The sequence below is a fragment of the Balaenoptera musculus genome, chromosome 13 (genome assembly GCF_009873245.2).
Source record: "Balaenoptera musculus isolate JJ_BM4_2016_0621 chromosome 13, mBalMus1.pri.v3, whole genome shotgun sequence".
In the NCBI taxonomy this organism is placed as follows: domain Eukaryota; kingdom Metazoa; phylum Chordata; class Mammalia; order Artiodactyla; family Balaenopteridae; genus Balaenoptera; species Balaenoptera musculus.
Genome location: NC_045797.1, coordinates 9,154,444 through 9,381,506, shown reverse-complemented (window position 1 = coordinate 9,381,506; position 227,063 = coordinate 9,154,444). Strand labels below are relative to the sequence as shown.

At 52.6% G+C, this 227,063-nt stretch overlaps 8 protein-coding genes and 2 long non-coding RNA genes across 25 annotated transcripts in view; 4 read left to right on the top strand and 6 right to left on the bottom strand.

Moving 5' to 3' along the window:
• Positions 1-9,173: 9,173 nt before the first annotated feature.
• Positions 9,174-47,841, top strand: CNNM4 (cyclin and CBS domain divalent metal cation transport mediator 4). 2 transcript variants are annotated; one of them, XM_036873587.1, is made up of 8 exons: positions 9,174-10,590; positions 34,874-35,017; positions 35,309-35,443; positions 36,455-36,624; positions 36,890-36,986; positions 38,559-38,621; positions 41,721-41,905; positions 42,220-47,841. In XM_036873587.1, exons 1-8 carry the CDS (start codon positions 9,189-9,191, stop codon positions 42,415-42,417), a joined length of 2,394 nt encoding a protein of 797 aa, XP_036729482.1. In that variant the 5' UTR covers positions 9,174-9,188; the 3' UTR covers positions 42,418-47,841. The 2 variants fall into 2 exon arrangements, with proteins under 2 accessions (XP_036729482.1, XP_036729483.1); XM_036873588.1 differs by lacking the exon at positions 38,559-38,621.
• A 53-nt stretch (positions 47,842-47,894) lies between these two features.
• Positions 47,895-74,101, top strand: CNNM3 (cyclin and CBS domain divalent metal cation transport mediator 3). Of its 4 annotated transcripts, XR_005022440.1 has the most exons (9): positions 47,896-49,343; positions 65,749-65,892; positions 66,888-67,037; positions 67,332-67,501; positions 67,706-67,802; positions 68,119-68,252; positions 68,606-68,744; positions 71,234-71,333; positions 71,856-71,919. XR_005022440.1 is itself a non-coding variant. In XM_036873589.1 (8 exons), the coding sequence occupies exons 1-8, from the start codon at positions 47,987-47,989 to the stop codon at positions 71,048-71,050; spliced, it is 2,331 nt and encodes a 776-aa protein (XP_036729484.1). In that variant the 5' UTR covers positions 47,895-47,986; the 3' UTR covers positions 71,051-71,138. The 4 variants fall into 4 exon arrangements, 3 of the variants coding, with proteins under 3 accessions (XP_036729484.1, XP_036729485.1, XP_036729486.1); XM_036873589.1 differs by lacking the exons at positions 71,234-71,333; positions 71,856-71,919 and adding an exon at positions 70,911-71,138 and having other exon boundaries at positions 47,895-49,343; XM_036873590.1 differs by lacking the exons at positions 71,234-71,333; positions 71,856-71,919 and adding an exon at positions 69,844-70,903.
• A 1,595-nt stretch (positions 74,102-75,696) lies between these two features.
• Positions 75,697-80,491, bottom strand: ANKRD23 (ankyrin repeat domain 23). The gene is given in 11 exon segments (XM_036873773.1): positions 75,697-77,436; positions 77,509-77,610; positions 77,753-77,808; positions 77,811-77,844; positions 77,936-78,040; positions 78,133-78,231; positions 78,481-78,606; positions 79,752-79,880; positions 80,068-80,123; positions 80,126-80,192; positions 80,354-80,491. Coding segments are annotated over 11 exon segments (1,575 nt in total). The 3' UTR covers positions 75,697-76,773.
• Positions 80,492-84,380: 3,889 nt separating this feature from the next.
• On the bottom strand, positions 84,381-89,120 carry ANKRD39 (ankyrin repeat domain 39). Of its 2 annotated transcripts, none has more exons than XM_036873593.1 (4): positions 88,922-89,109; positions 87,761-87,864; positions 87,220-87,423; positions 84,381-84,786 (listed from the first exon to the last, which is right to left on the bottom strand). In XM_036873593.1, the coding sequence occupies exons 1-4, from the start codon at positions 89,019-89,021 to the stop codon at positions 84,643-84,645; spliced, it is 552 nt and encodes a 183-aa protein (XP_036729488.1). In that variant the 5' UTR covers positions 89,022-89,109; the 3' UTR covers positions 84,381-84,642. The 2 variants fall into 2 exon arrangements, with proteins under 2 accessions (XP_036729488.1, XP_036729489.1); XM_036873594.1 differs by lacking the exon at positions 84,381-84,786 and adding an exon at positions 85,594-86,229 and having other exon boundaries at positions 88,922-89,120.
• A 1,571-nt stretch (positions 89,121-90,691) lies between these two features.
• On the bottom strand, positions 90,692-102,688 carry SEMA4C (semaphorin 4C). Of its 6 annotated transcripts, none has more exons than XM_036873583.1 (15): positions 99,804-100,452; positions 98,349-98,497; positions 96,718-96,866; positions 96,329-96,391; positions 96,080-96,178; positions 95,908-96,004; positions 95,669-95,785; positions 95,420-95,571; positions 95,152-95,327; positions 94,715-94,859; positions 94,401-94,623; positions 94,173-94,285; positions 92,488-92,642; positions 92,330-92,400; positions 90,692-92,203 (listed from the first exon to the last, which is right to left on the bottom strand). In XM_036873583.1, the coding sequence occupies exons 1-15, from the start codon at positions 100,100-100,102 to the stop codon at positions 91,374-91,376; spliced, it is 2,838 nt and encodes a 945-aa protein (XP_036729478.1). In that variant the 5' UTR covers positions 100,103-100,452; the 3' UTR covers positions 90,692-91,373. The 6 variants fall into 6 exon arrangements, with proteins under 6 accessions (XP_036729478.1, XP_036729481.1, XP_036729479.1 ...); XM_036873586.1 differs by lacking the exon at positions 99,804-100,452 and adding an exon at positions 100,953-102,688 and having other exon boundaries at positions 90,693-92,203; positions 92,488-92,645; positions 98,349-98,494; XM_036873584.1 differs by lacking the exon at positions 99,804-100,452 and adding an exon at positions 100,482-100,845 and having other exon boundaries at positions 90,693-92,203; positions 92,488-92,645.
• Positions 102,689-105,443: 2,755 nt separating this feature from the next.
• Positions 105,444-129,292, bottom strand: FAM178B (family with sequence similarity 178 member B). Of its 5 annotated transcripts, none has more exons than XM_036872400.1 (5): positions 129,206-129,292; positions 121,336-121,461; positions 107,651-107,728; positions 107,179-107,331; positions 105,444-105,825 (listed from the first exon to the last, which is right to left on the bottom strand). In XM_036872400.1, the coding sequence occupies exons 2-5, from the start codon at positions 121,429-121,431 to the stop codon at positions 105,793-105,795; spliced, it is 360 nt and encodes a 119-aa protein (XP_036728295.1). In that variant the 5' UTR covers positions 121,432-121,461; positions 129,206-129,292; the 3' UTR covers positions 105,444-105,792. The 5 variants fall into 5 exon arrangements, with proteins under 5 accessions (XP_036728295.1, XP_036728294.1, XP_036728293.1 ...); XM_036872399.1 differs by lacking the exon at positions 129,206-129,292 and adding an exon at positions 127,541-127,662; XM_036872398.1 differs by lacking the exon at positions 129,206-129,292 and adding an exon at positions 127,414-127,429.
• On the top strand, positions 119,268-123,985 carry LOC118905685. Its single transcript, XR_005022319.1, has 3 exons — positions 119,268-119,560; positions 120,529-120,576; positions 123,212-123,985. It is a non-coding gene; the product is annotated as an uncharacterized LOC118905685 (long non-coding RNA).
• Positions 129,293-145,027: 15,735 nt separating the features above from the next.
• Positions 145,028-150,352, bottom strand: LOC118905686. Its single transcript, XR_005022320.1, has 3 exons — positions 150,326-150,352; positions 145,358-145,451; positions 145,028-145,159 (listed from the first exon to the last, which is right to left on the bottom strand). It is a non-coding gene; the product is annotated as an uncharacterized LOC118905686 (long non-coding RNA).
• A 61,421-nt stretch (positions 150,353-211,773) lies between these two features.
• LOC118905610 (cytochrome c oxidase subunit 5B, mitochondrial) lies at positions 211,774-213,671 on the top strand. Its single transcript, XM_036872282.1, has 4 exons — positions 211,774-211,994; positions 212,561-212,634; positions 212,803-212,902; positions 213,474-213,671. Exons 1-4 carry the CDS (start codon positions 211,892-211,894, stop codon positions 213,584-213,586), a joined length of 390 nt encoding a protein of 129 aa, XP_036728177.1. The 5' UTR covers positions 211,774-211,891; the 3' UTR covers positions 213,587-213,671.
• Positions 213,672-222,067: 8,396 nt separating this feature from the next.
• Positions 222,068-227,063, bottom strand: part of ACTR1B (actin related protein 1B) — an 8,631-nt gene continuing 3,635 nt past the window's right edge. The window contains exons 4-11 of one of the 2 annotated variants that reach the window (XM_036873687.1): positions 226,147-226,272; positions 225,689-225,813; positions 225,230-225,446; positions 225,017-225,109; positions 224,749-224,923; positions 223,603-223,664; positions 223,322-223,362; positions 222,068-223,127 (exon numbers count right to left, since the gene is read on the bottom strand). In XM_036873687.1, the coding sequence (XP_036729582.1) occupies positions 223,025-223,127; positions 223,322-223,362; positions 223,603-223,664; positions 224,749-224,923; positions 225,017-225,109; positions 225,230-225,446; positions 225,689-225,813; positions 226,147-226,272 (942 nt within the window). In that variant the 3' untranslated portion in view covers positions 222,068-223,024. The remainder of the gene's footprint in view (positions 223,128-223,321; positions 223,363-223,602; positions 223,665-224,748; positions 224,924-225,016; positions 225,110-225,229; positions 225,447-225,688; positions 225,814-226,146; positions 226,273-227,063) is intronic. The other variant, XM_036873688.1, reaches the window with a different exon arrangement.

Here is a 227,063-nt window from a genome sequence, read left to right as displayed (position 1 = left end):
TGAAGTAGGAGAACTCTTACGAATTAGGGACTGCCTCTAGGCATCCAGATGCCTGCTTGTCACAGAGTTGGGATATAAGCGTCACCAAGAATTACAGAATGGGGGTGAGGGGGGAGGAGAACTCTGGCATGTTTGAGTTGGGATGAAAACATCTGCCCTTTTGAACCCAGCTCTACTGTATGACCTTGGGCAAATTACATAATATCTCTGAACCTCAAATTCTCTACCTGTAAATTCGGCGTGATGAAACCTACCACACTTGATTGTTGACAGCATTAAACTAAAGAATGTATAAAGGATGCACATGCACCTTGCTGACTCTAAAGAGTTCTATAAGTATACAGATTAGTATTGTTTGTAAAGCTTTGCTATGGCTTGCTCACTTGTGTTCTGGACTGTGTTCTGGGAAAGTGGGTTTGGTCCCTTTGAAAGAAAGTCCCTCTGTTAGAAGTAGGTTTATAAATGAAGTAGAAACCACTGGCTTATTTGAGGATATTGTTCAGGGATCTGGGGTGCAGAGTGGAAGTGTGTAATGTGCAAATCTTATCACTGGGGTTTCTAATTAGAAATACAACAAGCTATAGCTTTGAAGGTCAAACAGCTAAGTAAAGGCTTTGTTGGGTATAATTTTCCTCACTCTCCTTCTTCCTGTGGAAGATGAACAGATGGAGGAGCCCTGAGCTCTCCAGGAGTTAGATGTGTAGGGAAGTGCATGGATACAGCTGAGCTACAGCTATGACAGAAGCCATGGGAGGGGGTGGATGAGAATGGAAATTCTCATTCTGTGCAGAGAATTCAGAGCCCATCTCTGCCAAGAACGGCAGGCTCTTCAGGATGAGTGGATGCCATGGAGTCAAGGGAAGCCTTCCTGTGGCTTCGGAAATTAACCTGGCCCGAAGTCTTAAGCCAGCCTGATGATGGCTATTTCCAAAGTCAGATGGAGGGTTGTTGGCTCTGGGAGAGAGCCAAGAAGTCAAGGTTAGACTACAGACTAAAAGACAAAAACTGAAGATTAATGTGTAAGAAGCCCAATTATAAAGACATGGCTTTATTTCTTTAAATCATATTCCACTTGGAATTTCTTTAAACAACTAGACTCATGCATGGCTGTTTTTTTTTTTTTTTTTTTTTTTTTTTTTAAAGAAAGCTGCGTTTTATAGCTACTTTATTTATTTATTTATTTATTTTTGGCTGTGTTGGGTCTTCGGTTCGTGCGAGGGCTTTCTCCAGTTGCGGCAAGCGGGGGCCACTCTTCATCGCGGTGCGCGGGCCTTTCACTATCGCGGCCCCTCCCGTTGCGGGGCACAGGCTCCAGACGCGCAGGCTCAGTAGTTGTGGCTCACGGGCCCAGCCACTCCGTGGCATATGGGATCTTCCCAGACCAGGGCTCGAACCCGTGTCCCCTGCATTAGCAGGCAGATTCTCAACCACTGCGCCACCAGGGAAGCCCTGCATGGCTGTTTTATAATAAAGATTTCTATTTTCTGTAATGAAAACTCTTATGATGTCCCTTGGTTTCAACATTTGTCAATGAAAATGACAGCTTGGAAAGCATTGGTAGTACACAGGTTTGGGTTTCAATACATGGCTCTGTTGACCTTGCCTAGTTGTATGACCTTGGGCAAGTTATGTAACCTCTTTGGGACCTGGTTTTTCTACCTGTAAAAGGAGAATAATAATAACACCTACCTCACAAAATTGCTATAAATATTTAAATGAGGAAAGGTGTGGAAAGCACAGTGTCTGGCACATAGCACTGAATAAATGGGAGGTAATTTTTATTAATTGTTACCTGTCCCTTCACATCTGAATTACAATGGCAGCTTCTTTGCTGGACTCCCTCCTACCCCATTTCCCCAACACACTGACCAAATTTTAGTATCCATTACATCACTTCCCCAATAAGAATCTTTGTTCCTCCCTGATAAGATTAAGACAAAACTCTTTAGTGTATAGGCCAATGTCAGGAGTTTAGCTCTTACTTTAAAAGAAACTGAGCTTCTGGAAGGTTTGGATCAGAAGAGGTTTATAATTTATGTTTTTAAAAGATCACTCTGGGGAGTTCCCTGGTGGCCTAGTGGTTAGGATTCCAGGCTTTCACTGCTGTGGCAGGGGTTCAATCCCTGGTCAGGGAAACTGAGATCCCACAAGCCACGTGGTGCGGCCAGAAAAAAAAAGAAAAATAAAATCACTCTGGCTGTTGCCTTGAGAACAGAATGTGGGAGGGAAAGGGTAGGAATAAGGAGGCCAGGTAGGAGGCTATATCGGTGCTAAAGGAAGGTGCCTGGAGTCTGGGTGGTGGCAGCTGAAGTAGGAGAGGTACCTAGATTCTAGATGTGTTTTCAAGGTAGAGCAAACAGGATTTGCTGATGGATCAGACAGAGGCATAAGAGAAAAAGATGAGTAGGATGACTCTGGATTTTTGGCCACAGCAACTGGAAAGATGGAATTGCCATATACTGATAGAAGGGAAATTATGGGAGATATATGTCTTGGAGGAGAAATCAATATTTTAATTTTGGTGATGATGGCTTTATGTGTCTATTGGACTCCTAAGCAGAGAACAGACCCTCCAGCCCTAACCATTAACCCAGTAAGACCGTATTCCCAATTTTTAAGAGAAGCTATTGGGGGTCAGGGTTGGGGGATGTTTGTTAGTTGATCAGTATTCAGTAGAGGATTTTCCCTCACCTCCTGTGACAGCCAGCCTCCAAATGGCCCCCAGTAGTCTGTGACACCTGCTATTCATGCCTTGGATAACCCCCTCCCATAGTGTGTCAGTTTTGGTACATATAGCCAATAGAATTGGAAAGAACTGGTGGTATGTTACTTCTGAGGCTAGATCATAAAAGACATCATGGTTTCTACATTGTCTTGCTCTCTCTTGAATTACTTACTCTGGGGAAAGCCAGCTGCCATGTTGTGAGCAGCACTGTGGACAAGGGCACATGAAAAAGAACTGAAGCCTCCTGCCAACAGCCATGTGAGTGAGTTTGGAAGTGGATCTTCCATCCCCAGTCAAGCCTTCAGATGACTGAGGCCCCAGCTAATGTCTTGATTTCAACTCATGAGACTCTGAGCCAGACCCACCCAGCTAAAATGCTTCCTAGGGGTTTCCCTGGTGGCGCAGTGGTTGAGAATCTGCCTGCCAATGCAGGGGACATGGGTTTGAACCCTGGTCTGGGAAGATCCCACATGCCACGGAGCAACTAAGCCTGTGCGTCACAACTACTGAGCCTGTGCTCTTGAGCCCGCAAGCCACAACTACTAAGCCTGTGTGCTGCAGCTACTGTAGCCCATGCGCCTAGATCCTGTGCTCCACAACAATAGAAGCCACAGAAATGAGAAGCCCGCCCATCGCAACGAAGAGTAGCCCCCACTCGCTGCAACTAGAGAAAGCCCACGTGCAGCAACGAAGACCCAATGCAGCCAAAAATAAATAAATAAAATAAATAAATTTATTTAAAAAAATAAAATAAAGTGCTTCCTAATTCCTGACCCCAAAAATCTATGGCATAATAAATGTTTACTATTCTAAGCAACTAACTTCTGGGGATAATTTGCTATGCAGCAATAGGTAACTAACATACTTCTCAAAGTCAGGTGAAGGGGGTGCTCTAAGAAAACTTGGGGGCTCCTGCAAGAAGAGGGACTGGCATCTTATACCACCATAAGCACCAGACTTGCTGTTCTGCCCTGTGACTCCTAGAGCAAAGGGAGGAGAGAACTGAAGACCTGAGGCAGAGAGAGGGGTCATCAGTGGAGTGGTGTCTACAGCATCCATTGGGTGGACTCAAGAGGGGCTGTCTGCCAGGCAAAGGTTACCCCAACAGCAAGAAGCTGAGCTGAACCTCCCCCTATAAGAAACCAATAACTGGACACAAGCCACACTCAGTCAAGCAGCAACAGCCATAAAGGGGAGGGGGGGTGTCTAATCTGTGGGAGGTTAAGTAAAGAGAAATTGCCCTTCCCCTTGCCCCCTTGCCCTACCAGGCCCCAATGCTGGAGAAGTTTGACCCTGAAAAAGAAGAATGAAGTAACCCCCTCCACTTGACACCAGATACACACATACACACTCACCCCAAACTGGCTGCAGTGATTGGAGGATTGAAAGGCTGACCAAGGCCCTTCCCCGCTCCAAGTCCTTGGAGCAGACCCTGAACCCCATGCCTGGAGAAGGATGACAGGGAGGGGGCACAGGTGATGTAAGTCAGAAATGAGATGGCAGTTGTTAATGGACCTGACTGGATTCCTGATACTAAAAGTCACACTAAAGATGGTGGACCCACCAAAGACCTCAAGGAAGGCCGGAAAGGGGAAATTTGACAGAGATTGGTTAACAGCCTTGATTAGAAAAGAAATAAAACCATGTCATGTTAAGTTCCCACTGAATTGAAATTCCTCAGTCAACCAATTACAGTTCTGTTCCTGGAACCCTAGTCCTCAGATGGGTAGCACATGCAGGAGGGCTAAGAAGGTTTGGAGTCCAGACAGGTTGGAACAGTATCAAAATCCATTTTTGTGTGATCCTGAGCAGGTTTCTTTATTTTTTAGGGGGTGCTGTGCTGTGCAGCATGCGGGAATCTTAGTTCCCTGACCAGGGATCAAACCCATGCTCCCCGCAGTGGAAGTGCGGAGTCCTAACCACTGGACTGCCAGGGAAGTCCCTGAGCAGGTTTCTTCAGCTTTCCAAATCTCCCTTTTCTCATCTGTGAAAGGAGGTGACTAATGGTACCCCTTTTTTAGGGCTGTGGTGAAGCTGAACAGAAGTACTGCCCTCAGCAGCGGGGGGCTCTACAGCGCAGGCTCAGTAGTTGTGGTGCTCGGGCTTATTTGCTCCACAGTGTGTGGGATCTTCCCGGACCAGGGCTCGAACCTGTGTCCCCTGCATTGGCAGGTGGATTCTTAACCACTGCGCTACCAGGGAAGCCCCCTTCTGAGACAATTAAATGGCACAGAGGTATCCTGCAAATGCTCAGGGTTACTATAGACTTGTAGACAGTGGTGAAACAGACCACGGTAGGTATTGAGGATGGTCCATGTCTCACTCTGAAAAGGTGTCCCACTGCTGCCAGCCAGGCTCTCACAGCCCAGGCCCACGGCATCCCCCGAGGGCTCTGCCCAGCCTGGGGCCATGGCAGACCTCAGGCTCTGAGCTCCACCAGTAGATGGGCAGCTTCTCTGCCCACAGCTCCCCATTGTGGAGACCCAGAGATTGAAAAGGGCTAAGAATCCAGCCTGGGAGGATCCCAGCCTAGGAAGTGGGAAAGGAGATCCCAGGTTACTAATTCAGGACCTTGTTCATCACTGGATCCTCGGTGTCAGCTCAATGCCAGGTACAGAAGGGGCAATAAATCTTTTAGGCTGTCTCCCTACACAGGACCAGAAAGGAGTGGGCTCAACCACGGGAGGTGTAGACGTGCTGCCATAGGTTCCGGAAAGAATCCATCAGGCCCAAATGTCGTGAATGGAGTGCTTTAGGATGCTTGGGTGTCAGGTATCAGGACCCCTTGGGGAAGGACCTTCTCCAAACTCCTTACTTTCAAATGGAGGCAACTCAGGTGAGTAAAGACTTCTACTCCAGGCAGAGGAACAGGTCTGCCCCCTAAAGGAAGGAGGCTTCTCACATGCACATCACTTTCTGCTGTTCTCACAGCCTTGTTCACAGGAGCCAAACATGGTCCAGGCTTCCTGCTTTGCACATTAATACACCTCCATCTCCACATTGTCCCCACCACGCTGTGGGTCTCAACTCTGCAGATGAGGAAAGGTTTAATGCCCTAACCAGGGACAAATGCCAGGCAGAGAATGAACGTGGACTCCAGTCTGCATCTCAAATACCTCCTCTGACACTTTCTGGGTTGTATCATTTAACTATTACCCAGGGAGTCTTGTCTCCCCTGCAGATTGAAGGCCCTGGGAGGGCAAAGAAGAATTTCATTTTTTCCTTCTTTCTCCCTTTCTTTCTCTCTTTCTTTTTCTTTCTTCCTTCCTTTCATTCTTTCTTTCTTTCTTTTTCTTTCTCTTCCCTCCTCCCTCCCTCCCTCCCTTCCTTAACTGTATAAACTATTTAATAACAGATGACGCCTCCTCCTTCATTGGCAGGGCATCAAGCGTTCTGGACATTGTGAAAGCTTCCCTGTAAGTTATAATGGGCACCCAGAACAAGGCCGTATGGACCTCTGCCTGGGTAGCATGGAAAGGGGAATTTCTTTTCTTTACTTCATTGCATCTGCTCTATTTACCTAATCACGGGTGTGAATATAATCATGGATGGGTGTAATTTTTTTAATTAATTAATTAATTTATTTTTGACTGCATTGGGTCTTCGTTGCTGCACGCAGGCTTTCTCTAGTTGCGGAGAGCAGGGGCTACTCTTTGTTGCGGTAACGAACTTCTCATTGCGGTGGCTTCTCTTGTTATGGACCACGGGCTCTAGGCACGCAGGCTTCACTAGTTGTGGCACGTGGGGTCAGTAGTTGCAGTTTGCGGGTTCTAGAGCGCAGGCTCAGTAGTTGTGGCACACGGGCTTAGTTGCTCCACGGCATGTGGGATCTTCCCAGACCAGGGCTCGAACCTGTGTCCCCTGCATTGGCAGGCGGATTCTTAACCACTGTGCCACCAGGGAAGCCCAGGATGGGTGTAATTAAATGAACTTTAGCAGAGACTGATTTTTCCTACCAAATCTTCACCACCCCTGGCATTTTTAACCCAAGTATCTTGAAAATTTATTTTTTCCTTCCCTTTGCTGGCTTCTGTCATTGGGCTCAGTGCATGCATAGAATGTTTTTGAGTACAGATAGTCTGAAAAGGGCAAAATAAAAATAGCCAGTGGGTCGATAATAGAATGGGAAAGTCTCTAAGTACCATGGGGGAGGGCACTGGTCCTAAAGCTGGCTGGAAAGAGATGAGGGCAGAAGCATCCCTGAGAGCTGGGCTTGCTCCGAGGTGATGTAGGTGGCTCATGCTGGTCAGTGGACATGGGAGGGAACAGCTGGTCAAAAGTTCTGCTTTCTATTTTTCTTTCTTTCTTTTTGCCTGTGTTGGGTCTTCGTTGCTGTGCACGGGCTTTCTCTAGTTGTGGCAAGCAGGGGCTACTCTTCGTTGCAGTGCACGGGCTTCTCATTGTCGTGGCTTCTCTTGTTGTAGAGCACGGGCTCTAGGCGCGCAGGCTTCAGTAGTTGTGGCATGTGGGCTCAGTGGCTGTGGTGCACGGGCTTAGTTGCTCCGCGGCATGTGGGGTCTTCCCGGGCCAGGGCATGAACCTGTGTCCCTTGCATTGGCAGGCAGATTCTTAACCACTGCGCCACCAGGAAAGCCCTCTGCTTTTATTCTGTGTCGGCCAGTGCCCATCTGAGGCTCCTGTTTTCTGGAAAACTGGCAGGCTGGACACTCACTATGGAATATGAAGTGAGGCACCTGCAAGGGGCCGCTTCACGCTGGCCCAGCACACAGCACCCTCTACCCCTGCTAACAGGGCTTAGTTGCATCAGGCCTCTGCCACCACGCCTCCTCCTAAAACACTATATTATTGTTCCTCTCTGTTTAGTCTCCTTCCGGCTGGTATTGATTGTTGCTTTTATTGGCAAACAGTATACCGTAATAAAAATAAACACAAGTGTTTGTGCAGGGAGAGAGTGAAATGGATTCTGTGTCTCCAGGGCTGGGAAAAAACTTGCTCCAAGACCCAGTGGTCAACCTGGTACCTGATCCTCCTGTCAGCACCCCTCTGCAATTATAAGGATGTTTGTCTGTCTCTCTCCTTCTCCCTAACTGGATGGCAGCTGCGGTTGGTCTTTCCCCCCACATCCTGAGTGCTTGGTGCTCAATTCATAGTTGCCGACTGACATCGAGATAGGGCCGCCCAGGAAGCAGTCATTTCAGGGCTGGGCCTGGCGCTGAGCGTCTCAGCTTGTTTCCACATGCAGCTGCCCCAGGGTCAGTCACCACAATTTGGGGTGAGGGGTTTGGTCCCAGCAGGGCAAATAACAGCAACAACAATAACAACAACAGCTGCATAGTCAAAGAACATTCACAGAGTTGTTCTGTCCTGTTCAATGCCTAGGCCAGCTGTTCCCACAAGCTTAGTGAAATGGTGCTGTGTTATCATTCTTATCCCCATTTTACAGATGAAGAAAATGGGGCTGAGAGACATTCCAACTTGCCTTACCCAAAGTCACACAGGCCTGCTCTTAAGATAACAGTCTGGGTGGGCTCTGATTTGTGCCTAGACTCAATTTCTTCATCTGTAATATGGAAATAATAACACTACCTCTTAGGGTTGTTGGGAAGATTAAAAAAATATTATGTACGCGTTTGTTTATTGCCGGTTTTCTATCCTAGACTGCAAACTCCAGGGGGCAGGAACTTTGACTCATTCACTGCTGTACTGTTTGAGCCTGGAACAAGTGACCGTAGTAGGTGCTCAATATTTGTGTCCTAAATGGAAACGACAGGAGATAAGCCCAGGTCAGACCCTGGCCCTTCTATCCTCGGGTACATCCTACAGCTCCAGTTCCCCAGATTTTCCCTCCACTGGCCCCCGAAGGAGACCCCGGGCCTGGGCCTGGGGAACCCACTTCTGGTCTTGGGACAAGGTGGGCAAAACCCCCGGGAGTGCCAGAACAATGCCGGTGAACTTGAAGACCTCCCTCAGGTCTATGCCCTCAGGTTCTCCTTTTCTTTTTTCATAGCAGAAAATCAATTTTCTCGCCCGAGCACAACGCGGTGCAGCTTCCGAGAGGTTCTTGCAGAGAAGGGACACCGCCCCGAGCTGCAGATTTCTGGGGAAGGGGAAGGAGCCCAGCAACCGAGCCCAGGCTGGGCTGCGGAAGAGGAACTACGTGGTCGAGAGAGCAGGTCGGGGAGGAGGAAAGCGGGACCAGCCGAGAGAGCGGAAAGGCGTGCGAGGAGAAGGGCGGGGCGTGCGCTCGCCCGAGGCTCCCGCGCTCCCTCGCCGCGCCACCTTAAATGCCGGACCTCCTTAAGGGAGGGTGCTGGAGCCGCGCGCCAGGGGGCGGGGCCTCCTATGCAAATAGAGGGCGGGGCGTGGGCGGGCGGGTCGCTGACCTGACGTCAGGCCGGCGGCCCGGGCAGTTGGCTCGGCGGCGGCGGAGCGGCAGGAGCGACGGCGTGAGAGGGGCTGCGCGGAGGGGCGCGGGGAGCGGCGGCGGCCGAGCCGGAGCAACATGGCGCCGGTGGGCGGGGGCGGGCGCCCGGGCGGCGGGCCGGCCCGAGGGCGCCTCCTCCTGGTGGCGCCGGTGCTGCTGGTGCTGCTGTGGGCGCGGGGGGCCCGCGGCCAGGGCGACCCCCAGCGGAGCGCGATCCTGGGCATGAGGCTGGCGAGCTGCAACAAATCGTGTGGGATAAACTCGGATGGCATCATCTTCGTGTCCGAGGGCAGCACGGTGAACCTGAGGCTGTACGGCCAGAGGCTGGGCTCCTTCTCCAGCAACCTGATCTCCTTCACCGAGGTGGACAACGCCGAGACCATCCACAACTCCACCAGCTGCCCCGAGCTCACCAAGGACCTGGTCGTCCAGAAGCTGGTCAACGTGAGCCGCGGGGACACGTCCGGGATGCTGGTGGTGCTCACTAAGTTCCTCCGGAGGAGCGAGAACATGAAGCTGTATGCGCTGTGCACCCGGGCCGGCGTGGACAGACCCTGGCAGAAGTGGACGGACAAGGACTCGCTGCTCTTCATGGTGGAGGAGGCTGGGAGGTTCCTGCCCCTCTGGCTGCACATCCTCCTCATTTTGGTGCTGATGGTGCTGTCGGGCATATTTTCTGGCCTCAATCTGGGGCTTATGGCCCTGGACCCCATGGAGCTGCGCATCGTGCAGAACTGTGGCACTCAGAAGGAGAGGCGCTATGCTCGCAAGATCGAGCCCATCCGACGCAAGGGCAACTACTTGCTCTGCTCCCTGCTCCTGGGAAACGTGCTGGTCAACACCTCCCTCACCATCCTTGTAGATAACCTCATCGGCTCTGGGCTGGTGGCCGTGGTCTTCTCCACCATTGGCATTGTCATCTTTGGGGAGATTGTGCCTCAGGCCCTGTGCTCCCGACATGGGCTGGCTGTGGGCGCCAACACCATCATTCTCACCAAATTCTTTATGCTACTCACCTTCCCCCTCAGTTTCCCCATCAGCAAGCTCCTGGACTTTTTCCTGGGTCAGGAGATCCGCACCGTTTACAATCGGGAGAAGCTGATGGAGATGTTGAAGGTGACGGAGCCCTATAATGACCTCGTGAAAGAGGAGCTGAACATGATCCAGGGTGCCCTGGAACTCCGGACCAAAACTGTGGAGGATATCATGACCCAGCTCCACGACTGCTTCATGATCCGGAGCGATGCCATCCTGGACTTCAACACCATGTCGGAGATTATGGAAAGCGGCTACACGCGCATCCCTGTGTATGAAGATGAGCAGTCCAACATCGTAGATATTCTCTACGTCAAAGACTTGGCCTTCGTGGACCCCGATGACTGCACCCCCCTCAAGACCATCACCCGCTTCTACAACCACCCGGTGCACTTCGTCTTCCACGATACCAAGCTGGATGCCATGCTGGAGGAGTTCAAGAAGGGTAAGGCCTGATGCAGCTCCCGCTTCACTCTTTGTGGTGTCGTGCGTATCCTTGCCTGGTTTGTGTCTGCTGATCTTAGCGTTCCATTCGCGTGACTCTGTGTCCCTTTGCTCAGCACCTCCTATGCCTCTGAGGTGAACGGTACTCAGGGCAGCAGAAACAGTTCTTAAGCATCTGCTGTCTGCCAGGAGCTGTGCTTTGTGCTTCAGGTGAATCAAAGCAGAGCAAGACACACTCACCCACATGGGAGCCAGACAGAGGGAAGCTAATGCCTCAGAAGAGGCCAACACCAGGGCATGGAGATTAGGACAAGGAACCGGCGCCAGCACGTCGCACTGGGGTCGGGTGGGGAAGGGGTCGGGTGGGGAAGGGGCCGGGGAACTGGGAAAACCTTCACAGGGGAGGGAACATTTGAGGAGAGCCTTGAAAGGTGGGGAGACTTGGTACTTGAGGCAGAGGGAACACCTCGAGCAGAGAAGCTGAGTTGGGGAGCAAAGGATGTGCTTGTGGCCCAGCAGGTGGTCCTGTTCCTGTGGGTACAGGCTCTGCTGATCACTGGTCAGTGGGGGAGAGACTGAGTCATCTGGGGCCTCAGGAAGAGCCTGAAAGTCAGGGCAGTCAGCCTGCTGGAAGCTTGGAGCTATGGAAGGTTTTGGAGCAGGGGAACAGTGTCGCTGGAGCTCCTGGCCCACAGAAGCCGAATTGGGAGGGCTCTAGTTGGCTCCCCGCTCAGAATAATGCCAAGTAACGCTTTCGACTATTCAGCAGAAGCAAGCCGATTAAGTTTCGGTTATTGTTCTGTCTTTCCCAGGTGCCAAACATAAGCTTCCCTCCTGTGGTGTGCTGGGAATCTTCAGCGGGCCTTGCATTGCCTTGTGTTTTTTTCTCACACGGGTTCTTGGCCAATTTTCAGGTAGTTAGAGAGACACTCGGCGGGTTTACTCACCAGCCTCAGAGCTCAGGGCGCACACCCCTTTCCTTACTTCCAACAAAACTTTTCTCCTACCTCTGCCAGTCCGAAGCCTTCAGAGTGACAGTAAACAAACCAATTATGGAGTAAAACCCTCCTAGGCCAAAGGGAGAGAGGAGGCAGAAAGGGAAGCTCTCTATAAAGGAATGGGGGAAGAGGGAGAGGGACCTTATCCTAAACCTGGGGACTTTGCTTTGTTTCCCGTAGGTGGAACTCCCTCTGGCTGAGGCCTTCTAGCTTCTAGCTGGGAGCAAGAGCCCAGACCCTTTTCAGTCATTTCTGGAACCGAGAGTGGAGGAGAGCTTGAACTGGCTTGGGTCAGTGGGTGATGTAGTGGGTTTGGGAGGAGCTGGCCTGGCAAGGATGCTGGGGTCAGGGTCAGGGCCAGGTACCTTCCCTTTTTCAGTTTGACAGACTGAATCTCAGCATCAGAGCTGAGGAGGACTTGAGTGGGAGACAGCCCAGTAAGGTTCGTCTCACTGCAGAGGGACCGGTGGTGACGGCACAGCCTGGGGGGAGCTTCAGAGTCTGAACGGAAGAGCACTGAGGATTTGTGCCCCACCCCACCCTGCAGCCTCTAGGCCCAGAGGACCTCTCCCATGTTGCTTGGTCAGGAACCGGGTTAGGACTCACCAGGGCAGCTTCCTCCTCACCACCTCGATGGTCTTTTGGACTGTTGGTGGTGACACACCCGACCAGCGCGTCTGCATCATTCAGCCCACATCTGGATCCAACCTGTATGGATTGGCTCGGTCAGGCTTCTTCCCACCCTGATCAGCAGGGTGGGAGCGTACTGGGTCTTGGCAGGGCCACCTTTGGGCTCATCTTAAAAAAAAAAAAAAAAAAAAAAAAAAAGTACCGTTTCCTGAAGCTGAGGAAACAGAGCTAGCATCTCTCAGGCCAGAGCGCTGCTGAGTGGGGCTCTGCAGATGCACATTTTAGTCCACTGGACTCTCCTCCTTAACAGGCTTGCAGCTTGAGACTGAGGCCTGGAGGGGGTGCTGGTAATTCCATGGAAACACGGGCACAGTCTGCCCTGTGCAGTGTGAGGCCCTGGAGATGCGAGTGTGATGGATGGTCACCCCGAGTGAACGTACCCGGGGTGTTACACCATCACTTCCTTGTTCCCAGTCTTACCTCGTTGCCATGCTGGGCTCCCCGCAGTGTGACCTCTGCCAGATCTTTCCATCTGGCATCTACCTTTTCAGTCTAAGGCCCTCCAGGACGCGGCAAACGCTTAGTGTACATCTGCAACTTAAAGGATTTTCTTTACAAATCTGGTGTTTGGAAGGCTTCTTTTTTAGCTAAGAAAAACCAACAAGCCAGGTTAACACAGCCAGCATCGTCAGCAGCACCAAAATGGGGGCCAGGGTGCCTGCCTAGTCTAGCCAAGGGTCTTTTCTGTGCTTCAGGGGACCCTTTGGCACCTCCAAGTTGGGTGAGGGTCCTGAATTCTGCCAGAGTCTTTCCGCTGCGGGTGTAATCCTCTTTTAAGGTCATTTTATCTCCACCTTACCCACCAGCATTATAAGCTCCTTGAGGGTTGGGATCATGCCTTATTAGTGTTTTCTCCACTCAGTTGCTAGGGAAGAAATTAACAGTAAATGTTTGTTAAACAATGAATGAGCTACAAGCGAATGGCTCTCTCTGGCAAGCCCTGCTGGCCTTGCTGGCCTTGAGGACACTCCCACCCTAGAGCCTTTGCCCTGGCTGTTCCCTCAGGCTGGAATGTTCTTCCCAGACTTTGCATGGCTTACTCTCCCCTCCCTCAGGTCTGCTTCAACTTCACGTTCTCAGTGAGGCCTTCCTGTCACTCTAGTTAAAACTGTAACCCCCTTCCCACCCTGACCTTCCTGATCTACCCAGACCTACCCTGTGCTCATTTTTCTTTTTCTCATATCACTTTCTAACAACTGTACAATTTACGAGTTTACTTTGTTTTTTATTGTCTGTCTCCTCCCACTAGAATGTAAGTTCCAAAGGGCAGGGCTCTAAGTTCTGTTCACCAATATATCCCTGGCACGTAACATGGTTCTTGGCACATAGTAAGACCTCAGTAAAAAGTCACTGAATGAACGAATGACCTGTCAGGTTTGAGAGAGAATTATCCACATTCCAGAAGTCTTAGAATTTTGACCAGCTGAAAAGGGATAAAGAAAAATGGGTGTGTTGTGCTGTTATCCAGGGACTTGACATCTCCAGCTGCCCCAAGAAAGCCAGGAGGTGCTCCTGCAGTGACACATGTATCAGAGGTTCAGGTCAGGGACTGAGAAGCAGAGTGTGGAGTCTTGGTTCTCCTTCCCTGTGCCTCAGTTTCTCGGTGAATAAGCGGTCTTTGACCATCAAGAGCTGACATGGCTTCACTCATTAGTGAGAGTCATGAATATGCTCCTACACACTTAGAGACAGGCTCAGAGTCATTGCAGGCCTGGGGGCGCTGAGCTTTGCCTAGGGACCAAAGCAACGAGGTGACAGCTTCCCAGCCGCTTCTGCCTTCCAACTCAAGGCAGCTGTCACCGTTTACTGAACCCCGTGCTATGTGCCAGACAGGATGCCTGGTGCTGCAGGCCCTCAGGAGTAAGACTCGCTAATTGGTGAGAGCTGTGAGGCCACTGAGAGGCTCCTGCAATTTGACCCTTGGTCCTTCCACTTAAACCTCGCCTAGAATGTTCGCAGTACTGGGCGTTTTGGTTGAGTTTGGCTACAGCTCAAAATCTTAAAACGAAGCTTCCCTGGGCTGCTCCTGGCCCTGCTGTGTTTTTCCTTCACCACAGTTGCTCCCCCAGACTCTGGAAGCACAGTAATGAATGAACTCTCCACTTGAGAGTTCGGAAGCTCCGCCCCTCATTGAAACCCACCCTCCAGCTTCCGCTGTGCCCTTCCCTCTCCCTCCCTCCGGGGCATTCCTGCCCCTCCCAGGCATTCAGCTCTTCTTTAGTCTTTGGTCACTGACCCCTGGGGTAACCTTGCACCTATTACTGCTCCTCATAGACAGTTAGTGAGTTATACTTTGGAGGGAAAAAGCTAGAAATAATTTCATCGAAAACTCCTCCCATATTTCCAGCTATGTCACATCACATTTTCCCCACCTGCTTAATATTATTCCTGAAACAACTTTATACAGGCTGGAAAGAACACTGCATAATTTTTGCATTTGCTTTGGGTTCCTACCGTCTGGCGCACCTTAAGTATCTTATTTCCCTCCACCTGCTTGTTCTTTTCATTTGTTCAACAAACATCTAACTTTTGGAAGCCTGTGTGTCAGACGGTGTGCTAGCTACTGGGAGTCAGAGGACTAACACAACCCTGTTCACAGCAGCCGCTGTCTGCCAGGGAGACAGGTAGGCACGGTGGGACCCGGGAAGGCCTAGGCCTCCAGACGCTTCTGCAGTCAGAATGACAGGGCCCAGTGATTACTACGGAGATGTTGGAGTCGGGGTGGGAAGTAGCTGTGAACATCTGAGGTTTTTGCCTGGGATTCAAGTTGATGATGTTGTCATTTGACGGGAGTGGGCAGAGGAGGGAGCAGAGCCAGTTTGGTGAGGGTGGAGGGAGGGGTGGTGCTAAATAATAACGGGTGTGACCCGTTATCAGACTTCTGTGCCCAGCATTGTGTGCACCGGAGCGTCTGGCGCTTCAACGAATGTCCGACCGCCTAGGTCTTCTGTTCAAACGCAGATGAGAACTCAGTGGGTTTGGGGTGCGGCCCAAGGGTCTGCCTTTCTGGCAAGCTCTCAGATGATGCCCGTGCTGCTGGCCCTGGGCCACCCCAAGCAGCACGAGGGTGCAGTCCATCCAGGCAGGTACGCAGGGGAAGTGCCACGTGGGGCTCGGGAGTGAGGCGGGGACCCGGCTGAAAGGTTTGGGAGCCAACTGAGAGCAGGCAGAGCGTGTGAGGCGTGGAGAAGCCCGCCGGCCGAAGCGGCTCCCTGGCGAGATGAGAAAGAGCCACGCAGGCCTGGTTTGGGGAGCCTCCTGGGGAGGTCGCATAGGGCGAGTGCTGAGCCCAGCTGTGGGATGGAACAGTGGTCCCGAGGTTCTGGGAGAGGGCGGCCTCCAGAGTGGAGAGCGAAGGCAGCTCTACACCTGATCTCGGACAGCTCCACCTGGAAACACTCTTGAACTGAGCTGGTGATCTGATCTCAAGAAGCTTCCCCGGGGGCAAGTGTATCTGAGTGAGTGACAGGAGCTGCCTGTCGGGGCAGAGATGCCAGCGGGGCAACTGACAAAGCACTGGCCAGCTTGCTGCTCACTTTCTCTTCAGTGCGGTGCATGTGCAGCCTGTGGGCCGGCTTCCGTAGGGGAGCCAGAGCTGAGAGCACCTCACCCATCTTCTATTTACAGATCTCTTCCTCAAGCTCTTATTTGTGTACTGGAAGGCTCTGCCTTACGGCCAGGCCCTAATAGGAGCTTCTTAGATCTTTACTTGTCAAAAGTCTTGTATTTCTAATTCAAAAGACCAGCTCTAGAGTTTTCCTGGACTCCTCTGGTCTGGGCAGGAGGTATTGGACAGATGTTTAATATTGAAAACAGTGCACAGAAACACAAAACCACACTTCTCCTGTGTCCTGCAGGAGAAGTGGATAAGGGGCAGGGGACTCTCCGGAAGCCGGAGTCTTGCTTGTCTTGTCAGTAGAAAGCTGACATTTCAGCTCTATCTTCGAGGGGGAATAGACACAGCACTTTTCATGTCTGTGTCTCTTGTTCTGGGAGCATTTGGACGAGACCACAGGGTGAGAAATGAGCTTCTCAGTCCTTGGTGCCAACTATGGGGGAAACTGCTTCTGCATATTGTGACCGCCTCTCAGCCCTTTCCAGAGGGGCTGGGAGGTGCCACCGCTGTGTGCCCGTCCCCCGAGGTAGTGCCGTCATGCTGATGAGCCAGGTAACTGAACAGCTGGGACGTCCTTGAGGGAAGGGAGTGGTGCCTCGCATGAGGTTTTCCTGCCAGTCTGTCTCCTCGAGGGCAGGGGCCGCAAGCCTGTTTATCAGACACTCTCTAAGAGGGGAGTGTGCCTAGAGGGGGAGGGTGGACCGGACCCTTCTGTCGCTGACTTGGTGATTGATTTTAGCGGAGCCCCCTGGTTCCTTCAGCCCAGCCTGCTGGGAGGGACAGCTTGCCTTGCCTGTCCTAGGGCTGGCTCTCTCTTTCTGCCTTCCTTTGGCCTTAGGGAGTTTTGAGCTTCTCAGCAGAACTTGCCAGGAGGATGTGAGGGTTATGGAATTTCCTAGAGGTGCCCAAGGTGGCCCTCAGCTAAGAGGACGGGGAGCAGCTTCCTGGTGCTGTTGCTGCTGTCTGATCCAGTGCCCTCCCCTTGTTCTCCGAGCCCCTCCATCTGCCATTGGGCACAGCTGCCCTATGACAGGCTGCTCTCCTGTCCTGAACCTCGGGTTACCCCTCTCATCACACCTGAGCGTCCCAGGACATCCAGCTGTAAAAGGCTTTGTGGCTACAGAAAGGACACCTGGCTCATTTCATAGACTGGATTCTGGACTACTTACTCTATTCCTGTCCCATTCATTATGGAATTTCTTTTCCTTAATGTTAATTAAAAAGACCTACATATCATTATCAGAACCTTTGAAAACAGGCAAAAATCAAAACCAAACAATCCAGAAGCCAGTGACTTAGAAGCACTTTTAATATTTTAATTTACTTTGATAACTTTTTAGAAGTTTAATCTTTTTTTTTTTAAAGTTTAAAAAATCTTGTAACAAGACAACAGGCTCAAAATCATTTTCATTTTTACAGCCATGCTCTCTCTCATTAGCTGCCCTTACGTGTTTTCACGTTGAAGTCACTGTCTATGTATAATTTTGTGCTCTGCTTTTCGGAACACAGTTTAGATCGGTTCTTCAGATTTCTCCTCTGATAAGAAGTGAAATCCCTTTTTACCCCCGGGATTCTTAGGAGGAGCGTCTAGGAGGATTTCCACAGACTGAGGGCTGGGCTGCGTTCTGTGGCTGACAAGGTGAGCCCAGAGGGCTGGGGTGTGCGGCCGCCAGCCTATTTCGTTGGGGGTTAAACCTAGGATTGCTGGAGCATTCCCCAGAGGTTACAGCCAGAGTCTCTTCCCTGCTGCAGGGCCTATTTACCGTGACCTGGGCAGGGTTCTCGAAAGACTGGTTTCGCTGGGCTCTCTGGAACGGCTGGTCTCTGGCCAGCTGGCAGCCAGGAGCCTTGGTTGGAAGGAAGCCTTCCACCCCCACCCCTGCCCCGCCCCAGGCAGGCTCCCACACCTACATCCACACCCACACACACCCACGTCCACACACACACACACACACACACACACACACGACCCCACACCTGCGTCCACACCCACACACACCCACGTCCACACACTCACACACACGACCCCACACCTGCATCCACACCCACACACACCTATGTCCACACACGCACACACATACATGCACACATATGCACCCATCTACCCACTCACACACAGGCAGGCTCACTCCCACACCTGCATCCACACCCACAAACACCCACGTCCACACACTCACACACACAACCCCACACCTACATCCACACCCACACACACCCACGTCCACACATGACCCCACACCTACATCCACACCCACACACCTACATCCACACCCACACACACCCACGTCCACACACGCACACACATACATGCACACATACGTACCCACCTACCCACTCACACACAGGCAGGCTCAATCCCACACACACTCAGGCATCGTTTTACACACTCTTACCCACACCCACCGGCAGACAGACACACACATTTATCCACTCCAGGCAGGCGCTCCCTCTCCCTCCCTCCCTCTCTCTCTTTCTCTCTCTCTCTCTCACACACACACACACACACACACGCACATATGCACCATCACCTAGAGTCCTGCTTTAAATGTACGTCCGTCTCTCATCAAACTTTCTCAAGAGTAAGTTTAAAAAGGGAGCAAACGCTTGTGCAGTGGAGTTTATTTTGTAAAAGGCTTAAAATAGTGACTGACTTTTGGGCTCAGAGAAATTTCTCTTTGGTGGCTGGTGATTTGGTCATCCACATGAATGACAGCACCCAACCCGGAGGTTGTGGGGAGAACAGAATGAGGTAGGGCACGTACAGGGCTCAGCTCAGCGCCTGGCACCGTGTTGTCGTGCAATAAATGTCAGCTGTTTTAAAAATTACTGTTACTACTATCCAAAAGGTACCCCCGTTGGTGTTGACACCCACTTGGGCCACGGTGGTTCTTACATACTGGCTTGGGTGGCAGCTGCCCCACTGTCTGGGCGTGGTGTCTTTCTTGGAATTATGAATACATTGAGGTCAAAAGAGCCTGGTATGTAATTGCACGCTAATTCAGATGGCATCTTATCTGGACCCTAGCGTGTATGTTAAGGGTAACAGAAGCCAGAACTTAAGAAAAAAAATGTCCGGAAGAGTAACTTAAAACTGAGGAGATGCTCCTCATTCAGTTATTTGTTTCCCGCAAATTGGGAAAAGTTCAGGCAGCTGTCCTGATGGCCAGCGCCTTTGTGGTCTCACTGCAGAAGTACAGTCTGGGGGTCGCTGCTCTGGGGAGATGTCTGGGAAAGGAGCGTGGCCACATTTACCAGCTGCACCCCTGTGTGGGTTCTTTCATCTCGGGATCCACCAGTCACCTGTCCTCCCTGGTGCCCCAGTTAGGGAGGCAAGAGGCTGTGATAGAAAAGCAGCAGGGGGCTTCCCTGGTGGCGCAGCGGTTGAGAGTCTGCCTGCCAGTGCAGGGAACACGGGTTTGAGCCCTGGTCTGGGAAGATCCCACATGCCACGGAGCAACTAGGCCCGTGAGCCACAACTTACTGAGCCTGCGCGTCTGGAGCCTGTGCTCCGCAACAAGAGAGGCCGCGATAGTGAGAGGCCCGCGCACCGCGATGAAGAGTGGCCCCCGCTTGCCGCAACTGGAGAGAGCCCTCGCACAGAAACGAAGACCCAACACAGCCATAAGTAAATAAATAAATAAATAAAATTAAAAAAAAAAAAAAAGCAGCAGGAACAAGAGGGGGATCCAAGGGACTGAGGCTCCCTAAGAGGCCCAGTCTCCCCAGAAATGCCCCAGACCCAAGCTCTGGAAGAGGGTAGAGCAGGGATCGTTAAAGAAGGAAGAAGTGCCTTCATGAATGGTTAGCCTTTGTTGAATACTGAATTAATCCTCCAAGCGCTGTAGACAGGGAACTGAGGCTCAGAGAGGCTGAGAATCTTTCTTCCTCAGCCACATGACAGCTAAGTGGCCTCCCCAGGCTGCTCCCCTCCACGGGCCAAGCCCTTGACTGCTGTTCTGTGTCACTTCTCAGGGGGGGTTGTAGGTACTGAGAAAGAGACCAGAAGATTGGGCTATTCCAGTAACCCCAGGCTAGAAAATTTACTGTCAGTTCTACATCTTAAAGAATTGAGATGTAATTGACAGATTACATTATATCAGTTTCAGGTATAAAACAAAATGATTTGCTGTATGTATATGTTGTGAAGCGGTCATTGCGGTAAGTCTAGTTAACATTCATCACCACACATAGTTACAAAAATTTTTTTCTTGTGATGAGAACTTTTAAGGTCTACTCTCTTAGCAACTTTCAAATAGACAGTACCTATTATTTATTAACTATTAACTATAGTGCTCATGCTGTACATTACATCCCCAGGACTTATTTATCTCCCGCCCCCCCCCCCACCAACCCACCCCCCATTTTAAGGACTTATAACTGGAAATTTGTACCTTTTGACCACCTTCACCTGTTTTGCCCAACCTCTCACTTTGGGCAACCATCTAGATTTATTTTATTTTTTATTTTTTTTAATTTATTTATTTTATTTATTTATTTTTGGCTGCATTGGGTCTTCGTTGCTGTGCGTGGGCTTTCTCTAGTTGCGGCGAGCAGGGGCTACTCTTCGTTGTGGTGCGCGGGCTTCTCATTGCGGTGGCTTCTCGTGTTGCAGAGCACGGGCTCTAGGAGAGTGGATTTCAGTAGTTGTGGCACGCAGGCTCAGTAGTTGTGGCTCGCGGGCTCTAGAGCGCCGGCTCAGTAGTTGTGGCACACGGGCTTAGTTGATCCACGGCATGTGGGACCTTCCAGGACCAGGGCTTGAACCTGTGTCCACTGCATTGGCAGGCGGATTCTTAACCACTGCGCCACCAGGGAAGCTCCTAGATTTGTTTTAAAGTAAACTTTCTGTTGAAGCAAAGTGCTTAAATCATAAGTATTCAGCTTGCTAGTTTTTCGCAAAGGAACACCCTCGTGTAAATACCTCTGAGCTCAAGAAATAGAACATTATCAATATCCTAGAAGCCCCCCGCACACCCTCCCAGTTACTGCCCCTGCCCCCCAAATCATCATGGGTCAATTTTTTCTGTTTCTGAACTTTTATAAGTGAATCGTATAGTATATACTCTTATGTCCGGGTCCTTCTGCCCAACATTAAGGTTATGAACTTCATGCATGTTGCTTGTAGCTGTAGTTCATTCTCTTTTCGTTGCTGTAGCGTATTCCATGATAGAAACACACCACCATGGTACTGTTGGTGGACGTTTGGATTGTTTCCACTTTGAGAGTCTTACAAATAATGCCACTAAGAACACTCTTGGCATGTCTTCTGGTGACTATATGTAGCCAGTTCTGTTGGGAATATGCCTGGGAGTAGAAATGCTAGGGCATCGTATAGGCATAGAGGAGACAGTTTTCCAAAGTGCTTGTATCTGTTTCCACTCCTATGCTCACAACTCTGGTATTGTTGACTCTTATTTATTTTACTTTAGTTAACCCGTCAGGCAGGTGTGTGCTGGTATCTCACTGTGATTTTAATATAGATTTCCCTCGTGACTAAGGATGCTGAGCACATTCTCATATGCTTATCATCCATTGTGGTGGTTAGTGCTTTTGATTCCCCGTTTAAGATTCTTTGCCTATATGAAAGTCAGGAAGCTAGAATCCTGTGTTATCTTCTGGAAGCTGTATTGTTTACCTTAGAGATCTATAATCCTTCCGGAGTTTACTTTTGTTTTTGATGTGTTACAGGTCAAGATTCTTTTTTTAAAAAATCCATGTGGATGTCCAACTACTTCAGTAGAACTCATTGAAAGGACTGTCCTTTCCTCACTGAACCGTGGTATATATGTAGGTCTGGGCCCTCTTCCATTGGTCTCTTTATTTTTCCTTGTTCCAATACTGCATTGACATAATTGCAGTACTTTTACAGTAAGCTTTGGTACCTGATAATGTCCGATACTTTGTTCTTTGTTCTTCAAGATTGTCTTGACTATTCTTAACCTTTTTTGCCTGGGAATTTTATGGAATTGCATTGACTATAGATAACTTGAAGACTTGACATCTTTATAGTAATGAATCTTCCAATCTACAAACATGCTTACCCCTCCATTAGTTCATGCTCTCTTAATTTCTTTCAATAATATAGTCATTTTCTGTGTAGAAGTCTTACACTTCTTTTCTTGATTTATTGCTAGGTATTTGGTGATTTTAAGCAGTGTCTTTAAAATTTTATTTTTCATTTGTTTGTTGCAGATTGTTCCAACCAGGGTGTATTGCAGTTCAGTTCTGGTGCCAACCACCTGGCGTTAGCATCAGTCCCCGTGGGTGTAAGGGCTCAGTCCTCCAGAGACGGCTCTCACCCCAGATGCCAGCCTCAAGTGGTGACCCCCCCCACTTGTGTACATCTGACCAACTGGCTATACACTCAGGGGTTTTCATGACTCCCCCTCAGGTTCGATAATTCGCTAGAACGGCTCACAGAACTCAGGAAAGTGCTACACTTACGATTAGTTTTATTTTAAAGAATGTACCTAGGATGGGGTCTGTCTGAGAGACAGGGAGCTTCCATGCCCTCTCCCTCTGGAGCCAGAGTGTGTCACCCTCCTGGTACATCGGTGTGTTCACCAACCTGGACGCCCCACTGAGCTTTGGGATCCAGAGTTTTTATCATCAGGACTTCCTTAGCATGCTTGATTAAGTCATTGGCCTTCCCTGGAGGTAGGGCCTTTTGTGCCCTCTTTAGTTTAACTGGTGACCATCTCCAGTCTCTCTCTAGGGTCCCACCTAGAGTCATCAAAATTATCATTATTATTTTTTGGCTGCTCCCCGAAACTTGTGGGATCTTAGTTCTCCGACCAGGGAGCGAATCCGGGCCCTCAGCAGTGAGGGCACGGAGTCCTAACCACTGGACCACCAGGGAATTCCCTAGAGTCATCTTATTAACATCACAAAGACACTCCTGTCACTCAGGAAATCCAAGGGTTTTTGAAGCTCCGTGCCAGGAACTAGGGTCAGAGACCAGATATATGCTTTATTATACTTCACAAGTATAGAGAAATGTAGTTAATTTTTGTAGAGTGACTCTGAATTCATTGACCTTGCCAAACTGACTATTTAATTCAAATAGTTTATTTTAGATTCTTTTGGCTTTTTTACACGTATAATTATGTTGCCTATGAATAATGGCAATTTTATTTATTTACTGCTAAACTTTATATATTTTATATCTTGTTCTTGCCTTATTTCACTGCCTAGGACATACAGGATCATGTTGACCTGGTGACAGTGGGCATTCTTATTTAAATATCTGCTGAGATGATTGAATGATTAATCTCCCTTTTTCTGAATTATACTGATTGATTTTTGAACGTTAATCCTTAAACATTTGTTGTATAACTGGAATAAACCTGACTTAGTCGTGATGTATTCTTTTTACGCGTCATTGGATTTGATTTGCCAATATCTTTGTTTAGAATTTCGGCATCTACGTTCATAAGAGAGATTGGCCTGTAAGTATTTGTTCTGCCATTAAAGAAGCAATTGAGGAAGATATTATTACAAGGTGTCCCCGTTAGGTTTTTGTTTGTTTGTTGTGGCAGGAAAAATAATTGCTTAATAATTGAGTCTTTTTCCTTCTTTTAACTAATATTTCAGTTTAGGCGAGCAAATTTGAACATAGCAAGTAATTATCTCACCCTCTCCCTCTCCCCGTTTCCTGCTTCTCCTTCAGACAACCAGTATAAGCCTCTTAAATCACGGGAAATGTTGCTGCAGTTTTTCTCCTTCTTTAGGGTTTTTTTTTTTTTTTCTCCTTCAGATTTTGATATCAAGGTCTAGAATGATTTTAATAGTTTACGAATTATTTGGAAACGTGTATGATTACCAGGAACCAACTGGGCTTCACCAATGGAAACAAAACAAAAAACCTTTTTTTTTGTGACGGGGGATAGGATTACTAGGTTAGTTCAGGAGAAAACTAGTCCCAGAATTAATGTTATCTTGATGTTAACATTTAAGAGAATTTCCTATTATCTCTTCATGAATAACATGCAACATATGGGCTCATTAACAGTGGTCCAGTTTTTAGGTTGATTTGCCTGTAGATTATTAGCTGGTTGCACAAACAGATCCAAAAGAGCAGGTGCCTCTAAAGGCAGTAAGTGTGCTGAGTCTGTGAGCGGTCCTGCGGGGAGTGGTGAGGAAGGGGCTTCTCCTCGGGGGCAGGGGGCTGGGGCGGGAGGCCAGATGGCCAGGAGCTGGGATTCCACGGGGAAAGGCCAGGGGGGCTCCTGAGACCAGAGGACTGGTGGAAAGAGAGAGAAGCAGTTTGCTGGAAGGGTCCAAAGTCAAAAGGAGGCTGGTGGTGCCTTCCTCCCCTTACAGGCATGTCAGCCGGGCCAGCATCTTCTCTCCACTTTATTTCTTTCCACTGTGTAATGTAGCTCTAGTTCTCTGTGTTCCTCCCCACCCTCTGCACCATCCCTGGCTGTGTCCTCCAGGAGACGTTTCCACATCACTGAGGACCAAGACACCAGCACTTGGTCTGAACTCACTCCTGAGATAACTTAAGAAACTTAAAAAACTTAAAAAAAAAAAACCCTCTCCTTTGACCCAGGTATTCCCCTTCTAGAAATCTATCTTAAGGACATGGAGATAGATCCAAATATATTTATTACGAGGATTTCCATATTGGCAAAAAAAGGGGAAGGACACAGTTTAAGAGCCCAGTGGGGCTTGAGATTATGTACACATGTGTGCAATGAAATATTATCAGGCCATTCAATTTTTACAAATATTTCTATGACATGGGCAAATACAAAGAATGCAAAGTATTTAAAAAACGGAATACAAAACTATTTACATTATGATCCAATTTGTGGAGAAAATATATATTATAATATTTTATCTATATATGTTAATTTTAAAAGACCAAAGCAAACAAGCAGTTACCAGTACTTATCTTTGGAAGGTAGGATTAAAAGTGATCTTAATTTCCTTCTTTCTACTTTTGTTACCACAATCAGAAAAAAAACCATGTAAAAATTAGTTAGATGTAAAAAAAAATTACAAGAAAACTGGGGAAGTTAGAGCGCTGACTGTTGATGGTCTTAAGGAATTATATGTTTGTGTGATGTGTGTGATGATACTATTGTGGTTTTGTTTTTTTAAAGGGTCCTTAACTTTTAGAGATACTCACCAAAGTGCTTGGGTAAAAGTTACAGATGTTTACAGATAAGATCTGGGATTTCCTTCATAATAAACTAGTGGAGCGGGTGGGGCGAAAGAGGAAACAGGACTGGCCAGAAGAGTTGTTAATTGTTTAAGGTAGGTGAAGGGTGTAATGATATTATTTCCTCTACTTTTGTATATGCTTTTATTTTCCATCATAAAAGGTTAAAAATTAGAGACTACTAGTTAACTGAAAAATCAAAGCCATGAAGACCTGTCCTGAGAATTAGAGAACAGTCTTAGGGTTCCCCGACATCCATTTATCAACAGCTTGACCCCTGGGGCGCTTGGGTTAAAAGAAGGCTATTTGGAGAAGTCCCATTTCTGAATCCCAGCTTGCTCACCTCCTCACAGTGCTATTCTGGGCAGGACCTTTCTGAGCTGGGGTTTCCTCCTGTGAAGAGTGGGGTTGGTCGTAGGAGATGCTCTGATGGGGGGAGGGGAGGGGCGGGACAGCACCCTGCCCTCCTCCCCCAGAAGTGCTCGCCCTGCCTGCTCAGTGCCTGGGGGGAAGTGGACCCTGAGGGGGGACACCCAAGCGTCTACGGTGCAAAGGGACAGCGAAGGTGTGGTCACCTTTCCAAGGCTGTTCTAAACAGAGCCCTTTAAACTTTTTTGATTGTGGACCCTATTAGGAAAAAAATTTTTTTAAATTTGTATCTCCGTTCATTCAAAAATTATATACATGTACTGTTTTTCTAATACATATATTATGAAACAAAGAAAAACAATTTTAAAGAAGTAAAAATGGAATAACCGTTATTTTAAAATGTCTTGCTAATAGTTATCACTTCCTATTATCTCTAGCACATACTTTATATACTTTCTCAAGGCACAAAATGCCCTTGTGCTGGGATTCATCATTACTGACAGTGGCTGGACGTCTGTGTTTCACATAGTTTTCTTTGTTTTGAATCATTTTGGCCAATCACTCAGCGCTGACTCCATCCTTACTGATTTTCCCCCGCTGCTGGTTGAGGCGGCGGGTGGTGAGAGGGGCAGCTCTGGCCTTTGTTGGCATCTGTGCTCTTCATTCTGGGATTTCCTTGCCCGGGTCTTGTTAAGCAGCTATCCATTTTGCGAGCTTTGCTTTGGTCCCGCGTACTCCACATCGTGTGTAAATCCCTGTCTGCACTTGCTCCCAGTCTGCTGGAGTATGAGTGAGTGTGTGTGCGCAGGACATCCGGAGCCCCGTGGTCACCTGCGGTGACTGGTGACCGGCTGGCTTGCAGGCCTGGTCCAGGCCCACCCGTGGTCAGTCTGTGTAGAAACAAAAGCTAAAGTTGCTTATTTATCTTGGATTAAAAATAAACAGAAACTGTGTAAGGGATGAGTACTCCCTTGGGAGACCCTGTTCTGAAAGGTCCCGGATGGGCCGTGCTGCGTTGTTGTCTTGCTCGGGGTGGCTCGGATGGTCGATCTCCTGGTCAGTCTCTAGAACCCCTTTTACCTGCAGACCCCTGTCTATTTTGTCAAGTGGGCCCCAGTGTCTCCATTTCCATTTCTTTCCATGCAGCGGTCCTCCTATCACTGTCTTTTTTTTTTTTTTCCTGCTTTACTCTGTTTTACCTTTTGTCTTGCCTTACATTTTCATTTCTTTCCTTTTAAAAACATAACCCGTTGGGGCTTCCCTGGTGGCGCAGTGGTTAAGAATCCGCCTGCCAACGCAGGGAACACGGGTTCGAGCCCTGGTCCGGGAAGATCCCACATGCCATGGAGCAGCTAAGCCCGTGCGCCACAACTACTGAGCCTGCGCTCTAGGGCCCACGAGCCACAACTACTGAGCCCGCGAGCCACAACTACTGAGCCCGCGCGCCTAGAGCCTGTGCTCCGCAACGGGAGAGGCCACCGCAATGAGAGGCCCGCGCACCGCAGCGAGGAGTAGCCCCCGCTCGCCGCAACTGGAGAGGGCCGGCGCACAGCAGCAAGGACCCAATGCAGCCAAAAATAAATAAAAATAAAATAAATAAATTTATCAAAACCAAACAAAAACATAACCCGCTGTAATGCGGTATTTTCATTGTTGATATTCATTGGCTAGCTTGCCTGCCGGGCACCTGCTGTATATTGAGCCTCATCTGGACAAGGAGGCGTGAGTCAAGAACCGCCCAATATAATTTCTGTGGGTGAGAGTGTAAACCGGGACCCACGCTGGGGAGGGCAATTGGGAGTTTTCTATCAAATTTGCCCTTTGACCTGTGACTCCACAACTATAAATGTATCTCACGTGGGTCGAAAATAGTGGACGTACAGGGATTATCTTTACAGCATTATTTGCAGTAGAAAAAAACCTGGCAACAATAATGTGTCCATCAGCAGAAGGGAGAGGGTCAGATCCGGATCCATCCTGGTGCCCACAATCAGAGCTCTCGGGCCGCGGGGTGGGGAGCAGCTCTGCGCTCCAGTGACCTCTCTGAGGGCAACACGCGAGGTGCAGAAAAGTGTACCTTGTATTTTTAATTAAAATAAAAATAAAAGTAATATATTTACTGTAGAAACTTTTAGAAAAGTGGAAAATGATTAAGAAATAAAAGTCAAAGTCACCCTCATCCTACCACCCCAAATGTTTTTGTTGCGTTTTCTTCTAGTGAGTCAGCAATGAACTGTATTGCTTCTCTCCCTCAAAATGAGACATCCTTCTTCTCTTTTCTGATTATAAGTGTAAAAATTAAAAAGTAATACATATTGACTTTAAAATGCATCAAGCAAAAGCAAAGGAAACCAGTATCGCTCTTACTGTCCTGTTTTGTAACTTTCTGCTTTACACAAACAGTGAACCACCGTCTTTTAAAATAAATCTATATCTACATCAGCCTTTTTAGTGGCTGCAATACTGTGTCATAAACCACACTGGGTGGACCCTCCTGGGCACACCTTGCACATGGCCTGGGCACTTCCTTTGTGTTAAGGTCTTTCTTAGAAGTGAAAGAAACGGAGTCCAAGGTCATACATTTTACATCTTGACGCATACTGCCAGGTCATGACGGAAAAATGTCATTGTTCTCTCCAGTACTGCACTCTTTTAGTCACCAAAGTCTTATATTTTAATTTATATTAAAATTAAGGACCTCCTCAGTGGTTTTTTTTTTAATTAAAAAAATTAAAAAATTTTTTCTCACTGTTCTTTTAAATTGCTTATTGATTAAACAACTTCCACCCGGCCCTCCCCAGTCCGGCCGGCCCCCCTCTGCTCTGGATGCTCTGCAGTATTCTTTTTGCATGTAACTCTCCCACCCCCTTGGAGCTGAGTTGGGAGGGCTGTGCTGTGCCCCTCTGGTTCCTCTGTCACCCTGGCCGCTGGCTTCTTTCTGGGATGGGCCGCGGCTCCTCCTGCTGGCTGAGGTCAGCGCGATTAATCATCAGCCTAATCCTGCCCTGGCCGGGTGGAGGGAGGCGGAGGAGGGGGATTCCCAGGAAATCAGGGTGTCTGTTGTCTGCAAGTGCAGACCCATGGCCCAAGGCTATGTCTTGGGCCATGGGTCTGCACTTGGCAGCTGGCTGCCTGGCCAGCTCCTCTCCCCATGGGGGGGGCGGTGCCTGAGAGCTCAGGGCCAGTCTTGGAACCTGGGATGGCAGGAGGTGGGACCTGCCGGGAGGCCAGCGAGAGATGCCGAGGACACCGTCTTGGGTGGCGGTAAATCCCACGTCTGATCTGGGGCCCCTGGATCTTCCCCGTGAGAAAAGGCAACTGGAGCTGGCGAGTAGGGCCTCTCCGAGCCCTTGTGGACTTTGAAACCCAGCACCTAGTAATGTTTTTTTCTTATGATCTTTGAGAGACTATAAAGGTTTTTTACCGGGGGTGGGGGGGGGTGGGGGGGGGTGGGGGGGTGGGCGGAGGAGGCCACAGCTGTTTGCTAAAATGGGCCTTGTGGGCGGTGGAGGGCTGGGCTTTCCAGGGCCCCTGGAGACCTCCCTGTATGTTTCTAGCAGAGTTTGGAGCATCTGCTGTGCACCGGGCGAGGGATGGGGGGCCCGTGGAGAGAAGTGAATCACGGTGCAGGCCAGGCTAGCTGCATCCTGGTCCTGGTCCGTAGGGAGCTGGATGCCAGGCAGCCGATGGCACAGCCCGCAGCCTTCCAAGTGCTGGGAAAGGAAGAACTGGGGCGGGGTGGCGCGGGGGCAGTGAGTGCTAACGGGCCGGTGGAAGGGTAAAGAGGCGGGGGAGGGTTGTTGAGGGACTCAGGCAGGTCCTCCCTCTGCTTGCCCCCTCTTCCAGGTGGGAGAGGGCAGTGAAAGAGGCCCAGGCTTGCTGTCTGCATCTGCCGATCCGGCGGGGGTTTCTAGAGGCCTCGTGCAGCTTTCTGACCTGGACAAAGGCTGACAAGGGCGGAGAGGGCAAGCTTGCAGCCAGATGTGGCCCAGAGGTGACCTCAGGACAGCAATTTCAAGGTGCCTCCTTCCCTTCCCCACAGCCAGGTTGCCCCTTCCTAGCAGTGCTTGAATTTAGAAGGCTGAGGAAGCCCCAAGCCCTAGCAAAGCAGTGTGAGAGTATTTTTAAGAGTTTCTTTCTTTCTTATGTGTTTCTTTCTAATTCTACCATCGATTATGGAAATTTTAGAATTTCTATTTAGGAAAGTATAAAAAAGAAAACAGAAACCATACTGAACCCCCCATACTGTTAGGTTAAACCATATGAATTGAAATTGTCTTTTTTTTTTTTTTTTTTGGTCAAAAATAGTCAAATATCAGCAATTTCATATGGGTCAGCCAAATATAATCATTTTGCTACATTTTCTCAGCCTTTTTTTCTTTGAATAAGGACTGCCTTGGAAAATGTGGGATTCTCAGCTTTTGGAGTAGATGTATTACGTCAGTTTTCATGTTTCATTTCTCACCCCACTTCTCCCCCCAAAATCCAATTATCCAGTTGAATGGATACTAATAATCAAATGAGGTAACTCATTAAAATGAAATTCTGTATTAGATTTAAATTCCATACAATGAGAATCATAAATGTAAGTCCTAAGTTGATCCTCTTATTCTAAATGGTAAATCAGTTAATAGTAATTTCTGAATTACTGTTCAGAAGCTGCTTTTTTTTTTTTTAAGTCATCACCCCCTGTTGCTTTTTTTTTTTTTTTTAATATTTATTTATTTATTTGGTTGCACCGGGTCTTAGTTGCGGCTTGCCGGCTCCTTAGTTGCGGCACATGGGCTCCTTAGTTGTGGCATGCAGACTCTTAGTTGCGGCATGCATGTGGGATCTAGTTCCCTGACCAGGGATCAAACCTGGGCCCCCTGCTTTGGGAGCATGGAGTTTTAACCACTGCGCCACCAGGGAAGTCCGTACAGAAACTTCTTGATTACTAAAATTCAGAATAATTCTTTGCCTAGTCTCCGTCCCTCTCCCCCTTCCCCCACTGGTTATGTTTCTTTTCCTAAGGCACATCCACATGAACTGTATTATCCATTCCACAAATATTCTTTGAACACCTACTGTGTGCTGCTTGCTGTTTTGAGTTTCGGGAACACAGACGACAGCCTCTGATATGATGGAGCTCTCAATCTTGTGGGAGAAGATGGGCCATAAAACGATAAACACAATGAACAAGAATGTTCTTTTTTTTTTTTAAATTTATTTATTTTTGGCTGCGTTGGGTCTTCGTTGCTGCATGCGGGCTTTCTCTAGTTGTGGTGAGCGGGGGCTACTCTTCACTGCGGTGCGTGGGCTTCTCATTGCGGTGGCTTCTCTTGTTGCGGAGCACAGGCTCTAGGCGCGCGGGCTTCAGTAGTTGTGGCTCGCGGGCTCTACAGCGCAGGCTCAGTAGTTGTGGTGCACGGGCTTAGCTGCTCCGCGGCATGTGGGATTTTCCCGGACCAGGGCTCGAACCTGTGTCCCCTGCATCAGCAGCCGGATTCTTAACCACTCCGCCACCAGGGAAGCCCTCTATTGTTTATTGTAGGTGATAAACTAAAGACCAGGGTTGCGGGGCTGGAGGAAGGGTTGCAGTACTCAGTGAGGCCCTCTGGGTAGGCCAAGGTGACATTTGAGCAGTGAAGGAAGACCCGAAGCAGGCTGAGTTGGGCAGGTATGTGGGCAAGAACAGGCCAGGCTGAGGGAGCAGCCTTAGGAGTTTGAGGAAGAGCCAGGAGGCCGAGCGGCACAAGTGTGAGGGAGCAGGGCAGCAGGAGGGCTTTGGGCCCCAGGCCGCTGCGAGGAGTATGCAGTCTACCTGGAGTGAGACAGAGCCCCTGGAGGGTGTGGGGCACAGCATGAGGTGGCGTTATAACTTCTCCTGTAAGAGGGTCCCCCTTGCTGCTGTGTTGAGAGTAGACTCGGGTCCAGGATGAAGACTTGGGTTCTCACCCTCTGGGTGAGAGGAGGTGCACGTGGCTCAGCACGCGGCAGTAGCAGTGGAGGCTCCCAGAAGAGGTTGGATTCTGGGTGTCCATTGCAGGCAGAGCTGATGGGATCCGCTGAGTGGGCTGGATGTAGAAGGGTAGAGAAACAGAGGAATCAGGGACTTCCCTGGCGATCCAGTGGTTAGGACTCCGCGCTTCCACTGCAGGGGGCTCGGGTTCGAACCCTGGTTGGGGAACTAAGATCCCGCATGCCGCACAGCGTGGCCAAAACAAAAAAGAAATAGAGGTGGCAAAGTTTATTCCTTCAGGGCCCTATCCACTGGATGGATGGAGATTGGGGAGGTCTGGGGGAAGGGCAGGAGCTAGGTTTTGGCCGAGTTAAGTTCAAGATGTTAGACGTCCACGTGGAGCTAGCTCTCAGCGAGCAGCTAGATATGTGAGTCTGGAGGGCACAGGAGAGGGCTGGGCTGCTCATAGTTATTTGAGACGCCTTGACGTGTAGTTTGTATTTAAAGTCCAGAGGCAAGGGACCAGGTGCAAGGACTGAGCCCTGGGACCCTCTCTTCTCAAGGAGAAGAAGCAGCCCTGAGGTCAGAGGAACACCAGGAGAGCCGTGTCCTGGAAGCCGAGGAGAGGGAGGATTTCCAGGGGGAGGGAGAGAGTTGGCCTCTTGTCAGAGACTGTGGCCTGGGCAGGTCATCTGAGAATGAGACCCCACCGTTGGAGGTCATTGGTGACCTTGGCAAGAGAGGTTCTCTGACCAGGTGGGGAGATGGTTCTGCTACGACCCAAGAATGGCTCCTCTGGGCAGATAAATTAGAAGAAGGCAGACACGGCCCAGGTCCTGTGCCCGGGCCAGCAGAGGATGACTGACTGGCCCCCAGCCCAGCACCTTTGCATGGGGCCCAACTGGCCAGCCACAGTCAGTGCAGTGTTCCAAGCTCTTAGCCTGCAGAGCAGGGCTGGCCGTGGGCGGTGCCCCGGGTTGCCTTACCTACGGGGTACCTGTCTGCAAGGTGCTGCCACTAGAGGGCACCCACACCCACCAGTGGATTCCACAAACCAAGGTGCCCCAGAGAGGAGCGAGGAGGGCTGAGAGGGGCTCAAGGAATCTGCTCGTTTCATCCACAGGAGGGGCATTACGGTCCTTCAGAGAAGCCACCCACCTTTCCCTGTGAGGCCCAGTGTGACCCGTGACTGTTTTGTGGGTCAGGACTTGTTCTGAGTCTGTGGGTTAATTAGAGGGTTCAGTGGGGAGGGGGAGGTTTTCTCAGATTACTGGAGCTGTGTCTTCTCCGCAGGGGCTCTGACTTCTGGGCTGTGAGCAAGGACCTGGGGACTGAGCCACACCCACCCTGTTCTCCGGGGCTCAGTCTGCGGCAGGTTAGGCAGGGAGGGTCCTTGCTCACCCCCTCTCACCAGTTTCCCTTTGTTCCCTTTAATTTTGTTTTTCCCCCTTCATTTTTTCTCAATTAAAAAAAAAAACTGTAGAAGTAAAACATGCCTAGAACAATATAGAAGGGTATAAAGTAAGGGATAACAAGGCCCTTCCCTCAAACTCCAAATATCCCCGAAGGTGGCCATGGTTGTCTCCTCCAGACGCTAACAGGGTAGTTTACACCTCACCGCCCCTCGCCGGCAGATGGCAGCACGCATTCTGTCCCGTTATAGCCTCTCCAGGGCTTCCTTCCACAATGTGGTTCATCCGGCTGTGCCGCATTCTCCCCAGAACAGCAGTGGCTCCTGTTAAGGACTCCTGCTCCATTGCTCTCGAGGTTTGAGGTTGTTAAAAAGAATGTTCTGATGAACCCCTTTGCTTTTTCTGTCTTTCTACATTTTGAAAATTATATCCGTAGAGTAAGTTCCTACCTGTGGAATTTCCAAGTCCAAGCTTAGGGACCCCGAATTCTGAGACATGCCTCCAACTTGGCCTCCTGAAATGAGTGCCCGTTTACCTGCCCACCCACCAGAGTGCCTGTGGGGGCCTGCGTGTCTCCCCAGCACTGGGCACTCCCAGGCTCATTAGGGTGTGCTGTCTGGCAGCAGCAAAAGCTACCTTGCTCTAAGTCTGGTTCCCGCCTGATGACACAGCTTAACTGGCTGCCCCAGGCCCCTCAGAGCATCGTTTCTGTCTCCAGAGAGCGCTCCGGGATGGGCAGCAGTGGCAGGTGAAGAGGCCGGGGGGCCGGACACCAGGGTTCTGGCCCTGACTGGCTGCTGCCTGCTGAGGACCTTGGCCGAGCTCTGGGTCTTGCCGGCTCAGCTCTGGAAGACACTGGAAAGTTTTAATCGAGTCCATGGCTCTGCCTGACAAAGTGCTGAAAGTTTTTTGACCACGACTGGAAATAAGGATACCACAGTGACCGGCACATTGTGGAAAAGTTTCACGCACAAAAAAACCAACCACACAAACGAAAAACAGTACTTCCCCCCATGTGGTGTACTCTGCGATTTTTCACTTTATTTTTAGAAATGCTGGTCCCGAGAACTGGCATGTCTCTGTTCTCCCTCAGAGGCCCCTAGGAGTTATGAAGATGCATCCTGGGGCTGGGATTCCCTGAGGCCTTAGAGACCTGGAGAACATCCTCTGCGGACCGTGCGCTAGAGTCAGGGCTGAGACTGGGTCATGCGGGGGAAGCTGAGCAGGAGACCCTGACTTGACCTTCACAGCTCTCCGGGCCTTCTCCCCTTAGGCTGCTCTAGACCCGTGTCCTCGTGTGTGGGTCACACAGTCCCGTTCAACCCAGAGTGGGGGCCGGGCCCTTCTTGGCTGTCACCGTGTCATTGTCACGCGCTGGGGCGAGGGGCACGAGATCAGTGCGGGACCCCAAAGGAGGGACTGGGAAGCCCTGCCACCCCACAGAGCTTCTGTGGAGGGTCCTTCCTCCCCACCCTCTGCCTCCTAACTTTCTTTCTTGCTTCTAAGGGTGACCCTCCTCTAATTATAGTACCTGCCTGGCCTAAGTATAGCCTGGGCTAATTTGTTAATGGCTTTGGGAACTGAGAGCCCTTGCCTTGGGCAGGATCACGGCCCCTGGGTACACGCAGGCAAGTTTTGCCAGGGAGCACCAGGTGAAGGAACGTGAGTGGCCTCTGAGGCCCACGGGGGGGCGGCGTGGGCCCCCTGGGGAGCCCCATGTCCAGCTGGTGCACGCAGGGCTCTGACCAATGCTGCCTCTGTCCACGAGTTGTCAGGGTGGGTCTCTCCCCTTCCCAGGGGTCCCAGGAGCCCCTGAGGCGCGGCACCAGGCAGGGCCTTGCCATTTTCATTCTATTTAAACAAATGGTCCTTAATTAAATGCCTTTACATTGAAAAATACTTTTGGTTTTCCTTTCCATAAAAGCAATGTCTGTTTGCAGTAGGAGCTTCAGGAAATGCAGAAAGGGGAAAAAAGGCCGTTCATGACCCCACCCCAGTGACTCATGACCCCAAATGCGTTAACTTTTGGTCGAGGAGTCTCATGACTGGTCCCTCTGCTCTTGTTTGACTCATTATATTGTCCCCGCAGGGAAGTCCCACCTGGCCATCGTGCAGAAGGTGAACAACGAGGGCGAAGGTGACCCCTTCTACGAGGTGCTGGGCCTGGTCACCCTGGAGGACGTCATCGAGGAGATCATCAAGTCCGAGATCCTGGACGAGTCTGATATGTACAGTGAGTCCCCTTCCCACCCTTCCCTGCCCTGCTCTGCTCAGACTGGCACCTGCTGTCCCCAGGGGGGAAGGCCGCTGTGGGGACGGGAGGCTGGGCGCCAGCCAGGGCTGCTCGGAGCATCCACAGGAGCCGCCTTCCTTCCTCCCAGCGTTTGTGTCTCAGCCCGGACACTGCTGCTTCTGCTTCTGGTGGAAGAAGGGCCCGCGGAGCTGGGAGCCGGCGGGTGGGTACCAGTCTGTTCCCCAGTCCTTGGGGGATGCTGTTCTCAGTTGCACATTCCCTCTCTTGCAGCTGACAACCGAAGCCGGAAACGGGTATCTGAGAAGAACAAACGTGACTTCTCAGCCTTCAAGGATGCTGACAATGAACTCAAGGTGAAAATTTCACCTCAGCTGCTTCTGGCTGCTCACCGCTTCCTGTCCACGGGTAAGAGCAAGAGGGGGGCCTTCGGGTGTCGGTGGGATACAGCCCCGGAGGGAGACGTACTGGGCCTCTGGTTACTCCTCCCCAGGGGACAAGGGCTACAGCAGATGAAGGGCCTGGGGCACGCGCCGCTGCCTCTGGAAGGGGGCGAGGTGTTTTCCTTCCATCCCCACCGACGATCCCTGCGGTTTGTTTTCCCCGTTAATGGGTTGCTGCTACAAACTTCCAGGAACCGTCTGGGTTTGTTTGGGCTGTTATGTGCTGGGAGGACCTGAGGTGGGCACCGGGCTCCCCGTTGAGGAGGGAGAAGGAGGCCCTTCCATATGCCCCCTCCCCCTGGGTACAGCCCACAGCCCTGCCTGCTCATCCTCTCTGAGCGTCTGGATCCAGCTCCCTTCTCGTCTCTCTGCCTCCCCTCCGCCTGCATCTGCTGGGCCCCTCGGGACCTGACTTCTAGGTCAGTGACTTTTCTCTCTTCTCACCCCTGACTCAAAGCTCCCTTGGAGACCCGGGTGATTGATTAGGAAAACGCCCGCCTGCTCTGTCCTCTCCCCTCGGTCTGACTTCCTTCCCAGCCCTCACTTGCTAAAGCTGTGATCCTTCCCTCTCCTGTGCTTTTCCTGCCGGGCTGTTGATGATGTGGATACTGACAGTAGTGATAGTCACGTTTATTAGGCACTTCGCATGTGGCGAGCGTGTGTCTAAGTGTCCTACATCGGTTATCCCATTTCACCAAACAGCGACCCCATGAAGTTTTAAATCCCCATTTTACAGATGAGAAAACTGAGGCACGGGTGAAGGAGTTTGCCTGAGGTCATGTTCTATTAGTGCAGGAGCCACTGTTCAGGCCCAACCGGTGACAGACTTGCGTGTACTGAGGCCGGAGCCAAGGTCACGTCCTCCGGGGAGGCAGGGCCAGGCAGTGAGGAGCCGTCCAGCACAGCAGTGACCATCTTCCAGGCACTGCCCGGCCCAGCCTGGCCTCATGTGAAATCCTCCTCTCTCCTCCTCCAGAGGTTCCCCAGTTCAGCCCCGCTCTGATATCAGAGAAGATCCTGCTGCGGCTGCTCAAGTACCCGGATGTCATTCAGGAGCTCAAGTTCGATGAACACAACAAGTACTACGTCCGCCATTACCTGTACACCCGCAACAAGCCGGCTGACTACTTTATCCTCATCCTGCAGGTGCGCCTGCCCCGCCCCGCCCTCCGTGCCCGCGCTGCCCTCTCACCTGCTTTCCTGCCCTTGAGCCTCTGCTCCCCGTTGCCCGTCCTCCTCCTGCAAGGCCACCGTTGCGCCCCCGGCTCTCCAGGGCTCTGGAACTAGCTCCTCCACGGGGCACACAGCCCTGTGCACTCCTCGCTTCTCCCTCGTGCCTCAGGCTTTTTCTTCTTCCCGGGTGTTTTTTCCTTCTCAACTCTGTTTGTAACCCTGACCTGCGTTCTTTCAGGGGAAGGTAGAGGTGGAGGCCGGGAAGGAGAACATGAAGTTTGAGACGGGCGCCTTCTCCTACTACGGGACCATGGCCCTGTCCTCGTTCCCCTCCGGTGAGTCTCTGGGCCATGTCTGGGCCGCCCTCCAGCACTCCTGGAGGGGGAGAGACTCGGACTGGCCCCCCAGAACCTAGGGCCGCCTAGAAGGGTCATAACCCAGGTGGCTCGGGGGAGAGGAGGCCAGTGAGGTCCAGAGCTGCCAGGGCCTCGGGGAAGCGGCCTGGAAGAGCGACGACTCGCCCCTTGGGACAGGCTTCAGAGGGTGGAGAGACGAGATGAGAAGGGGATTCTGACGAAAGCCCGGAGGGAGCTGAGAGCGTGTTCTGAGGTGGGGAGACCAGCCCACCAGGAGATGAGGAAAAGGGTGGATATGAGTCAGGGAGCCGCAGGAAGTTGATGGTATTTGCTTGCGATATGAAGCAGGAGGCCATTAGTGGCCCTTGAGCGGGAGGACCTATGACAGCAGAGTGGGCCAACTGGGCAAGCGGGCCACAGTGGCCCTCCTTAGCCGTGACGGTGGGAGGCCAGTTGAGAGGGAGGCAGGTGGAGGGAGGCTGCAGGGCCTCACTTGTGAAGACTGGGCCAGGGGAGTCAGGGTGGGGGAAGGGGACCCATAGCTCCCACGTTTGGAGGCCAGGCCAGGGCCTGTTTTCTGGCCGCGCAGTTTGCAGATGCCTTCGGCTTTTCAGGGGGCTGAGCCACTGCCTTTTGGTTAAGGGGCCGTTCTGATGGAATAAAGGGACCTGGGGGCAAAGAAAGGACTGGACAGCCTCTGAGAAGGGCCACTCTGGCCACCCCGGCGCCCTCTGCTTCTCCAGTCCTGGGTGGCTCAGGCTCCCCTTGCTGGAGGGGGTGCCCTGCAGACGAGGCCCCAGTCTCGCCCGGCTCGGCTCCTTGCCAGTTGTATGACCCCTCCGGCCCCAGGTTGCTGCGGGCTGGGGGGTGAAAGTCTGCTTTGGTGCCGGGGACAGGCACATGGTGAGGGGGCTGCTGCAGCTCCTGGGGAGCCTCCGTGCTGTGCCTGTTACTGTCCTTTGACAACGAGGACCCCCGTGCGGGGGGCTGGGCACCCGTGCATACTGACTCAGCTCAGCTCCTCCACCAGCGTGAGCAGGCTCCTGGGGGAGGGGAGTGGGAAACAAGGCTGCAGAGCTGGGTTTTGGAACAGGTGGCCCCTGCCCAGGTGCCCCAGGCCTGGGGAGGACTTCTCTGCCCCTCCTGAGAGCACCTCTTGCGGTCCCGCTTGGGGAAATCTCGTGCAGCAGGGCACACAGTCACGGGACGTTCCTCCAAGCACCCCTTCTCTGCAGCCACGCCTCAGAGCCTGGTTAGGGTCCTGGGCTCTGTCTTTTGATGTGGAGGCCCCTGGTTCCCACTTGCAGTGGCTGGAAGGGAGGGGAGACGACTTCCGGGGGCTCTGGGCACACCCCACCAGCTTCTGCCCTTCTCTGATCAGGGCTCTGGTCAGCTCTGAGCACCCTCCCCGTCAGAGCCGGGTCCCCTCTACTGTTGTGCCTCCCTCTCTGCTCGAGGGAACCTGGCCCCCAGCAAGTCTGCTTCTCCATCCTGTACCTACGGCTCCACGTCCACCCCACCCATCACTGACCTTTTCCTCTTTTGCTCCAGTGCCTTCCACCCTGGTCAGGTGTCCGCCTGGCAAGCGGAACTCCCTGCTCTCCTGGCTCTCAGGTAACATGGCATGGCTGGAGAATTTGCACTGCCACCTGCCGCCCGAGCCCGCACACTGCAGCTGCATTAACCGCTCCCAGCAGGCACTGGGGGCCCCGCCCCCGCCCAGCACCTGTGCCATCCCACCTGCTCCCACTTGTGGGCCAGCCTGGCCAGTGCTGGCTCTGCTTGGCCTGGGGCCCAATTACTATGTGCCTTTGCCCAGGTCCTGGAAGGGTTTCCCCAAAGGTCCTTCGGTCTTTGAGAAGAGACACACACGCCTGCAGGTGACAGGCTGGGAGTGGAGGGTGGCTCCCGGCCAGGCCAAGGGAGCCCAGCTGCTCAGGGCCACTCACGGGCCTCAGCAGGATGACTTGTCACCCCATCAGCTTTCTCTAAAAAACTTTCCAGCTTTCCTCACAGGCTTTGGTTTTCACTCTTTGGCTGCTGGTTCCACCTGCCAGGGGGAGGCAGCAGCTGGGTGGTTAGAAGTGTGGCCGCAGTCATACTGCCCTGGTTGAATGGGGTCTCCGTAGACAGCAGCTAAATGATTCCGGGAGCTGACTTACCTTTTCTAAGTCTTAGTTTCCTCCTGTGAAATGGGAACAATACATGTGCCCTCTTCTTAGAATTGTTGGCAGCAGTGAGAGAATTGATACAAAATGTTTAGTTAGAGCTCAGTTACTATTTGTTTTTTCTCTATTACAACCAAAATGTGACATTCCAATCAGAAAGTGTTTAGGAAAATTCCAAAAGCCACAGAAACATGCTATTTCTGGCCTTTGATATGTCACACTCCCGAGCCTTGTCCCAGGGTCGGTGGGAACTGTGTTGGCCCCAGAATCACTCAGTTCGAGGGATTCCTATCCCATGTATACTGCGGCGGCAGAGGTCCTGATGTCAGGATTCTGGCCCGGGCTGCTGAGGCCGGAGGAGAAGAGCATTACGAGTGCCTTTGAGCTCCGGTCTCAGTGCGTAACTTAGAGAAGGTCCCGGGGCCCCAGCAGTGCTAAAAACCTGTCACTTCAGCCAACTGTTTCCCCTATTATGTTTGTACAGCTGGGTTTTTTTCCATCTTAAATGTACAAACACACACTTTTTTTAATTGATCCTCTTTAAAAAAAAAAAAAAGTAAAAAGGTGATTTAGAAGTCACTTGTCCCGTTCAAACACAGCCAACTTTTGGCAGCGATGGGAAGTACAAAGCAATTAATGGTCTTTGAGCAGAGGGCTGTCTGATGAGAACAGAATGGGCCATGTCAGCCCTCACTGGCCAACCCCTCAGCCTCACTCTCCTCTTCTGCTCTTGCTTCTGTCTCATAGATGGCCGGGAGTTGATGCATACATGGTTTGAATCCTGATGTCTTTACCTAATATGGGAACCAAGACACTTTTCCATAAGCTTTCTAGTTAGAGCTACACAGGGTTTCACCAAGCAGGCGTGCCTTCATTTGTTTTTTTCCCCCTTATGCATATTCATGGGGGTCTATATTCTAAGTATAACAGCATGATGTAAACCTCTTTACGGAAAAACTTCTTCTGTATTTAAGATTATGTCCTTAGAATATTCTTCCAGAAATGGACTTACCAAGTCAAACCCCCTGTTTTTTTGTTTTGTTTTGTTTTAATCATAAAAGTAACATAGCTTCTTTAGAAAATTGGGAAGGTGGAAAAAAATCTTAAGAAAATTAAGAAGCATCATAATTTCATTATTCAGAAACAAACACTTCATATTTTGTTATATTTCTAGACCTCTGTTTTTAATAGGCCATGTGACTAATTTATGTTGGTTTAAATTCAGTTCCTGTTCCTGGAGTGTTAATAAGCATTAATTAAAATCATTCTATCATCCAAATAATTAATGTTAAATATTAAGCAATATCCCTAGTGTTTCTGTTCTTTGCTAGAACTTAATCAGAGGTGTTGCCTGAGTTAGAATGAGTGATACATGCACATGGTCCTCTAGTGGTTGTATATCACCTAATCATAGACTATCCAGACTGTATTTTCCTAGTTTTATGAATGAAACGCAAACGTAGAGTATTACTCAGTTCAGTCGCACTTGGTTCAGCCACCCAGATTCAATGGTTGCTCTTTTCACTGGTCTGTTTGTTAGAATAGCTAACTCAGCAGTTAGTAACTTACTAGTTAACTAAGCAAATCAGCTTAGTCCACTTCCTGTTTGTTTAAAACAAGCCAGTATGCCTCCACAATTAACTTCTTGGTGCATTTCATTGTTTTCTGAGTGTTCCCAAAAATACGAGCTAATGATGTCCAATAATGTGTGTGCCCTTCCTTTTCCAAAATAAGGAGCTGGTTCCTTCCTCGTTGGAGGTTGAGTCATTCCCCTTTCCTGGTTACAGTCGACCGAATGGAGGCCTGTGCTTCCCCTAGTGGCGGGAAGAGGCACTGCCACCGCTACCCCAGGCTCCGCCTCATGGGAGGCGGACTGGGACCCAGCCCCCAGACACCCCAGAGTGGGAAGCCTGGAGCTCTGGGGCCTCTAGGTTCCTCTGAGAGGAACCTGCTGCACCCCCATCCCCCTGCCAGACTGGCTGGGCTCAGCAGACACAGGGCAGGACTGTTCCACACACACCAGGTTACGTGCAGAACACACTTTTGAGCTCTTACGAGCATTTTGAGATGTGAACAGTGTGTCATGTTGGGGGGTGTATGACGGGTGGTGAGAGAGTGCAAACTGTAGGTTCTTCCTTTTCATATAATTTAAAACTATGCAGTTTATGTCCCTTGACAGAAGCTGTCCAGTGGCTCCTCTGCCATGCTCGGGTCATCGTTGTGTCACCCTTGCCTGATCAGCTGTTGGGGAAATGAGGGGTTTTGTAGCCATAAACTTTCTGTGTCTCTGGTTTTTGTTTTCTGTTTTGTTCATCTGTTTGGGTAGACTTTTTAATACTTACTGCACCACAGTCCTAAACAAACTAACTCGTCGGCGTTGATGAGGTCAGACCTGCAGGCAGAGCTTCCGTTCGTTTGTGCCCGAGAACTACTTCCCGCTGCCGGTGGGGGCACCACTGCCCGGGTGTCCGTGGACAAGGTTGGACGGGAGGCTGTGAGGGGCACCAGGCTGGCCCCCGGCCTGACAGCCTCTCTCCCCCCACAGACCGCTCCCCGTCCCACCCCGCACCCCTCAGCCGCTCGGCCTCCCTCAGCTACCCGGACCGCTCGGAAACGGCGTCGAGCACAGCCCCCTTGGCGGGCAGCAGCCACCAGTTCGGCAGCTCCATCCTGGGCCAGTACACCTCCGACTTCAGCGTCCGGGCGCTCATGGACCTCCAGTACATTAAGGTGAGCGCTCCCCGTGGCCCTCTTCCCAGGCAGCACCATCCTCCTCATCCTGGGCATCTGGATCACTCTGCCTCTGACCGGCAGCTGCTTTCTTTGATCCACCACACCCAGCACGGAGGGCCCCCCGGGATGCGTGTCCCTCCTACTCTAGCTCCTCGCTCTTTGGTCACCCCCCCGCCCCACCCCCTGGGTCACGCCCTCTCTCCTGGACTCGCAGCCTCCCTCCTGGCCGCCCGTTTCTCCGGGTCTCCTGTAGGGTTGGCCCCCCCCAGCCCTGCTGTCGGTGAACCAGGCCCTCCCGCTTCCCCCTGCAGATCACCCGGCAACAGTACCAGAATGGGCTGCTGGCCTCACGCATGGAGAACTGCCCCCAGTTCCCCCCGGATGGGTGCACCATCTGTACCGAGAACTTGACCGACAAGTCCGAGCTGCCCCTGGTGGACGAGACCACGACTCTCCTGAACGAGCGCAACTCCTTGCTGCACAGAGCCTCCCTCGAGGGCGCCATCTGACGGGAGGGCCCGGGGTCCCCCGCCAGCCCCGCGGGGGCCTCCCCAGTGGGCCCACACGAAGACAGGGAGCCTGTTAGGCCGGAAGGGGTACAGATAGCCTGTCTGACTGAGCAGCCAGATGGCCCCCGACCCGAGGGGGATCTGGCCTCCGACAGGGACCTCTGAACAGCCGCGAGCTGGCGGCGGCCCACCCTGGACTGTGGGGCAATGGGCTGGCGACCAGGAGCGCTTCTAAACTAGGCTCATCTCACCTCTTTTTAATACCATATGGGGAAGGGAAGACAGGGTTAAGGAACTTTATTTAAAAACAATTTTTTTTTTTTTTTTTCCCACAAAAACTTTAAAAGGGGTAGGGTTTCTCACCCCGGGAAGCAATAGCCATAACCTGCTCCCAGCCGTGACCTTTTTGGCTATGTCCCTGACTCAGGAAGCCTACTCTTTCTGCATCTCCTCTGCCTCCTCCAGAGATGGCATCCCAGGGGCCTGCTGGAGGAAGTTTTTCTCTTGGGAAGGAAGACAGTTCTTCCCAGGAAGCAAAGAACCAAATAGCGCTGAGAACAATTGCCCGGACACGCGCTGAGGCTCGCCTGGTGTCGCCGAGGCCGAGGGATTCTGGGAACTGTGATCAGGGACGTGACACTCGCAACTGCGGAGAGGAGCACACCTCCTCCTGGTAATCGCTGGACCCAGGAATCTCCTAGAACTCTGCTGACGGGCTCTCCTGGTGAGTTGGGCTCCGCTGAGGACTCTCGCCCCATCCCTCCTATCTGCTCCTCTGGACAACTCTCCCCTTGTAATGGGGCTGAGTCCAAGTGTTAGGCAGGATCTCACACCTTTAAGATTGCTAACCCCTGCTCCCCAGGCCCTGACCTCACTTTCACCAAAGGTTTTCCCCAGGTTGGGGGAGCGACTGCGTTAGAGGGGACTTGTCTGCGATGCTCCTTTCGGGGCCAGGAGGGAACTTGGTCATGGGCATCTACGTCGTTAGCAATTCGTTCCATCCCCCTTCCCACCCCACAGCGAAAGTCAGGTTTCAGTCACCGACCCACCAAGCCCTTCTTTCCGGACTCCCGGTTTCTAATCCAAAACCCCAGTGCCTCTTGGGGATTGAGGACAAGAGGACGTTGTAGGAAGCCAACCTAAGCAGGTTCTTCATGCCCTTTCCTCTGTGGCTGAGGCTCCCCTGGCTTTGTTCACGCACTTACAGATCCACCTAAAAGGCACACAGCTGGCAGCCCCGTCTTCCCCACGTGCGTGTTATCCTAGTGTGAGATGTCGTCCTGGCCTTTGCTGAAGCTCGTGGTCCTGGGCGCTCAGAGCCCCAGCCCCACGTGCAGTCCTGCCCCAGCACCTTTTCCCTGTGCTGCAGGCTTCCCGCCGTCGGGGAGGCTGTAGGACCAAGGTCCACGGTGGCCCTTTGATTGGGTGGAACAGTTGCTGGGGGTGGGGGGGCCCAAGATCAGGCGAGGGAGACTCCACAGGCCTTCCTGAGTGTTATTTATTCACTCCTTTCCTCAGCCTGTGAGTCCTGTTACCCCAAGTGCTCTTTTGGGGACCAGGAAATGTCTTGCACCAAGTATACTGGCCCCTGGTCATTTTAAAGTCCTTCCAGACACAGATTCCTACAAGTCTGCAGACAAGGTGGTGACAGCCATGGGTTCTCAAGCCATAAGGAAAAAAGATACCAGACTTTTGTCCCCCGTTGGGGCCTGAAAACCCCTTAGTTTTCTCCAGGAGCAGCTTGCTTTCCGAGTCCACACAGAGGCTCGCAGAGCTGTGTTCCTGGGACCTGAGTGCCAGGTGGAGCAGACTCACGGCCTGAACCGAGTGTGTGTGAAGCCAAAGGAGCAGGTGCACACACTTCCACGGCTACCTCTTTGCACGCACAGTTACTTTCAAGAGATGGTCCCGCCTCCCCTCTTCTTCCCGTCCCCATTTATAATCACTTTTTGCAGAGGGTCATGATTATTTCCACATATTACTGGTCCGATGACTTCCTCCTCCCAGTGCAATTTTTCACCTCCTATTCCGATCTCTGGTTCCTGGGCTGAGCAGTACCCTGACCTGGCCCAGCCCTGCGTGTCTTCCCGTGGAAGGGGGACCTTCGCAAACGGCCTCTGGATGGGTAGGCGAGTTACAGCCACCGTAGCAAATAACTCATATTTATTTTGCATAAGATTTTAATTTGTATATTTTTGTGATTTATTTTGGCATTGTTATGAGTTTGACTCTCGGGGAGTTTTGTTGTTATGACTCTTGTGTCTTTTGTCACAAAACAATGATAATATTTGCTAAACGATATACGGAATTTATTTTTGATTGGTAATAAAAAAAGAAATATGTATAAATCTTGGTGAGTTTACAGTTGGCCTGTTTGAGTTCTGTCGATACTCGGGACCGGTCATAGAGCTAGAAGTGGCTGTGCTTGGCTGTCACTTATGACAGGGCAAGGGACAAGCATTCTGGTTCTGTTCAGCAGTAAAAAGGAAGCAGAAATGTAACTTACACAAATATATGTAATCAAGGCTGTTGTCACAGGAGCTAGAGAGTGCCAGCTGCTGCTAGGTAAGACAGGGCAGGTGTGCCCAACTGCCACCATTAGGGATCCAGTAAAATGGGCACCAGAGGGTGGGGGGCAGCTGGGATGGGCAGATTGCCCCTCCTCTCTCCCCTGGGGGCTGAAGGAGAAAGGAGCTTGATCCAAAAGTATGACCGCATTGTCTTATAGCAGCAGGAGCCTCTCAGTCCATACTCAGGGGCTGGCTGTGGTTTCACAGTTGGAGCGCTCACCGCTGGAGAGCCCGCCTGAGAGGGACCTCACTGGATGTGCTCCCGAGGCTTCAGCCAGGCAGACTCCTGCCCACAGGTGCCTCGGCCTGTGTGTGCAGTTGAGTGCACCCAGGCCAGGGCCTCAAGCAAGCCTGGCTTGACAGGGCGAACTGGGGGGGAAATGTTTAAGGAAAGGGAGGCACTGGGTAGGCAGAAAGGAAAGAGGACATTTCAGATAAAAGGAATAACAAATACAAAGTCTTGGGCATAGGTGGGCAGAAATAAATTTCATTCATCCATCTGTTCCACACGTTTAAGCCCTTGCTACATGCCAGGTGCCACCAACCCCTCAGGCTGGCTTCTCCACCTGGAACTTCCTCCCAGGTCTTTGTTGAGGCTCACCCCCTTGCTTCATCTAAGCCTCTGTTCAAATGCTACTTCCTTGAAGAAGCCTTCCCCTATCACCCCATCCAAAAGAGCTTGGCCCCAGTCCCTCTGTCCGTCTCCTTGTATTGCCATGTTTTTCTCCATAGCACTTATTGTCAGATATTAAAATACGGATTTGTATATTTTCTGTTGTCCTCACACTAGAACTTAACCTCCAGCAGGTCAGGGTCTTTCTTATTTCCACTGCAGTCCCAGCACTAGGACAGTACCTGGTACATTGCAGGCACTGGATGCGGGAAATACTTGTTGAATGAATGAGTGGGTCTTACAAGAAGGTGAGTACTGGATGCTATTGCAGGGGAGCACAATGCTCCCATAACCTTGACCCAATCTAGTCAAGATGGTTGAGGAAAACCAGCTGGAGGAAGTGACGTCTGCAGACTTGAGAGAGAAGAAGGAATTAGCCAGGGATCACACACAATAGTTATGGGTTTGAAACTCAAGAATACTAGATAAAACATGGAAATGTCTTGAACCAAATGATCAGAAGGGAAAAATCGCCCATGGGGGAACTGAATGCCCAGTGACAAGTGTCTCCACTGACGCTGTGATGATGGGCCAAAGAGTGACGCAGAGCCAAGGAAGAAAGAAGCTGGCAAAGTAGTGTTGGGGCCTCTCTTGTTCACAGAAAGTCACTCGTGAGCAGCTTTGTTTGCTCTGTACCGGATCCTTTGTCTTTGGGTCTCACAGTTTAAATCACTATTTGTGTTTTCCAAGCGTGATCCAACTGTTCTTCTACTCAAAGGTTTCCCCCCCTCCCAGATAAGTTACAGGTTGTTTTCCAAGGGATCCCGAGACCAGGGGAAAAGTAACTTGTCAAAGGTCAGAGCCCTGTCTGGATATACCGAGTGTTCTCCCCATCTTGCCTCTGGAACTGGTCTTCGCTAGTTAACTTTTCAGGCACATGACTCATTTCAAGCCTGTTGTCCATTCTATCTCAGTGTCAGCATTTTATCTGGACTTGGAGACAGAAGTGTGAACCAAAGGGGTTGAGTCTACTATTATTATTTTTTTCTTTCAAAAGAGGCATGCCAGCCCAGTGGAAAGGCTCAGTAGTCATTATTGCTTCTGCTGGCGGCTTATTCTGGAACTTTTCACACTATATTTCTGCCGGTCACTCGCCACGGGTTTATTCATTCTTGCACATTACCTTCCACACAAACATATTTTACTTAATTGAGGCCACAGTGTCTTAACTGTTGTTTATAGTGTTTTCATGACACAGCACATGAATTTCTATAGAATCCTTGTAAAGACCATTTTAAATGACATGTACATGGACGGCCTTATGAAAGTCTACGTATGTTAGGATATTTGAAAATACATAAAAATGTAAAGAAAATATTAAAAAACCCATTTCATCTGGACACCTATAGAGAGGTCTTGTTAGCAGGTTAAGTTCACATATAATAGGATGAAGAACATTCCACACTGTTAAGGACCACACAGTCTTTGGGAGGATTCTCTTGAGTAGTTCTTGTTGGTCTTTAGGAATTATTTTCCCAAGGATGATCTGCTAGAAGTGGAGTGACCAGATACTGTACAGTAATTCCTGACAGAGCTGCCATCTCCTAATGTGGCTGGGATGGCGAACAGGTTATTAGGCTGGTCGCGTTGAAACCCAACATCCGTGCCTGAGTCGTGCTTCACTTTTCTCCGGTAAAATATATTCATAACATGTAGTAGCTGTGAGGATCCAATGAGGTAGTGATTTCGTGCGTGTACCTTTTTACCATCGTTCTCCCAGGCAGGAATGCAAGTTCCTTTAAGGCAGGGGCCGTGTGTCACGTCCCAGACCTACAGCAGAATCGGGCGCGATCAAGAAACACTTTCAATAAACCTTAGCTTCCGATGCCCAGTCACCGGTTCTTTCAGCCCTCCTCGCCCTTTAGGTCGGTGGTTCAGGGGGGCCCTTTCTGAGAAAACGTCCCATCTCCCTTGGCTGAATTCTCTGCCTGCAATTTCAGGAGCGCCGCTCCGCTCTGCGGCCCGAGTCCCGAGCCAGGGACTTCCCAAAGCACGGGCCCGGCCTCCCGGAGAGGGGGGACTGCCGGTGAGAACCAGACGCCCGTGGAGTGGGGGCCAGTTCGCCGCTCCGCGCCCTCCGGACGCCAGCCAGCCCGCCCCAGCCCCGAGAATCGTGTCCGAGCCCCGCGGGGGCGAGAGCCCCACGCCCCCGGCCCGCCCCGGGATCGCGCCGCGGCTTGTTTACTCCCCGGCGCAGCCTAGTCCGACCCTGGGGCCCGCCCCCGCCCGCCGCCTATTGGCGGAAGAGGCGCCAGGGCTGGCGACGATTGGCCCGGGGGAGGCGGAGGGGTAGGCTGCGCGGGAGGCCGAGAGGGGGCAGCAGGCGATGGCGGCGGCGGCGGCGGCGGGTCGGCTAGGCTGGTTGCTCGCCGCGCTCTGCCTGGGCAACGCTGCCGGGGAGGCGGCGTCGGGCCCGCGAGTGCTGGGTGTCTGTCTGGAGGAGGACGGAGCGGCGGGCGCGGGGTGGGCGCGCGGAGGGGAGATGCGGGCCGCTCCGGAGGCCACCTTCCGCCTGCGCCTCTTCGGCTCGGGCTTCGCCAACAGCTCCTGGTCCTGGGTGGCCCCTGAGGGGGCGGGTTGCCCCGAGGGCGGGCCGGCCGCGGCGTCCGACGAGGCGGCGGCCCCCACGGGCGAGTGGCGCGCGCTCCTGCGCCTGCGCGCTGAGGCTGTGCGCCCGCACTCGGCGCTGCTGGCGGTGCGCGGGGAGCCGAGCGGCGCGGCGGCAGAAGAGGCGGCGGCCCCCACGGGCGAGTGGCGCGCGCTGCTGCGCCTGCGCGCCGAGGCTGTGCGCCCGCATTCGGCGCTGCTGGCCGTGCGTGTGGAGCCGGGCGGCGGGGCAGCCGAGGAGGCGGCGCCGCCCTGGGCTCTGGGCCTGGGGGCGGCGGGGCTGCTGGCGCTGGCGGCGCTGGCGCGGGGCCTGCAACTGAGCGCGCTGGCGCTGGCGCCGGCCGAGGTGCAGGTGCTGCGCGAGAGCGGCTCGGAGGCGGAGCGTGCGGCGGCGCGGCGCCTGGAGCCCGCGCGGCGCTGGGCCGGCTGCGCCCTGGGCGCGCTGCTGCTGCTGGCCAGCTTGGCGCAGGCGGCGCTGGCGGTGCTGCTGTACCGCGCGGCCGGCCAGCGCGCCGTGCCCGCCGTACTCGGCAGCGCGGGGCTCGTGTTCCTGGTGGGCGAGGTGGTGCCGGCCGCCGTGAGCGGGCGCTGGACGTTGGCGCTGGCGCCGCGCGCGCTGATCCTCAGCCGCCTGGCAGTGCTGCTCACCTTGCCCGTGGCGCTGCCTGTGGGTCAGCTGCTGGAGCTGGCGGCGCGGCCAGGGCGGTTGCGCGAGCGCGTGCTGGAACTGGCGCGCGGCGGCGGCGACCCCTACAGCGATCTCAGCAAGGGCGTGCTGCCCTGCCGGACCGTGGAGGACGTGCTCACGCCCCTCGAGGACTGCTTCATGCTGGACGCCAGCACCGTGCTGGACTTCGGCGTCCTGGCCAGCATCATGCAGAGCGGCCACACGCGCATCCCCGTGTACGAGGACGAGCGTTCCAACATCGTGGACATGCTCTACCTCAAGGACTTGGCCTTCGTGGACCCCGAAGACTGCACGCCGCTCAGCACAATCACCCGCTTCTATAGCCACCCACTCCACTTTGTCTTCAACGACACCAAGCTAGACGCCGTCCTGGAGGAGTTCAAACGAGGTAACGGCCGGGGAATCGCGGAGGGGACTCGCATGTCAGCGCCCTAGAGAAGAAGTGGGGGTTTAGGGAAGCTTCTGGGGAAGGGTCCCACCCCCGTGGAGGGCAGGGAAGCCTCTAAGGGCCTTTTTAATGAAGAGGATGGCTTTGCAGCTCCTAATGACCCTTCGAAATATCATTTTAAGGCTGTGGCTCTGAAACTGACAGTGCTATAGACAGCAGAAATCCCCTTCTCCTGGCAGGCCCGCAGTTTGGGGAGGTATGTCTACTTGGCTCTAGCTCTCCAGCTCTTTACCAGGTCATTTCTGTGGGCTTTGGCTTTGTAGCAGGTCCAAACTCTTGGATAGAAACTGAAAGAACATAGAAGAGTATAGTCTTCAGATACCTGGACGCCGCTGTCTGCACACATACGATATAAAATTAGCTGGTCCTGTGATGTTTCCAGGGCATCATTGTTAAGGTCACTGATGGGCTGCTACCTTCCTGATTGGTAAAAGGAAGGGAAAGGGAATGATTGGTAAACGTTTTCCTACAGGTGTGGAAGAAACTTCCACTGTAATTTCACCAGAAGCAACTTGATGGATACCAATTAGTCTCCCGTTACTTTTTTTTAAACCTTGAGTAAGGTCTCAAGTTCTCTCGTAACTCCACATTTTCACCCTCTCCTTTCACCCTGGTAAAAACTGAGACCGTCGCATTGTGAAGGTTTGGATTCCCCTGCCGTCTCCCTCTCCGTTGTTGGGCTTGGGTGTCCTCCCCAGAGCTTGGCCATGTGTTGGCCACTAGCCATGCTTTTCACACCTGAACTGCAGGATGGGTTTGGGGACGTCTCAAGACTCTGGATGAGCTTCACCCTAAAGACTGCATAATTCAGGTGGAGAAGTGAGCAGCTCCCCCTCATCTTCCTGGCAGCTGTGAAGTCTCCAGGCCCCTGTGAGCCCCTTGACTGTCAGGGCAGGGAGGCCAAGCTCTGCGGTAGTGACCATGTTACTCCTGCATTAGCACTGCTGTATGGCGGCCACTAGTGGGCGCTCTCGCGCACCATCTCCTATAATCCTTGCGAGATGCTTGGGTGTTGAAGTTAGGCAGTAACTGTTATTACTGTATCTGGGGATCTCGGTGGGAGACTCTGATGGGCAGCCCTGGCTGCTCTGCTAGAGAATCTCTGATAAGCTCTCGGCTGTTTCCTCAGAGAGTAGCCACGCAGCCCTTCACTGGGGAGAGGAGCCTGGGTCGGGGGCCAGGCAGAGCCTCCCAGTAGCAAGTACTCTGTCTCTGAGTAGTACTGTAGTCTCTGAGGCAGGGGGGTTCTCGTGGCCTGTTGGCCAGCCGTGCAGGCCCTGGGGTCAGCAAGGGAGGGTGCCATCCTGCCCCTGCCACCTTCCAGCTTGAGGCCCTGGGGAGGCCGGGCTTGACCACCAGGGCAGTGGCTGTGAGCAGCGTGCGGCACCATGTGAGTGGTTTGCACAGGTCACTGGCTGGTGTGGAGACCACAGTTGGGGGGTCCCAGTGGTTGGGGGGTCCAGTGAGAGGTGATGGTAGCCTGAACAGGGGTGCACAGCGGGCCTGGAGAGGAGTAACCCAAGAGGGCATTTGAAGGTGGGCATAGGAGGATTTTGTTGTTCGCTCAGGGACTGTGGGGCAAGAAGAGGCGCTGAGGACGAATGTGGATTTTGGCTTGGTGGTGGCCTTGACCTTCTCTGAGGCAGAGCACACGCAGGGAAGAGAGGGCTTGGGGGCGGTGGTGGGTGGCAGGCAGACGAGTTCGTTCTGGACATTGGAATTTGTGGCTGTGCAGTGGCCCGAGAGGCAGGCTCCTAGGATTAGTTGATGTGCAGTGAAATGCAAGTGAAAGTCACAAGCAGGAGGGAAGGATCTGGACGTCTGTGTTGAAGTGGTCCTAGGAAGCGGAGCCTAAAGAGGGGCACAGCAGGGAAGGGGTGGAGGGCAGAGAGGAGGGGCTGCTGAGGAGAGCCAGACCCTGGAATGCCCTGGAAACTAAGGGAAGGAGAGTGATCAGGAGAGAGGCTGGCATCACGTCCTTTGGATCCAGCAACCAGGATACCCTTGACCTTTGCAGAGCAGTTGTGGTGCCATGGAGTGGGGTGCTGGGGATTGAAGTACGACAGCCCAAGGAGACAGGCCTTCCGGGAGGTGTGGCTGCAGAGCGTGAGCCAGGGGGCAGAGGCTGGGAGAGGCTGGGCGGGCAGGAGGCCTTCTGCTCTTTGGTTTTAAGATGGGGGAGTCGAGTGGGTTTAGGTCTAAGTGTTGGTAGGAAGTTGCTGGGAGGGAGGGAAGGCCAATGCAGGCTGCTTCTGTTCTGGGGTGGTGGCCTTGGGGCGGCTCTGGAGAGCCTCCTTCTAGAAGGTGGTGGGGGAGGGGTGCAGTCTGGAGGTTGAATGGGGGGCTCTTCAGTCCCCTCGACCTCCTGACTCCTGTGGAGAGTGAGGGCCATTCTCAGGGCAAGATGGCCACGTCTTTCCTGTGACATCCTGAGCTTTCTCTGCTCTCGTGCAGTGCAGTCCTTTGGCAGATAGCTTTATGTTTCCTCACTAAAGTCCTTGTTAGCCTAACACTCTTCATCATTCCTCTGCTCATGAACAGAGGGCATATCGCAGCCTCCCTGGTGTGTGAGGTTTTAGGAACCAATCCCCTTCCTGTCTCTCTGCCAACTGTATGAGACGGTGGTCCCTCTGAATTCCCGAAGCTGGGGGCCCTGGCATCTTGGCAGTTACTGCCATTCCGGGCCCTGTTCCTTTCTCTCCTTCAGAGCACAGTTCTGGAACTGTATAGTCTGGGAGAGGCACCTTCCCCGGTGAGGTGCCCCTCAGTCACTGTGCAGACTTGAGGTGGCAGCTGATTGTTTTGTGCAAGCATTGCCAGGAGGAGCGCGTACTTTGGAGGTGTCGTAAGTAGCATGTATTTTCTTTAAAGCTGTTAACCCCTGCCTTCTTTGTCAACCCCCAGTGACAACCACCAGTGACCTCAAGGACATTCAACCAAAGGAGGGATTAGGATGGGTGCGCTTTTCGGAGTCTGCTTTAAAGCCTGAGTTGTGGTTCATTGCCTGTCAGAAGCCAAAGGATTGCCCCAACTCTGAAGGGTCAGACCTGCTCAGACATCTGTGAGGGATGGTCACATAGTACTTTTCTCACAGGATATGTTCAGACAGTTTTTTTAAAAAAAAAAGCTAAAGAGGGAAGGCAGAGGAATTTCAACTCCAGTTGCATTTTTAGGAATGTCCTAGAAAATAGGCATTATGGAAGGGTCCTCTAGCATCCCAGTCGTTTGTGAGCGTTCTCGAGCCTGCGAACTAAAATCAGAACTCTAGAGCTTTTCAGAGCTTCCTGGTCGACGTCGGCTGGTGTGCCATCTACCCCTGGCCTGCGGCTCTGTAGAGCTTTCGGGGGGAGAGCTGACGGCACCTGTCTTGGGGCCTGTGTCTGTGTTTGCAGTCAGCCAGCCAGGGGGCCCCATATCTTCAGGGCGTTTTATCCTATCAGATGAGAAACTTGAATCCCTCCAGCTTCCCTTTCTCTGTGTGCCCCTTACTCCTTTCTCCTGGCTGCCTTCTGGACCCCTCAAACATTCTGTCTTAAGGTTACATCACGTGGCCACTGTTTGGGGGACCTTGCAAGGGCTCTTCTTTCTTCTGTTCATTATTGAATCGTCTCATCACTGAGAACCTTGCACCTATTTTATAGAAGTTTTGAAAGCAAGGTAGAACTTAGTCATTCCTGTAGGTAACCTGCCAAAGGGACTGGCTTTGTGGAAGAAGGGGGCTGAAGTGGGTCCTCTGCTCCCAGATGGCCATCTAGAACCTGGGCTTTGGCTCCCGAAATCCCAAAAGACTGTTGACCAACATTGTGTGTCAAGCCTCAGCCTTCCTGACGTGGCCTGACGGATTTGTATCCCGTGGCAGAGCTGTTGGGGCCCTCGTAGCAGTGCTGCCTGCCTGCCGGTGTGAGCCATTCCAGCCCAAACACCAAGGGGTGGGAAGCGTCTGGAAATGCCACGTTCCTCATTCAGTGCCTCTGTCTCAGCAGGAATGGGCAGACAGTTCCCCAGGGACCCCTAGCCCCTTCCTCCTGGGAAGGGGGGAGGCAAATTAATGTGGGCATTTCCACCTTTAATTTTTGTTCCAGGATGGTAGAACCCCTGAAGAGGGCTGCTGGCTTCTCTTCAGCGGGGCCCTGCACTTGGCACCATGCCTGTCTCCCAGAGGGGAGGGGGCTCCTAAGATTCAGTCTTTTGTTCTCTTCAGTGAAAGTCACTTGAGTGGGGTGAGGGGGGTGTTAGGAGAGTGGACTCAGAGCCAGCTGCCTGGGTTCCAGCTTGGAGGGGTCACTGAACCTCTCTTGGCCTCAGTTTTCTCTGTGAACTGTAAAATGCAAATAATAATATGTGCCTTATAAAGTTGCCAGAGGGTTTGGTAAGTTAATAAATGAATAAAGCATTTGGTGGCTGGCACACAGTAAGCAAGCCCTAAGTATAGGCATGCCTTGGAGATATTGTGGGTTCAGTTCCAGACCACCACAGGAAAGCGAGTCATACAAGTGTTTTGGTTTCTCAGTGTATATAAAAGTTATGTTTTAAGTGTAGGGTAAGATTGTTTATTTGAGATGTTTCTTGAGGTGAGATTGAATTGCTATGAACTTCCCTCTTAGAATTGCTTTTGCTGTGTCTCATGGGTTTGGGGTGGTCGTGCTTTTGTTGTCATTTGTGTGTATGTATTTTTTTATTTCTTTGATTTCTTCAGTGATCTCTTGGTTATTCAGTAGCACACTGTTTAGCCTCCATGTATTTGTGTTTTTTAGTTTTTTTTTCCTGTAATTGATTTACAATCTCAGAGCGTTGTGGTCAGAAAAGATGCTTGATACGATTTCAGTTTTCTTAAGTTTTCCGAGGCTTGATTTGTGACCCAAGATGTGATCTATCCTGGAGAATGTTCCATGTGCACTTGAGAAGAAAATGTATTCTGCCACTTTTGGGTGGAATGTTCTATAAATGTCAATTAGATCTATCTGGTCTATTGTGTCATTTAAAGCTTATGTTTCCCTATTTATTTTCTGTTTGGATGATCTGTCCATTGGTGTAAGTGGGGTGTTAAAGCCCCCTACTATTATTGTGTTACTGTCGATTTCTCCTTTCATGGGTGTTAGCATTTGCCTTATGTATTGAGGTGCTCCTATGTTGGGTGCAAAAACATTTATAATTCTTATATCTTCTTCTTGGATTGATCCTTTGATCATTAGTGTCCCTCCTTATCTCTTGTAACAGTCTTTATTTTAAAGTCTATTTTACCTGACACGGGTGTTGCTACTCCAGCTTTCTTTTGATTTCCATTTGCATGGAATATCTTTCTCCATCCCTTCACTTTCAGTCTGTATGTGTCCCTAGGTCTGAAGTGGGTCTTTTGTAGACAACGTATATATGGGTCTTGTTTTTGTATCCATTCAGCCAGTCTGTGTCTTTTGTTTGGGGCATTTACTCCATTTACATTCAAGGTTATTATCGATATGTATGTTCCTATTACCATTTTCTTAATTGTTTTGGGTCTGTTTTTGTGGGTCTTTTTCCTCTCGTGTTTCCCTCTTAGAGAAGTTCCTTTAGCATTTGTTGTAAAGCTGGTTTGGTGGTGCTGAATTCTCTTAGCTTTTGTTTGTCTGAAAAGCTTTTGACTTCTCCATCAAATCTGAATGAGATCCTTGCTGGGTAGAGTAATCTTGGTTGTAGGTTTTTCTCTTTCATCACTTTAAGTATATCCTGCCACTCCCTTCTGGCCTGCAGAGTTTCCACTGAAAAATCAGCTGATAATCTTATGGGAACTCCTTTGTATGTTATTTGTTGTTTTTCCTTTGCTGCTTTTAATATTTTCTCTTTGAATTTAATTTTTGTTAGCTTGATTAATATTGTCTTGGTGTGTTTTTCCTAGGGTTTATCCTGTATGGGACTCTCTGTGCTTCCTGGACTTGGGTGACTATTTCCTTTCCCATGTTAGGGAAGTTTTCCACTATAATCTCTTCAAATATTTTCTCAGACCCTTTCTTTTTCTCTTCTTCTTCTGGGACCCCTGTAATTCAAATGTTGGTGCGTTTAGTGTTGTCCCAGAGGTCTCTGAGATTGTCTTCAATTTTCATTCTTTATTCTTTATTCTGCTCCTTGGCATTTATTTCCACCATTTTGTCTTCCAGCTCACTTATTCATTCTTCTGCCTCCGTTACTCTGTTATTGATTCCTTTTAGTGTATTTTTCATTTCAGTTATTGTGTTGTTCATCTCTGTTTGTTTGTTCTTTAGTTCTTCTAGATCTTTGTTAAACATTTCTTGTATTTTCTCAATCCGTGCTTCCATTCTATTTCCGAGATTCTGGATCATCTTTACTATCATCACTCTGAATTCTTTTCCAGGTAGATTGCCTATTTCCTCTTCATTTATTTGGTCTTGTAGGTTTTTACCTTGCTCCTTCATCTGTGACATATTTTTTTGCCGTCTCTCTTTTTTTTTTTTTTTTTATGACTCAGATTGTGTTCCTGTTTTACTGGTTGTTTGGCCTGAGGCTTCCAACACTGGAGTTTGTAGGCTGTTAGGTAGAGCTGGGTCTTGGTGCTGAGTTGAGGAACTCTGTGAGACCTCACTCCAATGAATATTCCCTGGGGTCTGAGGTTCTCTGTTAGTCCAGTGGTTTGGACTTGGAGCTCCCACCGCAGGAGCTTCCCCCCGACCCTGGGCTTGTGAATCAAGATCCCGTAAGCCGTGTGGGGTGGCAAAAATAAAAAATAAAAAAGGACAATAACAAAGTAAAAAATAAAATTAGACTAGGAAACTAACAGATGTGTTAGAAAGAATGTAGAAATAAAAATATAGATGAATCAACAATGGGAAGGTACATCAGGACCACAATAGTAAAAAAGAGGAGGAGGGAAAAGAAAAAAAAAAAAGGTGGCGGGGGAAGGCCTTGGCTGTGGAGGGCGGGGCCTAAGCAAGGGCGAGGTTTGGGTGATGGGCGGGGCCTATGCTCAGGACCCACAGGGCTGGAAAAGGCCCTGGGGGCTGTGGGGGGTGGGGCTTAGGCTCAAGGAACAGAAAGGGCCCAGGTGTGCCCCACACCTCTGGTCTCAGAGGGCAGGGGACCTCACCTGGGAGCCCAGCAGGCTTCCTGGTCTCAAGTGGGTGGGGAAAACGCTCTTCTCTCCTCTCCTGCTCCTCCTGGAGGGCCCCTCCCGCCTGCCTCTCCTCATCCCCACCTGGCCTCCCTCCTATGCCCTCAAGGACCCACTCAGCCTGGAGGGGCCTTGGAGGGCGGGGGGGGGGGATTGGTCTGGGAGCTCAGCAGGCTCCTTGTGCCCGAGTGGGTGGGGCAATCGCCCTCTGCTCCTCTCCTGCTCCTCCGGCAGGACCACTCCCGCCTGCCTCTCCTGATCTCCCTGTTCTCCCTCCTGTGCCCCCAGGGCCCACACGGCCTGGATGGGGCTTTGGAGGGGGGAACCGGCTTGGGAGCTCAACAGGCTCCCTGACCCAAGTGGGCCAGGCGATTGCCCTCTGCTCCTCTCCTGCTCTTCCCGGAGAGTCCCTCCCACCTGCCTCTCCTGATCTCCTGGCCTCAGGGGCACCGATCTTGTCTGGCCTCCACTTCTCCTCCCTCCTCGGTTCCCCTGTGTCCTACCGGTTCACTCTGGGGTTCCTCCTGTCTCCTTGGGGGTCAGAGTCCCCCACAAGCAGATGGCAGGCGCCCTAGTTGTGGGGAGACGCTAACTGCGCATCTGAAATAGAAACGAAGGAAACAATAGCAAAGATCAATAAAACTAAAAGCTGGTTCTTTGAGAAGATAAACAAAATTGATATACCCTTAGACTCATCAAGAAAAAAAGGGAGAGGACTCAAATCAATAAAATTAGAAATGAAAAAGGAAAAATCACAACCAACACTGGAGAAATACAAAGGATTATAAGGGACTACTACAAACAACTATATGCCAATAAAATGGACAGCCACGAAGAAATGGACAAATTCTTGGAAAGGTACAGTTTTCCAAGACTGAACCAGGAAGAATTAGAAAATACAAACAGACCAATCACAAGTAATGAAATTGAAACTGTAATTTAAAATCTTCCAGCAAACAAAAGTCCAGGACCAAATGGCTTCACAGGTGAATTCTATCAAACATACAGAGAAGAGTTAACACTGATCCTTCTCAAACTCTTCCAAAAAACTGCAGAGGGAGAAACACTCCCAAATTCATTCTACGAAGCCACCATCACCCTGATACCAGAACCAGAAAAAGATATCATAAAATAAGAAAATTATAGACTAATATCACTGATGAACATAGATGCAAAAATCATGAACAAAATACTAGCAAACAGAATCCAACAGCACACTGAGAGGATCATACACCATGATCAAGTGGGATTTATCCCAGGGATGCATGGATTCTTCAATATAAGCAAATCAATCAATGTGATACACCACATTAACAAATTAAGGAATAAAAACCATATGATCATCTCAATAGATGCAGAAAAAGCTTTTGACAAAATTCAACACCCATTTATGATAAAAACTCTCCAGAAAATGGGTATAGAGGGAACCTACCTCAACATAATGAAGGCCATATATGACAAACCTACAGCCCACATCATTCTCAGTGGTGAAAAACTAAAACCATTTCCTCTAAGATCAGGAAGAAGACAAGATTGCCCACTCTCACCGCTATTATTCAACATAGTTTTGGAAGTTTTAGCCACAGCAGTCAGAGAAGAAAAAGAAATAAAAGGAATCCAAATCGGAAAAGAAGTAAAACTGTCACTGTTTGCAGACGACATTATACTATACATAGAGAATCCTAAAGAGGCTACCAGAAAACTACTAGAACTAATCAATGAATTTGGTAAGGTTGCAGGATACAAAATTAATGCACAGAAATTTCTGGCATTCCTATACACCAGCAACGAAAAATCAGAAGGAGAAATTAAGGAAACATTCTTATTTACCATTGCAACAAAAAGAATAAAATACCTAGGAATAAACCTGCCTAAGGAGGTGAAAGATTTGTACTCAGAAAACTATAAAACACTGATGAAAAAAATCAAAGATGACATAAACAGATGGAGAAATATACCATGTTCTTGGATTGGAAGAATCAATATCGTGAAAATGACTATACTACCCAAAGCAATCTACAGATTCCGTGCAATCCCTATCAAACTACCAATGGCATTCTTCACAGAATTAGAACAAAAAATCTTACAATTCGTATGGAAACACAAAAGACCCTGAATAGCCAAAGTAATCTTGAGAAAGAAAAACAGAGTTGGAGGAATCAGGCTCCCTGACTTCAAACTATACCACAAAGCTACAGTAATCAAGACAGTATGGTACTGGCACAACAACAAATATAGATCAATGGTACAGGATAGAATGCCCAGAGATAAACCCACGCACATGTGGGCACCTAATTTACAACAGTGGAGGCAAGAACATACAATGGAGAAAAGACAGCCTCTTCAATAAGTGGTGCTGGGAAAACTGGACAGCTACATGTAAAAGAATGAAATTAGAACACTACCTAACACCATACACAAAAATAAACTCCAAATGGATTAAAGACTTAAATGTAAGACCAGACACTATAAAAGTTTTAGAGGAATACATAGGAAAAACATTCTATGACATAAATCACAGCAAGATCTTTTTTGACCCACCTCCTAGAGTAGCATAAATAAAAACAAAAATAAACAAATAGGACTTAATTAAACTTGAAAGTTTTTGCACAGCAAAGGAAATCATAAGACAAAAAGACAACCCTTAGAATGGGAGAAAATATTTGCAAATGAAACAACAGGCAAAGGATTAATCTCCAAAATACACAAACAGCTCATGGAGCTCAATATCAAAAAAACAAACAATCCAGTTAAAAAATGGGTGGAACACCTAAATAGACATTTCACCAAGGAAGACATACAGATGGCCAAGAGGCACATGAAAAGATGCTCAACATCACTAATTAGAGAAATGCAAATCAAAACTACAATGAGGTATTACCTCACACCAGTCAGAGTGGCTATTATCAAAAAAGCTAGAAACAATAAATGCTGGGGGCTTCCCTGGTGGCGCAGTGGTTGAGAATCTGCCTGCCAATGCAGGAGACACGGGTTCGAGCCCTGGTTTGGGAAGATCCCACATGCCGCGGAGCAACTGGGCCCGTGAGCCACAACTGCTGAGCCTGCGCGTCTGGAGCCTGTGCTCCGCAACAAGAGAGGCTGCGATAGTGAGAGGCCTGTGCACTGTGATGAGGAGTGGCCCCCGCTCGCCGCAACTAGAGAAAGCCCTCACACAGAAACGAAGACCCAGCACAGCCATAAATAAATGAATGAATGAATGAATGAATGCTGGAAAGGTTGTGGTGAAAAGGGAACTCTCCTACACTGTTGGTGGGAATGTAAATTGATGCAACCTCTATGGAAAACAATATGGAGGTTCCTTAAAAAACTAAAAATAGAACTACCATATGACCCAGCAATCCTACTACTGGGCATATACCCTGAGAAAACCATAATTCAAAAAGAGCCATGCACCACAATGTTCAATGCAGCACTATTTACAATAGCCAGGACATGGAACCAACCTAAATGTCCGCCGACAGATGAATAGATAAAGAAGATGTGGCATATATATACAATGGAATATTACTCAGCCATAAAAAGAAACGAAATTGAGTTATTTGTAGTGAGGTGGATGGACCTAGAGTCTGTCATACAGAGTGAAGTAAGTCAGAGAAAAAGAAATACTGTATGCTAAGGTATATATATGGAATCTAAAAAAAAAAAAAAAGTACTGATGAACCTAGTTGCAGGGCAGGAATAAAGAGGTAGACATAGAGAATGGACTTGATGACATGGGGTGGGAGGGCGAAGCTGGGGCGAAGTGAGAGTAGCATCGACATATATACACTACTGAATGTAAAATAGTTGGCTGGTGGGAAGCAGCAGTGTAGCACAGGGAGATCGGCTCAGTGCTTTGCGATGACCTAGAGGGGTGGGATAGGGAGGATGGGAGGGAGGCTCAAGAGGGAGGGGATATGGGGACATGTGTATGCATATGGCTGATTCGCTTTGTTGTGCAACAGAAAGTAACACGGTATCGTGAAGCAATTATACTCCAATAAAGATCTATTAAAAAAAAATCTATGTTTATGCTATGTTGTAGTCTGTTAAGTGTCCAGTTGGCATTATGTCTAAAAAAACAATGTACATATCTTTTGGGGGGGGGGCTGTGCCATGCCGCATGAGGGATCTTAGTTCCCCGACCAGGGATTGAACCCATGTCCCCTTCACTGGAAGTGCAGTCTTAACCACTGGACCGCCAGGGAAGTCCCAACAATGTACCTATCTTAATTTAAAAATACTTCGTGGCAGAATTCCCTGGCGGTCCAGTGGTTAAGACTCTGTGCTTCTACTGAAGGGGGTGCAGGTTTGATCCCTGGTCGGGGAACTAAGATCCCACATGCTGTGCAGCGTGGTCCCCAAAAAAATCAAACTAGAAAACCTTTATGGCTAAAAAAATGTTAACCACCATCTGAGCCTTCAGCGAGTTATAAACTTTTTGCTGGTGGAGGGTCTCGCCTCGATGTTGGGGGCTGCTGGCTGATCAGGGTGGTGGCTGCTGATTGGGGTCGCCGTGGCAGTTTCTTAAGACGACAGTGAAGCTTGCTGCATCAATTGGCTCTTCCCTGCACCAGCGATTTCTCTGAAGCACCCAGCGCTGTTTGATAGCATTTTATCCACAGCAGAACTTCTTCCAAAATTGGAGTCAGTCCTGTCAAACCCTGCCAACCCCAACCCCTTATCAGTTAAGTTCATATGATGTTCTAAATCCTTTGTTGCCATTTCAACAGTCTTTGCAACATCTTTAGCAAGAGTAGTTCCCATCTCGAGAAACCACTTTCTTTGCTCATCCATGAGAAGCAACTCCTCGTCCATTAAAGTTTTATCATGAGATGGCAGCAATTCAGTCACACCTTCAGGCTCCACTTCTCATTGTAGTTCCCTTGCTAGTCCTACCACATCTGCAGTTACTTTCCTTCATGAAGTCTTGAACCCCTCAAAGTCATCCATGAGGGTTGGAATCAGCTTCTTCCAAACTCCTATCAGTGTTGATATTTTGATCTCTTTTCATGAATCATGAATGTTCTTAATGGCATCTAGAATGGTGAATCCTTTCCCGAAGGTTTTCAATTGACTTTGCCCACATCCATCAGAGGAATCTCTATCTATGGCAGGTGTAGCCTTATGAAATGTAGTTCTTAAATAATAAGACTTGAAAGTTGAAATTACTCCTTGATCCATGGGCTACAGTATGATGTTTTGTTAGCAGTCATGAAAATAACATTAATCTCCTTATACAGCTCCATCAGAGCTCTTGGGTGACCAGGTGTATTGCCGATGAGCAGTACTACTTTAAAAGGAATCTTTTTTCTGAGCAGTGGCTCTCAACAGTGGGCTTAAAATATTCAGTAAACCAATGTGTTGTCATCCTTTATTGTTCAATTTATAGAGCACAGGCAGAGTAGATTTAGCATAATTCTCAAGGGCCCTAGGATTTTTGGAATGGTAAGTGAGCATTGGCTTCAACTTAAAATCACCTGCTAACTGCATTAGCCCGTAACAAGGGGGTCAGTGCGTCCTTTGAAGCTTTAAAACCAGGCCTTGACTTTTCCTCTCTGGCTATCAAAGTCCTAGATGGCATCTTCTTCTAATATAAGGTGGTTTTGTCCACATCGAACATCTGTTGTGTAGTGTAACTACCTTCATTAATGATCTTAACTAAATCTTCTGGATAACTTGCTGCAGCTTCTACATCAGCACTTGCTGTTTCACCTTACTCTTTTATGTTATGGAGACAGCTTTCCTTAAACCTCATGAACCAATCTCTGGTAGCTTCAAACTTTTCATCTGCAGCTCCCTCACCTCTCTTAGCCTTGATAGAATTGAGAGGTGGGGCCTTGCACTGGGTTAGGTTTTTGGGTAAGGGAATGTTGTGGCTGGTTTGATCTTCTATCCAGACCACTCGAACTTTCTCCATATCAGCAAGAAGGCTGTTTGTCTTTCTTACCATTCACGTGTTCACTGGAGTAGCACATTTATTTTTTTATTTGCTTGTTTGTTTATTTTTATTTTTTGGAGCAGCTTTTATTTTTTTTTTAAATTCTTTATTTATTTATTTATTTTTGGCTGCATTGGGTCTTTGTTGCTGCGCACGGGCTTTCTCTAGTTGGGGCGAGCGGGGGCTACTCTTTGTTGCAGTGTGTGGGCTTCTCATTGCTATGGCTTCTCTTGTTGCGGAGCATGGGCTCTAGGCACGTGGGCTTCAGTAATTGTGGCACGTGGGCTCAGTAGTTGTGGCTCACGGGCTCTAGAGCACACGCAGGCTCAGTAGTTGTGGCGCACGGGCTTAGTTGCTCCGCAGCATGTGGGATCTTCCCGGACCAGGGCTCAAACCCGTGTCCCCTGCATTGGCAGGTGGATTCTTAACCACTGCTCGACCAGGGAAGCCCTGGAGTAGCTCTTTTAATTTCCTTCAAGAACTGTTCCCTTGCATTCACGCCTTGGCCGTTTGGTGCACGAGGCCTAATTTTCAGCCTGTCTCAGCTTTCGACATGCCTTCCTTGCTAAGCTTAATCATTTCTAGCTTTTGTTTTAAAGTGAGAGGCCTGTGATTCTTCCTTTCACTTGAACACTTAGAACCTATTGTAGGGTTATTAATCGGCCTAAATTTCAATATTGTTGTGTCTCAGGGAACAGCGAGAGAGAAGAGGAGAGGGAAAGAGACAGGGCATGACCGGTTGGTGGAGCAGTCAGAACACACACAGTATCTATCAAGTTCCCTGTCTTATGTGGGTGCAGTTGGTGGCGCTCCCCCAAAACAGTTACAATAGTAACATCACAGATCGCCATAACAGATATAATAATAATGAAGAAGTTTGAAAACCTGGGAGAATTACCAAAGTGTGACACAGACACAGAGTGAGCAGATGCTGTCTGAAAAATGGTACCGATAGACTTGCTCGACGAAGGGTTGCCACACACCTTCATTTTGTTGGAAAAAAAAAAGTATCTGCGAAGCACATTGAAACGACGTAGGCCTGTACTGCATTTCTTCACTTCTCAGATGCACATTTTATTTGCATTTTAACATCTCTGTAACCAGGATGTCTTATGATTGATGACATCTTGGATTTGATGACATACAGTAAATGTGATCTTTTTGTTCTTTTACAGCCTCATTCCTTTCTTGATCATCTGGTTAGTGGTCTAATAATAATAGCTTTTGCTTGACTCTTGACATTTTCATTTCCTCCAACTTTGGAGCAGAGGTCTTCCTATACCTGATTACTGGGGGCGGGGCAGGGGGCACGGATGCTGAAAGAATGAGGCAGAGGCATGCCAGCTGCTTCCAAAGAATGTGCTTCTAAACCCAATCACTACATTGTCATTGAACCCAAGGTATGTAAAGTAGGATTCACACAAAGAGGTGAACTTGACTTTTTGCTTTACCAAAGGATTCTTGAAGCAAGCACCCCTTTACATGCAGGTCCAGGCCGGCTTTTACCCTATGCTTTATTCACTAGTAATAAAAAGGGGCAGCATCCTAAATGTCCATCGACAGATGAATGGATAAATAAGATGTGGTATATATGCAAGTGAATACTACTCAGCCGTAACAAAGAATGAAATGATGTCATTTGCAGCAACATGGATGAACCTAGAGAATATTATACTTAATGAAGTAAGTCAGACAAAGACAAATATTATATACCACTTTTATGTGGAATCTAAAAAATAATACAAATGAATCTATACAAAACAGAAACAGACATAGAAAACAAACTTATGGTTACCGAAGGAGAAGGGGGGGAGGGATAAATTAGGAGTATGGGATTAACATATACAAACTACTATACATAAAATAAGCAACAAGGATTTACTGTATAGCACAGGGAACTATATTCAAAATCTTGCAATAACTATAATGGAAAATAATCTGAAAAAATATATATAACTGAAACACTTTGCTGTACACATTGTGAACTAACATAATATTGTAAATCAACTGTACCTCAGTGAAAAAAAAATACTGTTAAAAAGGGGGGGCATGGTTGAGATGAGTTTGCTGTCAGTTCCATATCCTAGACCTGCACAGTCCAGTCCAGTAGCCACTACCCACATGTGGTTGCTGAGTTCTTGAACAGTAAACAGTCTGAATTGAGATGTGCAGTGAGTGCCGAACACACACCAGATGTCAAAGACTTAGTACCCAAAAAAGGAAAAATATCTATTCATATGTTTATATTGACTGCATGTTGAAATGATATTTTGATTATATTGAGTTCATCATAATATTAATTTCATTTCTGTCTCTTTAATTTTTTTAATGTAGCTACTCAAAAGTTTTAAATTACCTGTATGGCTTGCATTCTGTTTCTTTTTGTTTTTTTTTAAAAAAATGGTTTTTTTGACGTGAACCATTTTTAAAGTCTTTATTGAGTTTGTTACAATATTGCTTATGTTTTATGTTTCGGTTTTCTGGCCCTGAGGCATGCGGGATCTTAGCTCTCGACCACGGATCGAACCCGCACCCCATGCGTTGGAAGGCGAAGTCTTAACCACTGGACTGCCAGGGAAGGCCCACATTCTGTGTCTTTTGGACAAGCATAAAGCTTTATGGAGAAAAAGCACTTACCTGAAACAGTATATTCTTGAAGTTTCCCTAACATTCCCAGCACTCTGAGGCTGGGCTTTTCTCAAGCTTACATTTTCTCGTAAAACAGTTAGCTCACCTGAGGAGGATGCAGAGGAGGAAGGAGAAGAGTTGCAGCTTCCTGCTCTTCCTTCCGCACAGTTTGGGCTCTAACTAGCTGATTATCATCATCCTCATCCTCCTGGGTGACTTTCATGCACCTCGGCTTCTGGAAATACAGGGCAGCCTTCAGAATTGGGAACGCTCCCTTTGGAGACTCAGGCGGGGTGGCCCCTTTCGGCTTCCGCATTCAGACTGTCCCCGGGGAGCCAGCGTCTTTGGTGTCGGCACCCTGTGTCCACGGTCCAGTTGCTGCTGTATACGGTGTCTGTTCTGGTCCGGATGCATCCTTGTCTAAACCACGTTTACGGCGTGGAGTCGCACAGACCCGGGGTGACTCCAGCTCCGCCGCTGCCTGGGGCGACTTGGGCAGGTGGACGTGGGGTCCGAGACTTACTCCTCAAAGGCACCTAGGAAGAGTCTCTCCTGGTGCCTGGCGTGTTGTGGGAACATAGACATCAGCTTCTGTCCTTGTGGTGGGCCAGTCACATGGGACTAAGGAAAACAGGAGGCCCCCTAGCAAGCTGTAACGCAAGTGTCCCTCCCCTCAGGGAAGTCCCACCTGGCCATCGTGCAGAAGGTGAACAACGAGGGCGAAGGTGACCCCTTCTACGAGGTGCTGGGCCTGGTCACCCTGGAGGACGTCATCGAGGAGATCATCAAGTCCGAGATCCTGGACGAGTCTGAAGACTACCGTGAGTCCTGGCCCTGGCGCTTTTCCGGCTCCGCTGTTCTTTCGAGCTTACAGAGACGTGTGTGTATCAGAGGATGGCGGGTCTCCATGTTGTCAGAAGCGGGGCTGGATCTCGGGTCAGAGCCGTCACGTACCCAGGCCCCGTCTGCTTACTCCTGCGTGGGCCGGGATTGCCCCTTGCAGGAGGGAGGGCTCACACATGTGCCTGGACGCAGAGCCATGGGGGCGCATCCCATGGGTGGCTTTGCAGTCCCAGGGCTTGCCCGGGGCTCTGCCTTTAACGGGCTTTTTCCCAGTCTTTATCTCCCTTGGTCCGTTTGCTTTCTCTTGTTCTGTTGTATAGAAGTGTCTTCTCAAAGAAGCCTGTTCTTTACTGCTGAGAGGTTCTTCCCCAAACAGATGATCGTGGGGCCCGTGATTGTGTTTTAGAAGTGCCTGGCTCTTAGGATGGCAGCTGCGGTCTGCAGGGCAGACACAGAGCTCATGCTTGACGGCGGGCCTCACGTGGGCCCCCTGGGACACTGAGCTGCCTGCCCTGTGAGCTTGGAAGTGAATCTCTGCCCACGTGTCTGTCCCCCAAATGCAGCATTTTGGTTTGGCATCTCAGACTGCCGTAGGCACGGGGTCTGCAGGTTAGCGGCTGTTTGGCACCAGTAATCCTCGAACATGTGCTTTCTAGCGAGGGGCCTGTTGTTTTACATAAGCTGTCTGCTATCATATCGGCATTATCTCCTCCCAGCTCCGAGGAGGGAGCAGGCCTCTCTGCTACTTCTCGGGACATCGCTGGAATGCAAGCTGCCGCCCCTCTGACCGGGCACCAGATCACTGCCTGGGTGGAGTGGCTGCCAGGTGCCGTCAAGACAGCAGTGCCCTGATGCTGTCTCCCCCCAGGAGCCCCGAGGCCTTGGGGGGAGGGAGAGGCAACGTGCCCCTTGGTCCGGTCATGTTGATGGAGGGCTGCTGGAGCCTAAGCAGGCCCTCTTCTCCCCGCCCCAGGAGACACCGTGGTGAAGAAGAAGCCTGCGTCTCTGAGCGCCCCTCTCAGGCAGAAAGAGGAATTCTCTCTGTTCAAGGTGTCTGACGATGACTGTAAAGTGAAAATCTCACCTCAGCTGCTCTTGGCCACCCAGCGCTTCCTTTCCCGAGGTGAGGGCGAGGGTGGGCCTCGTCCCTGCTCACCGGCCAGTGGATCAGGAGACCATCCCCCCCATTCCCAGTGAGCAGGAGGGTGTCCAGGAGAAGTTCGGCGATTCTCTCTGCCGCCCTGTCAGCAGCTCGGGTCACCTGAAGGCGGCTCCTCTGTGGGTGGCGGGGAGCCGCAGCTGGGTGGGTGCTGTGGGAGGCTGGGGGAGCCGAGGCACGCAGCAGGAGGCGGGCGGTGACACGGGCTGCGCTGGGCCCGGTGGACATTGTCCCCGTACCTGTTTCCCTGTGGGGCAGAGGTGGATGTATTCAGCCCGCTGCGAATCTCCGAGAAGGTCCTGCTGCACCTGCTGAAGCATCCCAGCGTCAACCAGGAAGTGAGGTTTGACGAGAGCGACCGCCTGGCCGCCCACCACTACCTGTACCAGCGCAGCCAGCCGGTGGACTATTTCATCCTCATCCTGCAGGTACCTGCGAGCCCGGCCTGGAGCCCGCCACTTGCTTAGGAAGTGGGGAGGGTCTGAGAAGAGGAAGGAACATCCAGATGCACCCGCCCTGGATAAGTGGGGTCGGTGCTCTCTCCTTGTGCTCTTTGCTGGCAGGAAGGATAACCTGTCCACCTCTTTTCTTTCCCTGTCCCTCTTTCCTCCCCCTCTTCCCCGACCTCCCAGGGCAGGGTTGAGGTGGAGATCGGGAAAGAGGGCTTGAAGTTCGAGAATGGGGCCTTCACCTACTACGGAGTGTCCGCCCTGACGGCGCCGTCCTCGGGTAAGCTGCAGCCGTCCCAGAGCTGGAGGCGGGGGGCGGCGGCTGGATGGGCGTTGCCGAGGCTCTCCGGTGCCCCGCGTCTGGCCTCCCGCAAGGCAGTCTGCCTTGGGACCTGCTGGCCCTTCTCATCTCCGGGCTGCATGGAGGGTGGGGCAGCATTCCTTCGGGGCTCATCTTCATTGCTTTTCCCAGGAGGACCGTGTTTGCCATCCTTTCCGGAGCCCCTGGCTGTATTCCCTCACCGGGGCGATGTGTGGGGTGGGTCTCCGAGGCCGCGTGCGGCTGGCCTGCTCCGTCACCCACTGTCCTCTCATAGTTCACCAGTCCCCGGTGTCCTCGCTCCAGTCCATCCACCATGACCCGCTGCCCGAGCCCGCCGAAGGCACCCGCTTGTCTGCATACTGTCCTGACTACACCGTGAGGGCGCTCTCTGACCTGCAGTTCATCAAGGTGACCGTCTGGGCTGCTCACTGGTGCTGGCTTTTAACCAGCTTTGTGTCCCCGAGGGCTAGACCAGCTGGTCACACATTTGAATGGATTAAGAATAAATCCTGATTGAGTCTATCTGAGACTTCCCAGAGCAAGACCTTGTACTTGCTGTGAAGGGTGGACGGCCTGGCCCCTCTGTCTGCTGGTGGCCTAAGCACCCAGCTTCCTTGGAGATCTTAACAACGCTTCCACCCTGCACCCCCCCCCACCCCCCAACCCTGGTTCGGGGGCTGGAGGGCAGGAGGGAGGGGTGTGGCCCCTCACCTCACTTTCTCCGTCCAGCTGCACGAGTTGCAATGCTTCCTGTGCCCCAGGTCACGCGGCTGCAGTACCTCAATGCACTCCTGGCCACCCGAGCCCAGGCCGTGCCTCAGTCCCCTGAGAACGCGGACCTCCAGGCCGTCCCAGGCAGCCAGACCCGGCTCCTTGATGACAAGATAGCCACAGCCACAGGTGAGCCCCGTGCGGCTGCATCCCACGGCGTCGACCCCAGGGCGACCGTGCCTTTTGCCGTCCTGGCTGCACACACACAGACCTGCTCTCTCTGCCCTCGCCCTGCCCTACATTCGTTCTTTCTCCCTTTGTCTCCCCGTCCTTTTCTCTCTCCCTTCTTGTGTTTTTAATAACTTCGTCAACGCTGAGCTGTAGGTCAGCTGACGTTTTGAGTAGAGCATGTAAGTCAGCATTTTCTCTCCAGGGCCTGTAACGTGGGTTGATTTAATTAGAGAATACAGTTGACCCTTGAACAACAGCAGGTTAGGGGCGCCAACCCTCTGCGCAGTCAAAAATCTGTGTATAACGTGTTTGGTCCTCTGTATTTGTGGTTCTACATCCGCAGATTCAACCAGCTACAGCCTGTGTAATGCTGTAGTATTTACTATTGAAAAATAATCTGCATATAAGTGGACCCACGCAGTTCAAACCTGAGTTGTTCAAGGGTCAACCGTAGTTGCTAAATGGGAGTACGGTCAAGTTCAGGCGCTGTATTGGGTCATTTGGGGTTAGGGTTAGGTCACCTAGAAAGTGAAGATTTGGGTCACCAGTGGGCCTGGCTCAGAAGGTAGGTGGCTGGTGGACACCATCCCCAAAACCCAGAAGAGCACCTCCTGAGGCGTTTGGTCCCATCCAGGCGTTCAACTGGGAGCAGGAAGAAACAGACTTTGCAGAGTGGGATGGGAAACCCCACCCTTAGAGTGTAAGGAGGGAAGATAAAAAAGGAGCCTGTGAAGGGTAGGCTTGGGTGGGAGTGGTAAAACACATCAGGGAACTTTCGTGTCCTTGTTATTCAAGAAGGTACTTTTATGCTGACCGAGCTCCTAGGTTGGGGTCTGAGGTCCTCCGGGGCTTGGCGGGGCTTGGGGGAGGCCGTGGAAGGAACTGCAGGGGCCTGACTGCCGGTGCTCCATCCCCCTTACCCTGCAGTGGGGACGCCGAGCCCTTACTGAACACTTCCCATGCCACGCACTGTGCTAAGGGCTCTCCTCGTCCTGACTCAGCTAAGAAAACTTCCCTGAAGTTTTGAGAGGTGGTAGTTGTCACGCCCATTTTACAGGTGAAGAGTCGGAGGCCGGGAGAGACGGGCACTCTGGCTTGGAGACTGGGCGCGCCCTTGGTTACCGGACCCACGTTTGAGAAGGGAAACGTGTTTTTATAGTGGAAAGGTGCTTCCTGAGCTGCGTCGGTGGCTCCACTCCTGCGAGCTCCATCTCTGGTGCTGGTGAAGGACCCTGGGGGGTTGTGTTGGGTCCTGGATCCGGGCATGGTCGCAGTCATTTTGGAATGAACGGACCCTTCGTTCACCTCTTAGGGCGGAGCCCGCTCCTCTGTTTACCTACCGTGACGGTCTTTTATTTTGTGAGGCACCCCTCACACAGAGGAGGTTCGCACCGTCACGTTAGACTCGGGTCTCGAAAGCCAGGACGTTTTTGTTTTTCAAAATGTGAGCCTTTTGGTTTTGGTTGTCTCACATGTGAGCCTTTTCTGGCTCCATCTGCTACTCAGACTGCACAGGTTGTGTATAAGGTACAAACTTACATCTAAGAATCCTGGTTTTTCCCTTCATTTCATCTTATCACATACCCAGAGGTTTTTTAATCCTTTTGTGGCTTCAGCGGCTCGTGAGGCAGTCCTCTGAGGGAATTGTTTTTAGTGGCTCATGGGTCATTTCCTCTTTGTAACGGATTACCAGCCGGCCCCTGTTCTGTAGTCATGATGTTGGTGATTTTCCCCTAAGTGTGGCCTGACATTGGCCCTGGGCGGCCCTCAGGGTTTTGCACTTTATCTCTGTTAACCTGTTGCTTCGCTGCCCGGGGAGCTCAGTGTCGCTACGTGTGTTGGACGTGTCCCCGGGGCGCTGCTGAAACGGTGCAGGTCAGAGCCATCCTCTGGGTGACTCTGGCTCTAGCTTCCCCAGCAGAGAAGTGTCTGAAATGCTTGGAAAGCACGATGATTTTGAGCTGCCTTCAGCCGGGTCGGCAAATGGCATGAGGGCCAAATCTGCCTGTTCTCGTAACGTTTTACTGGAGGTGCCCATCTGCTGAGGGATTGTACTCGGCTGCCGGTGGAGTTGCGTCGTTGCCCCCGAGGCCTGCAAAGCCTAAGAAGACTGGCCCTTTACAGAAACACCTTCTGGAACCCTGGTCCGCTGCTTCACATTTGGAAAACTCCCTCCACATCGATCAATCCCAGAGCGGGATTCCCAGGGAGAGTCCGAGCTTGACACCGAGCCTCCTGGGCCCCTCTCGCCCCGGCGGCCTTGACTCTGCGGTGCTGCCCAAGCTGCCCGAGCGGAGTGGCTCTGCCGGAGCAGCTCCATAGCTGGTCTTCTCTCTCTCTCCTCCCTCTCCCTCTCCCTCCCCTCCCTCCCCTCCCCCTCCCTCCCCCTCCCTCTCTCCCTCCCCTCCCCCTCCCCCTTCCTCTCCCTTTCCCTCTCCTCTCTCTAGCTTTCCCAGTAGGCCTTTCCCTCTTTGGCACATTTGGAAACTGCAGTTGATAATTGACTGTGGACTAGTGAGCATTTTTTGTTTTAAGACAACACGCAAGGTAAATATCTTGCCTTTTACTTTACCTTCTCTTTGCTTTCCTTTGCCAGCCTGTTAGCTGCTGGGGGGCACTGCAGACCTCTCCCCCCAGATGGGGGGCACTTCTCCATGGGGGTGAGTGGGTGCTTCCTGTCCCTTGTTGCTACTTCTCATCTCATTTTTCTGGAGGGCAGGAGGGACCATGAAATAAATGCCTGCTCAGCCTTGGAAACAAAAGCTCCCTTCCAGTGCCTGCTGTGTTGTCTGGGCAGCTGCCTCCTGCCTTGGCCTTAGGGCCTCGGCCTCCCACGGGCAGAAGCCCTGCCTCTCATTGATGGCATCCGTCCTGGCAGTGGTTTTCTCTCACGAGGCTGAGCATTTTCCTAACGAAACGCTCCCAGCTCTGCCTCGATGTCTCCCGAGGAGGCCTGAGGCTCCTCGGCGCCCCCGCCCCTTCCCGTCTTAAAGAGGACGTAACACCTGGTGTCACAGGAGCCGCTCCCTGGACTGGCTCTGGGCTGACGCTCTCCCCTCTCCCCTCTAGGGTCCAGCCACAGCAGACCCGGCCTCCCGGCGGAGGAGAGCCCGGGGCGGAACCCGGGAGTTTAACCGCTTGGCTGGCAGCCCCGAGTGTGGGGAACGGACCGTCACGTGGGGAACTGGAGCGAGCCGAGGAGCGGCTTCCTGCCAGCCTGTCCCCACCCCCTGCAGGCCACGTTTTAGATGGCCCTCGTGGACGCGGCTCCTGGCTGCCCTCGGAGCCAGAGGCCGGTGCCAGGAGCCTCAGCAGGTCCTGCCCCCCTTTAGGAGATGGGGGTCCGCCGGGGCCAGCCCTCCAGGCCTGCTTCCGAACGGAATGAAAGGAACAGTGCCATCTCCAGTCCCTGGGCCAGCCTCCCTGTGACAGTGCAGTGTATTTATACCTCTTCTGGCCAAGCCACGATGTGAGTGCACGATTACTGCCTTTCTGTGGCCCTGACCTGTACTCTCTTTGCTTTTAATTTGCCAGCCTTCTGCTGCTGGCAGCACTTTCTGAGCAAACCAGGAGCACCAGTGTGGGCTGGGGGTTCACATCCATGGCCTTGGCCTCGGTGACCTTTTCGGCGTCCCTTACGATGCCATGCTGCAGAGCACACGCCCGGCCTGTCCCACGTGCCAAACCCGGAAGCAGGTCTATCGCACCAGCCCCGCTCCCTCCCGTGCGGGTGGCTTTCTCACGCTGGCCCCGGCGGGGCCGAGGAGCCTCTTCCTCCTGCCACTCCTCCGCCTGCCTGGCCCAGTCGCCGCTAACAGTATTGTCGTTTCCTGTGTTTTAAGAAGAGCTCACGCGTGGGAGGAAGGGACCGCTCTGCTGCACCGAAGCCTTTGTCGTGGGGTTCCGGGGAGGGCAGCCCGCGGCCCCCGGGGGCGCCGTGCGGCCGTCAGGTGCGCGGAGGGCGGCCAGGGCTGGTTGTGAGCCAGGTAGACCCCTCTCCGTCCTTTGGAAAAAAGAACATGACATCGGAGTTTTTCTTAGATCTCTGAAACATTTCAAGCTCTTTGCTTTTTTCCTGTTCTAGCTCTGGGGTTTTAGAGAAGCGGGAACAAGAAGGCATTTGTCTCGCCTTCCGGTTCACCTAAACTCACCTTCCACAGCGCTTCAGCTGCACAGAAACCAGGGCATCGCGGGGACCGAGGATGGGGAGGGAGGAGGATTTCTGGAACCTTTCCCAAAGGCATTTGGGTCCTTATCCAGGATCAGTGGGAATGAAGGCCAAAAAACAGTGGCATGCTCACTGAGAGACTTTCCTCAAGGAATTCTCTCCAAGAGCAAACCCAGGTGGGAAGTAGATACTTTAAAATTCTCTCTCTCCAGAACAGTGGTTCTTAGCCTTGGCTGCACATTGGAAATCACTTGGCAAATTAAAAATACTGATACCTGGGGCCCACCCCCCAGGGATTTCTGATTGAATCAGTCCAGGCATCAGGATTTTATTCTTTAAAATTATTTTAGGTTCACAGATCATATACCCTTCACACCCGCTTCCCTGAATGTTATCTCACATAACCTTGGTGCATTTATCGAAACTAAAAAATTAACATGGGTACAAAACTATTAACTAAATTACAGACTTTACTTGGATTTTTATCAAATTTTCCATCATGTCCCTTTTCTGTTGCAGGATCCAATCCAGGATACCAAGTTGCATTCAGAGCTATTGCTTTTTTTTTTTTTCCTAAGTAACTTTTTACTTTGAAATAATTAACAGATTCATAGGAAGTTGCAAAGATAGAGGTCCCATGTACCCTTCACCCAGTTTTCCTCAGTGATTACACCTTACATAGTTACAATGCAGTATCAAAACCAGGAATCTGACACTGGTGCAATGTGGGCATATAGTTCTATAGCATCTTATCATATGTAGATTTGTGTAACCACCACTGCAATCTAGATACAGAACTGTTCCTCCCTAGGATCTCCCTCCAACAGACTCTTTTAGAGCCACCCCCACCCCCTCTGGCCACTGTCCCTAATTCCTGGCAACCACTAATCTGTCCATCATCTCTATAATTTTGTCATTTCAAGAATGTTGTATAAATGGGATCTTACAGTATGTAACCATTGGGACTGGCTTTTTTCACTCAGCATAATGTTCTGGAATCTCCTCCAGGCTGTTGCGCGTGTCAACGGCTCATTCCTTCTTGATTGATGTGTGGTGTTCCATCAAATACTCACTGCCCTGTCTAAGGACATCTGGGTGGTTTCCAGTTTTTGGCTATTCCAAATAAAGCTGCTATGAACATTCATTACAGGCTCTTGTGTAAACACTGGTTTTCTTTTCTCTTAGCTAAATGTCTAGGAGTGCAATTGCCAGGTTGTATGGTTACTGCATCTTTAAGTTTTAAAAGAAACTGCCAGACTTTTTCAGAGTGCCTGTACAACTTTACATTCCCACCAGCAATGTGTGAGTGTTCTTCCAAATCCTCTCCAGGATTTGGTATTGTCACTATTTTCTATTTTAGCCACTCTGGTAGGTGTGTAGTGCTATCTCATTGTGGGTTTTATTTGCATTTCCATAATGGCTAATGTATATTTTTTCATGTGCTTGTTTCACCTTGTGAAATGTCTGTTCATGTCTTTTGCCCATTTTCTAAATAGATTGGTTTTTTTACTGCTGAGTTTTGAGAATTCTTTATATATTCTAAATACTAGGCTTTATTCGGTTTTTGGTTTGCAGATATTTTTTCCTAATCTTTAGCTTATTTTTTCATCCTCTTAACAGGATTTCTTGCAGGGCGAAAGTTTAAAATTTTGATGAATTACAACTTACTGATTTTTTTTTTTATGGATTATGCTTTTGGTGTCATGTCTAAGAATTCTTTAGTCCTTGATTGTGAAGATTGTCTTTTCTTTTTCTAAAATTTTATAGTCTTAATTTGCATGTAAGTTCATGATCCATTTTAAGTTTCTTTAAATTTTTTTTGCCTATAGATGTCCAGTTCTTTCAGCACCATTTGTTGTAAAGCATATCTTTCCTCCGTTGAATGACTTTTGCATCTTTTGGCATATTTGCTGTTTCTATTTCTGGGTTGTCTATTCTGTTCCTTTGACTGATGCCTCTGTCTCTTCACTGGTACCACACTGTCTTATTATAACTATTTAATAGGTCCTGAAATCAAGTAGACTGATTTCTCCCACTTTGTTCTTTTCCAGAGTTGTTTTAGTTTTAAATTTTAAAATAACCTTGTCTAAATATACAAAAAATCTTGTTGGGATTTTGGTAGGAACTGCGTTAAACCTGTATATCAATTTGGGTGGAACTGACATCTTTACTCAGTTGCATCTTTCAATCCATGTGTATGTGTCCATTTATTTAAATCTTTGGTGTCATTCATCAGCATTTTGTAGTTTTCAGCATACAGGTCCTTAGATGTTTTATTAGATTTACACCTAAGTGGGTTTTCTTTTTAGCAATTACAAATGGTACTGTGTGTTTAATTTTAGTATTCAGATTCAGAGTCATTGTTAGTATGTAGAAAAAAGGTTTTTGTGTTTATCTTGTATCCTGAGATCTTGCTGGAACTCCCTTATTCTAGGTGGGTTTTTTTTTGTTTTTTTGGCTGTGCCGCGTGGCATGCGGGATCTTAGTTCCCCGACCAGGCATCAACCCTGTGCTCCTCCCCTACCGCAGTGGAAGTGCGGAGTCTTAACTTCTAGGCCGCCGGGAAAGTCCGTGTTTTTTTGGTTTTGTAGCTTCCTTAGGATCTCCTACATAGACAAGCGTGTCATCTGTATGATAATGCTGATATCTGGTTCCAAACCTAGGGATTCTGATTTAATCCATCTGGACATCAGGAGTTTTAAAATCTTCCCTCTTGATTCTAATAGGCAGTCTAGGCTGAGAAGCCCTAGACCGCCCTGCCTACCTGCTCTGCCCCTGGGGACCTGTCTTGCTGTCAGGCCGGCATGGTTATCAGGCTTGAGTTTCTGAGGAACTGGCCCCTCTCAGCCCAGAAAAAACAACCAGGCCGTGATGGATAATCAACAAGTTTTAATGAACAAAAAATACTGATACGTATAAAAAGGTATTTTTGTCTGTCACTTAAGTGTCCCCATTTCCTAGATGGGAAGTGTCTTGTCCATGGACTTGAACGCCTGTTTCTCCCATGGCCCCAGCGTCTGGGTGCGCGGGGCTCTGTCAGGACAGGGCAGGAGCTGCCCATGTGAGGGGAAGGCGTGTGGCCCCTGTTGGGAGCTCTTGTCAGCTTTTTCACAGAATAGAAATTGCCTTGTCCTTGGCCTGAGAAGGCCACCAGTTAGTTAGACTAAAAATAACTGCTGCAAAACGGATATCAACCCAGGTTCCTTATGTGAGGGAGGCTAACCTTCATCTTGGAGCCCAACCCTCTGCCTGTGGTTCTCAGTTTAGGGCAGAGCTGTTCTCAGATTCACCTTCTGGCATGTAAGGACCCTGCCCGCCAGCAGTACAGCACAGGTCTGCACCAGTGCAGCGTGACTGGGAAAGGACAGTGAGAGGGGGAAGCTTTAGGGGAGCGTGTGGAGGTGGGGCCTCGGGCCACCCCCAGTCGGTGGAGGAGGGAAAGGAGCAGGTGAGTTCAGAGCCCTCCACGTCCTGCCTCCGAGGGTTAGGGTGAAGCAGCATGGCCGCGGCTGCAGGGGCCAGGTGAGAGCACGCACTCCAGTACCAGGGCCGGGGTGACGTCAGCGCCGGAGGCAGAGTAGGGTTACAGGCCACCGCCCCAAAAGTTGAGTGGGCCGCAAGCAACCCCCAGCACCCAGGCGCGTACCCCTACAAGGCGAGCCACCAGATAGATAGCCAACCAGAGAGCAGCGGGCAGGCCTGTCCGAAGCCTTCGACAGAGGGCCCAGGGTTTCCCTAAAATAAACGTTAGCTCCAGCTCGTCGGCCTTGGAGCTTCTGAGGCAAGCAGGCTGGGGCTGGTCGTCTGTGCAGGGCGTGCTCAAAGCCATCCAGCAGCCCCCTCCAGACGGCCAGACCCGCCAGGCACGGAGGCCCCTGGAGAAACCTGCGCCCGAAGGCATCTGCTGCTGGCCATGCACCGAGTCACCACCTGGTGGCAGGAGGGCCCTGGGGGAGGGCAGAGCCTAGCCGCCTCCTGGACCGGGGACCAGTGGGCACCGAGGAGCCCTGGCACCGGCCCCAGGGAGCTTGAGGCTGTTCCTGTGCTGCTCCATCCTCGGTCCCCACGCTCCTCCGCGGCCCCTCGTCTGGACCCACTTTGTTTCCTGCACCCGCCTGCCACCCCCGGGTCCTCTGCATTAGCCCCCAGCTCGCGCCCCGGCGGGGACCAGCTCAGCCTGGGACGGGAAGCCAGGGAGGCTGCTCTGCCACCTGCCAGGCGTGGAGCCGCCCCTGGTCTGACAGGGCTGCCTGGAGGCACGGAATCAGCCCTGAGCGGGGAGTCGTGACCGAGGGAGGACCACGCGGGTGAGACACGTGAGTGGCACGGGGCGGAGGTGACGGGATGGAATGGTGGCTGCGAGTGGCCCCGAGGATCGGCTGTTGGCGGCACCGGGTACGGGGGGTGCCCCACGTGGGCCGGCAGTGCTTCCCGGATGCCCCACTGCCAGTCCTGGGCCAGCTACACTGGGGTCACTGAAGCCTGGGGACGAGGACGCCGGGTGAGTCCCCGCTTTCCTCCCCGGAGCTGCCCGCCCCACTTGCTCGCTTGCACTCACTGCGGTCTCACGCCCAGCCCGGCCCCGTAGAGCAGCAGCACCTCCATGGCTCTGTAGTGGCCGGGCTGCACCGCCTCGTGCAGAGCCGTGTCCCCTTCCTGTCAAGAAGGGGACGTCGTCCTCCTCACCTCCGCTTCCCGGGGAGGGTCAGGTCAGCAGGTACTGTCGCTGAGCTCAGGCTGCTTTAGTCGTGGCTCCCGGGGGTGGAGCCGCCCCAGCCCGGAACAGCCAGACGCCTACCCTGTCCTGTGCGTCAGCACGGGCCCTGCAGGCGACGAGGCGCTCCAGGCAGTCGCGGTGCGCACGGCCACGTGCAGGGGCGTGCTCCAGATCTACGGGAGCGGTGAGGGTCAGTGTCACTCCAAGCTGGCAAGGCCGTGTCCCGACCCCAGGAAGAGCATCGGGCCACCCTGCAGCCTGTGCCCTCCCCTGGTCCCGGGCATTGACCTGGGCGCCCCGGTTAAGCAGCTGTTTGAGGATGTCCAGGTGCCCTCTGCGGCAGGCCCAGAACACAGGGGGCCCGTCCAGCTGCAAAACAAAAGCACCAGAGTAACCCTGACCTGCAGAGATGCCGGGGGGGGGGGGCTCTGCCGTGCGGATGGCCCTTCCCTGGTTCTCACCAAGTCCCGAGCGTCCACGGTGGCACCCGCCTCCAGCAGCTTGTTCACGAGCTGGCTGTGACCCTTCGGACAGGCCCAGTGCCAGGCCGTGCGGTGGAGCTGGGGTGGTGCGGACGGGAGTTAGGTGCAGGGAGCACGGCCACCCCCGGAGGTCCCACCTGCGACCCTGTTCCCAGAGCTGGTGCCCTGAACAGAGCTGCTTACTCCCCCGTCGTGTGAAGGGCCTCTCCCTCCAGACTCAGGAGTCATCATGGGACTCATGCCCCATAAAACAGAAAAGCCCTGCAGTTTCCTAGGCTCTTGACTGGACCACACTGAAGGCCGCACGCCTGCACCCACCCTCGCTACCTTGTCGTGGACACTAGGGTCCCCTCCGTCTGTCAGGTACTTGTCAGTCAGGGCCTCCTGGTTCTCAGCAGCTGCCTTCAGGAACGCCTCCAGGTCCACAGGCTCCAGCAGGGCCAGGGGCTGCGGCTGGATAAGTTCAAGGACGAGACCAACTCACTCCCCACACTAGGCCTCTGGGACACACAGCCTCACCAGTCTAGCCAAGTGGTTCCAAAGAGCTGGCGGAGGACCAGCGCACTGTTGGCTTATACAAATAATAGATTTAAACACTTGCCCCCAGGACTTCCCTGGTGGCGCAGTGGTTAAGAATCCGCCTGCCAATGCAGGGGACATGGGTTCGAGCCCTGGTCCGGGAAGATCCCCCATGCCGCAGAGCAACTAAGCCCATGCGCCACAACTACTGAGCCTGCACTCTAGAGCCCACGAGCCACAACTACTGAGCCCGCTCGCCTAGAGCCCGTGCTCCGCAACAAGAGAAGCCACCGCAATGAGAAGCCCGCACACGGCAATGAAGAGTAGCCCCCGCTCGCCGCAACTAAAGAAAGCCCGCACGCGGCAATGAAGACCTAACACAGCCAAAAATACATAAATTAATTAAAAAACAACAACAACAAAAAAAACTTGCCCCCAGAAGATTCTGACTGAATAGGTACAGGGCAGGGTTACGGACTGACTTGTGTTCCGCCCCCGAGCCCACGTTCATATTATTGAAGTCCTAACCCCAGTACCTCAGAACGTGACCTTATTTGGAAACGGTCATTGTAGCTGTAATCGGTTAAGATGCCGTCATACTGGAGTAGGGTGGGCCCCGGTCCAATACGAGTGGTGTCCTTATTGAGAGGGGACAGACCTTTAGACGCAGGCACGCAGGCAGGGAGAAGGCCACGTGAGCTCAGAGGCAGGGATAGGGGTGACAAGGCCACAAGCCAAGGAACACCACCAACCCCAGAAGCTGTGGAGAGGTGTGGACGGATCCACCCCCAGAGCCTCACAAGGAACCAACCCTGCCTGCCGACTCCTTGATCTTGGACTTCCAGCCTCTGAGACGACCATAAATAGCTGTTGTTTAAGCCCCCAGTTTGGGGTACTTGGTTCCGGCAGCAGCCGTGGAAAACGACGCCGGGGGCGGAGGGCCCCCAGGTGCGGGCTGTGCAGCCGCGGCGGCAGTGTCACTCCTCCCCAGGCCTCCCACAGGGATGGGGTGGGGGGCGCTCCTGCTCAGGCACTCCAGCCCTGGTGTGGCACTCCCACGCACCAGCCTTCCCGCTCACCTTGACCTCAGGCTCGGGTGCCCTGGCGGGGACTCTGCGTTTCAGTCTCTTTTCTCTCTGTCTTTGAACCAACGTTTCCAGGTCAGCCAGGCTCTCCAAGTTAGCTCTGGGACTGCTGAATCTTTCAAGCTGGGGCAGAAACAGGACACCAGCCACTGGCTGCTGGCCACGGCAACCCTGGGGCAGCTCTTGGTTGTTCTAACCCTCGTCTTCCCAGCTGCAGGAGAAGCGCCGCGCCCAGGCTGTCAGACCCCGAGCCCCGGGCTCACGGCCCCTCTGCTTCGCCTGCCCGTGGCCCCTGCCCCCCGCCACTCACTCTCCTCCTCTCCTCGTCCAGTTCCTGCCTCTCCCGGGCCTCGGCCTCCTGGGGCCCCAGCCTCCAGGATCAGACACTCCATGTCCACGTCCCAATTCTTTCCTTTCGACTCTCTCTCCACTTACCTATAGGAACAGACAAAGATAAAGAACCAGAAAAATTAGGAGCCCTTACAAAACACAACTGTGCCAGACGGGAGTCCTGCCAGGAGCTGACGTACAGAGATTAGTGATCTGGATGTGGCTCTGAGAGCTGGCCTGACCCCTCTCAAAGCTCCACGGCAGACCGAGCCCCGGCCGGCTCCCTGACCCCCGTGCTTGTCGCTGGCTCTCACCACCTGCAGCATTGCCCGAGGCCCGGGGGCCGACTGCTGCTCACTCTGTCCTGTCAGCGGGAGCCTGGCGGCGGGGGCCTGACGCCGCATCTATTTATGCTGCTGGGCTGCGTCCAGGTGAGCTCAGGGCCTCCCTCGTGGGCTGTTGTCCTTACATTCCTACCCCATCACACCACACTGCCACCTGACCCCAAGCCCGGGGGACAGAGGAGATGCCTCCCGGATAAAATTCTGAATTCCTACGTTCAAATTTTGGCTCTTCGTGAAGCTATGTTTCTTCATAATAAAATGGGGTAACACTAGCACTTACCTCTTGGAGCTATAAGGATGAAATGACTTACCGGGGCTGTGCTTAGGGCAGACCCCACCAAACAATGGTCCATTCTTTTCTTCCTCCCCTGGCCCCCAGCCCCGTGATTCAGCGGCTGGGGAGCCCTGAGGCATAAGCACGTTGAGGGGAGAGAAAAGGCTGGAATGATACTGAGGGCAGAGCCTAGGGCTTCCAGCCACGTAGAACTACATTCCATTCCCTTCTAAAGCAAACTCAGGCAGCCTAACACTTCCTGGGCCCTGCAACCCGCCTCCCAGCAGCGGCTGTCCTGGGCTGCGGCCGGCAGGGCCCTGGCCCGCAGTGGGGCTTGTGGGGCCAAGTGACGCCCTGGGCCTCGCTACCCTCCATGCCCCATCCCTCACGACAGACATCCCGAAGTGTCACTGATGTGCCTGCATCTCTCACTGCCCAGGGAACTCGAGCACCCTTCTCCTTGTCCCCAGCCGAGGCAGCCAGACCCTCCAGACCATTTCCCCAGCAAAGACCATCAACACAGTTGAGCTCAACCGACACCCAGCCACACCTGTGTCTTCCGGGGTCACCTGCCACTTCCCGTTCCTCTTTGGCCATCACACGCAAGGATTTTCTCGTCTACCAGCGCCAGACGCCGTTCTCACTGTGTGTCTCTCTTGCTCCTTAACCCCTCACCACCTCACATGAGAACTAGGCAGACAGGCCAGAAAAGAACTACAGGTTTCTACTCCTAAAACCTCAGGCACCAGAAAGGAGCTGCCCAACCTACCTCCGCATTCTGCTGAGACGGTCTGGGGGTGCCCAGACCACTGTCTGGCCTCCGCTCCAGGTCCTCACCAACTGCTGGATGCTGACGAAGTCCACGGTCCCCCCTGCTCCTCACGCCCCCAGTGAGAGGAGCCGAGCAGCTCAGCCCTTTTATAGGAGGGCTGTTGGGGGCCGGCGGCGCAGGGCAGAGGCTCGGGCCCCCGCCAGACAACTCCGTGGCTCCGTAACACCCACCAAAATACCGGTGTGGGCACACAGCCCACTGCGGGCGGGAGAAAGAGCTGTTTTGAGCTGAGTCAGTTGCATCCTCAGACATCCCCCATCCTGCACCTGTGCCATCCCCCCCGCACCTACTCAGAAGTGATTCAACCAATAAACACACATCCTGGGTGCTGGGCCACCAGCCCAGGTTCAGGGGGAAATAGCTCCCATTCTCCTAAGTGTAGATGCCCTTGAGAAAAAGAAGTGAGCCTCCACGTTGCTGTAGGTCTGGCTGCCTGAGACCCTGGGAGACCCAGCCCAACTGCCCTGGCAAAAGGAAGCCAGACTCCTAAAGAGGACCTCTAAAGGACAGACACAAGAGGCTGACCTCTGCCTCACGAAGCTTCCTGGCTGCTACAGATCAAGTGATTTCCCAACTCCCGGCCAGTTTCCAGGCCGCCCGGGCTGCTCCTGGTGGTGGTTTCCTTGCCCAGATAGCCATCCTGCTCCCTCAGGTTTCCTTCCCCAGATACCCACCCTGCTCCCTCACCACTGTGACAGTCAAGGTCAACGATTAAGCTAGGCCACCATCAGGAGCCAAGCCCAGCCCGTCATCAGCCCCTCATGCCTCTTGAAGAGCCTCCCACGGCTGACACGCAGGTCGCCCCCACCAGGGACCTGGTGGACCTGGGCACAGAGACGCCCTTCGCCAGGAAGGTGAGGTTCAGATCCGCTCCAGGCCCAAGTACGAACGTTAACCATTTATCCAGTTGCAAAGCAATCCGTCTGCAGCTACCAAAGCCAAACTTCCTAATTCTCCCTAAGACACCAAGCACATCTTCCACCCAGCTGTGCCTTGAATTCTGCCTTGACCTTTGAAGGGAAATCTGATTGCCCGTGTCTCTCCGATTCTGGAGTCTTATTCACTAGCTATCAGATTTCCTAGTGAATAAGACTTGGAGCAACATGAGCAGAGGTGACCAGGACAAGCCAGTGGGAGGGAGAACCATGGATCCAGGGCAGCCCGAGGCCCCACCCACAGCTGGCTTCTTGGTGACTGCTTCCCAGCTCTGAGACCCAGGGAGCCCAGAGCTTTGGAGAGAAACTCCATCCTTATGCTCCAGGGTGTTTTTGTCAAAGGTGATTCTTGCCGGTGGTCCTGAGGAGGGAGACCGTTACCTGGAGGAGAGTGAGGGGGAAACTGACAAGAACAAGCAGACTTCAGCTCTGGACTCCACTGCCGGCCACACACAGACTCCTCTCCTCCAACGTCCGAGGGCGAGGGCACTGACAGGCTGCCTCAAGTTCTCAGCAGAAGACTTATCGGTATTCACATGAAACTAACTGGTATTGACTTAATACTGGTATTACTTATCAAAGAAAAAATTTACTTCTGGTAGAAAATCCAAACATAGCAAATCAAGCTCAGGACCCCCTTGGTTAAGCACTCTTGCCATGGAGCCCGGGGAACCCATGGGTACAGTTTAACACACAGCCTCCCGAGGCTCCTCCTGTGTGTTGTGTGTACGCACCTACATGCTTCTACATACTTTACGTAACTGCAACTCGGCACTCTTTCCACATTAGCATACGCTGCGCTCAAAGTGCCAGAACCGCGCCGTCCCCCTGCTGCGAACACTTAGGTTATCTCTGCAATTTTTTTTTTTTTTGTACATTACACCCCATGCTCCAATCCACATTTTTGAAAATGCCTCTGTAAATAAACATCTTTGGGGACTTCCCTGGCGGTCCAGTGGTTAGGACTCAGCGCTTCCACTGCAGGGGGCATGGATTCGATCCTTGGTCGGGGAACTAAGATCCCGCAAGCCGCTCGGTGAGGCCAAAAAAACCCCCCAAAAGCAAACATCTTTGTGCACACAGATGAATATTTCTCTAGGGACCTACAGAGAAATCAATGTATTGGCCCTGTTCACTTAAATTTTAATAGATATTGCCAAACTGCCGTCCACGCCGGCGGTAACCAATTTCCATGAACAGATGAAAACACAGTTAAGACAAAGAACAGCATCAAAGAAAAAAGAAAAAAGATATATATAATAATGTACATATATATATAACAAAGGATCAATATCCAGAATACATAAATAACTCCTATGAATCAAAAAAGAGAAAAATTTTAGATGGACAAAGGGTACGGACAGGAAGGTCACAGAAGACAGGCGTTCAACCTCACTAGCAATTAGTGATGCAACAAAACAGTAGCACTTTGTAGTCTATCAGACGGTTAAAACGAATGAAATTACTATAAACGCAAGTGTTGTTCAGGTTCTGGGGAGGTGGGCGCTCCCATACGCTGCCTGCACGGTGCCGGGCACCCTCCCCAGCACTCCCCAGATATTCGCTCGTCTCACCCCCATGTGGACTCCGAGGCAGCCCCACTGTGTCATTCCCACCTTAGAGATGAGGACGCAGGGGACTTCCCTGGTGGTCCCGTGGTTAAGACTGCGCTTGCACTGCATGGGGCACGGGTTTGATCCCTGGTCAGGGGAACTAAGATCCTGCATGCTGTGAGGCAAAAAAAAAAATGAGGACACAGGACAGATGGGTAAAGTGACTTGTACCAAGGTCACTCGGCTAGAAAGCAGCTGTTCATTTGTCACATATTCCACCGTTTCTTCTCATGCTTACATACTTTTGTATCTTCAGATTGGGGTCTTTTCTCGAAATTTATTTTTGTGCGTGGGATGAGGTAAGGATATAACTTTATTTTTTCCAAACGGAGAGATGTTTCCACATGAACTAATTTAGAATACGGTCATCTGTCCAGGCTGGCGCACTGGCAGCCCCACCAAATTGCCGCCCCTGCTTCCCCAGTGGCCACAATGCGGCTCTTCCGGGGTCCTCCAGCCTCAGGATCCCACCCTGCAGCTCGGGCGCTGACCGAGGCGGGGGCTTGGAGGGCTAGTCCGTGTACCCCACACGCAGCCCGTGACAAGAGCGGGGAGACTCAGCTGGCCAGCAGGTCCCGCAGGTCGCTGTTGCAGGGCAGCAGGTCACAGGCGAGTCGTGCCTTCCGGTCCCGGACGGCCTTCAGGGCTGGGCTGTGTTGCAAGAGGAGGGAGCAAATGTCCACGTGACCCTTCTCGGCGGCCTGTGGGGAGAGAGGCCCGGATCAAAAGCCGTACCCCACTGGACCCTGTTCTTTTTTGCTCCACTTCTGGGGCCCTTTTGGTCCGAGAAAAGGTCTCGTGGAAATGGAGGCGCTGGCCGTCTGAGCCGGTTTCCTCTAACCCCTGCCAAACTGAAATGACGTGCTGCAGGGTGGTGGGGCACCCTGGTGCCACTTGGGCAGTCAGCTTGAGCTTTTCTTCTTTGTGTCCTTTGCTCAGTGGCCATGCTTCTTTGCCCAGGCCTGCACATTAAGAACGAGGACAGAACCTTGGATCTCTAAGCATCTTTACAAACATTCAGATTGTCTATAGGGTGCTGGGTGCCGTGGGCACAAGACACATCAGACACGGCCCCTGCCCTCTGGGAACTTTCAGATGAGCGGAGAGAAACAGGCCCAGTACCCAGCTTTCTCCTCGTCCCCTCGGAGATCAACGATCCCAACCTGGATGTCAATTTCTAACCTACATCCTCCAAAAAAGAACAGTGTTAAGTGATTTACATAGATTATCTTACTTAACTTTTACAATAACCATCAGAGGTAGGAAGTATCATTATTTCCACTTTATAGATGAAAAAACTGAGGCTTATAAAAGTTGAGTAACTCGCCCAAGGTCACAGAGCTAATGTGGCAGCATGGGGAATTCTAAGCCAGGTCTGTCTGACCTCAAAGTCCGAACTCTCAATAGCTATGTTATATCACTATATTCCCTACTCCTCCCAAGAGACAAATTAAAGGGCTACGAGGGCTCCTGAAAGGTATCAAAGTTAATATGAGTACCAAACACCATCTCAAATTTGAATCTAAATCTTTATTCAGCATAAATATTATCTTGATGAGTACAGACCTGGGATTCTCAATTGTACTGCTTCAATTCAGGCAATAGTGTGTTGTGAGCAGTTGTAAGATGAATTCCAAATAATTTTTGGCAAAAAAAAGTGCCAATGTTTGCAGAAGGAAGCAAGGGAGGGAGGCAAGCAGGCTGGAAGGAAGGGCTGATTCATATTCCTCACACACATGCATTCCCCCAATTTCACGAGAATGCCGCAAGTGCGGGTGACACCAGCTAGGTCCGTCCACGGCAGTGTCCTGCCTATCAACACCCATCATGTGAGCTGTGGCAGTGAAACACTCAAGCCAACACCAGTTTAGACCACTGAGAAACGAGCAACCTGCCTCTCTAATCAGCAAGGGTCTCAAAACAAAACAACCCCCAGCTGCTCACTTAGCACCTGAGCTCAGTGCTGAGGCCACAGCAGGAAACAGGACCAATCCCAGCTGCCTCCAGTGCGATGGCGCTCACACAGGGAATTTCAAGGGGGAGAAGAGTCAGAAGTCAAGCACAGGGTGCTTCCGGGCATCCAGATGCGTGAGCTGTCCTCCCCTGAGGAAATGGGAAGGCTCTCTGAGGGCGTGATGTAGAAGCTGCAATCCAGGAGGAAGGACAGACACAGGTCAGAGGGAAAAGGGTGATGTGAGGCATCCAGATAGGAAGAGATGTTGTCTATGGCCTGCAAGTGATAGAGAAGCAGGTTCAAGAAACTGAAGACGACTAGCGGGGCAAGGAGAAGCTGGCAGGTAGGCAGGGGCTGACCCCAGAGGGCCTGTAAACCAGCTTACGGACTTGGTAAAAGCAAGCCTCCCAAGGACTCTAAGGCATGGCATGGTCAGAATTGCTTTTTAAACCATCACTCTGGGAGAAAATCAGTGGGGCTAAGAGAGGAACTGGTTTGCACACATAGGCCGTAAGTATGCATCAACTGCGTCTCAAAGATGCACAAGAAATCGGTAAAAGGGGATGCCTTAAGGGAGGTGACATGGAAGACTGAGGGACCAGGGGTCGGGGGGGAGGGAAACTTGTGTCCACGGTAGACATTCTGTACTCCTCAAACCGTTCACAGTGGGTAGATGTTTCTAGTCAGAAAACATTTAATTAAATGATCACACCGATCGCAGTGTGGAAAGCAGGCTAGAAGGACAGGCAAGAGTGGGTGCAAGTTTCAGAAAACCACATGGAAAAGCACTGAGGACACAGCATTAAGGGGAAGAAAGAGAAAATGACGCCATACATTTAGTTCTAATTTATGTGCGCAGGAGACATGCTGGAAAATTATACGTTAATCCTAAAGTGACGAGAGGTGAGCACTTGAGATTACAAATGATTTCAATTTTCTACTTTATGCTTTTCCGTTTTCCCCATGTTTTCTACAGTGAACACATTGTAACTTTCACTTTTTTATTTTTGACCACTCCTTGCGGGATCTTAGTTCCCCGACCAGGGACTGAACCTGGGCCCACGGCAGTGAAAGCGCCGAGTCCTAACCACTGGACAGTCAGGGAAGTCCCATGTTATAACTTTTCTAATGAGAGAAGACAAGTTCTTGCAACCTGTGAAACTTCTGAGAGGGGACCCACCTTGTGCAGACTGGTCATGCCGTCGTCGTCCACCAGCCTGGGATTGGAGCCGTGCGACAGCAGGAGCCGGGCGATGTCCGTGTGCCCACAGTAGCTGGCCCGGTGCAGAGCGGTGGCCCCCCCGTGGGTCTGGGCATCACACTTGGCCCCGCTCTCCAGCAGGAACTGGCACACGGCATAGTGCCCGTTGCGGCTGGCGTAGTGCTGTGGGGAACAGAGCCGGGGTCAGGGGGCAGAACCCCGGCGGGGAGTGCCCCCTCTGGTACCTGGGTGACCAGGGTGAGCCTTCATTCCTAGCTTCAGTTTCCGCCACTGGAAAGTGGGGATAATAACCATTCCTACCTCGCAGAATCCTTATGAGGATGAAGTTAAATAACTAATGCAAAGCACTTATGCTAATTAAAAAAACCCCAGGTTCACGTGATGCTTAAACAGAAACCCTGCTGGGAGAGGAGGAAGGGTGGGAGAAGAGAAAATGCAAACATCATCCCGTCCCCACCCCCAGAGAGCAGGAACCCGATGAGGCTCATCCCCAGCTCACCAGAGCCGTGTAGCCGGCGGAGTCGGGCTGGCTGGGGTCCGCTGCCTTCTGGATTAAATACTTCACTCGGCCCAGGTCTCCGTTCAGGGCTGCAGACCAGATTCCTGCAGAAGGACAACCCGAGCACTGAATAACGCTGAATGACTGGGGGCTTCCAGCGCTCCCTTTACGTCCTCATCTCTTGTTTTCTCATCTATAAAATGGAAATTCATGGGTTCAACAAATATTAACATGAGCACCTCCTTCCTCCGTGTCAAGGATTGTGCTAGGTGCTGGCGACATCGCTGTGAGCAAGACAGACAAGGGGCTTGTCTAACCAGGACAGGAGATTGGGCAGACACAGTCACCCCTCTTCCCACTGCAGACACACCAGTACTGGATAAAGTACTGTTTAAGATGTTTGAATATATAGTCACAGTCAAAAGGAAGAAAAGGACACATTGCCAGGTGCCAGCGCAAAGTGAAAACCACAGCCAAAATGGTGAACAGTCACCTCATCTGTGGAATCCCGAGAGTCCTCAGAACCGTCCCACAACTCAGGGGCTTTGGCTGGAACGCCTGAGCAGCATCTGGAGCAAAGATCGGCAGTGTGCACGGTGAGAAACCAGACAGAGCCAGGCTCTGTGCACAAAGCCGGGGGTGGCGAGCGCAGCAGCAAGGACAGTCTGGGGCAAAAGAGTTAGCCCGCTGAGCCCACAGGTGGTGATGACATCGCCTGCCTCGAGGCCATCTCTGCCACATCTCACGCCTGCAGTGCCCGACACGCAGCCCCCCCTGGTCTGAAGCTCCATCCCCTCGGGGTGGGTGCAATACCCTGGCTGCAGACTCTGCTGCCCAGGAGCAGACCCGGGAGCAGGACTGGGTGTCCCGGGGTCGCACCAGGTGAGGAGCCGGGCCCAGCCGCACCACTGGGGAAAGTTCCTGAAACCAAAGCCTGGTTCCCGACCTGCACGCGAGCCGGTGTTTCTAATGCCGAGCTCCCGCCGGGTCCCTGGCGGGCTCTCACTACGCGGGAGCAGTGAGCCCACCGCCCGCCAACGCTCCGACTAGGTCCCCGGGCTGCCTCCCCCTCGGGGCCCCGGTTCTCGGCCACCTCCTTTGCCCTGGGGGCCTGGGGACGCCGGAAGGCGCCGGGCCGGTAGGGCCGCGCGCCCGCCTCACCCCTCTCGAAGTCCATCTCGTCCAGCGTCTGCTGCACGCCGAGAGCCGCGCTGGGGCGGGAGCAGCAGGGGCCTTCGGCGCAAGGCCGCGGCACCGCCATGCCGCCCTCAGCGCCGTCCCACCCACTGGCGGTGCGGCCGCGGGTAAAGTCACGGGCACGGGCGCTGGCGGGGCCTCGGCGCGCTGGGCGGGCGCAACGCTGCCCACCCTCCCGGTCTGACCACTCGGCGTCCGCACGAGCCACGGGGCAGACCAATCAAGCGTCTGGGTCTGAGCCCGGGAGCCAATCGCGGCAGTGGGGTGGGACCTGGGGCGGTGCCTGGCCGCGCCCGCCCGAAGCGGCCACGCGAGGGCGTCCCAGGCTAAGAGGAGGCTGGGGCGCGCCCGCTGGAACCCAGGGCGGCGGGGTTGGGTGGGTCGGGAGCATTTATGAGGCACCCTTTCAGGTTCTCTTCGTCCCACCGGGCTCCCCAGGGCAGGGGGTCGCCGGGAGCACCCTAAGGTCCTTTCCCCCCCTCTTTCCCCCACCACGCGGGCCCAGGAAGACGGGTCACCGCGGCGGCGCGGTGACCACTTGAAAGGCCGCGCGACACCCTCCCTCCTCTCGCCCCTCCTGCTCACTTCCTAAAACCCCGTGGGAGGCAGGTAGTCATGACCTATCCTGCCGCTGGGAGCACCTGCACGTAGGCCCGGGGGCAGGGAAAAGGGCCTGGAACCCTCAACCCCACAGTGGGCACCTAGTTTACCGAATCAACCTTCTTGTATCAAGACATTCTCTGGGCTGTGGGTTAGTGACCGTGCAGGAAGCGTAGCGTGCTCAAGTCAGCAGATGCAAGCCCTCTCTTACAGCAGGACGCCCGGCAGCAGCCTGTTCCAGCAACAGCAGGCACCCCCAGACTGGTCAAGGGTACAGAGGACTGGCTGCCTCTGTGTGTGGGCGTGAATTATAGAACCCAGGCGGGGCCCCGTTTTTCTTACAAATATCTGGGCCCTGCATGGCTCCTTCCATAGGACAGGGGCTTGGTGCCCACCCGGTGGCAATGGGGAAAGTTCCCCATGGCATGTAGCTGAAGCATTCAAGGCTAACAGTCCTGGAGGGTAAAGGCTGGGTGTCATCTTTCCTCCCCTAAGCTGGTTGGGAGCCCCATCCTCACACGAGCCAGCCCACACCACCTTAAGCTGCTTCTAGGAAGTTCCCCTCCTCGGCCCCCTCACTCCCATTTCCCCTTCCCAGGGTTCTGGGAAGCCAGGCCCCCCCCCCCGCCGCCCTCCAGCTTCTACTCCCCATGCCCTGACTTCTCCCTTTGGCCAGAAGCCAAGGCTGGCTCTCAAGAGGCTGTGGCCCTGGTCTGGCTCCCAGCCCGAGCCACCACTGTGGGAAAACATTGGCGCCTGGACTGTCTCCCCTCCAGAGAGGGGCACAGGCAGGAGGGGGACCACTGAAGGGGCGGCTGCCCCAGGACTGAGGGGGGGGGCAGTCCAGCCCCACTCAACCCACAGGGAGTCTCCCTCTTGGCACCCAGAAGGTTTTGGCCCAAATGTCTTATCTCCGTGACAGGAACAGTTTCACTTTCTCCATTTTATTTGTCAATATAAAAATACTCAAATATTTACAACAAATAAATACGCGGGGACACAATAAGTTACACTGTGAGAAGCCCTCCTCCTGGGGCTGGGAGAGGATGTGCCGTTTCCACAGCCTGCCCGCCCGCCCTCTCCTTCCCTCCCCCTCCCCCCACACCACCTTTCCCAGCCCTGCCAGGGAGGACAAGTATAAAATACCACTGAATCCCAGGGCCAAGCGGGAGGCCCCTCCCACCCTTCCCCCAAACACACAGGAGGCTCCATCTCCCTCCCCCCACCCTGAAAACATTCACAGCCCCGGGAGTAGGACCAGGCCCACCCCAGAGCCCTGGACTCCCGCAGAGGGGCACAGCACCCTGCCCAGCCCACCCCCGTATGTACATGGCTGCCCCCCACTGGGGACAGGCGGGGTAGGAGAGGCAAAGTGATACAACCCCTTCCCCTTCAGAGCTCCAGTGACCCACCAGGAGGACCCCAGGCCAAGGGAAGACTCGACAGAAACAGGAAGACTATGTCACACACCCACACACACGTACGTGCACACGTCCACAGACACACATGTATATACACAAACACACCCACATCTCCAACTTCCGCCTTGAAAGGTTTTGGCTGCTGGGGTCCCGTGCATCTGTGATTCACAGCCCCTCACAGAGGAGGAAGGTGCCCTCTGTGGTGAGGCTGGTGCCCCGGTGAGCCACACCAAGTGGCAGTGCCCGTGCTGACAGAGCAGGTCCTCATGGCCGGGCGGTGCCGGGCAGGGTCCGTCCGGGGCAGAGCAGGTGCCCGTGCCATGTCCCTGAGGTAGCTGGTGCCTGTGCAAAAGTAGGAGCCGCGCCTCCCACGCCGCCCCGCCGGAGGGGTCCCCTCACACCGAGGACTCCTCGGGGTTGGAGTCCGGCAGCTGCTGGCGCTGCTGCAGTTTGCGTCTCAGCTCGTCGGCGAGCTCCGGCAGCGGGTGCCCGAGGCTGCCCCGGTCCTCCCCTCCCAGCTGTAAGCGCACGTATCCGTTGGCATTGGAGTTCCGCCCACCCCCCAGGTGGAGCCGAGTTGGAGAAGGCAGGGGCTGGCCGGGGATGCCAGGAGGCGGCGAGGGGGGCCCGCCGCCGGGCTGGCACCGGGCGTGTCCAGGAACGATCTTGAGGGAGCCGTCCGAGTAGTAGTAGCCCACGGGGTCCCAGAGTTTCTCGTCCATCTCAGGGCCGGGCCGGAAGGGGGGACTGGTGGGCTCCTTGGGCAGCTCCAGAGGGTACACCAGGGTCCTCTCGGCTGCCTTGGCGCCCTTCTCCAGCTCCTCCCGCAGCCGCCGGCGCAGGGACAGAACCAGCAGCAGCAGCACCAGGCACACGGCCCCCAGGGCCACCACGGCCAGCCACACCAGCCCCAGGCTCTCCAGGGGGGCCCGGGCCTCCAGGGTCACCGACGGGCCCGCCACCACTGCCACCAGGTAGCCTTCGGCAGCCAGCCGGGCCCCCTGCTCCTCCGAGAAGCAGTGGTAGGCCCCGGCGTGGCGGGGCTGGGCGGCCATCACCACCAGGGCCTGCAGCCGGGCGTCGTAGAGGAAGGAGCCGGGCTGCTCCGCAGGCAGCTCCCGGCCCCCGAAGGTCCAGCGGGCGTGGGCGAGGTTGGAGGAGAGGCGGCAGGGCAGCACCAGGTCTGTGCCTGCCACCACCGTGATGTTTTTGGGCGTGAGCCTGACTGCAGCGGCAGAGAAAGCAGAGCAGAGAGTCAGTGCAGGAAACCCAGGCCGGGGGGCGGATGCAGACACTCCAGCTCTGGCCCAAGGCCCACCGCCCTGGGAGGGGGACTGAAAACACAGCTCACCTTTCTTACTGCCCCGGAAGTTACAAATGCTTGAGGTGTCTGCGACTGTCACGTGCTGGATCAGCAGGGATCTGGTGGGGGAAGCAGAGGCAATCAGCGTCCCAGCTCTGACCCCCTCCCCTCCCTGCTGGTCCCAGCACGCGCAGAGCCCCGCTCACCCGGAGTGGCCGCCCACGGCCGTGCAGCGGCTGGTGTTGACGCTCCAGGCGCAGTAGGGGTCCCGAGCAAGCACGCAGTCCGCGCAGGAGCGGTACTTCACACAGTCGGCCAGGGGCAGCTGGACCAGCTGGGAGCGGGAGCCCGCAAAGAGCAGCTTCTGCCAGAGAAGCACAGGAGGGGGTGAGCCGGGCCCGGACACGGCCTGGGGGCGGCTCAGACCGTTGCCAGGGGGCACAAGGGGCCCAACAGAGAAAGAGGGCTGCGCTCAAGTCCTGAGGAGGGAAATCTGAGGACTAAGAATGCACGGAGGGCTTACTACAAGCCAAACGCAATCCTAAGCACCTTACAGATGTGACCTTATTAGAAAGGAACAGCAGACCTGTGAGGCCGAGAAATATGATCACACACACACACACACAGCCCTACACACACAGCCCTACACACACACACAGCCCTACACACACACACACCTACACACACACACAGCCCTACACACACACAGCCCTACACACACACACACCCCTACACACACAGCCCTACACACACACACACCTACACACACACACAGCCCTACACACACACACAGCCCTACACACACACACAGCCCTACACACACACACACCCCTACACACACACACAGCCCTACACACAGACACACACCCCTACACACACACACAGCCCTACACACACAGCCCTACACACACAGCCCTACACACACAGCCCTACACACACACACAGCCCTACACACACAGCCCTACACACACACAGCCCTACACACACACACAGCCCTACACACACACAGCCCTACACACACACACAGCCCTACACACACACACCCCTACACACACACACACCCCTACACACACACACACAGACACACACCCCTACACAGACACACACCCCTACACACACACACCCCCTACACACAGACACACACCCCTACACACACACACACACACACACACACACTCACTCACTCACTCCAGGACAGTATAAATAGCGCAGGAAGTTCAGTTTCCGCAGGGCCCGTCAGCCTCACAATAGCACCAGCAGAGCATAAGGTGTTTTCCTCTGTTTGAATGGTGATTGCCAATTTGTGTGTTTCTTCAACCACAGACTTTGTTTCTGCCGTTATTCCACGTTCTGGAGAAACAACTTGAGCCACCACAGGCGGTGAAAGGCAAGCATGTGAAGGTGCCACAGATACGCCAGAAGAGAGCAGAGCACGAGCAGAAGCTGAGAGCAGCGCTTCTGGGAACGGCTGAAGCTGCCGGGGGTGGGGGGCAGGGCTGGAGGGCAACGGGGGCCGGTCGGCAAGGCGACGTCACGAGGGCATCACGAACCGACACAGCACGAGGCCTGGCCAACAGTGGCACCGGCAGAGAAGAGGCACAGCGCAACCCCGAGGGGCCTGAAGAAAGCGCACAGAGCAGCTGCCAAGGCCCCGTTCTGGGAACGCAACCCCGCCAGGACCAGGCTATACATAAAATATAATGCCCGGCTGCCAGGACCAGGCTATATATAAAATATAACGCCCGCAGAGCGCGGATTCCGTTAGCGCTCTCATTCCTGGGACCCGCCCCAAGCTACCCGAGGTGGCTCGGGCATCTCCCCACCCCTGTACCGGCCAAGCACGCGACCAGGGGAGGCCTGGGGACAGTGGTGGGTGGGGCCTGATTACTACCTTGCTCCGGGACAGGACCAGGCTTTCCACCGGCTCCTGGTCAAACACCTGCAGCTCCTCAATCAGGTGGACCCAGGGCCCCAGGCTCACGGCCTTGAGCAGCCAGCCATCTCCTGTGGGGGGTGGGGGAGGACAGGTGTAAAGAAAAGGGCAAGAGGCTCTCCCCACCTGGGGCACACAGGCCTTCGCCCAGCCCCCAGCGGCCAAGTCCGTGCCCCCTGGGCCCACCTGTGCCGATGAACAGCACTGTATAGGTGGCTCCATCAAGCCCCGTGACCCGGTCGGCCACCAGGTGGGTGAAGTTGGCGTCTTTCTTCACCAGCAGGGGCCGGCCCCACCGAGGCCCCACCTGCTCCTCCATCAGCGGGTGCTTCTTGATGAAGTTGAGGGTGTTGTCTGGCAGCTCCAGGGAACTGGTATAGCCATGGCGTCGGTGCCAGTTGTTGATGCACTGGGGGCGGGGAGGGGGGGGGAGCTGTCAGCCCGGCGGGAACGGCACCGGAGAGGAGGACCCAAGCGCGCCCCTGCCCCGGATGACTCACCGAGCCGGGCCGCGGGCTGGGTACCGGGTCGGTGTAGCGGCCCCACTTTTGGGCTTGCTCATGGTACTCCTTGTAGGGCCCCTCGAATACCCTCTGGATCTCTTCCAACTGGTACTCACAGACTGCTGACAGGTCCATGTCGCCCCTGTCACAGCAAGGGAGGGACCCCCAGGGTCAGGCCTGGGGCGACCACAGCTCCGGGCATGCAGCGGGAAGGCAAGGCCCAAGCGCAAGAAGGTCACGGGCCCACGTGACGTGACGGCGGCTCCAAGTGCCACCAGGGACAGAGCACGGCCCGCCTCCCGCGGGGGGCTTTGAAAAGGGACAGGCGCCTAACATCCTCCTTGACTCTCTGGACGTCCCCAGAGGCCTGTCCCTGTCAGACCCAACCTGCGGAGCTGCTCCTCCCCACCCCCAAGGGCTCCCGGCCAACTCACCACCGCGCCCGAAAAACCCCGAAGAAGGTGGTGTTGTGCCAGGAGGCGTCCTGCAGGGTATGCAGAGCCTGCAGCTGGTTGAAGTAGAGCTGCCAGTCGGGCGCGGAGCACACCAGCCGCGCCTTCAGGAACGTGGTCCACTTCCTCTGCAGCGTCCGCGCGCCCCCCACGTCGCCCTGGGGGACAGCGAGGGGACACTGCCGGTCAGCCCCGCTGGGCCGCCGGGCCGCCGGGCTCCCGGGGCCACCCGCCGCGGGGGGGTCTGTACCTTGCAGACTCGGGCCACGCGGGCCACCACCTGCTCGGCGTAGCAGTCGTATTCCACGGCGCGCTCGCTGAAGAAGAAGTACACCTTGTCGTCGTCCCCCGTGAAGCTGCCCACGCTCTCCGGGATGTAGGCGGAGCCCACGAAATGCGGTTCTACGGGAAGGGGAGGAGGGTCAGCCCAGGCGCTGGGCCCTCGCGGCGCCTCCCACCCACGGCTGCCCTGTCGGCTGGCCGGCTCCTCGGGGCTCACCGTTGAGCCAGAAGGCCAGGTACTCCGTCTTCATGGCGTGGTGCGGCCCCATGTTCCGCAGGATGACAGGTTCCGTGCCCAGGAAGTTGTTGAGCGTGGCCGAGTACAGCTCCCCGTCTACAGGAGACAGGCGGTCAGCCGGACCAGAAGCGAGGTGCAGTTGCACTCAGGCCACGTGGCCCCGGAGTGGGAACAAGTCCTGGGGGAACCCCCCAACCTGCAGCGGGACAGCCACTCACCCACAAGGAGGCCGGTGTGGCCCTTCACTGGGTCATAGGGACATTTCCCCTTGCCATCTTCGAACTCTCCACGCTCCAGGGTGAAGGTGAGCATGTCCTAGGGGCAGGGAAGAGGCGATGAGAAGGCGAGGGGGATCGGTCGAGGGGGCTGGGGGAGAGGAGCGGCACTCACAATGTAGGTGCACTTGGGCTGGAAGGCGTAGGTACCGCAGACGTACAGGTGGGATGCGTTATACGGCTGCAGGAAGCGGATGAAGTTGAAACACTCCGTCTGGGGAGAGAGAGGCATCAGTTAAAGTATGAGGGCCCGGGACATGGGGACACAAGGACCCAGACCAGCACTGGGACAAAGGGGGCTCTGGGGAAAGGGCGTGCACCATGCCCCCTCGCCCCACCCCCCAGCAGTGTCCCAAGCACCCACCTGGTTACTCTTCCCTTTCTGGGTACACTCGGCCTTCTTCTCAGCTGGCGCCTCCCATGAGATCTGGGGACAGGGAGGGGACACGTCAGCAATGTCACAGGTACATACTGGGCATGTGCTACTAGCACGGCCCATGGCAGCAACGTGGGGAAGCCAAGTGAGAAGACACGGTCCCCACTCTCTGGGAGCTTATTCCAGCAGAGGTCAGAAGCCCCAGCTGCCCCAACGCGGCGGACCCAGTAAGTGCTGCAGACTCGGGGGGAGCAACATGCTCACCGAGGAGAATGGGGTTGGGGGCAGCTGAGCTGAGGGGACAGCCTGGCCAAGCAAAGGCCCTCCGGGTCCTGCCTCTCTCACCCCCGCGTGCCTCCCGCTCCCCCACCTCTCACCACTCCCTGCAGCTCCAGAGCCTCCACGCTGAAGGCAAACAGGGCCTCCCGGGCCCCTACGTACAGGAGCCCGGTCTGCTCGGTCAAGGTCAGCGTCAGAAAGTCCTGGATGCCCGTCTGGGAGAAGCGCCGCACCACTGTGGCCAGCTCTGCAGGGACAAGGCCAGAGAGAGCAGGGACGGGGTGAGTGGACCTTCCTGGGACTCCGGGAGGCCCCCCCGCCCCAAAATCAGCCCTCCTCTATGCGATGGTCACCCCTGGTCCCCACATTAGAGCCAGCACCCCACAGGCAGATGCCAGCCAAGCCCCCTGACTGGTAGTAAAGGGCATTTTCTGAACAGGCTTTTGGCTCTGACAGCTCCACCCAGGCCTCCCTGGCCTTTCCCAGCCGGGGCGGAGGCAAATCTGGGCTGGGGAGGAGGAAGGAAGGATATCTCAGCCACAGCTTCCGGTCAGAGGAAGCCATCAGACCGACGGCTCTCACTCTCAGGGTCACCAGCGCCCCCCCTGCTTCCTCAGCTGCTGCTGCCTTCTTTGCTCTGCTGCCTGCTGCCCTCACCAGGGTCCGGCCAGGCCCTGGACCCTGATCCAGTAGGGCAGGACGGACAGAAGTTGTGAGCACTCCTTTGACTTAGAAAACCCTTCCCTCCAGTGGGACCCAAATCCAGGCTGTTAGGGACACAAGCACAGCCGGCTATGGGATGAGGAGGGACGGCAGGAGACGGAATCGGGCTGGGAGGCCAGGCCAGGGAGGTCAGGGGAAAACAGAAGCTGGGGACCAGAGATGGCGCTGAAGCCTCGGGCCTGGGAAGCCCTGTTGCCATTTGCCAAGCAGGGCGCTATGATATTCGCGTAGTCACAGGATTCCTATGTCAGCCCCCAAAATAGCTGCCGACCTGTCCTCAGGGTCCCTCTAAACCAGCCTTAGTCTTTGGAGCCAACGATGGGCCCAGACATAAGCTGGCAAGGGAGGGCTTCGTTAGCACGGAGAGGAGCCTGTGGGAGGTGAGCTCATCCCGGGTCCCCAGAGTACACGGATGATACAAACACCTGACATCACCTCCGCATACAGGTGTGTGCGCACAGAAGGGCTGTCAGGTCTGCCGTCCCCCAACGCGAGCACGTGCGTGAATGCGCACACACACTCCCCCCTCTAGGGCCACCAGACAGCAGAGTGTCAGGGCAGCAGAGGAGGGTCTATCATATCAGGGTTGCTAAGGGGGCTCCTGGGGGTAGAGAGCTGGAAAGACTTGGGGGCAGGCGGTGACACCCTTCACTTCATGCCCATCCTGACCCAGGTTTCTCTCTTTAGGCCCTCAGTGCTAGCGATAATTCCAGAAGTGAGGCATGGGGAGAGTAATGCAGAATGGTCACTCTCTCTTGGATAACAGGGGCAGCCGAGCCAGGTCCTAAGTGTCAGGAGGGATCCTCTAGGTCCTGGCCTGGACTACCAGTTCTGGGTCCCTAGGGCCACTCACTCACATTTCTCAGTAATCTGTGTCACATACATCAGTGGGCCTTGAGCCCGACTGCAGAATACAGCTGGCACGTTCTAGAGGGCAATTCCTTAGCACCCCTCTTCCCCCAGGAGTCCCTCCTGGCCTCCCGCTCCCCGCCCTCCAGGCACTCACCCCCAGAAGATACCGTCTTCCGGGGCACCAGGTTCCACCACACCTCAGCCCCAATGCCCAGGCCCCACAGTCCCACTGCCAGCAGCCAGACGGCCCAGTGCGGGGCCATGGCACACGCCCTGGCGCTAAGCTCCAGGCCAGCTGCCCTGCTGGGGGAAAAGAAAGGGTCAGAATCACAGCCAGAGAAAACAGACCGGAAGGGGGCCCACACAGCCGTGCCAGGAGGCACCGACAGGACAGAAGACCTGATCCATCCTCCCCAGGACTGCCCCGTGCCCCAGGCCTTGGAGCAGAGACCTAGTCCCCTCCGACACCTGGCCTCAGCCTCTACAGCCTCCAAAGGACCATGGGGTCTCCCTGGGGGGAGGGAGAGAGCTAAGTCAGCTGCAAGAGTGGACACTCGGACAACCTCCGGGCCCTCCCCGACTCCTTCTCCTCAACAGGAAGTTGTTTAAGAAAATAAAAAGGGGACCCCCTCTCCCCCCTCCCCCCCTCAGGCCTGACAGAGTCGAAGGATTTCTTAAAATAACCTCTGGAGGCAGGACCTGGCCCTACTGGGGCTCCAGCCAGCTCCAAGATCTAATTCTGAGACGCAAACCCCTCAGCTGGGTGATAAGCATGCGGTGGGGCAGGCGGTTGGAAAAGACCCCCAGGGAGGACTCGGTGCATCTGGTCTGCGGGGGTCCCGGCCCCAGCCTCTCGCTTCCCCCAGCGCAGACAATAGCCGGGCAGAGCCCCAAACCCCGTTCCACATCACAGGGCTGAAGTGGGGCCGGGAGCTGGAGGGGCCCCGTTTCCCGAGGCCCCTTTGTTGCCCAAGAAGGAAGGCAGGAAGTGGGTGGGATGGGCGTGGAAATGACCGGGGCCTCATCCTGTTCCTCGCACAGGATCCTAGGAGACACCAGCCCTCGGGCTGAGGGGCGGCGGGACAACGGAGCCGGCTCCGGTCTCATCAGGGACTTCCCGGCGGCGCTTTCAGGCGGGGGCGGGGGGAAGTGAGGACCCGGTGGGGAGCGCCAGGGGGGTTCCTCCTGGACCGCGGAGGGCGCCCCGGACAGGGCCGGCGCCTGCTGCGCTGACGAACCTTCCCAACTCTGGGATCGCGCCCCCAGGACCCCGGCCAGGGCAGGCCATCTGGATTAATTTCCACTGCTCCAGCCCTCCAATGCCGGGAACAGAAACACAGAAGCTGGGGCTATGCTCACCCCAAAACAAAGGGTCCCCGCCAAGACCCCGTCCCGGGTCCCCCCCCCCCCCCGGATTCTCCCCTCCCCCAGCTCCGGGGATTTGAAGGCAAACAAAGCGGCGGCGCTGGGAGCGTGGCGGAGCCCGGCCTGCGGACGCCCCCTGTCGGCCCAGTAACCCAGCGCGGGAAGGGCGGGGGGGGCAGGAGATGCGTTCACCAACAACCCCCCCGTCCCCCAACACACCCCCAGCCCTCCCTCGGCCCCTTACCCCAGGCCCGGGCCGGACCCCGCGGCGCGCTCCAAGGCTCTGCCGGCACAGCTCCTCCCCGGAGCAGCCCCGGAGGTGGGGGTGTGTAGAGGGGTGCGGACTCCCGGCGGCGCGCCCCCCACCCTTGCCCACCCCGAGCGGCGGGCCGCGGACGGCGCCCCCGCGGCTGCAGGGCGAGCGCTCCAGCCGGGGACTGGGCGGCGCGGCTCAGGAGCCTGGCTTTCCAGGACAGCCCGCCTCCCCAGCGGAGCGGGCGCGCGGCCGGGGGGCCGCGGCAGGGAAATCCGATCCCACAACATCGGCCTCCGTCCAAGCCCGCCCCAAACTTTCCGTCGGGGGTGGGGGAGCCGGGGGCAGTTCGGGGGCCTGGAGAAGATCCCGGCCGCGGACCGGACTGCACGAGGGACCCCCGCTCCCTGAGCCCCGCTGCCCCTGACCAGTCCGCACCTCCGGACCCTGTGGCGGCGGGCGCCGCTCTCCCCGCTCCCCAGCCCCCGCGAAGCAGCCCGCGGGGGGCGCAGGAAGGCGCTCGGGCGGACAGCTGCCCCGCCGCCGCCCCTCCCTGAGCCCCCAGACCCTGTCCCTCGCGCGTGCGGCGTCCCCCGCCCGAGTCGGGGGACAAAGCGGCGACCCCGGAGCCCCCTGGCTCCGACCCCAAGCAACCCCGGCCTCACTCACCTCTTCTTCGCGGCTTGAATCCCTGGGCGCCGCCCTCGCGTTCGGCTCCGACCACGGTCCGCCCCTGCCCGCGCGCCGCCGCCCGCGCGCGCCCGCCCGCTCAGCTCCGCTGCCCCTCTGCTACCGCCCCTCGGCCCGGCTCGGCTCGGCGCCCCTGGGCTCGGGCTCCCCGCGCCACCGCGGCGGGCGCCGGCTCTTTCTCCGCCGCGGCCGCGGCTCTCCGCCCCCTCCCCCCTGACGTCAGGCGGGGGGGCTCGACGGAGGTCGGGGGCGGGCCGCGAAGGCCCGCCCCGGAGGGGGCTGCGACCCGCCGCGACCCGCACGCCTACCCGCTCCCCGCCCGGGGGCTCGGACCCCCGCCCCTCCCCGTGCCCTGCCGCCCCGCGCCTTGCAGCCGTGAGCTGCGCCACCGCGCCGGGAGGTGGGGCGGGGGAGGGACTCCGGGCCCTGGCACAGGGGAGTCGGACTCACCCGGTCTTTCCGAAGTGTCCCCCAAGGCCAACCGCGCAGGCTGGGCGTCCGGGCTCGGGAATGGGGCTAAGGGGATCCCCACGCTGAGGTTACTGGAACGAAGGCGTGCGGGCCACCTCAGGGCGAGTATCCGAGGCTTCTTTTCGGGGCGGACCAGAGTGGTCTGTCTGTTGGCCCCCAATTCTTCTTCGTTTCTTGGCCCCAACTCCTACTGACCCCTGCGATCAGACTGGAACGGGCCTCACCAGCCAGGAAGACCCCCCAAGTCTCCCCGAGACCTTCTGCCCCTTGTTTCTCACGCTCCAGGCAGAGTGACCTGCTCAGCGTCCCCCGGCCAGCTCCCGGCGAAGACAACCCTCGACTCCGATTGCACAGAGCCTACCCTCAGGAAATGACTCCTTCTGGTGCCGCTGGAAGGCTGAATAACAAAGTGACAGGAGCCCTGATGTTCAGACGAAAGGGTTCTGAGGGGAGCCACGCTGGAGGAGAACTGGCATCTTCAGAACCGTCAGCCTCCGCCCACAGCCGCTCCTAGAAGTAACTTGTAGCCCCGGCCTCCTGGGCGGTGCTGGGGTGTCCTCCTTGCCAGCCGGTTTCTCGGAGCTGGGCAGGTGGACAGAGGAACCCCAGGGAGGCCAGCCCACCGGGACCTGGAGACAGATGCCACCTCCTGGCTAGGGGCAAAGGGCAGAGGTGAAGAGACTGGAGGCCCTGAGGCTGCGGTGGTGACTTTAAGCCCGGTGCAGTCCTGGAGGGGAGGGACACTTTAGGGCCCTGTCAGCAGATCTGGATTATAAATCAGTCCCGATGGGAGCTTTTGTTCTGGGTTAAAACTTGGCATCAGAAAAGTGGAGACCAGAAGAGTTGTGGAGATAATTGGGAAAAGCAGCCCAGTTTGGATTCAGTAACAATTGGGTCTTTGCTGGTATACATAAAGGCCCCTTCTCCCGCGCTGGCCAAAGCCACATTTCCCAGCTCCTTTCCACCAGAAAAAAAAAAAAAAAAAAAGAAAAGCTGTGGCCTTGGAGATGCTGGAGATAGGGGGCAAGCCAGTTAATTAGCACGGGGTGGGCAAGGAAGGCTTTGCTTCAGCTGACAGGCAGGAAGATGTGTGACCCCCCTCTTCCTGTTAGACCCTGCATCTATTTATGTGGATGTAAATCAATAGGCAGGTACCCCTCACATTTGTTCTGTGCTTCACACTCTGCAACTTGCCTTCACTCTGCCCTCATGACCACCCTTTCCAAAGTAGGTATTGTTTCTCCCATTCTATAGATAAAATGAGTCTCAGAAAGGTTACGCATCCTGCCCAAACTCACACAGATAATGAGCAAGGTCAGAATGTTAAATCAGGCCTTAAGGACTCCTGATCCTGTCTTTCCACTAAGTCACAGGGTAGCCTGATTAACTTTTAGGCCACAAACACTCCATTTCCTGCTGTTTTTCCTCACCTTCAAGCCTCGCCTTCACCTCCCACCCACCTCTAGATGTGACGGTTACCAGGCTGAGACCTGAGCTCCTAACCCCACCTGCAAGACAGCCCCAGTGGAAAGTCTCAGCAGGTGGTTTGGTTTCACTGGCCGTGACCGTCTTCTGTACCTCAGGGCCGGCTTCTCCGTTCCTGCTAACAGACTCCGGAGCCCTTCCCTCCCAAGCACTCCTCAAAGATAAGGCTGCAGCTTGCCTGCTCCCCTTTTCCACCTTCGCTCACTTTCTGCTGCATTCTGTTCCTTTCCGGCGCTGGCCTTTTCCGTGGGTGGGTGGGCAGGGGATAAAGTTTCCTGCATGACTACTTGCTCATGATTCATACTTTAAAATAAAAGCACAACTGGTCAAAAATGAGGATTCCTGGGTCTTAAATTAAGAAGAAAAAAAGTTACTAATACCGGGAAAAAAAAAAAAAGGCTTGTGTATAGGTATATCAAGCCTCCTCAGGGCCTATCATATTCTGTGGAAGGTATCCACTTTTCAGGCCTTAGGCCTTGACAGACCCTCTTACTTTCCCCATTCGTTCAACCGCTTGTGGCCAAGAAAAGGCAGATGTGCTAAATGCCCCCCGAGTTTCTCTGAGGACCCACTGGCAGCTCAGTCCGGCCCCTAGAGATGGACCCGAGAGTGTTCTCCGGAAAGCAAGGCCCCCCTCACTCCCACACCTTGGTCATGTGCCATGGTGCCCCTCCTGTGAACTCCAGCTCTCCTGAGGGTGCTTTCTGAGGGGGGGTGAGGGCGGGGCTGAGGGGTCACAGTGGGGTTCGTGTAGTCAACACTGCCTGGCCGACTTCCAAGGGAGTCAGGAGCTGCTGTCAACCCACAGGGGGGAAATGAAAAAGCCTGGGTCAGCCACCCTTCAGGGGCCTTTCTGAGGGCCTGGGGACCGAGGGGAGTGGGGACATAGGAAAAGGACTTCCTCTCTCCACTTCCTCCTAAAGGAGAGTTATCAAAGCCGTCCACCTGGGAAGCCTTTCCCTTCCAGCCCCTCCCTACCACCATCGCCAAAGGAAGCAGGAAAACATCCGTCATCACAGCCCCGGATGCTGCTTTTCCAGTGGCTTCCACCAGGATATCCCTCAGCCTTTTCCCAGGGGCTTAGGGATCTGGAAAGAGTATGTGGTGAAGTTGCCAGCATCACTGTGGAATTCTTGGCCTAGAGGCTGGCTCTCTAACTGGTCCCGGACTGGTTTTAGATCTGGTCAGCTCCCAGCCAGTTCCAGAGAGGGCCCATTACACGTCCCGGGGGACACCGTACGCCCTTGGGTGACCTCGAAGTGCACACCTCTGCTCAGGTTACAGGGAGGCCTCTGGAGGGCCTGAGCTGTCACCAACACCTCCTCTCTCCTTGGCATCTATTTCTCTCCTGGGGGTGAGTGTGCTCGGGAGCAGGGGCGGAGGGGGGCAGTGCACGAGAACCGGGCCTGGGCAGGAGGGCTCCAGAAGCCTGCACCACTGGACCGCTCGAACCCTTTCTCAGAGCCCAGTAGGGGCAGCTTCGAGAATTGGAAACTCCCCGCTTCAGACGCTTAGGCCTCCCTACTCCTTCTCTGCCCTTGGCCGCGAGAACGAAGAAAGGAAATTTCAAAGGTGATTTCCAGGTTTCTAGAGCAAACTGAAGAAAGGAAATTTCAAAGGTGATTTCCAGGTTTCCAGAGCAAACCGAAGAAAGGAAATTTCAAAGGCGATCTCCACGTTTCCAGAGCAAACTGGATAGCCGAGGATTAACCGTCAGGATGTGCGGCGTCGGGGGCAGGGGCAGCCCTGAGGGAGGCTGAGGGAGGTGGCTCAGCACAGCCCCCCGCTCTGTTATCGGAGGATCTCAGGCCTACCTGATGCCGCTGGGGCCTCAGTGGTGCCCTGGCCGAGGGGGCCTGTGATGTGGCCAGGAACAGAAACCAGAACTCTCAGGCAAGCCGCCTGGGCCTCCAAGCTTCCCTGGCAGAGAGCTTCTGCCACCTCTCCACCTGGCGAAGGCAGAGAGGCAGGGAGACATGGTACCCGGCCCTCTGCCGTGTGCTCGTGCCCTCTGAATTATAGATCTGCCTTGGCTCCCAGCATTCTGGGCACCCAGCGAGAGCCTCCAAAACAGGCCCAGGAAGCGATGGGCTACACTTTGGGGCTGCAAATTGAGGCACTTGGCCTGAAGGTCCTTTATTTTGGGGGAGTTTCCTACTTAACCTGCCTTACCCTGACCCCCGTGGTGTGAAAGAACAAAGGAGAGGGACAAATAAACAGAGAAAGTCACAAGCACCAGCCATGGTGAAGTTCCACTGGCAGATGCTAGGGTTGAGCTGAGGAATGGGCACAGGCCCAGTGGGCAGGGCTCATCCTCTGCTACTTCCTATCTACCTCCTGTGGCCCCTGCAAAACCCCATCCCAACCCAGAAAGGAGGCAGGAGGGGTCAGGGACTAGCAATGGATTCTCAGGGTTGGACGTGGGGACAGAAAGAGAAAGTGATACCCAAAGATCTCCTGGGGGTACCGAAGGCTCACTCACTTCTCAAGGGGAGCAGGTCAAAGATGTCCAGCACCCGTTTAGGGATCAGGGCCCACAAAACTGATCTTGGGTAAGGCAGAGGGAAAACAAAAAGTATTGGGAACTATCTTTCGGCACTGCTCCCCATGCCCAACTCCTAAGTCTGGGAGTTGATTTCAGAGCTCAACGATAAACTGAATTAAGTGTAATTACAGCCCTGAGCTACCATCTCACTCCGTGGATCTTCCCCAGTGGCAGCGGGGTGTGGGGAGTGGTCCCAGACCGGTCCAAACAAACGTTCCCCATCCCTGCTCTCTGGGTGTCTGACAGCTCTCAGGCCACAGCCAGAACTGCCCCTCCCTGAAGGTTTACAAACAGCCCTCAGCTGCAGGGGGTGGGGCGGGGCACATGACTGCCTGGGGTGAGAATTCTGCAAAGTGTAAGCGAGAAGTCAGGAAACTGGACGCTGAGCACGGGCCCTCAGTAAGGGACTGAAGGAACTCTCGTAACCAATGATGCTGAAATGAGACTTTAGCGTGCACAAAGAACCCTCACATTAGGGACACACAGAGAGGGGAAGGAGGGTGGGGAGGATGGTGGCCGGAGGACCCAGGAGGCCCAGGGAAACCAGAGCTTTGGAGACAAAGGTCTTGGGGAGAGGAGACGGTGGGGAAGGGAAGGAGAGCTGAGAGGTGAGCCAGGCAGTGAGAGGCAGGACGCTTGCCTGGAGGGGCTCAGGGCAGCGGGGGAGGCAGGTGCTTGCTTCAGCTGGCTGGTCCTCCCCTGGCCTCCATTCTTCACGCCTCCAGTTACCTGGGCCATGTTCACTTCCTGCCAGAGCCAGGAGCACTGGGCCACCCCTGCCCCGCTCCATTAGATGTCTTCCCAGGGGCTGAAGTACCGGGTCTGTGGCAAAGAGAAAAGCAGGGTGTGACGGTCTGGGCCCAGGTAGGGCCCACCGATGTGATGCTCCCTGGCGCTCCAGCATCCCTTGAATTTCCACTAAGGCCTCCTCCGTGCCAGGTGCTGAGCCACAAGGCTCCTGGGGCTCCCAGGCCAGGTGAGGACGTGGCAGGTCCACAGGCCACTCAACCACAGCTCTGCCTTGGTTCTCTCTACTCCCCGTTCACAGGCCCAGGGCGGTGTGAGAGGAAGGTGGGACCTGCCCCCCCCCGGCTCGGCCAGGCCACGAACCACTTTTCCTTCTTTTCATGACAAACACACTGCTTCTCACCAGAGACCAGTGTGATCTAGTTCCTTAGGGGTTGAGGGTGAGGTCTGCTCTCCAGCTTTCTCAGAGACTTGTGAAATCTGAGACCCAAGCCACAGCCTGTGGCTGATGTGTCAGCCCCAAGTCAGAGGTTACGGGGGAAGGACAAGCAGAGGGGAGTCAGAGGAAAGGCAAGTTGGGAGCCCGGGAGCACTGGGAGGGGGGTTGGAGAAAGAGTTTTTACGAGACCCAGCTCATCTGCATCCAGGGCTGGGGGCGAGGGGGTGGGAGGGCTGCTTGTTGGAGGAACGGACAGAGGCCAGAAGGGAGGCTGCCAGAGCAGGGGCTGGACTGTGCCAAAGTGTGCAGCCTTGCGAGTCAGGCTGGTTCTGCGCCCTGGTTCGGATATTTGCACGCCCCGGCCTGCATGATGGGGCAAGCTATTTAACCTCTCAGTGACTCTGGCTAGCTTGTTCATCTGTAAAATGGGATCATAACAATACCTGCCTCATGGAGGTTATGTGGATTCACGTAGAAGAGGGTCTTTATTCAATAAACATTAGCTATGAATATTTATGACCCAGGGAGTCTGAGGGAGTCAGGAGCGTGAGGGCTGTTGCTACAAAAACTGGAGGGACCAGGGCAGCCTGGGCGCGTTCCCCCCAGCAGAGTGGGAGGCCAGCCTCAGGCCCACAGGACAACTGGGCAGAGGGTGGACAGCTGGTGCCTCTGCTGCCCCTTCCTGGCACAGCTCACGACAGACTGGCCCTGTGGCCCAGGCTCTTCCCTCTCCGGGGTGAAGTTTTTCTTTGCCTTCACCCCGGAGTCGGCTGCTCTGTGCCTCCCTCACCGCACTCCCACACGGGGCCTCTGACTCTCGGTAAGAATGGCGATGGCCCACCGAGGACGCGTCTCCCCGCACTGCCCTCTGCCCCCATCTTCCAGCCAGGACCCGGCAGCTGCAGAGGGGGCGGACACACTGAGGGCTCCGGTCAGCCGCCTGACCACTTCCCTCCCCTCCCAAGCCTGGGGGCTGGTGTGGGCACCACCTGGGGCTGGCAGTGGGCCAGCAGCTCCTGCCAGCGGATGTAGGTCTGGGCAGCCAGGTCCTTGAGTTTGGTCTGGTGCATGTCCTGGGGGCTCTCCCGGATGTGAGTGCTGATGTGGCGGTCCAACTGCATGCACAGCAGCTGCAGCTCTCCCTGCAGAGGCCGTGGGGGGAGGGGGGAGGGCGGGGCACAGGCCCGGCAGCCACAGTCGGGGAGGGGAGCACAAAAACGGAGAAAGAGGAGGACGGATCTGAGTGACTGCTCAGAAGTCAGGCAGGAAAGGGAGGGGAGGCACGGGGTAACTGGGGGCATGGGTCAGTATCCCTTGGGAAGGCCTGGTGGGACGCTGGGAGGAGGACGAGGCCGGCTCCCCTAGGCCTGCTTCTTTCTCAGCCTCCCACTCCTTTCAGTTCCTGGCAGCGGGCTGGGCTCCTCCCCCAGCGGCCCCAGCCCAGCCTCTTGGGAGACTCACCCATTGGTCTGGAGTAATGTCCTGGCAGCTGACCACCAGCCCAGCCAGCGTCAGGAGGCTGTGGCACAGGTAGCAGACCTGGGGAGAGACAGGCTTCCCTGACTGCAGCTCCGGCCCAGCCCTGGGCTCCCTGCGACAGTGTCTGGGGAGGTGTCTTCAAGGAGGGAGGGCCCCGCTCCCTCAGAGCTCTGCCCCTGAGGAATGACCGTGCTCCCTCCCCTCAGAAAAAGAAGAAATCCCTGCCACCCAGAAATCCACACTGTCACCCAGCCCCGTCCTGGGGCTCCAGAGGAGAAAGCCCGTGGGCAAGAGGGGCCTGTCCACTCTGAGCTCTGCCTGGTGCCTGTGGTCCCCGAGGTCTCTGCTCTGCTCCCTGAGGCACCCACGCCTGTGCGCACTGTGACCAGATGCCACTGTCCACTATATGCGTACACGGGTCCCCCATGGGTGCCCAGCTCAGCCCCGGGGGGACACCCCTGCACAGACAGATGTGCAGCTCAGCCCAGACACTCCCACCGTGCTGACCGGAGGAGGCTGGCGAGGGGAGGGGGGCAAAGGGCAGGAGGTCTGGTTGAGCATTTGCCCACCTTACCCACCTACTCATACCCTCGCTCTTGCCCCCTGGACACCAAGGGGGTGAAAACAGGACGAAGGCCGATTCTATGTGATCAGAGGCTAAGTTTGATCCCGGGGTGCCCTTGGACTCTGTTGGTGCCCATTCATTTATGAGACATTCACCTGCTGTGCAGAGAAAACGAAGTACGGGGAGCACCCACCCCAAAGACAGGCGAGGCTCCTGCTGTGAAGACAGCCTGCTCCTGGCACTCAGTGGGCATACCCCTCCCCCACTCCCCCAAAATGCCTGCTGCTTTGTCCCCTCCAGACCCCTCCTAAGATAGGAAGGGTGGCAGGAAGCACCCCACCATCATGCCTGTGGCAGATAACCAGCCCTGAGGCTGAGCTGGGAGGGGAGAGGCAGGCTCTAGAGATGGCCAGCAGGGCTCCAGTTTGGTGATAATGGGGTTGGAGCTCAGAGCCAGCCAAGGCTCCCCTGTCCCCCCACTTCCCCTGCCCTTATCATCCTCCCCCTTTAGAGCACCTGGTGGTGCCCCAGAAACGGTCACAGCCTCTTTGCACAGACCCAGCAGCCTCCTTAGGGCAGAAACTAGAACCGTTTTTGAGGGCATCAGACACTCTGGAGTGTAGTCTTCTCCAGCTCAAACACCACGTGCAAGATCCCGAGGCCACAGGCCACCGGCCCCCCTCCTCCAGCGGCACCTGCCCTGCCCAGGAGCCAGCCTGTTCTTCAGCACAGCAGCTGAGGCCCGCAGGTGGCTGATCCCACAGGCTGGCTGGGTTGGGCGGCACGGCACCTGGCAGTGGGGAAAAGCAGGGGGTCCACTGGGTGTGCCTCCAGGCGGCACTGCCCCAGGCTGGGGAAGATCCAGCCTCTGTGAGCAGGGTCCACCGCTGGGTTCCCCTTCCCCAGCCTAGCCTTGCCCTCGGGAGGCCCACTGCTTTCGGAACTCCTGAACTCTGCAGTCGTGGCAAACGGCTCTTTCCCGCCGTCCCAACCCCCTAAGGCAGGCTCAAGCCTGTGTGCTAGACACTGTACCGTAACTAAGACACAGCCACACACACTCAGACGTCAGAGGGGAAAAGATGCTTCAGGAAGGCAATCATTTGGTTACTGACACTGAACACCGAATCTCAGCTTTCCCGTGGACCAGGAGGACAAAGGGTCCTTCTGGCTCTTCTGGGGAGGCGGGGAGCGGTGGTGGTGTGCAGCTGAGAGGGCTTCAGGGAGGAAGTGACTAAACCAGGTCTCAAAGGAGCTGTAGGATTTGAGGTGAAGGTGGCCCTGTGCGGGTGGGGCACAGCCAAGATTACACCACCAGACAGACCCCGGGCTGATGGCAAGAAACAGAGGCAGGACTCCCTGAGGGACTGACCGCCGCTGGGGCACCAGCTGGGCTGCAGCGGGGGAAGAGGGGCGCCCTGGGGACTGGGCTGGCAGCAGAGGGACCAGACAGCGGGCAGTGGCGGCCACTCAACGCTGCTCTGGAGCAGGGAGCCTGGGCTGTGGAGGACAGACTGGGGGCACTTGGGGGAAGCAGGGGATAGAACCCGTTGGGATGGAATCCACCGAAGTGAAAACGCGGCTCTCAGAAGGATTACACTTCCTCCTTCATCTTTTTTTTGTCTTTAAGATTATTTCTTTACAATGTGTGTACTTTACTCATATAATCAGAATATAATGAAAAAAGGTTTAGTTAATTTTAAACAAGACAATGCCAATGATAAACGACTGAGCCCAGGTGGGTCTGGGGTAGGTGTGGGGCAGGGGAGAGGGACGTGACCTTGGGAAGCACCCTCTTCGAGAGAGGGGCATTGAGCAAGCTGATGGTGAGAGGTGGCAGAAGCCAAAGAAAATATCCAAGGGCGATGGAGCCGTTGGGTGGCGGCCGGGAGGGGGGCCTGTCTGCGGGGTGGGTGTGAAAGCCTGGGAGGGCTGCGGCAGAGGGGAGAGAAGGACCTTTCACCTGTAAACATTCCCCCAACCGAAGGGGGCGTGGAGGCGCTGGGCCGTGGGCTCAGGTGGAGGCCCTGGCCAGGCCCCCAGCCCCCTGATCCCCCCTCCCCTGCAGAATGTGTCTTCCTGGCAGGGAGGCGTGGTGAGGGTGGGCCTGGGATCTGAGGAGCGCCCTGGAGGAAAGCCTGTGCAGTGGGGATTTACTGAGAGAAAAGAGCGGCTACGTGTGTACGGGTTTCACAACTTCATTCTTAATGCCGATTCCCATAACTGAATCTGGAGGGAAAATCCCCGGAAAACTATTCTGAATACGGGTTTTTTTGGGGGGTGGGGGGAGAATAGCAAGAAGGAAGAGGTAGTTCTGAAGAAGAGCCCTGTTAACCACATTGTATAAGCCGATCGTCCAAAGGGTGGGTGCGGGTCCGGGGGAACCATGCCCACTACCTGGAAGGAGGGCTGGGAGCATTCTCCCCGCTTTGGGGAAAAGGGCTTCGTTATCAGCAGAGTCGCCCAGACCATTCCTCCCCGCCGTCTCTGCCCTGAGGAGAGGATGAGGAGAGGTGAGAGAGGGTCCTTCGGCTCTCATCCAGACAAAGGGACAGACTGTGGCGCCGGGGACACGCCAGGCTTCTCCTGCACCTCAACCTTCCTCTCCCAGGCCCTGTTTCTGTGAAGGTCAGAGAAGCAAAACATGAGCAGAAACTGGGGCTCTAGCAGGCTGGGGGAGGCTGAACCTGGGTCTCCTTCCTCTGGAAACTTCCTCCGGTGGGCTGGGCAGGGGCTGGCCCAGGAGCCCGGCAGGGGCGGACGGGAGGCAGGGTAGGACGCTCAGTCAACAGCCAGGTGTGAGAGCTGCGTTTCCTGCTCCAGTTGTGCTGTGACCAGTTCCTGAACTCAGCAAGCCCGTTCCTGTCCTGCTGGCACCACAGAAACGTGGGGCTCTGTCTTCTCTTTCAAGATACTGGAAAGGGAGGCTGGGCAGAGGCCAGGCATCGGCGGGGCCAGTGCAAGGTGGCCCTTCCTCCTGTCTGAGGCCCCTTCCAAGTCCCTACGGGCGGGCGGGGGTATGTATGTGTGTAGGGGAGGGTGCCGGGTGCCTTCAGGGTTAATGAGCAGTGCAGGGGCACACCTTGAGTGGGGGCTATATCCATCCAAGCTTGGGCATCTTGTCTGTAGAACGGGTCCTCCCCAGCTCAGGTCACCCAGCACCTCCCGACTGGGGCGTGAGTGGAGGCTGGGAAGCCCCCAAGGGAAATGGGGCCAGGAAACCTCAGTCAACGACTTGGGGAGAGGCAGAGTCTGAGGCATGGGACGTGCCCGAACCCAATGCCGACAGGAAAGGACGGTCCCCTCCCGCTGCTGCCAGCGGGGCCTGCAGCTCCATCTTCCGGGTCTCTCCCTGGAGTCTGGCAGGCAGACTTTTCTGAGAAGTTCTGTGCAGGATGCCTCCCTCCTGGCTCTAGAGCCTGGAGGCGGGGCCCCGTCCTCTCCCTGGGGAAGGATGACAAGGCAGAGAGATAAGGGACAGCCCACTGGGCTTGTCACCCACGAAGGGGCCAGGGGAGGGGAAGGCCAGTGTCTCCTTTTCTGGTCCAGCTAGTTCTGACCCGGGAACCGCCAGCCAAGTCTTGGTGTGCTGAGCTTTCGTCATGAGACGAAAGGGAAAAAGGGTGGACGGTTCCCAGGAACTTCATCCTTTAGAAAAATTCCCCTCTAGCTAATGCCAAGGGAGCTGGCTGTGGGTTATTTACGCTAAGAAAGGGCAGAGGGGGGGAGGGAGAGGATCTCCCAGGAAGCCACTCGCTCTGGCCAGAACATAATAGTTTCTCCCACCTCAGGTCCGACCAAGAGTGCAGGCTCACCCGAGGCAACCCTTCGAACCCAGCCCTGGAGGCTGCCAGCCCGGTGGGGGGCGGGGGGGGTGCAAGGGAGGCGGCTGATGGCAGATCTTGCTCTTGGCTGCAGGGTCCTGGGGGAGCAGGTCCAGCCAGGCTCTGGGGCAGCTGCTGTGGGGCATGGGGGGTGGGTGGGGGGAGAACTAAGGCTGACCCAGGAACACCTGCTGGGGAGGACACACTGACTCAAAGGACACAGCCTTCCAGCCAGGCTGCGGGGGCCCAGGGGCTCACACTGCAGATGTCGCCGGCTCCCGCGCACCAAGCTGGCCCACGAGGCCAACTGCTGGCCGGTTCCTTGCCCGGGATGCCAGGACCCCAGAGCAGCCTCCCTTGGTCTCACCTCTCCAGGCTCACGGGCTCTGGGGTTGTGGGGGGGGGGGCTGTCCTGGGGGACCTGCGTTCAGCCACAGCCTGGCTGGGCGGCTCTCAGCCCCGTTTGGAAGGCCTGGAGGTCCAGGAGGAGAATTCTGCCATAGGTCCTGTCATTGCCACGTGTGGGTCTGCTCAGGGGTTCTGTTCCCTCAGAGACACTTTGCTGCAAGCACATGCACTGAAGGTCAGTTCTAGAAGTCTGGGAAAGAGTGAAGCCGTGCTGGTCTGCCTTGGGCCATTTCAAACCCAAGGCTAGAGCTGGACCCTGATGAATTCTTTTCCTTCCTTCCTTCTTTCCTTCCTTCCTTCCTTTCTTTCTCCTTTTACCAAATTAAACCCTATAGCACTACTGCACAGTGCCCTGACCCAGCGGGTTCCCACAGAGGTCCTGCTGACCTTCCCTTTCAGTAGATGTGGAAACTAAGCCTGGAGAAGTCCCCTGACTGCATGACCATCTCCACTAAGTGTTAGGCCTGATGCAAACGTCTAAACGGGCTCCCTTAAGCTGAACAAGCTGTGCGTGTGTGTGTGTGTGTGTGTGTGTGTGTGCGCGTGCGCGCGTATTCCCTAAAGGGGATTTAACCCTGGAGAGAGATCAAGGCCCTTCTGCATTGCACAGCCAGGGCCCAAGGGCCTGCTAGAGGCAGGACAGGGAGAGGCTGAGGCTCCCCCCTGGGGAGGAGACTCGGGGCAGTAGGTCTGAGCCCCAGGGCATGGTCTAGGTACTCCATCACACACCGGCTGGGCAAATAACCACAAAAATAGTCAGTCATGAGTAATCCTGAGGTGGGGCTACCTGCAGGCCCCAGGCCAAGAGCCTCAGACTGGTGACAGACTGAAGCTCGTCTGGCTACTGTGTCCACCAGAGCTCAGGATGAGAGGGGATGCGTTTTTCTAGGCGAACCCTGTCTGGACCTGTCCTGGAGTGTGACACCTGCCACCATCTCTAGGATGCTATTTCTTCCTAACTTCTTCCGCCCCACAAGTTAACTGCATGATTTATTCCCCTTGCCCAGGCTGCTCCTGCTCCAAGGTTACACTCTCTGACCTTGGCTTGGGCAAGCACCAAAGCAGCAAGCAGAGGGCTGTGCCCACAGGAAAGCTGAGTATGGAAGTGACTGACTAGGACAGGTCATCCGTCATAAGTCCTAGAGAGAAGGAAATGACAAGGACACATGACCGACATCACTAGGAAATGACATGGTGACATGGCACCTCTTCCTAGCCCAGGTCCGTGGAAGCACAGGGCACAGAGGCCAGAGAACAGACGTCACAGGCAGGACTTGCCAGACTCACCCCGGGGGCTTGCAAGGCCAGACACTCAGTTCTGTACATGAAAGTGCCTGTTTAGGCGTGGGGGTGGGTGGGGCCCTGGACATGGAGCAGGATGAGGCCAACAGGCTGACGGGAGACAGGCTGGCAGCATCTGGACAGGACCAGGACTTCCGGCTCAGCTGCTGCGAACGGCCACTGCCTAGAAAGTTTGTCTCAAGGCCCCAGCGGGGCGGAGAGATGGGATATCTCTGCTGAGGCTACTAGAGGGCCTCGGGGCCCAGCATGGGTCCCCCTCCACAGGTACCTCAGAAGATGAGCCCCTCACCTGCTCTTCTAGCTGCCCAGAGGAAGGGGGTTCAGAGACCTGAGACCCTGAACTCACTTGAAAGGGACAGAGGTATTCTTTTTTTAAGCTCTATCCTGAACTTGGAGTTGGACCTTGAGCAGCCCTGGCCCCTGCTCTTGGTAGTGAGGGTGGGGAGGGAACTAGGAGGCCGTGGCACAGCGGGGCCAGGTGGGGAAGAGATGCAGCTGAGACAAAAGCAGGAAGGCTGAGGGCTTTTTGTTCCTGTGGACCTGCTGCAGGGGGTTATCTCAGCGCATCTGCCCCCCTCCTATGTCTGCGGGTGGGAGGAACCGAGGGGCTACAGGCAAACCCCTGCTGGAGTGCTCCCACCCAGCCCACCCTTCCTTTCTGGCTTCCTGCTGGCCATGGGGCGGCGGCGGGGGGGGGGGGGTTTGACAGGCGGGGATTGGCTGGCCCTTCCTGCTCCTCCAGCTGGGACTAGAGACCCTGACCCCAGGGGGATCTGGAACGGAAACCCAGCTCTGCCTGCTGCCCAGAGAGGACGACATTCTCGGTGCCTGTGTTTGAGAATCTACGCCTGGGTGTGCACGTGTACATCAGTACGCGGATTCCAGTGCCGGAGGGAGCCCCTGAAACCAGCCAGGGTGTTGGCAGGGGCTGGAGAGGCCCCACGGAGTGGTGGCTTCCTCAAAAGCCATGTCCTCAAAAGCAATGGCTTCCGCCCTACTCTTTCTTATCTTTCTCACTCTCTGTATTGTCTCCTGGCGTGTTGGCACGGCCAGCGCCTGGGAAGCACTGCCCTCCTAATACTTCCCGTGGGTGTTAGAGAACAAGGCCTCTGCCCACGGCTGAAGACCAAAGGGATGCCACGGACACTAAGGCTTCCTGGTGCCCAGGATCCTGCCCCCTCCTTTGTCGAGTCCCAGCCTCCCGTCCCCTACACCCAGGCCAAGGTGCCGCACGGTGGGGACTTCAGCCCGGACTCCAGGGAAAGATGTGTGACCTGGGCTGGCCAATCACTTCATGCCTGGCTATGTGATTAGCTTAGAGGTGAGCACATGACCCAAGCCAGGCCAATGAGACTCAACTCTGGGACTCTGTTAGGATCCAGGACAGAAGCTCTTTCTTTCCCCCTGGCTAGGGTTGCAGAGGGAAGGAAATAAGCCCGGGGTGTCTCAGAAGCAGCGGGAAAGCTGCCTGGGAACGCACCAAAGGGCAGAGCCTAGAGATGCAGAGGGCAACACTGAGGTTTCACGACACTGCTCAGCCCTGGTCCAGCTGAGCCTGATGAGCTGTCCCAGGACCTCCTGGGACGTGTGTTTGTGTTTCTGTCACTACAGGGTCCCGGCAAAGACAGGGTGAGAAGGGACAGGACAGGCGGCGAGCAGAAGAGTAGCTGAGAGGGCCGTGGTCTGCCTGGCAACTGCTCCTCCAGGCTGAGGACAGCTAGTGAGGGGTCTCACACACCCCTCCTGCTCCCCGCTCAGGTGCGTGATAGTGGGAGCTGAGCCCAAGCTGCTCAGACAGGGCTCTTAGAAGGCACTGCTGAACTCCCTGGTGGTCCAGTGGTTGCGACTCGGCCCTCTTACTGCTGGGGCCCAGGCTCGATCCCTGGTCGGGAAACTAAGATCCCGCAAGCGGGCACTGCTCCTCCGCCCACACTCCTGAGGCTGCTGCGTGGGGCTGGGTGCAGGGGAGAGGGGAGAAGCGTCCCTCACCAGACTGTACCTGCTCAGGGCAGGCATTTTAATGGAAGCATGTGGTTGAGATAGGCCCTGGACCCAACCCTCAAAGGCGACTCTGTTCAGGTGTGTGAAGCAATGTGTGGACAAGCCACTGGCTGCGTGAACAGACTGTAATGACCACCGGAATCCAAGGACAGGAGAGACAGGCCAGGCATCGCCAGGAAGGAGGACCAGCAGGAGCAAAGACATGGGCCTGAGAACGGAGGGTTTCTGGGAAAGACACCCATTGCCTGGAATCAAATGGAGTGGTCTGATGCACAGGAGAAAAACCGCATGGATGAAGTAGGGCCAGCTGACAAAGGCTCTGGATGGGGGGGTTTGACTATGATGTGACAGGCACTCAGGTTCGCTTATTCCTACGAAGGAATGGGAGAAAGACGATCACGAGTTGTCCAGAAGGACTTGAAGGATGGAGAGACAGAGGTAGGGGGGTCTTAGGGCAGAAGCAGGTGAGTCACCCGCATGGGGCAAGGATGGTGCCTACGGGAGGGACCCTTGAAGGGTCCTTAGGAGGACTGAGCCTGGGGTGGGGCAGGGCAGAGAGCAGGCCAGAGCTGCCGAGGACTCGAGCTGGCTGGGCTTCAACAACAGCTGCCTGCAGAATCTAAGCCTCTCCTCCCCAGCTCAACAACATCACTTTAAGCCCTGCTCATACACCTGCAAAGAAGCCAGAATTCCTAGGAGTCAGTCAAAGCTGGCCTGGGCCCCCCGCCCCATGTGCCTTCAGACGCTCAGAGGTACCCACTATGAAGGGGCTCAGCGGCCACTCAGGTGGCTGTGATGTGTATCTGGGGTACGGATCTCCCCTTAGGGTCAGCTACCCAGAGGTCACCTCCCCAGAGGTCACCTCTTTGAAGTTTATTTCCAAAGATGCCAGCTGTTCCTCATTTTGGAGGAAGTGAGGAGGAACCCAACACAGACTAGCCAGGGGAGGAACTCAGGAGTCCTGAATAGCCATTGTCCATTCTTCAAAACCAGTCTGTTTTCTCCCAGTCCTCCTCATCTTGGCCTGACCAAGGTCCCCAGCCCTGTGGGCGTGGCTCTCCCTAAGGTGTAGGGCAAGGGGCAGGCAGTTCAGGGGAGAAGGCAGAGAGTGGAGGGAGAGGGAGGGGTTCCTGCTCCATCTGTCCTTCTAGGTGACACGAGGGCCAGGAGCCTGTGCCCCAGCCAAGCCTGAGGGAGTCCACGTCCCCCTGCTGGTGTCGAGTGCCAGCGGGAGAGTGCAGGGAGCAGAGGCGGGTGCAGAGAGCCGGAGGGCAGCCCCAAACTCCCCAGCCACACCCAGTCACGTAAGGCAGCTCTTGGCAGGGTCACCCGACACAGGGACAGGCCAGCGCAGGAGTAAAAGCAGTAAAACTTGTTTGTCAACTCTGTTAACACATGGGGACACCATAAAGATATACAGGAGATGCACACAACACACACACACACACACACACACACACACACACGCACGCACAAGACACGTGCACACACACATGCGCGGCAGTCCCGTGCCCTCTGCAGAAGATGTGCAGAGACGCCAGGCGTGAGTTCAAAGGAATCTGTGAGGCCGGGCGGGGTTTACCCGGAGCATCAGCCAAGCCCAGAGCACACCCCGCCCCTTCCCTGTTCACACATGCACTTCTCCTATAAACAAGCCTCACGAGCACAGAGACGGGAGCACAGGCCACGTGCGTGGCGAGGCGTGTGCATGGTGAGGAAGCTGATGGGAGCCCCTTGCAGCTGCCAGGCTCAGTCTGGGTGGGGTGGCTTCTTGCGGCTGGGCCCTGGGGGGACAGGGCCCATCACAGATGCAGGACCCTCAGTGGGTCCCGGGCCATCTGTCCCGTGAGGACACTGTCGGGCTGTGAGGAGGGTGTGCCCAAGAGGCAGAGGAGGAGACAGAACCGGCTGGTGCCTCAGGGCAGCCCCAGTGCTGGGACGTCCCCCTCCGTGACCTTAAGTTTTCTTTCCACACAATGAGAGATGGTTAACTTCCTCAAAGTTCCCAAATTTAACCAAACTGGGGGAAAAGTTCCACCCTACCATAAAGATCCTGGTTCTACAGACCTTCCAAATCCCTAGGGGAAATACAGAACCAAAAATTCCTTCCCTGTAGCATCCATGTGGCAGAAGGCCAGGGAGAAGTCAGGAAGGGCAAGGAAGGGTGGTCAACAGGAACGTTACACGCGGCGGAGGTTTAACAAGACCACAGCGTCAGTCATCTCGATAAAAATGAGTTAAGTCTGGGCAAATATGGTTTAGGCAAGTCAGCTAAAAGAAAACAGAAAGCCCCCAGGACACCCCTGGTTCTGGGCTGTACGGCTGAGCTCGTCGCTTTGAGGAGACAGTGGAAAACAGAGTCCAGTTACACGATGTTTGCCCAGAGGCCGAAAGGACAGCCTCACACACACACGGAAGCCTGGGAAGGAGCTGGCCTCTTGCAGAATTGGTACCCATGGGCCAGAGGGAAGCACCTGGAGGCCAGCTCTCAGAGTACACGCCTGCATTAAGACAAACTCTCCCACCTCTCTCAAACAGCAGCCCCAGACCCCCAGGCATCACTCTGACCTCAATGCTCCTTCTCCTCTGGGAGAACCCCTCGCAAACCAGGCAAGCACAGGGCTGCCAAAAATCACCCAGGGGCTGAGCAACTTCTTTATCCAAAAGCACTTTAAAATGCTCAAAGTACTCTAATCATCCCATTCAGAAGCAAGATTCCTATTTTCCACACAAGCTCTGCCCTGATTTGCTAGGACACTTTGTGACTCTGAGCTAGGACAGAACTCGCACCCCCCAGCCCCCTCCCACCTCCCATCCCACACCCACTCCCTGCAGTGTTGCAGAAGGAGCAAGTTGCTTCTTTTGTTGAACTTGGTGGTTAGCTTTCTCAGGCAGGAATCTCACTAGCTTAAAATTACAAACAATGGCTGTGATTGGTTCACTCATAAGCAGGTGACACTTCTGAAGTCAAGGGCCTCCAACAGGAGAAGCCCAGGCCATCAACTCTTGTAGCCTTAATGAAACAAGGACATTAAGAGACAAGGGGGCCTATACACAGAGGCTGGTCTGAGGGCATCCAGAGGGAGGGCGCTTTCCAGCAGAGGGGTGGGAGGGCCAGAATGGGCTGGAAGGAGAGAGTTCAGAGCGGGAGAATTACAATTGCATTCATTCATTTGTGCCCTCGTTCAACCATCTAGCGCCCAACACAGCACGCGATGCTGAGACACCAGCTGTGCCCACAGTCTAGCTGGGGAGACAGACAAGTCGATGGACAACTGCAAAGCCATGGGATCAGTGAGGAGAGAGAGTCACACCCTGGGCACGGAGCACCCAGCCTCCGGGGAAGGCAGGACCAGGGTGGGAAGAAGGCTGGGAGCTTCCCGGGGGAAGGAGGAGCCTGGGCCAAGGCCCCAGGCAGAGACAGGAGGAGGGGTGGGGGAGGGAGTGGAGGCTGGCAGAAGTGTTTATCTGCAGAGCTGGAGGAGGACTGCGACCCAGCAGTCTTGGCAGGAAATCTCCCAGACAGGAGTGAGGGGCCTGGGGGCGGGGCCCAGCAGGGCTGCCCCAAGGGATAGGGTCCAGCAGGGCTGCCCCAAACGCTGGGAAAGGCCTGTCCCCATTTCCTCCAGGCTGGGTCGCCTCAGGCCAACCTCACTCCGGCCTTAATTTCCCCGCTGCACTCCAAGCAGAAAGAAGGCAGAGACTGCGAGCTCTAGGGATAAAAGGCTCGGCCAGCCCAGACCACCACCACCCCCTGTAAAACAGGGCAGATGACGCCGCTGCTCTTTTTGGCTGGTGAGTAGCCCGATCGTCTCTGAAGATGAAACACGCCTTGGCCCTAATGAGGAGTCAGTGGGTTCCGCGGGGAGTGGGGCTGGGCTGCGGGAGTCCAGTCGTCTGCCCCACCCGGCCCCTCCCGGTCTGGACAGTTCGCGGCCCAGGGGGATATAGGATGCTCCACATTGCCGTGCAGACTGCTGCCCGTGTGCCCGCACCAGCCCCACCCCTCCCCGTCCCTTCTCTGCTCTTGGCTACCTCAGGCCAGCATCAATCCCAGTGGGCTCGAGCAGCAGCAAAGGCATCTAAGAGCTGCCTGGGCCTCACTTGCCTCTTTTGCTGCCCTGGACCAGCACCCGGCCAAGACACGCCGGCCCCTCGTGTTTCCAGGCCAAATGGGTCATTTCCAATATGCAGCCGACCGGGGTTGACACTTCACAGCCTCCTTTACATGCATGAGAACAGTCCTCACATATAAAAGGATACCCTCAGCCCGCTTCCTCCCCTCTCTCCCCAGCCTGTTGAAGGCACATGTGCTACCAGACTGTGAGGCGAGGTCCAGGGGTGGCCCCAGGGGCCTGGAGGGCAGCTCTTCCTTGGCCAGACCAGACACAAGTGTCCTCTTTTCTCTCTTGCCCCTCCCCTTCTTCTTCTCTCTTTTTCCCTTCCCCCAGCCCAGACCTGGGGCCTGCCCACCTGTGTCCTGCTCAGACAGACCACCCCCAGGGGCTGACCCCACCTCTGTTCCAGAGCCCCCGGAACACCCAGACTTAGCCTCCGTAACGAGCTCCAGTTTCACGGGAAATAGCCGGCAAAGGGGAACAGGGCCCGGGGACAGCTCACGTAAACTCACTGACATTAGGCACAACTGAGAGATAACCTTTGCTGCGAGTTCCAGGAGACGAGCGTACACCTGGGGGTTATCATATCTTCTTAACAGTTCATTTGTATTCATTAAGTAATTAATTCACTTATCTGATTTGCAGAATGATGCCCAAAGGCTGGCCTTCTGGATGTCAACATCCAACCCCTGGGTGAGCTTTTGGAACTACCGCCTTCCTAAATTAGCAAGATGCCTATCTGCATCCTTCATCCCTGAGTCCCCAGGGATGGGGGAGCTCACTGAGCGCTACCCCCCAACTCCCCAGGGAGCCAGGCTTGGGACTCCCAGGCTGAAGCCCCTACACCGCCACCCCTGCTTGACATTCACCCCAGGGGCCACAGGCCTGACCATTCCAAGCCCCACAACCGGCAGGCTCTGGGGTACCTTGTTGCCCCTGACTCCCGCCAAAGCATAGCTTTCAGGAAAGCTGGGCGACGTCTGGAAAGTCAATTAGGAAGAACTGGGGGAAGGCCAAGGACTCGGCCTCAGTGAGGACCACAGGGAATAGGAACAGGGAGCTGGACCCAGCTCCACTCGCAGCAAACAAGGGGCCTCTTGCATCTGAACATTCCCTGTGCTTCTCCTTTAGGGCACTCCCTTCCCACGCCACTCCCCTCGCCAGCACTTCATCTCCTGCATCCTCTCTCTAACGCAGCTGACAAAGCCACGCCAGGCCGCAAAGGACACAGCGAAACTCACAGCCTGCACGCCCGTGCCCACTGCGCCTCCATGAGGGGCACAGGCTCTGTGGAGACGGGCGGGAGTAGCTGGCTGGGCTCTGCTCCGAGGCCCCGGGCTTTCAGGACTGGCAGCCTTAAAGGCCCCCAGGCTGTGCCCTGTGGACAGCCCAGGCTTCCCTGCTACCCTGGGGTGGCGCCTTGGAGGAGGTGGGCAGGGGCTGGGTGCTCACCTTGTAGTCTAGCTGGGCACTGGCCTTTGGCTGCTGCTCCTGGCCGGGCGGCATGGTCTCAGGGCCCAGGTACTGCCCCAGGGTTGATGGCCTCATGAGGCTCAGGAGATGGCTGAGCGAGGACAGCTGGGGAGAGAAGGGGGGCCATAACTCACGAGTGCTTGGGGCACTTTGGGGACGCATGGCCGGGACACCCCGGCTGGCAGGCATGGGTCAGAGCCTAGGCTCTGGAGCCAGACCATTGGCTCCACGACCTGGGGGCACCTTTTCCCTTGGGAGCCGTGTGGCCTCTCGGAGCCTGTCCCCATCTGTGAAATGGAGACAAACACACCCTTTCTTCCCGGGAGAAGAGGCTCTCACGCTCACAGGGCATGCATCCTTTAGACAAGTGAACGAGGAGGACTCAACCCACATCCCGGGACTGAGCAGACACTCAGGGCTTAGAAGAACCAAGACCAGAAGAGGGTCTCCTCTGCCACCGGACAAGACCTTCCCACCCTGAGCTGCTGCTCAGGCCCGCTGGTCCTCTCTTGTCATTTAACTTGTTACCACGGGCGTTTTCAACACTCCTGAAAGAAGAGAGGTTGAGAACTACCTGCATACCCATCTGTGTGAACGTGAATGATGACTGCACTCATCACCCCCAGGCCCCCTCCGCCTTTTTTCCTTCCAGAGAATTTCAAAGCAAATCCAAACACCGTATCATTTTACCCACAAAGAGCTTCAAACAGAAAAGGATAAGGAGTTTTTCCCCAACATAATCACATCATTCTCTTGCCCAACAAAATTACCAAGAATTCCTTACACGATCAAACACCTGTGTTCACTTTTCTCTGATTGTCTCAAAAATGTCCTCATGCAGTTATTTTGTTGGAATGGGATTCCCCGCGAGGTGCACACATTGCCCTTTGGTTAATGTATTATATCACTCAATCTGCTAGCTGCCCTACCCCCCATCTCTGAACAAATGGGGGCACATGGCCTGCCTAAGTCCAGGTGTCTGCATCCAGCCACTCCTTCCCACCCAGCCCCTGCACCTGGTTTGGGCAGCCTCGGCTGAGCCCCAGCAAGGACCACCAGCTGCCCCAGAGCTAACTCACGGCCGGGGGTCAGTCTCTGAGCCCTGGGCCCCTCTGAGGCCACCTGTAACCCTGGGGAGGGAGGATGCAGAAGGAAAGAGCTGGGCCAGGGGAGTTCACAGAGGCACCATGTCTTTAGATGTAGCAGGTGGAGGCTGGCCCAAAGGGCGAGGGCTAAGCCTCTGGGCCAGCTCCCTGCCCGAGCCCAGCCCTGCCTGGCACACCTGGCTTCTTCCCCCTGACTCGCCCGCAGACACCTGCTCAGCGCCTCCGCCAGCCACAGGCTTAGAAAGCCCACAAGAGCAGCTGGGCTGAGTGAGGGCTAGGAGTTAGGCCCGGGGCCTCGGCTCCTGGAAGGGGGCCAGGGCTTCTTGGCCTAGCGTCTGATCGCAGAGAGGGAGGGCAGGAGGCAGGGAGAGAGAGGGGGGAAGGTTCTGGGCGAAGAGAGGCACCATCTGGAGCGTCACCAAAACCAGAGCTGTGCTGCCTCGCTCAGTCAGGCCTTCCAAGTCTGGTGATAGTTTCCAAAACAGCCCCGCCTGCTCCGGGCTCACAGCTGTGCAAGCACAGGAGCGGGCTCTGCAGCCCACGCCCCCAGAAGCAGCCCTTGGGCAGGCAGCCCCGCCCCAGCTGGGACCCTCCCTGCCAGGAGCCCTGGGCGGGCCGGGCTGGGCCGGGGAGCACACAGCAGCGGCTGGCTGCTCCCACGGTTTTCCTCTCCCTCCGTGAAAACAGCTTCGCTCTGCTCAGCACAGCAAGCTGCTGCCTTCTGATTGCTTTTTCTCTTTTGTTCCCAGCTCTGGCAGCCGCAGTCATCCCCTCCCCGGGAGACACACCCTTCTCCGCGGTCAGGACTTATTTGGGCTGCGTGGGTCCCAGCAGGGCCAGGCTCTGACCAGCATGCCTCCCCACTTTACCCCCACCGCTGGGAGCCGTCTCTGCAAACACTCAGCCTGTTAGGACAGACATCCCCAGGCAAGAAGCAAATGATCACCCAAAAAGGCAGGCCTCCGCTGGCCTTGTCGGTTTGTCCGGCAAGAGGCGGCAGACAGTTCCAGCGAGGCAACTGTCCACACAGCGGTCCCTCCTGTGCTCAGACCCCGGCAGCTGCTTCTATTGGCCCAGCGGAGAAGGCCAGCATCTTAAATGTCTGCGAGGCCCCGGGTGGCCCCTGTTGTTCCCTGGAGCCTGTGCCCTGCCTGGGCCTTCTGACCGGACACTGCACAGCTGCCCCCTCCGCCTTCCAGCCTTCCTCCGGGCCCACCTTCCCAGTGAGGCGCCCACCCATCTACCCAGCAGCAAGCACCTGCTCTTGCTAATCCCCTTCCCTGCACGACTTTTGTTTCCCAAGCACTTATCACCTTCTGACATGCTATGTCATTTTCTTGTTTGTTATGTTTATTATTATCTGTTCCCTGCCCCTCACTAGAACGTAAGCTCCGTGAGGGCAGTTTTGGTCACTGCAGAGCCTTGCACAGCACGTGGCACATGGCACAGCTGCGCCCCCTTATCCGAAGTTTCACTTTCCACGGTTTCAGATACCCGTGGTCGACCGAGATCCGAAAACATGAAGTGGAAAACTCCAGAAATAAACAGTTTGTAAGTTTTCAATCGCGCGCGCCCTTCTGAGTAGCGTGATGAAATCTCGCGCAGTCCTGCTCCGTTCCTCCCTGGCTGTGAACGTCCCTGTGCCCAGCGGATCCTACCCCGTTAGTCACCTGGTGGTCGTCTCAGTTACCAGATTGACTGGCGCAGTACTGCAGTGCTTGTGTTCTTGCGCTCAAGTGACCCTTATTTTACTTAATAAAGGTCCCAACGCACAAGGGCAGTGATGCTGGCCAATTCAGATGTGCCAAAGAGAAGGCTTAAAGCGCTTCCTGTAAGTGACAAGGTGAGAGTTCTTGACTTTAGAAGGAAGGGAGAAAAATCATGTGCTGAGGTTGCTAAGATCTACAGTGAGAACAAATCTCCTATCCGTGAAATTGTGAAGAAGGAAAAAGAAACCCATGCTGGTTTTTGCTACTGCATCTCAAAATGTAAAAGTTATGGTCACAGTGCGTGATAAGGGCTTAGTTATGATGAAAAAGGCATCAAATTTATACAATAAGATATTCTGACGGGGAGAGACCACACTCACATAGCTTTTATTGCAGTATATTGTTATAATTGTTCTATTTCATTATTAGTTATTGTTATTAATTTTTTACTGTGCCTAATTTATAAATTAAACTTTATCATTGGTAGGTATGTATAGGAAAAAAACATGGCATATATAGGTTTCAGTACTATCCACCATTTCAGGCACCCACTAGATATCTTGCACTGTATCCCCCGCGGATAGCAGGGACTACTGTATATGCTTAATAAGCATTTGTTAAATGAACAAATGAATGAATGGCAGGTCAGGTCTGCAGCTGGCCTTTCCATAGTAGATGCAAGACTTTGCCTCCCTTGATTCTGGCCATTCGAAGCCCGTGTTTTCCAAACTCCAAACTGGAAGGCATGGCTTGACAAAGCAGGCTTGCTGTGTTGTAAGAGGTGGCCTGGGATAAGAAACGAACTCCCGATTTCTCGCCAAACCTGTTACACCTGTGTCTCGCCTGTCTCGGTAAAGGGCTTCTCCATCCTGCCAGCTGCATAGGTCTTGGAGGCCTCCTCGCCTCCTTTCTCTCCCATTCCGCATCCCGCTGGCTGTACTTGGGAAATACACCTAGAATCTCACCACTGCTCGCCACCTGCGTGCGCCGCCATCTCCCCAGGCCAAACCACCATCAGCTGTTGCCAGGATTACTGCAATTGCTTCCTTCCACCCGCAACAGTCTAGTCTCAACACAGCAGCCAGTGTAATTGTAAAAAATTTTATAAATCAGATTATGTCCCTCCTCTTATCAAAACCTTCCAGTGGCTCTCCACTTTGGCATGAAAGTCAAGCCCCCACCTGAGTTCCCACTTACCTCTCTGACCTCAACTCCTCCTACTCCACCCTCAGCCCTCTGCTTCAGCCACACCGGCCTCTCCTTTTGCCTCCAACCTAAGAGGCCTTTGCCTGCCCCAGTGCCTTTGCACTGGCTGTTCCCTCTGCCCGGAATGCTTTTCCCCAAGAAACCTGCGTGACTCCTTTAGGTCAGTGCTCAAATGTCCCCTTCTCTGTTCACCCCTATAAAACAGCATCCCCCCAACACTCCCCCTCCTCTTTATCTGGCATTATTTTTCTCCATAGCACTTATCACCATCTGGAATGCCAAAGATTTACTTCTCTCTTGGTGCCTGTGTCTGTCTCCCGCTGAGTTTCATGAGGGAAGGAGACTGAATGCTGTTCAGGGCTGTATCTTCAGTGCCCTGAGCTGTGTCTGGAGCACACTGGTGCCTGGGGCCAAAACTCTGCTGTTTCTGGGATATTCCCATGATTCGCAGGAACAACAGGAAGGAAGCAGTTTGACCCTGAGACTCTCCTGGAAGATGCAAGCCGTGGGGTTGTTGCATCCCGACCACCTACAGAAGTCCTGTCCCTCAAATTCAGTTCTTCAGCACCTGCTCCTGCTCCTGGGGCCTCAGGCTGCAGCCCGAGATGGAGAACCAAGCAATCCAGGCATCGGGGACTCCTCCTGCCGAGCGGTGCCCTGAGAACCCCCTGCCTGGACACTCACCCCAGATCCTCTCCTTCTACGAGCCAATTCTCAACCACTGAAGTCCCCTTCACGGTGAATCAATTGCTAAGGTTTATCAAGCACTTATGCATGGATGAAGGAAGGGTCGGCCCTTGTCCTCCTATCTGCCAGCCAGGACCAAAGCTCAAGGGACCAGCCGGGCACCTCAGGTGAAGCAGCACGTGTGGTCCAGGCTGTCACCACAGCAGGATCCAAGGAAGGGGCTGGAGAAGCAGAGACGGCACACTGCAGGGGTCCCAGGCACGGATTCTGCAGTCAGGGCACCTGGGTTTGAATCCTGGCTCCACGGCTTTCCCACTGAGTGACCCTGAGAAGTCTCCTAACCATGCCTGCCTCCGTTTCCCCATCTGTACCGCACCGGGGCTCAGCCGTGCTCTGCAGCACCTTAGAGCCACCACTTCGGTTGGGATGTAATGGGTGGAAAGGAAGAAGTGCCCCAGGCACAAAGCCACGTGCAGAGGGTGGCTGGGCTGGCCCGCGAGGAGGGCCCAGGCAGCCCTGGCAGCCACGTGGTCGAGGAGGAGTGGGGAAAGTGGGGCGTGGGGGCTTGACGTGGGCGGCTGCAGGGCCAAGGTGGCCCTCTGAAGGCGTGTCTCCTAAGGAGCCGCCTGGCAGGCCTGACTGGAAAGGGGAGCGCCTGCAGCCCAGAGACCTGGCAGGAGGCCGTGCAGCAGACGCGGGCTTGCAGTGGGGACGGGGAAGCACATCAGGAGGACAGCGGGCAGGCCCGAGCCGCCCGTCTGCCCCTCGAGCCGCCGCGGGTCTGGCGCAGCTTTGCCTGGGCCGCTCGGTCCGCCTGCCGCCCCGCTCCTTTCTGCGGCACGAGCACTGACGCACCCTTCGAGACCTGGCTCAGGACGGCTCTGGAAGCCATTTCGCTGCCCCCGGGCAGAGTCAGTCACCGGGCCTTCGGCCTGCCTCGCTCACACCCTCTCCTCCGAGGTCGTCTCCTGGTGCAGAGCCTGGCACACAGGAGGCGCTTGGCTGGGGTCTCACGAACGCACGTCGGGCACGCGGGCAGGTGGGTGACAGGTGTGGTGGGACAGCCCTGGAGCTGGGACCCACAGGGGCAGGGCTGGACTCGCCCCAGACAGGCTGGGAGCTCCCAGGCCAGCTCTCCCTGGGGGAGGCATCCCCCCGGCCCTCCTCCCCCACCAGCCCCGCTCACTCGCCTCCCCTCCAGGTCCCCGCCAGGCCAGACCACCCAGCTCTTCCCCCGTGCCACTCCCCTCGCCACTCTCTGGCCCTCATCACGCTCCCCGCACTCTCCCCTGCGTAGGCTCTGGCTAATAAAAAACAAATCAAAACAAAACCCCAAGCCTTGAACTGACCCTCATGCTCGAGCCAGCCTGTGTTTTCCTGATCGCTGCCAAGTGCTGCCGGACGGACGGTGGCTACTCCCACCCACCACGTGCAGCCAGTCCTGCCTTTCCTGATCTCAACACTCTGGCCTCTCACCTCCGCTCTGCTGACACGTGTTTGGTTCTCCAAGGAGCTCGGTGGCCGCACTCGGGTCAACGCCAAAGCCTCTCTACCAGGCTGCCCCACCCCCCGCCGGAGCCTCCTGGGATCACTCTGTCTTGTCCTCGCCGCTGCATCTCTGCCTGCCCCGCCCCTGTTTGGCTCCTCTGTTCTCTTTCTCGCAGAGATGTTCTGTCATCAGGCTCTCACCTTTGTGAAGTGACCCCTGAGCAGGCCACCCTCCCCTCCTGCCCTCCCAAGGTCTCTGCCTGGGGAACCTTCCTTTGCACACCCGGGAACTCAGCCTCGGGTTCCTTCAGCCCACACGTGTGTGCTGAGGTCGTGTGTGTGTCAGGTACTGTGCTAGGAGCTGACGGGCAGTGGTGAGCAGGAACCGTTTGGTCCCTGTACTCAAGGAGCTGCGGATGCTGTGTGTGTGTGTGTGTGTGTGTGTGTGTGTACACAGACCCTGAACAAAGAAAAAATATCAGGAGGTGAGCACCACAAATACTTTCAAAGAGTGTGATGGTGCCAGGGCACCTTTTGGATTGGGTGGTCAGCAAACGCCTCCTGCAGAAGGTGACACTTCAGCCGGAACTGGGCTGAGAAGACGCTCACGCCGTCCTAAGTCTTGGGGAAAGCATGGAAGGCAGAGGGGCAGCCGGGGCAAAGCCAGGCCGGGCCTGCTTGGATGAGCCAAGCCAAGCGGTCACCTTTCTGAGCTCCCGCCCTGCGATCGTGGCCCCTTAGACTCAGCCATATATGGTCCACCCGCCCCAGGAGGGTCCAGAACATTCTCTCAGCACTCTGGCCGCGGGCTTGCCTGGTGCACCTCCAGTGACTAGAGACGCAGCCTTTCGCCGGGACTGCCTTGCCTGTCTCGTGCTGCAAGCCGGCTCAGCTGCACCCGGCAGCTCTTCTGGGGTTCCAGGGAGGCCCTTGGGGTGGGGGGAGGCCGGTGAGAGCATTCTCAACCCCTCTGCCACCCACCCTTGGGCTGGCTGTGACCCATGCTGCGCCCAGGGCCCCTGAACTACTGCTCTCTGAGCTGCAAGGAGGTTGCAGTCGGAGCTTTTTGGAGAGCAGAGGGCAGAGGAAAGAAGGCACTTCCTCCCCTGCTGCCCCAAGAATGCCTGACATGGGGCAGAAGGGTCACTGGGAGCGAGCAGGGTTAAGTTAGTAGTGTTCATTTTCACCTTTATTGTTTTTCCACCTATAAAAAGTTATATAAGCAGGGGCTGGGGAAGAGGGAATGGGAGTTAGTGTTCAGCGGGTGCAGAGTTTCTGTCTGGGAGGATGAAAAAGTTCTGGAGGTAGATGGTGGCAGTGGTTGCGCAAGACTGTGGAACTGCACACTTCAAAACGGTTAGAACTCTGCCCTTAGAATTGTTAAGATGGTAAAAAAAAGTTAAAATGGTAACTTTTATGTTATGTATATTTTACCACAATTTTTGAAAAAGTAATACCTGCTCCCAGCTGACTGCTCTATCCTCAGTGCCGAGCACATAGTAGGCATGCAAAAAGTAACCGTCGAATGCAAGAATGTGAGCAGAAAATTCCACTCACCTTGACTCCGCTGGCCCTGAGGCTCCCAACCTTTGGGAAAAAGCAGCGGGAGGAGCCGGCCGGGCTTCCCCAGCGGATGCTGAGGCAGAGACTCACCTGGGCCTTCTCTTGCCAGAGAGGGAGCGTCCTCTTGCTGGTCCAGCAGCCGGGCAATGATCACGAGGCTGAGCTGGCGTCGAAGCTGCCTGTGAGAGAAGGGGCGAGAGAGACTGAGGGGATGTACCACCCTGGGCCGGGGCGGGGGGATTGAAGTCCCCAGGGTGGGCGCAGGAGGGGCAGACACACACCGAGATGTGAACAGGGGAGAGCCACGTGGGGAACTTTGGCTTTCTCCTTTGGTTTATAGCATTTATTATTTATTTTAGAGTAATAAAACATGCAAGATGGGAAAGTTTAAAATAAGCAAAAGAAAAAATCATTTTTTAAAAAAAGTGGTGAGGCTTCCCTGGTGGCGCAGTGGTTGAGAATCTGCCTGCCAATGCAAGGGACACGGGTTCGAGCCCTGGTCTGGGAAGATCCCACATGCCGCGGAGCAACTGGGCCCGCGTGCCACAACTACTGAGCCTGCGCGTCTGGAGCCTGTGCTCCGCAACAAGAGAGGCCGTGATAGTGAGAGGCCCGCGCACTGCGATGAAGAGTGGCCCCCACTTGCCGCAACTAGAGAAAGCCCTCGCACAGAAACGAAGACCCAACACAGCCAAAAATAAATTAATTAATTAAAAAAAAAAGTGGTAACTTCAGAGGCTAGCGTAGTAGTATTTATCGTCTTACTTTTTCCTCTATATATTTGTGCTACACAGAGATAGGGACTGTTCAACCTCTTTTGCACAGACCGTCGCCTTTTCCTTCCTTTGCAGCATTATGATCTTTCAGCCATGTAGGGTGGTGGAAGGCGGGTGACCGGGGCTTGGTGAGGCCAAGTTTTGTTGTTTTTTTTTTTTCAGCCAGCATCCCGTGACTTTCCTTTGGAGAAACCCTCACCCACCACACCCGGCCCAAATCCCAGCTCCCAGGGTGGGCACGTGAGCCAGGCCTGGCCCATCAGTCCCTGTGTTTGAGCCACTGAGAGGTGGCCTCGGGGTCTTGGCTGGAGCTACCAGTAGAGCGTGTGCCTTTCCAGCAGGACCACTGATCAGGTGGGAGGTGACCCCCCTGTCGCTGGTGGCCATCCTGCCTCTTTGTGGGGCAGCCTGGAGGATGAAGCAAGCAGAGGTAGAGCCCTGACAACACCCAGAGCCCGCCCTGCCTGAAGCCTCCGGCCCCCGGACCCGTGCGGTCAGTGGGTTGGTCGGCTCAGCCGATAAAGTCCCTTTGGCTTCTTCAGTCAGTCTGAGCTGGGCTCCTAAGTCTAGCACCAAACAGTCCTAACTGATTCACTCAGGATGGAGCTGGTGTCTCCACTCTTCAGGAGTGAAGACCTCTATTGGGGATTTCAGACGCTAATGTTTGGGCTCTGATTTTCATGGGTCCTTGAGGGGCTGGAGTGAGTAAAAGAAGAGAGGAGGGAAGTAGAGACTAGAGGACAGGGCTAGGGGTGGCAGTGGCCAGGAGAGGCTGGAGAGGGGCGATGGGAGAAGGGGTGGAGGGTTACACCTTCCTCGAGGCTTCACACACTTTTGCCCCCGTGGACAGCAGAAGGCAGCCCCTGGCATGGACTCAGATGTGGCCCACAGTCCCGATTTCCCGCGGAAAGCCAGCACCAGGGGAAGCTAAGGAGAGGTCCTGAAGCCGGCGGAAACTGAAGGAACACGAAGGAAAACACGTGGGCTGGAAGCGGCTCCGTAGAGGAGAAATGCCCTCTGGTAACAACACTGCTGGAGGGTCCCACGGGCGCCCCTACCCCCATCCTTGGGACGACCTCATGGGGAAACGAAGAACAGGACATCGGGGACAGGCAGCCCTCGGAAATGATGTTTCCCTAAGGAAGTACCTGGGGTAAGCAGGACTGAGCCCCACCTGAGCGGTGCTGAAGGCGCCCCTGCAACTTCCCCAGGCCTGCGGCCACCGTGGCCTCACGTGGGTGCAGGGGGGCTCCCAGTTGGTGGGGAACGGAGGTGGGAATGGCCTCCTCCAAGCCAGGAGGGTAGGTGGTACCTGAGCAGGGCCTTGTTGATCTTCTTATTCAAGAAAATCAGAGGAATCAACAAGGCAAGAGGCTCTTGATTAAAAAAAAAGGGAAAAAAGCAGCATCAGGCAGCAGCATCACATACTAGAAGGGCAAAACATGGGAAAGAGGGAGACGCTCCCACACAGCTGGCGGGGACATGAACGCGTACACCTAGTTGGCCAACTGCCTGGCGAGACCTACTAAAGATAAGGATGTTCGTGTGCCCGCCCCACGGCCCGGCAGTCCTACTCCCGGGCACACACGTACGACATACGAGAAAAGAGAGGCGGACGAGCAGCACCGATCCGCCACTAGAATGGACAGAGGGCTGGGCTCCACCCACCCATCTCAAGCCCACGCAGAACGATGTGGATGAGCCACGACTCCATCCGGCAGCACGGGTGAGCCTCACAGGGCTGTGTGAAAGAAGCCAGTTCCAACAGAATACGGTATGATTTCACTTACATTAAGTACAAAAACGGGATATTTGGCAGGGGTGGGGTGGCGGGCAGGCTCTGCTCACGTCTCATTTCTTCTTTTTTTTCTTTTCATTCGGGGCCGCACCATGTGGCTCGCGGGAACCTTAGTTCACCAACCAGGCACTGAACCTGGGCCCTGCAGTGAAAGCGCCGCGTCCTAACCACTGGACCACCAGGGAACTCCCTCATTCTTGATCTGGTGCTGGTTTTTACATGTGTTCGACTTGTGGAAACCCACTGAGCACACACTTACGGTCTGTGTTCTGTTCGTATGTTGCAGTCCAATAAAACTATTACTTAAAGAAGAAGTTCAGCTGGGGGGTGTGGTAAGGATTGCCCTGACTTAGCCAATAAAAAATATAGGATGCCAGTTAAATATGAACTTCCTATAGATAAAGAACAATTTTTTTTAGCGTGAGTTTCTCCTATGCGATCTTTGTATTTTATCTGGCCACCCTGGGAGGGGCCGGCCATCCCCTTCCATTCTGGACTGGTGACCCCGGTTCCCTTTCTGCAGAGCGCCCCAGCTTTCCCACCCACCCTCCGAGTCCTGGGGAGAGGCAGCCCCATCTGGACTGCGTCATGGGGCAGAACATGGGAGCCCTCATCCGGCGCTCCCCACACCAGACCCCTCACCCGGAGCCCCACCCACGTCCTCCTCCCTGGGCTCCCGCCGCGGCGCCTGCCCAGCACCGGCCGCCAGAACCTGCTCTCCAGCTGTTCCCCGGGAGCCCCAGCAGCAGCTGGGCCAGGAGCACGGGGTGGTGGTGGGGGGGAGGTAGACAGCCCCTCTGAGCCAAGCTGCTGCTCCAGCACGAGAACTTGCAGCCGGAGTCCCCAGTCCAGCATCTGGGCTTCATTAATCCAAACCCGGCCTTGGGGAGCGCTGTTACCCGCAGCGGGTGGGGAGGGGCCGCCCCGGGGTGGGGTGCTGGCAGGCCGGCAAAGCAGAGCCGGGGGTGGTTCCAGAAGGGAAGAGGTGGGCCGGGTGGGTCAGGACAGAGCTGCTGTCCAGAAAGAAATAGAAGACAAGCATCAGAAGGAGCCCGGCGGGGTGAATGGATGAAAGAAACCCACATCTGAGGGCGGTGCGCTCCCCGCCTGCCCACTGCCTTTCATCCTGCGGCCCTCCCTGCCTCTACACACAGTCCCCTGCCCTCTCAGTTCCCACTGGGACACAGGGAGAGGGAACAGGACCACTTTTTTAATTTCCACACTGAGAACTCACTCACAGAGGGGAAAGAGAGCAAAGACTCACCCCAACACCACCCACACTGTGCAGGGGGCGAGCAGGGGGCCCTGGCCCGGCTGAGGTTGGCCACGGGCGTCCTCCCCCAGAAGCTGCCCAACCCCACCCGGCGAGGCCTCCCCGGAACTCAAACCAGGCGAACACAGGAGGATGCAGAAGCCACTGGAGCCATGCCAGCCAGTGTCATATAAGGCAACAGGCGCCAGCCCTCTGAAATCACACCAGGCCAGGCCTCTGCCTCAGTCCTGCCCCGCCACCCGGACAGGCCGCTGTAAGACCAGGACACCGGATCAGCACTCAGAGGGCCTAAGGCGCTGGGAAATTGGGAAATGACTTTTCCAAACCAACAGCAGAGCCGGGAAGTGGAGTGCAGGCGCTCTACTCCCCAGCCTCCAGCCTCCAGCTCCCTGCAAGGGGCAAGCCTGTGGGTGCTCTGAGGACCGCAAAGGTGCCTGCCAGCTCGGGCCATTAGGGTGTCAGGACAACCACAACAGGTCCCGCAGCCCCCCCCTGGAGGGGAACTAGGCTCTGCTGAGGTTGAAACTACCGTAAGAGGCCACCAGGCATCTGGCCAAAGGCGTGAACGGCCTTTTCCATGTCTCTTAGGGCAGCTCAGGAAGCAACTGCAGCGGCCTGTTCCGCCGTGGAAATGCCGCCCAACACCCTGCCCCAGGGTGTCTGCCCGGCTCGCCGCTCCCGGGCTGTCCATGCCGCCTCTCAGGCATCACGACCGCCCTCTCATGCCACCCGCCCTCACCTCCTTCCTGGAGTCTCCTATCTTGCACGTGAGCATGTGCCACCTGGGCAGGAAGGACAAGGACCTGGGCTCAGAGGTCAGGGTAAACTCTTCGGCCGTCTGCCCGGTCATCCCCACACCTGCTGGACACTCACAAGTGTGGGCACACACAGTGCAGCCAGGAAGAGACGGTGGGATTCAGACAGCCTCAGATCCACATGGTGGGGTCCCAGCAGGCAATGTGAAGAAGCCATCTACCGGTCCCACCGGCACCCGTGTTCAACACCCGGCACCACACACCTACGGAACGGAAGTTGGGGAAGCGGTTTTCTTTGCAGAGGGAATGCCTGGGGGGAGGGGGGGCGGCCCAGGGGCCTTCTGGGGAGCAAGCAGGTGACGTTCTGGCCTGTGAGGCAGCGGTGGTTGCACAGACGCTTGGCAAAGTGTACAGTGTCCACCTCTGATGTGTCCTCTCCTGCATGCATAGTACAACCAAATAAAAAGGTTACTACCGCTTAGTAAATAAAGTTCATGTGGACAATCACAACCCAACTTCCATCCTCCTATCTCCCTTCCTCCCTCCCTCTCTCTCTTTCTGGTATTATGAGGAAACCCACAGACCACTACGCTTAAAATACCTTAAAAGTCACCCCGTCTCATGTCCTGGTACCCACATATCCGTCCGTTTAACTAGGGCCTTCGCGTACTTGAACGAAGTCACCGAACTTCCCATGGCTACCCCTTCCCCGGTGCAACAGCTACTCTTTTCTAACCTTTGGAATCCTGTTGCCATTCTGGGTTGCTTCTTATGAAGTTCCTCAGCGTTGCTGACATCCCCATCAAGTGAGGCGCTCAGAGCTGAGGCTGACACTCATTCTAGGGGCAGCCTCGAGATGCGACGCCGTTGACAGATTGGGCCCAAAGTTAGTTCACACGTCTCGCTGTCAAATCCCATCTCCCAGATCCTGTTCTTAATTGTGCAGCTGGGTCTCTCTTTCCCACTCAGCCCATCATTATGGTCTGCTGAGATGTTCCGGGATCTTCAATTTGCTGTCAGTCACATTCATGCTATGTGTGAACCTGACCATTGTTCTATTAATGGCCTCGTCCAAGACCCATGGTCTGCGCTGGCCAACCTGTCAGTGAAGACGGAACTCTGGGTGGCCGCCTGGGCCTTCCCTCCAGGCCAATTCTGACGGCTAGCAGCACTTTTGGATGACGAGCCCATCTAATTTGACATCGCTCAGCCCACGTTTCTTTATGTTGTCACAAGATACGACGATCGTTTCCGTCAAAGGCCCTACAAAACCCAGACAGCCCTCTCCAGAGTACTCTTTGGTTAGTCTGTCAAAACGAAATGAGGCTAGTCTGATATGATTTATTCTTAGGAATCCTAGAAAGCGGTGCTTCCTTGTCTATGTATGTGCTCACACGCTATCCCCTGGGGAGTTCTGTTGAGGGACACATCAAGCCCGCGGCACTGAGTGAAGAAAGCACCTTCTGCACCCTCCCTCCCCATGCCCCGGGACCTCCCGCACCCTCCCACCCACCGGAGGTCTCTGCAGAGTGAGGGTGCCCCACCTGCACGTCGCCCAGGACAGGCTTGAGACATCCTTTTGCTGGAGGGGACCTCAACTCATTTCACACAGCTGGATGCTGTCATTCCGTCTCCCCCGATATCTTAGGCTGCAAACCCCTTTGATCAATATTTGAGTCCAGATGGAAAAATTATGCTCCTCAACAAAGGAAGACAGAAGCAAAATAGGAATTACATGGTATTGTTCTCTCTTCATCCGTGTTAACGTTTCCTCATCAGCCCAGAACAGCACTCCTCACTTCAAAATAACTACACAAGGGGGGTCTTCCCTGGTGGAGCAGTGGTTGAGAATCTGCCTGCTAATGCAGGGGACACGGTTCGAGCCCTGGTCTGGGAAGATCCCACATGCCGCGGAGCAACTGAGCCAGTGAGCCACAACTACTGAGCCTGCACGTCTGGAGCCTGTGCTCCGCAACAAGAGAGGCCACGATAGTGAGAGGCCCGCGCACCGTGATGAAGAGTGGTCCCCGCTTGCCGCAACTACAGAAAGCCCTCGCGCAGAAACGAAGACCCAACACAGCCAAAATAAAATAAATAAATAAATAAATAAATAAATAAATAAATAAATAAATCTAAAAATAACTACACAGGGGACTTCCCTGGCAGTCCAGTGGTTAGACTCCACGCTTCCACTGCAGGGAGCATCGGTTCCATCCCTGGTTGGGGAACTAAGATCCCACATGCCTCGTGGTGTGGCCAAAAGAAAAAAAAAGCAAAATTACACAGAAGCCCTTTCTACGGGCCTTAGCTTTTCCCACCAGTACTGTCACTGGTCTGTGCTATTTCTCCATTTGCCTTGCTCATGTCCCTTTCTTTCCCTCTTCCATATCTTTCAAGATCAGAGATCATGCATGAGCTCTGAGTGCAGCCCCGGCACCTCTAGATACTTCCTGCATTTTTCATCATTGGGTCCATTTGCAAACCATGTTCAAAGTTTTATTGCAGGATCTCTAGCCCCCCCGAACCATTTTTCTTTTTGGAATCTGCTACTAAAAAGCTCTCACTCTCTCTACTCTTTTTGAAATCTGCCCTCCAGAAGCAAGCACTCCACAAGCACGCTCCCAACCCCTCCTCCGTGCCAGGGTCCAAGGACCCAGCGAGCAAAGTCACAGCTCTTGTCCTCACGACGCTCACAGCCCAAGGGGTCAGCAAGGGGCACCAACAACCAGGGCTCTGCATCCGGAGGTTTCTCCGAAGAGGAGATGCCTCATCTCAGCCTAGTCTTGGGGGGTGAGGAAATGTCAACCAGGCAAAGAGGAGGAAGAAGACAGGGAAAGAGGCTTCTCTAGGAAGAGGGAACAGATGTTGAAAAGTTCAAGACAAATGCTCATCATGGGTTCGGGTAGCCGCACATTTTCAGGATATGGCTGGAGGGTGGAAGCCTGTGAGGGGACGTGGCGGGGAGAAGGCAGGCTTGGGAAAGTAGGCACGAAAGCCCTCGTACACCAGGCTGGGCTGTTTGAATTTCATCCTGAGCATAGAAGCCTGAAGGATTTTAAGCAGAGGAGTGACAGGGACAGATGTGCATTAGAAGGAAGAGGCCACCGCTGGACAGAGTGGGGATGGGTCACACGGGAGAGAGCCTGGAAGGAGCCAGCTCCGGCTCCCTGGCAGACGTCCAGGGGTGCTGTCCTGAGAGCCTGAGCCGCCGCGGCACCGGAGGGTGATGTGGAGAGGTAACTGTCGTGGGAGATGGGGACGCCTGAAGGGACAGAAGGTGCCCACAGACACCCCAGGCTTCAGGCCATGGGCAGATGCCATCACAGGGCCGTGGAAGACAGGAGGAGGTGGTCCCCCTTGGAAGACAGTGACTTCTGTTTCACACGTGCTGAATTTGAAATACTTCCCCCTCGGATCTGGTGCTGAGCAGAAAAGTCTGGCCAGAGGTATTGACTCGGGAGCCCCTGGCGCGAAGTTGGCGTTGAAGCCATGCAAGTGGCTGAGATGGGGTCCTGGGTGGAGTCCCAAGGAGCTGGACTCTGAAACGGAGATGAGCGTGCATGGAATTTATGGCAGGAGTGGGGTATAAGGGGCTCTTGGCATCACTCCTATCGGGGGGTGAAGGAAGCAGGTCTGGGCCAGGGGGCAAGCCAGGCTGCGACGCAGTCTCCGCAAAGCCTCAGCCGACCCGCAAGGGGCTCTGGGGCCGGCAGGGTCCCCGCCTCTCAGAGACATGCAGGGTTGAGGTAGCGGCAGCCCTTTGTACCCCCAGCCCCGGGCTGCTCCCAAGGAAGGGGCCCAGCCAACCTTCCGCAGAGGCAGCTCGACGCTCCCAGCAGCTGGGAGAGGCGCCCGAGTCCGCAAGGGGGCAGTGTGGACAGAGCCCCACAGAGCCCCGCCAGAAAGCCCCCCGAGGCTATGCCAAGGGACCAGAGAGGAGGGGCTGGGGCAGGACCCTGAGGCCAACCAAGGCTCAGGGAGCAGCGGGGGGGCCACCGAGGATGGCGCCTTAGGGGGAGGGGCCTGAGGAGGGGAGGTACCAGGAAAAACCACAACGTGCAGCCAGCCAAGGCGAAAATGGGAAGCTGCGCACGAGGACAGGTCCATTAGGTCACTGGTGACAGAGCGCTTTAGGTAGACTGGGTGGCGCCTCTACTCCCACTGCCCCCCCACACACACAGCCTCTCATAAAGGGGAGCGAGCTTCTGCTCAGCCATCACCCTGCGTGCTCCTGCTTCCTGGCTCCATGGGACCCTCGGCCATCCTCCAGCTCCAGCCATGGTCCCTTGACCCCTGACATGACTTTCCTCTTGCCTCTTGTTCCTCCAGATTTTGACCCTTCTGAAATCTGAGGGTCTGGGGTCTTGGTGGACTCCTTCTAGAATGTTCTGGACTTGTCCGCCTCCAGAGGCCCGAATGTCTCTTTTCTCAGGTGAGAACTCCCTCTGAGACACTCTGAGCTCTGAAGAACCCCCGTGTCCAGGGTGGGCAGGGTTTGGACAAAGAGAAGGAGAGAGCTGGGGGTGGAGAGTGTGGACGGCAGCAGGAGCTGCAGGGAGGAGTGGGTGGAGATGGAACTGCCGTTCGAAGGTAGGAGACACACAGAGCACATTTCTTTGCTGACAGAAAGAGCCAGTAGAGAATAAAAAGCTCAAGGTATAAGGACGAGCAAGGATGATGCAGAAGGAAGGTCTGGAAAAGGCAGGACTGTTGAGATCCTGATTGTGGAGGCGGGATCAGGAGGAAAGGCGGGGGTGAGAGCTGTGGGTCCACTGGGTGTGTGTGCGGGGGGCAGCAGTCAGTCATCCTGTGGAGAAAGAAGGGGCCCCGCTGTTGCTGGAAGGGCAGAGGTGTCCTCCAGCAGGAGCCTGTGGAGCCTGGAATCTGCTGAGGGCCCCCAGGAGGCTGGCTGGCAACTCAGGGCGGCTCCTGGGCAGCCTGAAGGGGTCAGGGGCCGAGGGGGAGAACCAGGGAATGTGGTAGCACCACGCCACGTGGCCATGCAGTTTTCAGGGTGGGCAGATCTGAAGAACACGCAGGAAGGGAGTTAACAGTGGAGCGAGGGACCCAGGAAACGAAGCTGGGAGAGGCTGATGGGCTGGGAGAAGATGAACCTGTCCGGGGCCTTGCACGGACCCTCTGCCCACCCGGGGCGGCAGCGTGGAACCCAGAGGGAAGCGAGGAGGGCTCTGGGGAGCTCTGGTGCGCCCGCACCTGTCACTACTCTCGTCCCTGGGGCAAACACCTGGTGACTCTGAAGGCTGCTTTCTCCCAGGGCTGCCTGCTCCTCCCTCGTGACCAGGAATCTGCTTAAGCTGGTGTCACTTCCCCTCTACTTCCAGGGCCACGGTGAGGCAGCACCCGTGGGACATTTAATAAACTTTGCAGGTGGTGAAGGAGGGTCCCGAGCCTGGGAACATCGGCTTTCAGCGGCAGCTCCCTCCCGACGGGGCCCGTGGGAACTGCCGCCGAGGCCTGCGCGGACATGCGCTCTGCCCAGCAGCCCCTGGAGCCACCCCAGAGGGGCAGAGTCCCAAGACAGACTTTCCTCCAAGAGCCCCCCCTTCCCATTGGCCCCATTTCAGGTGCTTCGCTCTAGTCTGTACTTTCATTTCTCACGGTTACGCTCAACTCTGCCTTACAGCGCATCCCTTGAAGTCTTGGTCAGCCAGGTGGGGAGGGGGGCATCACACCCGTGTTGGCGGGGGTTCTCGCTCTGTGCTTAACCAGTCGGCAGGCGGGCAGACGAAGAAAGTGGCAGCCCATCGTCCAACAACACGCCCTCCTTCCCGGGGTCAGTCTGGGCACTGAGCCCAGTGGGCAGCCGCCAGCAAGGGGAGAACAAGGCCACCACCACGGGGACGCTGCGGAGGGCGGCGGCTAACTAAAGAGCACAGTGAGTACGGTGCAGCCGTGAAAAAGAATTGGGAGCTCTTTCCGATCCAGTTTGGAACAGCTGCCAAAACCTACGCCGAAGTGGACAGAAGGGCGGGGAGGACAAGCCATAAGCACAGATGAGAAATGGGACAAGGCTGGGTGGTACAGGCACGGGGGAGGGGGAGGGGCAGGTGCTCAAGAGGGTACTCCTTGGTGCCTTTGAATCTTGTTCTGAGTGCTTCATCTATTTAGAAAAAGAAAATAAAATTTCTAAGCAAATGAATACACACCATCCATCCCTATGACGAGCCCTCTTTCCCAGCAACGGGTCTCGGCAGGAGGTTTTACCCTAGTTGGTGTGTCTGTCTGAAAGCAGGTGAGGCCGTTCCATTATACTCACTACGAGCATTTAAGGAGCATCTACCGAGGGCCCTGGAGCTATAAAAAAGATACCCTCGGAAAGACACTGATTCCTGATATCACAGTTTGGCTAACAGACGAACGATGTCATAAATTTAGGATATGACACAGGTAGTTTCAAATCTGTTGGGAAATGATGGATTACTACGACAGAAAAAAATTGGTGTTGGGTCACTGGCGCTTTGGGGTGGAAAAATCAAGTTAGATCTCCTGTCTCATACCTACAAAAAATAGATTCCAGATGGATTAAGAGCCAAGAGAAACAAAGTTATGTAAGTACTGAAAGAAAATAGAACACAATATTTTATGCTCTTGGGGTGGGGAAGGCCTTCCTTTTCAAGATAGAAAGATTCAATTACAATCAACTCTCTGTACTATCCATGTACCTTTTCTGTGAATCTAAATCTATTCTGAAATTAAAAGTTTATTGAAGGGACTTCCCTGGTGGCGCAGTGGTTAAGAATCCTCCTGCCAATGCAGGGGACACGGGTTCGAGCCCTGGTCCGGGAAGATCCCACATGCCGTGGAGCAACTGAGCCCGTGCGCCACAACTACTGAGCCTGCACTCTAGAGCCCGCAAGCCACAACTACTGAGCCCGCATGCCACAACTACTGAAGCCCATGCGCCTGGAGCCTGTGCTCCACAACAAGAGAAGCCACCGCAATGGTGAAGCCGGCACACTGCAATGAAGAGTATCCCCTGCTTGCCGCGACTAGAGAAAGCCGGCCTGCAGCAACGAAGACCCAACACAGCCAAAAATAAATTAAAAAAAAAAAAAAAGGTTATTGAAAAGGGAAAAAAAATCAGTTCAACGGAAGGATATACACAAAGGTTTAAAAAGGACAATTTACAGACTTAGGAGGAACAGCGGTGTCCAAAATATATGTATTAAGCACTTATAGAATCAATATAATTAAGAAGAAGATAAATTACCTGATAGAAAAATGGGCGAGATATCAAGAGGTAATTTACAACCAAGAGAAACACAAAAAGGCCAATGAACAGAGTGAAAAGATTCTCAATTTCACTGGCAATCAGGGAATGAAAATTAGAACCACAGGAAGAGATTTTCACTTACCAGATTATTAAAACTTAAAAACAAAACTGAGACTACAACGGTGTTAATGAGAATGTGGAGAAACAGGCATTTTCATGTCTGTTACTGAGTAGTACAGCTTCTTTGTGGAGGCCAAATTTTATATACACATACTTTAGGACTGCAATTTCAAAGAACTGATCCTATAGAAATATTTGGATAGATGCACAAAGCTTGTATATTGGACAAATATCCAGAACAGGGGACTGTTGCATGCACACTAGGAATACTATGCAGGCTATGGAAAAGAATGAGGCTCATCTCACACACACACACATGTGCAGGCACGCCTCGGAGATATTAACAGGTTTGGTTCCAGACCACCACAATAAAGCAAGTATTACAATAAAGCAAGTCACATGAAGGTTTTGGATTTCCCAGTGCATGTAAAAGTTGTGTTTAAACCTACAGACAGGGAGAAAATATTTGCAAGCGATGCGACTGACAAGGGCCTAATTTCCAAAATATACAAACAGCTCCTACTGTTTAGCAGTAACAAAAAAAACAAACAACCCAATCGAAAAATGGGCAGAAGACCTAAATAGAGATTTCTCCAAAGAATCTCCAAAGAAGACATACAGATGGCCAATAGGCACATGCAAAGATGCCCATCATCGCTAATTACTAGAGAAATGCAAATCAGAACTACAATGAGGTACCACCTCACACTGGTCAGAACGGCCATCGTTAAAAAGTCTACAAATAATAAATGCTGGAGAGGGTGTGGAGAAAAGGGAACCCTCCTACACTGTTGGTGGGAAGGTAAGTTGGTCCAGCCACTATGGAAAAGAGTATGGAGGCTCCTCAAAAAACTAAAAATAGAGTTGCCATATGATCCAGCAATCCCACTCCTGGGCATATACCCAGACAAAACTATAATTCGAAAAGATACATGCACCCCTATGTTCATAGTAGCACTGTTTACAATAGCCAAGACATGGAAGCAATATAAATGTCCATCGACAGATGAATCGGTAAAGAAGATATGGTACATATATACAATGGAATATTACTCAGCCATTAAAAAAATAATAAAATAATGCCATTTGCAGCAACATGGATGGACCTAGAGATTATCACACTAAGTGAAGTAGGTCAGAAAGAGAAAAACAAATACCATATGATATCACTTACATGTGAAATCTAAAATACGACAAATAAACATATCTACAAAAAAACCTGACTCACAGACATAGAGAACAGACTTGTGGTTGACAAAGGGGAGGAGTGGGAAAGGGAAGGATTGGCAGTTTGGGATTAGCAGATGTAAACTATTATATATAGAATGGATAAACAACAAGGTACTACTACACAGGGAACTATATTCAATATCCTGTGATAAGCCATAATAGAAAAGATTATGAAAAAGAAAATATATGTGTATAACTGAATCACTTTGCTGTACAGCAGAAATTAACCACAACATTGTAAATAAACTATACTTCAGTAAAAATTTTTTAAGAAGTTATGTTTACACTATACTGTAGTCTATTAAGTATGCAATAGCATTATGTCTGAAATAACAGTGTATATACCTTAATTAAAAAACACCTCGTTAAAAAATGCTAACCATCATCTGAGCCTTCAGTGAGTCCTAATCTTTTCACAATAGTAACATCAAAGATCACTGATCACAGACCACCATCACTAAACCTAATAACGAAAAAGTTTGCAATATTCTGAGAATTACCAAAATGTGACACAGAGACACGAAGTAAGCAAATGCTGCTGGAAAAATGGCACTGACAGACTTGCTCGATGCAGGGTTGCCACAAAGCTTCATTTGTAAAAAAACCCACAATATTTGTGAAGTGCAATAAAGCGAAGAAGCACAGTGAAATGCGGTCTGCCTGTATTTATAAACATTTACATACATGTAAATATATATATATATAAAAGTACGTAGAACAAATACAAATCACATGGCCTGGTTGGAGCAAATGGGAAACTGGGGCTGGACCACATGGGGCCTTGGAGACCAAGCTAAGGTGTTTGCACTTGGCCGTGCAGGTGACAGCAAGCAAGGCAAGGCAGGGACACGATAATCACATGTACCTGCAGAGCAAACAGCCTTTGAATGGAGGAGCCAGGGACAGAATGCCACTGCCACCATCCAGGTGAGAGATGGTGAAATGAAAGCAGGAGGGGGCGGGAAGGAGGTAGCTGATTTAAAGTGACCCAGACGAGGTCCCTGCTTTTGTGGAGCTGACATAGAGAGGCACTAGAAGCAAGGATTTAGGATGTGGAAGGCAGAATGGACAGGATTTTGGAATGAACAGGGATAAGGAGGTGGGGACGGGAAAGCCCTCTAGGACTGCCATTTCTGACGCATGCATCACCTAAAGGTCTTAGACAGAGCTTCGAGAAGCCCAGTTCTTTCAAATACACAGCAAAAGCTTTCCTTTCAGGACTGTGGAAAGGCCTCCTCTCTTCCAGTTCACAGGAAAGAGATCGAGCTTCCCATCTTAGGCTTGAAGTTGAGCTCGGGATGTTTGCTGAGGACAGGAGTCTGAGCAGAACTCCAAGCCTGCTCCCAGAAGCTTCCCCTGGGGAGGGAGTTGCAGGGGGGTGGCCCCAGTGGAGAGTGACTGTGTGGGTGCCTGTGAAGGGTCTTCCTGGAGGGGGCCCAGGACAGGCCTGGTTGGAAGGGTGAGAAGGGGTGTCATTCTAGGTGGGAGGAGCTGCAGACGGAGAGCTGGAGAGGAGAGGAGGGGACCTGGGGAGCGGTCTGCACAGGGAAGGGCAAGGGACTCCTTGCAGCTGTGGCCTCAAGTGGGAGAAGGAAGGAGGGGAGAGGGGAGAGATTGGGGCAGGTCCAGCGAATGGGTCTTATCTCCCTGTGGGCTGAGTTTGTTTGTTCACCTTGTTCGTTCATTTGAAAAGAACTCACAAAGCACCAACAGCATGCCAGGCACTGTTCTGGATGTGGGGTGATATGGCAGTGACCCCAGTAAGGGACCTGCTCTCCTGGAGGTGACAAGGAGAGGCAGCCATGAACCAGGAACAAATAGTAAGATAATTTCTGGCAGAGATCAATACTGTCCAGAAAATAAAACAGAAGGATGAATGGAGAGTTTGAGAGGGGGGTGGGAGCGGGGAGTGATCAAGAGACAACACACAGCTGAGGTCTGAATGACGGACGGAACGCTCCCTCCACCGAGGACCGCGGAGGGAGCCGCCAAGAAGGGCGGCTGGGGATGCTGCAGGTCTGAGGCTAACTGTACAAGGCGATGGCTTTGCTAAGACCACGTTAAGAAAATGAGGCTTTTTTCCCTTTGTAATGAACTCATTAGTGAGTTGTATTCTTAGTTCTTTCTCCCGGGTTTTTGACATTGGGCGGGAGGGGGAGGTTTGTGGGGACTGATGGGGCGGGCTGTGGACGGCCCACAGGCGGGTGAGCACAGGGGCGGGGATAAGCCTCAGACGTGGGGAGACAGAGGCGGAGAAGCACCCACCTGCTCCGGGGCGCCACGTCCAGGAAGAGCTGCACGAGCGCCAGCAGGTTGTGGTGGTGATCAGATGCCCGGCTCAGGGCACAGCACAGCGGCCGGAGCTGCGGGGACAGCGGGCATCAAGGTGGGCTGGGGGGGCGCGCCCCGCCTTCCACCCTGACCTCCCTACCAGCCCACTCGGGCTGGGGGTGGTGGTTGGGGAAGTCTGGAGAGTAAGAGGGTGGGTCGTGGAGGCCAGGTAAGGGCGGGAGCAGCGCTGTCCCCACCTGGGGCGCTCTAGGGGCCATGAGAGAGCATTCGCGGTGAGGCTGGGGGCTTGGGCTTTGGCTCAGGGGTCCGCCGTACCTTCCCCGGCCACTCCTGGATGTTGTCCAGGAGCAGGAGCAGGAGCTGCTGGAGGTCGGTCTTGGGCAGCAGGCGGAGCCCCACGTCCAAGCCGGCTCGGCACAGCAGCTCAATCAGGCCCAAGAGGCTCCCATCGGCGTAGGCCCCTGGCTGGGCCAGCGCGCACAGCGTCAGGAACTGGAGAGCAGAGAGGGCGCTAGGGCAGGGGTGCCTACCTGGCACTGTGAGCCCTGGGCCTCGCTGGGAAGGAACTGAGAAAAACAGTGAGGTCTGGAGTCGAGGCCCCTGGGGTCGTCAGGGGCAGGCGCAGGTGCAGGCGTGGAGGGCACGGGCTCCTGTGGCACCCCTCCTGGCAGTCAGCACGGTGCCTGCGACGACGGTCAGCGGTATTCGCTGAATGAGAGGCTGAACAGGCCTGCACTGCGAGCAGAGGGAGGGGTGGGGCTCACCTTACAGATGCAGCTCAGGCTGCTGTCCACGGCCGTCTCCTGCGGGGTGTCCTGCTGCTCCCTCCGGCTCAGGCTAGCCTCACTTTGAAGCTCGCTGAGGTAAGACAAAAACAAAGGAAAGGAAACAGGAGGAGACGCGCGCAAGGGGAGAAGTGAGGCAGAGAGGGAGGCCGCACTTGCTGGAGAACAGAGAGCCTGTGGATGATCCATTCAGCCTGGGACCCTGATGCCCTGTGTGTGCTGGTCACCCACTGCTGCGTAACAAATGACCCTCAAATGTAGAGGCTTAAAAACAACAAATACGTATTATTCTGTGCAGTTTCTGAGGGTCAAGAATCCAGGAGCAGCGTGGAGGGGCGGGGAAGGGGGGGGGCGCGTCTGGCTCTGGGTCTCTTGGGAGGCTGCCCCCAAGACGTTGGTGGGGGCACCGCTGTCAGCTTAGGCTTGACTGGGCGGGAGGAGCTGCTTCCCAGCTCACTCAGGGGTCACTGGCCTCAGTCTTTGCCGTGCAGGTCTCGCCACAGGGCTCTGCAACTTGCCCCGGCTTCCCCTGAAGCGAGGGACCTGAGAGAGAGGAGATGCCCTCCTGAGACGGAGGTTGCAGTCTTTCATAACATAAACTTGGAGGTGACATCGCTTCTGCTGATTTCTCCAGGCCACACGGGCCAGCCTGACTTGGGGTGACAGACAGCTGCACAAGGGGATGAATGCCAGGAGGTGGGGGGTCACCGGGGCCTCTTGGGGGCTGGCTCCCCAACGCTGCCACTCCAGGAAGGCCTCCAGCTTTAGTTTTCTGGGACTTGGAAACCAGAAAATCATTCTCCACTGCCCCCCAAAAGTCTTCCTTAAAAGCACTCTTTGTCCACACAGTTATGGTTGAGTCTGCTCATGCACTGAAAAGGACACTATTTTGTAGCTTACGTCAGGTGAGACGCCAAAGTATCTGCAAGTAAGGTGAAATTAGAGTATAAGTGGTCCTCGAGAACCCCTCCAAAGATGTCCCACTACCATGCTGTCCACGGACAAGCCCGGCATGGCCAGTTTTCCCCTAGAGAGGAAACAGCCTGGATGAAGTTAGAGGCCAGGGTCGTACTGAAAACACCCTCTTTAAAGACCAGAGTCACACTCAGGGTGGCGAGAGTCCTACAGGGAGAGAGGCACTAGCCGACAGCAGAGCCACACCACCCTCTGCACAAGCCTCCCAGGCACATGCTCCCTGGAGGAGACACTGACCAGGGGCACCCTCACTAAAATAATGCTCCTTCTCTGGGCAAGTGTATATTGTTGGTTTCAAATAAGTCAGGTGACTTTATGACAAGGCTCCCTTTGCTGTCTCTTCCACTCCTCCACTCTTACTAACTGGCCTGGAGCTCCTGATAACAGCGCCCTCTCTATAAATGAAGACACCCATGACGACAACAACACTGTCAACAGTAACAGCCTCCTGTGCGGCCACCCCGGCCACAGTCCCGGAGGCTCCAGTGAAAAGGCCCCGCTCTTCTTTACTCCTTGGTGCTGCTTCTCAGAGGGGAAAAAAAGAAAACCCATCTCTAGGCACCCGGGAAATTGGTGTCAACAAACCAGAGCTGGGAGGGGGTGCGGGACAGGGCTGGGATCAGACATTCCTCCAGGTTTTAGCATTTATTAGGGCCCGAGTACGAACGGGTGAGGCTGGCGCTCGCGCATCTGGGCACACGCTGGGCCTGCGTCAGTGTGTGCAGGGGAGTTCTGGTTTGTACCAGCCCGTGAGCACGCACGGGGCCATGCAAGCGTGGGTGGGAATGTTTTCAGATCTCCCGAAGGGTGGGGGCAGCCTCAGAGCCAACTTTGTGACTCTGCCCGAGAGGAGTGGGCTTTCAGAGAGTTTGGTGCTGCCAGCGGGAGGAGGAGTGTAGAAAATGTGCGCTGGTGATGCGTCTTCTCCGAGCTGGGCAGGGGGAGTGTGGCTATGATGAGAGGCCTCTCCTCGCTGGGCAGGAAGGCCAGCCTTCCCAAGTGGACAGGGGAACAGCCCCCCCCCCGTGCCGCCTCTGCTGGGAGCAGCAGGAAACAAATCGGGGTCCTCGTCCCCGGCCTGCCTTTCTGAGGCTCGACTGGGACGTCGGCATCGTGACTGCTGTTCTGGGACGCGGCATCAGCTCATCCCCAGGCCTCCACCTCGGAGAAGAGGAATTTACAGCCTAATAAGCTCACTCCTCTCCCAGAGGACTCAGCAGGTGAAGGGCAAGTTGAGGGTCCCACCACCAGACTCCACCCGCAAAGCAGCTTCATCCCACCCCTGCCTCCCAGCCTCAACACAGGCTTGGCGGAGTTAGGGCTCTCGGCCCTTGGCCAGCAGCCAGGAGCTGGAGTTTGGGCTGCAATGACATTGTTCTACACTGTTAAGAGAAGTATGTCAGCTTCTCTTATTTGTTTTCCCCTATTATTGTTCGAAAAAAAATAATACAGTGACCCTCTGCACCTTCTCTGAGGGAAGACTGTAAGGGAAGCTACAAGCACTGCCGCCACCATGACCGAGAGCCCAGCAGTGGGTCGGGCGCCCCACCACGGGGGCTGCAGGCAGGGTGCTCTCCTCAGGCCTGCACCGCCAAACCAAACCAGACCCGTCATCTGGGCTCTGCGGGACCGAGGTCAATGCAAGGAAGAGGAATAGATGCTGAGCTAACGGAGAGGGAGGGAGGAGCAAATTTTACCTGGATCGGATTACCCTGCCCCGAGGCGGCCAGTTACCAAACGCCCCCTTTCAGTGGATTAGCTGCCATTTATTGACCCCTTTGGCCTCTGCATCAGGCTGCCCTCTTGGAGAACCAAATGGATGAAGGCTTCTGGCACCAGGCAACAGCAGCAGGCTGCTGGTCTTTAGCGGCCAGCCTTGTGGTCTGACCAGGGCTCTTCACCTGGGCTTTGTAATCAGGGAGCAGCCTTGGAAGACCAGCCACTGCCCCCTCTCTTCCCAGGTGAGACCGGGGGTACCTGACGAAGAGTGTCTGAATAGCCGAGTGGCACAGGCCCCCTCTGAGGATGCCGAGGCTCTCGCCTGCTTCCTATCCGGTGTTCACGTTCTGGTCCCTCCTCTGCTGGCCCTTCTTCCCCAAATATCCTCCTGACTTCTCCCTCCCCAGCCTTATCACTGGGCAGAGGGCTACTCTATTTGCAACAAGGCAGACATCAGACGACGTGCACGGTCCAGCAGCAGCAGGGCTGTTTCCTTCTGGAAGGAAATCTTGAAGCATTCAATGAGACGGTGATGAGTTTTAAGGAAATCTGAGACTAGGAACAATTGGTGAAAGACCTGTCTTTCTCATAGCAACGAGCAAGACAGCCAAGCCGTGCGCCCACATGTGCCCTCATTTCCAGTCTTGGCCACTGCAAGGCTTGTGGGTACCCCCGAGGAGCCCCAGGGCATCTGTTTGGCCAGCAGAGTCTTAGATGGTGACAACCCTAGAGGTCAATGGAGAAGCACCTGACGTGGAACCAAGTGACATGGGACGAGCCTCCGAGGAGGACGACAGAGAGAAGACGGCCTGCCCTGAAGATTCTCTCGTGGCCCATGTAACCGTGAAGGACGCCACACCCTTGGTGGAAGAGACACCAGAATGTTCCTGGTGTTCCCTGAATACTCTAGAGCAGGGGTCCCCAACCCCCGGGCCGGTACGGGTCCGAGGCCTGTCAGGAACTGGGCCGCACAGCAGGAGGTGAGCAGCAGGCAAGCGGGCGGAGCTTCACCTCCCTCCCCATCGCTCACGGCAGGCTGGCACACGGGCAGGGTATTTACCGCAGAGCAAGTGTGGTTTGGTCTGGTTTGGTTTGGCAGACAATTACCAAACACAGTCGTGGAACAGGTTCTTAAGAAAGCTTTGGCCTTCCCCTAGAGAAACATCCGCCCACCACGGTGCCCTGAGGGCTTGTCGGCAGGAGGGAGAGGGCTCCCACGCAGCAGCCCGTCTGGGGTTCTCAAACCAACTGCTCAAAGAACTCTCAACAGAGAGTTTGGAGGTGCCATAACTGACACCTTTACAACCCATCCACCCAACGCGAGTCGTCTATGTATCGTACGGCTCTGTCCCTAGAGGGTGGGGACAAATGAGCATCGCTGCCCAGGGCACAAAGGGGGCACCCACGACACAAAGTGGAGCACTGTGGAAATTACATGTAAAATTGTGCCTTGCTGGCCATGAGTTGATACTAGGTAATGTGCCAGGAGGGGCTTGGAGACAGACCAAAGAGATTGGGACACATCTTAGGAGAGGAGGGGTGGCGAGAGCTGAGTCAAGAAGGGGAGGGAACAAATGCCAGTCAGAGCAGCAAGACTCAGCCGTGCCTGGCTCTTCCCATCGCCTCGAGGCTGTATCACGTGCCGTTCATTCGTGGTGCGAAACTATGTTCAGGGGTACCTGTGTGCTGAGATTCCCCAGACTCTGTGCTTCAGCGTTTGGGCTAGAGCCTGAGCTTGGTAACTTTTTTTTTTAACCTCAAAAAATGCACATAATTTGGGAGTTCCCTGGTGGCCTAGTGGTTAGGATTCCGGGCTTTCACTGCTGTGGCCCGGGTTCAATCCCTGGTCGGGGAACTGAGATCCCACAAGCCGCACAGCATGGCCAAAAAAAAAAAAAAAGCACATAATTTAAAATAATCATCAGAGGAAATCTTTCCTTTCTCTAACTCGTAAAATGCTTATTGAGCCAAGGCTGGATACCACCACCAATAATGAAAATGGAGCTTTGTACAATGAACGGTCAGGCGTATTACATTTACAGACAAGGAAATACTTTAGTGTTTCCTAGCATGGATATATGTTTAGAAGAGTCTATTTTTGGGGTAATATTTTGTTTTGTTTTGTTTTTTACATTTTTCCTGAGGTGTAATTGGTACTACACACATTTAATGTACACGATTAGATGGGTTGGAACTGCGTTCAGTGGCTGTGGACCGCATGAGGAAGGACACCAAGGAGGGGGAGGTACTCACCTCCCGCCGTGCTGGAGGGGACCCGGGGGCTGCAAAGCAGGGCTGTGGGCACCCAGGCTGTGGAACGCGGCCGTGACCTCTTGCAGCGAGGGGCACCACAAGCTCGTGTCTGCATCTGTCAGGCCAAGGAAGGGCGGGGGGTTAGGGCGGGCACAGCAGGACAGGCCGCACGGCGCCCACAAGCAGGGCTGGTAGCCCCATCCTCGGGCAGCACGGGTGTTATCTGGAGCGGTGAAGCCACCAGTGGTTTCAGATACTTGCTGGCGCTCTGGGAACCTGGACATTCATTGTCCTGTCTTCAAGCTATGGCCACCTTGACGTGCAAGGGACCGGGGAGGACGGCACACTGACCATCTCCACCAGGCAGCCGTTGGGGCACTGAGCTGCCCCGAGCTGAGCCAGATGCCAAGTCCTGAACCAGAGGCCTCAAGACAGCAAGACTCAGGAGACACCAGGCTCCGCGGCCCTGGGCTCTCTGCCACCAAGGGCTGAGGCCAGCTCTGCACCTACTGCGGACTCAACAGCGCCTTGGCGGCAATGTCTGGGCACTCCCAGGTCCACTGTCCCTGCCAGGGGCCCTCCTTGCAGCCCAGGATGCATCTTCTCAGCAAGCTCGAGCTTCGAGGACATTCTCTCTTAACAAGACATGAACGATAATCTAACCACATCAACAAAGGGGAAAAACCTTACAGACTGAGGGCCTTTTCTCCTGTCAGGCTATTTAAGGATATTTTCTGAAGTGGGAGAATAGAGAAATCAAAGGCAATGCGGTGGAGCGTATTTCCCAGCGACGGCTGCACCTCTGCGTCCCGATCTTCTGCACTGCGGCGTCCACAGCCTCATCAAGAGGCAGAGCCCACGTCTCCACCCTCTCACTCCTCCACCCTCTCACTCCTCCACATCATCTTATGTATTGATCTGATTGCTTCTTGTTTGTCTTTCCCCCTTAGAATGTAAATCCCACGTGGACAGGGACTAGGTCTGTGCTGTTCATCCCTGCACACCCAGAGCCTAGAGGAGTGGCCAGTGTGTAGACGGATGGATGGATGGATGAATGAATGAATGATGAATGAATGAACACATGAATGGAGAGCATCCTACACAAACCTGACCAAGCAGTACATGACTAAGAGGGAAACTGGAAAAAAGTCACAAGCTGGCAGTGCTGAGAATGCAAATGAGGGATCTGACAGCGGGTGAGTTGTGGGAATCAAGAGTGTGGAAGCTGGGCCAGGAGCGCATGAGCAGCTCAGGCTTGAACCTTTCCACCTGAGGGCCCCCCTCGATGGACCCCACCATGTCACCAAGGACAAAAAGGCGACCCAGTAGAACCCCTGACCTCAGGGAGCTCAAGTCTAGGAGGGAGAGGAGTCAGGCAGATAAACAAATACAAGAGAGTGTGTTCCTGCAAAAATCTAAGCCACTGAAAGGTGTGGAGCCTACTCAGGGGAGAGGAAATTAACCGGGGGCTGGGGGTGCAGAACGGCAGGTGGGAAGCAGACGCCCGGCAAAGGGACAGAAATGACAAAGAGCATGGAAGAGCATGGCACATCCAGCGACCCAAGGCAAGAAACAGGGCATCCTAAACGAGCTGAGATGTCTCGGCAACGGTCCCGTGTGGCTGCAGAGCCAGCAGACGGTGGAACGGCCGGCAGAGGGTCTGAGTCCCGTCCAGGGACGAGCCTTCGGCCGGTCGGCATCGAGTGTCTCTCTCTGGAAACGTATACGGGTCGAGGCTCACCCAACAAGTAATGAGACTCTGGGAGGAGGAAAAACCTTCTTGTTTATTTTTTTCCTCTTGGGCAGCTTAACAAGTCCGAGAAAGGTAATGCTACCCCTTGCCCGCTTCACAAACGAGCTGTGAAGAATGAAGGCTGCAAAACACAATGAGAGAGGACTGTTTCCCTGAGCCTGAGCCATGGGGGACGGTGTGGGCGGCCGGTGACCTTGCCAGGGAGGGGAAGACGGTGTGGCCAGACAATCAACCGAGGGCAGGGCCCCGGAGACCCAGCTGGGCGGCGACATCCTGCCCGCAGCCTTGGACCCGGCTCCCCGCGGCGGCCCCCGCAGGTGCCTCTGTTGCCCTGAAGCCCCATGACAGCAGCAGTGCGGACCCCGCCGGCCAGAGGCCCAGCCTGGCCTCGGCCCCTCTCCTTGCGCCTCCCCGGCGATCACTCCACACCCCCGCTCCACCCGGGCTGAGGTGTCAGGAGCGGTCAGAGAAAGGGGCCGGGTCACCTCGGGGTAAATCAGTCCCCATCTGACAGCCCGGGAATTTGGTTAAGTGAGGACAGGCACCCGAGAGCCCGTAATTAACGCTGCCCGTAAGTAGGCCATGCGCTCAGCTTTTCCCGAGCACGGTTTGCCCCGAAGGAGGGTTTTCTGGAGAGCTGACACAGAAGAAAAGTCTCGCGAACTCAGCTCCTCTACACCCACAGCACAGTCATCTGAGGTGATCCCCCGGGGGAGCACCAGGGCCCTGGGCCGTGTCCAATGCCAGCGCCAACGGCCCTGTGCATCTGGGCTCTGTTTATTAACTGTGAGCCTGAAAGCTCTCCTGGGATGGAACTGAGGCTTCGGGGGAAGTCAGGGGAAGAAAGGCATCAGGTCTGAAATAAAAGTGACTTTTCCATCTGCGACTCCGAAGCCGCTTTGCTTCACGTAACCCACTCTCCTGGCACCATTTGCACAGAATGGGAAAACCACACACATCCCGAGAACCTCCCCAGCACCGGCCATGCCAGCACCCCTGCCCGGGCCTCCTCACCCCTTCTTCACACCCACCAGGTCCCATCCTGGGCCTTAGGGGAGCGGAGTCTTCAGACATCTGTCCTTGTCCTCCCCCTCCCCGCCCCCAAACTGAGTTGCTAAGGAGCATTCTGGGTGTTGCAGGCGCCATCTGACTGGGTCCTGATTCTCTGTCACCGTCTGAGACCCCTCAGTGCCACAGCAGGCGGACTCCCCGTCAGCTGTAACGGGGGTGCTGGTTCCCAAAGGAACGCAAGCTACCGACCCATCACACACCCGAGCGTGGGTGGGGCTCATAACATTTAGGGGAGGCTTAAAATCGTATGGTTTCTCATCCTCCCAACTCTGACTACTTAACTCCCCTCAGCACTCTTGTATTTAGACTTAAACTTGTTCTACATCATGGGCTTTAGTCAACCAGCTCTGGCCCTAGTCATTTAAAACTGTTATTGGGGCTTCCCTGGTGGCGCAGTGGTTGAGAATCTGCCTGCCAATGCAGGGGACACGGGTTCGAGCCCTGGTCTGGGAGGATCCAACATGCCTCGGAGCAACTAGGCCCATGAGCCACAGTTACTGAGCCTGCGCATCTGGAGCCTGTGCTCCGCAACAGGAGAAGCCACAATAGTGAGAGGCCCGTGCACTGCGATGAAGAGTGGCCCCCACTTGCCGCAACTAGAGAAAGCCCTCGCACCGAAACGAAGACCCAACACAGCCAAAAATAAAATAAATAAATAAATAAATTAAAATACTTAAAAAAAAACTGTTATTCAGTCAACAAGCAGCAAGTGAACAGCAGGCGATTAAAGTTCTGGTGTCATGGAGCTGAAGGTTTCGTGAGGAAACAGACAACGCTCAAGAAAAATAAACATGCCGTGCCAGGGTGTGTAAGTGGCGGGGAAGGAAAGGGGTCGGGGTGACGCAGGGCGATGCTACGGGCGGGCGGAAGAGCCCTGCAGAGACCTGGGTCCAGCCAGGAGCCCGGCGTGTTGGAGCTGGTGCCAGGCCCAGGGGTGGGGGACGGCGGGAGGGGACGGGGACAGGGCCAGAGAGGCCTGGGAGGGGAGGGGAGGGGTCCGGCCCACAGACCCAGCCGTCTGTGGGGTAGGACGAAGGGCGAAGGAGACGTTATCAGAGGGATGATCCGAGTGTGTGGTAGAAACACAAAATCCTACCCAGCCCACATTTCAAGAACACACACATTTCGCTGCCCCAGCTGCAGCATGAGCACGGGACAGAGCCCCTCACGGCTTCCCCACAGAGCACCGCCCGACCCAGACCCACTCGCTGCCGCTCCGGCCTCTCACGCCCCCTGGCTCCCCCTCCAGACCTGCGCCGCCCGCTTTCTTCCTAATCTCCTTCTTGTTCCTTCTCTGCTGGGCAACCCACCCTGCTGGCCCCTTGTTTTCCCTTTTCTTGCCATTCCCCCGGAGCTCAGGCCCTCCCCACGGGGCCCTACAGCCTCCCTGCCTACCTCGCTGCATGTAACGCAGCGGGCACCCACCCCTCCACCCCCCCCCCCAACCACACACATATACACCCATCCGCCTGCCCGCCACAGCCACACGTACACACCACACACCACGCTACTCACACACATCCCCACACACGTACCGACACTCCCCACCACACAGACGTGCGCACACACCACCCATTCACACACACACACACACACGCACACGCACACACACACACACACACACGAGGCTCTGTCAGCCCCTGGTCCGTTGATCCACGAGCTGAGGGTGTGTGCAGGGCAGGTGATGCCGTCCCCAGGCCACCTCTCCTCTCCCCTGCCCTCCGAAACTCACACCACTGCCCTGTGTCACCTAACACCGTTGGGCATTCCAGGCCCCGTGTGTAGGACAGACCTGCATTGAGCCAAACCACTGAATCCACGGTATCTGCTAGAATTAGATTCAGCTGCAAATAACAAAAAGCCCCCAAACAAAACAAAAACCCACCTGGGCTTAATAAGCTAGAGTTTTATTTCTCTCTGATGACAAAGCAGCCGGAGTGGGCGGCCACGCAGTGGGGAGCCGACTGATCTGTGGGAGCCTGGGTGACGGTGCTGCCCCACTGTTCTCAGCAGGTGCCCCGCCTTCTCAAGACCACCTGGCAGCCCAGGGTGGTTGCCAGAGGCCCAGCTATTGTGTCTCACCTCCAGGCAGCTACTTCCTCACTTTGCTACTTTAGTACACATTCTTGGGTTGTTTTTAAGGATGCAAGGCCCCTTCAGTGTGACTCAGGAAGGCAGCAGCAAACTACCCTCTCAAGTTTCAAAAGAAAGACTTTGAGACTGATTCAGACTCAACCAAAGACGTCCCAGTAACGTCCCTGAATCCATGGCCCACCGGTTCTCTCTCACTTTGGATTTCTGAACCTGCAGTTTTGGGAATGGTCCTGACCTCTGGAATAAAATGAAACAGAAGATACCAGGGACTTCCCTGGTGGCGCAGTGGTTAAGAATCCTCCTGCCAATGCAGGGGACACGGGTTCGAGCCCTGGTCCGGGAAGATCCCACATGCCGTGGAGCAACTAAGCCCGTGCGCCACAACTACTGAGCCTGCGTATTAGAGCCCGCAAGCCACAACTACTGAGCCCGCGCACCTAGAGCCCGTGCTCCACAACAAGAGAAGCCACCGCAATGAGAAGCCCACGCACCGCAACAAAGAGTAGCCCCCGCTCACCACAACTAGAGAAAGCCCGTGCACAGCAACAAAGACCCAACGCAGCCAAAAAAAAAAAAAAAAAAAAAACCCCAAAAAACAACAACAACAACAGAAGAAAAGGTCTCCACACACAGCAGCTTGGGCAGCAGACAGTCTAAGGGAAGGTGGTGTCTGCTGTATGTTCTGGATCAGGGGCCCAGCTAAGAACCTAATGCAGTGGTTCTCAGACTTGTCTGTACAGTTTGGAATCACTCAGGGAGCAGCTTCAAAAATTGCTGCCACCTGTGTCCCACCCCCCAGTGACTGTGGTTTAATTAGCGTGGGTGTGGCTTGGGTTCTGTAATTTTTAAGAATTCCCAAGTGATTCTAATACCAGCCAAATTCGGAAACCACTGAGCTAAGGAAAGCCATGGCCCTCACTCCAGAGCGGCACCCTGGGGCCCATCCTCACTTGCTCTGGCTGATAATGCGGGCGGGGGAGAGGGAGGAATGAAAGGAAGGCAGCCCCAGTTCCCCGTCACTCTCAGGGCTCACAGCCTCGCTCCCAGCCTTTCTCAGCCTGGCTGCACGTCACGACCACCTGGGAGTTGAAAAAAATCCTGTGCCAGGTACTATTCTATGTGTGTTATGGGAGAGCAAAGCTACCTGCTCCCAGCAGCTCATGGAGCGGCACCCCGTGACCCGGCTGTACAGGTGGTGGGTCGGAGTCAAAGGTCCAGGGAGCAGGGAGATGCCCGCTGAGCTGGGGTAAAGCACGCATGCTGGTCCCCACGGACCCCGTGTCCTGACCTTGGAGGAGCAGACAGGCAGCTCCCCAGCTGACTGACCGCAGGGTTTCAGAGGACCTGGTGGGGAGAGATGCTGACGTCTGCTGTGGGCAACACACACGGTCCCGGAGACGTGGCCACTCATTCAACGGATATAGTCCGCGTCCTACTGTGTACTCAGCTCATGGAGCTGCCAGGAACGCAAGTGAAGGGTACAACAAAAACGAGCAAAGACATGGTCCCTGAGCTCTGGGGCTCACAGCCTATCGGGAAAGACAATATGAATCAAAGAATCCACACATCAGCTATAACCAGAGCCACAAAGAGTGGGAAAGGGATAGTGGGAGTAGAGGAAGGCGGGGCTGGATGGGGGGTGGGAGCGGGGGCAGTGCAGACCTCCCTCAGGAGGCAATGCTAGAGAGGCCATGTGAGCCCAAGGAAGAGGTGGAGTGAAGAAGGCAAAAGCCAGGGAGCTGCTGGGAGGAGGGAAGAGAGATCCTGGGTGGAGAGACCGGCACATGCAAAGGCCCTGCAGCAGGAGGACAGATCGGGGATGGGGGAAAGAAGGTCAGTGAGGCCAGAGCACAGAGAGCAAGACAGAGAAAAAGATAAAATGAGCTGGACTGGGGGGTCAGGCTGACCACATAGGAAACTGTGCACTCCATACAGAGAGTATGAAGCTCAGGCTTTCCAGCCCCCTAATTATCTGTAAAATGGGAAAATAATAGTATCTACTTGTTGGATGGTTGTGATGACTGAATGAGACTGGCAAAGCCCTGGGCTCAGTGCCTGGCACGAGCTCTCTAGAAACGTTAGCTATTATCCTTAATGAAACTACTTTTATCATCACCACAGACAATAACATGTTTCAAAAATGAGGATCAATTATGAAGCTGAATTACTGTTATTGTCGTGTTCCAGTTGAGGGCTCTGGAGGGGCCGCGCTGAGCCAACGACAGTTCACAGTTCCGAGGGAGCTGGTGCCGGGTGGGGATCTCCCGGGTGGTCCTCAACGTGTCTTCCTGCCCATGTGGGTCTACACAACACTCTCGCAGCACCAGGGTGCTGGGGCGGCAGACCTGGATCCCGGCCTGACTCTCGGGGCCTGGGGATAGAGGCACCTGCCCTGTGAAGTTCAGAAGTGAAGGGCACCCACACATGAGCACAGAGTGGGCCCTGGGCCTGGCACGTAAGTGCTCCTTGCACGTGTGTGATCCACGAATAACAAGGCCGTGTGGAGCCCTGAGGGGCCACTGTCCACAGGTTGGGCCTCCACTCTGGGAGGCTCTAGGGGCTCTGGATGGATTGCTTCCTGCCACTCCAGCTGGAGACTGCCCCGCCCACCACGGGAGACAGATCAGGTGAAGGGAGGACAACTCCTTGTAAGACCTCGAAGCGCGAAGAGTAGAAAGCCTCAACTGGATCTTATAGACTAAGGGGTTTTTGACTGCTTGAAAACCATGTGAGGAAACAAAAAGAAAAACAAAAACCAACCAGCTGAGAATAGTCTGAGAGATAAATGGCCAAAACAGAACTACAAAAATTAAGAAGAGGTACAGACAGTATTTAGAACATTTGTGCTGCTTGGTTCCTTCAGTTTATCTAATGATCTCTGATTTATAAAGAAGTACATTTTTGTTTTGATAACAGCTATCATTTTGAGTGTCCCCTGTACACCAGGTGTTTCACATACATAATTACTGCTAACTCTGAAAACAATCCTTGGTGCTCAGTGCTGGCCCCTCAGGTGAGAACTGGGCATCTGACTGCCCAGTTCCACCTGTGTCCTGATGCCACTCCAACGCTGCTGCAGGGTTTTGCCAAGGGAGTGACTGTCGGACACCCTGTCTCCACTCCATCCACCCCATCCTACACACCATCACCAATCATGCATCCCTGTGTTCCCATGATATGTCGCTGCTCAAAATTTCCAATAATGAGTCTGTCCAGAGCTCCAATCAAAGAATGCTTTTGCTGGTCTCCAAACTTTTAATTTTAACTGGAGTATAGTTGCTTTACAATATTGTGTTAGTTTGTACTGTACAGCAAAGTGAATCAGCTCTACATATACATATATCCCCTCTTTTTTGGATTTCCTTCTCATTTAGGTCTGCTGGTCTTCAAACTTTTTTGATGGTACATATCTGTCATTAAAATTTTTTAAGTTATACCTCCAACAAATACACATTTATAAGCTATGTAATTGCACACTGATACTAATATGTATGTGATATAACATATTAAAAAGAGAACTTAACATGAGCTACAGTGATCTAAGTTTCCACCTTAAGAAATGGGGGGGGGGCCCGGTGGGGAGGGAAGCAAATCAAACCCAAAACAAGCAGAAGAAAGGAAATAAAGGTAAGAGCAGAAATCAGTGAAATAGAAACAAAAAACTATAAGGAAAATAAATGAAACCAAAAGCTAGTTCTTTGAGAAGATCAATAAAGTTGATAAACCTGTGACCTGACTGATCTGGAAGTAGAGAGAAACACAAATTACCAATATCAGAATGAGAAAGAGACCATCATCATTGATTCAACGGACATTAAAAGGATAATAAGGACTTCCCTGGTGGCTCAGTGGTTAAGAATCCATCTGCCAGTGCAGGGGACACGGGTTCAAGCCCTGGTCCGGGAAGATCCCACATGTCTCGGAGCAACTAAGCCCACGTGCCACAACTACTGAGCTTGCGCTCTAGAGCCCACGAGCCACAACTACTGAAGCCCACGCACCTAATGCAGCCAAAAATAAAATATAAATAAATAAATTTTAAAAAAGGATAATAAGAGAATATTATGAAAAAGTCTATATCAATAAATTTGACAATTAAGATGAATGCACACAAACTAATAAAGCTTACTTAAGAAGAAACAGATATCATAAATAACCATATATATATTTTTAAAAACCAGATTTGTAGTTTAAAATCTTCCCACAATGAAACAAAGCTCAGATGGCTTCACTGGCTAATTTTACCAAACATTTAAGGAAGAAATAATACCAGTTCTACACAAACTCTTACAGAAAATTGAGGAGGAGGGAATACTTCTTAACATATTCTATGAAACCGGCATTACTCTGATACCAGAACCAGAAAGAGAAAAGTACAGACAAATATCCTTCATGCACATAAATGTAAGAGTTCTCAGCAAAAATTTACCAAGTTGAATCCAACAATACATAAAAAATTAATATATCATGACCAAATAGGATTTATTCCAGAATGCAAGGATGAAGGAATAAACATTTGAAAATCAGTCAGTGTAATTCCCCATATTAAGAGACTAAAGAAGAAAAACCATATAATTATCTCAAAATCCAATATACATTCCTGATAAAAATTATCAGCAAAGTACAAGTTTATTAAGATTGTAGGATACAAGGTCAATCTGCAAAAATCAAGTGTATATCAGTACACTAGAAATGAATAATTTGAAAATGAAATTAAGAAAACAATTCCATTTACAATAGCATCAAAAAAGACAATATTTAGGAATAAATTTAGCAGAAGAACTGCAAGACTTGTATACTGAAATGTTGAAAGAAACTAAAGAAGATTCAAATAAATGGAAGGATATCCCATGTTCATGGTTTGGAGGACTTAATACTGTCAATTTCCCCCAAATTGGTGTATAGATTCAGTGCAATCCCAATAAAGATTGCAGCGGTATTTTTTTTGTTTTGTTTTATAGAAAATGACAAGCTCATTCTAAAATTTATATGAGAATGCAAAGGACCTAGAAGAACCAAAACGACTTCGAAAAAGAACAAAGTTGAAGAATTCAAACTATCTGATTTCAACACTTATAAAGCTACAGTAATCAAGACATAAAAATCAATAAAACAAACAAAAAATCAATGAAACAGAATAGAGTTCAGAAACAGACCCACACACACATGATCAACTGACTTCTGATAAAGGTGCCAAGGTAATTCAATTCAGAAAGGATAATCTTTTCAGCAAATGGTGTTGGAACAACTGGATAGCCGTATGTAAAAAAATTAACCTTAAGTTACACCATAAACATAATTAACTGGAAATGGATCACTGACCTAAATGAAAGGCTAATTATAAGTTATAAAACTTATTTTAATTATAAATTATAAAACCAAATTATAAAACTTTTAGAAGAAAATAGGAAAAGATCTCAGTAACACACATTTCACAAATATTTCTTAAATATGATGTAAAAAGCACAAACTATATGGGGCTTCCGTGCTGGTGCAGTGGTTAAGAATCCACCTGCCGAGGCAGGGGACATGGGTTCGAGCCCTGGTCCGGGAGGATCCCGGAGTTGCCGCGGAGCAACTGAGCCTGTGCATCACAACTGCTGAGCCTGCGCTCTAGAGCCCGCGAGCCACAGCTACTGAAGCCCGCGCACCTAGAGCCCCGTGCTCCGCAACAAGAGAAACCACTGCAATGAGAAGCCTGTGCACCGCAACAAAAAGTAGCCCCTGCTAGCTGCAACTAAAGCCCACGTGCAGCAACAAAGACCCAGCGCAGCCATAAATAAATAAATAAATAAATAAATAAATAAATAAAATTTATAAAAAAAAAAGAAGATATACAGATGGCAAATAAGCCTATGCAAAGATCATCAGGTTTTAGGGAAATGCAAATTAAAACACAATGAGCTATCGCTACATACTTCTTAAAAAGACTGACTATACCAAGTGGTAGGGAAGATGTGGAGCAACTGGAACTCCCCCACACCGTTGGTGGCGATGGTATGACCACTTAGAGAAAAATAGTTTGGCAATGTCTTAACAACGTAAACACACACTTATCTATGACCCAGCCTATCCACTTGTAGATGTTTACCCTAAGGGACCTCCCCACAAAGACTTGCATAACAATGTTTATAGCAGCTTTATTTTAATAGCCCCCAAAATGAAAACAACCGAAACGTCCACCAAGAGGTGACTGGATGAACAAACTGGTACTGCCCCCGCAACAGAATACCACCCGGCTATTGAAAGGGATAAACTATTGATACACACAATAGCATGCGTGAATTTCAAAGTAACTGAAAGAAGCCAGACCAAAAAAAAAAAAAAAAAAAAGAGTACCTACTGCATGGCTCCATTTATATAAAATTACAGAAAACGCAAACTAATCTGGAGCGACAAAAAGTAGATCGGTGGTTTCCTAGGGACAAAAGGGGAGAGAGATGAATTAATTACAAAGAGGCACAAGAAAATCTGGGGAGCAGGGGACAACCGATATTATTTTTTGATTGTGGTGACAGTTTTATGGGTATATACCTGTGTTTCGTGTATAAGTTGTACACGTTAAATGTGTATAGGTTAATGTATGTCGATTATGCCTCAACAAAACTGTTTTTTTTAAAAGATGAGTTTAAATGTAAATATAAGTGTTAATGTTTTCTTTTCACACCCTGGGGGCTCATCTACCTCCAGGACCCCCCCCGACTTTGGAGAAAACCCTGTCCAACTTGTGCTATGTGGGCTGCGGCCTCTCCTGACACCCAGGGAGAGAGCTGGGAAACTCTTAGAAGAGGAACTCTCCACTGGAGGCAATTTCAGATGAATACCGAAATGACGGAAGAAAGATGGTGTAAATACAACCTGTAAATATAAAAACATACATTATGTGGATTGTGCATTAATTCTGTTCCTGGAAATCATCACGAGAAACTGTTAATAATGAGCACCTGGGGAGAGGAAGGGGCCGTGGGGAGTGGGCAGGGAGGGAGGCGTTCGCTTTTCACTTTGCGCCTTTCTCTTGTATTTGAATTTTCAGCACTTGGTACCTAGGGTACTTTTGAAAAAATAAAATCGGGTTCCATTGGCTAGTGAGTTTATTGGTCATCTTTTGGTTTGTGTTATTCTTTTTACAAGAAGCTATCTTATAGATATTATCTGGGAGGGAGGAAGGAAGGAAGGTTGAGAAAGAGGAGGAGAGAGGATGCAAGCAAGCAATGACAGAAAGGAAAGCCATCCGCAAAACGGGGCTCGCCCAAGAGAAATTACGACCCTGGAGCTCTGGGGACAAAGGGAAAAGCATGGTGACCAAGTGAGGAAGGACAAAGTGTCCAAAGACACTGCTCATGAAAACAAAAGGAATTTGTTCTGAGAGCTAAATTTCTCGCCCACTTAAAAAACATCCAAAGAATGTACTGGCCAGGGTCTTTTTATTTTGTTATATTGTCCCCCTCCCACACAACTATCACAGAAGCTGGCAGGGAATGGAATGAGTAGGTCAGAAGGAACCACACTGTCTTGGAAACCAGCGGGAAAGAAGCTACACTTGTTTTACTTCTCTTCCAAAGTGTTTCGATCTCACTGACGGAGCTGCTCTTCTCCAGGCACTGCTGCCTGGTCAGTATGATTGGCACTGGGTTACTGGCCAGTCCTACACTAGCACAGCCAAAACATGTTTGTTAGAGAAACATGAGGTCATTTCTCGCAAGCAATTAGTTGCACAAGAATATGTTTGCTTTCGAAACCAAACTCTGCCATAAAAAAAAAAAAAACCAAACTATTAGAGCTAATAAACAAGTTCAGCTAAGTTGCAGGATACACGGTCAATACACAAAAATCTGTTGTATGCCTACACACTAGCAAGGAATGATCTGAAAAGGAAATGAAGAAAAGAATTCCACTTACGATAGTATCAAAAAGAATAAAATAATTAGGAATAAATTTAACAAAAGAAGTGTAAGACTTGTACACTGAAAACTACAAAACATTCTTGAAAGAAATTAAAGAAGATCTAAATAAATGGACAGATATCTCCTGCTCATGGATTAGAAGACTCAATATTATTAAGATGGCAGTAACACTCAAAGTCATTTACAGATTCAACACAATCACTATCGAAAGCCCAGCTGTCATTTTTGCAGAGACTAATAAGCCAATCCTAAAATTAATATGGAAATACAAGAGACCCAGGATAGCAAAAACAATTTTGAAAAGAGCAAAGTTGGAGAACTCACACTTCCCAATTTCAAAACTTACTACAAGCTACCGTAATCAAGAATTTGCAGTACTGTCATAAAAACAAATATGTGTGTGTATACACACACACACACACACACACACACACACACGCACACACATATATCTCAATGGAATAGAACTGAGAGTCCAGAAATAAACTCGTACATCCATGGTCAACTGATTTTCAACAAGGGTGCCAAGATAACTCACTGTGGGAAAGAACAGTCTTTCAACAAATGGTACTGGGACAAGTGGATATCCACATGCAAAAGACTGAAGCTGTACCCCTATCTCACACCATATACAAAAATCAACTCAAAATGGATCAAAGACCTAAATGGAAACGCTAAAACTATAGAATTCTCAGAATAAAACATAACAGAGGGACTTCCCTGGTGGTGCAGTGGTTAAGAACCCGCCTGCCAATGCAGGGGACACGGGTTCAAGCACTGGTCCAGGAAGATCCCACATGCCGCGGAGCAACTAAGCCCGTGCGCCACAACTACTGAGCCTGCGCTCTAGAGCCCGCGAGCCACAACTACTGAAGCCCGCGCCTAGAGCCCGTGGCCACCGCAATGAGAAGCACGCGCACCGCAACGAAGAGTAGCCCCCGCTCGCCGCAACTAGAGAAAGCCCGCGCGCAGCAACAAAGACCCAATGCAGCCAAAAATAAATAAATAAATAAACTAAATTAAAACAAACAAACAAACATAAGGGAACATCTTCATGACCCTGGACTAGGCAGTGGTGTCTTGTTTGACATCAAAGTATAGGCAACAATAGAAAAAAACAGCTAAATTAGACTTTATCAAAATTAAAAGCTTCTGTGCATCAAAGGCCACCGTCAAGAGAATGGAAAGATAACCCACAAAGTGGGAGAAAACATTTGCAAATCACACATCTGGTAAGGGTCTAATATCCAGAGTATATAAAGAACTGCAACTCAACAAAAAAAATACAAACAATCCAATCAAAAAATGAGCAAAGCATTTGAAGAGATACTTCCTCAAAGAAGATATACAAATGGCCAACAAGTACAGGAGCAGGTGCTCAACATGCTTAGTCATCAGAGAAATGTAAACCCAAACCCACAAGGAGATATCATTTCACACCCACTAGTATGACTATTATCAAGAGACGGACAGTAACAGATGTTGGCAAGGATGTGGAGAAACTGGAACCCTCAGACACAGCTGGTGGGAATGTAAAATGACGCAGCCACTTCAGGAAATAGTTTGGCAGTCCTTCAAAAGGTTAAACATAGAGCCACCGTATTACCCAGCAATTCCACTCCTAAGCATATACCAGGGAGAACTAAAAACATATGTCCCCATGAACACTTGTTGTGCGAATGTTCACAGGAGTGTTACTCACAAGGGCCAGAATGTGGAAACGACCCAAGTGTCCATCAACTGATGAATGGATATAATGTGGTACAGCCATAAAATGCAATATTATTCGGCCGTAAAAAGGAATGCTACGACATGCATGAACCTTGAAAACATTATGCTAAGTAAAAGAAGCAGGCACAAAAGGTCACATATTGTCTCATTTCATTTACATGAAATGTCCAGAATCAGCAAGTCCACTGAGACAGAAGGTAGATTAGAGGTTGCCAGGGGCTGGGAGGAGTGGGGAGTGGGCAGTGACTGCTGAGGTCTGAGGTTTCTTTTGGGGGGTGATGAAAATGTTCCAGAATTAGATAGTGGTGATGGTTGGACAGCTCTGTGAATCATACTGAATCATACACTTTAAAAGGGTGAATTATATGGTACATGAATTATATCTAAATAACAACAACGACAACAACAATCTGTCCTGGTCTTGCCAAATATTAATGAAGCTTCACTACACCTGTAATGGCCCCCATTGTCCTCCAAGATCTGGCCCGAAACGTCCAGTCTTATCTCCTACTCGGCCCCTTAAAGGAAGCCCCACTCTCGCTGCTCCTGGCTTCCCTGGAATCTCTCCACAGCCAGGGCTATGCCCAGGGCTGCAAACCAGTAGAGCTATATTCTATCTACAGTCAAATAGTCTGCAGATGGGTTCACAGTGGGGGTTTTTTGGGTTTTGTTTTTTAACAGAATTAGTTACCAACAGGAGATTTCACATAAACATCCGTATTCTGGCTACAAGAGATTCTGCTGGCTGCCTATCCAAGAGCCACGCTCCCCTTCTTCCCTAGGAAGGGAACGCTGGTTTCGTCCTGGTGTCTGCCTAGGGAAAGTGGGTCCACCCCAGTGGAGGAACCACGTCATCCCATGGTGGTGAGCCACAGCAACAGAAACAGGCTCTGGCTGTTTGAGCAGAAAACAGTTTTATTATATGTCAAAAACCAGTTGACCTTAAAGCTCATGAAGCTTAAGCTCCAGGACACCTCACCTGCACGGCCCTGCGAGTGTTCTAGGTTAGGTAGGGAAGCCAGGCTGCAATCAGCAGGCAATTCTACATGAACAGTTCTGGAAAATATCCTAAAGAGATCTAGGACAAAGAGCCCTGGTATTTACTTGGTATGATTTCTTGACTCATTCTCAGTAAATGTTCACTTTCATACTTAATTTTCCATGTAGTGAATTAGATGCTCCAGATGTTAGAATTACAAAGATTTAAAGCAGCTATTATGACTATGCTCAAGATGGTAAATGAAAATTTGCTCGTATTGAATGAACAAATAAGAAATCCCAATAGAGAAACAGAAACTATAAAAGAACAATAAAGGACTAAATGGAAATTCCAAAACTAAAAATTCAAATATTTGAAAGGAGGCTGGAAAAAAGAGTCTCCTGGATTCTACCCTGGACGTATAGGATTCATGAGGCTGAAAATTCTTTAGACAAAGCCACGGTGTTCAAAGGGTACTGGCAGTTAGAAGGGGTCTTCTAGAGCCTGTGATCCAGTTCTGTCTAATGATACAAAATGGAAAGAATGTCCTGATAAAAAGACAGAAAAAAATATAAGAAGCAATGATCTCTTATCCCTCACCCTTATCCTTTCTGCCTTGAACACTGCTGTCTTGTGAGAACATGATGATGCTTGGAGCTACAGCAGCCATTTTGCAGCCTTGAGGGGGAGTAGTGGGAAGGGAGACACAAGCTAAGCCAGAGTCCTGGTGATGCAAATCTGTTGAACATACCATGGAACAACCTGCTTCTGGATTTCTTGCCATGTGAGATGATAAACTGTTCTTAATTGGACATCTGTTACTTAGAGTCCAAATACATCCCAACTAAAACACAGCATCTCTTGAAAATGGACAGATCTGGCAACACGGAACCAGCCAGCCTCTTTAGACAGGCCAGGAGCTCTCTAGTCACTGATCTCACTAGGTCCCCACTGCAACCAAGTTTGCAATCCCTGCCCTACACGTCTTTTGAGAGATGAATCAACCGCTCCCTCTTCTACAAAGCACTTCCCGATTCCTGCCTCCCCCATCTAACTAGAAGCAGTTTCCCTGCAGTTCTGCCTCTGCCTCCTCTCGATCTCCTATTGTAATTGGACACTTAATCCCCTCCCACCTGACTATCAGCCCCCTGAGGGCAGGAACCATGCCTCATTCATCCTTGTATCTCCCTCTGCCATCTAGTGAGGTACATGAACACTGGAGGCACTCAATGTCTGTTTGCTGAATACGTGAGTAAATACTCTTACAATAAAGAATGTCGGTGTTCCAGAATATCCCATTCTCCAAGCTCATCAAGGAGCTTTTAACAGGTGACGTGTGTTGCTTCTTAAACCAGGAAAACAATTCCCACCTTACTCCAATCCTCCAGCAAACGCTGGGCTCTCAGCCCTTAGCCCCAGTCGCCCGGAGCACACCCATGACGGTCAACTCTGAAGCCTGGATCCCAGGCCCTGCCAGAGACCTGGATCCACCCGGGCTCTCCCCTTACTCAGGAAGCATGCTGTGATGAAGGCGATTGTGTAAGACCTTTCCCGGGATAATCTGGGAAGAACTTCTGGTCAGCTACATATTCCAGAAAAAGATGGAAATTTACACACCTGCAAGTCTCCCCCATTTTACAAAAGAGAAAGGCCAGGCAACTTGAAAACTCACATACCAATCACAGATCCAAAGCCCCACAGTTCTGCTCCAGAGGGCAGTGCCCCACAGAGAACAAGGACACTCAGAGCACCTCAAGTCATTGACAAATCTGAGAAACATGACTTCCTTTTGCATCAATCCTGGATCTAATTTAACCATACAAATGCTCCCTGAACTGGCAGTTGATTTCCAGTTCCAGCTTTTGGTAGATTCTCTCCTGGCACCTGGCTCTTGACTCTGGACCTGGCCTTTACTTTTTAAAAATTATGTAAAAAACACATAACGTAAAAGTTACCATCGTAACCATTTTTTTTCATCTTAACCATTTTTAAGTGTACAGTTCAGCAGTGTTAAGTACATTCACATTGTTCACCATCACCACTACCCATTTCCAGAACTTTTTCATCATCCCAAACTGAAACTCTGTACCCATGAACAACTAACCTCCCATTCCTCTCCCCCAGCCCCTGGCAACCACCATTCTACTTTCTGTCTCTATGAATTTGACTACTCTAGGTACTTCATATAAGAGAAATCCTACAGTATTTGTCCTTTTGTGGCTGGCTTTTTTCACTTAGCATAATGTCCTCAAGGTTCATCCACGTTGTAGCATGTGACAGAATTTCCTTCCTTTTTTTTTTTTTTTTAAAGATTTTTTTGATGTGGGCCATTTTTAAACATTTCATTGAATTTGTTACAGTGTTGCTTCTGTTTTATGTTTTGGTTTTTTGTCTGTGAAGCATGTGGGATCCTGGCTCCCTGACCAGGGATGGAACCCACACCCCCTGCATTGGAAGGTGAAGTCTTAACCACTGGACCACCAGGGAAAGTCCCGGAATTTCCTTTCTTTTTAAGGCTGAATAATACTCCACTGCATGTATAGACCACATTTTGCTTATCCATTCAGGCGTCAGTGGACGATTGGGATTTGGGTCCCTTCCGCCATTTGGCTGCTGTGAGTAACGCTGCTGTGAACACGGGGGTACAAATAGTCCCTGCTTTCCCTTTTTTTGCGAACCAGGCCTTTGCCTTTGCCCAAACCAATCAAGATCCTGACCTTGGGCACGGCATTCTGTGGCCCAGTCTCTATTCCAACGGGAGGCAAAGAGACATCCCCCCGCCCCCGCCCCGCCCCGCCCCCCCACGATGCCAGAGAATCGCTCTGCAGTGGAATGAGCTACCAGAGCTGAACTCAGGGGCCCGTTCCCGGCCCCACCCCCTCCTAGTGGAGGGCGAATCAGGGACAACGTGGCAAGAAGCAAAGAAGAGTGGGACGTCCCCTCTGACTCTGCGGGAGGAGACACAGACCACCTCGCGCAGGAGAAGAGTGGGACAAGGGAGCCTCTGTTCCCCAAAGGGCAGGCCTGCCGCAGAGGCGGCCACAGGGGCGCGAAAGGGCAGCCCAGGCTGCAGGGGCAGAGGTTATGCAAAGGGAGAGGAGGCCGAGACTGGCGCTATTCAGGGGACCTCAGTTAGAGGGTCCCAGGCGTAGGGGCAGGGGCGGGGGAGGGGGGGAGCTGGAGGAGTCTGGAATGCTCTAATGTGACAGATGGCCCCCAGCTCAGCCAACGCCTGAAGGAGGGGAGGCAGAAAAGCAGAAATTCAAAGGGCTGGTTGCCGGTGGGGGGGGGCGTTAATGGTGCATCATGGGTCTATAACCTTGGCCTTCAGAGCTACGTGGTTCTGTGTTTTAGCGGGAGGGTGGGCAGACTGCAGCTGGTGGGCAAGGGCGCGGTCTGGACACCTGTGGATCCCTCTCACTGTCTGCCCTAAGCAGCTTTCAATAGGTTACATGATATTTTTTGGTGCCAAAGTGTCTAGGTTCAGGCACCAAATGATGACAGCCCAGGAAGGGTGCAGCCACAAAAGGGGAAACTAATTGCTTCTGTGGAACTCTGAACATCTGAAAGGATAAAAATGACTCAGGTACTGGTGGCGCAGTGGTTAAGAATCCGCCTGCTAATGCAGGGGACACGGGTTCGAGCCCTGGTCCGGGAAGATCCCACATGCCTCGGAACAACTAAGCCCACGCGCCCCAACTACTGAGCCTGCGCTCTAGAGCCCGCGAGCCACAACTACTGAGCCCACGTGCCACAACTACTGAAGCCCACGCGCCTAGAGCCCGTGCTCCGCAACAAGAGAAGCCACCGCCATGAGAAGCCCGTGCACCACAACGAAGAGTAGCCCCCGCTCGCCGCAACTAGAGAAAGCCTGCGTGCAGCAACGAAGACCCAATGCAGCCAAAAATAAGTAAATAAACTAAAAAAATAAAACAAATAAAAAAAACTTAAGTGTATCCCTTACACGTCAGGACCAAGGTACAGACTCAAGGCTCTCACTCCAGCCCAGTCCCAACTTAGGGGCTCCTCTGATGCCCTAGGAGCTGAGGAGAGCTGCAAGTAGGGGCACAGCTTCAGGGCCCTCCCCCTTGCTGACTCCAACCCAAAGAGCTTCCCTGATTTGATGCAGATGTTCCTGGAACCCACCCAAGCAAACTGGGGCTCTCAGGAAGAAGTTGGAGGCAAGCTGTCCTCGTAAATCCAGAGAACCCACCTTCCAGACTGTTCCGGGATCCTAAGTCTGTGAAGTCAGCCTGGACTTGGCCCCGGTGACATGGATCTGAGGCCAGATAAGGTGCTGGGGAGCCTGTTGGCTCAGCTTTTTACTAATGGAGGAGCCAGAGCCAAAGATGGCCTGATGTCTCCGTGTCCCGGTGATGCAACATCCCCACTAGCACCTCGCCCACACACTGGGCTGGGGCGGTGCGGGGCTGAGAGCTGAGTACTATGTAGGCTCTCGAGCTTGGGTACCCAGCATGCAAGCTGCCGCCCTGCACCCGAGGTACTGACCAGACTGACGGAAGAGTCCATCCACGCTGAGGTCCCACAGGAGAACAAAGGCTCCCAAAGAAGTTTCTGGAGGCCATGTCAGCAGCTAGGAGGAGAAAAAAACAGGTTAGCTGGGTCATTCCTATGGAGTAATAGCAGAAACCTTTATTACGCCATATTAAATAAGTCCCATTTAATCCTCACAAATCCACACGGTAGAAGGATATTGTCATTATTGCTACTTTACAGATGAAGAAACCAAGCTCAGAGAGGTCAAGCAACTTCCCTAGGGTCACAGAGCAACGAAGCAGAAAAGCCAGGATTCAATCCCAGGTCTATGTGACTTGAAATCTCCTATTCTGTCCACCTCCCTGTGTGGGAGTCTTGGTCCTTCTGCCCCTCACTCCCTGTGGTCACAGCCATGCCCCTCCAGGGCAGGAACCGGTGTAGGGAAGAGAAAGAGCTCAGAAGCACTGACTACCATCAGCTGTACAAGGTAAAGCGCGGCCCCTCTTCGTGACCCTCACATCACTTCCGGGTCAGTGCCTTAACTCTGAACATCTGAGCCTCGGGAGACCACTGGCTCTGGGAGGTCCTTGGTACTGAGTGCGGATCCTCAACAAGCTGGTTGGGGGAGGGTGGGCAGGGCACCCACCTGACTCAAACTCACTGGGATTCTTATTCGAACACTCCTTGAGTCTGTGGTCACAGCTGGGGATTTGGAATGTGAACAGAGTGTGACATGGAGACGTGCACCCTCCCCACCAGCGCCATCCAGTCTGGGGACACACAGGCGAGGCCAGGCCACGCCGTGCAGCACACCATCCTCCCTCCGGAGAGTGCTGAGAAAAGCCCGCTGCAGTGGGCGCTCCGGGCACTGCCCCTTCAGGACTGAGGCTCCCACCCCCACGGGCTGGGCACTGCTGCTGGCCGAGGGCCCTGAGCCGAGTGCTGCTCTGGGCATTGACCTCAGACAGAGGGAGTCCCTCACCCAAGGTCACACCCCCCTCTCCAAGTGCAGCCTTCGTCTGATAACTAGCCGATGCTGGGGTCCAAAGGCCAGGACCCCTTGCCTCAAATGGGACAACTCTAAAGGGTAATCCCAGTTCCAGAGTCCCCCAGGACTGGCCATGGCCTGTCTTGCAGTTGCTTTGCTACTCAGCTTCTCCTTCTGCCCCGGCCCTGCTGCCCTCCCTCCCTCACAGGGGTGGCTTCCTGCTTCCCAAGGATCTGACCTAAGACACCAGAACCCTGCCTCCCTCTTCCTTTCCTAACTTTTTCATAGTTGAACACGTGATCGTTCCCCAACAAGAATATAAATTCACTGACAGCATAAGCTTCCTGCTTTTGTCCACCCTCCCCAGCAAGGCTCACCTGGGAAGCATACACTAGGGCTCCAGTGACGAGCTCACATAATTCATGAGCACTAAGGCTGAAACCTACTCATCCAGCGCCCACTGTTCACCCCACTGAAGCCCCTGGCTTCAGGGAGGGAGGCGGGCAGCAGGAACTAGTCCCCATGGGGACGCAGGATGGCCTTTCCAAAGAGACAGTTGAAGGAGCAGGGTTGGAGCGGTCTGCCCAACTCCCCCACCCCCTAGCTCTCAGAATCAACCCCGGGTTGTATGTGGGACCCGGGTATGCATGTGGGACCGCAGCAGCCCTGTGAGCCTGCTCCCCTAGCTGCCTTTGATTGGGGGTGGTCACTGAACCCCTCTTAGGCCAACCAGACTCTCTTTCCTGGGAATTTACTTAACCATGGAGCCTGGGGTACAGAGAGAAGCCGAAAGCCTGTCCTAGCATCCCGACCCTTGTCCAACTTGGTTCCAGCTCGTCCTGAGGCCCAGCTGTATCCCTGCCCTTGGATCCCACGAACCACCCCTGCACCTTCAGCGGAGCGCCACCCACCCCAGCAGCTTCAGGCAGCCCCCGTGGATTTGTGCCTCTCACTAACAGCGTGCGGTTCTGAAGTACGCGGAGCCCCACGGCCACGTTCTACGCATCTAGCTGGGACACCATTTCCAGAACCCTTCTGTCCCTACAGCTCAGCATGTAGCCTGTCCTGAACCAAGGTCTGCAAAGGAACCAATGCTACTGTTGCTGTGGGAAAATGTTTCAAGTGACAAGAAAACCAAAACCTCGGAAGTGAAACATCAGAACCCATCCTAAAGCCTGTAGTGTGATCGTGTGAGTGGCAGACAGCAGCTGCCCTGCTCCTCCTTCCCCTCCGGAGACAAAGATGTTGGGCAGGGTCTCCCCCAGAAGAGGCCCCCAAGGCCAAGTGCACCCCTTTCACTGATCTGACTTCAGCCGTGGGCAGGGAGAGGAGGAGCTTTGTTTCTCCTTGCTGAAGGTGGAGAACCTGACCTCTGTGCTAACTTCATTTCTTCCAGATGATGCCCAGACCCTGGGCAGAACCTTGGGGGACTCTAAGGACAAGGCAGGTCACAGGATTTCCTCACTCAGCCTTCACGTGGGACTACCGGCCCCAGTTTACAGAGTAGAAACTGAGGCACGGAGCTGATGTTAAATAACTCCCCAAGTCACACAGTAGTATGTGGAGGAGCAGGGGTCCTCTGCTCTAGGCGACCCCCCCGCCAGGTGACAGAGGTGGGGGAAGAGACAGGGCGGGGCTCGCTCACGCCTCCACGCCGTGTCAGGGTCACACAAGGACCCTCTGTGGGCGACATCTCAGACTGGCTCTTTGTGCCTCCGACGCCCGACTTTGCGTCTGTCGAGCACTGTGCAAGGAGAAAGAAGCTGCACTGACTGTGGACAGAGAATAATGGCCGCTCTGTTCCCTGTGTGGCCTGGGCCTGGGGGAGGGGCAGCGAAGGGCGGATGGGAAGGACCCCAGAGGGAAGAAGAGAGAGCCAGAGGGCTCTTTCTGGAAGGCAGCCAGTCTGCCGAGGCCGAGGAGTTCCGAGAACAATCCACCCCGCATGGTGGCTCTAATTTACGGCTGGGGTCCAGGCTCCAACTGGCAGGAATGGGACCAGCTGGAACTTGGGACCTGCCGGTCCCCGGGCAAGGGAAGGTCCTGGGTGGGGGCCAAGGCTGCATCCCCGTGCCCTGCATTCAGATCCCAGCAGCTGGTTCCCGGGCTTTCCCTGCTGGCTTCTGTCTTTCTCAGTGCAAAGGTTCTGAGCCCTGGGCAGAATGCATGTCCCCCTGGCAGCAACCAGAAGGGAAGGGAGGGGAAGACAGGGCAGCTGTTCTAGGCTTTTCCAGCCGACCTACAACTCCACAGCGGGAGGCAAACACCCGAGCACCCCAGCTCAAAATTCACCAGGGCCCTCACGCCTGCAAGGCTGCTGCAGGGCTGTGCTCCCGCTGCCCATGGGACAAGGGCCAGGACCTGTGACTTGGAGATGAGCCTGGACACAATGCGAGCACCTGCTGAGTGGCCCGGCCGAATCACACAGAGGGCCTCTGGGGGCAAAGCAACACCCTGTGAGGCACATGCTCTGGGGGGACCGGAATGAGGCCACAGGCCGGTCCCTGCACCTCCCTGACTCCGTCATCACAAGCCTCCCTCCCTCCTCCAGCCTCAGCTGGGACAAACCCAGCAGCACCCAAGGCCAGAAGAGGGTGGGTGCCCAGCCCCTCCTGCCAGCAGCCCTGCCCAGGCTGTTGTGCCGGCACGCTCCCGCCACCTGGCGGCAGGCCGCGGTCCTCACCTGGAACAGCCACCGGAGCAGTGGCACGGGGTGGCGGCCCGAGGTCAGGTAGAGGCTGCTCAGGAGGCCGCTGCGCAGGAAGGAGAGCTGCTGGGCCAGTGGGGAGCTGTGGGAGCGAAGGGACAGAGGGGCGAGGTCAGGGAGGTAGCCTTCTCAACACGCCTGTCTCCGCGAGGCTGGGTTGGGGGGCATGGTTCAGATTTCCGCTTCACCGGGATGCTAGAAGCGCGTCAGTCACTGCTCTGGACAAAACTGCTGGTGGAGCCCTGGTGCAAGCATCCGCTGGAAGATAAAGCCACCCATGGCACCATGAGAATCACCTGCTGTCCACAAACACATGTCACAGTGGGGTTTTTTTTTCCTTTGGTTGGTTTTGGTTTTTCTTTGGCCACGCCGTGCGGCACACGGGATCTTAGTTCCCCAACCAGGGATCGAACCCGGGCCACGGAAGTGAAAGTACTAAGTCCCAACCACTGGACTGCCAGGGAACTCCCTTCACAGTGTTTTAAACACACGACTGAGGAATACAGTTTGTCCTTCCCGTTTGACGGGGGTGGGAAGAAACTGAGGTATTTACCAGGGTTGTGAAAAGGACTTGCGTTGCAATGAGGAGAGGGCCTGGGAGCGGCACCTCTTAGCCAAGGGCTCCAGGCTGCAGCGGGCGGACAGAATTACCCGTGGGGCCCACGTGGAGCCAGCATCCGGGGTCTGGTTACACAGAGTGTGTCTGCCCTGTCTTGTGTTTTTCCGAAACAAAGGGGACACCTGAGAAGATGGGAAAGTAACAGAAAGGGGGCCAAGACAGGGAAGTTTTGGGAAGGAAATAACAACCAAGGGTGCCACGTGGGATTCTTTGGAAACCACGTGATCAGCGACGGTCCCAGGGTCAAGGGGGAAGGGTGCTCAGACTCTCCATGCTCCTGGGGCCCTAACCTGTGATTCCATTCCCGACTGGATCCGGTGGGCCTTTCCCTCCCGCCAGGAGCTGCTGGCGTGGAGAGGAGCCCTGCTTTGAGTACACTGTTGCCCCGACAGATCATCTGGACCCACAGGATCCCAGGTCCCTGTACAACGAGGAGTTGACATATTTTGTGTGGCTTTAGGGCCTCTGGTGGACGGTGCTTCATTTCAGAGGGGCTGGCTAGACTTCATCACCCTCTTGTAGTCCTGGGCATCCCGTGGAGGCTGGGTGTGGGGTAGGATTCTCCTACTCGGTCCGTGTTTGGTGAATGCCTCTTTGCTCTCTTTCTAGATAACGTCCTAAAGGCAATTAATAAGGATTCCAGAAAATGAAGAAGTAACTTTATGTTTGTTCTTCTTTTTTAATGGCCAAATCCAGGCAAAGAACATTTCAGACAGCATTTAAAGTCATGACTCTAGAGAGAAATTTCCTCGGTCGGCCCAACCTCCTCCTTAATCTGCCAGGAACAGAATGCTCCAAAACAAAGATTCTCCTCGGAGCCAAGCTGCTGTCTGCTTGAGTATATCCAGGCAATTTACAAATTGTGTATGTGTTTTTTTTTTTTTTTTCAAATCATTTAGGTTCAGAGGAGAAAGCAGCTTTGTTCCTGTGCTTGTGAAGCTGGCCGTTCTAAAGCAGTCCTTTATTTGTACATACAAACACGTGTGCACCCCAGGGCTGCTGGCACACACCACTCTGCTCCACGTGCTCAGTCACACGGATACCTTCATGGACTGACCCCCGCGATGCACGCGTGGTTCAAGCACAGCACCCCGAACACGGACAATACCCAAGCACACCGTGTCTGGAGGGCCTCACAAATTGGCAGGACCTGGCCAGGGGCCATGTGGTAAGGAGGCTGGCGCTCCGGGGACTCTAGGAGACTCTGGCTCTGGCATTCTGCTCGAGGGGCACCCGCCAGCTTCTCAGTAGGGGAATTGATTGTACAAGCCCCTGTAGGCTCAGATAAACACATTTCCGACTGCTGCTCAGAGGGAGAGATACCCCTTGGGTGACAATGTCTCCCTTCTGCTACACCACTCTGCAGTGCAGTTTCTGCCAGAGAAATGATCAGTCTGCCTCGGAGTTCACTGCTGCTGAGCTAGGCTTAGTCTGTAAGACCAGGAGCTGGAGATACGCCGAAAGGGCACGGTCCGGCTGTGCCTCGAAGCAAATGGCTTTCAAGGAATTCTGTGCTGACAGCTAGATGAGATGCGAGCAATCTCCTCCGAGGGAGCTCGGCGTGAGGGCAGTGCTGCCTTGCCTCGGCTGCACCACGAGTCCCGTCACCGCTCGGTGGAAGGACAGGCCGGCGGCAGAAGGAACCTCCCGCTTGGTGGAAGGGTGGGGATGGGCCTGGCGTGCAGACACCGCCCTGATCTGAGGCAGGAGGAGAGTCTGCACGGCAGCACGTGGGGAGGCCTGGAGGAGAAGGGAAGCGGGTGGCAGGTGTGTGCGCTGCAAACTCAGACACCGCGGGTTACAGAATCAACTGTTGTCAGATTTACACAAATCCACGGCGTGTCCACAAGCCAAGAATGCTGACACCGGGTCCAGGTGAGTGCCTGTGCCTGTGGCAAAGCCAAGGCCAAGGTCAGAAGTTATCCTGAGAATGTCAGCATGTCGTGGAGCAAGAAGGGGAGGAGCAGAGCCTCCTGTTGGGCAGCAGATGCCAGGCAGGCCCAGCTGAGCGCGAAGCCCCAGCTGCCAACCCTGAGGATCCCGGCGGGGGGAGGTCCCCACCCGGACAAGGAGCGGCCACAGTCAGAATGCGCTAATCCCCAGCCACCGCGGCAAGGACACAGGGCCACAGGAACAGAAGGAAGGAAGGTCGCGGGGGGCGGAGGTGATCAGCCCAAAAGGGGAATCACACAAAGGCCCTAGCCTGGGTCAGCAGGTTGGGCTCCTGGCGGAGCTCCGACCTTCTGCTTGGACTGTGGGTTCCTGATAAGGCCCACGTCAGGACCCCTCCAGCCCCCATCTCTCGTCTATTTTATGGGCAGCCGTCCCAGAGGGCGAAGTCTCTAAATGCCTCGGGAATCCCAAGTGATGGCAGAGGGCTAAACAGCGAGTGCCGTTATTTATACAGTATCAGTTTCCGCGCCTTTGCCAGGCTACCCAAATGTTAGCTTAAGTGAAATGCCGAGGAAAAGAACAGCAACAGATAGCGGTCCAAGCGCTCATCCCTGCTCCTCTTCGTTTTCCTTCCTTTGTTTAAACATCAGTGAGCGCCACGCTGGTTAGCAGCCCAGGGATCCCGGCAACAACCCGGCTGGCCACTTCTGCTGGCTCTGGATTTTGGGGGCAGGCGCAGCCAGCTGGGCAGCTCAGCCCCGCCCACACTCTGTAACTGCTGGACTTATTTCACCCGGGCTTCCCCCCGGCAAAACAGGAGCTGGGGCCTGGGCCTCGGGGAGGTCCGGTGCACGTGCATCATTCGCACCGTGACGCTCCGACCCACCCCCTTCCCTGCCCACTGAAGCCATCGCGGAGGGAGGTCCCCGCTGGCTTATCAGGTACCCCGAGAACAAACTGCGAACACCTCACGGGGAGAGCGGCCGGTGCACCCAGATGACAGACATGGGTCCTGACGCTCCCGCACACACTGCGGGGGCCCGGGGGGGGCCCAGGGTACTTCAGCGGGCAATCTCCACGCCCCCCCCGCCGGCCCCCATGGCACTGGCTCCTGCCTTGGAGCTGCCTGTGGGCGCGGGTCCTACAGCTTTTCCACTCGGGGCTGGGGGGGGGGGAATTAGAGGAGGAGGAAAAAGTTCAGACCCTGGTACCAGCGTCTGTCACAGCATGTGACTTTGGTCCCAGGAACCGACCTGAGGTCACACGTCCAGCCAGGTGACAAACGAGACAGGATGGCCCGGGCCACCTCCAGTCCCACAGCTGTGGGTTCTGGGAGGAGATTTCTTGCATGTAAACCTGTGTAGGTCCGAGCCAGGAGGACCAGGCCCTGCGCCCTCCCTCGCTCCGCAATCTGAGACAAACTGCTGGCTTAATCTGTGCCAAGATTTCCCACTTTGTGCGGTGGAAAGAAAGACAATATCCCTCTTCACCGAACAGCAAGAAGAAGCGAATCTACTTCAAGAAGTGATTTTTTAAAATCTCCTTCACTTCTCCCCCCAAACCTCTAATGATAAAAACGATACATGTTTGTCACAGAAAGTGTGGAAAATACAGAGGAGTCTAATGAGGAGAATAAAAGTCACCTGCAATCTCACAAAGTGTTCACTTTTTCTCCGGTGAGAAATTGAACCATACTGTTCTTTGAGAGATCAAGTAACATTTTCTTCTTCCTCCATCTTCATGCTTCCGGCTGCGCACAACGGGATAATTATTGAACGGCTAGCAAGTAATCCTCACTCTTGTGTCTGGGCTTGAAGTCCTTGGCACAAACAGGAAATAAAGGATGACCCACCCCCCTCCCCAGGCTAAAGGGTGACCTTCAGGAAGTGGCCCTTCCCCAGTGCATGGCAGGCGCCCCCTGACCTGGCCGCGGGCAGGGCGCGGGCATTCCTCCAGGAAGCCCCGCGAGCCAGGCCCTGCAGCCCCTTCTCTGCTCTGCTTCGTGAGCAAACCTGAGGGCGCAGGGTCTGGATTCCCCGCTCCAGGGAAGCTGGCTGGCCACCTGGCCCCATTTGGCATGGCCGCTCAGATCCCAGGCCACCGCACCATGGGCCATCTCATCTGTCAAACACTTCCTGCCGGCCGTCCAGCCTGGGACAGAAAACCTGCTGTTGGCACAAAGCCCGAGGAGAAGCAGCTCAGGAAGCCGCCTGCCTTTCCCCTCTTATCTCTTCCACTGCCGTGGAGCCGTGCTCTGTCCCTCTCCTTCCTCCAGCTCCACTATCTTTCTTCTTTCCCTTCATTCCTTTCCCCCCCCCCTTTTCATCATCTCTTTATTAGAAATATTTTCAATTTGGCAATGGGAACTTCTACCAATATTCATACCCTCAGACCCAATCACCTCACGTCACATCCAGGGATCTATTCCAGAACTGCAGGCAAAATATTTCTGTATAAGGATACTCTCTACCACATTGTTTACAATGGGGGGAATAATTGGAAACAACCTGTATGTTGAGAAAAATGAGGAAAATGGTTAAATATGTTCGGGCATCAATGCCATGGGATATAGTTTCACCATTAACATTTCTTTGTCTAATTGCAACATTTGGGCCTTGTTTGGATCCTGATTTCAACAACATATTAAAAAACACTTAAAAGACAATCAAGGAAATCTGAATGCTGACTGATATTAATGCTATTAAGAAATTCCTATATTTTTTAGGTGTAATAATGTATTGAAGTTTTGTCTAAAGATAGAGTCTTTTAGAGACACAGACTGAAGTACTTACAGAATTAAATTGTATGTGTCTGGGATTTGCTTAAAAATAATCCCGAGGGGACAACATTAGTGGGCAGGGGTAGAGATGAACCAAGATTGGCTTTGAGTTGGTAACTGATGTTGAGTGATGGGTACATGGAGGTACACTCTACTTTTATGTATGTTTGAAACTTCCCATGATAAAGAGTTTTAAAGGAAACACATCAAAACATTGTTATCTTTCTATTATAAAATAAGATGGACTAGTGGGAAAACAGAACAAGATTCCTGCATTCCAGTGCTAATGTGGCCCCAACCTCCACGTGCCTTACAGGCTGGGGCAGGGGTGGCGGTGGGGGGGCTGGTGGCCTCTCCTCCATCCCCTCGCCGCCAAGGCCCAGCAGGGCACCAGCCTCCTGGAGGGCCGCTGCACTGTATCCTGCGCGCTTTCTCTCTCTCTTATTCTTAGACATGTGAACTCACAGTTGCAAGCATTGCATGGTATTGTGGTAAAGTTTTCAAAAATCCCCTAAAAAATCAACATAGTCAGGGGTTATGTGATAATGACCATGAACACCTTCTAACGAGAGGAGGACCAGGGTGGCTGTCCTAACGTTACACAGAGTGTACCTGGGGCTGGGGACAAACTTTTCAGGGTCAGCATCACACACAGACCCAAGGAGGAGGAGGAAGTGGCCATGACAGGCTCTGGAGAACTGCTGGATGGTTGGGAAAGTGGCTCCAGTGTTGATGGAGACATAACCCCAAAGGCATGTATGATGGGTGTGACCAGAGCCGTTCCATGAAACTGGGGCATGGGGGAGGAAGAGGCAACACAATCACAGAACAGATGCCTAATATCTGCTGTAATGTAAGATTTTTTAAAGTGTGTACATCTAAATTAGTAAATGAAATATTATAAGTAGATGCGTGCTATTTCATCTGTTTCCCTAAAAGCTGACATATCCAAGTTGGCAAAACACAGCTTTGGATTGCCTCATTTGGGGTGGTCCTTACCACGGGGTTCCCTGAGGGAGGGGCCTGGTAATGCCACGCCGGTGTTTACCTGAGGAAAAGCTCTTCCAGGCGGCTCCGTGGCTTCAGGTGTGAACAGTCCAGGATGCAGGGCAGAGGGTGATGCCGGGGTAGAAACACAGTCTCGCCTGGATGTACTGCTGGGATGACCTGCAGTGACACGGAGAACCTCTCCACCAGCTTCCTGGCAAAGCAAGGGGCAGGAGAGCCGGGCGTCAGCAGGCACACCTGGTCTGCAGCCTGGAGGGAGGCCAGGGAGGACCAGATGGCTGCCCCCGCCCTGCAGCCCCCGCCTGGTGGAGACCAGACCAGGGACACGGCGCCACCTGCTGACGGAGGGAGAGCCCGAGGGATGCAGACTGAGGAGCCCTTCCCCCTCCCACTCCCTGTCAGACCCCAACCCCTCCCTCAGGGCCTTAGTCCAGGAGCCAGAATCCTGGTCCCAAATCCTGCCCCACCCATGGGCTCTGTTCAAACTTTCACTGAGTGCCCACGACTGCGGGTGTCAGGCGCTGAAGGATGAGTCAGGCGTGGGTTGCCCTTGCACGGCCAGGAAAAGTGTGACGGGATCACGGCAATGCCCTCCAGCAAGGGGACCAGCCTCAGAGCCGCCACACGGTGCCTCGAGGGGCAGAGGAGAGAAGCGCTGGGCGGGCGCAGCAGGTCGGGGAGGGTCCCTGCTCGGACTCTCCCTCTGAGCAGCGTCCTCAAGCTCCCGTGAGCAGGAGGACTCTCCAGGGAGCCTGCTAAACGCAGACACCCAGGCCCACGCTGCCCTGAGAGGCTCATTTAGTGGACCAGAGCTGGGCCCCACGGACAGGTTAGAAACAGGGAGAAAGAGAGGGGATACATTCCGACTCTATGCGCACGCATCTAAGGGAGGCGGTGAAGAGGATTCCTAAGAATGAGGCAGATCTCTGCACCACGCAGGATGGAATGATCCCCTGAGCACAGTACGCAGTGGGTGAAAATAGCAAGTTGCAGAATAGGAAGTGCGTGTGTGTGTGTGTGCAGGCACGTGCAGGTCAACACACAGACATGCACACGCACGTTCTTAGACACACGCAACACCCACACACATCTGATGTGCCCAACCAAGGTCTGGGGTAGTCCCTAGGGAACGGGATGGGGGAGGGGAAGGAAGAAGAGACATTTCCTGTTTATTTCCCGCAACTGTGTTCGGCTTGATTTTGCAGTAACATAACATACACTTAACAATAAAAATAACAAAATACAACGAGCCACAGGCACTGCACCCCCTCCTCCCACCAGCGGAAGGCCCATACCCAGGTTCTCAGCCAGGCCCTGAGGCAGTGAACTCGGAGGGGACACTGCCAGGGACTCCCGTGAGGATCTGGGACCGAGTGGCCGGCGCTGGAAGTGGAGGTGCAGAGCTGGTGGCCCACCAGCTGGCCAGAGGAAACCTGTCACTCTCTGGCCAAGTGACCCAAGGTAAGGAGGGTCATCCTAAGGATGAAATGGCACAATGAATGGGAATGACGTCGGAAAACTGGAGAGATTCTCATCCCGCAGCCTTTGGAAGTAGCCTTGGCAAACCACCACACAAATGGTGAAACAATTTTCTGTTCTGTTAACTTCTTTGCTCTTTGAGTTTTCGGCTATCTACGGTTCCCTATGTTGTTTTTATAATTTTAAGAAAGGTACAAATTATTAGAAGTCTGTAAGAACTAGGCTCATCTGTAAAAAGGTCTCAGCTCCTGTCCCCCACACCATCGTTCAAAGGGACTTTTGTGATGTTAAATATAATGTATGTGCATTATTAAGAACTCTGAGATGACTCTCTCGCATCTAATTGAGGATTTCCTGTGCAGCCCAGCACTGAGGATAAAGCATGATGCTGTGGTATAAATATCCTCCCCTCCCCTGCCCCAGCACACACATAAGGTCTTTTAACTTCAAGGAACAGAGAATATAGGACATTGTCTATTCAAGACGCAAGCAATCCTTGGAGCAGGAGCAGATGATCTGCTCAGGATGACTGGGGGCCTTTCTATGATGCGTAATTGTGGTGGTCACGTGACTCCTGGTCACGGGCGACCTGCCCGCCAGATGGTAGTCGGCCCTCAGCCTCGGCCTCACCCGTTCCAGACCCACACCCCTGCTTGGCAACCCCCATCCCACCCCCGGCCCCATTCAGGGATGGAAGAGGCTGCTGGCTTTGTACATCAGTGAGTAATTTTCTTTGAAGCAGAGAACTGAACTGTCCCATCAAAATGATCCCACATCAAAACAACCACCTCAGTGGCTGCTGTCAAAAAAGACTTTCTCAAAGTACTACTTGAAAATGTCACGTGCCCAGAAAATTATCAGCAATTTCATAGCCTGGAACACTGTACGCCCAGATAACTCCCTTTCTGTGGGGAAGTTTCAAAACATCCAGGCCATGACTTCCAGAATCCTGGACGCACTCAGGAGAAAGGCAAAGAGCTAGAAAGATTATTCTGGCTACAGAGATGTCTCAAAATGTTTACTTCCAAGGCTATCCATCCAGTGAGCGGGGAACCTGGAAAGCGAATCCACGGCCCCCGACATAGAAAACTGCTTCATCACTCATGATGCCACCAAGGCCTTCGGCCCAAACCCACTGATTCCATTCAGTCCTCATGCTGTGCAGGGAGCCATCGTGAGACCGCGAGGCACCCTTCCCCTGCCCCTGGGCAGCGTGTGGAAACGGGGACCAGTTAGGAGACAGGCGTCCCCTAATCCGGGCCAGGGGCCGGCAACTGCACACAGGCTGTGGCCTCCTCTCGCCCGCCTGTTTCTGCAAACGAGGTCTCAGTGCAACATGAGGAGGCTCGTGGTTACGGATGGCTGACATGGTTGACGGGTGCTTTCCCGCCACACAGCACAGCCACGAGGCCGCCAACAGGCTATGTGGTCCTCAAAGCCTGAAATATTTACTATTCACAGGCTTTACAGAGGGTCTGCTAATCCCCGATCAAGTCCAAAGACAATTAGCAGAAAGACTTGAGAAAAAAAGCACACGGGCAGCCAAGGTGTTGCTTGGGATCCTCTCTGGGCATCAGTGAGGGTGGGAACCATTTGGGGGTCCTGAGAGTGGGGGCCCCCAGGTGTCTGTGTGTCATCGCTCATGCCCCTCGGTGAGTGGATGCAGAATGCTGACTCAGCATCAGCACCCAAACCAGACCATCATGGCTGGGACCTGAATAACGTCACCCGGACGCACAGAAAAGGCAAAGCCCGGACAGGCAGGCAATCCAGGGTGTGTGGACCAGCCTGCCCTCAGTCACATGGGGGCACGTGGGGCCTGAGGGAGGGAGCGGAGAAAGGAAAGGAAGGCAGACAGACGGACAGACAGATCTGTCCTGGCTCCACTTTCCCCCTCGGCTGCTGCCCAGTCTTCTCTTTTGCCATCTCCTCTCGTTCTCCTCTGAACCTATTCCAGGCAGGCTCGCCCCCAGTCGCCCCCCAGGGCTGCTCCTGTCAAGGTCACCGTGACCTCTACGCTGTGCCCTCGGGCCCCTGCTCTTCTCTCTATGCCGGCTCCCGGCTGATCTCATCTGGTTTTGCAACTCTAAATGTCACCTATACATGGTGATTCCCAAGCTGGCCTCTCTAGACAAGGGGGTCCTTGTCTTGGTCTCACCCCGGGGGTCCCCCAAGTGAACTCTTGTTCCCGTGCCTGCCACCCCCCAGCGTACGTCACTCAGCCCTCCTCCATTAAATGAAGACAACTCCGACCTCCCGGCTGCTCAGGCCAAAAACCCCGGGGTCCCTCTGATTCCTCTCTTTCTCCCAGAGCCTCCATCCAGCTCGTCAGCAAGCCCTGTCGGTTCTACCCTGAAAACGTACCCAGAGTTTGCCTCCTCCTCACCACCCGGGCCTGACTTCTCCCGGATCACTACCACGGCGCCCTCCGCCCCCACCGCGCCCCGCGCCCCCCAGTCTGCCCTCCACCCTGTTCAGACGAGCGGCAGCTAGCTTCCTGCAGCCTCCCTAGCCTCCTCTCCCCTCACTGCTGCCGCCGCCGCCGCGAGGCCCTCCCAGGGCCGCCTCTCACCATCTTCAGGGCTCTGCTGAAAAGTCAGCCACTCACAGAGGCCTTCCCTGACCCCTCCTCCGAACCTTCCAGCCCTCCCAGCACTGCTGACACCCCCTCCCCACTCTCTCCTTTCTCACGAGCACCTGTCACACCGCTTCCTTCATTCACCGTGTGCACTGGTGGTCTCCCCGCCCTGACGGTGAGCAACACGGGGGCAGAGACCTCTGTCTGGTTCTCTTCCTGCTGTACCTCCAGAGTCTGCACAGAGCCCAGCACAAAGTTGGCACATAACAGATGTTTAACGGATGGGTGGACAGACGGATGGACAGACGGACGGACAAATGGATGGATGGATAACAGGGTACCCTGAAGATGAATTCAACTGTGGTCCTCAGGTATCTCCGAGACCCCATGGTACAGATGACTCCAGCCCTCCCTCCAGACAATGGGCCAGCAGACTCCGGCCCAGACGACAGCTCTGACAGAAGCCGCCTTCCTTCCCCACACAGGGGAAGACAGAAAATGTCCCGTGGCTGTATTTTCCCCATTTAAAGTCAGTGTTCATTCAGACTGTAGTTTGAGACCTGGTTCCACACGTTTGGGCAGACAACTGGGGAAGAGCAGGCTGTATTTTATACCTCTCTGTCTTCAAAGGCCCACACTAGACCCTGACACACAGTAGGTGAATAAATCCTTCTCAAATCAATGAACAGATGTGGGATTAAGAGAAGGATGCAGCTTGAGAACTCGTCAACAGCACACGAATCACGGTTGAAACCGTCCAAAACCAAGGGCCGGTGAGCACTTAAACCCTCTGCCTGGAGAGGCGGGTGCGGGGACTTGGCCCTGAGTGGGCACACGCCTCCCCTCCCACCTGTGCCCACTCCCCGCACCTGTGCTCTGGTGTGAGCGGCACTTCTTCATCAGGATCCAAGGAATTGAGGTCACGACAGCCCTGCAGAAGCAGCTTCTCTCGCTCCTGCTCCAGGGCCTGTTCCCTGCCAGAAGGTGAGAGGTGACAACAGGGTCAGTGCAGTGCCTGCTCATCCGGCCCCGTCACTGGGCCGCAGGGGCCTCCCTGGGCACAGCAAGGCCTCGGCATGGGGACCAGGGAGCCCGGGGCCCTGTCTCCCTGCACAAAGCTCTCAAACTTAGATTCCTGGGGCGGGGGAGGGACTGCACTGCATCAGCTGTGCTGCCTGAAAGAAGACAATTTACGCTACACAACTTCAAACGCACCTTTATTTGTGTACTTTGTTCTGGCATTTGCTCGCTTTTTAACACACCAGGGACAGGGCCTAGCCCTTCTGCTCCTCCCGGGTCCAGCCACACTGACCAGGAGCAGCCCCTGTGGCCATGGCTCCCCCGGGCCTGCCTCTCCGGCCCCAAGTGGCAGCCCCCCAGGGCCTGCTCCTTCCCTACGGCACCTGCCCTGCCCCTGAGTCCGTTTTCTCCCTCCAGGCCTGAGCGCCTCACTTCCCTTTTCAATCGGCCCCACCAGAGGCCCTGCGTGCCGACCATCATCTTGCCGGAGCCCAGCTCCCTCACCTCCTGCCCTGACCACACGCAAACCCCAAGGGGGCACCAGTCCCCGCTTGGCCTTCTGCGTCCTTGTTCCCTCCGGCTGTTGAGGGAGCCCTGGGACCCCCCGGCCCTCACCCTGCCCTCCGGGTGCTCACCCTGGCTTTGCCCACTGGTCCTCGGTTCTCAAACGCTTCGCCTCCAGCCCAGCCTGTCTTGGGTTCAGATCCTTTGAGCCAGCCACTAGATGGATGATTTCCAGCCAAATGTGGCCGGTCCTCCCGACATCGTGCACCCAATTCTCAATTCCTCTTCCCTACACAGGCCCCAGCCACCCAGGGCAGCAGGTCCCACGGGAGCTCCCTGAGGCCCCGTCTCATCACCACTCACCCTATTCCCCCCTCACGCTTCCCATCCATTCTCCGTAACGCAGCCTGAGCGCTCTCTCTTAAACATGTGGCAAAACACATCAGGACCTGGTTAAAATTCGCCCACGACTCGACCCTGTGTTCATGAGGCTCCCGTTCACATCTCGGCTGCATCTTCTGCTCGGTCCACTCCCCACACTCTGGCACCGAGAATTCCAGTCCTAGCCAGCCAGGAGAGGCACGGTCTGTCCTTCCTGCCTTTACATGTGAACTCACTCCTGCTGCCCTCCCAACTCTTATCCTCCAAGGTCCAAGGACAAGGACCCCCCCTGGGGAGCCTGTCCTAACTCCCAGGCTAAGTTAGATGCCATTATTCCAGGCCCCTCCATAGCAGCTTTACAGCACGGGAAATACTAGAATCATTCCATTCAATTCCAGGTGAGTGGGGCTCACCATCATATCTGTATATCCGGTGCCTGGCACAGGGCGCAGCGCAGAGCAGGAACCTTCCCATGCCAGGCACTGAGGAGTGGGTAGTTCCCCACGCGTGTTCACTTTCCTGCTGACACTTCTGAGTATCTAATATATTTACAGCTGGATACCGTACAAACATATAGACATGGCCCCTTCCCTAACTTACCCTCTGGTTAGGAAAAAATATACTCAGGTAAAGGAGTTAAACAACAAAAGTCGTGGGCTATTAAGAGCCCAGAGGAGGGAGATGACTCTGGGGTGGGGTGTTTTCTCTCAGGAGAGAAAACAATCATTCATCCCACACGTGTGTTTAACCCCCTCCTGCGGGCAAGAACATGGGCTGGGAATTGGGAAAAACAGAGACCAGTGAGATGTCATTCCGACAAGAACCCAAGCATCAGACAACAGTCCTGCCTCTTAACTTCCGCAAAGAGAGTGTGCACACACTGAGCAAACACCACCAGAGAAGGGATGAGAACACAGAAGAATAAGCCTGTGGGCAACGTGCTCCTGTGCGTCAAAGCGCAAGCCCAGGGGTGAAGTCCACCACACCCCAGCCGCCCCAGTCCTCGCGGGCAATGGAGGAGCAGGATTCTAGTGTCTTCACCACTAGAATGGTGTCTTCACCACTAAATGGGCCCTCAGTGCAAGCCAACCATGGCACCTGCTTTCCAGTAAAGAAAGAGCACCGGGGTTGGTTTCCATCCCCACCTCCGCCTCCCTAAGGGATTTCCAGTTCTGATGGGATGTGACTTTTGCCTTTAGAAACCAGCTTCCACGTGAGACATGCTCTCCACCTCCGTCACCGTCGAGTCGATCGTCAGGCTGTGCGCCTCAGTATCAAAGCAGTGTGCTTCTTCCGCTTCGCTCAGTGGCAGCTGAGCAAGCCCTAAACTGGCATGAACTGGGCAGAATAGCGCCGAGGTGGAGAGAGAACCGGAACGAGGGCTCTGTGCGTGGTGAGGGTCCGGGGCTCTCTGCCTCAGAGATGCTGCCCTTTGACCCGCTACTGTTCTGCACACTCCTTATTCACCAGGGCACACAGGGCACTCAGGAGGCATGCTGATGGCGGGGGTAGGCTGCTTTATCCTGAGAGGAGTTTGCTCTGAGTCTCTGAGGACAAACCCATGAAATTACTGCCAACCCCACAGAAATGAAGAGCCCCATGATGGACCCTCCCCACTCACCTCTTCTCCTGCAGTAAGTAATCCAAGCTGTTGACATAGCACTCGGAGCCCCCAGAGGTGAGCTGGAGGAGCCACACGGGAATGGGCAAGAAAGAGAAAGACAAAGACGGAGGGAAAAAGAATAAAACTGAAGCTACGTTAAGCCCTTTACTTATTTTGTTTACTTTTCTGAATAGGCAATACATTCACTCGCTCACCTCCATCCCCAGCCGCCGAGGTCCCTCCCCACAGGTGACCACAGGTGTTTACTGCTGGCTGTGCTTTCTGAGATACTGTACGCACAGACAAGCAAACAGTAATACATCGTAGACTCTCTCCTTCAACACAGGTGGTAGCACGCTACACCCCCTATTCTGCACTTTGCTGATTTTCAGTTAACAATATGTCTTCAGGGTCATTCCATACCAATACTAAAGAGATAGTTGTTTGTTTGTTTTTTTAAAAACCACTTCCATGGTATTCTGATTTATGATTAGGAACATTAATTTATTAGTTCCCTAGTGATTGGCATTTTGGTTATTGGCAATCTTGAGCTATTACAAATAAATAAATCCTATTCTTAGAATAAATTTCCCGGATCTATGGGCTCAAATGTCCCCACAGTCTTCCCAGCAACCAGTTTATTCCCGGCTTTAAAGTTCATCACTGAAGTTTCCATTTAGGGATCCCAGGTCGCTGGACCACAGTTAAGCCTGAGGCTTTGTGCCTGACCTCGCCCAAGACCCATAATCCCAACCACAGCTGCAAAAGCCTTGAAGGGCCCACACAGGGGCGGCATCAAATACGGCACCACCCCACGCATTTTCATTAGCAGGAGTTAGGAGCAGAAATAAAGGGAGAGATGCAGCCCAGCCTTGGGGGCCCAAGCTCCCAGCAACGAGGGCCCAGGGGCTGGGGAGAGGTGGCGGGGGGTGTGTGTGGCCAAGGAGGGACAGTCAAGGCGAAGTGGCCGAAGGAGGGCAGTTGGGTGTGGCTGAGGAGGAGTGGCCAAAAAGGGGTGGCTTGGGGGTGACTAAGGAGAGGGCTGAAGCTGAAGAGGGGCGGCAAGGAGAGGAGGCCAAGGGGCAGTTCCCGGCTTACCGAGGTGCGGGCGTCCACCCATGGCGCTGCAGCCTTTGGGCTGGTTGCCTGCTGTACTCCAGAACGGCTCCTCCAGTGAGGCCAGACCCCGCACGGGGTCTGGGTCCTGGGGCTCCTGCTTGACTCCTAGGGCAGCTGGTGGGCCAGTCTCCTCAGGCCCCGAGGCCTGCCGTGACTGCCAGCCTCTGGGCTGGGGCCCGCTGTCAGCCGGCACGGTCCTCCGCTTCAGGAACTCCACGGGCGGCGGGCTCCAGTCGCTGGGGACATGTCTCCGGCGGCCTGCATCTTGGGCTTCTTCGACTTGGGAGCTGGAGCAGAGGAGGGGCTGCAAAGGCGCCGCGAGGGGTGCAGGAGCCCTGGTGCAGGGGGTGGTCGAGGCAGCTGCCCTTCAGGTTGGGCAAGAGGATGGCCTGGCGGCGGCTGCCTGAACCCCTGTGGACGGGACAGAGTCCTGCAGTGTCCCCACCTGCCTGCCACCATCCCAGCCACGGCGCCACACTGGCTGAGGAGAGGGGTGGCTTGGGATTGCTGTGGGCAGCATGCAAGGGGAGTCCTCAACTGTGGGTTTTCCACTACCCTCGTGGCCCCAAACCTCAGAAAGGCTCTACCTGCACAGGGGAGCTACACCTACCTTCTCTCCAAGGACGGGCTAGCACAGCCTTCTCGGGCCTGGCCATCTGCACACCACTGGGCGTTTTATCCTGGAAGGAACCACCTGTCAGGTGAGGCAAGCCTCCAGAAGAGAGCTAAGTGCTCTAGAGGAGGTCCTGGGCACCCAGGGGAGGAACTCTCCCTCCAGCTCCACCCCAAGGACTCAGCACATGTACCACAAAGATCAAGTTGCTGAGGTGAAGGAGGCTTGATCTGACCTCTCATTTCAAGGACATGATGGGCAAGTGTAAAGACATCAACATTTTTAAACCTGTATGAAATACTGCATAAAACAATATTATACAAACCTACTGTGGTTAATCATTTCATGATGTATGTAAGTCAAATCATTATTCTGTACACTTTAGACTTATAAAATGGTATATATCAATTATATATTAATACAATTGCAAAAAAAGAAAAACATTTAAAAAAGAAAAAAGAAATATCATACATATATGTTAATGAAACACAATGTTTAAACATGTAATTTGTGCCAATAAAAACATAAGAGGGGCTTCCCTGGTGGCGCAGTGGTGAGAATCTGCCTGCCAATGCAGGGGACACGGGTTCGAGCCCTGGTCTGGGAAGATCCCACAGGCCGCGGAGCAACTAGGCCCGTGAGCCACAACTACTGAGCCTGCGCGTCTGGAGCCTGTGCTCCGCAACAAGAGAGGCCGCGACAGTGAGAGGCCCGCGCACCGCGATGAAGAGCGGCCCCCACTTGTCGCAACTAGAGAAAGCCCTTGCACAGAAACGAAGACCCAACACAGCCATAAATAAATATATAAATAAATAAATAAATAAAAAGGACTAGAGTATGGAAAACTCCAAATCTAAAAAAAAAAAAAAAAAAACATAAAGAGGAGGGATGGAGTTGTATAGGAGCAGAGTTTTTGTATTCTATTGAAGCTAGGCTGGTATTAATTCAAACAAGTCTGTAATAAATTTAAGATATAAATTATAATCTCCAGTGTCACTACTAACAAATAACTTTAAATATACAGAAAAGGAAATGAGGAGGGAATCAAAATCACACATTAAAAAAAATCAGTTAAACACAAAATTAATTCAAGCAAGTTTGTAATAAATTTAAGACATAAATTATAATCTCCAGTGTCACTACTAACAAAATAACTTCAAAATATACAGAAAGTAAATGAGGAGGGGATCAAAATCACACACTACCAAAAAATCAGTAAACAAAAAGAAGGCAGTAATGGACGAACTGAGAAACAAAAAAGATATTAAGATTATATAAGAAACAAATAGTAAAATGGCAGAAATTCTTCCTTATCAGTAATTAGTTTAAACATAAATGAAGTAAATTCTCAAATCAAAAGGGAGATACTGGCAAAATGGACTAAAAAAACATGATCCAACTATATGCTGTCTACAAGAGATTCACTTTACATCTAAAGATACAAATAGATTGAAAGTGAAAGGATGAAAAAGGTACTCCATGTAAATAGAAACCCAAAGAGACCTGGAGTAGCTATATTAGCAATCAGAAAAAATAGATGTTAAGTCAAAAGTACTATGAGACCAAAGCAAGCCATTATACATTGATATAAGGGTCAGTCATCAAGAATATCTAACAATTATAAACATATATGCACCTAAAAACAAGAGCTCCAAACTATGTGATGCAAAATGACAGAGCCGAAGGGAGAAATAATTATAAAATAATAGCTGAAGGCTTCAATATCCTACTTTCAACAATGAAATTATATGGAAGATCAAAAGAAAATAGAGGACTTGAGCAACACTATAAACCAACTAAACATAACCAGACATACACAGAACCCTTCACCCGGCAACAGCACAATATGCATTCTTTGCAAATACACATAGAATTTCTTCAGGATAAATTATATGTTAGGCCAGAAAACAAGTCTCAATAAATTTAAAAATACTGAATTCATATAAAGTATCTTTCCCTATCACAATAGAAACTAGAAATAAATGACAGAAGGAATTTCACAAATACATAGAAGTAAAACAAACTCTTAAACTATATATATATATATATATATATATATATATATATATATATATTTACCAAAGGAGTAGAACTGAGTTCCAGAAATAAACACATACATCTATGGTCAACTGATTTTCAATAAAGATGCTAAGAACATTCAATGGAGAAGAAAGTCTTTTCAACAAATGGTGCTAGGCAACTGGACATCCACATGCAAAAGAATGACACTGGACCCTTGTCTCACCAGACACTATACACAATAATTAATTCAAAATAGATGAAAAACCTAACAGAAGCACTAAAACCATATGACTCAGAGGAAAACATAGGGGTAAATCTTCATGGCTTCAGATTTGGCAATGGTGTCTTAAGATATGACACCAACAGCACAGGCAACGAAAAAAAAAATAGATAAATAGGATTTCATCAAAATTTAAAATTTTGCACTTTCAAAGGATATTGTCAAGAAATAAAAGGACAACCTACAGAATGTGACAAAATATTTGCAAATCATTTATTTGATTAGGGTCTATGATCCAGAATATACGAAGAACTCTTACAACTTAGCAACAAAAAGGTAAAAAATCCAATTAAAAATAAGCAAAGACTTGAATAGGCATTTTCAAAGAGGATACACAAAGGGCCAACCAGCACATGAGAAGATGCTCAATGTTAACAGTCACTTTATTAGGGAAGTGCGAATCAAAACCACAATGAAATGCTACTTCACACCCATCAGGATGTCTATCGTCAAAAACAAAAACAACAACAAAAAATAACTAGTGTTGGTGAGGACTGGAGAAATTGGAACCCTCATACATTGCTGTTGTGAATGTAAAATGATACAGCCACTGTGGAAGACAGGTTGGCAGTTCCTCAGTTAGTTAATGATAGAATTACCATATGAATTACCAAATGACGCAGGAATTCCACTCTTAAGTATATACCCGAAAGAAGTGAAAATAGATTCTCAGACAAATCCTTGCACATGAATGTTCCCAGTAGCACTCTTCACATAGCCAAAAGGTGGAAATAATGCAAATGCTTATCAACTACTGAATGGATAAACAAAATGTGGTATATCCACACAATGGAATATTATTGAGCCACAACAAGGAATGAAGCACTGATACATGCTATAACAATGGATAAACCTCAAAAACGTTATGCTAAGTGAAAGAAGCCAGACACAAACGAATCATATATATAGTGTCTCTATATATGAAATGCCCAGAGTAGGCAAATCCACAGAGACAGAAGTAGACTAGTGGTTGCCAGGTGCTGTGGGAGGTGGGGGGGGGGAGGGGAGGAGGAATGAGGAGTGACTGCTTAATGTGTAAGCTTTCCTCTTTGGATGATGAAAATGCTCTAGAACTAGACAGTGCTAACGCTTGCACAACACCGTGAATGTACCAAATGCCACTGTATTATACACTCTAAAATGGTGTAAGTCTTATGTATATTTTACCACAATAAAAGATAAATAAATATACAAATTATACATAGGGGAAAAGTGTATGCAAAATAATGTCAAGTAAGTAGAGGTCAACACAACTTGGTAGAAATCATGAATTAAAAAGAAAAAAAACAGAACTTCCCTGGTGGCGCAGTGGTTAAGAATCCCCCTGCCAATGCAGGGGACACAGGTTCGAGCCCTGGTCTGGGAAGATCCCACATGCGGGAAGATCCCACATGCTGCGGAGCAACTAAGCCCGTGCACCATAACTACTGAGCCTGCGCTCTAGAGCCAGCAAGCCACAACTACTGACCCCACGTGCCACAACTACTGAAGCCCGTGAGCCTAGAGCCCGTGCTCTGCAACAAGAGAAGCCACTGCAATGAGAAGCCCGCGCACTGCAAAGAAGAGTAGCCCCCACTCGCTGCAACTAGAGAAAGCCCACGCGCAGCAACGAAGACCCAATGCAGCTAAAAATAAATTAAAAAAAAAAATACTTATAAAAAAAAGAAAAAAATTACAGAAATATGAAATAACCATATTAGTGAAGGAGTTATGGTTGTAATTTTTGCAAAATTGTTTAAATAATAAAATGTTCTAAATTTGTGCCTATCTAAGCACTGGAGGGCAGCATCAGAAGCCTTTAGGGGACCAGTGAGATAAGGATGCACTAAAATCATCCTGTCCTGGTTCTGACATCCTGCCCTCCTTTGGGCCTTCAGGAGTGCTGCCCCAGGATTGCCCATCCTCCCACTTGCCAGTGGGATTTTTTTCTAGTTTTTTCTGCCTTAAAAAATAATCACTCTTCCTTCCAGTCCTTCCTGAAAATTGCTTCTGATTCAACCTTCCTAAGCATCAACTCAATCGTGTAACCTCCTCTGCTCAGAAGCCATTGCTGGGCAAAGGTACACACATGAGGCATCTTTAGAAGGTGATGAAAATATTCTCTATCTTGACTGTGGTGGTGGTGGTGGTTCCTCAAAAACTACATACCATTGTCAAAGCTCACTGACCTGCACATCTAGAAAGGGTAAATTTTACTGGATGTAAATTATACCTCCATAAACCTAACTTAACAAATAACACCAGCTTCCACTTAGCAAATATTGAGACTTTTCAACATATAAAATTATTTCCACATTAGAAATCATCTGGAGGAAAACATAACAATACAAATTCTGTTAAATGAAATGAAAATGCTTCTGGGATAATCTAAGCCATCTCTGTACATAAAGTGTCCACTGTTGGCCTTCCCAGTTCTGCCCTCAATGGGGACTCTGGCAAGTGCTAAGAAATCACTGAACTTCCCCTTGTAAAGGAGAAGTGGGAGCAGTGGGGGTTCAAGTCTTGATAGGAGGCCCCCGGTGGCATTTTTTCCTCCCGCTGTGGGGTGATACTTGGGCCATGGTGTGCCTTCTACCTAGTAGGCCCCTTTGGCCCTGGGGAAACAAGAAGGACCAGGGTGGGGCCCAGTGGAAAGGGAGCCAGAATGGAGGCTTCAGGATGAGCCAAGCAGAGGATACAGTCTGGGAGGTAGGAGAGCAGTTGTCCATCAGGCCCGCAGGACAGGAGAGCAGGCAGGGTGTCAGGGTGAAGGAGCATCAAGGTGCATGTATTAGTCAGCTTGGGCTGCTTGTAACAAGTATCACAGACTGGGGGCCTCAAATAAAAGACATTTATTTCACAATTCTGTGAGGCTACATGTCAAAGATCAAGGTTGTCAGCAGGGTTGTTTCTTCTTAACCTGTCTCCTTGGCTTGCAGATGGCTCTCTCCTCCCTGTGTCATCCACATGGTTTCTCCTCTGTATGCCTGTGTCCTAAGCTCTTCTTCTTCTAAGGACCCCAGTCATATTGGATTAGGGCCCACTCTCAATGACCTCATTTAACCTTAATGACCTCTTTAAAGACCTTATCTCCAAATACAGTCACATTGTGAGGTGCTGGGGGTTAGGACTTCAACATATGAATTTTAGGGGATCACAATTTAGCCCATTATTATGTGCATTTGTCAGCACATTATTATGTGCATTTGAGCTCTGTGGAAGGTGGAGGCTGGTAGTAGAGGCCTCTAAAAATGCTGAAAATTCTTGATGTGTATCAGAAAGGATGATACTGAAAGTCCCAGGTCTTTCCACGTTCTTGATTCGGACATCATTTTACTGCCAATATGGCCATGACATCAGCATGATCACAGTGGACAACCCAGACATCAAAAAAATTGCTCTTATAGCCAGAATATCTGAAAAGCTGTTTGGTCCACAAATAACAATGCATCTGGTGGAAAATGTCTCCATTCCTGAGAAAACTGGGGACTAAAACCCGGCTCCCCCCAGCAGTGCTCACAGAGGATGAGACGTACGTGGAGTGAAGGTCTAAGCATGCTGATGACATCTCCAGCTTTTTCATGGAAGCATTTTAAACAGACAAACTGCAAAGTTGGTCAGGAGTAAATTTCAAAATTCTGCAAAAGTCAAAGAGCAATAAAATATTCCCTTTGCTTACTGATAATACACAGAAAAGGGCTTTGGAAAAGAGCCTGGAAGTTCCTCAAATGATTAAACACAGAGGTACCATATGACCCAACAAAAGCATCCCTAGGTATGTACACGAGAGAAATGAAAACATTTGTCCACACAACATCTCGCACACGAATGTCCACAGCAGCATTATTCACAACAGCCAAAAGTGGAAACAACCAAAGTGCCCATCAGTCACTGAGTGGATAAACAAAATGTGCAATATCCATATCATGGATATTGTTAGCCATAAAAAGGAATGAAGTACTGAGACGCGCCATGACATGGATGAACCTCAAAAACATTATACCAAGCAAAGAAGCCAGACTCATAAGAGCACATATTGTGGGTTCCATTTATATGAAATGGCCAGAATAGCCAAGTCATAGAGACACAAAGCAGATTCATAGTTGCTTAGGGCTGAGAGAGAGGAGGGAAGTTGGGGTGAGAGCTCAGGGATGCTGGGTTTCTTTTGGGGTGATGAAAACTTCTAAAATTGACTTTGGCGATGGCTGCACAGCTCTATGAACTATACTCTTTAAATGGGTGAGTTGTGTGGTATGTGAATTTTATCTCAATAAAACTTCTTTTAAAAAGAAAGTAAGTACAAGGAGAGTAAAACTAAAGGTCACCGCTGTTGATGAAGTTGAAGATTCTGAGAGGGCAGAGGACTTCAGTAACAGGAAGCTGGGAAACAAGGTCAAAGCTGTTCACACTGTAGATGCTGATCAAGAAGCAAGAAGGAAAAGAAAACCAAAGAATAAAAAGTATCACTAAAATCTTCCAGAAATATTCCATGTGAATGACAACGCCTTCTGGGAATTTTGGGGGCGATTACAGCTACTCTTTTTAAAAACACTTTTATTTGAGGTTCTTAGTGCAAAGCTGAGTCTAGAACATTTGCCTAAACCAAGCAAATGCTTTGGTGAGCAGAAGTCCACGGAGATGATAAAATATAAAAAGAATCAGAAACCGCTGATATAATGAGACCAAATCCATGCAGAAAAAGCTGCGTGCAACGGGGTGGGAGGGGTGAGGGGGTGGGAGGAGAGGCTATGTTCTCCTTTTTAAATCGGTTTCTTTTCTGAGCACAAGTGCTTTCTGTGTCTTCCTAACAATGCGGAGCCCACTACGTTTAGGAAAAACAGCACAGCCTTTGTTCCAGTCCAGAGTCGATGGCTTTGCTGTTCCAATTTCAAGATCACGACAAGCAGCACGCTCTGGTCCCTGACAGCTCAGCAGTTCAGGGCTCAGATGGAGCGCAGGGCGCAGGGCGGGAGCATGGTGAGGTGGGCTAGAGGGGTGGCTGTCCTTGCTGAGTGAGGAAGCTGCACAGTCTCTCAGCCCCTCCTCTGCACCCTCATCACCACACTGGGGAGTCCCAGCTCTTCCTGCGTCACCTGGGTGCACAGACGGAGTCTTATCTCCCTACCCCAGCGCCTAGCCCAGGGCCCAGCCCAGAAGGAAGCTCAGAAAACTAGTCGATGCTATTGTACACTTATATGTCGGCTTGGGCTGCTTTAACAAAATACCATAGGCTGGGGGGTGCTTAAACCACAGATTTATTTCTCACAGCTCTGAAGGCTGGAAGTCCCAGATCCAGGTGCTGGCTGGTAGGTTATATTCTGAGGCCTTTTCTTGTGCCTCACGGGAGGCTGCCATCTCTCTCGATCTTTCTTTTGTGCACTCACAGGATGGGGGTGGGTAGAAAGCGAGCCTGTGTGTGCGCTCTGGTCTCTTTCTCTTCTAAGGATGTTAATCCCGGCATGGGCCCCACCCTCATGACCTAACCTAACCCTAATTACCGCCCAAGGCCCCATCTCCAAATACCATCACATTGAGGGTAAGGGCTTCGCCGCAAGAATCTGCGGGGGAGACACAGTTCAGCCCATTGTGACGTGCAATATACCAAAGATCACTACACCAGGTACAAATCAAATTAATCAACTTTAAAGGACAATATACATGCAGAAAAGGGAACCAGGTTAAGAATACAGCTTGATGAATTTTCACCAAGTGAACACACCCAGGTAACCATGACCTAAGTCCAAACAATAGCATATACCTGCACCCCAGAGCCCTCCTCACACTCCTTCCCAGTCAGGACCCCTACCCTCTGCTCAAAAGGTAGTACTTAATACCATAGGTTTGTTTCGCCTGTTTTTTGAATAATGCGTAAATGAATCACACAGTACGGATTCTTCTGTGTCTGGCTTCTTTTGTTCAGGGTTATGTTTGTGCATGTTCGTTTTCATTGCTCTGTAGTGTTCTCTTGTATGAATACAGGATCAACTCTTCTACTATTGATGGATATCTTTGTTGTTTCCAGTTTCTGACTATGAATAATGCTTTCATGAACGTTGTTATACTTGCCTTTTGTACACACACAGCCACGTACCCACACACCCAGTCACATGCATTTCTGTTGGGAACGCACCTAGGGGTCGGATTGGTGGGTCACGAAATAGTTATGTCCATTTGTGGTAGCAAAGGCCAAACGATTTCAAAGTGGCAGAATGAATTTACCCTCCTATCAGCCATTCATCAGTTCCCCTCATTCTACCCTTGCCAACACTTGAGAATGTCAGTCTTTTCAATGTTTACCATCCTAGGAGGTATGTACTAGTTTCTCATTGCATTGTTCAATTTGTACTTCCCCAATTATAATGAGATTGAGCAAATTTTCCTATTGCATTGTCCTCCCGGATATCTTCTTTTATAAAGTGCCTGTTGTCCGTTTTTCTATTGAGTTGTCCTTTTCAAAATTTCTTCATCTGGAGGCATTCTTCATGTATTCTCAAGGCGAACCCTCTGTCAGTTAAATGTGCTGCAAATATTTTCTCCCACTAGATGGCTTGTCTTTTCACTCTCTTAATGGTGTGTTTAAAAGAAGTTTGTAAGTTTAATGTAGACTAATTTATCAACAGTGTCTTCTATAATTAGCACATTCTGCATCCTGCTTGAGAAATTTTCCCCTATCTCAAAGTCACAAACATATCCTCATATGTCAACTTTTAGAATTTCTGTTATTTACAATTCATATTTGGATCTATAATCCACATAAGATACATTTAAATTGTTATTGGTGTATAACTTAGATAAGGTGCACAAATCTTAAGTATTGAGCTTGATGAATTTATATACATATATGTAACTACCACCTAGATCAAAATATTGAACATTTCTCACACCCTAGAAGGATCTCTCATACCTCCTTCAGTCAATAACCCCAAAGATAACAACAATACGTTGCCTCTATCACCATCAATTATTTTGCCTGTTTTGGAACTTTAGATACACAGAATCATACATTTTGTACTCTTCTGGGTCTGATTATATTTTGCTCAACATTAGTGTTGATTAACATTGAGATTCATCCATGTTGTTGCATGTTGCAGCTGTTCATTCATTTTCATTATTGTATAGTATTCTTCCATCATATAAATACATCACAACTTCTTTTTTTAGTATTTACTTATTTATTTATTATTTATCTTGGCTGCACCGGGTCTTAGTTGCGGCACATGGGATCTTCGTTGTGGCATGTGGGCTTCTTAGTTGCGGCATGCAGACTCTTAGTTGCGGCATGCATGTGGGATCTAGTTCCCCAACCAGGGATCAAACCTGCGCCCCCCTGCATTGGGAGTGCAGAGTCTTATCCACTGGACCATCAGGGAAGTCCCCATCACAACTTCTTTACCCACTCTCCTTTTGAGAGACGATTAGGTTGTTTCTTATTTCAAGGTATTATGAATAATAAAGTTGCTATGAATATTCTTGTACATGCTTTTGAAGGACATAAACACTCTTTTATGTCGGATATCTACCAGGATACACAAAACTTTGATGCTACCACACTATGAAAAACATTTAGATTTGTCAAGCTCTCCCTGCCAAAAACATATAGCATATTTTATCTATAATACATCTATAGTTCCCACATCTATAATTCTTCTTGGAAAGAACTGTGAAAACCAGTCTTCTCTATTTTTTATTTTGAAATAATTTCAGACTTACCAAACATTACAAAAATAACACAAAGAATTCCACATGCCCTTCATCTAAATTTCTCAAATGTTAACATTTCATTACACTTGCTTTATCATTACCTCTCTCTAATATGTATGTGCGTGCGTGTATGTGTGTGTGTGTGTGTGTGTGTGTGTAAATATGTGATCTTGACACTGTTGAAGAGTATTGGCTAGTTACTTGGTAGACTCTGTACATTTGGGTTTGTGTGATGTTTCCTCACAATTGGGTTCAGGTTGTATGTTTTGGGCAGGAACACACAGATGTGGTGCTGAGTCCTTCTCAGAGCCTCATATTCGAAGGCACAGATGTCAATTTGTCCCATTACTGACGTTGCTAACTTTCATCACTTGGTGAAGGTGGTATCTGCCAGGTTTCTCCACCATAATATTATGATTTTCCCTTTGCAATTAATTAACATCTTATGGGAAGATGCTTTGAGACCATGTAAACATCCTGTTTCTCATCATACTTTCATTTCCTAGTTTTCGCATCCACTGATGATTCTTGCCTGAAACAATTTTTATGCGAATGGTTGAAAACTAGTTTTTGTTTGTTTTTAATAACTTCAAATTTTGCAAAAGTCTTACAGTAATAACCAGTACTTCTCACAAATCAAATGGAAGCCTGGAAGATCATTAGACTCTTACCACAAAAACATCCCCAGAGTCACCTTCAAAGATTAAAAGAATAAAACTGGCAAACTGGTGGTGGCACCGGCAGTGGCTGCGTTCTCGGGCAAAGTGTAACCCTCCCCTGAAGGCCTGAGAGGCAGCCAAAGAAGAGAGAGAACAACTCTCCTAGAAGTCTCTGATTCTGTACAAACCACCCGCAGACAATCTTGATGCAGGCTGAGAAAAGACGTTGTGCACGCTCAAAGCATCTCATTCTAGAAGGAGCATATGAGGTCAGCCAGGGCAGGGATGGGGAGCAGGTGTCAAGGCTGGCTGATCCTGAGGTCCCCAGGGTCCCGCTCATGTCTTCTCTGGAGACAAAGCAGAAGGCGAACTTCAGACTGTGTTTCTAGGAGATTCTCACCTCTGTAGCTCTCCCCAGGCTGCGACCTGCTCACCTGTTTAAACACCAAACCCAGCACAGACAACCTGCTGCACCAGCTGGGATCCTGCTATGTTGCAGCTTAACCAGTCAGGCTCCCTGGGAGCAATGTCACCAAGTGAGCTGACACAGAAACACGTTCTAATTTATAAGAGGACTAAGTCCCAAAAGCTCATTCTGAAAGCCAAGAGTTAGAAATAAGAGAGATGGGGGCTAGAGAGAAAGTCTCCAGGTTAGCTCACAAAACCAGTAACTCACGAAGCAGTTGCAGGGAGGATTGAGGGCCGTGAACGGAACCTTGACCCGGGACATGATTCCTACGAGATGAAGACTGACCTAGGCACCAGGAAGACAACTTGCCCCAACTTGTCCAGTACAGTTCTGCTCAGCAAAACCCAATTTAGCATCTCTGATGTGTCAGGCCTTGTGCTGAGCCCTGGGATACCAAGGAAGGGGAAGATAGGGCCTCTGCCCTTGAACTTGCAGCAGTGGGAGGTGTCTGCTAAGAGACAGACCCGGGGTCACCAAGACTCCAGTGGATGATGGAGCCGGGGCCCCACTGTACCAAAAGGTGTGTTCAGATTGGCTGGTCATGAGCAGGCTTATGGGCTAGGGCTGCCGTAAAGCACGTGTCCCTCAAAGGTATTGCTCTGCCCGTGGTTATACAGCAGTCCAATTTTCCCTGCAAAGGAGACACAGCCACCAGCTGTTTCTTCCCTCTCCAACCCACAAAGTAATACATTTTTCTTACTTGTACCTGTTGTTCTTGGCTTTTACCCACCCCCTCCCTCGAGTTCCTTGAAAACATTAGCATTTTCAAAGAAGAAGAAATGAACCACAGTAGAAGAACACAGTCTGATAACAGGTCATCTTTTCTGCCTGAGTCTCCAATTCTGAAACCGGCAATTCATCAGAGCTAAGATTTTAAGAGCACTGTGACTTTCTGTGCAACTAAGACAAAAAGCTGCCGAATGAACGACGGCACAAAGGAAGACACCATCCACTGTGGGACCCAGCTCAACATCGAGCTGTTAAAATGTGAACAAAGATGCATCCTAGAATCAATTAAAAACAATAATTCTGGTTAGTCTGACAGGCTCTGAGCACTGTGTGCTAGGTGTCGAGACGGGAACACAGGAGGGGACAAAAGCGATGATGTCAAGGCCCTGCTGCAGTCAAATGCGGAGACACACTTATTGTCTAAACTTTACTTCTCCTTCCGCTGTCTCCCCCGCAAGCCAGCAACACCCAACCATCCAGGGCCTGTTCCTCCTCAATCTCACTCAGTTCTTTCCACATTAAGGAGACCATCTTAGAGCACGGCTCCCTGGTCCGGCCATGTTCCCACCTCCCCAGTGCAGCCCAGGGACTGGGGCTCCATCTGTCAAACGTACCCCACTGCAGGACCCCAAGCCCTGCAAACCCAAGTCCAAAGCCTTTAATGTTCAGCCTCCGTCCCCAGCCTCTCCCATTCTTCATCACAGTCTCCCATTTGATTTCAACACATCACTTCACTTTTTTGTTCTTCTACTTTCCAGGCTACAAGAAAAATAAAATAATCTGTCTTAAAGTGTGACCACCAGGCCAAATAATTACGGACTCCATAGTGCTTTGAGCCTTGATACATTAAGATCCAAGATTAACTCAGAATATTACAACTATTGTGCTTTTATGAAGACCATTTCTTCAAGACGCCTTATTCCTAACACCATGCTTTATGTCTGTCCCTTTAAACAAATATTTAATAGCTCAGGAATGTTAGTGAGGGCAGAGGCTCTGGTCAGCAAGGACTCAGCTCACAACTTGAAAGATGAAATGAGATGAGTTTTATCCACAAAGAAAAGCCAAACAGTCTCCAGTATCATAAACCACACATCCATCAGACTGGGCAGGGGCTGGGAACAGACAGCCTTTCTGGAAAGGAAAACGACAGCGACCCTTTGTGCCCTGGGGAACATGAAAAACAAACGCGCAAACAACAACAACAAACCACCAAATCAATCAAAACACAAACCAATTTCAAATTAGCTTGAAGAAATCTCCACTCCAACAAAGCGAACCATGCCTTGGTGACTGTGCCACCCGGGGAGAGGAGGGCCTGGCTTGTCTTCTTCAGGGCCATCCCTGTGCTCAGATCAGAGTCAAACGCAAATGCACACGTGGAACAAAGAAATCCATGAAAGTGCAAGACGGGAGGAGAGCTGACCGACACGGGGCTTGGGACCGACCAGAGTCCCAGGGGGGAAGTTACTGTGTGGCCACCATGCGCCTCTCGAGGATCTTCAGCCTCAGTTTCCTCACCTGTAAAACGGAGCTGGCCAGCCTACCCCCTGAGTTTCGGGAGGAGGCCGGCACAGGGAGCCCTCGCCACGAAGGGCGGGCAGGGCAGGGCTCAGGAGGCCCGGGAGGGTAGCAGGGGACAGGGCCGGCTAGCGGGGAAAGGGAGCGGGCACAGGCCTCCAGGATGGTGGGGGTGGAGGACGGGGGACCGGCGGGCCGGCCGGGGACAGGCGCGGGTCCCTACCTCCTGGACCGCAGGGGCCTCTCCGCGCCTCAAGGCCGACCTCAGCAGGCCACTGACCTCTAGTCACAGCTTCCGTGACCGCTGGTCCCTGCCCGCCCAGCCTCCGGGCCGCATGCGCAGCTCCGTCCACGTGCGCACCACGTGCGCGCCCCCGCGAGGGTGCAGGCGGCTTTGCAGGCGCGCTCCCCGCACCAGTCCTGGCTGCCGCCCGCAACGGCTTGCCTCCCCACGCTGACCCTCAGTAAATTCAGTAAATCGCTGAATCCTCATCCGGGCACGATGGTGTCCATTTTACAGATGAGGACACCAAGGCCCCGGGGGGAAAGGGCCACTTGCCAAAGGCACACGGACAGAAGGGGGCGGTGTCAAGATTCGATTCCAGACCTGGTCAGGGAATTAAAATCCCGCAAGCCGCACACCACAGCACCCACCAAAATAAATAAATAAATAAAATTTAAAAATTTAAAAAACAAAAGCAGTATAGCTGTCTTTTATGGAGACAACTGGGATTTGTTGAATACTTACTACATGCTGGACTCCATGCTAGGTACTTGGATAAGGAGAGGAACAAGATGAATGTGGTCCAGCAGGTCCTGCCCAGGGGGAGCTCATACTCTAGTGGGAGAGAAAGGTGGATACACAGCCACTCTCTCAGCATCAAAGGCAACACAGCCATTTCCCATATGTTGCCTCATTTGACCCTCACAACTACCCTGTGAAGTGGACCTTTCTTTCTTTTTTTTTTTGTGCTTGATTTCTAAAAATTGAGGTATAATTCATATACCATAAGCCATCCTTTTAAAGTGTACAATTCAGTGGTTTCTAGTATATGCACTAGGTTTGGCCATCATTATCACTAATTCCAGAACATTCTCAAAAGAAAAATCAGTACCCATTAGCAATCACTCCCATTCCCCTTTTCCCCCAGCTCCTGGCAACCACTAATCTACTTTCTGTCTCTACGAATTTGCCTATTCTGGACATTTCCTATTTGTGGAAAAAACTATGCTTTCCCCCATTGTCTTTGCACCCTTGTTGAAAATCAATTGACCATTAATGTGTAGGGTTATTTCTGGACTGAGGTTACAGGTTACCATTTTACAGAGGTTCAGAGAGATTAAGCTACTTGGCCAAGGTCACAGAGCTAACAAAGAAGACACTGGATTCAAACCCAGCTCCTTAGATTTGTCTAAAGTGCTATGAGAAAACACAATGGGGGAACAAAGAACTCTCCACCCTGGGAGGCAGGTGTCAGGACTGGTCCTAAAATCCCTAAAGGGAAAAAGCAGAGAGGCCTTTGGTAAAACAGCAAAGAATAAGTTGTGGTTGGAAAGCCAAGGGCAAGGGCAGCAGAGGCAGGATTTAAAGACTTGTCAGGGTATTTGGCCTTCATTCTCTAGGAGAGGGGGAGTCACGGAAGGTTTGTAAGCAGGGAAGAGGTGGAGGACGCTTGGAGGGGAAAGATGGTGAGTTTGGATAACTTGATTCTGCAGTCCCTAAAGAACCACGAGGTGCAGACGGGGTTGGGCAGCTTAGTTGGAGAGAGTGGGCTGGGAGCGGGAAGAGGGCTCTGGTGGGGCTTGAGTGAAGGAAATGGCAGCTGAGATCCAGCCTCCAGCAGAGGGAGAAGACCCAAGAAGAGATGCTGAAAGGCAAGGTCGATGAAGTTTAGTTTGGGGGAGGCAAGGAGGAGGCGGTTAACATTGGGAAGGTATCTAAGAAAACGAGGTTGTAAAAGGAGTCTGGGGGTTGGCAAATAGGAGGACAGAATTTCAGGGCACAGTGTGGTCAGAAGGCCGGCTGGGTGAGACCACGTGTAAGTGGTTGCTGAAGATGTAGACTCAGGGAGGGATCAACTCTTGCAAGAAGTCTGGAACGAGAAGACAGATTGAGGACAGAGAGGTGCTGTGCGGAGGAAAGACTCATGTCTCAGCATGCTTGAAGGCCAAGAGAAGGTGCCTGATGCAGGGAGAGGAGGAAGAGCCCGGCAGGTGAAGGAGCAGCCCTGGGGAGGGGCGACCCAGTTCCTCTAAGACCAGAGAGAAGGAAGGAAGGGAGGGGAAGAGGAGGGTCGAAGAGGAAGAGGAGGGAAGGGAGGCTGAGTAAAATACAAGTGGGTAGGGCTAGGGCTTAGGAACAGTGAGCAAGGGCTTCCCTGGTGGCGATGTGGTTAAGAATCCGCCTGCCAATGCACGGGACACGGGTTCAAGCCCCAGTCCGGGAAGATCCCACATGCCGCGGAGCAACTAAGCCTGTGCGCCACAACTACTGAGCCTGCGCTCTAGAGCCTGCGAGCCACAACTACTAAGTGCACATGCCACAACTACTGAAGCCCGCGTGCCTAGAGCACCGTGCTCCGTGGCAAAAGAAGCCATGGCAATGAGAAGCCCGCGCATCTCCACTAGAGAAAGCCCGCGCGCAGCAACAAAGACCCAACACAGCCAAAAATAAATAAATAAAAAGAAAGAAAGAAAGAACAGTGAGCAAAAGAACTGCCAAGCTCCCAATAACAATGGCTCAGCCAAGGGCAACAGTCACGAGCCTGTCATAGTGTGTGACGTTCTCCAGCAGTGCTAGCCACCTTGGAAGCAGGAAAGCAGAAAAAACATGGTTGGGTAAATTTAGTGTTGAGATCAGTGGGCAAGGGAGCAAGGAGCTGAAAATGTCGGTGACAGTGTGATTGAGCCACCTGAGCAGGGATCGTCCCAGGCGGAGAATCATGCTGGTCACTCCCTGCCTGGTCCCCCAGGTCCACCCTCCATCCCTCTCCCCGCTCTCTCTGCTTGGGGAGCACTAACCTTCATGGCCCACATCCAGGGACTCCCTTGCCCTCTGGTTGCCAGCCAGGCAGAGAGGAGGGTGGGAGGAGAGAGAGGTTGGGGAAGCAGGGGCCCTCCCCGCCCCTGCCAGGCTCTGGCCCCGGCACAGCGCCTCCTGCTGCTACAGTGGTCACCAAGTGCCAACATCGCCTGGCCCAGGTGGTCAGAGCATCCCACCATGGCCGTCCTTGGTCCTCACCATCCCCTGGGGCTCCCTAAACCCTGTGCACCCTCTGCAAACAGTCCTCTTCTAACCTCTTTCACACAGTGCAGTGGGGCCCCAACTGACTTGGGAACAACAGATCTTGGCCCAGAGGGAGGGGGAAGGAGGGGGAAGGAGAGAGGCAAGAAGAGGTGGATGTAGAGGAAGAGAGGAATACTAGGACTTCCCAGATGGGGCTCAGGTTCCTCCCTGAAAGAATAAACAGAGCTCTACGGGGCTGGGCAGGGGAATCAGTGGGCAAGAGAAGGGTCCTGGGAGGAGGAGGAAGGGCGGCAATTCACCTTTCTCCTGTGTGAGGTGTCCTGTACTGCCCCCTGGTTCACCAGACTGCTTTCATTTCACACACACACACACACACACACACACACACACACACACACTGTAAATAAGAAGCACCCTCGGATCCCTCTGAGCCCCAGCCCCGGCCAGGCCCCACGCTGACACGGCGCCAGGTGACCCATTTTGGATTTGCAGCATCTGCACAAAAACATTCAGTTTGTTCTGACCTGGCTTTTCCACCAGAAGGGTTCTGGCCCCCAGCAGCCTGCCAGAGGTTCAGCCCCTGTGTCACATGATCCTCAGCCCCCGCTAGGGGGCGCCGGGGCTCCGAGCTGTCCCTGAATGCTGCCGGGTGGGGCCAGGCCTCACGCGGCAACTGTCTCCCTCACCCCTTGTTATAATTAAAAACTGGTCCTACATCTGCTTTTGTAAGAGGTGGGGCCTCTGTGATCCAGTCAGAGCTGCTCTTTCTGGCAACAGAAATGCAGATTAAGTCCTTTTTTTGACCCCACTCCTTCAAGCTGGTGTGAACTTGGCCCAAGTGAAGAACAACCTCCCCCCTTCCAATTTCTCGTGATAGATTCAAGGCAGCAGCCACATTTGATTCACTCTTGAATAGTGACCAGTCTTGGCCCATGGAAAGGAATTGATGTAACTTCCCTAACATTGAGTCTCTGCAAATCAATTAAACAATCTCCCAAAATAATATGAATAGCCAATTTTAAAAATGTTTATTTCATTTCTGAATAGATAATACATTCACACAGTTAAAACAAGACCCCCAAATGGTATAAGAGGCCTGCAGGGAACAGTCTCGCTCCACCCCATCCTCACGGGCCCAGTTCCCTCCCCCACCCAACGTGGACACAGAGGTAACTACTTGTACTGGTTTCCTGTGTATCCTTCCAGAGTTCCTTTAGGTAAATATGAGCAACTATGAATGTACTGAATAGACAGTTTTTAAAAAAATACTCATTAATGATTTAAATTTTTTTTATTGAAGTATAGTTGCTGTACAATATTTTATAAGTTACAGGTGTACAATATAGTGATTCACAATTTTTAAAGGTTATACTCCATTTATAGTTATTATAAAATATTGGCTGTAGTCCCCATGTTGTACAATAGATCCTTACATGTTATTATATAAAAACATAATAGTTTGTACCTCTTAATCCCCTCCCCCTATCTTGCCCCTCCCTCCTTCGCCCACCCCACTGGTAAGCACTAGTTTGTTCTCTATATCTGTGAGTCTGCTTCTTTTTTGTTATATTCACTAGTTTGTTGTATTTTTTTAGATTCCACATGTAAGTGATATCATACAGTCTGTCTGACTTGGTTCACTTAGCATAATGCCCTCCAAGTCCATCCATGTTGCTGCAAGTGGCAAAATTTCCTTCTTTTTTATGGCTGAGTCATATTCTGTTGTATGTATGTGTGTGTGTACCTATCTATCTATCTATCTATATATATATCACATCTTCTCTATCCATTCATCTGTTGATGGACGCTTAGGCTGCTTCCATATTTTGGCAATTATAAATAATGCTGCTATGAACATTGCGGTGCATGTATCTTTTCAAATTAGTGTTTTTGTTTTTTTCTGATATATACCCAGGAGTGGAATTGCTGGGTCATATGGTAGTTTTGAATAGATAGTTTTTAAGTCAGCATTAACTGAGCGCTTACAATGTGTTAGGCATGGTTCTGAGCACTTTGTGTTAACTCGTTTAGTTCTCAAAACAGCTCCAGAGGTAGGTGGTATGCCCATTTTAAAGAAATGAAACTGAGGCCAGCAGTTCACAGCCGAGGAAATGCAAATAATCAATAAACTTATAAAATGAAGTTCAGCTGCCTTAGAGTTCAGGGAACTTAAATACAAACTCCAACAGCATCTCATTTTCCATCCATCAGTGGGCAGACATGGCAAAAGGTGGGTAACACTCACATGTGGAGGTGGGAACCGGCACTCACGTGCCCTGCTGGTGGGAGAATGAACTGCTTCAAACTTTTGGGAAAACAGTCTGGCAGAATTTTTTTTTTTTAATGACAATGTAGATTTTTAAATTATTAATATTTTGCCGTATTTTCTTCAGAGCTTCCTTTAAAAAAAAAAAAGCTTTACAGACACTATCAAAACTCTCTTGACTCTTGGGGACTTCCCTGGCAGTCCAGTGGTTAAGTCCATTGCAGGGGGCGCACCACATACCACACGGTGTGGCCACGAAAAAAAAAAAAAGCTCTCTTGACCCGGTTGGAAGGCTCATAGATTTGTTCTTATCCTATACAGAAATTTTTGCACTAATTTTTATATTATATATTGCAATAAGTTTTTTTTTGTTTTTTGGGGCAGAATTTATTGTTATATTTGATGTACGCATCCTTTGACCCTATTCCTCATAAATGAAGACTCCAGAATATAAGGCTATATGTACTGCAGATGTGCATTGCAGCATTGAGAGGCAAAAAACTAGAAACCATCTGAATATTCATCAAGAGGAAAATGGTTGGGTAAATTCATAGGTAGTACTTTCATAGTAGGGAATATTATGCAGCAATTACATAAAACGAGTCAGATCTCTATGTTTCGATTTGTGCTGCCCACAACATATTTTTTAAGTGAAAAAAGAAATTTACTCATGATTTGTATGATAGTGATATATTTTTCTATTTTCTATTCATTTACATTTCTGTATATTTTTAAGAAACATCACAATATGTGTATTTGTTTGAATATGACTGTAGGAGAATGGAGTAGTGATCCTCAATCAGGGGCAATTTTGCCCTCCAGGGGACATACGGTAATGGCTGAAGACATTTTTGGTTGTCACCACTGGGGAGTGCTAATGGCACAGATGCTGAACATCCTGCAATGCACACAGGAAAGCACCTCCCCCGCCAACACCCTGCAAGTAATCTTCCAGTCCAAAATGTCAATAGCACTAAACTTGAGAAACCCCGGCATAGAAAAAAGGAAAAAAAAGGATAAACATGAAACTGTCAACAATCAACTTTTTCCTTAAACATACATGTTGTTTGACTTATTACAATGAGTGTTTATTTTGACCACTATAGGAATTATCCTATAAAAGTAAAAAATAATACTCAATAAAAGTTTATTGTTTTGGCAAAGACGATGGAGTAGGAAGGAGTGGGAGGCCGTTCCCCAAGCCAATCTGTTTCTCAAGGAGACATCTGAGGGCAGGGGTGTAAGCGGAGGGTGGTGAGAGCTCGAGGAAGCCAGGGACGGGACCTGTGGGGCTGCCCTGGAGCCTGGCCCCGACACTGGAGCTCACCAGCTTGGACTGAATAATCCTAGGGCTTTTGTGAGCTGAACAAAGACCTGCAAAAAACATCCTATGATTAGGCAAGACTACTGTGAGAGGGAGAAACAAGCCTCAAGTCTATTTCCATTTTATAGCCTGGAATAAACCATCTTATGGTCAGGCAGGAGGGAACCATAACACATCAGAATTTCTCCCTGGTCCGCTGAGAGTTGGGTTAGCAGGTGTTTCTTGGCAAACAGCGCTCAATTATGATGGGAAAATTAAACAGCATTCTCTGATGCAGTCCTCATCAGTCTTTAACATGCTAGTGTCTTCATCTCCAAAAGGGTGGTTATCAAATGCAGATCTTGACCAAGTCCTTTTTACTGAGAGCATATCCGGAGACCAGGAGTCCATGCGATATACTTTGGGAAATACTAATCTAGTCTAATCATAGTTTTACTGATGAGGAAATGGTGGCCAAAACAAAAAGCGACTTGCTAAGTTGGCTGGTGGGGTTCCAGCCCTGAACACCTATTTTCCAGACCAATGCTTTTTTCCCCCCCCAGTATTAAACATCTAACCATAGGTACAAATCAACTATAGATTCTTGGGGAACATTCCTAGGACTTAAGGGAAGCTTTTTCCAATTTAATTTGGAAGGGGTGTAGTGGAGGTAAGGAAGAAGGGAGTAACAGCGGAAGCCATTCAAAGCAAAACACACCTTTAAAGAGGATCAAGACATCTTTGGCCTTAGAGATGATTTTTTTTTTTTTTCTTGATGGAGGGGCACCCACGAAGACCAGCTGTGCTCATGTGAAAAAATGCTCCACCAGGTCCTTTTGAAAATATAACCCCCACGGGACAGGTGGGAACACCTGGGACTTCAACCCTCCCCAATTTACCTCAAATTGACCTCATTGGGCCAGGAGAAGCCCTACAAAACTGATTCTGTATATTCTCTCCAAAAAATAAATTTACTAAAATTTACTTGATCCTATTATATGCCGGGCCTCTGCAAGGTACTGAGAATTCAAAGGTGAATAGAGCATAATTCCTGCACTGAAGGGGTTTTCTATCCGGTAGGGAAACCGATACTGCATGCAGCCAGACTGTGACAGGGCTATACTGACAATGGGAACTAGGGCCTAGGAGCCCATGGCAGGCAGTGTTTACAAAGCCCACCCTAAGAAATTTGCACATCTTAGCTTGTGGGCAATGGGGGAGCTACGGAAGATGTTTTCAGTTTTAAACGCAGAACTCCGGTCCCAGTACGTTCTGGGACTCCATTTTCCATTATCAACTCCGCTTCCTGCTTCCCCGCCCTTAACCTCTTCTGAGTTAACAGCCTCCCAGTAGCCACCCCTTTACCCCACATCACCAAGGTCTTTGGTCCTGGGAGGGGCCCACAATCTGGCCCTACCTTCCTCCCCCTCCCCAGCCTCGCCTCAGGCCTGGACCTCATCACCTCATGTGACAGGAAACTGATGCTAGGACTGCGGGCAGGTCCTGCCCAAGTTCTCGTAAGCTGGGCCACAAGTTTGCAGTGGCTCACACACTGCAAGGAGAACAGCATGCATCACAATTAACACAGTGGCCTTTGGGAGTCCACTCGTAAATCTGGACAGTTTGGTGTGCAGCAAGTATCCTGACAGGCACTGGCTTCACGTCTTCCATCAGCTGCCTCCACGCTGCCTGAGCACAACTATCATGCAAGAAGCACAGGCACTCCAGTGTGGTTGACCCATTCCACGGACAAGGACCCTGAGGCCCACAGACGCAAAACGAGTTGCACCCAATCCCAGCGTTAGTAAACGGCAGGGCCGCCAGAAGCCTACAGTTGAGACCCTGACCGCCTCCACGCCCGCCCGGCTGCACGGCGGACGCAGTGAAGCAGAACTACCCATGCGCAGCCTTTCCCGCGGCCCCGCCCCCCGGCAGCGTCAGGTGAGTGGGGCGGGCTCCAGGCCGGAAGGAAGTGGAAGGTGGACACGGAGGGGAAAGAAGCCCTCCCCCGGAAGTCCCTTCTGCCTCCGGAGCCTGCTCCCGGAAGTGCTGGTGTTTGTAGTTGGCGTGATGGCTTCAAGGTTACTCCGCGGAGCTGGAGCCCTGGCCGCGCAGGCCCTGAGGGCCCGCGGTCCCAGTGGATTCTCCGTGGTGCGCTCTATGGCGTCTGGAGGTACTTGGTCTGCCGGGAGCGCCGGGAACCCGCGCCGTTGCCCTCCCGGGGTGGTGTTAAGGCAGCAAGGAGCGGGGGGTTGAGGCCGTTCAGCTCCTCCGGGCCCCAGTGACTGCCCCAACGGACCCGAGAACCTCAGACTCCGCGGGCGTCTCCCCGTTGTTCTCGGCCGCTGCTGCTACTGACCACCATACTGACCCCTTTGCGAAAAAATCCTAAACGGAGACGCCGGGTGACCTTGGTGGGCAGGGGTTGCATCCGGGACGTGGAGGGGCTAAGCCACCCTTGAGGCCCGCGCCCGCCTCAAGGCCGATGCACTCCACTAGGACTCTGGTTGATCTGGTTTTAGAAAAAATGTGCCGAAAAATGGGCTTCCATGGTCGAAGGAAGAAAGGATCACCCCGTGTACCACTTTTGGGTATCGTGACTCTGGTCCTTAGGGGACAGTGGGTATGGGTAGCCTCTAGGAGCCTGTGGACCCACTAAAAGTATGCAAAGATGCCCGTATGTGCATTTTCCTTCTTGATCATTTCAGGCGACATCGTAATTCACGTATTTTCCTTTAGGCGGTGTTCCTACTGATGATGAGCAGGCCACTGGGCTGGAGAGGGAGGTCATGCTGGCTGCACGCAAGGGACTGGTGAGGAGAACCTTGTGTCTTCTCGGGAGCTCATGGCCTTGGGTGGAGTCAGAGCGGCCTCCTCTCTGGGAGCTTTCCAACCAGGAAACCTGGCTTGTGGGAACAGTACTGCTAGCCCCTAGAAGGTAGGGGTCATTTGGCATAATGGACCCTTCATTTGTTTTTCAGGACCCGTACAATATGCTCGCCCCAAAGGCAGCCTCAGGTACCAAGGAAGACCCTAATTTAGTCCCCTCCATCACCAATAAGCGGATAGTGGGCTGCATCTGTAAGTACCTCACCACTATTTTCTTATCCATTTGTTTAATATTTGTTTAATATACAGGATGTCTATCAGCTGCTTCACATCTGTTGTTGTGTGTGAGTGTAGGTGTATAAAGAAGATGTGTGTGTAAATAAGTTGTTCTAAGGGTCTTGGCCATCAGGCCTCTCTGCCCGAGTAGGTCATCCTTAACCGTAAAGAGGCCTGGAACATCAGTAATACTGGCTCATTGGAGAGGCAGCATGAAGGAGTATTCATCTAGAAAATATTTATTGTACTTTCTCTTTGCCACACACCGTGTTAGGCACTAGGGGTACATACCAGGATGGACCCAGCTTTGGGGTTCTACGTAGGCAGGGAACTGTGAGAACCTATGGTGACTCTGATAAGAGATCAGCTTACTCACAGGTAAACTTGGCCTCAGTTTCTTCATCTGAAAAATGGGGAGAGAGCTTGAACTGATCTCTTAAGATGTCAGCCATAACTCTGTGTCTCAGAGGTGTCTGAGGAAAAGAGGTTAACGTTGAAAGTCCCCTCTTCTAGGCTGGATGGCCTTCAGCCACCTTTTTTATTTCAGGTGAAGAAGACAACAGTGCTATCATCTGGTTCTGGCTGCACAAAGGCGAGGCCCAGCGATGCCCTAGCTGTGGAACCCATTACAAGCTGGTGCCCCACCAGCTGGCCCACTGATCCCCTGCACTAACTCACTCAAAATGTGATGTAAAGTTTCTTCTTTCAATAAAGACTAGCCATTACATTGGCTCCTCCTCCCATAGTTGGCTGGTCTAATTTCTTTCCTGTTGTTTTTTTGGAAGGAATGGATGATTATGTCGGGAATAGCTATCTGTTAATACTAGCTTGCCATCCACTTGCTTTTGTACACCGAGATTGCCAGTTCCCTAATGCAGTGATAGCTACCACCTGGCATGGGGAAAATGGGCTGTGGAGTCAGGTTGACTGGACTTGTAATACTGGCTCCATCATCTAGCTTTGTCACTGGGGGCCTGCTCTCTGAGGGTGGGTTACATCTTAAATATAAATAAATAAATAAATACCTTGTGAGGTGTTAGGAATAATATATATAAAAAGAGCCTGGCAGATAGTAAGTCCTCACATTATTGTAAAGACAGAGTGGCCTTGTGGGGAGAGTTTTGGCTTTGAAGTCTTAAGGGAACCAGGTTCAAAGCATAGTTCATGGGGATGCCATCAGCAAAATCTAGAATATGGGACAGTTCCAGAAACCAGCAGCCAGTTTCTTCAAATAAATTGCAAGGAGAAAAAAAACAGGTATGAGTACTTATCAAGTGAAACATGAGGAAGATACCAACCAAGAGCAGTGCGTGGACCTTGTTTGGATCTTGATTTGAAAAAATCAACTGTAAAGAAAAAAATCAAATAGGGATATTTGGTATTTAGGGACTTACTAAATTTTAGACATGTTAAAGGAATTAGTTTTTTTTTTTAATGCTTTAGCGATATATACTGAGGTACTTAGGGGTGAAATATGTCTGAGATTAGCTTTAAAACAGTGAGAAGAAGGAAGAGAGTAGTTTGGGGTATGACTGATCCATTGTAGCCAGGTACAAGAGGGGTTGTCGTTTTTCTACTTTTGTGTATGTTTGAACTTTATCATAATAATAAACCAAAAAAAAAAAGTTGAGAGAAACAGAAGCTTGATTCAGTCCCTTTGTACCTGTGACACCTTGGACAATTAATTTCTCAAAAGCTATTTTATCTGTAAAATGGAAATAGTACATATTTTGTTTTGGGATTTGCCATAGAGGTGGCTTTGGTTACTATTGCCACAAATTGATCCAAACTAGATCTGTAAGTTGAATTGATGATGGGAGAGAAAAGCTCTTTCCTTCATCTTTTTTTTTTAAATTTAAAATTATTTATTTATTTACTTTTGGCTGCCTTGGGTCTTCGTTAATGGCTCATGGGCTTTCTCTAGTTGTGGCGAGCGGGGCCTACTCTTCGTTGCGGTGCGCGGGCTTCTCACTACAGTGACTTCTCTTGTGGAACACGGGCTCTAGGCGCGCAGGCTCAGTAGTTGTGGCTCGCGGTCTCTAGAGCGCAGGCTCAGCAGTGGCGCACGGGCTTAGTTGCCCCGCGGCATGTGGGATCTTCCTGGACCAGGGCTCGAACCTGTGTCCGCTGCATTGGCAGGCGGATTTTCAACCACTGTGCCACCAGGGAAGCCTCTTTCCTTCATCTTGCCTTACCTCCTCTTAAAGGTACAAAGCTACTGCTTCCTTTCCTGGCTGTCACTCATCTCACTTCCAGGAAATGTTCAACCATTTATCTGCCATTCAGGGCCATTCTCTGGGAAGGGGACACCTAAATAGCCACCTACCACTCCCACCTTAAATGCTGTTATAAAGAAGAGTTTCCCAGTCAGGAAGACTGCTTTAGTGCTACCCTCAAGCCCTCTTGTCTGGCCCACCTCCTGCATCCTCTTTCCTTTTTCACCGTCTCCCTTTCCAGTCAAAACTCTACTTAGAGTGGACTTTTGACTCCTCACATCATTATTCTGTCTGCTTCCTCCCTCATCTCCAAGCCCACCTTGCATCTTTATTATTTTTTAACTTTTAAAATTGAAATATATTACAATATTATGTTTCAGTTGTACTACATTATGAAATGATCACCATGATAAGTCTAGTAACCATCTGTCCCCATACAAAGTTATTAAACTATTATTGACCATATTCTTTATGCTATATATTACATCCGCATGGCTTATTTATTTTACAACTGGAGGTTTGTACCTCTTAATTCCCTTCACCTATTTTGCTTCTACCCCCCTCCCCTGTTCTCTGTATCTATGAGTCTATTTTCATTTTGTTTTTTAGATTCCACATGTAAGTGAGATCATACAGTTTTTGTCTTTCTCTGTTTGACTTATTTCACTGAGCATAATACCCTCTGGGTCCACCCATGTTGTCACAAATGGCAATATTTCATTCTTTTTTATGGTGGAGTAATATTCCATTGCATATATGTATATATTCATTCATCTATTGCTGGACACTTAGGTTGCTTCTATATCTTAGCTATTATAAATGATGCTGAAATGAACATTGGTATGCATATATCTTTTTGAATTAGTTTTTTTCTTTGGGTAAATACCCAGAAGTGAAATTGCTGGATCATATAGCAGTTCTATTTTTAATTTTATGAGAAAATTCCATACTGTTTTCCATAGTGGCTGCACCAATATGCATTCTCACCAATAGTGCACAAGGGTTTCCTTTTCTCCACATCCTTGCCAAATTAGTTATTTGTTGCCTTTTTGCTGATAGCCATTCTGATAGGTGTGAGATGTTATCTCATTGTGGTTTTGATTTGCACTTCCCTGATGATTAGTGATGTTGAGCATCTTTTCATGAGTCTGTTGGCTATCTATACGTGTTTGGGAAAATATTCAGGTCCTCTGCCCATTTTTTAATTAAGTTGTTTGTTTTTTTGATGTTGAGTTGTATGAGTTCTTCATATATTTTGGATATTAACCCTTATTGTATATATTATTTGTAAATATCTTCTCCCATTCAATAGGCAGACTTTTTGTTTTTTTGATACAAATCTGTTTCATTGACCTATGTGTCTGTTTTTGTGCCAGTACCATACTGTATTGATTGCTGTAGCTTTGAAGTATAGATTAAAATCAGGGAGCATGATACCTCCATCTTTGTTCTTCTTTCTCAAGATTGCTTTGGCTATCAGGGTCTTTTGTGGTTCCATACAAACTCTGGAATTATTTCTTCTAGTTCTGTGAAAAATGCCACTGGTATTTTGATAGGGATTGCATTGAATCTGTAGATTGCCTTAGATACCCCCTTGCTTCTTTTCTCTTTTAAAAACTTTAACCAGTTTTCCCCTAAGAAAGAAAAATCCCCATATATTTCCAGACTGTGGTGGCAGAATAATGGTCCTCCAGAGATGTCCCATGTCCTAATCCTAGAACCTGTGAATATGTTAGGTCAAACAGTAAAAGGTTATTAAGATTGCAGACGGAATTAAGGTTGCTAATCAGCTGACCTTAAAATAGGGAGAGTAGCCTGGATTATCCAGGTAGGCCCAATAATCACAAGGGCGGCAGAAGAATGAGAGTCAGGGGGATGTGACTGTGGAAGAATGGTCAGAGAGATGCAATGTTACTGGTTTAAAGATGGAAAAAGGGGATCACAGGCCAAGGAATGCAATTAACCTCTAGAAGCTGGGAAAAGGAAATGATTCTCCCCCAGTCTCCAGAAAGAAACACAGCCCTGCTGCCACATTGATTTCAGATTTCAGTGCGGTGAGACCCATGTCAGACTTCTATAGAACTGTAATGCTTTAATGGCATCAATAGATCAGTAAATTCAAGTCCTGTCTCCTGGGTTAGTGGGTCTCAAATTTCGCTGCACATTAGAATCACCTGGGTATATTTTTGTTCCCCATACCCGGCTCACACCCAGACCACTGAAGCAGAGTCTCTGGGGGTGAGACCCAGGCATTATTACTTTAAAGTTCCCCAGGTGCTTTCAACATGCCGCCAAGGCAGAGAAGCTCTATGTCAGGCTAACCGCAAAAGCACAAAAGCATGAAGAGCGTCTGTTGGTAACTGGGAGCCCTAGGGGCAAAGAGGAAATGTAACACCCTTCGCCAGGAGCACCAAACCTTTGCTTGTGGGTAGAAATGGGCTCCGTCTAGCCATTTAGCAGCTTAGAAATTGGATCCTGTCTCTCCTCACTAGGCAAGAATACAGGTATCTCTCTGATGGTATTTATTAAACAAGCTGAAAGTACAAAGATCTTTTTTTCTGGAACCACTTGAGTAAGTTGCTATCTGATGCCCCATCACAGGTTAGTGTGCATTTCTTACAAAGACATTCTCTCCTATACCTGCAACATGACTATCAAAATCAGGAAATTACAACTTGTACATTTCTACCATTTACTCCTCAGACCCTATTCAAGTTTTGCTAAATGTTCCAATAACGTCCTTTATAGCAAAGAATCCAGTTCCTGTTACCTTTAGTTGTTATGTCCGTTTAGCCTTCTCCATTCTGGAACAGTTCTTCAGCCTTTCCTTGATTCCTGTGACATTGACACCTTTGAAAATTACAACAAGAACTTAGGTTTGTCTGATGTTTCCTCATGATTGGATTCAGGTTACGCATCTTGGGCAGGAGTAACACAGAGGTGATGCTGGACGCTTCTCAGTGGGCACATGACGTCTATTTGTCCCATTGCTGATGAGGTGTTCACTTTGGTCACTTGATTAAAGTAACGTCTGCCAGGTTTCTTCACTGTATGGTTGCCCCTTAATTATTATTATTTTAAATTTTAGTTTTTTGGCTGTGCCATGCGACTTGCAGGATCTTAGTTCCCTGACCAGGGATTGAACCCTCGCCCTCAGCAGTGAAAGCGCAGAGTCCTAACTACTGGACCACCAGGGAATTCCCACCTCTTAATTTTTAAAATTATTTATTTATTTATTTTTGTCTGCGTTGGGTCTTCGTTGCTGCGCATGGGCTTTCTCTAGTTGCGGCGAGCGGGGGCTACTCTGTTGCGGTGCGCGGGCTTCTCTTGGGAGCACGGGCTCTAGGCGTGAGGGCTCAGTAGCTATGGCACATGGGCTTAGTTGCTTCGCGGCATGTGGGATCTTCCTGGACCAGGACTCGAGCCCGTGTCTCCTGCGTTGGCAGGCGGATTCTTAACCACTGCACCACCAGGGAAGTCCCCACCACCCCTTAATTATTAATAAGTATCTTACAGGGCAATACTTTGAGATGTCAATACCCTGTTCCTCATCGAACTTTCAACTTATTAATTTATATCAGTATAGACTTATGCTTTCACGTTGTATTCAGTGAATTATAATTCATAACTGTCATTATTTTTTGATGTTTTATTTGTTCCAAATTTGACCAGTGGAAGCTTCTTCAAGCAGGCTCCTGTGGCCTTTTGACATGTCCCTATCATTCTTGTATCACTTCTTTTATTCTCTGGCACAAAATGTTGCAGGCTGTTAAACCCGTGAGGTAGGTGCTATTATTATCACCCCCATATTAGAGATGCGGAAACCTAGGAACAGCTCCAGATTACACAGCTAGTTAGTTGTGGTGGCAGGATTGTGAATCCAGACCATTTAGCTCAAGCCTGAGCTTTCCCCCTCTTTTTATTTTGAAATAATTTTAGACCTACAGAAAAGTTGCAAAAATAGTACAGAGTTCCTGTTTACCTTTCACCAGTTTCTGCTAACATTAACCTATGACATTAACACATAGTACAGTGACTGAAACCAGGAAATTCACATTGATACAGTACTATTAACTGATTTTGCTGGCTTTTTCAGTAAGGTCCTTTTCTGATCAGAATCTCATGTTGCATTTCATTGTCATACCTCCTTGGTCTCCTCAAACCTGTGACAGTTCCTCAGTCTTTGTCTTTATAATCTGTCACTTTTGAACAAGATAGCTGGTCCACTGATTTATAGAATGCCCTCAGTTTGGGTTTGCCTGCTGTTTGCTCCTGGTTAGGTGGAGGTTATCCAAGAATACACAGGTAACATTGCGGTCTCTTAATGCATCACGTCAAGATAGTGACTTATTACCGGGGATGTAAACTTCGATCATTTGGTTAAGGTGATATCTACTAGGCTTCTCCACTGTAAGGTTACTATTTTTCCTTTTTTAATTAGTAAGTACCTCATGGGGAGATACTTTGAGACAGCGCAAATGTCCTTATTTTTTGCTTACAAGTCTTTGCATCCATTTTTGCCTGCAGCAATGATAACTGTGATGTTTGCCTAACAGTGATTTTCTTTTTCTGTTATTCCTTCTACATTCATTAATTGGAATTCTACAAGTAAGAACTGTCCCTTCTCCCCCATGATTGATCTCAGACTGAACTCATGACTATCTTATTCTATGACTTATAATCCAGTACAAATTTGACCACTGGGTGCTCCTGCAAGTTGTTTCCCGAGTCCTTTAGCCAGGCCCTCTTCTTTTTTGAGCACTTTCTTCCTATACAGTACCACAAGATATTCTAGGCTCATTTTATACTTTCTCTGCCCCAGGTCTGCAATTTCTCCAAGGACCTCTGGTTCCTTTTATTTTTTTTAATTTTTTAATTTTTAAAATTTTTTTATTTTTTTTGGTTCCTTTTATTGAAGAATGGTATTTAGAAACCAAGATCTGAATACTATATGTGCTTATTGCCACTGGGGTGTCATTGTCTCTAGGCCCTCTGAGCAGACAGGGCTAAGAAATATACACACATATATTCTAACCCATTTACTTCAGTATCTTTCTGTATGTATAATAAAAGCCATGAGTTCATACTACCTCCAATCCCCATCCAACACCACAGGGTTCATTCTAGCCTTACCACCTTCTCATCTGTAGCTTTTCTCCAACAGTGAGAAACCCAGCAGGGCCAGAGCTCTGTAACCACACCATCCCTGTAGGACAGGGAGTAGGGAGAGTGTTGCTCGGCCTTAAAGGATGGGATTTTGACAGACATTAGGGAAAGTCATTCCCAGCAGAGGGAAGACCATGACTAGAGGCTGGTAGGCAAATCAGGGCATGATGCCGCCTAAGTCTAAAACAGGGAAGGAACAAGACTCCAAAGGGCCAGAATTAAACGCAACAATGCATAGCTCATGAGGGTGATTTCACCAGCAATTTTGCATCTATTCAGTTTTATTTCACCAAGCAGTGGAGAACCGCCTGACATTTTGGATTAGGAAGTGGCAGAACCAAGGCTATCTGGGCTTTAGATCCAAGGGCAAATGGATTGGGTGGGGAGGATGGAGCCGTGGTCATGAGCTAGGGTGGTGGTGGTGGCTACCGTGGAAAAGAAACCAGGTGGGAAAGTCGCTACAGAACCAACAGAACCTGGCAACTGACAGAATGTGGGGAAGGTAAGAGGAGGGAGAAGGCAAAGTGACAAGGCTCTAAGCCTGTGTGGTTGGGAGAAAGTGGTACCATAAACAGAACCCCAAACAAAGGTTTCTCTGTAAATTCTGTTTCCCCCTTGGGGACAGGCACGCTGTGACCAAAAAGCCTCACAAAATGTTCTCTGAAGACAGGCCTGACTCAGTGACCTCTCCCCTCCTGCCTGATCTCTTGAGTTCTGGGCCCTCCCTCAGCCCCACCAAGTCCATTGCCTTCGACACACAGCTATGATAATCATGCGCCCCTGACTGACTGCCCATCACTCAGGACACAGCTAAAAACTCTCAAGGGCCCCTACACGCTGGCCCCAACTTACCCCTCTGGTTTACCTCACATTATAGCCAGAGACCACTCACGCTGCCCTGCGCCTTGGCCTCACTTGGGTCCATGTCCTTTCTTTCTAGCCCCACCGGTCCCAGGCGTCTCCTTGAACTCTTACCTCTCCCAGGAACACCCCCTCTTTACCTGGCTAACCCCTCCTGCACCCGTGCAAGTCCTCCTGCCCCACCTGCTGGCTTAGATGGCCCTCCTCTTGGCCCCCCAGCTCTGTACTGAAATGCCCTGTTTATCTTTCTCCCCTGACCTGTATGTTTTTAGGGGCAAAGATATGTCTTGTTTACCACTGGCTCCGAACACAAGGCACCTCCTGGACATACTGTAGGTGTTCTTGATGTAAGTACCTGATGAAGGAAGGAGAGGGTAGACACTGAACTCACTTCTCACTGCTCCCTCTCCCTCCACTGCCCTTCCTCTCCTTGCTGCTCAGCTTATTCTCTCAGAGCCCAGCTCATCGATACAGCCTTCTACATCTCTCCCATCACCCCCCTTCCTGACTTGTCTGAACTTGGATCCTGTATCAGTGTTGGTCTATTGGCCTCAGCTACATCTGAGCCGGGCAGCAGAGGTGCTCAAACAGAACAGGTGAGGGCGTGGATACACCAAGCCCCAGCCCTGCCTGCCACAAGGCCCCATCCAAGAATAAAGGGGAGGAAGGCAGCCTGTTCTCTGCTTCTCCTGGCAGACTGCAGCAAGCATGTAAAGAGGCTGGGGAATTCCGCCACCAGGTTGAGAGCCCAGCCTCCTGGGGCCTCCCGTGCCATGTTGCCCCGCCAACCACTGAAATCTCAGGCTTCTGAGCTAGAGCCAGTGCCCTGCTGCTTTGGTCCTCAGGGATGGAGGAGCAAACAACAGCGCAAAGAACCACAAGAAAACAGAGCCACACACTGGGCCTTGTCCATAAGTATTACTATAATGAGTTACAAAAAATTTTTTTTCAGGCAACTGTGTTAAATTATTGTACACTTGTGGGAGAGGGAGATGGGGGTCCTGGCCACAAGGTAAATGAAGACCTCTTTTGTGGGAGGGGTGGGAGGAGTAAGTGTGCCCTCCTCACCCCCACTAGGTCTGAATTGTGATTAAGTGGCTTCCCTTCAACAAATGAAGACCATTAACCCTTCCTGTCCCAGGTACTGGCGTAAAGGACAGGGAGCAGCAAGTCAATGAAGTGCTTTGAAGGGGAGAACGCAACACGCTGCGGCCGCCCAAACCCAGTGCATCCTCTGCTCTGGCTCCAAAGGCTCGGACCCTGGTCCAGACCCCTTATGGGGGACGGAAGACTGACAAGAACTCAGTCTGCACCAAGGCACCCATCCAGAAAGATGGGAGAACAGAGTGTGAAAGGGTCAGGGATGCCTAGGTGTGGCCCTCTGGGCTACTCTGTCGGGTCAGGAAGAGGAGGTGGCATGAGAAGCAGTGACACACCGGCGGGGAGCTGCTGGCTGCCCCCTCCTCCACCCCACTCCCCAAGGCTAGTTACACAGGCATCCAGGCACTCTGGCCCTGTCGGAGAAAATGGGGGTACTTGGGTGTCTGGCCTTGGAGCTCGGGGCAGCAGAGAGCCATGGGCCTAATTGGTTCTGCCAAGGGGGACACCCAGAACCGCCCAAAGCTGGGCCCCTCAATTCCTATCTTCCAGCTCAAGCCTCCCATCCATGCAGCTAACGTTACTGTGTGTGCGTGTGTGTGGAGGGCTGCAGGGAAGCACTGTTGCATCACTTGCCCGGGGTTTAGGGTGTGCAGGGGGCCCTGAGGCCTAGTACGTGAACCGGACCAGAAAGGGTTAAGGACTCTGGCTCCTCTTTCCTCCCATCTTCCCAACGCTACACCTTCCTCCTTGGGCACTAGAAGGTTTTACGATGAATAGCCCGGGAGCCATCCTCTTCATATTCCTTTTTGGATACCCACATCTTCTTAAAAGTGTCCAGCGAGGCCAGGATGGAGCCACTGTGAGGAGGGAGGGAGAGCAGTCTTGTGGACCTGAGGGCTGAGCCAACCGCCCTCCCTGGGCGCCCAGAGCTCCACTTCCCTTACCTGGGAGGGAAATCCACCCACCTCCACCTGGCCTGGGCCAACCCGGGGAGAAGTGTCCAGGGCACAATGGTCTCCTCCCAGAGCACCCCCCGTGAGCCCCGCCTCACCCGATCCACGTGGAGTACAGCCGTTCCTGAGGGGCCGAGATCTAGAGGGAGCAAGCGGCAACGTGACTGTCCCACCCCCCCGCAGAAGCCCCTGTCCCAGCCTCGGTGGGGGGGGCCCTTTCTCCCAGTGCCCGAGGCCAGGCAGCAAGTGCCTCAGCTGGGAGCAGGGCTGGGCTGGGCCTGGAAGGCAGAGGGCACCTGAAGGTGGTTCTTGCTCTTTCCTCCCCAGGTCAAGGTTGCCCAGCACCCCCATGCCCCATGGGGACTCCCCATAACCTCACCTTGATTTTGACGTCTTTGGGGGCAAGCTTCTTTACTTCACTTAGTAATCGGTCGCCAAAGCCTGTGAACACAAGGCTGGCTGAACTGGGGGTCCACATCCGACCCTTTACCACTAGCTCCCCCGCATCCAACCTCTGGTGCCCCAACCCCAGCTGCTGCCACGCTTGTTTTAGTCATTCTTGCCAGGATTAAGGGTAAGGGGAAGCCACCCCAAAGGCATAAAAGATCCAGCAGCATGCCTACAGGTGGGTCCAGCTTCCTTCCTCAGGAAGGCAGCATGAGAAAGAGCCCCAAGTCACTCAGCTCTGCCTGACCCCTACGCTCTCCCTCCCCCGATGCTCTGGAGCCAAAACCACCAGAAGCGAAGTCGAAGGCGAACGACGCGTCAGGAGAACACGCCTGCCACTTCTACCCAGCAGATGGGCAAACGTCACACACAGTGTCGGGACGGCGCCGGGGGACTCTTGTCCATAACTGATGGGGGCGAAAGTGGCACAGCCTCTCAGGAGGGAAACTCTGGTGATATCTACCAAGTAACAAATGCACATACGCACCCTCTTACTCAGCAATTCTAGTCCTAGGATTTTTCTTTTAGGTATATTCTCATCACGTGAAGTAATAGCGTATGAGATCACCCATTGGAGCATCTTCGTGATCAGAAAGAATTTCATCATCCCCAAGGCCATCCGCAGGTTAATGGTTAAATGGCACATCCATCCCATACGGTCAGATAAGAGAACTTACACTCTAGGAAAGATCTTCTGGATGTGGTGCAAAGTCAAAAATACATGGCGTGGAGCTTCAGAGTACGCTAAGGTCTGTGTAAAAAGGGAGTGCTTATTCACGCACAGGTGTTACCTGAGAAACTAACAACTCCTGTGGGGAGGGAACTGGGTGACCAGGACAATAGGAGAAGGCAGACTGCATCTAATACATTTTAGACCTCGTTAAACTTATCACCTATTTACAAAGTAAACAAAATTTAATTTTAAATCTTTCTCTTAAAAAAACAAAAAAAACCCCTGAGCACCCAAAAAACCAACAGAAAATGGGCCATCTCCCAGGCTTCTAGGAAGTGGGATGCAGTCTGAGGGTCCAGCTGCCCTTGGCCTCCAAGTCATACTACCACCTCCCAACTGTGGTACCTTTGAAAAGTGTGGAGCCACCGGAGAGCACGATGTTGGCGAACAGCGTCCGGCGAAGGTCCATGTCAGACTTGTGGATGGCGAAGGCCAGCACCTCGTGGAGCCCCTCACTCTCATCCCCTATCAGGTCTGGCTGGAACAGCAGCTCGGGGGCCCGGAACCGCGCTGGCCCCACCTTGGGAACACAAGATTGAGGCAGACAGGCCTCCTCCTCCTCCAGGTCCCGGCATCACTCCTGCCCCCGCCCGGGGCCGGCCTGGCAACTTACGTCCAGGGTGCTGCCGTCTGGCAAGGTGTACTGCACCTTCTCTGTCTCCAGAGCCTCATCCTTCTGCGGGCTGATGGACAGGTAGCAGGCCCGCTGCAGTGGGCGGGGACACAGCCCTCAGGAGGTGGCAACCGGGACACCCGCACCCAGAGCTCAGCCTTACGCCGGGTCCGACCACCCCCGCCCCGTTCCCCACCTCCTGCCCTGCGTCACCTCTTTGATGGTCCGGACAACCTCAAACTCAGCCGAGGTGTGAAAGTCAACCCCCTCCTTGCGCAGCTGCAGCCGGAGGTAGCGGGAGACATCGCGGCCGGCAATGTCCACCCGCATGATGGAGTGTGGCATGGCAAAGCCCTCGTAGATGGGGACGGCGTGAGTGACCCCATCCCCTGAGTCCAGAACGACTCCCGTCGTGCGTCCTGTTGCATACCTGTCACCAGGTCAGCATCCCTTCACCTCAGCCACTGAGGCATTGGGACCTCCTCACCCCTGGAAGGGACCCCGGGACATGTGCATCATCTGGTCTGAAAAAGGGACCCGTGGGACTCCCTAAAGGGACGGTCATCAGGGGGCTGTTTCTACAGGGAAGTCGGACGCCTGGTCATCCCGAGCAGGAGGCTGCCCCCAGGGAGGACGGAGATGGAGGGGACGCAGGGCTTAGGGAGCACTCACAGGCTAAGCACGGCCTGCATGGAGATGAACAGGGCTGGCACGTTGAAGGTCTCGAAGAACACCTCTGCCGCCTTCTCCCGGTTCTTACACGGGTTGAGCGGAGCTTCCGTGAGAAGAACAGGATGCTGCAAGAGACGGCAGAGTTGCCGGCAGGTGCAAAGACCGCGTGCTGGCGCTGCCATGATCCTTCCAGAGAGCCACCCGCCCCTGTGAGCACATGAAGCTGCGGCCTGCCATCCCTCCCGACGGCACAAGCCCATCATCTGCCAGTAGTTTTACTCGTCCAAAGATCCAGCGCTCCCTGGAAAATTCTGCTCCGCAGCCACCGACTGGGCGGACCCAGGCCCGCGCAACACAGAGGCGGCAGGCCCTGACAAAGCCGGAGGCAGGGGGGGAGCCTGGCTGGGACGCCGCGGGCAGGGAGAACGGGGCCCCGGCGGGAGGGGCCGCTGCCCCACCTCCTCGGAGAAGGTCTGCAGCTGGTCCTTGGAGTAGACGTACTGCCAGACGCGCTCCATGCCGTTCCAGTCCCGCACCACGCCGTGCTCCATGGGGTAGCGGATGGCCAGCAGCCCCCGGTGCTCCTGCGGAGGGGCGAGGCCGGCCGTGGCACCAGACATTCACCCGGCAACTGCTCCCCGCCCGCCCGGGAGCTGCCCCTTCATCCGCTCGCCGGGTGTACCCATGCCCCGTGACGGGTCCTGAACCCAGCGCACGTTCATCTGTCCAACTGCTTCTTGGGCTCTCAGAGCCCAGCCAGTCTCCAAGGCCAGGACCAGAGAGGGTGGCAGCGTGCTCCCTGCCACCCTCAGTCCCCTCCCTCCCTCCACAGCCCTTCGTCCTCTACACTCACTGCCAGCACAGCCTGACCTCCATCCCCACCACTTCAGTGCCAGGAGCCTCCACGTAGGCCGGCCGATCCTACTTGGTCCCCTCCTGCGGTCACGTGCTGCCACCGCTCCTCCCGGGCACAGCTGGATGCCGTGAGCTACCTCTCCTCCCAGCTCTTCAGCCAGTGCTCGCGCCTCTCGCACAGACCTGCCCTTCAACTTCCCCCCAAACGTGGCCCTTCCTGCCCGGCGCCCCTCGGCCTCTCACCCACAGCCGCGGCTCCTCCTGACCCCATCTCCTGAGAGCCCCATTATCCGCACCCGACACCGTAGACACCCCAGGTGCCTAAACTGCGCTTGCCTGTTATCCCTGCCACCCTCACCCCTATTCACTCCTCCTCCCAAGGGGCTCATCTGGCCGTGCAGCCTCTAGGTGTCTCCCCGGCTGGAGCACAAGAGCGGGCCCTCTCACTCAGGTCATCAAGTCCAAGTGATTCAGACTTTTAAGTCACTTTTTGACCAGTTCTTTCCTTTGTAGTTTCTAA

Bases quoted from the DNA above. Each gene is read 5' to 3' on its own strand.
- SEMA4C (XM_036873581.1), bottom strand. From the start codon at position 100,102: ATGTTGTGGGATCGGATTTCCCTGCCGCGGCCCCCCGGCCGCGCGCCC. The intron at 92,401-92,487 runs GTGAGCGGGGCT...TTCCCCCACCAG, and splicing joins GCCGTGGGCGGCCACTCCGG to ATCCCTGCTGATCCAGCACG. The intron at 92,204-92,329 runs GTGAGCTGTGTT...CTGCCGCTGCAG, and splicing joins CTTCCGGGGCAGTAAGAAAG to TCAGGCTCACGCCCAAAAAC.
- CNNM3 (XM_036873589.1), top strand. From the start codon at position 47,987: ATGGCGGCGGCGGCGGCGGCGGGTCGGCTAGGCTGGTTGCTCGCCGCG. The intron at 65,893-66,887 runs GTGAGTCCTGGC...TCCCCGCCCCAG, and splicing joins GGACGAGTCTGAAGACTACC to GAGACACCGTGGTGAAGAAG. The intron at 68,253-68,605 runs GTGACCGTCTGG...CCTGTGCCCCAG, and splicing joins CTGACCTGCAGTTCATCAAG to GTCACGCGGCTGCAGTACCT.
- CNNM4 (XM_036873587.1), top strand. From the start codon at position 9,189: ATGGCGCCGGTGGGCGGGGGCGGGCGCCCGGGCGGCGGGCCGGCCCGA. The intron at 10,591-34,873 runs GTAAGGCCTGAT...TTGTCCCCGCAG, and splicing joins GCTGGAGGAGTTCAAGAAGG to GGAAGTCCCACCTGGCCATC. The intron at 35,018-35,308 runs GTGAGTCCCCTT...CCTCTCTTGCAG, and splicing joins GGACGAGTCTGATATGTACA to CTGACAACCGAAGCCGGAAA.
- FAM178B (XM_036872398.1), bottom strand. The intron at 107,332-107,650 runs GTGAGTCTCCCA...CGGCCTCTGCAG, and splicing joins ACATTACTCCAGACCAATGG to GGAGAGCTGCAGCTGCTGTG. The intron at 105,826-107,178 runs GTGGTGCCCACA...TCTTTGCCACAG, and splicing joins TGGCCCACTGCCAGCCCCAG to ACCCGGTACTTCAGCCCCTG.
- LOC118905610 (XM_036872282.1), top strand. From the start codon at position 211,892: ATGGCTTCAAGGTTACTCCGCGGAGCTGGAGCCCTGGCCGCGCAGGCC. The intron at 211,995-212,560 runs GTACTTGGTCTG...ATTTTCCTTTAG, and splicing joins GCGCTCTATGGCGTCTGGAG to GCGGTGTTCCTACTGATGAT. The intron at 212,903-213,473 runs GTAAGTACCTCA...TTTTTATTTCAG, and splicing joins GCGGATAGTGGGCTGCATCT to GTGAAGAAGACAACAGTGCT.
- ANKRD39 (XM_036873593.1), bottom strand. From the start codon at position 89,021: ATGGCGGTGCCGCGGCCTTGCGCCGAAGGCCCCTGCTGCTCCCGCCCC. The intron at 87,424-87,760 runs GTGAGCTGGGGA...TGTTCCCCACAG, and splicing joins CCGCCGGCTACACGGCTCTG to CACTACGCCAGCCGCAACGG. The intron at 84,787-87,219 runs GTGGGTCCCCTC...CTCTCCCCACAG, and splicing joins GCATGACCAGTCTGCACAAG to GCCGCCGAGAAGGGTCACGT.